General features: G+C 40.5%; 3 protein-coding genes across 9 annotated transcripts; 2 read left to right on the forward strand and 1 right to left on the reverse strand.

Moving 5' to 3' along the window:
* The first annotated feature begins 317 nt into the window (after window positions 1–317).
* Window positions 318–41721, forward strand: SNRK (SNF related kinase). Of its 2 annotated transcripts, none has more exons than XM_030008878.2 (7): window positions 318–570; window positions 11340–11438; window positions 12792–13485; window positions 28945–29086; window positions 31645–31857; window positions 32962–33096; window positions 37836–41721. In XM_030008878.2, the coding sequence occupies exons 3-7, from the start codon at window positions 12897–12899 to the stop codon at window positions 39052–39054; spliced, it is 2298 nt and encodes a 765-aa protein (XP_029864738.1). In that variant the 5' UTR covers window positions 318–570; window positions 11340–11438; window positions 12792–12896; the 3' UTR covers window positions 39055–41721. The 2 variants fall into 2 exon arrangements, with proteins under 2 accessions (XP_029864738.1, XP_029864739.1); XM_030008879.2 differs by lacking the exon at window positions 318–570 and adding an exon at window positions 753–771.
* Window positions 41722–47781: 6060 nt separating this feature from the next.
* On the reverse strand, window positions 47782–177782 carry ANO10 (anoctamin 10). Of its 4 annotated transcripts, none has more exons than XM_041122635.1 (13): window positions 176858–177251; window positions 174502–174654; window positions 173230–173412; window positions 171114–171248; window positions 169602–169721; window positions 166457–167026; window positions 164003–164058; window positions 162358–162432; window positions 161183–161365; window positions 157546–157737; window positions 154184–154312; window positions 93093–93209; window positions 47782–48665 (listed from the first exon to the last, which is right to left on the reverse strand). In XM_041122635.1, the coding sequence occupies exons 2-13, from the start codon at window positions 174638–174640 to the stop codon at window positions 48630–48632; spliced, it is 1935 nt and encodes a 644-aa protein (XP_040978569.1). In that variant the 5' UTR covers window positions 174641–174654; window positions 176858–177251; the 3' UTR covers window positions 47782–48629. The 4 variants fall into 4 exon arrangements, with proteins under 4 accessions (XP_040978569.1, XP_029865868.1, XP_029865867.1 ...); XM_030010008.2 differs by lacking the exons at window positions 47782–48665; window positions 176858–177251 and adding exons at window positions 66957–67222; window positions 177552–177639; XM_030010007.2 differs by lacking the exon at window positions 47782–48665 and adding an exon at window positions 66958–67222 and having other exon boundaries at window positions 176858–177252.
* Window positions 177783–198070: 20288 nt separating this feature from the next.
* On the forward strand, window positions 198071–231875 carry ABHD5 (abhydrolase domain containing 5, lysophosphatidic acid acyltransferase). 3 transcript variants are annotated; one of them, XM_030009029.2, is made up of 8 exons: window positions 198315–198419; window positions 208986–209151; window positions 216751–216836; window positions 217114–217486; window positions 220466–220620; window positions 225526–225637; window positions 226784–226970; window positions 229294–231875. In XM_030009029.2, the coding sequence occupies exons 2-8, from the start codon at window positions 209078–209080 to the stop codon at window positions 229381–229383; spliced, it is 1077 nt and encodes a 358-aa protein (XP_029864889.1). In that variant the 5' UTR covers window positions 198315–198419; window positions 208986–209077; the 3' UTR covers window positions 229384–231875. The 3 variants fall into 3 exon arrangements, with proteins under 3 accessions (XP_029864887.1, XP_029864889.1, XP_029864888.1); XM_030009027.2 differs by lacking the exon at window positions 208986–209151 and having other exon boundaries at window positions 198071–198419; XM_030009028.2 differs by lacking the exons at window positions 198315–198419; window positions 208986–209151 and adding an exon at window positions 198900–199123.
* The last annotated feature ends 56483 nt before the right edge of the window (window positions 231876–288358 follow it).

The following is a 288358-nucleotide window of genomic DNA, read 5'->3' on the forward strand; positions in this document are numbered from 1 at the left end:
GTCCCCTGAACTGCCCCCTCCTGCCCTGCCCTGCCCTGCCCTGCCCTGCCCTCCCCTCAGGCGGCCTCTCCCCCTCCCCTCCCCCCCCCTTCCCCCCCGGCCGCTCGCTGCCCCCCCCCCCCCCCCCCCAACGCGCTTTCCCTTCCCCCATTGGCCCGCCGTGACGGCAATGGCGCGGCCTCCCCGCCGCGCAGGCGCAGCGGCGCCCGGCTCGCGGACTCGCGCGGATGCCCGTTGCCCCGCCCCCCCCCCGCCCTCCTCCTCCTCCTCCCCCCCCGGCCCCCCCCCCCCAACGGCTCTCCGCGAGCCGCCGCGGCCGTTGTTGTCAGTTGCGCCTCGGAGTCGCCGCAGCGGCAGGGCCCGGCGGAGCGCCAGGCGGGCGGGCAGGAGCGGGGAAGGACTCGCCGCAGCTCAGCTGGGGTTCCCCGCTGCTCCCGCTGGGGTCTTCGACCCTTTCCCTCCCTTCCCGCCGCCGCTCCCGAGGGCAGTCGCAGCGGGCGCTGCCCATGCGGGGGGCGGCGCGGGGCGCGGCGGCCCGAGGAGACGCCGCCGCCGCCGCTGCTGCAGGCAGTAAGTTGCCAGCTTGGGCTGGGCCGGTGAGGACGGGGCCGGCCCGGTGGGGTGTGGTGGGTTCCCTTCCTTCCCTCCCTTCGCCTTCCCGTTTCTCCCGGAGCCGGCCTCGCCCGCCGAGCTCCTCCCGGCCGGCCCAATGGCGGCCTCGGCCCAGGAGGAGGCAGGCGGTGGCGGGGGGACGCTTCCCGGCCGCCGAAGGTCGGTGCGTCGGTGCCGCCCGGGGCTGGAGGAGAGGGATTTGGGGGGAGGGGAGGAGCGGGTGTTACGGCGGGCTCCCGGCGGGAGACTCCTGTGCCCCCCCCGCCACCGGCGCGGCGGAGCCCGGCGTGCCCCACGCCAGCCCCTCGCCCCCTCCGAGGCGCGGTCCGTGCGACGCGTCCCCGCGCCAGCAGCGCGTGTGACCGGCTCCCCGCCGCGCGACTGACATCTGACCCCGCGCGTGTTTGTGTCCGCCCGGGTGCGTGCCCTCGCCGGCCGCCCCGGAGCAGCGTCCGCGCACCGCGGGGCGGTGGGGGGGGGGGAAGCGGCGGCGAGTTTGCCCCTCCGCCACCCTGCTGCCCCCGCCGGCTCCTCCGCGTATTCTCCGCCGCTCGGAAAGCAGATAAACAAGGGAGGCGAAAGCCCTGCGGTTAGAGAGTCGGTCCGGTCACGGGTGCGTGTTGGGGGAATGACGGTGCATCTTACCCCTCGGAACCAGGTGCACGGCCAACAGGTTTGCTCAGAATGCAAGCAGGCGTCTTTTCTGCCGGCAGGGCTGGAGCATGCCCCTGGCAGAGGCTGGGAGCTGTCGATACGTGTGTTGCTTCTGTCAGTACACTTACCGCGTTGAATTTACTGCCTTTAGATTACTATAGAAATCGGCCGGATAAGTAGATAAGTCCTGGGTAGAGGTCTTTGTGCTTTTTGCTAGGTGGGTTTTGGCACCCAGATGGTACTCCATTAGTTAAATTTATGGAAGATGACTTTTAAAGATGTTTGTGGTTGACATACCGTCTTGGTAATAGCTGAAGGACAGATATGTATGGTTGTTTTTGGTGGTGCGCTTTTTTTTTTTTTAATAAGTAGACCGAATAAAGTGTCAGAGCACATCCGCTAGGGAAAAAGGCTATATTGGCCTGAGGATGGTTGGCGACAAATGTGACCTATTTTCAAATTGGAGTTTTTTATTGGTAAGTGATGCGGGAACACCTGTGAAGGAGAAAGCTTTACATGGGATATTGAAATATAAAACGCTTTGGGTTTTTGCTTATGCATAGATAGTTCCTTACTGATCATCTTGCTTTCAGGAGCTTGTTAAGAGTAGATATGCAAAGAAGTGTTTTCCTCAACGGTACCATTGCAGTTCCTGGAGCAGCTGAAGTGTATTGTATGATTTACAGCCATCTAGCATGAATGAATTGCATGCAAATCTGCTTACGCCTGCCCTCTGTAGTGCAGTCACTACTTAGTCATATAGGCTGCTTTTTGCAGTTGTTTATTACAGATATATTTAGATCTTTAGGCTCTGGGGAAGGACCAGTTTAATAAAACTCAGCAACATGAAATCTATACAAAAGTGTTTACAAGCACATGCTTATTATGTTAGAACTAAGCAGTTCTTGCAAGGCATGCACCATTAGGAACTGGGTTAATGAATGGTAGGGTTTTTTGATAGCTGTAAGTGTATCACAAAGTCAGAATTCAGCTAGCAGTTATTTTTGTACTATTGCTGACCCTTAGAAAGAAGGAATCTGAAACAAACTTACAAGAACTAACACTCATTGCTACATAAGGCAATAAAATTTTACTTTGTGGAACATGTTGAAATGTTAATTTAAATTAGACTAATAATTGCCCCTTCTAGTGGATGGAAAAAAAAAAATCCAGATTTGAGGTCTTAACAATAAAATCTGAGGAGAAAGTCCAGTCTTGTCTCACATTTTTCCTGAATGTTCTAAATGACCAGAAAAGTGGTAGAATGATGGCATGATTCTTGAAGTGATTGGGAAGAGAAGCTAACCTGAATGCTGGAGTAGTGCCTGGTAGGCAAGGTATCATCCAAGACAGCACATTTATCTGGCTCTTTTAAGGGAATCTTTGTGATCCACACGTGAGGCTTCCAACAAAAACAAGGAAAAGGGAAGATGACATCTTAAGTGGACTTAGTGGTAAACTGGTTTTTTTTTTTTTTCTTTTACACAACTGAGAAGTAAGAAAGTACAGATTGAGTTTTGGTTCCTGAAATTTCTGTACAGGTTACTGATGTTCCTTGAATCATCTTGCTATGAGAACTAATATTCCCATGTGGTGTGGGTGGTTGCACCGTAGATACATAGTCTGATTTCTGATTATTTTAAAAAAATAGCATGTTAAGAGTATACACGTTAAGATGCTACTGCAGATATTCCTGTACTTGTGGTAGTCATCTTCCTTGTGCGCTGTTCTGACCAACTTGGTCTCTTCTAAGGCTCCAACTCCCTGCCTTCAATATCATATTTGAGTAATTCTTTTGCAGCCTACACCTTCAGTGTATCATTGCCCTTTTTATCCCACTAGCAACTGTAATGCCAAAGTAGCGCCTTTGTCTTGCTTTGTTGCCTGCCTTGCTTTCAAGGGCACAGTATCCTGGTGCAGCTAGCTTTTTTTTCCTCAGAATGTGTGTGTGTCATGAAAAAATGCACTTCTTTGGATTTTGTCTGCTTTCAAAGTTCCACTGAAATGCTGTAGCTGTAAAACTTCTCAATGAACTTCTGTCCATTCCTACTTAATAGTGTTTTCTGATTATGTCTTAAAATAAGAAACCAATGAAATATGGTTCACATCAGGGACACTGCCTTATGCATATAGGGCTGAATTGCAGTTTATGACGAATATACCGATATTAAATTGCATAAGCTCTTAACTTTACTAACCTATGAGGTTCTGTGCATCTTCATTGTCACACTACTCTCAAGCACTTAACTGGAATGCTACAGCTTCTGTAATAATGTAAAGTAGCTGTTGTTTTAATACACATAACAGTATTATGTAAGAGCTTAAGAGGATTTGAAAAACTGTGTATTCACTTACAATTCTAGGATAACTTACCCTGGCAGAGTTCTAGTACACGTCAGTTAAGTCACCAATGTTAACTTAATGAACAAAAAGTGCTATGTAGTTTTTACACTTGTGAAATACATAAGAGCGTGTTTGCTTTCTGAAAAGCTGAATCTCCTGGTTGTACGGTGATCTTCTACAGCAGTGTTGAGATGTGAATGTTGCACTGAATTTGACAGACTCGTTTTTACTTCTGTTCTTCACATATCATTCTGTGTGGGTTTTTTCCAGTAGTCTCCTATCTAGTTACTGACTGGACTTAAACCAACTTGGGAGATAAGATGATAATCTAGACTTTTATAATTTTATTTCACATTGAGGCATGGTGAATTTCAGGTGTCTGCCAGTTTCTAACTAATTTAGGATGCTATAAATGAGGATAAAATATTGAAACTGAGTAACTGGAGGTTGTGGTCAATCTATTTCTTAAACCTTAAGTAGTTTGTATCCTAGATGGAAAATGTCAGTATCTCAGAGGCAACTTAAGTCAATTCAGTACTTAAGTTTTATTGCTAAACAAATGAAGCTATCTGACATTTGAGCTCAGAGATTGTTCTTAAGAAATTTAATAGCAATCATTATTGCTTGTCATAGGTACTAACAGTACATACACATATTTGCATCTGAATATTCCCATTTGAGCTAGTGGTTGATGCTTTCACCTCCCTTGATACAGAATAAAAATCATGTTTGTGATTTTGAATTTGTACAACAAAGATGATTTTAGATCTTACAACAGTGGCAACTTATTAAAATGTTAAGCCACACTGAAGTATTCATTGATTAACGGTGGAATGTTTAGAGCTCCTGTTAGTGGTCTTTGCAACACTGTCTGGCGTGAGAAAATTATGTGGTAATGTTAAAAAATAGACATTTGAAAAAGGTGAAACAATTCTGAGAATTCATGAACATGGAGTAGATGAGGCAATTCCTCTAAAAGAGTCCAGATTGGTGGAATAGAAATCAGAGTTGTCTGTTTTCTGCAAAGTTCCTGTAGTAGGTTTTCTGGAAATAAAGATGTAGTGTCTTGTCTAAAAGATAGTGATGCCATCATGAATCACAATAATATGACTTCTGTCTGATATGCAAAGTATTTCTTCATCAGTTTAATGTTCCCAGTTATTCTGGGGGCCTGGGGAAGAATAAAAAAAAGGAAATTGTGGTGAGATTTGGAATATTAAAGCCTTTGAGAAGCTACTAGGATACTGCTTATCAAGCTTGGAAAGCTATAATTTTGGGCTAGGGAGTTCAACTACCATGAGCTGTGTCTGTTGCTTATAAGATGGTCAACTGAAAAGCTTGTTGGTTTCTGTGGTCTTCAGGTTGGTTAGGTTTATGAATGTCTGTAATGAAGATACGCATGTTAATTTCCTGTAGCTGAGGAGAAATTTTTCTTTCAGTGGGAACTGCAAAACACGATCATTTCAGTTGAAACTAATTTTTTTGTATATCATGACATCACAGGGCCTTAAAATTTTAGAACGGATTTACAGACACAAAAAGAAAGTACTAGCAGATATTGCAAAATTTGGAGTAAGTCCTTTTAAAAAGATGTTATCACATACTAGTTTTCAGAAGACAATTTAGGGGACACGGCCATTTGGGAAGATCTGATATTCTCTTTCTCTCCAATAATACTTTAAGAGCAGCTTTACATCTTAAGTGAACGGGGTGGTGGTGTCTGTTTGTATTACTGCTTTTTATTTGTGTAGCTACATACTGGACTTTGAGAGTAGGCACAAGAGGAAAACAGGGACCACATGAAATTAATTGCTTTTGGAGCTATGGTTGGTGTGAGGACTTTAAATGGTGCAAAGCTATTGCTGAGTTCTCAAATCCATAGGGCAGATTGCATTTGTCTTGTGTAATACCTCCTCTTAGAAATGGAAAGTGCCTTGTGAGCTACAGTGATTACCAGTGTGGTTATGAAAGTATCTTGGGCTTTTAACACATTTCACAACTAGAGGCAGTTGGAACCAATGCTAGTGACTACTAATGATGAGTTTGACAATGGATCATAGTTTGATCACTCAGAGCACATCTGTCCTCTTAATAGCTTTGGCGTCTAGTCTGTAATCATAATCTTGCTATTACTACTACTATCTTGCTATTGCTTTGCAATATATACCTACTTAGGTGTTGTCTGTATTTTTTTTCCTCTTTCACCTACTTGTTGTGAAAGAAAAAGGAAATATACATTCTTGACTTTTAAAGGCACCCCCGCCTTGAAGGACCAATTCAGATCCAGTGGCTTTTTTCACTTGTCTGTATTGAAGGTGATTCTTACAAAGATGTCAACTATAGTGGGGTTTCTACAACACGGTTCTCAAATTTTATTTTGCTCTTTACTAGTGTTCTTGCAAGCCACTCACCACAGCTTTACAAACGGATGTGGAAGAGGAAAACTTAAACATTCCATGCTTGATGTGACTGTACCGTGACTTCAAGAAAATAGGATGGCAGACAGAAATCTGTAGGTCTAAAAGTTTGGGAATTTCTTGTCTAAGAAATACTCGTATTCTTTAATTGACGATATCCTGAATCGTACATCATATTTTTTAAGTTTGATTTTTCTCATACATCGGAGCTGCCTCAAAGTCTTGCTCTTAGATCTCAGGTCATGCAGGCTCTTGTAATTTTCTGTTACAAAATAATGTTAGTAACTTTTTTCTTAAATCTATAATGCAACCTCTCCCTCCCCCAACCTTTTGTTATAGGTTCAGGAGCAGTGTTTTATTAAGTTTATTGGCCTGCTAAATATTTCTGCTGCTGGCTGTTCACTGAATAATGGACCTTAGAGTTGAAGCATTCTTGCTGGCATTTTGTTTTTATTTCTGGATTCTAAGAAGAGTTAAGGCTAGGGACCAGTAGGCCTGATGCCTGCAATACATTCTAAAATGATGAAAACACTAGCATTTCACTACAGACTTCCCAAATGTTTAATGGCAAAACTTCATCAGCAATTGGCAGCTCGTATCTTTTCAGAGCAAAATTCAGGGAATAATACTAAATTGTGCAGGTTAATTCTTCTTTTTATGTTTGGAACATAGAACTACTTGATAACTCTTATCTTCATTGTTTTAGGTGTGGCCATGTGGAATGGTAGATTTGCTGATACTTCTTGACATTTTAGCGATGCACTGCGAGGTGGATGCTGACGCTGTGGGAGATGACAATGAGGTCTAATATGAAAATAAAAGCACATGTACACCTTGAAAAATCTACTGTAGTGTTTTACTGTGGAACTTGTCAGGAGCAGGAGAGTTTATGGGATTAGTCATCAGTGAAGGGGAAGATACGCATGTATGCTGTGGTGCAGTCACGCAAAGTGGAAAATAAAGCATTAGATAGCGTTGTGTATATAAGGACTGAGTTGTAACACCGCTGCCCCCACCCTCCACGAATGCCGCATCTGCAAGGTGTTTGACTGTAGGGCAGGTATAGAATGCTGCCCTTTCTGTCCTTTCTTCGAGTACCTTTGGTAGTCGTGAAGGCTTAGGTCACAGGAAGGTGGGGGAGGAAGGGCTTTGCTGGACTCTGACACCTCTGTGTGGAAACAAAAGGAGAATACAGGCGTAACATCATCACATAGAAGTAGTGGCTCGTATAGTAACAAAGATAGACTATATTTAAAGGCTTATGGATTAGGCTGTGAAGCTATTTTACAGTAGGATAGCAGACAAAAAAATGATAGGAAATACTGGGAAAAAATATGAAAAATTATACTTGCACAGTTTTGTAACTGAGTTGATGTTTCCTTCAGTTTGCTCTCAGATTCTAATGATTGGTACAAATCACTTTCACAGTAAAAAATTATGTAGTAAATAAATAATTGGTATAGATGCTGTTATTCATCTGAGACAAAAGAGATCAAAAGGGGAAACAGGGTGAAACTTATTTAATCTATCTTGTGGGTGTGTATAATATGTACATCCACTGAACTAGTGGTCCTAAACTCCTGCTACAGAAAATGAAAATGTGGGCTTTTAAGAGATGATTCATGTGATGTGTTTAGCTATCTGCTTTAGGGTGCAATTTGTTTTATCATAGGCTCTTATCTGTGTTGACTGAACCTCCCATTTATTGTGAAGGGAGACAGGAATGGTTAGCTGTCTGTGGACGAGGGAGTCCCAGTGAAGATTACTTCAACTTTTATGTCTGTTAGCCTGATAATGCAGGGAAGTTTTTGCATTGATAGCATTATAACATTTTGTTGAAATGGGACCTTGACTCTTCATCTTCTAAAGTAAGAAGCTAATAAACACATTAGGGTAAGATGAACTGGGCTGGTCTTGCATGTAATGTATAATATAATGAAACTTTTTGGACAGGATGAATTGCTTAAAGAAAAACTAGTGTCTCTGAAGCATGGTGTTTTTCTAAACACATCTATTAGAGATCTATTAATCCATCTTTTAGAGGTAGTTGAATCACAGTACTGTTGTTAAGCTCCTTAATAGGATGCATGTGATATTACAAAACGGCTTCTGCAGATCTCCATTACAGAGGCTGTTTGCAGTATTTTGTGGGATAGGATACATGAGCTTCTATGGAAGGAAGGATCTGTTCTGAATCTATTTACTGGTAAATGTCTGCATTACATAAAATGAGTATCGGGGGTGTAGCTGAATTCTGGTATAGTTAGGGAAAACTGCATTTTGAAAACCATAATTAGCCACATGGATTAAATGCTGCTAATGGTTAGTAAGCTCGCCAACTAGAAAACCTGAACTCTCTAATGCTGAAAAATGAACTTATAATAAAGGACTTGAGATAATGTGAATTAAAAGAAAGACAGGTAAGTATTTTCTGTGATATAACTGTCTCTTAAATGTTTTTCCTCAGGCTGTAGTTTGGCTTGCTGGCAAAATATGGCTGGCTGAAATTTTGATTGTTGGGTGCTGCAGTTCGCAGCTCCTTCATTTGGTAAAAATGTTCAAGAGGTCCCATTGTAAACTGGGTCACTGAAATGTCTGTCATTAAAACTAACCCTGTTTTGGATCATGATGGTAGTAGATGTGTTAAATCTGGAAGTTTTGGGTGATTCCATTTATAGTTAGCCCCAAAAGTGTTACTGATGTAACTAAGGAGACAACTGCAAAGAAAGGGTCACAAAGAGGCTTCAGCTTGAGAGCTGGTACCTTGTGAAACTGCATTCTTAGTTGATCCCTAAGTGCTTTCAAAATTCTGCTTTCTTACTCTAGAGAAAAACTGAGAAAAAGAAACTATTTCTCTGAAAAGTATTGGTATAGCAACTGTGATCCTTCAGCATATTTAAATTGTAATGAAGGTTTGTATCTATATGCACTATGACAGTTTTGCATCCATTTCCTACTACTAAGCAATTCTTTATTTTGGTATGTTCACTTCAAACTGTGTGTGTGTGTCTAAGATCCTTGTGTTTAGCTGTGGGAGCTTCATCTCTGAAGATTTATTTTAAACCCACAGAATTAAAAGTTAGTTGGTCTGTTATTGTGGAGACTTAATGTTAAACTGTTAATGAATCTGCATTAATTTTATTTCAGCTAATGGGGCTGCAACATTAGTAAGCGTAGTTCATCTTCCATTTCTGTAAGCTTTTATCCTATTGATTACTGTCTGATGTATTTCTCCACGGCTTAGGCATAACTGATTTTTGCTGGAATTTTGTTGACAGGTTGATGTTTATGTGTATTCTGTCATTTAGAGATAAATCACTTGTTGAGTTTGTACGAAGATGGTTGAGAATGTGCCAAGTGAACAAAATAATTAGTATAAATCTTTCCTTACTGCTGAGTATTGTAGTTACTTAAATTCAGACAAGTTACATTCTGTTAAATCTGGCTGGGTTCGCTTTCTCCCTTTTGCCCTGCCAGGGATGGAACCTTCTTGAATTTAAGAAAAGCTAAGTCAAAATGGAGTGAGGCTTTTTTACCTCCATCTTCCTTACCTCTTCCAGTAATGAAACTTTGGTTTTGCCACGCACTAAGAAAGCTCCGTCTTATCTCCAGGTGTTCTTTTTGAATCCAAGACTTAACAGAAAATATCTCTTAAAGCCACGTCTCCCTTTAGAGAGTAAAGGTGTTTCATGATCTGGGCCAGATTTGTAGGATGTGATGAATTCGTGTGAATAGAGATGTAAATCCTGAGTTTTGACTTAACATTCAAGAAAGAAATGGTCTGTAAAAACTTGAGCACTGGAGTTTGTGTTGTTGGTAACTTCAATTGCATAGGGAACGGCTGTCTGGTTTTTGACACAACTTTTATGTTTTTAAAGTTTAAGGGTTCTAAAACTGTGTAGTTTAGCATAAGGTATTGACTATAGGATGCATTATGGGTGAAAAAGATTTGTAAGGAGGGGTGATGTCCTAGTGGCAGTTAAAGTTGTCTTTGTAAGTTCTTGTGCTTTTTTTGCTTATTTTATTTCTTTAATCTAGAAGTGGTGAAGAGTCTGATTAGGGTGCTGTGGAGACAGCAGTTCTATAAAACATGTTTGCGTGGGGTGGGGTTTTTTTTGTTTCAAATGTTTGCAGTCCTTTTAGGATTGAGACTCTGGAGTCGCACAACCATATGGGGCACAGCTGATTAGTATCTTCCTTCTTGCTTCATAGAGGTTAAGGTTAGGTGTTTTATGTGTGTACATTTTCATTAGCCTGCATTTTTGGGGTTAGGTCAGTATGATGGAACATTATACAACTATAATAAAGTGTTACATGAAAACATTATGTCAGTGCTCAGTATTAGTAACCCCCCCTAAATTGGCCTAAGTAAGTAGTATAGAACAAACCAGAAAATGTGTAGACAAAGGTGAGAAGAATGCTAGAGCCTGTTGGAATAACACCTGTAAAAGGAGTGACAGAGTAGGACTTGAACGAGATTGAACTGAAGCTAGGAAGGGAGGAAGCTACAACTGTGAGTTGCTTGAGGCAAGGTAAATAAAGTATGATAGTTCTTGTTTTGGAACAGACGGTGAATGAGAAGATGCACAAATTATCAGGAGATTAAAAACAAACAAGAGGAAGTGGTTCTTCTCACAGCACATAGTTAAGCTATTAAACTCCTTGTTGCAGGATGTTCTTGATACTAAAAATTCACACGCTTTAATAAAGCACCTGCCCAGTTTCACAGGGAGGGGTGGAATCCATCAGGCATTATTAAACACAAAGCCACTGCCCTCTGATGTAAAGAAGTTTTTGAAACTCTTTAAGATAAGGAGAGTTTTGTTATTTATTCTTACATTTCCTGTTGTACTATGTTCTTCCCTATGCATTCTCTAATGGTTACTTATGAGGTAGGAAAGTGTTTGACATGGGCATTTGGTTTAATGTAGCATGCTCTAACCTAGTTTTGTACTTTCTGGAATAAGGATGGGATGGTATTACATGGTTTATTGGGAGTGGTAGGGGAAACTTTGTAAGATGAGCAGTACAGGATGTGTTGGGAAGCAGATATGCCAACCCCAGTTTTGATACTGTGGCATCTTCTAGTGAAGTGGAATGGTTTTTGGAAGAGCATCTGAAGTATAGTGCTTGGTAGCAGAATGAAAGGGTATAGTAACACAAAACCCAATGAAATTTTTTAAAGCTTGATTATTATCTTGAAAGAAAAACAAAAACCCAAACCCCAATGTTTATATGATTGTTACACTTACCCTGTTCCTTGTCTATGTTATGAGATTTCAGAAGCTGATTGATTTCATTCAAATTTTACAGGGGTGGAGGTCTCAAACTGAATTCCCACGGACTTTGTGGAAGTAGACAGCTGGATAGAGAAGAGGTTATACCATGGCTCCAGCTGAGAGAAGCAGTAAGGTGAGCTTGTTAAACATCAGAGAATCCTCACAGGACCCCCAACCTTGTAATTGAATCCATATGAAACCAGGTTCATTAGTTTCACTGTCTGTGAAATAACTTGTTTAGCAGGGAGTGTTTTTAATCTAATGCTTACATGTTGACTTGAGAATAGCTAATGTAAGAAGCTGTTTGTTTGCCAGCTTCCTTTTCAAAGATTTTCTTTTTGAAGTTCAGTTTTGAAACTGTGAAAATATATTCTAAAGAGCTAGGTTTTCTGTTTTGTATTGAGTTGGCAACAAGCCACCTAATTTTCCTATTTCTAGCTACTTTGCACTCAAAGTGGGAGAAATGGTTAGCTTTTTGATAGCTACAGATTTTTATTTAAATATCAGTTGAAGTTAAAGATGCAGGAAAAGTTTTTGGGAGGTTTTGTGTGTGAAAAAAATGGCAATGGGACATAAGACCTTCAAAACCAGGTTTGAATATAAATGTTTTATAAATTGAATCTTGTTTGCTTAAATGTCAAATTAACTGGTAAGCACGAGTTCAGCATAAATAAGCTGAACTCTTGAGTTCTCTCCCCTTCCTTCCTACTCTTCTTCCTCTTCTCCTGACTCATTCCCAGGACTGCTGAACATATGCAGCCTACATGCAAACTTTTTATCACCAGTTTTTATAACTCTAGTCAAAATATTTAACAAGACATTTTTATTTAGCACTAAGAGTACATCCAACCCAAATGTTTCATTTCAGCCTGTAGAGCTGTTCATTTGTTGTAATTACAGTAGTGATTGATAATGCTCAAACTAATTAGTGTTACAAAATTAAGTCTTGTATGTCAGTCTGAGCTTTGCTAAACAGGAAGCTGTTAAAAGGGAGAAGGTAAAAGTCCAAAGTCATGCCATCAGAACTTTGTGTTAGAGCTGTTTCATCCTGCAACATGAAGGAATATGCCAAAAATAAGATAAATCAAGCACGTTCCTCTTGTCAATATTCTGTGCTGCCCAGTGCATTTCTAATATAGCTGGAAAAGTCACAGATTTCAGCTTTGCCAATTTTAACAGTCCTTGTAACACTAACTTCTTCAAGTGTTGCTTGCAAGGTTTCTGACTCAAGAACATGAATGCCACTGATTTTCAGAGAAATTTTCATTATTGCACTGTTGAAATTCACTTTCTTCAAGCATACTGATAATGTGACTTCAGAAATCTGTTGGTTACTAAAGCATGGCTTATCAAACCCTTTGTAAAAACCGCTGAAGAATTTAATAAATAATCTGTAATAATGTGCCAATGTAACTTTGGGAGAATTATAGGATATTAATTTTGCTTATTTTTATACAAATATATAAACTTGTATCTTTATTTTTAGGTATACTTGGCAGTGACAATGGACTATTTATTTGCATCAGATACTCTTATATGAAAAGATCACATTTCCAAAGAGCTTAAATATTATTTCATCTTCTGAAACAGAATGGCAGGCTTCAAGCGAGGATATGATGGAAAAATTGCAGGATTGTATGACTTGGATAAAACTTTGGGCAGAGGCCATTTTGCTGTGGTCAAACTTGCTCGGCATGTCTTCACAGGTGAAAAAGTAGCAGTAAAAGTAATTGACAAGACCAAACTGGACACTCTGGCCACTGGACATCTTTTTCAAGAAGTTAGATGCATGAAACTAGTGCAGCATCCCAATATAGTACGGCTGTATGAAGTGATTGACACCCAGACTAAGCTTTATCTTATCTTGGAGCTAGGTGATGGAGGAGATATGTTTGATTACATCATGAAACATGAAGAAGGTCTGAATGAGGATCTGGCAAAAAAATATTTTGCTCAAATAGTTCATGCTATATCCTACTGCCATAAACTGCACGTAGTTCATAGAGACTTAAAACCAGAGAACGTTGTATTCTTTGAAAAACAAGGACTTGTGAAGTTGACTGATTTTGGCTTCAGCAACAAATTCCAGCCTGGAAAGAAGCTCACCACAAGCTGTGGATCTCTTGCATATTCTGCTCCTGAAATTTTACTTGGGGATGAATATGATGCACCAGCAGTTGGTATGTCCTCTTTGAATTCAACCAGTAATCTAAACTTAAGTACCATGATGTTGTACCACTGTTTTCTGTTTCAAGATAATGCCATATATGGAAGCTAGCTAATTGGCAAGAAATAATATTATAATCTGGATGAGTTATGGATGAGTTAATGCTGGAGCAGCTCTGTTTGGAGGAGATACTCAAACATTCTCAAAAAATGCTTAAAAGATCTTTTTGTATTAAATGATGCAATTGTGTACATTGTAATTAACTTTCCTATTAACAATAATATGAATGCTATGTGTATGTTTGTACTTGCTTTGTTAGCAGACCTATCCCTTTTTCAAAAAAGTGCCTGTTTTCAATTTATTTTTAACATCATCCCCCTGCCCACCCCTGCAAAAAACTCCAACGACCCAGTGATTTTCTTTGCGCCGTTTAGCCATATAAGAATGACATTGTCAGACCAGGCTGCTTACATGTTCTGCTGCAAGGTGGTAGGATTCCATTTTTAATAAGTACTAACTTGGCTATCAAAGAAGGAGACTGGAAATTAAGGAAAGCTTTAACTGTCTCTTCTTCTTCTCTGTCCTTTTCCTGTCTGAGAACTGAAAGTAGGGGTGAGTTCCCAGTTGCTCCTAATTGTTTAAAAGGTTAAGAGAAGTAGTAATGTGTAAATTAGTCTTCATGTTTCTAGCTGGAAAGTGGAGTGTGCTAGACAGACTACTACAGATAATCTTCTTATTCTCTCTGTTAGGTCTACTGCATATGCTTTTAGAAGTAACTTTAGAGGGTTTTTTTAAAATAGCTGTAAATGTCGATAGAGTCACTGAATAATGTCCTGTAGTCACACAGATTGCTCGCATCTGTTAACTGAGGTAGAACTCACTTGTCCAACAAATTTAGGTACGTATAATTCCAAATGATGCTTCAAAACCAGTTTATTGTAGTCAACATGCCTCTTGTTCTTATGTGCCCAGTATCTGATACTTTTACTGTCTTATTAATACCCATTAGAACTCTGTACATGGCTGTGTATGTGTTTTGCTATGGTTATAGTAGTGGCTGTAGTGATGGTTTAAATTAAGACTGACTTGTCCAATTTTTTGCTAATTTATCTGAGGTAAACAATCAGCTAATTTTGTATGCTGACAAGGTATTCCTGCACACTGTTGAACTAAAATTCTTGCATTATTTCTAATATAAATATTTTTAGTTAGCAGACCATATGGTCTTTGTTTAAACATTTGAATGTCACTTCGTGGCTTCTAACTTTGAATAGGTATTTTACTGTGGTATTTCTGGACTTGAAAGTACTTTCTCAAGTGTGCTATAATTGGGAATTTTAGTTGTCTATGCTATTTGTGGTTTTGCAAATCCATGTTGATGCTACAGTGATGCTTGGTAAAATTATTTCTATTTAGAGTAAAATGTTTTAGATGAGTTGGTCCTGGTTTTATTAGTGGCAACCTAGAGATCCTAACTCCTGAGTTCTCCTGGAGTTCTTAGGAGCACTATGACCAGATGGTCAAAATTGAATTGTAGAGTTAACAAAGCGCACTTTGGACATCTTAATGATAAATGTAAGAATGGTGACATCACATAAAATGTTTCTTAGAGGACTTTGTAAGCAATTAGGTAGGTAAACTTCTGAACAGTACTAGAAGAAAATGGTTGTTGAATGGATTCATAGAGGAGGAAGTCTGGCTAATATAGAGTGGATTGCTGTGAACAGTAGAAAAACTAGAAAAAATTAATTTCTTCTAGCTGATGTTTAAGGATGCCAGTTAAGTTTTATTTCTGAGGATATTTAAATACACATCAGTGGTTAGTTTTTGCTTACTTATTCCCCAGTTTGCTGTCTCAATTACTGCATGCTAGAGCTTCTCCTATCCTAGTTGACAGATTGCAGTGCTTGTATTCTCACTTTTTTAGTGGCACGGTTTTCATCACTTTGTAATGGACTACAAAATCTCTAAAGTACTGTCAGTACAATAGTTACAGAATAAAAATACCAAAATTTACTACAAGTTGCCAATAAGATGATGACCTTGAAGAGTCTGCATTTTCCTTTTCTAACTGTGGGTAAAAAGGTAAGATACACTATGTAAGTTTTCTAAATACAACTTATTCGTGTATTTTAAATGCAAAGATTGTGGAAAAAAAAATATTAGGGACTTCTTTAAAGCCCTCCTTCCCCCAAGTGGAGTCTTAAATGTAGAATCTTAAAAGAATATATGTTTAGGAAATTTATCACTAACCACGTAATTATGCAGCTGAGAAACCAGCTTGTGTAAACCTTTCTTAACCTTTAAAGATAAACTTTCACACTAAGATGAGGTCACACTTGTGGACTGGAAGTATGTATAAATTCAGAAGTAGACATTTTCAAAAGAAGATGAATTAAATCAGTTACATTTTGATGCTAGTAATGTGCAAGGTGTATATCTAGCCTGCAGTAGTGGTGAAGTGCTGTGAACTCATTCAGCTGTTGGCTGAATAGGGCTATTATTATTGCAATAATAATGACTGACAATGGCAAAGATTTTTTTGCCAGTTAGGATGAAATTATATTAGAGCTGAACCAATCTAAAAGCTAGTTGTTTGAGAAAGGTGGTCATGTGCAACTACATGGTTCTGCCCCTTTGTGAGCATCTGACCACTTGAAACCCAATTCAATTTACTAAAATGCCAAATTAAAAAGGATTGCCCTGCTTATACTCAGTGCATGTTAAGGTACACTTGCATTCATTATAATATTTTAAAACCCCCACACCTGTTTTCATTTATCCAAAATTGTTGTTACATTTGCAAAAATTATTGCAAGAAAAATTAATCAAGGTGTATTGTGGGTTTGGTTTTTTTTTTTTGCCAAAGACCTTTGCCACAAACATGGCTTTTCTCATGTCTTATGAATAATATTAGAATGAGTATATGAAGGAAAAGACTTTACATTTTTGTGCTACAAAGATCTGAAATACTCAGGGCAAGTCTTTTATTAAGTTATATGCTTAATAAATATCATGGAAAAGCTTGCTTTATGAAAATGTAACTGTTTCAGCTAGTTTGGGGATTAAACTCCCCTTTATGATGCTGCTTAAAAGCTTTCACACTTGAAAAGAGACTAGTTAATTTAGGTGTCTCATTTCCTTTTGTGTTTAAGCCTGTATGTAGTTAAAATGATGCAAGAGGAATATTAGGCAATGATCATATGTTCCCAGGGCTTTTCCAAAAGCTGAGTGAGTTAGATAATGAGAAGTTCTGTTGCTTGTAGTTTCCCATGTTTTTTTGACTGTTAATTAAAACTTGTTTTAGTCAGGGGAAAGTGAGAGGACTGTTGTTGCATATAAAGTTCACTTTGTAAATCAAATGGACATACTATTTTAGATCAGACAGTTATGTCTAGAGCAGTGGTGTAATCCGGTGAACTCCAGTAGTATTGAAAAGTGGATAACTACAGATGAGAGAGAATAAAGTATGCTTCTGATAATGCTTTTCCTTTTGCTCTACCAGCATCAACAGAGATTGGATCATTAAATAAATAGAAATCGCCTCTTTCCTAGGTGATAAAGTTTAATTACAGTTTTTCAGATTAGTTGATTCTTTCGGAGGAGAGCAAATTCTATTTTAACTGCTTGGCATCTCTACAAAGTATTAAGTGTGCTGTAGGGTACAGTAATTCTGGAAGACATTGACACTTCTGATAGGTTTTTATTATTGTAGTTGAGTATTCTGTATGTGATTTCGTAGATGCATGGAAACATTTGCAGAGTAAATTCATCCTTTTGGGATGAGAAATGGGCAAATTCAGATTGTAAGATTGGGATTGTCTATTTAGCACAGTTGAGCACAGGCCTCTAGAATGGTACTGTAATACACAAACAACATTGTAGGTACTGTCACAATTATTTAGCATTGCAGTCTGTCGTCACAGCAACACCAAGAGAATGATGGCAAGATGTTCCTCATAAAAGATGTGACTAACAAGAATATTATGGTTACTGTAGCTCAGTGCACCAAATAGTAGTCAACTGGCAGTTTGTAGTCCAAGTCCAACTTGCTGCTTTCTTGGAAGTTGCAGAGGCTAACCACTTGGATAACATCCATTGCTTTAGTAATTAGATGATGGCTTTCTTGCACAACTCAGACCTGGATATCTTCTGCCAATATGGTAAGATAATAATGAATACATGGCTTCATTATCTAGTCATACATTTTTTTGATTATTAAGGGAAACGGAGGATTTGTCATACATACCTTTGGCTTTCCCGAGATGGATACTGCTTTAGACCCACTTTGTCTCTGTTGGAATGATCCCAAATTCTTTTGTTTTCTTTTTGCATCAAGCATTTGCAAGGGCTTCTTACTTGCATATAGTGTTGCTGGAGTGCGTTTTGTCTTTCAAAGCTTCAGCCATGTTTACCTGGTGCTTGAGCATAGCTAAGTAGCCCCCATGACCCTGTCTGGCCTGTGTGGAGCTAGTTTTGATGTTTCTGTATGTGTATAGCGGTTTATTCACAAACTGAATGACTAACGTAAGCATAATGGCCAATGGGTATGTACAGTAACCTTTTACACTATAAATATGCTGAATATAAGATTTGACAGACTTGAGTTAAAAAAATAAAATGGTAAGATACTTGCAAACCATATATGGTATTGAATCATTTAGCATACCTGACAGCATTTTGGAGATTCACTATGCTCAAAATCAGATTATAGCCAAATTTGACAGAAATGAAAAGCAAGAAGTCCTACAAAAGGACTGATTCACTGATTGTTTTGTTTTGAAAATCTCCCCTTTTAATGTTGTATTGCAGCACTTTAGAAGATTTATAGTGAGACATACTATAGAATGAGCTTGAAGATGTAAGGGTGCAGAAAGCTAGAAGTATAATACTTAGCTGCTTCCAGCATTTCCGTTTTGCTTGCATCAGTGCAGAGCTACCCCTTCTCTTGTGCTGCATTCTATTGCATAGCTGACCATTTGATGAACTGATTTTATCAGCTAACTTGACAGAAAACTGTTAACTTTTCTGCAGGCTTAACTTCTGCCAGGTTAGCAGAGATGTTTGTTCCCTTAGCATTGAGTGGAAGAGCTGGTGCAAAGGAGGTGAAGGGAGCATGCAGTGTGGAGTAGAGCCCTGGGGAAGGGTGATAGGGCTTGCGCCTGTTTTGTGTTAGCAAGTTTAGGTTAGATCAACTCAGCCTAGCTCATTTATCTTCACCTTCTGTGTAAGAGAAACTAATTTGACTGAAATTCATCAAGTATCATTGCCAGTACGTTTCTAGGAGAATTGTGCACTATACTTTTCAGCTTCGAATGCTTTTTGAAGCAAATCAGAAGGAATTGATGGGAGTACCTTGTGTATTTCCATGCTGCGCTCTCCTGTGTACCTGTGTTAGTGGCCACGCTTTTCTGCCTTCTCCCTGCTGTGCTGTGTATCTCACACTGCTGGAAAAACCGAGTCAAATTTGAAAAATTATCAGAAATGAGCTTTTTATACTTTTTAGAAGGGCCAAATGTAAGGAATTGGTTGTAGAATACTTTTAGAAAGTTTCAGTCTTGAGGATGTTCATGTCATGTTAACAAAGAATTTATTTTTATGTTCTGTGGCAGTTTGTATGCAGGTCATAAAATTTATTTTTAATGAAAAGGGAGTCCAATTTTTATGTAGTATGCTATCCTTTGGTTCTGCTTTTTTCCTCTCCAACTAATTACTTATTGACAAGAAAATACTTTTAATGCCTCAAATGGAGGGTGTTGTGTTACAGGTATCAGAGCCTTGTATTCAGAGCCAGAAGTGAAGTTATAATGTGACGGGGCTGTTATGAAGGGTGAGAGTCTGTGATGACTTCTCAGTAAATCTGTGCTGGCTAATATTTATGAGGTATAATTAATGTTCCATTCTGGATTGCTTTATGCACAAGTTTTAATGTGTTCACCAGTAAACTGCTGGGTGAATCAAAGAAGAATTTATCCAAGTGAAACCACAGAGGAGAAGCTGTCAAGATAGTCTTCAGTTACTACCATATCAGCTAAACTGTAACTTAAGTATAGGGATGTTTCTTAGTCATCTTGCTGTGTTCATGGGAGAACTGTTTTCATAATACTTCAGATGGCTGTTGTGGAGCAAGATTTCATTATGATAAATACATCTCCACAGCCAGGATGCTTCATTTCATGTATCTTGCAAACAAATATTCAGATTACTTATGTTCAGCCCATGGCTGACTAATTTGGCAACACAGATCTGGTGGGACCTAAATCAATGGTGTATTACTTATAAACCAGATGCACAAGTTTTGCATTCATGTGTAAAGCTGTACTAAGATGTTAATTTTTATAAATAAAGTACAAATTATACATTGTACAGCTAAAACCTTTAGGAAAAGATAGTCAGTCAGAATATATGAAGGATTTCTTAGATACCAGGAGAAAATTCTTTAGTACTTAGATACAAAATAAGACCAAAACCATTGCAGTGAAACATGTACATAAGCTGTATGTGCTGTATAGACTTTGATATGTCCAATGATTTTGAGAACATGTTTTATAAAGAGGAAAACTGACTTCTACATGTAACTAATTAATACTGGTTTTTATCCTGGCTTATTATTTTCTCAAGTAGTAGTATTGGAATTCATGCAGAAAATGTTGGTTTTGTTTGTGTTTTTAATGTAGATTCAGTAACTTCTGAAATGTGGCTAAGCAACAGAAACCAAAGGAGAAAGAATGCATTTCTAAATGCAGAATTGATGAATCAGAGTAAAACAGGCTATTTTGGAATAAAGGCAGTGGCATGTGTTCAGTAAGACCTTTCAGTGGTGGTGGTTTTTTGTTAAAATATCCTTACTGAAATTTGAGACGCAGTATTTTCTAAAAAATAAAGAACAACTGTTTGTCTGTATTTTAATAGTTTTATGCAACCAGCAAAACCCATGCTATTGTCTTCACGGAAAAATAAGTACTAGTTGCCAGACTGAATGAAAATAAGAATTGCTTCCAAAGATACTACTAGTTACTGATGATCATGTCTTAGTCAAATAAAATAACATATATAGAACAGACTGTTTCATCAGACAGATAAGCTAATTATGAAAATAATTTGCTAAATGCCATTTGCTATTTATGCTCTTTTGTGGAGGGATGGGGGAAGGAAAAGGTTTTTCCTAATTCTCTTGTCTGCTATGTGTTCTAATAGTAATTTTAATTGGATTTGTAGTGCTTTAAACCAAGGAGAAAACCCAGTTCTGCCTGTTAATTTTGAAAGTGTTAGCATTGATTGTGGATGATCTCTTCCTCAGCCTTCTGCAAGGGAAATATAAATCTCATTTGACAAAGACAAAAAAAAAAAAAAACTGAATTAACAGACGATGGCATCTCTGAAAACTAGAGAGGTCAGTACACAAGTTTATTCGAAGCCTTTTTCGTTAAAAGTTAAAGAATGGAAGACTAGTTCAATCAGCTAAAAATTGAGTGTCTATGAAAAAGTAATCTTTGTTCTTTACCCATACTCTTCAAATTTTACAACTGGCCCAGTCTGAGCATCTTCCAGATTTGCCAGCAGTCTGTGCACATGGTAGTGTAAAAATACTTGATGCACAGAAATGGTGAAATCATTAACACAATTATTTTGTACTACTTTGCTACTGACTTTTTATGCAAGGGATGCAACTTTTGTAAGCTTTTTAGCTTATTCAGGGGTGGAAATACTTATTCTTCGTTTGAAGCACAAGTATATCAGCAATATAACAGCCACCATTCAAACAATTCTGTAGTATGATACTAACTTTTATCCTTTTACACCATAGTATGTAATTTTTCATCATTGTTTCTAATAGGAGTCTCATTTTCTGCAGTGTTTGACTTGTCATATGAATTTTTACTCTTGAACTGTGTTTTGGTTCTTCAGACAATTATGTGAAGCTATGCTATAAATTTGAGTGTTCATTCTATTTTCAATAGCCTAAGCTGCAGACAGGATCTTAAATTTCAACTTGTAACAACCACACTTACCACTATTACCCTCATGAGTTATCAGCCTGTACCTACTCCTGAGCCCAGTGAAGGTTCCACCCATAAATTCCAATCCAAATAAAGTGGTTTATGATGGGGTTTCATGTCAGAGTTCAAAAAAAGCAGTCTTCACAAATTTCCCAGTTGCTGCCTAGCCCTGAACATGCCCAGAGTGCAGAGATGCTGATGATCTTTACATTAGGTTTTCCTAATTAGCTCTGCATAGAAGAACTTGATATTGAAGTGCTGATGTGTTGAGACTCTTTCAAGGCTTGTCTTCAACAGGTTTCTATGGATTGTGCTTTCTTCCACAAATCTGCTCTGAAGAGGTTGTAGCAGCAGTGTTGATGACATTAAAGAGAATGTCTTAAGATAGTGGTTAGAGTAATTGCCCATGGTGCTGGAAATTGGGGTCCATTTCCATCCTTCATTTATCCACAGTCCGTTGATACGTCTGCAGTGGCAAAATAAACATGTAAACGTTTGTCATCTCCATAAAAGTTGATTTGTTTTCTTTTTGCTTAAGTGGCTTCCAGTAGAAGATAACTGTAATGTTGAGCTTTTATAGTAAACATTGCAATCAGAAATGTGTAAAACCTGACTAAATTTACTCAGTATTACAAATAACTTCTGAAGAAGCAGACTTTCTGTAGAAAGATCTGTCTTATCAACTGAGTAAACACTGTGTAAACTGAGTTTACACTGTGTAAACTGTTAAGCAGTTCTACATTTAAGTTGGGAGGGAAAAAAAAAGTCTTTTTCTCACCAAGGTCTGAAATAAATGACTTTAATAAGAAGACTCAATTTACATAGTTAAATGCGAATGTGTCTATTCCAAAATGAGTATGGATTTTTAGCTGCTTAAAATCACAAATTCACGTAGCGTATATAAAGCGTAACAAGTGTCTGACTTCTGAGGAATGGTAGAAAATTGAGCAAATCTCAAGCTATAAGGATGCCCTATGTCACATAAATTGTAACTGTCTGAAATCTGTAGTGCTTATTTTAAGAGTAAATCGGGAACTTGAGAAAGCAATGAATGGCTAATGAAATTGTGAAGCCCAGCTCGGTGGTTAAGCAGATGAATATGGATATCCGTTGTGCAGTGTACAAACTTGAACGTAACAGATGTTTGCCCTGTGTTTAATACAGGCGTAGCACAGACAGCTAATGATGTAGTTTGGTTTCTATGGCAGTGACTTCATGTTATGTAAGGAAGTTGCGTATACACAGCCCTGGTTGTCATGGTTCTGGGAATCCTGCTTGAACAGTCCTTTCCTGATCAACATTATTTGATGGCTTTAAAAACAATAAAATATTCTCTACTGCAGCTAGTGCTTTTAAAAGTCCTTATCTCTCTCATTTTAGTCTTGTTATAGCAATGGCAATTTCAAGTTCCTAGTGCCCAATTTAAAGGCTAATGGTATCTCGAGATCTTCACTGTGCTTTTGATAGAGACCTTGATTCTGGCCACTCCAGTATACGAGTGTGCCTTCCTTCACCATAATGATTTGAATTTTACAAGTTATAAGTGTGCTAAATGCAGGCAGCATGTCAGGCCTAAATTCTACTTCTCTACCAATTTTCTGAAGAGGGCAAATTAGATGACCCTTGGCAGGGAGGAGAGGAGAAGTAAGTGTCCATAAAGCCTTCAACTACTAATTACTAAGAGTAGTAAAAAATTGTGAAAAATAAATTCTTGTTTAAATCTGCTCTTCTAAAGGTAGGTTTTTGTAACCCTTCTCTTCCCTGTGTTCCTTCAGTTAAGAGTCTCAAATCTAGAATTGGCACTGGCACCTGAGTTCTGAGCTGTGATAAGGGAATATAGCTGAAAATGTATGCTGAGTTGTTGGCCTAAGCTAAGTAGTTTTGCATACAAAACCTGCTCCTTTATCTGGTTAAACTATCCAGCAGTACATTTATTACAATATCTAAAAGTTTTGTCTAAAACCTGATTATTTTGGGGGTGCATTAACATAGCACCATAGCTAATATATTCTCTTAAAATTGTATGCCAGGGGTGTGAAGGTGGAGGAGAGGTAGATCTCTGCAGAGTTCTTCACTGTGTATATTGTATTTCAAGCCATACTTGAATTGAACTGAAGGTGAGATTTTTTTTTTAAATGGCGCTGCCCATTTAACAGGTCTCAAAAAAGCAGTCTTGCTCTGTATTCAGATCCTACCCATATAGTTCTGCATGAGAATGTTGGGGTTTTGTTTTTGGTTTTTTTTTTTTTTTACTCTGGTGCTTGTGCAACCCTTTAGCGAACCAGTGCCATTTAGTGAATGGGTAAAAAGGTAAATAGATGTCGTCATCGTGGCTTTTAAATGTGTATCTACAGCTTCTAATAATGTGTGAAAGCAGGAAACTGTCTCAGCTAGGATTTTTCACCTGAGTTGACTAAGGTATATCAAACTAAGAACATACTAAAAGGACTGCCTTCACTAAAAAAAAAAGTATGTTTTCCCACATAGAAGAAGTGTGGAGATCTAAAGAAAAACTTATGTTCCTTTAAACTTTGAGTTGTTTTTCTTCCCCCTTTCCCCAGTTATTAGCTGGTCTAATAAGAGATGCTATTCTATCTAGAAGCCTTGCTTTGATGAGATGTCAGGCTCTTACTTCATTGCTGCTCCAACATCTTTCTAATCTGCTCACACAACTGTCTTGTCAAAGTTGATGATGCTTTTGACCAAATCGGGTCACTAGATTTTGACTGAGACTTTCACCCCCTTTTGTAATAGGGTAAGAATGCTCTTTGGGATTTAGAAATGAAAGATCAAGGTGCCATTGTCTGCTCTGCTGGTTGAAGTGATCTCCCCAGCAGAAGCAGTTATTCCCCTTTTGCTACACCTAGTATGTGAGCAGAAATTGGCAACAGCAGTGTACAGCACAAGAAGGAGCAGTGTGTATGGACCAGGTGTTGATCAAAGCACTTGATCAGTTGAGTGCAAACTGTCTCCATCTTCCTTAGGTTCCTTGGGATCCAGAGGACAGATGAGTTTTCTCTTTATTAATAGGAAAGAATAATAGAGCAGCACTGATTCTGGCAGCACAAACCAGTATGGTAAAGAACATTCGTGTGTGTGGCTTTGTGTATTGTTTGGGGAAATAATAAAATCTGGTAAATAAGCACTATAATAAAATAATCTCTGATTGATTCTCCTTTACTAATTTCTCAAAGACAGCCGTGCTTAAAGATCTTGAGTTTTGCCTTTGTTGGCCAGATGGCACTATTCTGGAAACGAAGAATTTTCCAAAATGTACCATGGTTATTACATTAAGTGGGTGAACAAAAATTGTGTCTCTAAAGGGAAGAAAGCATTTTCATTTCTTTCAATGTTTTGCAGTATATTTTCTGAATTTGACTGAAAAATATGCAGCTATGGATCTCCAGTAAGATGGAGAGTGCAGATACAGGATTGATTTTTGCAGGTATAAAATGGCTTAAACCTAATAAATCAGGTACAAATGTTAGCATTTCTTCTATATGTACCCTATAGTCATTTGACTGTTGATCTTTTAAATATTTCAAAATGATACGTGGCTATTAACTCATTATTTTGGAATATCTGCTTTGAAGACTTCAGGTTCTAAACCTTGGATTTTGAGTTATGCTGAAGGCTAGCAAACCAACATGTTTAAACTTACTCGCATGTTGGGAGTGCAGGTCACATATTTAAATTTAGAACAGATGTTTACAAATAAGTAAGACCTTTAACCCTAAGTTTATGTATCCTTTTTACAAAGAGGAGATGATTTCCCCTTTTTGGTACTATTACCTACGTCAAGCTATAAGCGGCTTCAAAACATGCTGTTGTGGTTTAAGCCCAGCTGGCAACCAAGCGCCACGAGGCTGCTCGCTCAATCCTCCCCCCTGGTGGGATGGGGAGGAGAAAATATAAAGAAAAGCTCGTGGGTCGAGACATGGACAGGGAGGGATCACTTGCCACTTATGGTCACGGGCAAAAGACAGACTCAACTTGGGGAAAAAACAAACCAATTTAATTTACTACAAATCAAATCAAAACAAGGATAATGAGAAGTGAAACTCAAACTTCAAACACATTCCCCCTACCCCTCTTTCCTTCCCGGGCACAGCTTCACTTCTGATTTTTCTCTACGTCCTCCCCCCAGCAGTACAGGGGGATGAGGAATGGGGGTTGGGGTCAGTTCATCACATGTTGTCTCTGCTGCTCCTTCCTCCTCAGGGGGAGGACTCCTCACTCGTCCCCTGCTCCAGCGTGGGGTCTCTACCATGGGAGATAGTCCTCCATGAACTTCTCCAGCATGAGTCCTTCCCACAGACTGCAGTCATTGATGAACTGCTCCAGTGTGGGTCCCTTCCATGGTGTGCAGTCTTCAGGAGCACACTGCTCCAGCGTGGGTCCCCGTGGGGTCACAAGTCCTGCCAGAAAACCTGCTCCAGCGTGGGCTCCTCTCTCCACGGGGCTACAGGTCCTGCCAGGAGCCTGCTCCAACATGGGCTTTCCCATGGAGTCACAGCCACCTTTGGGGGCATCCCCCTGCTCCGGCATGGGGTCCTCCCTGGGCTGCAGGTGGGCATCTGCTCCCCCACTGCCCTCCACAGGCTGGGGGGGGACAGCCTGCCGTCTCACCACGGGCTGCAGGGGCATCTCCTCCTCCGGCGCACCTCCTCCCCTCCTTCTTCACTGACCTCGGTGTCTGCACAGGGGTTTCTCTCACATCCCACTCCCCTCTCTGCTGCAGGTTTCCCTTCTTAAATATTTTATCCCAGAGATGCTACCACCATCACTGATGGGCTCAGCCTTGGAGCTGGTGAAGCTTCTAGCAGCTTCTTGAAGGAGCCACACCTGCAGCCCCTCCCCTGCCATCAAACCCCTGCCAATCAAACCCAATACACATGCAAAATAAAAACTTTATAATGCAAAACCCACAGGGATTCATGTTGTCTGTTCTGGAAACTTTTTTTTGCAGAGATCTGCCAGTAAAAATCCTAACTTTTATTTCATACAGTATTGTATGTGTCTTAAAGCGCCAATGTGAAATTTTGTGGTAGTTTGGGCAGGGCAAGATACTGTTGTTACTGGTCTTACTTTGTTTAGGATTGCACACAGCTGTTGGGTGAATAATTTGTAGTTTGAAATACTAGTGAATAATCCAGCTGTTATAAACCAGTTCCCTTTTTCCATTATTCTTTCAGGGTTTGTATCTTTCAAATTAAGTTACTTTGAAAGTTTGTTCAATGTTTCCTGTTTTCTGTCAGCTTTTTTTACCACTTCCTTCACACTTACCATCCTTTATGCTGTGTTTGGTGTGAGGAGTGAAAAATAATTTTGTTTTGTAGCTGAGCTAAGGCAACCCTGTGTTGGTTTAAATGGAGCATTCAAGTTCTGTGTGTTCACACTATCAACATTAGTTTAGTTTTTGCTGTGCTGTGTCATGCTTTCATTTTCTCAAATAAACACCTACAATAAGCTGCTACATGGACTCTTCTAAAATACTTCATGTTGAAAGGATACATGAAGCATTTTATTGCGGGGGGAGTATCAACCAGAATACTAGGATAGATCGTATCACAAAATAGAGTTTAGGCAAAGTTAAAAATCTAGGAAGGATATTGATTTCTAAAAGATGACTGTTAACATAAATGCATGAATTCATGTGTTTTATGTGCTTGCAAAAAATGAGTTCTTATAATCTGTTGCATGCTGAGAGAGAGATAATGCACCAAAACTTTTTGGCCGCTTTCAAACTAAACAGTAGGACAAAGATGTAAGTAGCTTCACAAAATTAAAGGTGTACTTCCTAGGTACCTCTCTGTCTTGTGAGGCTTTTTTAAATCCTATATTCCAGAACATTCAGCTTTCTGGCATCAGTCTATCAAAGTATTAACGCACATACTGAATCTTAAATATGTGAATAGTTGTGCTGAATTTGCAGGTATACATGATATGGTGTAGTGGCCTCAAAATGTTCAATACCTACAGGATTGAAGCCCTAATAAGCATAACAGAAATCAAATAATTGTCTGAGTTAATAGCATACACTTACTACAAATTAGAGCTCTAAAGAAAATTACCATGTAGTGTTTCTGTTCCTCTGTCAGCTAAGCCATATGAAGAATGGGTTGTAACTAGCAAAATGAGTGATTGTTCTAGGGATGAATGTGTGTGATTTACATTATTAAATAAAATTGTAGCCATCCTTCAGCTTTAAATGCACGTCAAGTATTTTGAGTAGGCTACAGAAAGCAAGATGCAGTTGGGTAGGTAACTTACTGTGGTTCCCTCTTGCAAACTCTGCCAGGACAGAGCTGGTTGCTCTGCTGCTTAGGACCACTGCCAGCTGCTCTCCCCTCTTTTCGTCATTTCTCTTAGTTCAGCTGTTTGTTTGCTTTTACTGGGTACAGATCTGTGAAATGATAGGGTGTAAGACCCTAAATTGCCACTGAAATTTCCAGAGCATGCAGTTGTAGCTGAAGATTAAGAGCATGGCCTTTTCTCTAAGCATATATTGGTGTTATTTATTTATTTTTGTGCAATATGAAATATAATATTTCTCAATATTTAAGCTTTCTGTATTGAATGCAGTGAGACTTGTGAAGTATTTTGTTCTAGGCAAACTCTTAATAAAGATTTGAACTAAATATTAGCTTTTACAGTAAGTAGAAACCAACTAAAGGGCTTCATGCCCAGCAGTGCTTCTTTTTCATCTCTTGGTATGTCATTTTATTGGGGAATGAGAAAGTTGTTAAATATTTTTTTTATTTTACACAAGCAGGAATTAGAAGGAAACAAGAAGTCTCCCACGGCATAGTAGAGATCACTGTTAATTGTGATGTTTGGATATTTAAAAAAAAACAAAACACCCCACACTTTGTAGTATGATTGGTGTAAGAAGGTAGTTTTACTTAAATGATGTAATTTATTATTTACCATTAGAGGTAGCAAAGAATTTTTTAAAGCAACACTACTAAAGGAAAAACATAACTAGTTCAGTCTCCTTGAAATAAGTGACTTTCTTTGTAATTTCTCTACTTCATAGAGTAACATGTAAACACTACTGAGAACAGTTTATGGTAGTCCTTCAAAAAGGAACGTGCTTTGAATACAAATCTCTTTAATAATCTGTGCCTACCTATGAAGAAAAGGGTAATGAATTCTTGTCTTCAGAGTGACCAGATTATCTTCAGCTTTATCTAACACTTTGCTGTCAAAGGTGTTATGCATCTCAAACTGTTACGCATCCTTGAAGTCATTAATTCTGATTCTTTTTTCCTCTAAAACTATAAAAGCTGTCAAACAATGAAACGGCTGTATTTTGTACTTCAGTGGAATTGCAAATTCCATAAGTAATGCTCATAATCAAGAGTGCAGTAATAACTCCAGTATGCATCTCAAGAATATTTCTTGGTTTTGATTATAATTATGTCTGTTTCCTCAACAGTTATTTTAAAATTTGTACTATATATTTACAGATATATGGAGTTTAGGGGTCATCCTCTTCATGTTGGTTTGTGGACAACCACCATTTCAAGAAGCAAATGACAGTGAAACACTGACTATGATAATGGACTGCAAATACACAGTGCCACCTCACGTGTCCAAAGAATGTAAAGAGTAAGTAGAGTACTAAAGAACTTGGAAGCATTCATAGAAGTGGATTCTCATTACCTTTAGGAGTTCCCCACACCGTATCAGCATGTGGAATATTCCTTGCCTGTTAATAAGATATTATGCTGACTGCTTTTGCTTAGTTGTTAGTATTTCTTCACATCGACTGAGTAGTTTCAGTATTGCATTTTTTTATTCTTTGTGTCTCTTCTTACTAAAGGTTAATCCTGTGATGGTTTTTTGCTAATAGGTTTTTCCCACACTTGTGTGAAACTTCATTTTGATTTTACACAATGTATCTTTCATGTGTCTCAGTTGTCATGCATTTTATAAATGATTGAAGAAGCTGCTCACCACTGACTGACTTTGGCCACCACTCTTGCTGCACAAATTACAAAGTGTTGCTGAGAGTATTTTGTGGCAGGGGTTAAAAAGGTAATGATACTGATACGTTTCTGTTAAAAACAAAGTTGCTAAAACCCGAGGATATTACAGCAAGTTTTGCTCATCTCCTACTGAAATTGCAACTCCAAATCAACATTCCAGGCAATCAAGGGAGAAAAATATTCTGTCTGCAAATACCATATGCCACTTGGGAATCATGAGTCATTTTGATGTGTTGTTTTTCTGCAGTGTTCACTGCAGCTTTTTTATTTTTTTGATATGTTCCAATATTTTCCATATTTCCCTATCGGTTAATGACCTCTTCATTCCTTTTAATATATACCCCAGTTGTATCACTTAGAGTATTTTACAATGTTTGGGGGGGGTTCTTGAATCTGCAATAGACTATCTTTAAATTTTCAATATGAAAGTCCAGATGCCTTTATAAATGCTTGAAAAATGCATTTGCTCCAGTCAAAAAACGACAGCAGCATCTAGGATTCTGTTATTTGACACAGAATGAAATTTTTACAGCTGTGGTCATAATGACTGCTCCTATCTTCACCTGTTGTCTGTATGGTCTGGGAATCTAATGCATAACATGATGCCATAGCTGGTTTTCATGTCTTGTCATTAGTGTCTAGCATTTCCAGTAACATGGAAAAGCTGCTATCGGTGCTCTCAACAGCTTGAAGAGCTTTACATACAGGAAGAGGTTTAAAATGCAATACAGGAAGAGGTTTAAAAGAGAGCTCTTATCAGTGAATTGTATCGAATAAATCTCTTGAGACGCTGCATGCTGTGCTGAAGCCAGGAAACTTATTTTTTGCAGCCTTTTGCTTAATATATTGGCTAATGCTAATTTGCTTAAAGGCCCAAGTAGATCTACTTTTTCTACATGATGCATCAACAATGTATGTATGATCAGTTACCTAAGTCCTCTATAGGTTAGGTTTTCTTAGGGAAAAGACTCTGGGAATGTTTAAACTTCCTGCCTGGAGTAAAAGCATTCTTGGTGGTTTGCACAAGCAAGCTTAAAGCAGGAGGCACATGTGGTACATTCGTGTGGTTTTACTACAGGTGTAGTTTAAAAAAAGTCAGATGAAGTATATAGTTTGTTCCCTTTCTGTCAATGTTAACAAAAGCAAAGAAAATCAGGGCTCCCATGTCTCACCCCGCTTTTCCTTTTGGTAAAGGCAGAGACCACAGCTACTAAGTATGTATGTGACATTCTTTTTTTACAGTAGAGTTTTAAGAAGTCTGAATTAACCTCCATTTTTAATTCCATACGTCATCTTACACTAAAAAATACAAATAAATTGTGATTACCTTTGTGATTTGTGTGGCCTTGCAGTTTGAAGTTGCATGGTATAGTATAGTAAGTGCAATAAAAAGCATTATGTGAAAACCACAGAACTTTCATTGCACATGTTGGAGCAATAAATTTTCATTGAAACCTTGGCACCAAAACTGTATATACATGTTCTGTTTGTTGTGCAAAGCCAAAAATACCTTCTCCAAGAATTTTTCTTGTCTAGTAAGTGAACAGAGATGTGCTATGCTAATCAAGTTGTCTTTCTCTGTTTATTTGGGGAATTTATGCACTTCCTTTCCAGCACTTGTAAACACTCAGTATCAACCCATTAGTCGGTTTGTCACTTCATCATCCCAGATAGTGTTTTGTTTTGTTTTGTTTTTTCCTCTATGGATAGAACAGATCAGTGTTCTTTCAGGGATACTGAAGAATCAAATTTCTAATAGCTATTTTAGAATAAAGTATTTCTACTTATCTTGCCATTCCGCATTCTTGTTGACAGCAGCAATAATAGAAAGTTATACTTCTATTACTTTATAGACCAGCCTAGGCCATCTGTGACAGTTGCCCTTTAAGACCTATTAAAAACAAACTAACAAAAACAGGTTAGGAATCTAAGCATAGTGAATGAAAACTGCAGTGTTTATGATATTTATAGTTTTTAATAAGTAAATTGTTTGTTTCAGTTCAGCAATATTTGGAATGTATTTGAGAATAAATAATTTCCCATCACATTGTTTACTGTAGAGACTTCTAAAGATCTATGTGGACCAACAGCAGAAAATTTTTTCCTAACTTTGCTCTTACAATGGCTGCTTTTTAAACATGTGAGTGCATTTTGTTTAGATTTATTTTTTATTCACAGTCTAATTACACGGATGTTGCAGAGAGACCCGAAGCGAAGGGCATCTTTGGAAGAGATTGAAAACCATGCGTGGCTCCAAGGAGTTGACCCATCGCCTGCAACAAAGTACAATATTCCTCTTGTGTCATATAAAAATCTGTCTGAGGAGGAACACAACAGTATAATACAACGCATGGTTCTTGGTGATATTGCAGACCGAGATACAATAGTGGAGTAAGTTGTCAATTTTCTATATGCAGTTTGTTTTGTGCATCTGTCATTTTTGATTAAAGAATGTCATGAGAACCTGGGTACTCCAGTGTTTAAATATCAAGCCTTTTGGTTAACAAACAAAGTATTACAGTCTTGCTCTGTGATGGGATATTCTAGGCTGAGAAATACTTAAGTAGACCCAACCTTAGGAAAAACTTCCAAGAAAATGGGTTGGAACAGTGTTTGATTCCTGTGGTAGTTTGCCATCTTAAGTAAATTTAACTACTTTGAAATCTGTGCTTTTATTTGTGTTTCATCTCTCATGCATATTTGGAGGTGATAAATTCTAGCATTTTTCCCTTAGTATGTTTCCAGTATACCTGAATCTTTGTTAATTTAAAATATTATTCCTTTTATCTATAAAATGCAAAATAGTAACTGTCACTGAGTGAGCTTGCTAGAAAGCTACATAGTTTCTTCTAATAGATTAAAACTCCCAAATTTCTAAAATATTTCCAAAATTGAAAGAGGACTTAAAATTATTTTTTTCTACTTGCGCTTAAGCTAGAAAAACTGTTACTAGCTTACCATTGGCGGGGTGGGGGGGAAGCAGCCGTCTCGCTGCTTAAGCTTTTAGCTGTCTAACAATGGCATCCTTTCTGTTAGAATGTCTAAATGATGCTTACTAGCTTATGAATTTAATTTTACTGTAAACTTAATGCGACAGCCCTAAAATAATGAACATTTTTCCTCCAGTTGTTGCATAAACAAATACTAGTGCTTTGTGGTTGTATGTGCCAGTGGGAAAGCACATCATTGGTGCATAATATTAATGAAATACAATTTTATCATTTAAAGAATGTTCAGTAAAGTAAGAATTCTTTAAATTTTTTTTTTATGATATTCTGAGGATGTCCTCATCCAACTATAGTTGAAATTACTAGACTTGTTGGCTCTTTATTTTATATAAAACCAAGACATGCTTGTCCAAACATCAAAAATACATAGTTCTGCTTTCAAGCGCTCTTCCTGCTATGAGAATTACAGCATGTTGTGCAAGATGCAGGTCCAGTTTTTAGAAAACCATTGATGTATGGTTTATTTCATGTTTTGTACTTTTCTTAGGGCATTGGAAACTAACAAATACAATCACATCACTGCTACTTACTTCTTACTAGCTGAAAGGATTCTGCGAGAAAAACAAGAGAAAGAAATTCAGACCAGATCTGCAAGCCCTAGCAACATCAAAGCTCAGTTCAGGTGAGAATTTAGGAATCTAAATTTTTAAGCTGGCTTAATGAGAATATTATTGAATTGCTCAAGTACTACTTTTTAAAAAACAGTAAAATACTTACTCATTGCAAACTTTAAATGTCTTTAAAGTGCTGTGGATGCTTCAGAAGCTGTTCAGAAATCAGTTACCAATAATATTTTCAATTCCTGCCATTTTCAGGAAATGCCTAACCAATTTGAAGGCTGTATCTGAAGTAGTAAGTTTTCACACCTGCTAGGAAAGGGCATGTTCATTGACCTTCAGTTCCTCATACAAATTGTGTATATAAATCCCTGGAAAAAATTAGTTGCATAATGCATAAACATGTTGATTGGGAATTAGTTGTAAATGAGAAATCATTCTGAATTTGATGTTAGGTTTAGTTGTTAGCTTTGATTTTTTTTTTTTTTTTAAATGGGTCGAACATCCCCTAAATCAAGCTTAGAGCAAACATCTGTAGGTTGTGTTCTTTTTAATATCAGTTGATATGCCTGTTGTCTAAGGAAAACTGTTGAATTAATTGCTTTAATCACCCATTTAAAGATACGGCAATAGATTTTTTTTTTGGTTTTTGTTTTTGTTTTTTTTTTTAGTTTGACAAAAGCGTGATTTAAAAAAACGCATAGTAAGGTTCCCTGAGATTTTTCAAAGCTTCAGCTTGTGACACAGTAAAACTAAAGGGGGAAGTGGGGTTCTGGCATCTAGCTGGTATTGCTATGTTCAACCAGTCCATTTGCTCTGCAACCAGTTAGCAAAGCATCCCATATTTTCAGTTACAGTGGCATATGCTTTAACAAAACAAACACAAGGTGAATAGTATAGTTTCTACCCACACATTGATATTGGAGGATACGTGTTTTGAACACTTATTTTTCTTAAACATTTTGTTTTTAATTTCCTGAGTTAAGTGTTAGACTACAACTAGGGATCTGCTGGTACTGAAAAAAAATCTTTATCGGCCCATCTTGACAATCTTTATAGTGAAGACGGAGGTTGTGCTGAGGCATTTCCATTAATTTTTGTTCTCTAACCTCCAGTCTCTTCAAAATTTGCCTTTTAGGTTTTGGCAAAATATTACTGGTAACTATTATTAGCAATAATAACAATTGTTGGTAGCTAATCTCTTAATGAGAGAAGAATATTAAGTGCTTGTGCTGATGTTTAGAGTTGCTGCCTACCTTCAGTGTTGTTAATCTGTCTGTAGGATTTGGAGAAAAAGACAAAATAGCTTTTTCATTCCGAAGGTTTCTTTGTGCAACTTTCATACAAGGTCACATGTGAAATCATTTAATAGGATTGATAATAGGGACATAAATGCTATGGTGTCCTTCTGCTGCATATCTATATTTTCCTTCGCCTGATTGACAAAAGTCAGATACTACTACCTCAATTTCAATCTAGGAAAAAAATGGATAAGATATAAATTAAGGGCATGCACTTTGGAAAATAGGTTAAAGATACATCATCTCCATTGGTTGTTACTTTGGATTTAGGCTGAGATTTTGGAGGCTTTTAAAGGAGTCTGTTCTGAACACCATTCTGTCTACCTGAATAATGAGTTATTTCTCTCTGAACCTTACAGTGGTTCTCAGTATCTTTGTCATCTCCAGATGAGACTGCAGCCTGTGTTGTGTACTAGAGTAGACTGCAACTTTATTGCTGTGCTTAAAAGGTCATTCACTCAATGGTCACTTATGTAGGAAATTTTATGTTGTGTGGTTACAAGTACTTTCAAAGAGTTATTGTTGCAGGCGACTAAGGGTTGCCTAACAGAACCTAAATGGCCTGGAGCTTGGTGTTACGGAGGTTAGGTCTCTTCAAGGGTAATACTGTAACTTTCACTCTGCAGTTCTCTTAATGGACCATCCTCTTTTTTTATGTCAATCTCTTTTAAAAAAGAAATCCAAGCAGAGCATGAAATGAAAACTTCAAATGAAAATTCTAAAACTACAAAGTCTGCTTTTAAATTGTTTTGGTTTTTTCTCTGCATCAGTGTTGCTCTTGCAGTAGAAGAGCTGCTCCAGTTATATGAGGAACTGGAGCAAACAAGTTCATTCCATCTAAATCTTGATATGAATTTGTAAAGTTGAATGGAGTACTTAAAGCCTGCCTTATGAGTATGAATCATGACGAAGGGCATCTGCATAAACTCAGGAACTCTTGCCCTTAATGGTCTCAGGTAGCTATTCCTTGTCTTCATGGTGGTTCTAAATTCAAAGTGTTTATATAGAATGACCTCATGGAAGAGAAAACAAAGTACTGCATTACTTTGATTTTGAGACTTCAAAAGATTTTTTTTTTTTTTTTTAAATTACTTGCAACCTGGAGCTTCCCTTCTGTCTCACTCTCCCCTCAGGCCTACTGGGAATGGAGGGGAGGTGGGGGGGAAGGGATGCAAACATGGGCTGCTATGAGAGATAAACATACTGTAGTGGGGAGGTTTATTGCCTGGAAACTACAGTACTGTTAGATACTATATTTACCCTTTATTGTGACAGCCACAGAACTCTCTTCCTTTTTTTTGCTGACAAACCAGTCTGTCCTTAAAGCATGGTAAATTCTTGAAAGATTTAGATCTTAATTTTCTGTCACTTCTGTAGTTATGTTTCTAATTTATTTAAGTCCTATTTGTTAATCACAGACAGTTGTTTGTGTTTAAAATACCCAGCATAGCACAAGTCATCAGAAAACTAGGTCAGTGGTTGCCAGTGTTTCTGGAGTCAGCTGGGGCCTAAGGGAGGATGCCAGTGTCAAACCAAGGAGGACCACAGCTTGGGCTCCGCTTCTTGTCTGGACAGCTTGGGTCGGAGCTGCTGGTTGTGTGGCCTCCCTCAAGGCAGAGCCCCTCACTGGAGGGAAACTGGTGGGAGGGCACCAGTAGCTCCCAGCGCCCAAGGAGACAGGAAGGAGCCTGTGCAGCTCCTCCTGGGGAACGGACTACACAGGCTTACACGGGTGTGTTGGCAGCCAGGTCCTAAGAGGATCCTGGTGGATTTTTGTATCGCTGGTTTGTTAAGCAAAACTGAAACTAGCACTTCAAAACGAAGTCTGCAGTTAGGCTTGATGAGTTTAATGTTGGCTTTAATAAAGTACTCTTCTTCCAAGTTCATACAATTGGGAAGATAGTTGTCAAGTGTTACCTGTGTAGACAGGCATCTCACACTTCAGGATCCTTTTCTATCCAGCTGTTACAGAGGGAGCCTTGAGCAAATGCAGTCCTAGTGTAGGTGCTTCCATTAACTTTAAACTTTAAAAAGAACACGTTTAGAGTAAGAACAGCAAAGAGGTGTGCGAGCTTTCCTTGTTTCTTCAGCTTGACCTCTTAACACAGCAGAGATCAGGAAGTTGGTATGATCCTTCCGTTTTTGTACGCAGGCTGCCCAAGCAGATATCTGGGGTCACGCTTTGTGCGAAACATTCTCTGCTTCCTTTCCCACTTTCCTCCTACGCGTTGCTTCTAAACTGGGCTACAGCCCTTTCTTTTGGCACACCCAAAATATGGTTGGGAATGTCTTGTAATGCTATCCATATGTGAAGAGAGGTCTCTACTACAGGTTTTCATGCAGTACGTTAAGAGTATTTTAGTTATGTCAAGTTAAATGACTGGCAAACTTTTTTAAATTAAAAATTAACTCTTACTTTGAGAGGTTAGAAAAAATTTCTTGGTCTCCACAAGAAATATGGGGCTTATGCTGAGTGAAGCAATTGAAGAATTATTCAGTGTTAAGGTGTTGGTCTGTAGGTGTTGGTCTTGGATTAGGCTTTCAAAATACAGAGAGGGAAGAAAGACTGACAGTCTTTGTTCTTAGTTTATTTGGTGTGCATTATGGGAAAATTAGAATATATATTAGGATTTAAAGTAAAATACAAATCATTAGGTACTAGCTTAGATCCTGGAGATAAGGGATCAGATGCTAACTGTAAAACTGATTTACACTCAAGTGTTACTTTCATTTTGATTTGAGCCAATGCTAGTACACAGTCATATATTTTGAAGTTGGATTTGCAGTTTAGTCGAGTGTCATATTCTTAAGCAGCTTGAGTCCTGAATTCATGCAGCTGTATTATTCCAGTTGCTCAGCTAAGGACAAATAAATGTATGATCTCAATTCATGTGTGTTTAAAATTAAAGGGGATTTTGTAGAATAGAGCTTAGTCTGAATGAGACTTACTGAAAATGAGAGAATGTTTCTTCTGACTCAACTTTTCAGTCTCGCTCATGTTAATTCTAACCGCATTTTTAGATTAAGAATACTGGGAAAAAATAACAGAAGCTTTAGATTATAAGTAGTTTGCAATACTATCTTATTTAAGGTACGCTTGAGTCAGCTTGTATCTTCTTCTAGGTACTGGTGGTTCTATACCTACTTCAGATTATTTTCTCTGAGACACAATTATTTAAAGTTTTTTATTGCTTAATTCATTTTCTGAGAGCAGTGAAATCTTAAGATTTCATTTGACAGTAACCAACATAATTTCTAAACTATGCTTTTGTATATATGATCTTCCTTTTAAATAACAGCATTTCTAAATGAATGCACATTCTCTGAGAATGCTTCTGTTTCTTCAGTTACTCAGTACTGTTACTTACAAACATGCCACTCAGCAGGCCAATCTGTGTGACAGTACTTGTGCTTCTGTTGTGCAGATCTTATGTTTTCTTACATGTTCGGAAATGCTTGCCATGATTTAATTTTTCTTTTATCCTTTATAATTGTTTATGTAGGCAGTCATGGCCAACAAAAATCGATGTACCCCAAGATCTGGAGGATGACCTTACAGCTTCTCCTCTCTCCCATGCAACTGTTCCTCAGTCACCGGCTCGCACGGCTGAGAATGTTCTCAATGGCCACAGAAGCAAGGCCCTTGGCGATTCAGCAAAGAAAGAAGATATCCCTGAATTAGCTGGACCGGCACTTTCAGCAGTCCCATCCGTGAGTTTAAAACCCACTACAAGTGGCCGCAAGTGCTTGTTCAGAGTAGAGGAAGATGAAGAGGAGGATGAAGAAGATAAGAAACCTATTTCTCTTTCTACTCAAGTTGTTCTGCGCCGTAAGCCTTCAGTTACAAATCGTCTGACTTCGAGAAAGAGTGCACCAGTCCTCAATCAAATCTTTGAGGAGGGCGAGTCAGATGATGAGTTCGACATGGATGAGAACTTACCCCCAAAGCTCAGCAGGTTAAAAATGAATATTGCTTCACCTAGCACAGTGCATAAACGCTATCACAGGAGGAAAAGCCAGGGACGGGGCTCTAGTTGCAGTAGCTCAGAAACAAGCGATGACGACTCGGAAAGTAGGAGACGCCTAGACAAAGATAGTGGGTTTACTTATTCTTGGCATAGACGGGATAGCAGCGAAGGGCCACCTGGCAGCCAAGGAGATGGTGGTGGACAAAGCAAACCAAGTAATGGAAACGGAGGGGTAGACAAAACGAGCCCAAGTGATAACAACAAAGGTGGGGGGAGTCCCTCCGGTAGCTCCAGCGGTAGCACCAACAACACTTCAGGTTCCACTCGGAGATGCGCTGGATCCGGGAACTCAATGCAGCTATCGTCTAGAAGTGCAGGGGAACTGGTTGAAAGCCTGAAGTTAATGAGCCTTTGCCTAGGTTCACAGATTCACAGCAGCACTAAATACATTATTGATCCTCAAAACAATCTGTCCTTTTCCAGTGTAAAAGTACAGGAGAAGTCAACATGGAAAATGTGTATAAGTTCCAGCGGAAGCACAAACCAGGCTTCATCGTTGGGCAACCTAAAGTTTTTTTCTGACCAAATGTCAGACACAGCAAATGAATTGGAACGGATAAAGAACAGGAACTTGAAAAACAATGTGCTACAACTACCTCTCTGTGAAAAGACGATATCTGTGAATATTCAGCGGAACCCAAAGGAGGGCCTGCTGTGTACCTCCAGTCAGACCAGTTGTTGTCATGTCATTTGACAACGACCCGACTTTAATAGCTCGATCTACTTGACAGCATCATTCTTCCTGTTCAGAGCTGTGCACACCTTGTCACAGACCCCCTTTTATTGTCTTAAGATTTTTAAGTGGGCTTTGAGCAGTTATTTATTACACTTTAATTTTGTGTTTGCTTGATGGTATGACAATGCATGGTCTTTGCATGCTGCTAGCCGATATGTTTTTCTTTTTCAACAAAACAATATTTTATTGTGTAATTTTTACATTTATAATTTTACTATGGAAGATCTGGATTAAATTAAAATAAATATCTGGATCCTAATGTAAATGGAGCACTTAGAAGTTTCATGTTCTGCACTTAAAACTAGAGAGAGAAGCTTTTGTTTGCTTGTGAAATGTTAATTCTTGTTCTGACCTTCTGTGATAACTAAAATATGTGATATGTGGCATACTTCTATGTGTCTGAAACAGAACCAAAGCAATAATGTTTTGATGCTGAAAACTCTTCAGGGAGCTTTCAGATGTTCCAAGGCTTGTACAAAGCAAAGATGCACTGAAAATTAGTGATCTTGAAATATGATTTTAAACCCACACCTGTTTGTCTTAAGCTATAATATGGATAAAGTTGTGGCTCAAAAATCAAACCGAAAAGATCTTGTTTTGCTAGAGGCAGTTTTCTTTCTTTTTTTTTTTTTTTTTTTTTTTTTTAAAAAGGCAAGTAGATTTGTAAGGCAGCTTTCTCCCATAGAAATATGTTAATATTACAAGCAGACAATCTTCTTTTTTAATATAACAAAGGTAAATTATTAAGTCTACTTCTGAGTTTTTACATGGTAACTGAAAATAAAGTATTTGTATGAATTACTTTTGTTATTAGTATATCATGACACTTAATATTTTAGGTTTTTACCTTGTAAACCTTCTCCCCTATCCTTTCCTCCCCTCCCTGAGACTTCAAAAGGCAATAAGGGATGGAAAACCTTTGGGTAATTGGATTCAAATGGAAACTGTTATTGTCATTTACATTTTTCTCATTATTACTCTTTTTAAGACTTAAAATACTGCTGTTCCCCACATGTACACCACTTATTTTCCCTCAGTAATAATGCTTTTTCATGAATTCAATTTAAAATAGCATATAGGAAAGTATTTATTTTACAGCTTTTAGCCTTTCTGTCGGGTTTCCCATTGCCGTGGCAAGGTCTTGATTTAGAGTATTTCTGTACGAAAGGATACTTTTGACCAGATGAATTAACTTTGTGGAATTTTATTATCTAGAATAAAATATATTGCAGATTCCTAGTTTTGGGAAGGGCAAGAATGTTTTATTTTTTCATGCTGTGCACTGGGTCTTCTAAGCAATGCTAGTGAAACTGGTGGTATTATGTAGCAGCGCCCTGGGCAGACATTGGCTGTCTGGGAGGAGTTTACACTGTTAGGCATCTTGTAACATGTGCAGAATGGTCAAACACAATGCGTTTCATGTCCACCGCAGAGTGAGCAGAGCACCAAAGAACGGCGTTACGCTTGGTCATAATTTCTACAGCTCATGACAGCTCTTCCTGATGATGAGTGAAGGACTTTACTAAGAGAGTCTAAATTGCATGGGGTATTCTTACTGGCTAGCCTAGTTGGGGATTTTACATTCTGCTTTCTAAACAAGGAGAACGATAAGTGTTTTCCTTCTTTAAGTTTTAAACTCTAGTTGCAGTTTAGTCAGCGTGATATTTATAAATCAAAAGCTACAAGAATAGATGTGTGGGTGAAGCCATAGAACATATTTGATTGAAATTTTTGAGCAGGGATCTTACCAAGGGCCAGAAATGAGATGTGTGGTTCACAGACAGTGAGCGTAACATCCAAGTAGGAGACGAAGTTTATAAAGGGCATTGGCAATAAACTTATTTGTTGCAGCTTTTTTCCAAGTAGTGTAAATACTCTTTCCTGATATTATGTACAGCCTTGGAATGGCACCTTTTAACTAACCCCAGGTGTATTTTGTTTCCAATGTTTTTATATACAACTGTATATATGGTGCTCACTTTAGAACAGCAGTGTTGACCATTTATGCTGCATAGTTGTATCATAGCCTTATAGTTGTGTGTGGTTGGTTGAACCTTTGGGTGTACAAATGTTAGTCTGAGTGGTGTCCTTTCTCCATCTGTTGACAGGTGAATGATTGTGCATGTGGTGTATGTTGTATTATGTTGTCACGTAAAAGGAAGGGCGAGAATAACCACTACATTAAGATAATATTGGACCAAACTATTTAGAGCAAGTAAACAGTTTCTTGTACCCCTTAACGTGTCTTTAAAAGTTGCATATAGTTACAGTAGTGTATAAATTAAATATTGTGGAAAAACAACTAGTCTTGTATTTTTCTGTATGTGTGTATATAAATATATATATAAAAAAATGTACCTCTAGCAACTTAATCTGTATTTAAGATGTGACAATCTTGACACAGAATTTTAAGAGTAGCAGTATAAATAAACAGAATTAATGAACAGAAATATAAAAATTTCTCACCAAGAAAGAATCCATGTGTGTGTGTTAAGAGGGTACAGAAATATCAGCTGATCTTATTGCTTCCAGCAATGTTTGGCTTTTTCATTGTATAAACATTCATGGTGTGCGACAGAAATGGAAAATCCAGTTAATAAAAGTGATATCTTGATTGATGCATAACCTATGATTTGCATGTCAATGCGGCTTGTTACTCCTGGTGTTCACTGTCTAAGGGCGGCACAAGCTCCTGGCCCTGTCCCCACGCTGCAGCGCAGCGGAGGCCAGAGCTTCTGGAGACATGCTTGCTGGGCACGCGTTCTCCGTGCTGCAGCCTGTGCTGAGTAGAGTAATAAATTAAAATAGAAAGCAGTAGAAATGTAAGCTCAGTTGCCTTGAAAAAATACAACTTTGTGTGTGGATGCATGTTGGTTTGCAGACTTCCAGGCATTCTCTCTCATAGATCAAACTTGTTCATTTGGGCTTAAAAGTTGTCATCCACTAGAATAGCTTTTTGTTTAAAGGTTGAGGTTGCTGGTTTTTGGGCAGAACTTAGTGGTTTAGTGAACTTTACAAGCCGCTGTTCAACGAGAGAACACTTGCAATGTTACACTTGTCCGGTTTACCATCTGAGCAAACCCAGTGCTGTTCTGGCAGCTGGTGCCTGGCAGCTCTGGAATACAGAACACGATGAGTCTCAAAAATCTCAGTTAAAATATTTGCTGTGCATGTGCCCAAGTCAGTCAGATGAGTCTTATCTATCTCATCTCGGCCACACCTCTGTCTGTTACAGTCATGGGAGGGACACCTCACCCAGCCCTGCTGTAACTCTTGGGGAAAGTAAGGTGCTTTACTTGTCTCAGGTTTTTCTTGTTAGATGAAATGACTGGTTGTATACCTGTTTGCAAATCTGCACAGGTGGTGTGTAAACTAGTATTTTTTTGTTGTTGTTCTTGTGAAGGTGTATGTATGTGAGTTGGAAGTTTCACCAGTATAGATTGAATGTTTTTCATCCAAACCTAACCCAGTACTATTCTTCTTTGCAATGTAAAATGGGTAATAGTAAAAAAAAAAAAAAAATAAAAAAAAAATGTTAGCATCAGCACTGATACACATCACCAGTGGGGACCGGAGCATGCTGACTCCACCAAAAGATGGGCGCCTTAAGAAAAAGCTATCATCACCCAAACTGCCCAAGATCTAAAACCACAGTGCAAGACACAGCTCTGCATGCTCTGCTCTGGTTGTGCTGTCACAAGTAACAGGATTCTGGGAGTTAATTCCATGTGTTTACTGCAGCTGCTTCACAGAGTACATCTTACAACTCTGTCCCACATTGCAGTGTTTAGACTGCCACGTGCTGGAAAACATCTGCTCCTGAACATTTAGTCTAAAAGTACGTATGTATGTCGGTACAGAAGGAAGAGAACAACTGAAATACCTAAGCTGAAATCCAGGCGCGTGCTCTCACTGCTGTCACTTACTTACAAACTGCTGCACCTTAATGTGTAGTTGGGAGAGTAACGCTTCTTACTGCTACCTTTTTCCCATGGTACTGTGAAAAGCGGCTCAGGCTGAGGAGGGGTAGCACTGCTAGCCAGTGCTTCTGGAACATGTTCTGCCCATTTTGCCCCACCAGCATGCGCACTGGACTGCCTGAGAGCAGGTGGTTTCTGGTACCTTCTCGTGCACATTACCAGTTTACCCTCAGAGATGTCTCTGGTGACCTGTGGTTGGAGCAGGTCACCACAACTTCTGCAGCGATTTAACACAGAGCCTGGGATTTAACTGCTCATGAAACATGAGCTGTAACCAGGCAGAGATGGTATCGACACAGGATGTTTGGTACACTTACAGGGATTAATGGCATTTAACAGATTATGTAATTATATGCAATTAATGTATGATTACTTTATGATTGGCTAGTTGTGCAAAGCTGTACCCACAGGCTTTTGCAGCTGGGACCTTGCCATTGCCGGTAAGCTTCCCGGTGCTGGTTAATGCACAATGGGGTGGAGGCAGTAGCAGGCAAGGAACAGCCAAAGAACTTGGTGGGGCGGGGGGAGCTGTGACCATGCCTGAGTGAGGAACAGTGTTACAAATCTGGTACTACCCTCCTCTTTCTTAAGACATCAAAGCCCAGCAATAACATCTCGGTACTCACAGGTCCGATTTTTTTAATGAATTTTTCATTACCTAATAAAGAAATGGGCTAGCCAGCTATAGAGAAATCCCAACGTGGATGGCTGGCAATAAACAGAGAACAGGGGAAGCCTGGCACGTCCCAAACATTAGAGACAACCAAGCCACCCCAACAGCCTTTCCCATGGTTAAGTTTTTGTGGATGAATCAGAACAGATCCGTCTGTCGCAAATTCCAGATTATGACTTGCTTTCAATAAAAGGTGTTTGAGTAATAACACCTGGACGTGACTGTACTTGGGAAAGCGTAACAGTGACTCACTCATTTAGTTGCCTACTGCCTGAGGCCAGCGAGGCTCCCTCACTGAAGTCACGTCAGTACGGTGTTTCGAGGGACAGCCGGGCAGCCCTTCTCCAGGGCAATGTCTCTGTGGCTGTTGTTTTAGCCTGCTCCCTCCTTGAAGCAGAGGCTCTGGTTACTGGGTTTTTTTGAGCTTACAATTTTAATTACTTGTAACAAGTTGACTCAGTTTGGCCTATCTGTGTGTATTACAAATGACATCAATTTCTAGAAGTCAAGAACCCTGAATTAGTGACGAAGTGAAGTCTGTTATACTAGGGGGAAAAAAAGGATGATATCTGTTCACTTTCTCAGATGGTAGAAGACTTATGTCATATGAAAAATGCAAGTTTAGAGGACTTACTTCCTTACTTACTTAACTTGAAAAGCATGGGGTTTTTGTAAGGACTTCACTAGGCTCTCAGACATGTCATGTCAGATCTCCTTAGCAATTAATTTCAGCAAACGCTTGTGTAACTTCTTCCCCCTCACTACTCTCTCTTGAGAAATACAGGGCTGGGGGAGGCGGGAGGGAAGGATCTGTTTTTCTCTCTGGGCTCTTGTGTGCTGCACACACTCTGCTTCAGTGCCCAAGGCCTGGGAGAGGTTCGGCTCAGTGCTGCAGACCCGGGAGCTAGCAGGAAGGGCTGATGAGCGCTCTTACACCGTACCCAGGATCGCCCTCATCACACCCGTGATGACAGGTGCCGTCACCACTGTGTTTTATATCGAGCAGCGGGGTGCAGAGAGATCCCTCCTCTCTACGGGCATCAGTCTTCAGGGCTGACAGGTGAGTCACCAGGCTCTGCTGTCAGCTCCAGCCTGATGCTGGCACTCACCCCTCCAACTCTTGGATGAGGCATGGATGGGAGAGCTTTCCTGAAGAAAGCGCTTGGCGGTAGTAGGCACGGTTCCCACTGGCTTTGCTTATCTGAATAAGGAAGTAAACTCTCAGTCAGTGCAAGTCCTCCTGAATGAGATTCGAGATCGATTCCCTCTGGTCGAGGTAAGCAAAAATACCCAGAATTGCTTGCCTGCTTACAGAGGAACCTCTATTCATGTAACAATTCCCATGTTTTCCTCTTCCACTGTCCTTAAGTTCATGGGAGCTGCTGCACTCCAGCAAGTACAGTAGAGATCCTGAGTCAGCAGATCCCTCTGGGCCACACAATTAGACCTGTGGCTCACAACACACCTGATGAGAGAACTTTTGTATTACCAGTAAATTATTTATGACTGGCCTTTTCCTTAAAAACAGTCGTCTTGGTTGTTACCACTGCTACTAAGGTGATGTGTAAAATTCAAGCCTTCCAGATAGGTAGGTACAGGCTACTCCCACACAGTTGACTTCCCAAACAGGATGCCTCCAGACTCATCCTAGGTTCCTTCCTAAAGCTTGAGACCAGACATGAACTTATTCCTTAGGCTCGGGCATTGGAAGAACTGCCGCACACCCAAGGCTGTTTGCCTGCACTCCTGAAAGGTCCAGAGCCAAGGCTGTCTCTGAGGTCTAAGGGTCTCTCTAGTTGGGTAATGGACCACGCCATGAACCTCCAGGGACGGACTCGCTGCCCGTAGTGGGGGCACAGGCAGAGCGTAAGCTTTACGCTCATAAACCAGCCCATTCACACTTTCCACAACCCCTGCACGAACCCACCACTATTTGCCTGAAGGGCCCGAGCTGCAGCTTCAGCTATCGCTGTACACAAACGGCTCACTGACCCCAAGCAAGGAGACAGAAGACACTTACTGGCAACCAGACGCCTCTGATCTAGGTGCCTTCGTTTCCTTCCCCTTCAGTGCACTTGCCCCTTTCCCCTGTAGCCCACTGTGCCCTTCTCAACCGCACATTGAGAAAACTGGATCTGGCCTTGTATGTCAGCTCTGTGCTGGGGGGTGGCCTGGGAACAATGGGAAAGTAAAGTCTCCACTCCTGTGTGCCTGGGGGACACAGTTACCCAGACTAGGAACAGACATACAGATTACACAGCTTGTGAATGGCAGTTACTGTTAAGGATCTTATTTATTCTCATATTTTCATCTGACAACAGATTTTTGTCAGTAAGCTTCGTCCCTAGCATCCCACGATTTTTACAGATGCACCTACAGCAGAAAGAAAACAATACATTCAGAAGCATAGACAGAAACATTTTTTCTCTCAAATGAGAAATGAAAATAGATGACATTGTGAATGTAAAAAAACCAAAAAACAAACCAAACCCCAGTATTAAACCCGTATGTTTTAAACACAGCACTCCCCCAGTACAAGGGCAAAGAACAGCATACAGAGGAATAGGAGCTAAATTTCAGGCCGGTGACAAAGTATTACTTGGCAAAGTACAGGTAACATTTCTCAGCAAGCTAAAGTGTATGCTCTTTAGGACAGAAACACTCTCTGTCATGACTGTGTAGCATTTGTGATGCTAAAACGAGTTCTCCCAGTATCTAGAACAAACTCTAATCCCTATAAAACAAAGGATTCTCCTACTTCTTACTCACTCACACTATGGAAGGTCATAATTCCTCCATACCTACTAGCTTTAGGTGGAGAATCCACCTAAAGAACAGTATTACCCCCATTTATAGGTAAGGAAACTAAGCAGAAGTGAAAGATTTGCCCAAGGCAAGGGCAACAGCTAACATTACTTATGTCACCAGGTACTTAAACCTTACTAGAGATTTTCCTGTTAGTCTACAGAAAACAGGAGAATGAAAGGACCACAAGGACAACCACAACATCAGTTCTGCAGAAGTCTACTTATTTTTTTCACATGATCACAGTTGAGACACAACTCGATTCCTTTTCTAACCCATCTTAGAAAATTATTCCGGACACCTGATACAGTTGCCACCAGCAAAACAAACACACCAACTTTAGGCTCACAAACCAGCACAAATTAGCAGACCAGCAGAATCCCTTCAAAATGGCAGTGACAAGCTCACAAGAACATGTTCCACCAGGAACCCCTCCCACAGATTTTTCTTCTGAACTGTTCACTCAAAAACACTGACTAGGCAGCACGAGTAAAACTTAAACAAACAGGAGCTACTTCAGATCAAAGTGGGCAAGAAACTGCAAAGCTGGGGAGCTTTCATGGAGAACGTGGTGGTCCCCTCCTCAAAAAAGCTTCGGTTTTGGGATCTCTACAGGGCCATAGGAAAGGAGACATGCTCCCCTGAGAGATCCCTGCTGGCTGCTCAGGGCAGAGCTTGTGCAGCCACAACCCTGCAACCGCCACCTCAGGAACAGGCTGTGAAACAGCAGCAGCCTGTGAGATAGATACCCCTGAAATAGCAGCAGTGTGGGGGACGCGCAGTGGGAGAAACAAGAACAGAGACAGCAGCTGTAGCACAGTTTTTTGCTCCTCTTCCCAAGGGAACAGAGTCGTTTCTTACTGGGTCACGCTTGCAGAGTTTGAGAAATGTTAATTTTAAATTCCAGGCAGAATACATTATTTTGCCTTAGTTCTATTACTCTGCTGTGGGGGCCCTGTGGCAGAAATCTGAAATGTGCAAAGTAGGCAAATACCTTAATTATTGTAACAACAGATTTTTCCAAACAGAATTCCAGCAAGTATCAGATATAGGTAAGTTACATCTACCAAAGATGAAGGTCACAGCAGGAGAAAATAAACTGTCTCAAGGTCACAGGAACAAACACTGTAGATTTTGGTCCTACTACTGTCAGAAAACAATGAAACGCTCCTGCCTTTTTGTGAAACGCAAGAAAAAAAATCAGATATTCACTACATACACGAGTACTGGTATATCGAGTATCAAGTTTAATTGATCTGTTACTATCAGTTCATTTAACCAGAAGATCCATTCATACAATACTGCAGTTTGAGATCCAAGGAAGTGATACCAAAATCTAATGTAAATTAAAAAATAAATACACTTCATAAATTACTGATCAGCAATCTGCCTCCTACTGAATGCTTTTTACCCAGCTTTTGAACAGATTTTAGCTGGGTCTTATTTAAATAACTAGCACACAGGAGTATATAATGCATACTTTATAATATTTAACTAGTTCTCAGATCATATAGGGAACAACCATGTATTTCATTACGCAATTCATAAAATACTTAAATTTATTTGCTATGTGCAAAGAGTAGCTAATAAGCAAGTCTTTGAAATAATACAGGACTGATTAGCTATTGTAATAAAGGAACAAAATGGGCAATAAGCCCAAAGGGGACCGTACACTGTGAATTAAATACCAGTCTACCTTCTATTTTTTTCTTTAACAAAGTTGCAGCTGAAAACTCTTGTTAGCTTCTGGATGCTTACTCGCAGGATCTGTTTTCAATCACTTGCAGCACAGTGAGTCTGGCAGATTTCAACCAGACCTAGCATAAGCTGGAGTGTTATTTGGTGTTAACTTCATGAACAGTTGCATATAAGAAAGCAAGAGAGCAGGAGAAAATATCTTTTTTTACAGTGTCAGGCAAAGAATATTTACCAAGTATCATATAAGCAGGTGCCACCTACTGAATAGATGGTAGAGTGCACACTCTGAGAGCTACACATCATCATAAACAAACGCTCAAGAAGTGCCCGCATTGCATCCACATGTGACTGCTTTAGTCATCTCCGTTCCTTCATGTTTACTCCTTCAGTGACTCAGCCGCAAGCTTCATTTGCTGTGAGAGAAGGGAAAAAAGAAAAGGTACACTAAGTGCAGTGCTAGCATGACGAATTAACACAAAACAGCAAAATCTGAAAGGAGGACACTTCTGAATCCAACCGAGTAATAAAACGACACAAAAAAAATTAACTCAAGCTTTGGTAGTTAAAAACAAAAACGCAAGTCTGTTATGCCTGACTTTTCCAAATGACACAGTTTTAACAGAGGTATTGCTTTTCCCACCAAAAGACTCAGTAAATGATGATGCAATTTGTATGTTAATTAATTCTTTTTGTGATGAGTAATGCCTTACGCTGAAATTACTGGGCCCAACAGATACAGAAAAAACCCCTTCTCCCTCAGACTCATGACCAGGGGGAACTGCTGTAAGAACGGCAAAATTAAAAGCTGGGGGAAATTACTGTTGTATTGGAACTGTCTTCTGCCACTCCTGGGCAATAACTGTGCTCATGACAGTGCACCGTCTAAGCTGGCGTCGGCATCACTGCTCCTGGAAATCCCCGATCCCTCTATCTCTGGTCATGCCTGTGTGCTCTTAGGCAGCACTGGCTGTTACCTAAAACAATGGCAGTAAGCACAGACAGGCACAGCTGATGGGCTTTGCTGGAAATCCGCTCTTCCATTTAGGAAGGCATCAATACCAGGCTGGAATTAAGAATCCTTATCTCTGAATCACAGATTTATTTATTAAAATACAGGATAGTTCTTTGAGATAACTTCAGATAAGCAAAATGCTCAGCACAGTGAAGGACTGCGATATCAGAATCTCAGCCACAAAGGGAATTTTAAAAAAATTATTAATTATTCCTTGTTATAGCAGATATTCATTCTGAAGACACGAATGCAATTTGCTTAGTCCGTGGGACAATCTACCTACTGGCCAAGTGGTATGCACATCTTTAAGGTACATTCTTTACAGATGTAGTATTTTAGTTCACTGTGAAGTCTTTGATACTGTAGAGGGTTTTTTTATTTTTAGAAAAATCATAAAGTCATTTAGCCTTTTAAGTTTTTAAGGGATCCTAAAAGGTCAATGAACTACTGACACAATGCCGCCCCGATTTCCCACTGCACAAATGTTAAGCTGTAACTGTTATTTGGAACTTCTGTATTGCCCTTTTTTTTTTTTGCTATTGAATTGAACGAAAACATCCTGTGATATAAGAAAGAGGTAGCAGACTGCTATGGTGATACGTGTTATTTCCAATCCTGTTGTTAACCATTTTTGTTTTCATTATCTTAGGATGCCACCAGAGAGATCTCAATGTGAAACCAGAATAACAATTCCAGGCGCTGAAAATATCTACTAAGAGAAACCAGAGCCACTTTTTTGAAGCTTCCTGTTAAAGAGGATGTTTCATAACACAGAATTAACAGTAAGAAGCAGTAAGTGCGGAGTTTAAACTGTGCCAAAGGCGTGTCTCACACATCACCTGGGGTTATCAGCTAAGGGTCTTTCAATGTCTGGAAGGCTGGAAGCCACCCTCATATACTAAGAAATAATCACAGAGACTTAAGTTCCCAAAGAAGATGACCAAGAGACAACAGTCCAAGGAAGGAGAATAGATGGAGACCAGCCCAAAGGACAGGGTGAGGAGCAAAGGCAAGGAGATGCACAGCACTGCTGGAATTCAGGAGGCCATAGGCTGGTGTCCAGCATGACTGCCACCTTCGAGGCAATTTGGCAGACAAGGAAAGAAAAGAGCTGAACATGAAAAACGTGAGTGATCACATGAAGAAATGATTTTATGCAGCTTCCAGCTCCTAAGCAGTTGTGTAGTTTCCATATCATCCATCCAGTGGGTGCTATGGACACATGCTTAAGTTCCTTAAATTTAAAGTTCTTTCTTTTATGCTTATGTTTGATTTTATACAAATGGCGTAGTACATACGGGCTAGTAGAAAGACAAATACCTAATAATGCTATAAAAAAAAAATTGGAAAAGAGGAAACTGCAAATACAATGGACACTTTCATTCAATTTCTACCCCGTAACATAAAGATGTCAGATTGCTTTAATGCAGCACATTCTAGCTTCCCTTTGCTGCTAGTCTGTGCCTGAACCCATTCCAAAACATTACTCCGCATGATAAACCCCACCTACAATAACTCTTCTTTACCATTTTTATCTGTATTGCCATGCCATCTATAAGGGAAGTAAAATTAGTTTGTGATACAAATATTTATATGGTTCTCCATAGCAACAGTGCAGAAAAAAAGCCATAGCTAAATGCTGGAATACAGATTCCTCTTCTGCATCCTGATTCACTTATTTAAATAAATGTCTGTATAAAACTACAGCATCTTAATTAAAGTGACTTCTACCCTTATTGTAAAAACATTAAAAAGATACAGAAGACAGCAACTTAGTTCACTTTAGGATTCATCAAATTCAAACCTTATTCTCTTATTTTAGAATGATTTCTTAAATTCTGAGCGTTGTTGTAATTATATGGGGATTGATGAGGAATGTAGAAAACTGGAAAGGTATTTTTACTCTCTGATTTCTGCAGGGCTTGCCAAAGTCTGGAAGAAAACCAAGCATATGACTACTAATGGTGACTAGATGGTAATCTGTCCAAAAATTCTGTACAAGCGGGACTACTGTCATTTATTTTTGAAGGCCCTCCTAATTTTAACCGAGCTAATCTTAGGCTAGTATTCTCTTATGCTGGCAATCTTATGCTAGTATATTTAAAATATATGACGAACAAACAAATTTCCGAGCTTCTTCAGTGGGCCAGCGAGTAGAAAAAACTCTTAAAATAGCTTCACATGCTGCCATGGCACACACAGTCTGGGCAAAACCAGTCCAAATGCAGTCACTTACGCATTTCGAGAAATGAATCATAAGCAATGTAAGAACCCCAAGAGCTGCATGTTTCATTTCTTCTTTATAATTTCTAATACCAAAACATATTTTGCAGTACCTGGCAGCACCAGGCTCCCCTAAGAGCTATCACTTTGGCAAGCAACATGTGGTGGCATCATTAGACAGTGAAATTCTTTGCCAAGTTCAGGCTGAAGAATTTTTAAATTTTCTTTTCTTTTACTGTGAAAGGAAATGTTCCTTTTTACTGAGAAAATATTTCTCTAGGACAACCTATGGGAAAGGGAGTGTATTTTTTTTCTGATACTGACAAAAGGAACTGACAAGGTACATTTTAAGATCACCTTTCCCCTGATGGCCCCAACAGGCTCATTGGCAAACCTGTGGGACTGAGTTAACTACTCTTCCATCAAAAAGACATTTCTTTGTAAGTTTTAAGTAGTATTTTAAAAATACAGAAAAAGAGGTATTAAAAACTTCTCAATGTACTTTTCAAACCTACTAGATACCTAATGACAAATAAAAGCAATGCTCAGTTGAGGGTAGTAAAAGCCTCTATAAACTAACCAGAGGCATAGTTGAGAAATGAGTTGGCTCAAGAAACAATTCTTCATTTATTATCAGCTGAGAGTTACTAGTGAAAGGTTTATGCCTCTGTTTTGCAAAATAGGTGGCCGGTGCATGACAATTGATCATACAGTCCTGCTCCCTAACAAGCTAGGCCTGGCTCTGCACAGCACTTGGGATCATGTCTCTCTCTGGCTGCGTGGCTGTACCAACTCAATGGTCTGTTTTATACAGCACACTTAGCAACAGTAGCCTATGCATGCGATACATAAGTGAAGCATACGTTTAAACTAATATTAGTTTATAATAGTGGGGCTATAGTGTAGTTTATTCTAAAACTCTACTGTTAGGAAGTGCCCTAAATATTTATCTGCTGTAATTCAATAGATTTGCTATTTCCATTTTATTAAGTTTAAATTTCTTTGTAAAGCACACATAATATAATTAGACAGTACTTTCAGCAGAAATAGCAAAAATTCTTCAATGTGGTTTACAAATAGGCTTTACCAGTTAATTAGATTTCACTACATTTCAACATTAAATTTCCTAAAAGCACTTCAGTAAAACATGACAGATACTTTCACAACACAAATACAGTTGCATAGCAAGCCTGGAAATCAGGCTACTTCCTTTGGTGTTCACAACCAGAACACAAATTTTAGTACACAGGGTATGGACTGTAGTTATCAACAACTGGTAACTCTCCAGTTAGAGGGTCTACAGAAGTCTGATCTCGTGATGTAGTGCTACGAACAATGCTACTTAATATATGCAAGTAAAAGAAATAGCTAAAAACACTAAGTAACAGAAACACACAGTAACACCACAGACCTCGACTAGAGCAAAACCAGTTGAGTTGCCAAGGGATTTATCACTAGCAGCGCTAAGGCTGTGGCTTGAACAAAGCCCCACTGGAAATCCAGGTCCCTTCTGCATGGCAAGAGGAGAACCGTGACCCACCTTCATTTTCAAACCCTCTGCCCAGAGCTCACAGACGACGAGATGCTTTGCACCTTGCTCTGTGCAGTAGGGCTTCTTTGAGCAAGGACACTGTATGCCCCAGCATGGAGTTTCATTCTGCCCCTCCGGCTGAGAAGCACGCACTGCCTTTCACAACCCCTATCTTGCAAATCCATCTGTGACCTTCTTTCTGTATGGGAGGATGACAGAGATAACCCGGCATTTTTGCTGCTACCAGTGCTCATTTCACACACGCTCATAATCTAATCCAACACCCTCAACTTTCCTATATGGTTTCTATGGGACAGCCAACAATTTATCAGGTGGCTAACAGTCTTTGCATTCCTCACTTCTGGCTGTCTGTTTAATGTTGATTTCTTGTACTTGCTGAGCTCTGCATCAAATGCTTAGAACGCGGTTATTTTCCGGTTATGCTTGGTCTTGGTAAGCCAGCATCTAACTACTTTTAATTTTACTACTGTGTGTGTTAACACCGACTGACAATTCAACCACAACCTGAGGAAAACAATTTTAAAAAATAACATTTAAAAGTGAAAATCAATGAAACCAGGAGTTAATGACTCACTGGTTTGGTGCTTTTCCATATGCATACTCAATGAACACATATGTTTGCATATACGAAGAACAGACATGTAAATAGCCATACAGTGAAAGACAAGAAGACATGAAGGCAGATGTTTCTAATCAGCAACTCCATCTTCTGCTTTTCCTGTATTCACCACGCAGAATGGCTCATTAGCAGTTTACTGCTTAAAGAAACCGTAGTGTTACATGGTATCTTTCCACTTTCTCAAATTAATCATAATATGAAAACATGATGGATATATATTAAAATTATTCTTTCCTAATGGTGTATAGTCACAACAAAAGTAGTTTCTTGGGCCTTGAGCTGTTTGCTGACAACTCTGAGAACTGTATCAGCTTACTCTGTAAGTACCAGCCAGTTACAAAAGAGGCAAATTAACATCCACTTCAAAACTCAGTAAGCCTCTTCCACATCCAATATTTTATTCTGTATAAAAGTGTAAAAACTTATTTAATGGCAAACTTTTCTTGCTGATTATAACGGTGCAAAGTTGTGTAACTTTGTATCTAGAACCACAAACCCTCCTTCAAAGTTTTTGCACTATGGTGTTGAACACTCTCTGCAGGGAATGGAACTTAAGGACTTTGGGTCTGGGGTAACTTTTAAGCCTCGTTTCTAATTCTGACCAGTTTTTCAGCAACCTCTTAGTTGCCATAGCTGAAGATAATAACTGATGCTTGTTTACAGTACCAATAAACAGCTTCTATACTAGTATACTCCTGTTTATAAATCCCAGGACTTCTGTGTTATACCACACAGCCACAGTATAACACTGAATGCTTACTTTCAGTAACTCATCCAGTACAACCCCTAAGTCTTCTGGAAGGGTATTGATTTCCAGAATACATTCCCCCCCCCCTACTTAAGTAATATGATAAAAGACTTGTAGGAATAATTTCACAACTTCCTTACTTACCAGAGCCAAGACCAATGGCACTATGATGCTGCAAACCAGTGAAAACAACTCTCTCTAAAGAAAAGCCATATATGAGCATTAAACAGCAAATATACAGGTTTTTTATGAGAAGAATTTTAAACGGAAGATAGATAACAAAGAAACAAATGCTGGATTGTGTAGCTCTTATGAGAAGGACTCTGTAAGCAATTACAATAATTTAACATTTTGAGGACTGAAATGTTACCAAGCACTGCACCTATTATTCTCCTTACCTCTAGGCTGCACCTAGAATGTTGTGTCTAGTTTGGGGCCCTCCAATGTAAGAATACTGATCACCTTCACCAAGTCTAGCCATGGGACACAGGATGGGCAGGGAGTTGATCCACATGCCCTGTGAGAAAAGGCTGAGACACCTGCCAATATCTGCAAGGAGGTTAGCAAGAAGATGGAGCCAGGCTCTTCGCTGAGGTGCACAACAGGAAAACAAGAAACAAAGTGGTTATAAAGAAATAAGAAAAAAAAAAAAAAAAAAAAGAAAAGAAAAGAACATTTCACTGCAAGGATAACTAAGCACTGCAGCAGAGACCCAGGGAGGTTTTGCAGTCTCTGTCCTCAGAGGTTTTCAAGACCCAACTGGAAAAAGCCCCCAGCAACCTGGTCTGAATTTGGTGTTGATGAGCACGGGGTTGGACTAGAGACCTTCTGAGGACCCTTCTAGGCTGAGGGATTTTTATAGTTGTTCCTACAGGAATTGTGACGGAGAAGTTTGCCTGGACTCTACAGATCTAGAGTAGGAATCTGCTAGAACAAATAGCAGGTGACAGCAAACAAGTAATTCTCTTCTTTCCTTTCTTGTATGCCTAATTCATGACAGAATACCAAGTACAAAAGCTAGTGTTAATGAAACAGTAAGTTTGCAAAATTACTAAGTGCAGAGTCAGGAAAACTTGCAGAATCACATAATACGTGCCTTGGAGTATTGGGCCTGATTAATAGCGCTGTGAGCCATAGCAGACAAAGCAACACCATTTGTAGTAGATTTTTTTCCAAGATTTTTTCTGATCTACTTTATATTGTCTCTGATTTAAATTGCAAAGTATTAATTAATACTCATTACAATATTCTTATGGTATTAGTCACCCTTTGCTGAACCTTATTTTAGTTCAGTAGATAGAACAAAAATGTAGAAATAATAGAAGCCACATTAGATACTATCATAGTATTTTCTTCAGAAGTATAGCTTATATATTCTGACCCTCAGAACATTTAAATTATTTTTATCTTGGTTTAGTTCATACTTTTTAAAATTCACTTCTTTCACTGTAACTGACCATGGAGTTGCAAAGTGAAACATACATACATAACGTTAAATAATATGTCTGAATACCTAATGAAGAGCATGCGCTCTAACCACACTCACAGGATGCCAGACCAGCCTAGCAGATGCTCTCCCCTTCAGCTTATGCAATTAGCTCTCATCCAATAAGCAGCCAGTCAATAGATTTTGGAGTCAGAAACTATTGACCAGCTATGAAAGCAATGAAGCAAAAATACCCAAAGTGACATGACCTTGATCACGTCTCGGAGCCGGGGGGCGGACTGCACAGTCCTTCCAGATCTATGCCTGTCAGTCATGTATTTCTTTAATTTTGTGACCTGGGTCAAACAGACTTCACTACAGTTTAAGGGTGCAGTTTGTCCCTAAGTTAACAGCACGTCAACGATGTTTCAATGATTTCAGGGTAAGCTATGATAAAATTCATTTTTTCAGGAGCTTTGGATAATGTTAATTACCCATTTTCAGTTACTAGTTACAATCAAGAGAAAATGGGTAAAACAAACCATTCCTCCTCTCTGAAGTTTAAGAAGCTTATACAGTAAGTAGGATGCTCCTGAGCAGGCACCTACCCTTTGGGAGAGAAATACTCAGCACTTTGAGAGTTTAACTAAGTGTCTGGACACAAAGCCCTAATATATGGATATAGATATGCCTGACTGAAGCGTAACTGCAGACATAGCTGAGTTAGCCTTATACCAACTGTAATAGCAGTAACAGCCTGGCTAAGAACCAGGTTGCTCAGTATATGCTAATTTACTCCTTAAGCTCACATGCTTTGCACTCAACCTGCCTCATGACACAGGAGGCACAGCTGAGAAATAGCAAAACCAGCGAAACAGCGTCTGAAAAAATGCCAGCGCCAGTGGTGAAGGACTCAAAGGCGGTTGGTGGCACTGCAGTGAGATGGCCGACAGTCCTTCCCCCCTCACACTTCTGCTTGAATGATAACGTGCTCAGGTGATGTCAAAATACACAGCTTCTGAGAGAATATATGTTTCAGTCTAACACTTTAAAGACAAGCAAAGCTATGTGAGTTCTGTGCTTCCATTTTTTTCCAATTTAAGACTCAAAGGGACCTGGTGGGTTATAGACACAAGCCTCCCCCGAGTGCATAAACCCACGCAGTAGTAGAGGTTTAGCCCTGAGGACACCACACAACATCTATTCCAGTATTACACATGCCAAAACCCACAGAGTTTTTGCCAACATCCTTTAACAAATTCTATTGTACAAAAGGCAAAAGACTAGTTTAAACTATTTAATGCCACAAAAAGAACAGAAGAAAAATCAAAGAGCACGAACACGTCTCCTTGTAATCCGTGCAACAGCAGGGAATAGACTGTGTGAAAAGCAGAGATGGTGTCTCAAAATGAATGATGCCCAACCCTCAGAAGACAAAAGAAATACTCCGTAATGCCATTACTTTCTGGACACAGATTTGGCCATCACTGGAATCCAGGCACCCAAAGCCCAACACCTAAGCACCCAAAGCGCTAGTGCCCGGTCCATCCCCTGCTCTGCCAGCGGACACAAAGGCATGCCCAGCCCCAGCCCAAGCCCAGCTGGCCCGAGTTACAACCTGGGCTCACATTTCTTTCCAGATTTGTTAATTTGTGGATCTGTACAGAGCCCTGCTTGGTTTCCAAAAAACAAGTAATAACAAAAAAAGGTTGTTGCTCTACGCAGGGAATTATTTAGGTAATCTAGACTGGACTCCAGATATGAAACTAAGAACCCAACTTCAGGCACTATTTTTGGAAATTTCTATCTGTGACATAAATCTGATATAAAAAGCAGATAAACACAGGGAGTGCATAGCTGTGCTCTGTCCTGCTACCACACACCAGCCACAATGCTACAAGTACAAAATTTCCACATTTCTTGCAGCGGGCAAAGAAACTTCAGCCTGACAAATACGTGAGATGACACCAGAGAAATCAAACAACTGAACAGCATAAGTAGAAAATATTAAAAAATACTTGAAGTATAAGCCACGTGTTTAGAAATTAGACTTCCACACTAAGTGCTGGGCAGACACACAGCAAAAGCAACCACTCTTTTGAAGGAGTTTTTCCTAGCAAGGAATTTGCCTCTCCATTTATCTGCCATATCAGCATGGAAAGTGAGTTTAATTCTAAAGTTACTGTTACCACAGTATTCAAAAAATAACACTTCACTGCAGTAAAGTAGGAAAAACTACTCAATGTTTAAATTATTGGTGAAGAAGAGCTAGTCTGAATTCTACTCAAGAGTTTAATAGGCAAGGAATCCAAAACCAGCAACAGAAGGGACCTGCCAGGTCATCTTACTAGGTTTCCTCCCCTGGAGAGGCTCTCCTGCCTCAAGTACTTGTCATTACAACATAATTTCCAGTATTATTTTCACTTTTGTCTTTCTCTTCAAAGACAAGCTTTCTTCTACTTCCTGTGGGGGCTCTGCTATTGCCTATTCACAGCCCAGTGAAAAATAATCAACACAGAGCTGGTAACCAATTGCTAGTTACAGTAATTTTATAAATATTCTGAAGAAATCAGTTCTACCAATTTTAAAGTGTATCAAAGGTTCTTTTGCAAATACTTTCAGAATGGCAACAGCACCACTGACAGAATTCCTTCTTCCACCAAAGACACCTGTGACAAGGCAAATAAATTGCCCTTCTGACAAGTGCCCTGCTCCTTGGGAAGACTATGCACACATGAAAAAGGGGCAACTTGTTTTCCCTTAGTTAAACACTGGGCTAAGCATAAGTATTGATCAGTTACAGGTATTGATTTGCTTTTAAAAATATATTTAAGTTGATACCTATCTGATCAGATAAAGTCATATACCTGTTCAGATAAAGTGAATTACTCAAATCAGTTATGGTAGATTTATGGTTTGATCTGGCTCAGAAAGTTCTTGAACTAAGCACAGGCAGAGGATGGGAAAATATTATGGGGAAATATATGTTAGCTCTGCTCTTCGCTCTATCCTAGGCACCTGTTTATTGCCACTTTGGGACCCGGGCTAGAGAAACCCTTGATTTCACAACCTTTATGCAGATATACACACATACACAAAGGACACGTATAGCTTATTAAACTTGCCATTTTCATTTAAGATGCACAACTGGATACGAAGCATTACTCTTAGAGAACTACAAAGGATTGTCTAATAAGCATGTAGGAGAGTCAGAATAAACTTTGAATTAGCTAATTAGCTTGCACAGGTATTTTGAAAATGAGTAAAAAGTTGGTTTGGTACTTTATAACTCTGCATTTCTTCAAAATGAGTAAAGTTGTAACAGTCGACAGTCCTAAATTATAGGTATAACAATATTTATAAATTACTCTGCTATGCCTGTAGTAATTTTAAACAACCTAGCAAAGGGTAAAGGTCTGGTTTCCTTGAAGGCAATGGCGAAGTTCTGGTTTACTTCAGTGAAGCCAGACTTTCCCTTTATGTGCTTCCTAGGTTACGAGTGAACAAAATGCTTTTCCTTTTTCCCAGCAAATTAGTGGGAAGAAAACCTCTTTGCCACAGGTTGTTTACCGCATTTGTTCAGAAATGAAGACGTAGTGCTCGACCGGTAAAGCTCCTGTCTGCTTTTTTACCAGAACAACAAAGTATTCCTGTGCGTTACATCAATGCGCTGCTGTACTCATCAGTACTGCTGTGCCCTAGGTGCTCTTCCTCCACAGCCCGCTTTTCAGAGCTATCTGTATTGCTGTCAGAGACCCTAACAAATTTTTGTGGTTTTCTGCTTCTAATACTATCAGCAAGTTCTTTGCATAGCTTTATGAAATTATTTTGTAATAAAGAGCAAGCTATGAAAAATTAAAGCTGTATAATACCTACTATTTTCACGCTGAAGAGATATGAATTTTTAAGCAGCTTTGTAACATGAAGACAAACAACAATCTGTAGTTATACTGAATATTAGTGTGTGCTCTCTTTCTGAAATCTGCTTTAGTCTGCCCTACACTATGTAACCGAGCAGTTACAGAAAAAGATTTTAGGATGAGGTTTAGATTGGAAAAAATGTAGAAATTATTTCTGACTACTTGATTTTATTATTTTCAAGCCTTGCCAACCCTGTAATCCCAGTTTTTCTCCGTTAACTTAATTTTTGTGCAAAACAATACATAAAGGCATAAGCAGATTACTTGTATTAAATACATATAAATTTGTAAGAATTTATTTTAATAACATTGTAAATTTTTAGGTTTAGAACTTCATATGAAAACTGTTACCTTCTAAACAAAACTTGAATAATTGCAAAAAAGGGTAAGCACACTGAAATTATTCTTTTACTTTTTCAACACGAGCCTTGTGTCTCTGCGGCCTTTCCATGCACAGAGTAAGTCAATTTTCATACGCCTTGGTAACACTCCTCCTTATTTTTTCCGCTTTTTCATTTCTGTCAAGTACTTTTGCTTTCTTTATTAAAGCATTTTACTCCCTTATTTATTCCTTGCTGATTCCCTGTCCTGTGTTCTACTGTCCTAGTTCAACCCTCTCCCTTAGGCTTTTACTTCCAATTTCTTCAAACCGAGAAATCGCTCCCTTCTGCATCTAAATTCACTGGTCAGTAAGGGTCAAACTTGCTGGCAGAAAAACTGCCAAAAGGACTGGCCCTGGAGGCTGGCAGCTCCCCGGTGGGAAGAGAGCTGCACTCCTCCTCCCACTCCCATCACCCCGCTCCACTTTTCAGGAGCAGTGGGAAAGAAAGGAAGAACAAAGTACCACTAGCACAGTCCCACTTTGCAGCTTTTCTCTGCTCTGAGGGGCTGGATAAAGCCTGGCAACAAACCGAATCCTAGAAATAAATGTGTTGAACAGATGTATACTGCTTCAGTCCAGCCACTGTTCTAGACTGACCTTCTTCTTTTGCTTCAATGGAAATTAGAGCTAATGGTGCCAGCTTCAGCATGCACTGAGGGATTAACTATTGTGATTCATGTTAAATTGCCACACTAATTTAATTCTATCAGACCTCAAGGCTTTGCTTTGAAATGTTTCTTATACATTGCAAAGTGCTTTTACTGGGTACCCTGGGTTACCAGTACCACCACATTCCTATTTCTCAATTTTAATCTATCACAACAATAAATATATTATCTAGCATGCAACCACTAATAGCTAAAATAATTTCTCTTCAACACATTAGCTGTAGCACACTAAAACTGCCCTATAGCTATAGAAACACTGTACAACATTACCATTTGTCAAAAAAATATATGTTGCCTTATAAACTTTATAGTAAGACCTTTATAAAATAGGTTGTTACATTTATCAAACAAACCAGATTTTAAAAAACATGCCAGTAAGTGCTGTCAAAGGACTCCAAATAAATGTTTAAGACATCATATGATTTTGCATCAGTAAAGTGAGTTAATATTACCCAGTGAGTCACCTAGTTAATTCACTGTAAATTTATGTGATGGTATAAGATGGAAGGTGAACACACATTTCCACAGATCCTTCAGGGCAAATCAAATACGCAAGCTGGGACAGGACAAATAATTACAAAATATTAACAAGCTGCAGAAATCCATTTTCTGCACTTTGAGCTTGGTAATATGTCTGTGCTCACAGGCTCATGTTTCCTTTCTGGAACTGGAAACAATCAGAAAGCAAAGAGTGAAAATTCCATATACCACTATAGGACCAACAGAACTGCAAAACCCCTGGCAGTCAGTTACATTCTTTCCTAAAATAATTTACAACTGTAGCAAAAGATTTCTTTGATAATCTAAAGCAAATGCCTCTCACATACAGACTGCACCATTTTCCATATTAATAGGAAATAACGGTAATTATTAATGGTGTAAGGAAATACATCAAAGGAAAAGAATATGCCCAGTAAAAAGAAATGGAATTACAGGCTGTGGTTTACAATAAGCCAGTGTGAGAGTGCATCTACAAAAGGAACTTAACAGCATACACACACACAGATTCTCATTCTCTCTCTCTCTCCCCCCCTGTATACTGCATCTATACATACATAAAAAATATAAAGAAAATGCATACACACACACACACACACACACACACAGAAGAACAAATAAAGAAGATTTTAACAATGCTAGTTTCAAGGAATGAGCAGTGTCAGTGTAATGCTTGTATTTAAAGGGGCATTGTCAACAATGTTAATGGGAGGCTGTTAGGTTTTGGTTTCCATGTGTTGGTTTTTTTGGGTTTTGTTACCTTGAGAATTCTCCTCCTGACACCTTCCTCATTTGTAACCTGTGAAATCTGGAAATTGGCCAATATTGCTACCATAATGTTATGGGGAATTCACACTTCAGATCAGCAAAGGAGTTTTTCAGCAGACAGTATATCCTAATTAGCATTTAACATTAATTTAAAATATATACTATATATGTTACTCTATGTTACTAAGTATTAATCTCATATAAATAACTTTCAAATAATTATATATGAATTTTGCAATCTTATTAACTTTTGATCAAAGAAATATATCCCATTGAAACTGCCATCTGCCGAATTTGCTTCTTGACTTTGATCTCTGTGACATGGGAATAATCACAAATAATATTGTGAAAAATATATAAATAACACCTTAACAAAATTTTCTCTCTTATGAAATCTGCAGGGATTCGACTAAAAAGAAGAAAAGAAGTCTTTGTCCTGTGTTAGTGAATGAGTGGATCTCTTTTCTTGATTTCTGCTGATCAGTGAAAAAATAGAAAAGAAAATACAACTAAGAATTACTAAGATCCACATAAATGCTCTTGTATTAGATGCTTATGCAATAAACTGGAACCTCCACAGTCGCATTAGAAATCTTGTTTTTGAAGCAGATACGAAAATTCTTCCAACTCCTGAGATAAGCTTAATACTATTTGATACAGAAAGTAAGCAAGTGCTGCTATTAATAGTTATTCCAAAGTTTTAACTGTGTTCACTACACTTTGTATACTTCTCATGAAAACAACAGGACTGATCACTCCCAGAGAAGCTGTTAACTGGATGAACTAATTAATGGTTTGGTCTGATAATTTCAACATCAACAAGTGAAAAACAAGTAAGGGAAACTCTGGGTGTGTCCCACCTGCAGAATAAAGGTGTCTTCTTACCACATGTAAGCCTCATTTAGTCACTTAAGAGTTTCTCAACTTGGCAGACGAGCTAAATTCTGGGTTTGCTCAACAGTACTTCCACCAACCCAAACCCATTTGTCTTTCATTTCATTAAGACTTTACCTCAGCACTAGTTACCAAATGTTAGCTACACTGTGGTAAGAACAGACCTTTCCATCTCCCCAAAGATGACCAAGCCTTTTTCAAGAGACAGACTGATTAATTTGATAGCATCTCTCAAATCAGAAACAGGAAGGACCAAGAGTCACAAGAAACTTCTCTATTCAGCAAATTTACTACTTCTTTATATACGTATAGAAGTACTCCTACCTTTTGAAAAAATTCATCAGCTTAAGAAAATGCTGGTAAGAAACCCTATTCCTTCAGGGAAACAGGCTTCCTTATTTTTCAATTTATTTCAAACTATTCAAGCAAAGAGGGCACCAACACAGAGCTTCTCTTCAACAAATATCCAGCAATCCTTGTTTTGTTTCAGGCAGCCCTGCTCTTCCAATAGCAAGTGAAATTATCCTTAAACATCTAGGGCTGTGTTGCTGCCCAAGCTTTTTCAAGTCTTTTTCCTTCCTAGGTAACCAAAAGCAGTTCACAGGCAGACTTGCACCAAGCTTTTGGAACCTGGAAAGCCAAGCAGACGGTGACCTGTATATGTAGCACAGACATCCAAAATACCTCTGGGGCAGGAACTTAACACTTGTGCATTTTTATAGAGCTAAGGCAACAAAAGTCCTAATGTGCGTAAGCCCTCTAAGTGCTACAACTATATAAACACTGCAATATAAATAGTTACCTACCACACACAGTTCTTTTGTCTCGGTATCTGACCTGAATCTTAAAAACGTGTGCTCGGTGAGCCATTCTGGCAGATGTACCATCTCCTACATGAAAATTACCAAAATAGTTATGAAGACGTTTAAAATCCTGCAACTTTTTCCTATTTCTTTCCTATCAAAAGCTATGGAGTCAATATGCACACACACGTCTGCTAAACCTTCAAAATATTTTCTTTGCATTGAATTTTAAACTCCTCCTAACACATCTTTGAAGAAACTATGATTGGTCACATCCCTGAAAGTTTGATCAATCAATCTGGACATCATTAGAGTAATACCACTCAAAATACCACCGCATTTTTTGCCTAGCTTTTTTAGAAATGGTTTTAGTATTATCTCCATTTACCTGGGTATCAAGTGTAATCAGACTCTCTCCTTATGTAAAATAATCTCCAAAGAAAGCACTTGCTCTAGTATCAAAACCTGGTTTTCATCTTTGAAAGGAAAAATCCTTGCTTTTTGATCTTGAATGCCTTTGGTGCTTTTCCCTGGGATTTTGGGGTGGGGTTTTTTCCTCCTTTTTTTCCCTAGATAGAGATAATTACTCTCTGCACCTCTCCATCCTTTCTGTGCAGCTGCCCCGCTGATTCATTCTGGAGTTTTATCTGGGAGAAGTTCCTTTCTAGTTTGTAATCTTCTACCAGAATAAGCCAATACTCTACCAAACTTTCAGTGTCTGACAAGGTAAGAATTTCTGTCCAAACAAGACATGTTTTGAGTGTTTCCTCCTCTGCTCTAAGGGACCAAGGAGAGGACATAGAACTGCAGCAGACTCTTCAATTGAGATGTGCATTACTGCAGTATATATTGCTCTGGACAGCCTTGCTCCGAGATAACAAAGTAGATAGTACAACTATGGCTGGGCCAAAGGCAACCCCCTCTACAGAAATGACCTACCACGTACTGCTTGTTTCTCCACACACATTCCAACTACGTCTTCCACATGGAACAAAAATTGAGGCAGTAGAAAAAAAAAAAAAAGAATATGCTGGAATATGAATGATATTATTATCACCTGAGGAAGCAGATAAAAAGAAAAAAAGATTCTCCTAAGAAAAGAAGGTAATCGGACAAAAAATTCATAGATTGACTATGCAGCCCTAACAAAGACTCAAGAACTAAATCAGTGTCAAAAAAAAGAAAAAGAAGCAGCAGCAAAGCCTGTAAATGAGAAAAAAAACCAAAAGCCAAAGAGGGCAACTAAACTACTGAACTTTAGGTTCTCCAAATGCTTCTTATGAAAGCAAATCTTTCTCTTCAATCCATTTCACAGCATACATAGCCATAAGCAGTGCACATTACACCTATTACTGGGTGAATAACCTAGCAAACTACAGAGAAACATAATGCTCTGAAATGATTTCTGAAGTTTTACTTGCCATCAATAGAAAAGAAAAAAAAAGGAAAAGAGTACTATAGTACCTTAACTTATAAAATATTCTATGTGTTCCTAGTCGTGCTTTTCCATTTAGTTTTCATTCATTTTACTAAAACTTCAAAATACAATAAAGCTTTAAAAAGTATCTGTCTGAATTTAGTTTTTTTGCCAGGTATTTTCCTCCTGGCTTCTCTAATCCATTTTATATGAGCTGGCATCTTAAAAAGCATGCTTTGGTATGCAGAGCCTAACGGTACCATTGAAACCTCCTGACAGCCTGCTTCTCAGAAGCAAAAAGACATTATCTCTCCAAAAGACCTGCTCTAAACAGTGTTCTCTTCTGCATATGAGCTACCTATCACTGCATGCCATGTTACCCGTAATTCATATAACTGCACATCAGAGAGAACCAATGCTGAGAGTACATACAGGAAAACTTATTCTTTTGTTTAAGCATGCAGCTATTTATATAATGGTATGAGGCTTTCCATATACAGAAATGAATCTGGTTTTCATGAAAATTCCCTCTGAATATTGGAGAATTGAGTCTCTTATTAAACACAGAGCAGCAACATACTATTGCTTCTGTAACACAGCAATGCCAAGTCTGATACATATGCAGTGATGTATAGATGCCTGTCTATAGAAAGCTACATCGTATGCCCCATGATTTTAACAACTTCCTAGCAGAATATTATATTGAGTTGACCAAAATATATATGTCAGACACTTCAGTTTAATACTTGTTTCAGGAAGAGAAGGTTAAGGAAACTCCGCTGTTGTCTATTTTCTAAATTACCTCAGAATACATTTCATAATACATTATAATCTGTTAGATGTACACCATCCCGTCCTCTGTATGAATAATAAAAAATGGTTACTTTCAGCTTGACAAATACACATTTCTTGCAGTTTTTACAGCATAGCATGTAATGAATTAACTACACACTAGGCAATAAGAATCTAAAATATTCCTCATGCTAACTGAAAAGGATGCTGCATACTAATTAAAGACTGACATGCTCTTTGACCCTAACCATCTTTCTTTGAACACAAAACCTCTCGCATTTCCCAAATGTCAAGCCTTGCTGCTTTTCCATAGAAGCATATGAGACTTCAAATGCAGCAGAAATACTGTGTTTATGATGCACCACAGAAGAAAGAGAAAGAATAGGCAATGGTCGCATGTTGACTCCAGACAGGTTAAAAAAAAAAAAAAAAATCCTTCATGAACACATCAGACCTCATTTCCTCCACTTAATGTGCTCCCTATATTGCTTACATATTGAAATAAACCCTCATATGAGTGTGACTAACCTTCTTATATTCATTTTTCTTCATTTAATCACTTCACAATTCAATCATTTCATAGTTCAGCTGTTGTTTCAATGAGATAGTCTATAACAGATTTGTTGGCAGTCTGAACTACATGTAGGTTCTGTCCAGAATGGCATTTTCCCCAATCTTGTGCTAGAAACAGATCTGATTTAAAGAGAAAATGCAGTGGAAAACAATGTATTTTATACACTTAATTCAAGTGCTTTATGGTGTATAATCCTTTTCCGAGTTTCTCAGTTCTCTAAATATCTGCCTTCCCCTCAGGTTTGTTCTTAACACTTTCACATTTTGTACACACACCAAACGTCACCTTCCAGGAAGACTAACACATGCTATCCTTACGCAGTTTCACGCCATGGATGCATATACATAACAAAGTAGCACATGAATACTTGTTTGCTTACCCAGAACCTGAAGAGTTTATATATGCCCCATCCCCTCACGCTTAGACTAAAAAGGACTTGGAAGTAGGTAAATGGTAAATTTGCATATCAACAAAACACTTCTGACAACTCCAATTATTAATCGGTAGCTTCCTTTCCTCCCTTCAATGCTTGTCCATACGATCATTCACACTGTCACTGATTCAAAGCAGTTATCCTCCCACATATTCACAGTTGATTAGGAGTTAGATTTGAGAGTCTTTCAGCTGCACAGCTAACACAGGACCGCCAAGAACAGCTTTGCTTCTGGATGTCTCTGAAAGGGAAGAGTTTGGTAATACGGTAGCAAACAAGGGGGTTACTTTTCACGTGCATCGTGGTTTAACCCCAGCCAGCAACTAAGCCCCACACACCCGCTCACTCACTCCCCTCCAGTGGGATGGGAGAGAGAATCAGAAGGGTAAAAGTGAGAAAACTCGTGGGCTGAGATAAAGACAGTTTAATAGGTAAAGCAAAAGCCGCATGCACAAGCAAAGCAGAACAAGGAATCCCTTCACTATTGCCCATCAGCAGGCAGGCGTTCAGCCATCTCCGGGAAAGCAGGGCTCCATCACACCTAACAGTTACTTGGGAAGACAGACACCATCACTCTGAACGTCCCCCCTTCCTTCTTCTTCCCCCCAGCTTTTTATTGCTGAGCACAACGTCATATGGTCTGGCATATCCCTGTGGTCAGTTGGGGTCAGCTGTCCCAGCTGTGTCCCCTCCCAACTCCTTGTGCCCCCCCAGCCTCCTTGCTGGTGGGGTGGGGTGAGGAGCAGAAAAGGCCTTGGCTCCCTGTAAGCACTGCTCAGCAGTAACAAAGACATCCCTGTGTTATCAACACTGTTTTCAGCACAAATCCAAAACATGGTCCCTTACCAGCTACTGTGAAGAAAATTAACTCTATCCCAGCCAAAACCAGCAAAAGATGTCAGAACCACAGAATTTTCTGTGAGGTCAACAATGTAATTGAACACTGATGTGTGTACCTGGTAACTGCTGGCAAGTACCTCATTGCAAACTCTGATAAGCTTGTTACCTAGTTAGTCTCCCTAGTAATAGGCTTATACTGAGTATAATAATCTTGAGTAACCAAAACATCAAAATAAAATAAAAATCCCAAGCTCAAGTGTTCAAAGCACACGTGCATCCACATTGTGATAGGCATCTGGACAAGCAAACAACAAGCATAACCACGCATCTTGAATTGACAGGATGTATAACTACAGAATACCAAGTAGCTTGGTATAAAGGGAAATCCAACCCAACACCCTGTCATTGAAAACACCATTGCAACTCAATTCCTTCTACCGTCCAGCAAGTAGCTGCCAGTTGTTCAATCAGGACGTGCGCACAGCTGTATATAGGTTCAGGAAATGCAGAACATAAATCAAGATGAAATCAGGCTTCATTACTTCTGCTACTCATAAGCAGATTGTGTGTACCATGAGAACATGCAAATGGAAAAGTTTATCGTCTAAGAAATCAGTCCCATCTCCTTCACGGTATCTGCCCCCATACAGACTTGAGAAAAGCATTTTCATTCCCTTCCCTGCTTACAAACTGCATTTATTGGAAAGTTCTGCCATTTTCACTAGTCTCTCAGCATACAGGTACTGTATTTTCTGATTTCTTTCTATTTTTATCTAAAAGACTGTAAGACTGTAAATGCAAAATACTTTTTTGCCCTTTTTTGTCCCTAAATGAAAGTTATTGTTCTATTTGAGAGAGCAAACAGGTAAAGAATTTTTAGAACATTTTTTAAAGAATAAAATTAATGCAAGCATATCACAGAAGGAAACTGTCAACAAAAACAACAATCAGAGTAACTACAGCTTACTGGTCTGATAAACTTGAAAACACTCACAGTTTATAGAAATTTAGCTCTCCAAGGAGCCAGGAGAGTAATATCTGCCATGGCAACCAAACAGAGCAGTCTTCTGGCACTTTCTGAATGAGCATTTAGGAGGAGATTAATTCAATACTCCGAATGATGAAAGGGCTCTTGAGATCCATAACTGTCTCCCACAAATTACCCTTATTGTACAACTGGATGTTTAGAACAGATTGCACATTATCTATATTGAACTAGAGCTTTCACAGCAAATTTATACGAAACAGATTAAGCCCACATGATGTGTCACACTTATTTTCACCCACTCCTTTCAGGGAGTTTACAAAAATGAGTATTTTATTAAATGGATCGTTGCAGTTTTGCAGGATTTATTTTTAAGCTTATTTATATTTAGAAGCTACTGTAAGCCTTTTTACTATACAACTTTGAAATTTCTGAAACATGTAAAATCATAAAAAGCTAAAAAAAAAAAATATTGCCATACCATACATAAACAGACAGCAGAAAGACTGCCACGTAAGTGAGCGTTATAGTCATTTTGACACATTTCATGCTATTTTGAATTTACAGTTGTACTGGTTTTGGCTGGGATAGAGTTAATTTTCTTCACAGTAGCTGGTAAGGGACCATGTTTTGGATTTGTGCTGAAAACAGTGTTGATAACACAGGGATGTCTTTGTTACTGCTGAGCAGTGCTTACAGGGAGCCAAGGCCTTTTCTGCTCCTCACCCCACCCCACCAGCAAGGAGGCTGGGGGGGCACAAGGAGTTGGGAGGGGACACAGCTGGGACAGCTGACCCCAACTGACCACAGGGATATTCCAGACCATATGACGTTGTGCTCAGCAATAAAAAGCTGGGGGGAAGAAAAGGAAGGGGGGGACGTTTGGACTGATGGTGTCTGTCTTCCCAAGTAACCATTAGGCATGATGGAGCCCTGTTTTCCTGAAGATGGCTGAACACCTGCCTGCGGATGGGCAATAGTGAATGATTCCTTGTTTTGCTGGTGCTTGCATGCGTGGCTTTTGCTTTTCCTATTAAACTGTCTTTATCTCAGCCCACGAGTTTTCTCACTTTTACCCTTCTGATTCTCTCTCCCATCCCACTGGAGGGGAGTGAGTGAGCGGGTGTGTGGGGCTTAGTTGCTGGCTGGGGATAAACCACGACAACATTAAATTCAAGTGATGACATACCTCAACAAATAATCATGTGTCTTCCTACTTATAGGTATCAAACCACTTTTTTTCATTAAATGCAGCATCAGGTGAGCACCAGACAGCCCAATGAAGACAACTGTCTTATGGAAAACATTTTAGAAGAGTATATTAAACATCTAGCTGTTTCATCAGAATCTAAATTACTATGGAATGTTGCCTCCCTGGATAAAAGTGATTTGGTACTTTGTTTACTGATTTTCCTTATATTGCAAACAATCATACTGTACAACATACAAAACAGAAGAAACTTGTAATAAAACAAGATTTATAGTGCAAATGCATTTACAAATGATTACAGCATAAAAGAGCTAGTCAGCTAGTCTTAGGAAAGCAGAAACACGTTGTCTCTTCCGAGAGATCTTCTCCGCAGTCTAGCAATGTTCAAGACACAGTACTTCACTTGCTGTATTAAGTGAATAGCTTTCCAGTTGTTTGCGGTTATGAGCAACACCTGGATTGCACAGATTGGTATGAAGGATGTACACTTAAAAATTAGTCTTAGACAGTCTGATAAAAGTTACTTGAGGTTAAAGATTATAAATAGCATCGATTCAGTTTTGTATTTGGCAACTGAAATTAAAGGTGGACTTTTCAAAAATTTCTAAAGGCCACACATAATTTGTAGTGATAGACAGTGGAAATTAGACACTCAATCCACCACCGTTTCTGAAAATCCCACTTAGGCTTTTGATTACATTATCATACATTACTTCTGAAAAATCTCTACCTTCTTCAGAACTCAGAATACATTAAGCAGGCAACAGAGAAACAAAAAGTAGTGATTGCAATTACAATTTTGAAGATCCAAGACTTAGGTAGAACTACTATTTATTTGCAAATGAGACAACTCTGAATTTACACTGCTTAAGTATAGATTGTGTTCTATACTGTGTATGGAGGAACTGTATATCCTGAATAATAAACAGCATGTAAATCAAGGAACAGCAGTTAGGTTCTAAGCGGAGAAGAAAATATTCACCTTGCCACTAAACAGTGAAAATAAAAATAAATTTAGGTAAAGAAACCTCACTCACTGAACATCATCCAACTTACCACAGACTGAGGTAAGAATATTGGGGGGAATAAAAATTGCAGTGCAACCCTGAATAATGATCCAGAGCACAAGGTCCAAAACTGTGGTTTGGCAAGTTCCCTTCAATTTACTATTGCTCACTTTAGTTCCACTTTATAATCATTATGTCACTAACAAATCTTCAGTGCCCATTTTGGTATTGATACTTAGTGCTGTTTTCAGTTTTAGAAGATCTTTCAAAACAATAGGTGTTTTAAGAAAACATCACTAAAAAAACCCTCCGGGCTAGATCTCTTGAGAGTGGGAGGCTCTCAAATCTAATGGAGTTGGGCTGATGATTCCAGCTGAAGACTTTTGTGTTTCTTGACTCTTGTAAAAAGTAATAAAGTGAAACAGATATGTACCTTTCACCATTTAGACTCAACAGGAAAGCTACACAGGTTTTAATACTTATATTTTAGAAAACAATTGAGGCTTTCAAAACCATTATAATGATAGCTCTCAGAGAAGTATATCTGCTGATTAATAAACCTCCAAAACAAACGAATCTTTTCCGTATAAAGAGAATTAAATAGGTTACAATTTCAAGTTAGTATATTTCCATGGAATTAGAAACTGTAATTTGAGAATTCTGTCTCCAAGGATTTGCAGGAAGTAGTTACATTATTCAGTAAATCGCTTCTCCCCAATAGTACTGCCTCAAGATCATTATTTTCCAAATCTACTCTTCACTTCACAAACAAGCTAGACAAATCTCCAAAATGTGTTAAGAATTTTAATCTGCATATTCATGAAACAAATGTGTAACTAGAGAGCAAAGAATCATTTGCAAATGTGAAACCTGTCCCAACACCAAATTCCTCTGTCTCCATGTCAGTTGAATCTCTGAGTTTTTATGCCTGCACTCATCCCTCCCATAAACTGTTAAAATAATCTTTCTAATTTGTCCCTTTGACTTTATTATCATACTCTTCAGCTTACTGTTCCTTTGCATCAAACTAACTTCTTCCAACTTTCAGAAGTTTTATAATCTACTCCTCATCCACTTGCTCCACTTTGACATGGAGAGCTAACTCTTCTCATCGCTTTGCCAAAGAAATGTCATCATTGTTTCTTTGCTAGCAAGCTTCTCCGTCAAAAATCATTGTTTGTTCTTTTATGTTGCCACACAGGTATGGAAAAGCTCTCCATGTGCATCTGTAAAAAGTATCCTGAATAAAATAACTTTTGATATATAAAGAACATTTCATAAAACCATGATCAGGCATTAATGAGTCATCATGATCATGTCTTCCTGGGGGGCTAAGAACCCTTCAATAGATCTAACCGTGATTAGATCTCCAAAATACCTGATTATTTTTTTTACCATGTCATCTCCAGAGCCTAATTTTTGCTATCATTCTAATACTGTAGTTTAATGTAACAGAAAGTATTAGATAATCTTAGCTATAGATATCGCTACTTGTGTCCTATAATAGTCACAGGGAGAAATTGGAAATGGAGCATGAACTGTAACATATTTAGAATATGGTGTTGGGAAGGGAATATATTTTGTAGGAGTGAGTTTACTCATGACTGAGTAAAGATGTATTGAGAGCTGTACTCCACATTATGAAAGTTTCGTAGTTCTGGATATTCTGAATGAATGTAAAATTTATATTTAGTAAGATATTCTCTGAAGCCAACCTTGTCATTGAAACACCTTTCATGTCCTCAGGAACACAGCTGATTGTTGCCTTGGAAACCAATACTGCTCTCCAATGTGTTCATTTCAAGGGATTCAGTCAATTTGAAGTCAAATTTCCAATTGCTATTTTTACACCTGGCACAGATGCAAAAGTTCTTAAGATCAGAACAGAAACTGTTTGCAATGCTATTCTCTGACAACAGGGTAATTTTTTGGTTGGTTTTTTTTTTTTTTCCACTGCCCTTGGTGAACTACGTCATTCTTGTGTAATACTCTGCAGGAAACTCAATTGTATGCTTTCCCTCTGCATAAAAGAGTGATTATGATAATGGCGGAAACAAACCTAAAAGTGAAAATGGAAAGACCTTTATGCATAAACAAACAAGTGGATACAAAAAAATTTTAGTCTTAGTGTTCGTTAAAGTGATCTAAGATATTTATGAAAAATAAACAGGATAACAAGCAAAACCACCCTATGTTCTAGGGTGTTCTAATTTTGTCCCTTAGTTGCCAAAATATAAACACTTTCATTTTCAAGCAGGATTTATATTACGGACCAAGTTCTTAGCTGGTGTCTATCTATGAAGACATTCACACTTTACCCTAAGGGAGACTTGCCCAAGATGCTCCATGTACAGTTAAGAGACAGGGATAGGTTCCTTCATAGATTGCTCATAACTCAAAGTTCGGTTCCTGCTCTGAATTACCTTCCAGAGGAACCTCTTTTTCTGCTTTTCTTCAAGGAACAGGGGAGACCAGCATATCTAAAGCAAATTCTCCCAGTATGTCTATATAATATTAAGTACAGATATTTTACTTTACATTGTATTAGTTATGATCACAAAATGCTAGTACTATACAAATACTTCTAATTAGTTATAGGATTTTTATGCTGTTAAAATATTTTTTCTTCCTCACAGGCACAGGGCTCCTTAACTTCTATACCTATCCACTGACTTCAATGATTTAAAGTGTATGGGAAGTATCTGTACATGTGGATATACCAGGCATTAGGATTGTCCTCAGACAGTACAGAAATGTTGTCCTTTGTCCAATAACCAAAGCAGCTAACACCTTGAGTGTACAAAAGTGCAGAAAGTTTATCCAGCATTGTGCATCTTCTCAAAGCGATATTGTCGTGGTTTAACCCCAGCCAGCAGCTAAGCACCACGCAGCCGCTCACTCACTCCCCCCCCACACCCAGTGGGATGGGGGAGAAAATCGGGAAAAGAAGCAAATCCACGGGTTGAGATAAGAACAGTTTAATAGAACAGAAAAGAAGAAACGAATAATGATAATGATAACACTAATAAAATGACAACAGCAATAATGAAAGGATTGGAATGTATAAATGATGCACAGTGTAATTGCTCACCACCCACCGACCGGCACCCAGCTAATCCCCGAGCGGCGATTCCCCAACCCCACTCCCCAGTTCCTATACTAGAAGTGACATCACATGGTATGGAATACCCCGTTGGCCAGTTTGGGTCAGCTGCCCTGGCTGTGTCCTGTGCCAACTTCTTGTGCCCTCCAGCTTTCTCGCTGGCTGGGCATGAGAAGCTGAAAAATCCTTGACATTAGTCTAAACACTACTAGCAGCAACTGAAAACATCGGTGTTATCAACATTCTTCTCATACTGAACTCAAAACAAAAGTACCAGCTACTAGGAAGACAGTTAACTCTATCCCAGCTGAAACTAGGACAGATATAAATGTCAAGCTCATTGCATCTGTGCAATGATGCTTTTCTTATTTTAATTGAGCCATGTTTAGAAAATAACATTGTATTATCTCACATTGCTTACGGATTCACAATGTTACTGTAATCTTTTCTGGTTTAGTTGAGTAGTTACAAAGCACAACCACAGAGCATTCATTCATCAGTCCAGCCTTCGGAAACTATGGTTTCCACTCAGCTGTAAAAGAATCACTGGCTTGACCTTCTTAAATCTGCATTCTTTATTCCCAGTTGGTGAAATTAAACCAGACTCTACTCCAATATTCCAAGGCTTAATATATCTAAAAATTTCTCGTGACCAGCCCAGCCGTTCTAATCAAACTGCAGAACTTATCTCAAAAAGACACATGAAATTTATTTTACAAGAGGCAGAACAGCTCATACAGATAAAATTATATTTCCACATGAGCATATGCAGTATCAGGGCCATGAGTTGCACATATACCCAGAGGGAAAAAAATTAATACTTAAAAAAAAACCCTGAAATAATAAACAAAACTTAAACAAAGCAGCTACAGAAAGATTCAGTATCACAATTACTATCAAAATTGTCACTGACAAGCTGATTCAGTACTACCAAAAACCAGTCATAAAGCACATATGGTTATGTACAGACCCATATGCATATGCAGGTGTATAAGGATGTCTATACATGCACAGGTGTTAGTGCATTAGGAAAATAAAGATGTACTTCAAATAGAAATGAGAGAATTCACAGTTAACGTACATTTCAACATGCTGATGAAGGTGGGAATCACTCATTTTTTCTACTGTGAATACAATGAAATTGCTTGATTTTGGTATCAATGCAAAATTAAAAAACAAATGAAGGAACATCTTATGAGTGTGCAACTACCTTTCCTGTCACTTCTCCACCTCCCTGAACTTTCAATTTCAGCTTTCAGCATTCAATTTTGTTTGCACCAGGCTTTCTTTCCAAACCAGAACATTCTGTTCTCATTGAAATGAAGGCCTTCGAGAACCAAGTATTTTGAGTGTTATAACCAAAATGTGTGTATAATGAGGGTAAATTAAATGCAATTTAATCTAGTTGAGAGGCTGGGAGATTTTGTTCAAATACTGAATATTGTGATGAGTGAACAGCACAATTCAGAATAGATTCTTTTCTTCCTTAGTTCTTTCTTTGTGTCCTAATAAAATCAATGTAAACAAACGGCCCAGTGGAGCAAGGCTGGCATGGGTACTTAAATGACTTTTTTCAGCTCGTTTCTTTTCCTGGATTAATTCCATTGTCACTGTGTGAAGAGCTGTGGAACACTCATAGTGGCAAATAAAATGGATGTTTTCAAAATACTCACTGCACAGGGACTTTAAAATGCCTAATAACCGATTAGAGGTCAGGGTGAACTGCAACAAGGCAAAGAGTATATTTATTAAATCAGGTTCATGAAACTCACTGCATGACAGCCTAACATCATCTCTCCCGTGGAGATTATAAACATTAAGATAAGTAAAACAAAGAAATGCAAAACTGAAAAGATTACAAGAGTCTACGCACCAAAATGAATAAAGACTTCTGTGCTTTCAGAACAAAGCACAATGGAGAGAATAAGAAGAAAAGCAGGTACAAAATTTGAGAGAATAGGGCAGGAAGAGGAGGAGACCATTTTTACACCAAACAATCCCCACAAACCACATTTATTTCATAGTCAGGGACTGTTTTTATCAGACAAAGGTAACAGCCTGGCTGCAGATTGATGTACTGAACTAGAATCATAGAATGGTTTGGGTTGGAAGGGACCTTGAAGATCATATAGTTCCAGCCCCCTTCCACTAGACCAGGTTGCTCAAAGCCCCATCCAACCTGGCCTTGAACACTTCCAGGGATGGGGTATCCACAGCCTCTCTGGGCAACCTGTTCCAGTGCCTCACCACACTGAGCTAACTCGTCTGCCCCTTGTTTACCTACAAACTAAATGCTAAAGAAACATTATTTTACTTTAACTGGTTCTTTAAGTTATATTGTTGTATGGATTTTGCTGGTGATACACTTGACACCCATGATCGTTGTGGTCTGGCTGTCCTGAAGCCCCAGCTGGAGAAGGAACAACCAGCTCCCCACTTCTTTATCAATAAGGAATCGCTAAGATATAAAACTCTGTTGCGGCAAAGGATTATAGTGCAGCATGATGGACATAGGCTATACATCTTGAAGAACCTATTACTTACTACAACATGTAAACAATTACTCTTCTTTAAAAAACTGTCCACAGAGATCTTACTCCCAGTGACTAGCAATGAGTTACCATGTGGACAGGATGTGTGTGTGAAATGTTCCACTTAAACAGAACAGGGACTGCAAGATGGCTTCATGGGGCAATCTTCCTAGACATGGGAAATCAGAAGATACTTTCCTCAAGGAAAAGACACAAAACTCAGTTTGCACTAACAAAGCACAAAGAAGTTTCTCACAAACTAGACAATGAGATCCCAGCAATTGTAAGGTGACAAAATGTGTTTTATGGCACAGAGTAGGAAAATGGGCTGCAGCAAATTCTGCCAAGTCTTTCTTTGTGGAGTTAACGGAAAGCTGTGATTACTCTAGGACCAGCCAACAGACTAAAATAGCAGAAAGCTTTTCACAGGAGGTTAGTGATTAACATTAGACTGCCAATGGACAGAATTTCCTTCACTTTACTTAGCAAGTCAGTCTACACAAAATTTTGTTCTTTGTTTCATGGAGAAGAAGGTTCTGACCTACAGCTGAACTGCCCCTCACTCTGGCAATGAATAGTATTAACCCTACTGTAACACGCCAGATGCAGCAATGCTGGATATGAATGTAGATCCCAACTGCAGCTCTGTGAAGCAGTATCAGGTAGAAGAGGTAACTGGGCTACAGGCTGGACTTACATATCAGCAGACTACTAGCACAATCTGCATCATGGTAATGGAGCCTTAGGCATATCCTTTTTTCTTAGTATTGTCAAGACCAGTGTGATTACAGCATGCAACATCCAAGAGATGTCTCTAATAAAAAAATGTGTTCAGTTTAGTCAGATGTTTGACAGGTACAGAGGCTTCAGCTTAATGGCAAATTATCCCAAGTCCAAAGCAAAGTGTTTCTGGACAGAGTGGAACTGATACTGCTCCTGGTTTGTTTGGACAGTGACCATCGTAGCACTCTGTCAGCATTTAGCCTCTGAAACCCATGGAGAGGACATGTCATCTGTGTTCCAGAACATCTGGATTAAAACAAGCTCCTTGTAAAGACCCCATGCCATCTGTATGAAGGTATTCTGCCATCTTTCCCACCTCTGAGTGAGTTTTTGAGAGGAGGCTGAGGGATGAAAAAGAAGAGTACTCCTCTGTAAAGCTGAACTCAATCTTTCCAATAACTTAAGGAGAAGAGAACATCTTGTAGAGCTCTCATCTGTTATCTGTTACAGTTACTAAATACAGTGATTTCAACCATTTAACCTTTAATATAAATGAAGTCTGGCACACTGTCAAGAAGGTGCTGCAGCTATGTGACCAAAGCATGAAGAGTCAAGCTCTTACTGTTAAAATGTGCTTCAGAGGGTGGAAAAGGTTCATCATCATCAAACACCTTTTGGTCTTGATCTTAAACTGTGATGGATTAAAGAGTGAGGCCTTCAGAGGGGCAGATTTGCCCCCACCTTTCTTCTCCTCCCCCCCCGCCCCGAGAAATATCCACGCTTCTGTTTGCAGAACTGCAAAGATTTTACTAGCAGTATCAAAAAAGCTTGCAAAAGCTGAGCTGCAATTCTCTTTTCCAAATGCAAAGAAATGCTTATTCAGACTGCATATAAACAGCAGGTCCTTCCTGCTGGGCCTAAAAACTCCCCACCATTTCACAGTATTGAAACATATTCCACTGCAATACAAGTTTTTGTATGTGATCTGCTCTTTTAAACTGATACTCACTTAGTCAAAATAAAATTAAACTCATTTCTTACGGACATTTGATTTTGTTCTTCTTACAAATCATTATATTACTTTTGAATATACTTGTATGTGTATCTCATGCAAACATGTTGCCACTGCTGTAGAAATAACGTGGATGCCCATTTTCCATGTGTGCTGCCTGTGTTTCTGGGCTGGTTTCAGGCAGGCGGTGGTTAGTTTTGGAAGAGCAGCCGGTGACCTGGAGCACCAGGGAGCACTTATGCAACATGCTTATACACCTTACGTAACTTTCATATACTGCAACAGCCAAACCACCTCCCAGATATTTGACTATCTGACAGCTCTTCCTCTCTAACTCTGTCACTATCTGGCTTTTAAGGAAATATTTTTAAAAACTGCTAACAATCCTCCCTCACTCCCCCCCCTCTCCCCCCAAGCTCCCTAGATTATGGACACTAATGACATCACGCTAGCTACCAGCAGAAACAGATGAGGTCTCTGATTTTTGGACATTTTCACATACATCCCCTGCCAATAAACCCAACTTTAGAAAAATCACATTGTGCACACACTACAGCCACTGTTTCACAGCAGGAGAAACCCATGTTTTTACAAACATTTCTTCTCAGTCCTCAATAAGCCAATCTTTAGCTGAGTACATGGCAAATATTAGCCCAGGACGTTCACTGAGGAGGAAAGTAAAGGAAATTTGTTGTGTGGCACTCATCTATTTAACAAAGCTACAACTTTTGAAAATATCTTGTGAAAAAAAATTCTTATCAATTGAGTTCTTTTTCTCGGCTGATATCAATGCAAAAACCAAGGCATAATGCTCTTAAGAAAATGAGTTCTATTTGTCTTTTCTAGGATAGTTGCACAGTACATAATGCTTTCTTTTTTTTTTTTAAATCATGTTTAATTACAATTATTTATAGCTTGCAGAAAACAGTATTTGTAAAACAAAGTCTTTCAAAAAAATAAAAGCGTAAATGACTTGAACTCATATATTCTGGTCAACAAAATTTTAACTCCTAGTACACTGTTGTAAAAGAACATCCTCATTTTGCACCAGTATTATGATATTGACACTGGTAGAATACAAAAAGCATAGGCAATATTGTAAGTATAATACAACTAGCATTCTTCTTAAATGCCAGCTATAAGAAAGTAGAACCACAATCCTGTTCTTGCCATTGACATTGGGACCTTAATTGTGAGATATCTTCTCTTTAAGCTTGTCAACAAAAATACAACAGAAAATTTGAATTTTAAAAGTAGCATTTAGTAGTAGCATGCCTAGAAACACAGAGGATACAAGATAATTTGACCTAAAAAAGCTAAGAGGCTTTGGGCATTAAAGCAGACTCTCAAATGTTTATCTTAGTGCAACAGTTTTGCCCTCAAAGCTACCCAGTATGATTAATGTTGGCTGGAAAACATTATGTATACAATACATGAGTAGAAAGACAGTAACTTTTAAATGCATGTACTCCAGGGAAAGCAGCTGCCTATATTCAGCTGAACTTTTAAAAAACTGCCTATTGTGACTATAAAGATGCCTTTAAAAAAATAAGTGAAGGCATACAGTGGTCACAAAGGAAAGATGTAACTCAACTGTTAGGCAGCAAGCATGGGCTGTAGAAATCTGGCTATGCATTATGGAGGTGCTGGCTAGAACTCCCTAAACAAAGTGCCCCCCTTGAAAGGCAGGAGATCCCAAACAGCAGAAAGATTCAACCTCTTAGTATTTCTGAGCACTCCTGTCATGAAAATGTTTGACCCTTCTACACATAAATGCCTCTTATAAGAAAGCCACCATAGCTAATTACTAATGGAGTATTTACTTTAAATTTATATTTATAATTAAATTAAAATTTTAGATGCACAATACAATTTTATAGGAGTCACACATGAAAATAACTAAATATATTAAGCACTATAAACCTATTCCTCATCAATGTGGTATTTTCTTCTTCTATAAAGTTAACAGAGTTTGGAAGATGGACTTTCAAGTGTCCCAGTCCCAAGTGATAGAAATGACCTTAGCTATTTTAAGAAACTAAACAATGTCATTTGCTATATTGCAGTATAACTGCTCAGCATACTTCAAAGACACAACAGGCCATGAGATCAGCCACCACCAACTCCTGCATATCTCATCTAATGACAACTACCAAACTGACAGTTCTCAGACATGTCAGTTTTTGGCAGATTAAATTTTCCATGAGAAAAGGACAGGAAAGTATACCCAGCACCTAATATCCCCCCTATGGTGGCAAGGAACAGATTAGGTAAGTTGATTCATGTACCATATTATAGTGGAAGACTAGGAACTACAAGAACCTTGCCAACTTGAATTTTCCCAAACTGTCTGGCTTTCATTGTGTTAGCAAAATGGTAACCTGGCATCCAAAAAAGAGGAGACTCTGCACCAATTCACATTATTTGGCCACCTATACACAAACAGAGGAAAAAAGGAGTTACCTAAAGCCCTGAAGCACATGATTTGATTATACTAATTATCTTAAAGCAAATTTGCAAGCATCATTAACAAGCTAAAAGCAAATCAGGCTGTCATGTTTTCCATGAGGCCTGTAATATTAAATGACAAAAACTCAAATTCACAGGTTCCAGAAGCCAAAAGGACCTCCATGATAATTCAGCCAAATACCTGCTCTCATATGTAAAAGCTAAAGAACTTTTCCACCAAACCTGATTAGAATATATTAAGATGTCTGCAAATAATCAACCCACATCCTTAGCACCGAGGATAATGAGTTGTAGCACTTCTTGCCAAAGGACACCGTGGACCCTAAAGCTAAAAATGGTTCAAACGGAGGCAGAACACCACCATGGTATAAAAAAAAAAATCACTGAAGATTACTACATACAGAGAAACTGCATCTGGCTTAGAAAAAATCAGAGCTAAAAATGACTGGAAAGTAGAAGAATTTCGGGAGGAAGCACAACCCTAGTCACCATGCTTTCCTGCTCTTTCCTAGACATCTGTTTGTGGCTGCTGGTAGAGATGGCATACCAGCTTTGATAAAAGTTTGTTTTGTCCCTGATACACTCCATTTCTAATCTGGACCAACATTCACCTATTTTCACAGGTACAAAATTGTGCCTCCTTTATGTAACATCCAATTTCAGCCACTGGGTCACATTACGCTCTTATCAAGAAGGTTAAAAACTCTCCCACTATCCTTCCACGTGCTGGTAAATACAGGCATCTCTCAACCCTTTTCTTGACAAGCTAAATAAATCAAGTCTTACAAGACTAATGTCACTAAATAATCTCCCCTATATATGGCAGCAAAGGTTACAAACTGCTGGTTCAGACTGTCACATAACTCAAAGAGAATCATTTGTACATGTATTAAAAGAACTGCTGATAGTGGGACAAAATGCTTATAAATGTCCCTATGGTAGATACAGACTTCTTCCCACACAAACATCTTAAATGGGCATTAGCCAGAAAAAACTATCAGAGCTTAATCTCTACAGACGGCCACATCTTTATCTCCTGCATTCTTGGTATGGCATCACAGCTCCTTTCTGATTTCCTAATCTTATACACCAGATTAAAAAAGGCCAGAACCAAGTACCTTTGGGAATACAAGTGCTATCAGTCCCCTCCTAAGGAAGCTAGCAGGTTGCTTTGGTGGGGCATACACATGAAATAGACAGAAAAGTGAGTTAAAACTTCTTTCTGACTGATACCCCACGCCTGCTTCTAGCTGAGCAACTCAACACAGGGTCATGGTTCATGTTGCCTGATCAGGCATTGGGACAAAAGGGGACTCAGTCTCCCTTCCCCTTCACACACACGGACCGTCTCTGCTCCTTCCTCAGACACTGGACAACCTGTCATGCTCTCTTAAGGGATCAAAGTTTCTGCAGTCCCTCATCATTTACCAGTTTCATTTCAGTCAAACATCATTGAACAATGTATCTCCACCATGGTTACAAAATAATTAGTGAAAATATTACTTTCCTCACTTATAATATCTATGAAATACATAGACTGAATTTTGCTGGTGCTGTCCTGCCACACATGTATATTCAATTTGGAGTTAGACTGCCTACATCTCTACTAGTGACAGAGGTGGGGCTTTTTGTTTTTACACATGCATGGCATGTTTTCACAAAGAAAAGTCTCACATACAGTTCAATGTGTCCCAGGAAACAAATAATGAATTTCATTTATTTTAATCTTTCAAAGCAAATAGAAGAAAAACCCAAAAACCTCTCTGACAAAAAGCGTCACTCTGGAGGAAGTGTTTATCTTAAAAATATGACCTTTCCTAGTCCACAAGGAGCTTCAGCTATACCAACTAGCTCAACATGGGGATGTTGGGCTGGATGACTTCTAGCTGTCCCTTCCAACCTACGCCAGTCTATGATTCTATGAAATCACAAACTCTTAAAGGTCATGTTTAAACATAGTCTAGATATCAGTCTGGATATTGGTAAAGGGCAAAATTATTTAAGACATCATAGCAAAGTTCCTTGTATTATGGATACAGTAAGTCTTAGAAAATGGGTGTTGACACAGAACACGTATTTGCTAAATATCTATGAATAACTGGGTGGTGTCTATTCTGATACAATAGAGATACCTATGTCAGACATGATTACTTTTCAGCTAACACAGATGAACATATGCAGAGTTTGCAGAAGCCTTCTAATGCACTGGAGTTAAAACAAATAAAACCGCCTTTGTTGGACCAAGCTGCTTCACATCCGTCTGTTCACTTGGAAGGTTTTCCTCAGCATAAATTTTACTACATTCAAATTTGTGAATTATCACAAATTTTGAGAAGCAGCAAAAGAGAGCAAGTGGACACAAGTGAGTTGCCAAATAACCTGCATCAATTACAAGAATGTAAACGAAACATGAATTGATAATTTGTTCTAGAAAATTATGAGTGGCACAAAAACCCCAAGCCAAAACCCAAATGCTGCCATATGTTGTCCGGCTTGTGGGACCTCAGTGGCTCCTAGAGGACAGTAATTTGACTAAGAGTCAATCACTTGCACTGCCTGTCAGGCAGGTGTCCCCAGTAAGACACCTCAAGAGCCAGAGGCACTCAAAGCCTGAAATCTCCTGCAATGCAGTCTTTCTCTGTGTAGCTTTGGAGAAGAAAGAGCGACAATTCCACCCATCCTCAATTACAACTAGATGAGAGGATGAGGGAGAGGACAGTTAATGCTTTAAGGTAATTCATTGCTAACACTGAATGGGTTCACAGAAAAAAAAAAGTCATCTTAATGGACATTACTAGTGTAGAGCAGTAGTTGGAGAGCTAACTGCACAAACTGTCACTGCTTGTGTGACAAGGGTCCAAGCCATGTAGGATAGGGTCCAGTCTGATGGTCAAGGGACTGGTCTCTGCAATATAAGATCCCTTATCAAATTTAATGTCAAGCCATAGTTGCAGCAAGAAATATCGGGAAAGACAATGCTGGCAGTGAATTCAGTAGCAGACACATCAAAATGTCTGTAGAGCACATCTCCTACTCTGCAACACAGTCTTTGACTGTACTGAGGGATTTTGCCGTCTCTTGTGAATTAAGAGAAAATGTCCTGTATCTATGTATACACTGGTAATGCTGTTTATGCCTGGTTTATTTCTACATATATGTGATTATAAAAAAAGCTGTGGCCTACAATTAAAATACTGCACCTCTTTACCTTGTATGTTCAAGTCAACAACACAGACTGGAAAATAGGGAAGACAATACAGAACAAACACAAGTGCTAATTTTTATCTTGTCTTTTGAAAATCACCCCTTTCAATACATTCTTCAACTCTATAAACTCTTTAGATGCTGGGGGAAGGTAAAGAATTAGATACTTGAAAGTGCAAGAAGCAATGGTCCATGAAACCACCTTTACAGAGTACTCCATGATGAAAGTTTGAAAAGTATTTGCGTAAGGACTACTCTAATATACAAAAAGCATGTGCTATTTAAGTTATATAAACAACATATTAAACTATTCATAGACACTGCAATTTAAATAAAATTTACACATCTAAAAATAAGTTTTATGTTATTCAGACAAGCAATTACATCTCATTTCAGAACAAAAATTATCAATCCATATACATAGTAAGGACTTGACTATTTGGCATGTGTCTTACCCACCTCACTAAAATGGCAGATATATCTCAGAGTGCTATTTCTAAAAGTACAAGTATTCAAGGCAGCACCAGCAGGCATAGAGATTTTTTCAAATTCAAAATGAATAAAACCCCAGTGGCTGTGTAGGCATACTTGTTCTTAGAATCACCGGGATCAGGCTGCACAGCATGTGCAAAGACTCAGTCATGGTGCAAGTGTCATCACTAGCAACACACAGACATGAACTCACTTCTAAATTTTTGTCTCTTTTCCAGGAATTCTGTGGGTTCCTGCTTTTTGATCTCCAGTTAGTCTCAGAAAGAGTTCTCCCTGAAGACAAGATGACAAGAGTTTTTCTTTGGGGCAGGGGGGGTAATCAGGTAATATTTAAACATCTAAAATTTGACTGAAATCATCATCTCTGAAAAGTTGAGATATATCCTATTTACTGTCTTCCTGCTCATAAAGAAAGCTTTCCAGAGTCAAGTTTAATTATTTCAATTAAACTAGCCTTTCCTTTAAAGGCTTATTGTTCTTACTGGGATCTTTTGAGGTGGCATAGAGAAAAGGATATTTAAAATGTGACAGGCATGTAGGAGTCCGCAGCTGCTTGCAACAAGTACTACTTCTTTTTATCACCAAATTCTATTCAGTTCTATAAAGAAAACTTCATTATCAAATCATGGTAAGTGTAATCTTTTGGGATTCTTTTCTTTTGAAGAAATTTTAACAAGACAAGAGACTTCATTTTTTCTCTCACTCTAGTCCTCCACCTTCTCAGTAACAGGTGCAACAATTATTTAGAAGTCTGCACAGACATATGAATGTCCTGGTGAAAGCCTGGTTACCAGAGCTCTTGAAATCAAATGCACCATGCACTTTACTCTCATTTGTATGGGAAGTGGAATAGCCTCTTCCCTTGTATTCAAACCAGTTCACATATAATTGGGATCCCCTCTGGGTTCTGAAACTATGAAAGCCTGACGTAGTTGCACAGTAGGAACAATTTTAACCTAGTTTTCATCCTATCCCCTTACTCCAGGTTTCCTTGTTGAGATTGTATCTTGTCAATGATCTGGGATGTCAGGCAAAAAGAGAGGACTGAACTGATTGATGTTCATTCCACCACCAGGCTCTAGGTCAGGATTTGAGAAAGGTAAAACAGGCTACCTTTCCAGACAGACTCAGCTGTTACGGAAACATAACTTGATGGACAATTTTACCCCTGGCAATAGTCACAGAGAATGAATGGATTGTTGGAAAAGAAAATTACACCTGCTGGGAAGTTGATGCACTGTTTGTTTCTGTTCCCGTTAAGAGCATGCAAAAGTATCAGCTACCATCACATTATACTCATATCTATTTAAAAGTTTATATTTATACTGTTAGCTCTCAAGGGTCCCATATTTAAAAGTTTAACTTATCTGCAAACCAGGCAGACATGGTGTCATCTCACCTTCAGTTGAAAAGTCAGAAATGGGGACACAACAACCTTCTTCCCAAATTAATGTGTTTTCGCCTTTATTTTTTTTTCTTAAAGGATCATCACTTATTTTGGTTTTGCTAACACTTTTATATTGAAAGTAATTTTCAGAAACGTACTCTCAAGAAAGGTCCAGCATTAAAAGAATTCACATTTAAAATACACTGGCAAAAGTATGTTTGACAGAATCTGTTCTTCTATGACCGGGTGCAAGTTTTTCTATGCTTAAAAAACTGTATTATGAAAATATAATGAACCTTACTTGCACTATATCCCTGCTGCTACCAAACACATGCAAATGTTATATTGACATGCCTGAAAGCATTCTGACTATTCACTAGGGAAAAACTGCATTTGCAAAGTTGAATTAACAGGTTTGGACTCTTAAAAAGCCTACAGTAAACAACAACGATTAGTAATGGCTCTATTTTAACATCACCTGTGAGTTATGTCTGATTACACAAACCAGTGGAGCCTATCAAAAAAAAGTGCAGCCACACACTTTTGCTGTAAAAAATGAGGTTTTGTTAAAAATACATTTTTCTTTAGAAACAATACTATTTTTAAGGATTTTTTTTTTGTCAAAACATAAAGCAAGTGTTTTATTTCATCTCATTCTGTTTTAAATTAAATTCAGTGTGTGAGCTCAAGTATCACCAGTCTTTCCTACAGGTTGTTTTGCAACTCTTTGATTATTTGAATTAAATGTTTTCATTTCAGCTACTTGCCCTTCCTCCTGTCTGCAGCCTTGTGTTTGCTCAGCATTGCCAGCAAGCACAGCACAAGCTTCTGCCTTTATTATCAGTGGTGTTTTGAGGGTAGTCCTGAAGCTACAGGTAGTCCTTTTCTGAGCCCTCTAATTCGGGTAATTATAGCACTGAATGAGGCAGAAATCCACTGAATCTGAAACAGACTCACAAAAACTGTCTTCAGTACCCATTTCACAAGATAAATAAGTAGGATGTTAAGAACTAACGACTCATGCTCTCCCAAATGTTAAATGGTTAAAAACAGAACAACCTGTTCTCTTCCTTCCCCTGCCAAAAAAGAAGGGTCATTTCTGAGGCTCGCTGACAGTTCAGGCAGCTATGTTGGTCCATCATACCCACAGTCACATTGAGACACCTGACATGTTAGTAAATAGAAAATCTCTGCAAGAACAGCAGCTTGAAGAGGTGCAAGGAGCAAGGATAAATGTTGCCCAGTGCAGAAGACCTTTAAGTTAGCAGTATCTCCTTGTTTTGCTCTGAGCTACAGAAAGCTGTTCTCAGAGAGACTAAGCACTCTAACAGGACAGGGACCAGATGGGCCAGCACACTCAAACTTAGTGTATTCCTTCTGGAAAGGACATGATTAGTGCTAGTGGGTACTATTCCTAGGGGAAATGGCAAGATCCAGCCATTGCAGTCAGAAAACAAAGCTTTGCAATTATTAGAGCTGCTGCAGTGAATTACAATGTTAAAGCACTGACATTATTTGAAGCAGAAGGTTTTTACTACAGAGAACAGCAACTTTTACATGCCAGAATACCTGCAGAAGGAGGAATAAAGAGTTTAAACTTTCCATATGACTCACACCTAGGCAAAAAGACACCTGCCTCTTTCTGTTATTGTCTTACCATCCCTTTCAAAAAGAAGCTAATTAACGCACTAGCATGTTTTGAAGCTTTTGGTCAATGAAGATGATGCAGAGATCAGTCACAGCATTCTTCTTTTCTTGCATTTCCTGGAGAGGGAACTGAGACACGAGACCTGTTTTCAGTAAATGGATGACATTGCTGGAGAAATCCTAGTGAATGTGGCACCTACTGTTGCTTTGGAAAACTTGTTATTCTGCTGGAATTCATTAAGAAGGACCACTACTGACTTACAAACACCTAGATCTCACTCTAAAGCAACTGAAGCAATTGTTTATGGATATACAGACTGTACCACTGCCACTAAGCAATTGTATGTAGATGGTACAACCACCATAGCAGATACTGTATGAAAGAGCAAAAGGTCTTTCTCCACTTGGCCCAGGCTGAATGATGGTTTTAAACCATCTGCCGAAATAGGGTAGATTTAGATTAGGTATTAGGAAGAAATTCTTTACTGTGAGGGTAGTGGGACACTGGAACAGGTTGCCCAGAGAAGTTATGGATGCCCCATCCCTGGAAGTGTTCAAGGCCAGGTTGGATGGGGCTTTGAGCAACCTGGTCTAGTGGAAGGTGTCCCTGCCCATGGCAGCAGGGTTGGAACTAGATGATCTTCAAGGTCCCTTCCAAACCAAACCATTCTATGATTCTGTGACTACACTGCTTTATCTCACTCTGAAAATAAATACACCAGGGAGGATAAAGGAGGCGTATTTTCATGGCTGGTATTCAATAAGCTTGACCCTTTTCATTACTGGCAGTTGAAGAAGGTTGACAACTGTCAATCAGTTGACTGGGCCCTTTGTTCACAAGCATGTTATCTATCTGGAGTCTCCTTCTGGTGGAATATTTACAGATGGACACCAGACATCCAAGAGATGGACACGCTTCTCCACAGGAAGCACTGAAAGGCTTCACTTATCAGAAGGAAAAGGCATTCCTGTTAAAAGATACTGGCCACTGATGGCTAGAACACTAAGAAAGGAAGCTAGAGCACAGGGATGACAGGATGTTTATAGATTAGGTCCCCTTGGAGGTAAGGGCTGGGAGAAGGGAAGGATCTGGGAAGGGATGCACAGACCAAAAAATCTTCCACATCTGCATTTCTGCTCCAGCTTAAGGACAGGTTTTTTCCCCCCTGTAGTTCCTCTGAAAAAGCAAACTCTTACAGTGAAATTTATTTCTCTATTGCTGCTATCAGGGCTATGTTTATTCTGCTGAGATAGTGAAGGAGAAGCTATAAGGAAAAACATCTTTATCCAATTTATATAATTCAGATTTTTTAAAGCAAAAGTACCTCAAAAAACACAAGCATTTTTACATCAATAAGCGCTTTTTTTCAGAGCTAATACTGATGCTGTCTAGGTATTTGCACTTTGTGAAAAGATACACCATTCCCCACCATTTAAAACTTTATTTTTCCTTGAAAAATGGCTACTAGTTACACATCATGTTGGAGTTGCTAGTCGCTGTATTTCATGCTCAGAAAAGAACTGCATGAATAATTATTTTCCCCCAATTTGTCTCTCGCTTGCTTTGCCCGGGTCTAGTTTCGGTGCAGAAAGAAGGTATTAATTTGATGTTTGCCTCAATTGGAAGAAGGTAATACTGGGAAGATCTCACAATACCTGAAAACATGACTGTAAGCTAGTCCACAAAATGCAAGTTATGCTGTTTAATCTGTGGTTGTCTTGTGTTTCTGGAACTTCAACCTTTTATAAGGATAGACTGCTGACCCATCTCCAGCCATGAGGGCCTTTTGTCTACTCATTAAGCTTTGATCTGTCCAGAAGCTAAAATGCTTACCAGTGTAGCTTTCACTGTCACTGCCCCGAAAAATGCTAGATAGTGTCCTCACATTGGTTTTACAGCATTGGTCCCTCACCTACGCCTATGGTAATTTCTGAACCACTGAAGAATTAACTGACTGTTCCCTTGCTGCTCGCAGGCACACCTATACTTGGTCTCTCTTCCTTAAAATAGGAACTAGACCAAAGAGCATGGCATGCTTCTGCACTTGCAAGAAATAGATGCAACAGAGCAGAGTACTGCAAAGAAGCAAGGGGAGTCTTGGGCACCTTACCCCACTTCTCCAGCTAGCTACTTCCCTAAGAAGGATCACGATGTTCACCAGAAAAGGGTCCATAACCCTAGTAGCAGACAGTACCCATTTCTAGTTGCCCAGCATCCAGGCTTCCTTCCTGGTGACGAAGAAACTGACAACACTTTAGGGAGGGTGAATGGAATCACTCCTGCTGTTCTTCCAAAAACCTTCATCTATATTCTCTTCAGTCCTCTATTAAAGAGTTCACATTAATTTATTCTCTGTCCCAACCCCCCCAAAAATAGCGTCTAACCAGCAGCCTCTCCCATTCTTTACACCGAAGGACCTCATGGAAATTTGAAGCAAAGTCTACAGATGTAGCACATTCCCCAGTTTGGATTCAGAAAGGTTAAAGTAGTTTGTCCTGAGTTACGTCAGCAAACTTTGTTAAGATACTTAGAGTGTATCATAACAAAGTATTTTCTAAATAGATCAAATTATTACAACCCATTCAACAGTCCACTCCCTTTCAACAGTCTTAACCAAAGCTATGTAAAGAAATGATTCAAAGAAGCATTTCAGAACTTCCTAAAAACCTTTCTTCAAGTTTGAGAACTTCAAAACAAGACTGTCATTCCAATATAAAATGATTTTTTAATTACACCACTTTTCACTGTATAGGAGGTTTTAACAAGTTCTAATGATGATCGTTCATCTCTGTTAGGGAGTTGAGACACTGTATTCTTTAAAACCCGTTTCAAATAGACACTAACTCAGTCTTCAAATGGATTTGAACACAGAATACAGTCCCACTGCACCAGGTTAAAAAGCAATTAGCTTAGCATTAATGAAAATGTAAAGGTGCTCACACTGTCTAAATTTAAGGGTCTCAAGCACAATCAATACAACTGTTCAAAGCCACTGTATTAGGAGATTTTCTCTCCATGCACTATATATGGAGCCTGATAATCTATTTTGGCACCTTGGAGTTTACAGTCTGGCAAGTGTTAATACCCTTCTAGTAGCTACATCCCAAGACAGCAGTACTCTAAAAGCTCATATGGTAAAACACAACGGCATGCGTGTCTGGATAGCATCAACAGAGGAATGTGATGCATACTTGCACAGAAGTATATAAACCAGTTTCTCCGTAACACATGATCCCACAACGCATTTGCCCCAGACTTTTATGTTTGTTTTTTTTAAACAGTTGTTTTGGGGGATTTTGTTGCTGATTTTTGCTTGAGAGTAAGACATACAGCACAAATTACCATGATGACTCTCAGTAACAAGAGGAAGAACTAGAAAATGTGCTTCTAAAATAAATGCTTCAGTATCTTTTTCCACTGCCAATGTATTACTTTTAAATGCAGATATTTTTCGCTCAAAAAACTTAAGGCAGCAGAAAAAAAAGCCCAAATCTCTACATGTCTATGGGATATGTAGCATAGTATCAATCAGAGGAAATCTAAAAAGGTGATGGTAGACACTTGTGTTTAAAGTACCTACCAAGGCACCTGAAAAGCAGCCAATATTCTTCCTGGATCCTGTAGGAAGCCTGAAAGTATTAGGTGAGAACTGACAGGGTTCTGATTCTTAACGAAATTCCAACTAACTTTTCACCACTGAATTACTGACACAACCCTGAAGAACTGGGAATCAGGAATATATTATTGTAGGCAATGTGCAGATGCAAGGATAGCAGATGAAGTTCTAACTGCTGACACGCATACTCATGTTGAAAGAGACTCCGAATGTATTCCAGTTGGCACATTATAACCAAAGGTGACCATATTCACTTGAGCTTAAGGTTCCAGTGGATGACCTAGTTTTGCCTGTCTACAAAATGAAAATAGAGAATGAACAACTAAAATAGAAATGTAGTCCTGTTCCTTTTAATATTATCTAAAAAGTACATGAGATCCATGACCAGCTCCTGGTAACTTCACGTCCATGTACTAGAGAAAGGCAAAACAGAACGATCAGACATTAGATGCAACTGTAATTTGGATTTTGTTTGTTATGGCTGATTACAGAAGACAGTGCTGACCTCAATAGCAATGTTCTAGTATCACACAAAACTGTGGGTTTTTAACTAGAAAAGGCAGTGTATTGTTTACAGGCTCAGTTTGCCCAGAATTAAGAGATCATTTTGTCACATGCAGCTATGGTAGATGTTTTAAAAAGTACCCTCCCATTCTACACAAAAAACACAGTATAGAGGAGGTTACACATCTGCATGTGGAGCACACAAAGAATATATTCATGTAAAACCATGCATTGCAGTGTAAAAATATCTGAGCTAACAATAAATAGGTGAACCAGTCTCTGCAGCTCCATGCTGGTTTGTTTTGTTGGGTTTTGGGTTTTTTTATATGTAAGCTAGCTTAGAAATCCTATCTACTGTGGTACAGTCAGAAACTCCTAAAGAATGCTGCCATTTCAAAACCAGCTCTGTAGAATCTCTGTATCCTACTGAAGCTAATCCCATATGATTCTTCATCTCTTGTGATCTCCACCACTCTCTCTATGGAAACATTTGTTAAAACAGAAATTTTCATTAGAAAAATCTAGTTCCTTATTTTCCTAAATTGCTTTGGAATGCTTGTTAAATATGTTGTAAAATACACCGTATTTATGCAATAAAATGAGAATATTGTATGGACAGTAAAATAAGGCAACATTACTGTTCCCTCATACATACTTAGTTCTCAGCACAATTATTTCAAACATGTTCAGCCTGTTTACAATTTCTGCTTATATTAGAGCCAAGTTAACTGTTTATCTGTGATGGTATTTCAGCAATGAAAGAAATCTTAGTGTTGCAACAACAAACACCTCCAGGGGATGAAATGAGGTTTCATAGAGCCCAATGTCCTTTAGAAGTGACAATATAAACAAAGTATTTTGCACACACAAGGACAACAGACATTCCAAGTTCCTACATTACTAGCCACACCAGGAATTTCAAGCTATCTGAAAAAGAAGACCATTTTCCTAATGTTGACTCACATACATTGGTGGGTTAAAAGGACAGATGAATCTGCTAAAACTTCCAGCTCTCTGCTCCACTTCTTAAGCAGTGATGGATTAACAGAAAATGAAGCAGTATCTGAAATACTACAGTTTACAACCCAACATGTAGAAGTAAGCCAGCACTGTTTTCTACTTATTTAATACTCTGTTCTGTACACTATAGTACCAGTGACTGTTCCACACCCCACCCAGCCACCCCAGCTCTGCCACCACAACCTGTGGGGTAGAGGTGGAACAGCTTTAGCTAGCTAATCTTAATATAATGTAAACAGGAATTTCAAAACTCCGGAATTTATGTATTTATCCACCTAAAACAAAAGCAGAATCTCCCTGGTTTATCTTTCCTTCAGACCACCAACGCTTTTCACTATTCTACATGTCAGTTTCTCATACCTGTTGTTTGAGAGCCTCCAGAGATTCAAATTCCAATCTGGCGAGTTTTATCTGGATATCTCTTGGTTTATCCGGAATTACAAACGCCATGATAAACTTTATTGCTAGTAATAAGTGCTGGAAAAAAAGTAAGAAGAAAAATGTTGTTCTATAGAGTTCGAAGCATAGAGAGAACAGTGTAATACTGTTTCCAAATTTTAGTAATCAAGGTACAAACAATTTCTTGTGACATGTACAACACAGCATACTATAACCCCATTAAACCTCAGCTACTCCATACTTTTTCTATTTACAGGAATTCATAATTTGAATATAAACACAAATAGTTTGGCTTATTTTCATAATAATCCTATTTCTACTAGGTACTATAAATTTCTAATTCAATTTTGTATTTGTGATTCCAGATAAAATAATAGCTTTTAAAACATATTATTGGTGCATAGAAATTGAATTATGGCACCCAGCACATATAGTTTCATAGGGAACTTTTACATATGTATACACACTCATATAAATATATTTACATATAAATATATTTACATATAACTAGATGCAATTATAACAACATACATACGTGCATGCACACATACACGTATGTCATGATACAAATGAAACAAGCACATTGCAAAAAATACAAACACACACAGAATTTGTGCATTAAAGAAGTTATTGAAACCTAAAAGGACTCCTGAGAAAGCATCAGAAGAGAACAAAAACTAAAATATGATCTTTAAAGAAGTGGCACACTTATGAAAAGAAACTTTCCAGGAAATGGAGAAACATTCCACATACAAGATGCCCAATTAGTCATAATTTATCACAAAAGATTATAACCTTATTTAAGAGAAAACAAGCATGAAGTTCTGTTGAACCTAGTCACTGACCAGTCCTTAAATTTCACTTAAACATGCACAATTCCCCTCTTCTCACCAAAAACAAGTGCCAAACTGCCAAGTCAGTGGTTTTGTTTCTTCATTTATGTCAACTATAAATATCATCTAAACAAGAATCATTAAATCTTATTTTATCAAGCGCTAAGCTAACAGTATGCTGCATGTTTGCAAGCAGGAACTTGTTCTTAGCTGAGAGAACCGTGACCAATATAAAGCAACACATAATATATGTGCTTAACTTTAAGCACATGCTTAACTTCCACTGACATAATGATACTCATAGACATGCTTAAATTCAGATTGCATGTCCAACCTACTTACCAAATTTCCCTGATTTTTTTATAAAATGGAACACATCAGTGCTCCTTTCTGAAATACATTTTGCTGAACTATATGATCCTGATGCACTTGGGCACATGAATAACAATGTAACAGAACAAAAATCCCTGAGATACTGGAATTAGGTGAGCAAGAAGCTAGCAAAAACACTACAGACTTCGCAGGAGTGGTAGTGAAACTCTAAATAAGCCAATTCCAACAAATAAGAGTTAAAGTAAGAAATCAGATAATAGTAACAAGTAAGAGAACAACAACAAAGAGCCAGACATGAAATTATTTTTTAAAATGTTATTACACAAAAATCGTTAGTAGGTCTAGGAAACAAACTGTTAGTGCAAGAATAATACTTTATTTAAAGAGGTGAAAGGAGGCTGAAAATTAATGCAATGCTAATACATCAATGAAAACCCGAACACAGATTAAGAGGTTAATGAAGCAATTAGCATGTCTGCTGTGTAATGCAATGGGTAATACTACATTATTAAAAAAAAGAAATATATGTCAACAGTAAAGCATTCTCCCACTCATACAAATTTTCTTTTCCCACTCAACTTAATAGTGTCTGCTACTAAGGAACTTTTCTTGCAAACAAAATGATAGCAAACAATGTTGGTTTATGCTAGAAATATGTAACAATAAAACATGGCTCAGAACTAGCACTGGAGATCTCTCTTAAATGGAAAAAGGTAAAATGCTGAAGACAATAACAAAAAAATAAGACAAACAATACTTCTATGCAGAATAGAGTCATAAGGAATCACAGGTTGAAGGGGAATAACTAATCTACAGATAAAATTTTGGTTTGCAAAGAGGAAAATAAGGAGATCAAATTTGGAGTTAACTCAAAAGTAGGTAACAGGAGTAGAGTAAAATCTTACACTTAAGGCAAATGACTGACAGAACCAGAGGAAACTGAGGGATTTGAACAGGGATATTTATTTGAAAAGTTACAATGGACATCTCAGTTAAAAAAAGACTCAGCATCACACAATGTAGCTTCTAGCTGCTCAAAATTCTTTGGACTGGGGTTCGTCTCACTTTGCTAAATGAAAGAAAAAAAACGTATTATTTTATCATATTAAAAAGCAAGAATCAAATTTTGGAACTGTAGCTGTTCAGCCATTGCTTCTTGAAGAGCCTTGAAAACATAACCCAAGCTAGTAACTTTACATGGAGACTTCAAAGTAGCTCCAAATCCAAACAATTTTTAAGAAAATAAAACAGAATCATTTCAGGGAACCGTAAATAATATTATGGAGGACAGAGTTTTTCCCATTTTTAATAGGGGTGAGGAAGGAATAGAAGAGACATCTAGAGAAAACAGATATAAAACCAATAAAAATGCTGCAGTTAATCCTGGAAAACACTGTATTTTTTAAAATAGATTTAGAAGGGCAATGTGTTTCAACTACTTCACCACGTGAAGAGTTTTGTAGTTGCATCAACTAAGCAGAGCCCAGCAGTTCAGCAGTATTCCAGAGATGGGTTTTTTGGCAATAGGCTGTTACCCACATATATTGAAAAATACCTTTGACACAAACTAGCTGCTTATCAGAAAAGAAGCCAGTTTTCATGCTAGCACAACTCATAGCCTGCAAAGACAAGGATACAGCCTTAAGCACGAAGGCAGAAGCTCTGACTGAGAAAGCCTTCAAGTCAGAGAGGGCTCAAAAGTTGGAGTACAGATGGGGAAAGTCACTACTTCTGCTTGCCCTACTGTCATCCTCTTTCCTAGACATCCACTATGGGCCACTGTAAAAAAAAAGATAACTGGGTTAAGTAGACCTTTGGTTTACCCCTCAGAATGGCTTTTTTTATGTTCTTTTCCCTCCCATCAAAACAAAGCTTTATCAGTCATAAAGTGCTCAGAACTGCACGGGATGTCCCTGTGTGCAAGCCTGTGATCTCAGAAACCACATTGGACTTAACAGACTGCAAATTCAGTTCAATTCCACCTCATAACTCCCAGTGAACCTGAAAAAAGACATAAGAGCAACAGCCTCCCTTGGATAACTTCTCCAGCTGTTCCTAGTTGCAAATTAGGAGTAATATTAAACAAAATTGGGAAGGCAACTGGCAGAAATTATGAATGTGGGTCATATGATTGATGAAACCTCTTTAAAAGAAAATGTATCTAAATTTATTAACAGTTTATATCACATTCTAGAATTGCCATTTGACTAAGGAAATGTAAGTAGTTATTCAAGAGAAATTGAAGGAAAAAGTAGGGCGATGAGTAGTTGTGTTCATTATATTATTCATATTCCATACTGATTTCTTAATCTTGTTTTAGTATAATTCCTGCAAGTCAGATCCACAAAAAGGAGACATCTGCTTTCAAAAAAGAAATGTCTTAAGAGGACAGTATAAATCACCAGAACAGACAGCAAAATTCTCTTTCATAGTATAAAGTTACATTAACACTAGTATGAACATATTCTAAAAAGAAAATATGAAAGGTTATCCAAATTTGCTGCACAACTAGTGCAAATGTATTTGTAAAATACTAAAATTTCTCCATAGAGTTGGTTTCATGGTTGTTTTTTTTTTTTTTTTATTTTGGGGATTTTTTTATTCAATCGAGTTACAAACCCAACCATTATTTCTAACGGCAACCATTAAAAAGCGGTGCTGTTTCCAAGAACATGCCCTTCATGATTACAAGAGGACTATTTCACTGCGAGCAAAACCCAGGGTAACATTCACACAAGCTGTAAGCTCTCCAATGCCAACAGCAAAGTCCCCTCCTATTTTGCAATCTGCCAGCGGGCAAGGAGAGAAACAGCAATGAGTCTCTCCCCCTTGATAAATGCAGTGCCATCAAACTCTTTGTGGTCTTGTGCCAGGTGCTTAGAGAGCCAGAAGAACTATTCTGTTCTGCAAAGCCACTGAGAAGAGTAGAAGCAGCAGCTGTGTTTTGCAGCAGTGGGTCCCCAACCTCATCTCTTCTAAACCAGAAAATGCAAATTAGGGTTAAATTCTTGGAATTTTGAACAGCTAATTTGATTTCTATAGTGGTCTTACTGCAGCAATTCCTGTCAAAATCTACTCAACTGGAAAAAAAAAAAAAGGAAAAAAAAAAGAACACAAGCAGTAGCTGTGTTGCTGGTTAGCTGATAAAGTGCATGCCAAACGTCAGCTTGGAGAGGCTTTAATAAAATTTTGTATCAAAAGCCTATTTTAGAATCTATTATTTATAAAAACTTTCAATTAAAATCAGAAGTCTGGACCTAGTCCAGCCTACAACCAGTACATACTATGAAACAAGATGGTTACTGATTACTAACTCTGCATAGATAAGGAACCCTACACAAAAGCCGACACCTGAGAATGGCACATTGCTTTGAACCTCTATTCCCTACTGGTATACGCAAAATATCTTTGCAAATGTAAAGCAAAGTATCACTGCAAGGTGACGTTGCTGTCAGAGCAGAAGGCAGGGAGATCATTAGATTCTTTGCTAGGACTCTGGATCACAGTATTCTGACATTAAACTAAGCTAAGATCGAACACTAAGAACAGACCAAAAAAAAAAAAAATTTCTCTTTCTGTGGCAACAGTTTTTAGCTTTGAGGGTCTTGCGTCTTTCTGAGAGTATAAAAAAGGCAGGAGGAAAGTGAAAAATAATTCTGTCAAGGGAACAATACAGGCAAAGAAAAATTTCCATAAAGCTCAGGAAGTTCAATTAAATTAAATTGTCTTTAATAGACAGCAATAAAATAAATTTATGAGTAAATATTTCTGCAATATACATAAAAAGAAAGCACGACCAAACTTTCCTTCCTACTTTTGGACTGAACTGGCTTCACTACAGAGTCTTGCTAATGGAGCAAAATCATCACAGCTGAGGGACTTTAAAAAGGGCCTTTCTTCCGATACACTGATAAATGCTGATTTTAAAACCTCATATCCCACATATTATTATGGAATTTTTGTAAAATAGGAATGGAATCTGCCTTTATAAAAACCTCTGATATTCCCTTCAAATTTCATTTTATCCATAGACATGTCCAAAGTCCAGGGGGGGATGATAAAAAAGTTATTTCACATTGGTCCTATTTCAAGGCTTCTTCACATCTCCCATTCAGCTTGAGACTTTGTCTTCTCTTCCCACAGACATACCCATGCACACACTTACAGTCCAGATGCCTGCCACAATCTGCATGCTCCATCTACCCCATTTATCCCCAAACCAGCATAACCCATCTCTCCCTCCTTTCAGCCAGAATAAGCTTTCTCCTCCCTGCCAAAACTCCAGGGAAACACTAGGACCGAAGTGCAGCCTTCCTGCCTCAGATTCAATGCCTCTCGCCACTCCAGCACAGTGAAGTCTGTCTCAGCTCTCAGCTGCAATATGCTCCGTACAGGTGAAATGTTCACGCACTTAACACCTGCTGCACTCCTTTAAGTCTCTACAAAGCACATAAAACAAAGATGTTTCAGAAACTTGTATCTTTGCCAAGTTTGGGCAGTTTTCTCATAGGAGCATCATAAAGCACATTCTTTAGATCAGAGTAAGCCTTCTGTCAACCTTCGCATTGCTACTTCAGAGCACAGATACAATGCGTCTTCACAACACAATAATAATCTTATTTTTATATACCTATAAATATTCTATATTTAAATATTTTAATATTTATATATTTTCTCCTTTCTTAAAAGGAGGAAGGCATTTATGTAAAAATGCAAAAACTCGAAACTCCAAACTGAAAAAAACCCAACCAGCAGGGAGAGTTTCAGCCTGACCTATTAAAATGTGGCAGAGGTAGATGCAACTAAACAGAAGCTTATTACAAAACATGTCAGAAAGCGTATGCAGAAACAGCATTATCCGGTCCATTTATAATTTGTAACAGAACGTCCGTTTCTTCCTCTTGGATGATGAACACACGCGTACACACACACAAAAACCTGCAAATGCTGCCCAAGGAAAACCAGCAGCTACATTTCTGACAGAACATCTCGCAGACCATCAGAAGAGTAAGAGCAGATCATCCATCCCCTATGGACCACACCAGCACATTTGTGAAATCTAGCCCCACTCAACAGAGTATTTAAGCTTATTTTTAGTTTTAAGCATACCTATAAATATATTTATGTTCAGAAAAACATTTAAGTCCAGGCTTAAAAGTAGATTAAAAAATAACGCCCAGGTCATTTGCTGAATCTGGGTCTTAAAATTCAACGGCTGAATCACAATATGTATTTTCTTTTCCTGGGGGTGGTAGGACGTGACATATACTAAATTCACCTGTCTGAAGAGATGAATGCCAGCTTGCACAGAGTCTCCTTACATTTACACTTCTGAAATGGTTTTAATTAGTGCAGAAATCCTGGTATTTTTATTACCAAGCCACTACAAAACCTCACAAGTAGATATCTATGCTGAAAAAGATACCAGGCTTTAATATGCAGTTTTGAGGTATATTTCAATCATGAAAACAACTATTGAGCTACAGCATGAGAATAAGGGTTTGTTTTATTACTGTTCCACATACATTAGCAGCGCTGGCCTCTAGTAGCACTGATACACCCCTCTTTCCAGTTACGTCTTGGCCTTATACCTCAAGACTATTGAGCTGGTTTCTTTCAGAAGTAAATTTATTCTAAATACTACAATTGCTTCATATACTATCATTATTGAAAAAAAGACAATTCCAGACCAGCACCCCTGAGCAAGTGACTAATGTATAAGACAACATGAAAGTTTAAAAAAAAAAAAAAAAAAAAAAAGTAAAGATAATCTCTAAGGAAGCAGATTCTCTGCTCTTCTTTCCAGGAAGTTACTGCAAAAGCAATGGGTTAGGCAAAGCAAAAAATAAAATAAAATATTGCAAACATCATCTTCTAGAGAGGAAGCTGGTCTCTTCTGCCTTTACATATTTTTGTACTCTCCTGTTTCCAAAAAAGCTCTACAAGACCGGTTGGAAAGCAAGCAGAGTAACCGAGTCCTACTTCTGAAACTTAGCCCTCCTCTTGGAAAGCCTTAGGAAGTATTTAAACCACATAAAATTTTAAACATAAGTCATCAGGGGCAATCTGTTAAATAAATAAATATTCTACCAATGCACATGTTAATAAACTTGAAAGTGCAAGTAATCTGATCAGTTGCATAGTCATGACAATTTTTCCATCTTACAGCACCATTATACTTTCTAGTATATAATGTTTAAAAACAAATTTTCTAATTATTTATAGATTATTTCTTACTAACATTTAAACCACAGCTGTTATACATCATATTCAGTCACTAATGAACTAAAGCATTATCTGGTTTTATTAGTCTTTTTGAAAAGATTTAGATGCCCAACTGTTCTCCATAATTTTCTACAACAATAACAATTAAGATGTAAGGCAGAGTGGAAATCTATAGAAATTTTGTCACCAACTTATTCAATGCTGCACAAAAGCCACTAGATCTTTATTTCTCATCATTTACATATTTGTTGAAGCCTTTCTATAGATCTTTTACACTGGAATTTTTAAGCTTACTTTCAGATTACTTTTTCAAGACTGAAGTATGAAAAAAGAGGGACAAGGGCTGGTAAGGTAGGGTGTTTTATTTACATGCACAAGCAACACTTTCCCCTCTCTCCAGGCAAGTTGCCATTTTTGTGTCTATCACTAGAAATTATACATTCAGCAGGTTCTAGAAACACCCGCTGAAAGAAAAACTTCTAAATAAAAGAACTTCTGATATCAATCTTGTACACAGACTTCTAACTGACTGCAGCTTGGGAAAAAACAGTTACCCTAATAATCTTGTTTTATAAAGACAGCATATTCTGTGACCCAAAATATTTTATGACACAGCACACTTGCAAAACTGTCTCTATAAAAGTCACTATAAAACTACAACATACACAAATGAGCATTACAGAAATATTACAAGACATGATTTTTCTCACATTTGTTTCATCCTGTAGTCAATTCAAAAGACATGAAAAAAAGCACTGTAGGTATAAATTTGTCTTGGAGCTTGTTGCTAATGGTTAATTTTGCAGTAACCCAACAGTCTTGAAAGCAGCGTGATAATGCATCCATCTCTATGTTACCATTTGATAATCCTGAAATGTTTTGGCACAACCCTTATCTCAATTTATGGCTAGCATTTAATAGGAACTGGGATAAGAGTTGCCAAAAGCCAAATTAGCTAATGCTGAATGTAATGAACAGCAGAGCTCTGATCACGCTCTGAAATAAATTCTAAGTGAAAAGGGGAAAGAAGGATGCCCATGGAATTAAAATTGACAGTATGATTAATACCAAGCCATATGAAGTGCCTCTTAGCTGATTGCTAACATTACATATTGGTTCCCATTCTGACAGGTATAGTTTATTGTCAAAACGCCCTAATGTCCCGCATCAAGGAAGGAAAAAGAAGTTCGCTATTTTCTATTTATCTACAAAACTTATACTTCTTTCCACCTTTAAGCCATACATTTTTCTCTATGAAAAAAGATGCAAGTAAATTACAGCACATGTCATTGTAATTATGTGTTGTAAGGAGTTCTGTTTGTCAGGACTCAGAAATTTTTCCTTGGTTACATGACTGGATGACATGGGATTAGTAAGGAGATACGAAGCATTGTTTCTGCTAGGGGTTTGAAACTACTGTAGTCACTTCAGTGATAAACACAAATTGTCACCTACAATCATCGCAGGCATGCATACAGGCATCACAGATTTTGAGAACTCTTTGCTCCTGTCTCAACCAAACCTCATTTGTCCTAGTCCACACCAAAGTAGACAGGTATAAAACTCCCAATTGAGTTTTGGACAGACTCAGCAAAGATATCAGAATGTACGCATAGGAAAGTAAAACCACTATACTTTAATAAGCTTTACAGATGGCTTTCCCAAAACTGTATGTTGGTTCTGGAGATTGTGACACAATTAGACTTGCCAATCTGATGTTTTTCTTCAGTTTATGCTAGGAAAAGGTGACATTGCATCTATATTGGAATGTAAACTATTTTAAACATTGAAATTGATGGTTTTATCTGTCACCTTGATAGCAAATAACACAAAATGTAACTGAGGTTTAGTTTTAAGAGTGAAGTCTCAGTCAGTTATTCTTCAGAAAAGATATAGACCTAAGTTTTTACCTTTAACTGTGAATAACAAGTTCTCCAACTAGATGCATCACATTGTATTTACAGATATTTGCTTACTTCTCTTGCAACTACCTGGCTTTACATACAACTGTCTTATGATGGTTTCAAAGCTGATTGACAAGAACATTATTCCTACTGAAAAAATCTGTTCACCTCACAACATTAAGATAAGTAAAGAACTGTATCTGAATAAACACGTTTAAAACAAAACATATTTCACCACACTGCAAATGCATCTTCATTGAATGATTCAAAATTTTAGTGTAATGCACAGCTTTCTTCTCTGTATTCATCCTATTTTAAGTGGCATGCTTTACTTCTGTTTGAAGCTGTAAGTAAATTCTGTACGACACGGCACATTTTTTAATCTGGACCAAAAGGTGAATCATGCAACGTTAAATAAAGAACAAAATGTCACGGCCATGACTCATCAGAGAAAAATAATGGTATTGCGATATATCACACAGTAAACTGCAGATTAATTGTTGTCTCTATTCCTGTGCAACTTTAATCAAAACAAATTAATTGAAATGAGAACAATAAAAGTAGCTAATCTGAAACAATTCTGTAGGAAAAAATTAAATTAACAATTTTCATACTGGAAACTCATCACCTGCATTTTTCTTGTAAAGACCTAGAGGGTTTTTTTCATCAGAACTATGCAAAGTCAAATAATCCTTTGCTTTTCAATAAAGGTCAGAAGAAAAGCTTTCCATTCAGGCTGGAGTATTTTAATTAAACATTGCAGCAGGTGTTTGGATGTGCTGCCAACTCCTGAAAAGCTTGCATAAAAACTGTATCTTTAAAAAAATAAAGACCTGTACATCCTCAAGCCCTCTTTATCTGTCTTTTCTGTGAATGGGTATTCACAAAATCACATACAATTTTCTCTGTTTTGGAACACCAGTACCTGCCCTTGCTGTAAAAGAGTTCTTCATCAAAGCTGTTGGAAGCTAGCCATGAAATTCTCATGTCAACTTTTATGGCCGTGGCAGTTCTCTGCAACAGAGCACAGCCCAGAGTTTAGCCTTAGCTGACGACCTGCTTCAACTTGTTGGGAACATAACTGGTCTGTTCAAGCTGACAAAAAGGGAATCTTTAACTGTGAGCCAAATTCACTTTTGACACAAAATACTGGAGTTAATGCAGATCCCTTTGTAGGTCATATGCATGCAAAATGAGTTTTTCAGCAATAATACACCTCCCAGCTTTAGCTCTCCATGCGCTCACATAAAAGCAGCCTATGAAATGCTTCCAGAACTGCTTACATTCTTAAGGAATGCAAAGCCCATCGAAAGGTGCAGGCTCCAGAAGAGAGGTGGGAGGAAACAGAGCAGAAAAGAAGAACAAGCTGTGTTCTCCACAGTGGCAGTAAGTGATTCTATCACGTCATTCTATCAGCTGAGAATGCGGAGTCAGAATGTGAATCCCAACATAGAGACTAGAAAGCAGTAACTCTCCTATACACTGAGATACACAGAGCTGCATCACTGCAGTACAGTTCTTCAAAACTAGACTTCTGTCAGCATAATCCAATGCTTACTGCTTGACAAATTCAGTGGGCATCCAGGACATCTCAAACCCCATCACATTTGAATAAGGAAGATTCTCAATTGAATTCTGATGTATGAGGAGAAAGGAATACCAGCAAAAATGGTAATATAGCAACAAAGACTGTTATTCACTTAAGTCACTTCAGGTTTTTTTTTCTAAGGCTTGGTAGTTTGGCCTTTGGAAATACAGGCAGAACAGAAAACCAACAGTTGAATCTCAGTGGTGTAACAGCTTTCACAACATGCAGTGAGCACAACTTCTCATCTCCCTACAAATAGCAAGGCTGAAAAAAAAAAAAAAAAACAAAACCAAAACCCACTACTTACAGATTCAATTAGAATTTTAAGACCATTTGGGAGTCAACTTGCAGCAAGGGCTCAGCATCACTTTGTTGCTATGGAACATTATCACATAGGAATAATCAGCCATAAAAACCTGCAGCTGACTCATTCTCTGGCTGAAATGATCTCAGCTGAAAAGGCCACTTTCAACTGGAAATGAATTAAGTAGCAATTCTGAGCATGGCTCTGAAAGATGCCTCAAGCATCTCAAATGGGCAATGCTGAGATGTCAGACAAGATCTTGGGTCAGTGACTAAATCTGAACAGGTCCTTGAGTAACTATAACATGCAAGCAGAGACAGGTGAGAAGCTGAGACTTTTCACACATGAATCTCAACAGAGCTGACCCGTGCTATCACAGGAATCTGAGAAGTCCAGGGACTGAAGGAAGAAATCATCTGTACCTGTGACTGGTCTGCTACTCATAATTAAAAGGGGTAACATGGAACCAAAAATGACTGTGTCTCAGCTTCAAAACTCATTCTGGGAATGAGAGAAACCTGTGAAGAGGCATTACCTCACTACAGGAATAACTTCTAGCAGTAGTGATCTGGCCCTGCTGTGAACCAGGAGGATGGCATTACAGAAATATGTATCCTGCAGACCTTGAGTCTTGACCAGTCCTGGGTCTGCACAGATAGACTGATGCAAAGCAGATATTTATTTCCTGAATCTGGGGACCATTTGTATTTATTAATTTTCCTTACGACCAGACTGAAAAGTGATTCTCTTTCTTCTCTGAGCTAAGGAAATACCGGAAATGGAAGTATTCTACAGTGCCTTTCCTTTAGCTTCTAGATGAAGCAAACTGCTGCTCCTTTTTGTGCTAAACTTGGGTAAGGAGTGTTCTTCAGGAAAAATGAGAAGCATACAGAGAAAAACGAAAGGATGCAAATGTACAGGACTGCGCAAGCCTGGCGCACAAGGGCAAGACTGTTGCTGCAAATGGAGCGTGCCTTGGAATCGGCTGCAATACACCACCACTCTGTCAGCTTCACTGCCCCTGAACAGCAACGTGAGCCAGCTTACCATCTCTAAGACCTGCTGTCTCCAAAAGCAACAAGATGAATCCTGGGGTGCAGAGGCAGGTGATCACCTCTAAAAATAGGCAGTCCTGATAAATTAATGCAATTTCTGTCTTAAGATACACGTTTATAAAAGTGAGATCATTGACAATCATAGCACTTCAAATCTTTTATCCAAACACAGACTCCCTCAGTCACATGAATCTTAACCAGAAACAAACTAATAGCACAGTGAACAGGCAAAACGTGAACAAAATTTTCAGGGTTCAAAATGTTACTTTGCTGTGACCCTGCCTTTTCCCCTTAGAAGTACTTTAAGAGCTGTTACTTGAGAGAATAAATCCCTAAAACCTCTTGGCCTTCATTTTATCTTTTTTTTCTTTTTTATATCCTTGACCAAGTGTTCTTTGATAATCCAAACACACACATCCTTATATATATAAAAGAAATATTCCCCATATACTCAAAAAGGTTAAAAAAAAAAATACAATGGGAGAACTTGTCCTGGAATGTTTGAGAGATCTGGCAGTACTTGAAGTTGTGTGGGGTTTTGTGACATAACAATTAAAGAATTATCTTCTAACATAATAAATTATCACACAAAAATCCTAAAAGCTGAAAGTCATGTCAGATAACAGGCTCATAAATCCATTTTGCTACTTCACACTCTTTTCCTAAAATCTCAGCTAGCATTTTTACTGGGAGAAGAAATATCAGTATGTCTCAAACATAGGAAAAAAATTTCTCAGTCAAACAGTATTCAAAAGTAAGACCTTCCAGCATGACATAAAAGTATTATGAGAAAAAAATTGAGTATATTTTTCTTTCAACCCAGAAGAACATTACCTTTCTTTGATAGTACTGAAGGGTTCTGGGTTAGACAAGATAACTTTGCTGTATATAGCAATTTAAAATCCATTTCTACGATGAATCATTTTAGCATCACAGATACCTAGCTCTCCCAAGCCAGAAACAACGTCTTTACTAGTCAGCAAACATACACGATGAAATTATATTTTGCTCGCTTCCAATGGGAACAAGCATATTACCCTGTCAACCTCAAACCTGAAAAGCATCTGGATCCTTTTCAGAATTTGCAGGGATGCCAAATGTAAACTAGAGAAGTACCAAACACTGTACTGCTTCTGGTTTTGTTTTACATGTTCATGCAGGCAATGATTTTTTTTTTTTTTACTGCCTACCTCATCTTTTAAAAACAGTTACTGTGTTTCAAACACTGTATCATTAAACACATTACACATGTATATCACTGTAGTTTATCCTGGCTCAGATTAATTAGGATGTATTCCATTGTTGTTTTGCAGGGAAAGGACTTTAAGTAACTTTGCACCTTTCCACGTTACATTTACTTATTTTTACCTAACTTCTCTCACACAGACAAAAAACATTCAGTAATGTGGTTCAAAACAAAAACACTTGGGGACCACTAACACTCAAAATTCTTCTAAAGATGTAAGTCAGTCTTTAGCATCATTAGTCTTCCAAGACAAACACTTAGACTTTGAAACCAGGTAAACTGTAAGAGTTTCTTTGTCAACTTGGGTTGCCTGAAGTGAATACAAAACATGCTTTAGAATTATAAAATATGATTTCTATAGGAAAGAATGTCATTATGGAAAGGTTTACTTAATTTTATTGCTATAACACCAGGAGATACAACAGAGGTTAGTTTTACAAAACAATCAAGATACAGTTGCATTGATCAGAGAGGTGCTTTGTTACCCTGTTCTGTCAGAGGTTTGATTCCTTGATCTCATTAAGCACATGCCTGGTTGTTAGTAGGGGTAATCTTTCTGACAGTGCTTTGCTTTTGAGGGACACAAATTTCATTTATTATGGTTGGGTTAAAAGTTCACCTCTTTCTTTCTTTCCCTGCTCTTTATTCCCCACCATGCCAGCAACCTTATCTTCACATGGCCTATTCTAATTTTTTTGTCCTTTGATTATTTTTTTTAAAGCTTAAAAATATACAGCTGACCTTTATTTTAATTTAAATTCTCCTTCATACTTTTAGAATATTGTCAAACTTGTTATCTCCAAGCAAACTTGCTGCTGCACAGTAAAACTAGTCTTCTGTGCACTGTCAGCAACAGAATATGTTTAATAGGATGAATTACTGGGCTTCTCTGATAAATCTGTAACTTGCACAGCCAGTTCTCAACACATTGCCTTTAAAAATGCACTCTAATTAAATTTCCTTGTGGACCAAAGCTGCTAAGGTGCTAAGCCTCTGCAGCCATCAACTCTATTCTCTATACATTATGTTACAGTGAGAACATAGCCATTCACATAATTAACGTGCTGCCCCTGTGTAAATCCAAAATACTGATGCACAAGACCACTCATTTGCATCCAACACAGCAACCCTGGCCCATTCCAAACAGAAGATGGTAACAGTTTAGCATCTAGGATTATCACAAGAATTTTAGAGATTTAACCATTAAGGAGTTTCTATAAATAGGAAACCTAGGGTGATGGCTCACATTTTGTTTTCAAGTGTTGTGTCTTCTCTTTCGAGATATTTGCACAGCAACAGCATTTTTTTAAAAAGTTCATTTAAAACCATACAATTTTCTGAACATATAACGCTGCTTGTAACATTACACATGGATCTGGTTTTCAGAACACATACTTGTCTCTTTTAAATGAACAGAAGGAATAAAGGAAAGACAACCATTATTTGCTTCAGATCTAATACATATTTTCTTTACATACAACATTTATATACACTTTCTGAAAGTAAGTCTGGTTAGACTATGTCACTAGGAGGAAATTGGTATTAAGATCAGGGATCACTTGCTTTTTTTCATAAGGCAATAAGGAGTTGCAAAATCTGATTTTGCCAATAAAAACTTTCAACTAAATATGAATGATTAAAAATCACGATGCTGATCAAAGCTTTGGGCTTGTTTTAATCTTTTCTTTTCCCATGCTACAAGACTATGTTCAATAGGCTCACAACTAACAGGTTAGAAATGCCAACAAGGTCTGCTATCTGAAATGCACGTGTTACCCTCAGTCAACAGGTCTAGGACAGATGACTGCACAAACTGCATTACCTCTGTACTGCACCATATTTCTTCCTTATATGCAATCAGATGCTTCCGAGTGGACAATCTGTTCTTCAATGACATGTATTAACTTTTGCTACAATTTCCTAAATAAAATATCGTCTTTACACAAAGTAACTTAATGAATTCTGCTTTTAAATATTCACCTGCAAAGAAAAGTAACCCCTTCTATCTGAAAGTGCTTACAACTGAGCAATACTCCATTATAAAAACAAGGTTTTTAAATAGACTAAAAGCATTTTCAGGAATACTAGCTTTGTTTTTACCTTGAATGATTACCAACAGTTTCCAATCATGAGAGGGTAGATTTGTGTTCCCTTGCTCACTAACTCTACTTAAGCTTAAAGGGTGCAAATAGCCTTTGCTGCTTATAGTCCATCAGCAGAGCATTCACTCCATGCAGAAGAAAGCCAGCTGAGAGCAGCAGCCTTCCCGCTGAGCATACAAAAGCGTGCAGGGGTGGGTCATGTGCTGCATGAAGATGGGTAGGAGCATAAGGCAGCATGACTGACAGAATTCCCAATCTGGTTCTGGGCAAGGCCATTTTAAATCAGTCCAGCTAGATACCTCAGTCCCACACACTCCATGTACAGTGATGACTCAGACCAAGAACTTCTGCTCCAAACACCACAGTTTTGATCAATCACAAAGCCATTAACTGTCAACTCCAAACAAGCAAGAAGGCATAGATTTACAACGAGAAAGGAAGGATTAGTGCTGAACAGAACACAAGCTCATCTTGATGGCTCCATTTTAAAACTTTAACACTAATAGCAACCTTTCTTTTTTCCTGCAAAACTCATTTCACTATGAAGTTCACAAGACAAAAAAAACCCTGTACGGCACACAGCATAGAGGCATAGAGCATAGAAGCAGAACAAGACTAAAAGTAGAACGTGTCTTCCTCCATATAATAGAACACCAAGTATTATCAAGTTGGGACACTAACTTCGGAAATTAAAAATGAAAAGCAATCCCCTATCACCATATACCTCAGAGCATGAGTTTGGAGATCATATGCTGAAAACCAGTTTCTGAGAAAGTGTCAGCATACTCTTTTTGTTGGCATAACCAGCAGTGCTCTAGTTCTGAAAATCAGATCAATGCTACTTCGTACCTACATGCAGATGCTTGAAATCAGACACCCATATTTTAAAAGTTCTGTCTTACTATACAATATTTACAGTTTGTCCAAGTGTTTGGGTCACTGAAACAGACAAACACTATTAACAATTACCCTGAAATTAAAGGCTAGACATGGAAAATTGGATCAAGACTTTTATTTGTTGAGCAAAAGTAAATAAAAATAATGTATGTGATTTTCTTTCATGTAAGTTTAATTATCTAATAAATAGAGTGTAGCCAAAGCTAGCAGACTACACATCCCCAGATGGCAAATCGTTCCGTTCCAAACGAAGGCAGGAATGACTCTCTGCAGGTGCCTATACATCCCCCTTGCCCATACAGTAGGCTAGGCAACTGGCTTCATACAGATACTAGCTTTCACATAGTTAAAGGTTAGGGGAGACATATGTTTTCCAATTTATATAAATTTAAGAGTAAATGCCATAAAAATCTCACCAGTTGAACTCAGTGGGAAACAAGCGCAACAGTGCTTGAGTAGAAGAAATATTCCAAAACCTTTTTATGATACTATGTTTTTGCAGAAAAGCCACTTTAAAACATTAAAAATATATAAGTGTAACTTATGAAATATGAGGTACAGTTTCTAGTTTGTTGTGATTACTGAAGCTAACTACTAAACTAGTTAGATTGTTTGGGCTGCAAAGTGTTGTACTTAATAGGTTTACTCATGTGAATGGGTGCAGAGGTCTCATTTTACAACACCAATTTCTTTGTCATTATATAGCCATATATAGTGTTAATAATAATGTGTTCCATATTCTAATACGAATAAGTAAGACTTCAGAAAACCTTTAACCTGTATATGAAATAGAGAATATGAAAGAAAATTTTGTGAACTATTTTTGTGTAAATAATGTTGAGACTACAATACTGGAGAATATTTTAGGAAAGGTCCTCATACATGTTTTGATGTGTTCAGTCTCAAGCATTTTAAAATTACTATATTCTGACTAAAAATCAATGGATTATCAGGAGAAAAACCTTTTTCTTAATTTCTGACTTCTGCAAGGGAAAAAAATAAAAATCACACAAAGCTGTATCTTCACTAACTCAGACACCGTTCTCAATAATACTAAATGTGCAAAGAAGAAAAATTAACTTTAAATTTAAAGATACAAACAGATTTTCTTTCTTGTTTTTGCAGAAAATGCTAATTCCAGCCTTACAGCTGATGAAGTCTCCAGATAAGAGAGAAAAAAAGGTGTCGTGTATCAGTCACTGAATGGAGGCATTCCAACAGAACATATTAGAAATCCCAGTGAAGAGTTACTTAAATCTGAATAAAGCACTAGGTCATAGGATATAGGATGCTATTCCACGGCAGGTGGATGGTGAAGTCTAGTAAACCACTTCAGGTTTGAATGAAAGGACAGTTAACAGCAACAGAAAGCCATATAGATTAAAGAGAAGTGAACCTCAGTAACCTCACAGCTCCATTTGGCTAAATGCAGTAAAATTCAGTCTTTCTGCTCCTGACGCTATCATAGTAATGTTAACTGGACACCAGTGGTTAAGGGTGAAGTCTTTATATGAATTCGTATGTTATTTTGACAATTTCAGTCATGGCTTTGTATGCCAAGATTGTAGCTCACCATCTGGTACATCCCAAACATTTGCACATGCACCTCAAAAGAAAATCAGGAAGGATGCATCATTTTCAAGCTTCTGGGATGAAATTATGAAACACTTCTTCATGTACAATAAAACTACTGACTTGATTCACTTTCCTAAAATATAAAGATCACTTGGCTTGCTGGATCTCCCATGTCATTGCCCAGCTATGCTATTCTATATCATAGAATCATTTAGGTTGGAAAAGACCTTTAAGACCATCGAGACTAACCATTAACCCAACACTGCCAAGTCCCACTAAAACCTGTCCCTAAGTGCCACCTCTACACGTCTTTTAAATACCTCCAGGGATGGTGACTCAACCACTTCCCTGGGCAGCCTGTTCCAACGCTTGACAACCCTTTCGGTGAAGAAATTTTTCCCAATATCGAATCTAAACCTACCCTGGTGCAACTTGAGGCCATTTCCTCTTGTCCTATCACTTGTTACTTGGGAGAAGAGACTGACACCCACCTCGCTACAACCTCCTTTCAGGTGGCTGTAGAGAGCGATAAGGTCTCCCCTCAGCCTCCTTTTCTCCAGGCTAAACAACCCGAGTTCCCTCAGCCGCTCCTCATAAGACTTGTTCTCTAGACACTTCACCAGCTTCGTTGCCCTCCTCTGAACACGCTCCAGCAACTCAATGTCTTTCCTGTAGTGAGGGGCCCAAAACTGAACACAGTACTCGAGGTGCGGCCTCACCAGTGCCGAATACAGGGGAACAACCACCTCCCTGCTCCTGCTGGCCACACTGCTTCTGATACAGGCCAGGATGACGTTGGCCTTCTTGGCCACCTGGGCACACTGCTGGCTCATGTTCAGCCGGCTGTTGACCAACACCCCCAACACTGTCTTTTCTTGCTGAAAAGTGAACTTTCATCACACTAGTGTGAGTCTCCCATTAGCAAACATTTAATCTTGGTTTTACTGGTTCAGCAGCTCCTCAATTACATGGCTAAAGAAAACTCACCCAAATTACAGAAAAGCACACACACAAACAAAAGTCCACCTTTGCAGGAACAAGGCCCAGATAACAAGAAATTCATTCTAATTAAAAACAATGAAGAGACAAAGGAATTGGGGTAAAAGCAGTATTCTGAAATTGCTGAGTAGGTGTTCAGAAATAATTTTCTTGTCAGATGTGGTCCAGGAATTCCAGATCAAAATAGGTAACTTGCAGTATCCCCACACACTTCCACCTATCCTCTCTTCAGTCCACCTACTCTGTGAACTCCCAGTGCAGACTAGTGCAGTCAAATGTGCTTTTAAGTGACACATTAAATTAGGAGTCTCATACCTTTTCAGAAAATTTAGGTCAATTTACTGGTAAAGCCCCCTGGCCAGTAGCATTTCTATTTTAGTATTTCCCACCAATAAGTCAAATAAGAACATTTTAAGCTTCATTAGCCTTCAGCAATCCCAAATGCCAGTTTCTTGATTACCTACTAGGTTGTTGTATACTACTCCATCTCTTAAGCTGGAAGAGGGATTACAGTATTATAAGATCACTTAGAACTTGCATCATAAAATAAACTATTCATACCATCTGTTATAAAAGAGCGAAATTGTTCTCCCTGCTCTATTGCTGAAAAAAAGATTGAGGTTAATCCACTTCCCTAGTGCTGTACAGCATATCGGAAGAGCAGGCTACATTAAAATGCTGAAATCTAAAGCTCCCCATTTCATGACAACTCTGTGTTATCTTTTCAAGAACCCAGATGCACAACTACCCCAGCACATCAGTCTCATGTCCTAAGAATCCTAGGACTATTCTACTTCTTGAGACTGCAAATCACTTTTTTTTTTTTTTTTTTTTTTTTTTTTTTTTAAACATTTGTATATTATTAGCTGGAACATTTTTACTTCAGCTGGAGTATCCAGCCTCTGCGTGAGATGTTTAAGATGGTTATTTCAAGTGCTTCAGGTCAACAAGCCAATACTACTGTACTCTTGTAAATGAGGCCAGGATTTCTCATGAGGTTTTACCAATAACTTCAGAAATATTAAATTATTCCTTTCATGCTCTTTTGTCTTGCCTAATACTGCAGATCCCACTAAAAATTTTTTTTTCATTGTGTCTAAGAGACTATGCAAACAACAATTAACACACATCCAGCTGGAAGATGAAATTCCTTCTACATTGCCATCTTATTTATTGTTTGCAGAATGCAACAATTAGAATTAATTTAGAAATAAATTAATTTTCGTATCAAAATTAAAACCAGCAAGCTCATTACACAAATAGTAAAATAGTTTTAAATGGGTGTATTTCATTTTCTTATTTCATTATTTTGTCATGCAAATATTCTGACAGTGTATTTAGGCCAAACTCCCTCCCTCTCCCCTCACAGTTCAATTTCTGGTAATGAGCACCGAGGTCATGAACACTGGATTGGAAAGCAACAGTAGGACCTTTCTTACAAGAATGTGTTGTATTTGAGCTCAAACAAAAATATCTAAAAATTTGAAAAGAAATATAGAAGAACAAAATTACGATATAACAGGTAAAAATGTTGCCTACATTCAATTTCAATACAGAGTGGAAATTTGTTTTTGAGTAATTCCAGTCATGTGCTCTTCTGGACAGATACCATGATGAAGGAGGAAAAGAAGGATCTCACAGTCAAAGAGAAGACTTATTCTGGGCTCACGCCCACTCATTCATTTCCACAAAATTTGGAAATACTACAAATACTTTGCTTCTGTAAATGGACATCTTGGCTAGTTTATACAATATTGCAAAGTTATTTCTTTTACAGTGTAAGATTCAAGGATGAAAAAAATTTGTAAATAAGAGGAGAAAACTGAAAAATTTCATGGGCCAGAAAAGTTCAAAGGAACAAAAAATCTACAATTCTGCATGAAATTATCAGATAAAAAAAAGCATCACAGCTTTTCTTTTAACAAATGATGGAAGAATTAAATTCTAATTAAGTTACTTTAAGAGTTCAGTATGATGAAAAATAATAAGAGCTAATAAAAATATTTAAGTTTTCAATTACAAGCACAGAAAAAAAAGCTTAGAGAACTATACATCTCATTTTCTCACCGATGCACTGTCCCCAACAGATACATTTTTTTTAAGATCTGCCCACCCTACCATAAGAAAACCAAATGTAACCACAGCCTTACCCATGTCACAGATGTATACAAGTGTCACAGATACATACAAGCAACTCTACATTACTTCAGTGCAAGCTTCAAGGATATAATATCCAGAAGGCATCTACCCTTAAAAAGTACAAAGCCACTTTAAAATCTTGCTCTTTACTATGGCTGCATATTTAGTTTGTCTACACACAGGTAGCTCTCAGAGGAATATGAGCATACCATCAGGTGATGATAAAATCCAGAGCTGTAAATGCTTTTTACATTGACTATACATGAATCAAACCATGGCTTTATCCAAGTGTGACAGAATTCCTCTGACATAGAAGTAACCAGTGAACCATGACACTCTTCTAATGAGTAAACACCTTTCTGCTGTCCTAATCTCTACAATAAACACCAATCAATAATTCTAGGCTCTCATCTTCACGCAGTATGACACGTAATTCCAAAAAGATAACTGTGATTCTTTTGACAGAAAAAAGATGATGCAGAACAAATGGCTAATATCAGCCTTCCTGTAGGATCAAGCCAGAATGCTCCCATATTGTAAATGAAAGCTTTTTTCCAGTCTAAACTCACAACGGGCTACATTCCAAGCCTCTAATATATAAACTCTATCTTGAAAAATATTTGGTTTTATCCACCACACTTACCTAGTGTTGAACAAACACCACTCAAGGCTAAACAAGTAAATTAATTATCCAGGAATATATAAATACAAATTGAAACTATGCAGATTTAACACATATGGACCTTCTGGTTTACCAGAACTATAGCAATGAGCTGCTTATGAAGTGTTTTAATAAGGGGGTTTTGTGAAGTAAAAAAAAAAAAAAAAAAAGGCACCAAAACAAAAAAGCCACCAACCAGAATATTTTTACTTTAAAATTTAATGATGCTCCCAAGATTTCAGTACTGTACTGCTTGCTTTAACATCTTCAAAAGGTCCCTTATTTGTTAAACTTCTAAGACAATGTTGATAAGTGTATAAAGTACGTGTCTGTAATGAAATTTATCAGATATCAATAATAATGCACCAATCACATTATCAACGTTAACAAGAAACAACTCATGACAGTCAGTTTTTCCAGATAAAGTTACTGTAAAAATTGGTAGAAATCAACTCTATCCTATGGCAGCAGTCTAGTAAGACTTTAAAAAAAAAAATAAATAAATCATACAGTAAGACTTTTCAAAAAAAATTTGATATAATTTAAGCTCTCACAAAATTTTTGAAGCATTAACTTGTCACTTGAATACAGCTATAAGACTTAATTATTTCCAAGTTGTTCAGACTTAGTGTTTAATGGTAAACAAGCAACTAAGATTTTGTTATGTGGTACATCCCCTTCAACGATAAAGCTTAACGTGTTCCCTCAGTATTGACAAATCTTAACTAAAGAAACTATCTTAGGACAGTGAAGCAACTTCTGAACCCAGCTATAAATAAGTTACTGTAACCTGGATACCACAGCACTAATACATGTACAGTCTAAACCTTTTTTCCTTCCTTAAAAAAAAGGCAGGGGGGGGAGGAAGTGGAGGAAGAGTGTATGTTGCTCAAGTTATTCAACTGTGCATTACAGAATGTTGAGTTATTCCTCCAGTTTGAGACACTAAAATGAATGCTTTTTGGTTAAAGGACTTTTCCTTTCTATTTAAATTCTGCCAATCTGTGGGGAATTCAGCAAAATTTTTTCATCCTCTTCCACAGGACCTCAGAATAGAGGCATTTTTTTCCTACTATATTTAAACAATTGCAGATATTTATGATCTGATTTATCACCAAAAAAAAAAAAAAAACAACAAACCAAACCCAAAAGCAAACACCTAAAAGAGTATCACATACCATAGCTAGAAGCTACTTCAGTCCCTTTGACCTTGTCTTCACTGGAGGGAAAAAAAAAAAAAAACAAAAAAAAACCCCAAAACCAAACAAAACCCAAAACAAACCCCCCAAAACCCCTCTGTGCTCAAGCAAATCAATCTAAGGTGACATCCTACTGAAAACAAAGTAGCTTTTGGTCATTTAAGATAAAATGAATTAGCTCATTTGAATTAAGCAAAGACCAGACCTTCATCTTAAAACCTTCTCAAGAGACAGTGAAAAATCATTATGGCATGAGGTCACAACATACCGACATAGTACATCCCATCCACACACACACACGCTATTGATTCAGGTGTTTTGCAACCATTATCTGCACCTTTCAGTTCAAGAAACTGAGGCAGTGAGCTAGTTCATGTGACTGACACTTTCTAAGAAGAGGATAACCAACAAAAACGATGGCAGTCCTGGACTCCTAAGATTGCCTAGTATAGCAAATCAACATTGATAGGTGTGAAGACCAAGAACCTAATTATTTTGTGCGCTATTTTTTGTAATTCACTTTCTGCCTCATTGCATATGCTTCTGTAACAGGATTAATTAAGGCTAGGTGCCAGCACCTAGGACACTGCCTCTCCTGAAGCAATGGTATCACTTTTTCCTTGTGTTAGATAATATGCCTTACCAACTCTGCCTTCTGTTCCTGTCATGAAGTCGCCATCTTCCTCTCTCTGGAAGCACAGAAATAAATCACTGCTCCTCTCAGGCTAGTTAAACTGTCAATATTCCACTTCAGCAGAAACTGAAAGACTGATCTCTACTAAACATGATATATATTATCACCATTTATTAGGCCTATTTTACAAAATTAGAGGTTAGCAAAGCCAAACAAAAATTAATACCCCACCAATGGGGGTAATGAGGATTTTTTATTTATTTTCTTAACAGCACTTCCATTTTATGTTTTGGTTTTTTAAATCTTTATTTTAAAGAAGAAAAGCACTGACCAATTTGAATACAAGTCAGCTGGCCAGCCACTCATGGCCAGCACTCAGGAGATCAGGTTTTTTGGTTAAGCACTCACTAGATGGAAAATGCTTAATTCATAGTCCAAATAACACCTACTGCTCCTCAGCTCTCTCAGGTAAACTGCCCTGCAGGACACACCCACTTTACAGTCCATTCAGTAAGAAGTTCTGTATTTCAAGAATAGGAAAGGAAATTTAAAAAAAAAAAAAAAAAAGAAAAAAAAAAAAAGAGAGAGAGTCCTTCCAGGACATATTCCCTAACTATAAAAATACCCTATGTTAATGTACACATATTCATCCTTCCATCGTATTGTGTTTGATATTCTATTACAATCCCAAACTACATCTGAAGGTTTCATGTTACACCTGATCCTTGAAATTAGTAACATCTGTATGGTATGCAGCAGCCCACTGGTATTTTTTGGTAGCAGAATCAAACCCTTCACCTTTGATGAAATCAAGCTAGAATTCATACATCTTCATGAAAGTGAAAGCATACAAAAGAATTATAGGAGCCACAGAAGTATGACCCTCTCTTCATAAAAGAGATTTTTTTTTTTTTTTAAACCAGTTCAAAAGCTAATGGCACAATCTCCTGGAATAGTCTTGGTTGAAAAGAGGAGCTGGGCTTTGTTCAAGGAAGATGCAGGGACAGGAGCTTTTATTTCAGTGGAGAATTGTATTACAATCATTACCATGTGTTTACCAGCAAACCAAAATACTCCTCGTAAGAATTAGCATCTAGCATCTCCTTTTACTTTTTTCTTTTGTAATGGAGAGGTAAATATACATACTATGGCTTTCTGAAAATAAATCCTTAACATGCTATTAACAGAAAATAGTCTTTATGAATTTTTACATAAAGTGTTACGTATTATTAAGTGCTCCAGATGCTTCATGACACAAGTCTTATAACATTAAAGAGGGGGGAACAAACAACTACAGAAATGCCTGTATGGGATATAATCTACTGGGTTCTTTCGGAATTTATTTATGTATACAGATGTCAGCCACCTGAAACTATTTTAAAAGTTCACACTTCAAAACAGTTTCAGTTTTACTTCCCCTCACCATGAATGGTATTAATGCTGCTATTGGGACTTTTTTTTTTTTTTTTTTTTTAAAAAAAAAAAGCACTTCAGGCTGGCATCAGAAAGTACTTTAAATTTATGAGTGCCTCCTGTGCATCCACATCTAGCATGTCTAAGAGGAAATATTGTCAATCAAGTCTGACTAGCAGCCACACAGGTCATGAAGAGTTGCATAACCAAACAGTGTGAACAGAGTTATTGTGTTTAGAAAATAATACAGTGCAGCAGGTTTTAAAACAACAAAGCAAGTGAGGTGTGTGTAAAATCATACGTGAAAACATACCAGACTGAAGGAGAACAGAAACATCTACATACTTTAATCTTGGAAAAATATTTAAGAAGCTGAAGATCCCTTTCTTCCTTCATAAAGACAAAAGAAACCCAGTACAATAGAGAATGACTGCTTGTTTTGTTTTGCTGCTCTGGTGGTTATAAATGCTATGTCTAAGGCATTACTGCTGCCGCTTTGTTGCTGTGAAGTGACAGCTGAGAAAAATGATGATGCTAGAGATATGTGTTATGAATATACAAATAGGTGAGAGCCAATTGATTCCCGCAGACAAGAGTCTAGACATTTCATTTAACAAGTGCTTCCCCCCTCCCCCTTCCTTAAATTCAGCAACCCACCAAACATATAGTCTTACCAAATAATACCTCATACAATATGCTTCTGGAATTCTTCTGGTAAATAATGGTACAGACATTATTATAGCCTAAACACACTTGGCAGCTTTAACAGTAGCATTGATCTCACTGTCATAAAAGAGACTAGTCCAAGGTTTCTAAGCCTACTGGGATACTGGATAGTCACCTAGAGACAGTCCTGCTTTGTGTGCACAGAATAAATTGTACTATTGACAATGTCATATTTGTTATCTTTTTAACAAGAAATTGTAGTAAAGAAACTTAGTGAAAGAAAGTGATAGCAAACATAGCTACCATACAATATATAAAGAGTAACTTTCTTGAGAAATTGCCCATTAAAGTAGTTCTAAAATTTTTAGTAGTTTTAAAATACTATATAAGAGCATCTGAACAATGCTGAAATGCCTGTTGCATTTCTAGGAATTTGGTTATGCTGGCACATATACCTGCTATGCAAAAACCCCAACATGCAACAAAGGAAAAGGACTTAAGCTATTTCTTTTGAGACAGAAAAAAATAAATCCTTTTTTTCCTTCTTCTAAACATGAGTCAAAAGACCAATCCACAATTTACCTGTGTATTACAAAGTCACTTATTTAATTCATACCCAAAGGACATGGTTTCACAACCATAAACAACATGTTATTGTAGTGTACTGACATTAAACTAAAATGAAAAAATTTAGCATGCAACAGAAATAGAGTATCAAAATTATGGTGCATTGATGCTGTGAGCATTCTGGTAGTTGGACAGTGATAAAACTGCAGTGGGTTTTTTTGCTTGCTTCCTGGGGCTTCGGGGTAAGCTCTCCCTGCCCCACACCCCAGTATACTTTGTTTCAATTGCTCCTGAGAAAATAAAAGGATGTCATTGATGGATAAATTTATGCTGACAATTTCCAGCCATTTCAGTTTTTGTTGTTTCTATTGACTTTCTAATAATCCACTTCAATACAAATGTAGTCTTTTTTTTAGCATCTTTCTATAAAGGACAAAATTACAAAACCAAAAATGCCATAGATTATACAATGGCATATTAAAAGAGACTGAACTATTTGAACTGAAATCAAGGACTACTTGTCAATAGTACTCTGCATTCAATAACTACATCAGTAATTTTTAATAGAGTCCTACAGTCACTGGAGAGCACAGTTATATTATACTTACAACGGTAAACTTGGTGTGGTCATCACAATACCTACAGAAAATAAAGAATCCCACTCTATGTGCCACACCCAATCTCAGAGCCCCCTTGTATGCAAACTCCTGAATCCCAAAAGGAACAATGAGAAGACTGTCTCTATTATGGCAGTCTCTATTATTAGGCCAGGTCTTGTTTCTGGAACAGAGCCGTTTTGTTTTTCATGTATTTACAATCACAACTAAGCTTCCTGAATCTCTTTGTTCCTGAGTAATGCATTTTGGTTTTATGACACATCATGCTAACTACAAAAGATCAGAAAGAACGAGCATACAAGTAAAACTACCCCAAGAAGGGTTTGATATATGAGCACAGAGCACGACACAAAAGGTTTACACCATCACCGCCTGTTTTATGCCCAAGTCAAAAGTTCTTGTCACCACTAATAATCAACAATTAGTGCCAATCAACTTGCATTAGCATAAAATGCAACTCATTAAATGGATATTGGTTCTTGAGGACATTATAAAACTTGGTTGATAAAAAGCAACAATTTTGATGTAGTATACTTACAGCTCCTGAAAACATGTGACTTGATTTTACACATTTTCATTAAATAAATACACTAGCATGCTATAAATTAAACAGGCTTAAAAATGAGGCACATGATAGAGCTCAAGGATACCATCCTAGTATGGTTGTACCTTTTCTGCAGCAGCACATGAACCATCTCATAATGACACAGTACTGATCAGGATATTCAGCTGCTGATGATTTGGAAGAAAAGTGAAATCATTTCTGGAAAAATCCTGTGGTGCCTAAACAGTAATAAATTCTGAAGAAACCAAGGTGCTGATGCAGAGGTACTACATCTCTTTATTGACTGCATACAACCAAGAAATAAACTTTACAGAGCAACCAAGTGAAACGCTGTATCTACAAATGGTCACAAAGATCAAGTACAGAATGGGGGATCACTGTCCTCAGAAGCAGTAGCTCAAAAAAAGAGATCTAGGTACTGATTAATAATCATTTGAATATTATTCCTTGGACAGCATGGCAATATTGTACTTGACCTGGTAAACAAAGGAATGCGGAGAAGATAGGAAGTGAAATTACTTTGCCTCTGGAACTGATGAGACTAGTACTGGAAAAGCATAGGAAATCTAGCGTTCCCCACTTCAAGAACAATGCTGAAAAATGGGAAAAGCTCACAAAAAAACCCATATGAATGATTAAAGAATCACAGTGACAGGGTAAAGAAGCCTTTATTTACCAAGAAGAAAATTAATGGGTAATTTGATTAAAGTATGCAAATGACACATCAAAGGGAACAGAAGGGTCCTAAACTTAAGAAGGCAATAAAGAATGAATGACAAGAAATTGAAGGTAGTCAAATGCAAAATAGCTGATTTTTCTTTTCTTAAATGGCAAGGATGATTTATGCTTGAAACAAAGTACCAAGGGTCACAATTTTTGCAACTTGTATACAAGAATGCACAATTTTCAGCAATTTTTTTTTTAAAAGAAAATATACTACAAGCTCAAATTCTTAAAAAGCAAGAACTGAAAACATATCATAGAAGTCATGCCAGCAATAAGACAACTTGAGTGGTTTTCTAGCTTTAAAACCTGGCATCTTTAGAAATATTCAATACAAATAAACTACAGCTACCTGAACAATAATTTCTTATGTGCATAAAGTGTTCTATACAAAACACCCATTTTCAAAGTACACCTATACCCTCATGCATAGTACTTTCACAAGTGCAAATGTCATTTGGCAATCTTGTAGCTTATAAAGGAAACCTGATATCATGTAAAATGTTCTTATTATCACTAGTCTTATAGTCTACCCTGCTTATAATGTGGTAACTCAAACCATTAAGTTTTAGACTACTTTATAAACAGTACTTGTAAAAAAACGTTCTACAGAAGCTGGCCAACATAAGGCAAAGAACTAATTTTAAACCAACAAGAATAACTTGCAAAGTAACATCTTCTATAGCAGGACTTGAACTGACATTTTGAAAAACATCCAGTAAAGTGTTCATCTATGTATCACAAACTCACTGAATTTCTGTTTAGCTGAAAGTCAGATTTAAATCATGTTGCACACAAAATTGAGTCCCAAAGGGCTAAACCAAGAAAAACACTGATTATTCAATTGCCTTTCCAGTAATCTTGTTTTACTTCTAACTTACTTGAAATCTACTGTAACTCCATTATGTTAACATACCAAATACTGAATACTCGTTCACTACACACACTCTATGAACAGCAGCAACAGAAAATTAAAACTGCAAAGCTCCGTAATTCCTTTTTTCAGGCAAGTTTTTTCCATAATAGTGAAAAAATCTTTGTAATTTTACTATAGTAGCAAAGAAACTTTCCTTCACATTATGAGCTGAAAGTGTCTCAACAGATGAGCATGCTGGTACTAACCAAAGAATTACCAAACGTACAAAGCCTATGTTTTCTTTACTTCAAAGTGAAAAATAAAAAAAAAAGGCAACATACAAGAATCATAAAAATAATAATAAATAATAATAATAAAACCCCCTTACAAACCACACTGCTCATGTTTCAAAAGACACATAAACCATCTAATTAACACTGAAATAGTCTTTTCTCTGACATGGGAAGCAGTGAGAACAGACTGAAAAAGATGGCAGTAGAAAGGAACCACTGGGACAGTAGCAGAACAAACAGGGCAAGAATTCAGAGGCTCTCCTAGTAAATGACTCCAAAACCAGTTTAGTATTTCACTTATGCTTTATAATCAAATTTTGAATAGAATACAGGACCTAGCAATCCTGTTATCACAAATGAAGTCTGATAATGCAGAATTTTGTTTGCTGTTTAGAGAAGAAAAACAGCTGACCCTGTGCTGCACCAGTTTAGGTCAAGTCAGTTCTTCAGATGAAGTGTATTTTCAGTCTATCCTCAAGAAAGCTGTAGCACCCAAGAGCAACATTTCAGAGAATTATTTTGAAATAGGCAGCTGTTGAGTAATGGAAGTGGTGGGATTTTTTTATTGTCCAGTTTTGTTTTTGCTTATCACCCCCTAAAAGGAACCCAGCTTCTCAATGCATTTGGAAAGAACTTCAAAGAAAGGACATCAAATCTGCAGAGAGCACTCATACGGAAGATAAAACACTTCATATGATGAACTGTGAACTTGAGCATAGGTAGCCACTTTTTACTGAGGGCCTGAATACCAAGCAAAAGTAACAAAGACAAATTTATCAAACCATTCTAGATGATGTCAATCTCCAGCAGATACCATATAGCCCTTGTAAAATGAAATTACCTTGGACAAGCTTAGAAGATGGCCTAAACTTAAAATTCTAACTGTTCATATAACATTAACATACATTAAAAAAAAAAAAATCAAGGATTGCTTATGTGGGGTTTAAGGGAGCTAACGTAAGAAAACAATTAATTTATCATATAGCTTAATGCAGTTAATATGCTGCTGTATAATAAATATTTAGGTGTACCCTAAAGTCATTTTAAAGAGAAAAGGGATCTGACATTTCCCAATATTCTTCTGAACTTCTGTTAGTAAAATATGCAATAAAGGATGTTTTCAAGGAGGAGGAAAATGTGAGTGGATAAGCACCTAGGATGCTTTAAAAGACATGAGATTAACAAGACAGCCTTTCTTTTGTCAGTTCTCTAAGGGAAGTGATACGCTCCCACTCTAGGATTAACTGGCAAGCAGGTCAAGCTAGCTGCTTAAGAGACCTGAAAACTGAAATAATGGAAGTGTAACCAGTTAGAAGAAAAAGATACTAACATCTCCCTACTTTGGAATGAGAGCAACTTGTGAGACATACAGAAGTGTGTCTCAATATGCAATCAGAGACGAAAAAAGAAAAGTGAAAAGACTGGAACTCCTTACCAGAATTCAGGTGGTATTGCATGCAGCTATAATTGGTGAAGGTATTTTATTTTTAACTTGAGAAATGTGACTCTGTTGTCATAGATGAATTGAAGAGCCTGACAGCAATCAAGAGTAGGATATAAAGCATCTGTGAATGAAAATGATAATTCGCAAATGCTGCTTCCATGAACAGCTTATTCTGTAGATAGAAACATTTTGTGAAAGACTTGGAATTTGCATAAAGCCATCAAGGACCCTCCTTAAAATGTCTATGGGAAATCTATCTTCTCCTTTCAAAAGTGGGTGATAAGTTTGAGTCATCCATTCTGTTCTATATCAAACGTGGCATTACACAACCGTAAAAGGCTTGCCATGTTTACTTTGAGAACAGGAAAGTAACTAGCAACAACCTTCATGGGAGTAAATAATTAACAGAAGAATAGCTTTAACCTTTTTCTTCCATTCTTCTTGGTTTAGTGGAAGGAGTATCATTCAAACATCTTAAAAGTATTTAGTATATGAAGTGTCACAGTAACCCTATGAAGTAAGTAAAGATAATTGCCCAGCAAGAAAATTAAGCCATATGGGTAATTCACCCTGGGCACTCTGGAGTGCTCCACTTTCAGGTTCATGCCATTCTGTGCTATTCTTCATCTACACTTCTCTCAGAACTCAAGAACGGGTTTATGGAATAAATCAGTCATAGAAATGACAGTGTAAAAGGAGACATGCACAAAATGATTTAACATCTGGAACTGTTCAATCCTTTGGAGATACTTTTATTGCAAATTTCCAGAGGTTAGCCCATGTAATCATTATGCACTATTTAAATAGACTAGTATTACTACTTTTCCATCTGGATTAGAACTAAGTCTCATTTTCTTATACAGCTATAAAAAGTTGTAAAATATCTGTTCAGTTTTTTCCTGCAAGTATTTTTCGTACATTGATTAATTCTATCCTTGAACAATTTTATGTTGTTTTATTACCATTTCATAAAATGTAACTACTAGCAATGCAGACAAATCACACACATGCATAAATTACTTGTTACATAGCCCCAACATTTTACACTGGACTATCTGGATTAGCAGTGCATTGTAAAGATGCACTGAAGTCACAGAACGTAGTAAGACTCTCTGGTATTTTCTGTACCCTTTCATTCCAAGAAATCAACACCCTGCACATCCAGATATGGAATTGCACTCATTTTGATAAACAAGATCTTTTTAGTAATTGCTTTCTCTTGACCAATTTAACTACTGTCTACACTCCAGTGCATCTTTAGTTTCTGTATGCAATTTAAAGGTTTTGGTCTGGATCTAGATTTTCTAGATTTTTCTATTTATCCTCTCTTCTAAGCCATGAATTTGTTTATGAGGTTCTTGGTTCTTAAGATCTGGCTTAAGCATTACCAGTGTTACCAAAAAAAAAAAAAAAAAAAAAAAAAGCAGCAGTTTAAGTCAGACACAAAACAGAGTTGTTGCTTCTACCAACATTAATTTCAAATACAGTTTGAGACCTCCTGCAGCAGCACTTTTTTTTCAGCATCCCCTACAACCAACATCCTCTATTATATTTTATTAGCTACCAAAGCCTAGGAAAATAAAAGCAAGGTCATATAATTTAGCTGCTCAAGTATATTTTAAATGTCACATAGCACTGAAGAGTTGTACAGAAATAAAAATGCATGTCTCGGAAGTCTCAACTCTATATACTGATTCAAACTAGGGCTTTTTTCTGTTGAAGGACCCCATTTTCATATAGAACAATCCATACATTTGTCCACACTCCCCATTCCTTCTTTAAAACTTACCACGAAACCTTAGCTGAAATTTCCTATGGATAACTTCCTTAAATTCACAGGTAATAATAAATAAATAGTAACAAAAAGGGACACATGACACAGTTCCAGTAAACATGTAACCTTGATTTACATATTTTCCTTTTCCAAACTTCTTACCTATTATCTATCTTTAAACCTGCAAACTTTTTTGAGATAGAAATATCTTTTTTGAAGTAGAACTCACTAAAAGCAGCACCATGGAGAAATGCTGAATATCTGCAATTCTTACCGCATTGTTGGGTGATATGCCACCTCTCGGGCATGAGCCTTAGGCAAAGCCTTCCAACACCACACATGAATGAGACTATCCAAGCACGTTCATTCAGTGCACTCATTTTAACCCCCAGCATTTGATAAATTTAGAATGGGAAAAACTATTGAATAGTTCCTTTATCAACTGCTAACAGTAAACATTCAGATTTTAACTGCAGTAACTGTATTTGTGTGTGCGTGTGACAGATGCCTGGATCTTTACAAAGATTGACAGGTTCAATGCTCATCTGCTTTTGAAAGCAGAGCACAATCATTAATAAAATCCATGAAGTTCTTGTCACCTCCATTAGTCACTTTTTCCTATTGAAATAAGATCCACATATAAATTATCAGTATGGTAAAGGAGTAACATTAAAGTGGGTAAATGCACTTGATTTTATTGACTTTTAATTAAAATCAACTCAATTTCTATTAAGCTCCAAACAGCCCTTATACTATCTCATCAGAAATTTAAATTGTCCTCCTTCTATCTTTAGCCAGGAAAGATGATACAGTTTTAAAAACAGAAAGAAGATAATCTTCTTAAACACGACGAAGCAATCATACTTAGCTGTAAAATAACCATGCAGTTCTTAATAAGGCATAAGTTAGCTCTTATGCCAAACTGCTTTATATTTTAATAAGCACTGTAGCATATTTAGATAAGAATGTTAAATCAATTGACCTCATGCTAAAGATACACATCTTGCAATAAATTGTTTTCTTAATTTTTCTTGAATTAATGCGTAGACAGTTAAAGCAAAAAATAATCATCTGCAAAGACAAAACTCATGTGAAGCCCAACAAAGCATCATTCCAACACAAAGAATGAAGTTTAAATTGCATTTGTAATTACTGAAACTCAAGTCTTATTGCTGTTTTGGCAAAATAAGTTAAACTAAAAAAACCGCACCTGTCAATTCAGCTGTTTCATAGTAGTTGTAATGGTCCAAATACATCTTAAAGGTAGAAAAGTTCCAGGCTGACAGTGCAGGTTGTGTTATGTAACAGCATATAAACACTTCCACAAATTAAAATAATCAAATGTCTTTAATTTCATTCAACTTTCTGCCTGGCTAGTCCCTTTTTCAAAACAAAACCCCAAATACTGTGCGTCAGAACAAAGAATACCAAGTAGACGAGGAAATTAAAATGTTATTTTTCTGTTTAAAAAAGAAAGAAACAATGAAATAACAAATTCATAGTTTCTCATTTCTGAAAACCACGAAACTATTATTTCACTAGTAGTTTGGAGAGTGAGCAATTTTTAGAGACTGGCCCCTGCACTGTTCACAAAACACACACCAAACAATTCATTTTGTTGTCTGTTCCTCCAAATATCACACAAGAGTCTCCACCTGATACCCTGTGCCTGTTTACTTGAGCAACAGATGCCATAAACATATCATTCGGATCTTAATTTTTAGCTTCCAAAGAAAATAGGCAATACAGTTCTGAAGCAAAAATGATCCACTGAAAAGTCACACAAACAAAAAAGAGCTTTTAAGAAGTTCATATAAGTACTCTGAATTATGTCACACTTGTAAATATATAATGTGGAAAGTCTGCACAATACTAATATATTTGCCCCAAAAAGTAATTAATGCACTGTAAAGCACTAAGTTATGCCACTGTACAAGGCCTTGTTCCTTTTTGCTGTTCACCATGGACAGCATAAGCTACCACTCCAAAAGCTCATTCTCCATCATTTTTCACTAGACACTCAGCCACTTTTGTAGCAATATTACAGGAATTTTAGGCAAGATACGGCAATAGCCAGCACCGCTGCTGCAGAGCCCTAAAAACTACCAGATCCCTTGTTGTAACACTCCTATGTAGAGCAAGTGTTAACCAGAATAATCTAATACTAAGAAAAAAGTATATAAAATTGCCCCCTATTGATTTAAGGAAAGCAAGCTTGTGCGTCAAGATAAGGTATGAAGGCTAAGATTTACAAGCACTGTATACAGAAATAGCCACAAAAACAAAGGCAGCTGTCACTTGGGGAACAGAGGGAGGAAGGAAAGTAGAGAAGGGTTTGAAGTCCAACTCCATCATGAAGGAAGAAGGGAACACAGAAGTTCAACAAAAATCATGAAGCAAAATTAGAGGGAATTATTATTATAAACAGAGTTTTGATAATAATAGACAAGCATGAAATTAATTTTAGGGCTGTCCACAAGGAAGGCAGCAACTCTAAAGCAGGAAATTTTCAGTTTATATATGAAAGCACCATAAATTTCTATTTAAAATTTGTACCTATCCTAAGAGAAAATGTATTTTAGGTAGCTGAATAAGAGGTTAAAGATTTCTTTTGGGAATTCATTTCAGTGTATTTACCTGAGTATAAGTTTTAGTAGTATCAGTCTCACTTTCCAGACCTTGCAGAAGGTCACCATGTTTCCAGCTAAAGAATATTCTACAGCACTCTCTTCAAAGCTCCAGCAATACCACTTGATACAGATCCAGTCCTCTTTCTTCACTGCGTGCCCAAGAAAGTCGCATGTGTTTTCTTGCCTTACATTTCACTACATGCTACACAGACTACAGGAGCAGGTGGAGGAGAAATGATCAAGCATTCGAAAAGGCAATTTATTGTTTCTAACACTATTACACATGGATTTTTCCTTTCAAAGCCAAACCAAGATTGCCAATATACATAAAGAGACCTCATTAACTGATATGTTTACGTTGTTCTTAGCAACAAGAGAAAAACACAGGAACATAATTTATTAGAGTAATAGCTGAAGAAGAATAACTTCACTGTAATTATTTACCATCTCCTTTCACATCCTTTCACACATAAGCTACCAGTGTCACAGTAAGCATTTGCCCACTCTGTTTAAGATAGGTTTTCTTAATAACTATGTAGTATTTTTGAAAGTTTCCCCTTCTCTAAGATCATCCTCAAACTACAGGAAAAAAACCATACTGTAAGGTAGACATCTGACAGTATCTAGCAATTTAATGCTTCAAAATATTTACACCAAGCAGCTCTTTTTTTTTTTTTTTTTTTTTAAACTTCGAGCTGTGGGAGAGAGTTATGTTATCACACTTAACCATGAATTGATTTTTCTATTACTGAATATTCCTGCAGACAGACACATGGGAGAGACCACCAGAGGTCTTCCAAACAGTAATTTGTAACTGTTCAAATCACTATTTGCACGTCCTTTTTATTTTTTCTAGCATCCGTTCCCTTATGTACATAAATATATCCAAAAAAGCAGCCAATGCATATTCCTGATCACATACTGATACAAAAAAGAATACTCTTCTTGAGCAATTCCTCTAAGCACTTTGTGTAGTTTTTATTACAAGCTATTCTTGAATTATTCCCTTTGACTGCATGGGCAGGGTGGATAACCACCAACAGTTTGTCACTATCTGACAAGAAACAGCAGCAGAGGCATTCCAACAAAGTTCAAAAATTAAGAAGATATCGGAGACCAATAAAATGGCTTGAAAGCCTGCTTTCTGAGATCTCAGGAGGAACCTCATGCGTTTTGAGGAGTTCAGCGTCAAATGTACAAAAATGCAAACAAACTCCATACCGTTTCAGAAAGGACTCCTACCAAATATTTCTGTATGCCATCCTACCCGGATACTATAATCTGCAAGCACTCCCAGCCCTTCCCCAGAGGGCCTAAATTCTCTTTTGCCCTCAGATGCATCTCACTGTGTACGCTACCCTTCTCCCCTTGCCATCATGCACTTCACACCAGTCCTCTGGCTTTCTCAAACCTGTAGTGCTCAGTCTCTGCTCAATGGCACTGCTTGGGAAAAGGCAGTCACTCCTGCAGAAGCATGGCAGCCACTCCCCTGGTTTCTTGTCCTTCGCTCTAAGTTCCTTCTTCTTTTGACTCTGCTTCTGCTCACTGGAACAGGTGTAACTTTTCAGTTCTGCCTGCACAGCTCTCCATAAAAAAACCACCTGCCCTGCCTAAAACAATACACTCTGAAGAAGTTAAGTGTTGACAGCAGCGTCAGCCTGCAGATCACCCAGAGAACATGTGGTGGATAAACTGTAACTTTGTCCTCACCTTTGAGTCTCCTCAGACTAGTCCTTCTTCCTTTGCCCTACCCATTTGACAGTGGTTTTAAAATTGAAGAACATGAAAGCTGCTTTTAGAAGGTCATGAAAATAAATGCTATTGTGTTACTTGAGAACAGAACATACAAACATCCAACATCCTGTCCCTGGAAGAAAGAGCAGAAGACAAGTGGATAATGATAGCTTCCTTCAGCGTACCTCTAAGCAAACCGCTGCTTCAGGACTCCTCATGCCAGAGGTTGTATCTCTATCTTTGGGTTAGTCATTTCATTCATAAAACATTTTGAAAAATGTAATTGAAAACACATCAATTATTCCTCGCAGCCTGATCACTATACAGTACTGCTAGAGGGAAACAGACCAAATAAGCTGTTTTCATCAAAAGGCTTTTTTTAACCCTAAAATTTACTCCATACATGGATGAAGCACATCCCTGGCCGTGGGATCCAACCTAACAGCATCTTAAAAAAATATATTACCTTTAAGCAACTATTGCAAAACAACTTTGACAGTACTGATCAAAGCTAGCATCTCTGTTTCATCCTGAGCTTCCTTTAAAAAGAGATGGACTTGCACAACGATTTTGTTCTCAAAGTATCTTCTAGATGTTAAGATAAGATCAATCTGTGCTTTAATAAATAAATACATTCAATCTGAACTGCAGAGGAAGACAGCAGCTAAATTAACCCCATTGGGGTTCCCAACTCTGTTGTTTTGCCTGTTTTGTTTGTTTTTGTTTGCTTGTGTGTGATATAAATATCGAAACATTTGGCTCAAAATACTCCTGAGTATACACAGGAGACTTGCAGAGCCAGTTCAGTGTCAAGCAGAGGAAAAGGAACACAAATGACATCCCGTCTGTTTATGTAATATTTTTTCCAAAGTTTGCTTCCCACAGTTTGGATTTAAAATAGCATCTTAGCTGCATTATAAAAGCAGAGTTATAAGTTCACAAGAACCTTACCATTTACCACAAAATGAGTACGTATCAGATAATTAGAAGGAATAAATTAATTGCCCTGTACCAAATTCTAAACCCATCATTACACATTTTTCCACATACTTTAAATCAACAGGAGAAAACATACTTGCAAATGGAAAATGAAACAGAACACTGGTCTTTGTCAGCCCATTTATTTGTGCTTAGGCAATTTTCTCAACTGCTGAGATAATACAGCAATGTACACAGGATCACTAGCTACTTTGACCCAGGATTAAAACATTTTTCTTCACTTAAAATGCGTTATTGGTTCAAAGCATCAGCAGCCTAGTTTTACTATATAGCAAAACAGTGTGCCTATGTAACAATGAAACAGGTCTTTTTTTGAATAGTATACACAGAACAAGTTTTCAATATTGAGTGCAAAACTGTTTAAGTGCTCAGATGACTCTCATTTCAAGTCATTACAGACTCATTCTTCTCCATCAAGCAAAATCATTATTTTGCTTATTCTGGCATCACACCTGTGTTATCACTGATCATAAACAGATACCTGTTAAAGCTATTTTAAGTCAATTTTCATTGAGTTTATCTTCCACAGCCCAAACATCCTGTCACCAGGGAAACATCTGTAGGCAGGAATGCAAATTATCAATTTTGTCTGGGGAGGCATAAAAGTAAAACCATGAGAATTTGCCTTTGTTTTTCAAAAACTCTACAATTAAAATATTTCTGAAAAAAACTTGTTCCACAGTTCTGCTAGACTGAAACAGTTTGGGGTTGTTATTTTGTGGTGGGGGGCGTTTTTTTCCCTATTTAGTGTGTTCTATAAAACCCTTCAAAATTTATCCTTTATCAGAATTCAAATACATTTTCCAATTTAGTGCTGATACAGACTAAAATCCCTACCTCCCAAACAATACTAAGGAACTTCCAAAACCCATCTAGTTCCTAAATACGGTTAAAATGCTAACGCAGACAGAATTTAAAGCTCTAAGACTAAACAAGCAGAAACTGTTTTGAGTTCTGAGTACCTTGGTAAATCAGCAGGGAGAAAGGGCAACTTCCAAAACAATGGAATGCATATTATAAATACTTAGAGCTTGCCTAATCAAGAAGTGACACCAATATGGGGTAACGCATATATTCATACTACTAGGGTTATTTCAGTATAATTCCTTGCAGATATTTTTCTTCTAGTGCAAGAGCAGATTATGTCACTTTAGAGACCTGTTAGAGTTTTAGTTCATGCAGTACACTGGTATAATTAATGCACCAAGTAATTATACTGATATCATTTTAACTTCCTCAGGCTAAAACTCAGGAAAAAAAAAAAACAGATCATCAAAAAGAAAAATGAAACAGCTGTTTAAATTTTGAGGCAACAATATTTGTCCAGTCAAACTTTATCTCTCTCTCTCATGTCAAGATTCTTTTTGGAGCTACAGATATACGTAACATTTGGATTTATTCAGTATTAGAAGCTATTTAAAAAGAAGCATTGTAACAAACTTAATCCTACAAGCTCCTTTCACTTAACTGTATATTTTTACATATCCTGCATTTCAAAGGTACTTTGGAGAAAGAGCTACAAGGTAACTAGCTGAAAGAAAAAATAACCCTCTACTGAGCAAAGATGATGAACAATCCTGTTCAGTGTAAAATGGCAAGTGAAGATAATATTGTATTCCTGGATGTACCCTAACAAACTGTATAACTTAAACCCAAGTCACTAACTTCTTGATACATATGCTAGCTATCTAATGGGGATCACAGTTGTAAGCATATATGGTTATTCAGAAAGAACCAAAATTATCCCAGGCAGAAGTCAGAGTTCCTCATACAAGAGAAACAGTTAAACAACAATTGCTACAACAAAATAACATACATGAAAATACATTTAATAAAGTATGTGAAGAGCCCCATTCAAACAAAATCTGGCTTATTTTTTCATGTGGTAACACACATTATAAGTTATCAATGTGAAATGACACACTAGAACTCAAAAACTTGTTAAAAAACTTCTTTTGAATTATTCCTGTTTAGAATCCCCAAAAAGGACACGCTGCTATTGAGAACGTATTAACTTTTTTTCTTTTAATCCTATTGAAAATAATGTCCCATGTTTGGCAGGCAATCACCACTCAGCACAACAGTGTTAAAAGCAGTAATGGATGTGCATTATTCACTCAGAAAATTTTAAGTAAAAAAAAAAAAAAAAAAAATCTACTGTGTCAACACATTCAGAAAATAAAAGATGAAAGATACAGTTAAAAAAATACTGCCAATTTGTATTTTAGGGAAGTAACTCACATAGGGACTATAAAATTATCTTTCCCATTATAAACTCCATTTTCATAATTAGCTCTGTCCCATAAAGTGGCTCTTCAATCCCACTTGCTATATTTTCACTTTGCTAACAGGCTGTAAACATACTACCTCTCCTTTTTATTAACCTTGGCTAATTAACCATCAGCTTGAAAATATATACATGTCTTACAGATGTTTTTTTGCTGTTTAAACAAACCAACATTAATATGCTACTTTGGAATAATATTGTTATGCAACTGAGTTAGCCAGAGTCTTAGTATAATGCTCACAATTTTAATGGGAAATGAAAGCTTATCAGTTAGGGAAAAAATATTTTGAAAAACCACTAATATACGAAACTGTATGAACTTTTTTTTTCTACTTTGTTCACCACGAACACAATCCTGTTCTGTCTGCATAGAACTTTTCACAAACAGATTTTTATCAATGTTGATATCATCACGATACTGAAAGTGGAACTACAGAATGCTTTAGTGATTGAGTATTAATTTGAACCAATATTTGAAATATTTTGCAGTGACTGCATGAAGGTTTCAATTCAACATACATGATCAAACTGCATCTCTAATAAATACATTGTCAAAGTACTGCATGTGAAGATCTGATGCAGTTACAAAATAGTGTTATATATGAAAGTGTATTTTAATAAATTATTTCCATACAACAACAAACTCTCAGGATTAATTTAAAAGATACATCAGCTAGCTAAATTCACTATACTGCTTCTGTTCAGCAACCCCTACAGTCATTAACATCACGCAAATTACCTGGATCATGCACTGCATAGTGCCTCATTTGATGATAACTATACATTTTCCACGTATTTCAGCATTGTAGCCTTCGCCAACTTTTTTCTTATAGTAATTTCCTAAGAGTACTGGGATATTTGTAAGCTAGTGATTCCAAGATGACCTTTACAGAATCTGAAGGTCATGGGCCCCTGATCCATTTCAAGTTAGATAAGCAAGTATGTATGATTTACTCTTTTTGACTGTTACGGATATAGGAGTACTCTCACAACAGATTAGCAGGGATGTTGCCTGTGACAAAGGAGTGGAAAACATGAGTGGAAACATGAAGCTAGATCCAGAAAAAGAAATCTGCCTATAGACTTATTCCTAGGGGAAGTGAGCGTGAACTACGAGTCAATAACGTTGATCACCTTGGGCAGATGTTCCGTTCTATGGGAAGAAGATAGCATTAGCTGCAGTAAACTGACCAAATCCCAGATAAGATATTTATACTTATTCCATTATGTAACTTAGATAAATGAGGAATTTCAATTCCTCATTTTCCTCCTACCAATGCAAAGACTAATGCTTAGCTCTGGTAAAAATAACCCCATCCCTCAACTCCAGTTTCCTAACTCACAAATACGAAATTTAATCTTGGTTTAAACCAATTTTAAGAATATATATCATATATCAATTGATTATTTTTGTATAAAAAGAGACATCCTTATAGTGAACATTCTCCTCTGTATGCACACAAGAAAGCATACTGTAATTAATTATCAAACTTTGTGATTATCAAATTCACAAAGTGTTTGCATTAATTTTTTTTCCTTCAGTTATACTTTAGTTGATTCAAGGTATCTGCAGCTAATATTCTAAAATAAACCAGTTTTACCAAGCAACATGGCAATTCACCAGGAAACAAGAATATCACGCAGGGACAAGGCAAATCTGTACCTTCATTTACAATGTGTGAATCCCTCAAGCAAGAAAACCAATTATCAGATAAAAATAGACCAGCACACAGCCAGGATGGCTTCAAGCTCACTGAGGGCTTGAATGAGCACTGACCAAAAAAACCTCCAAAAAACACACACACAGTGGCAGAAGAGGTTATATAAAGTTAGGAAAGCGTACATTTGGAAGTGGTTGCCAATGCTCTCTGGTAGGCAGCAGGAGGCAATAACACTGGGATGAAAAAGCACAAATAGAAGAAAATCCTTTAAGCAAAGTAACATTCCCCTCATATCTCAGATACGAGAGAAGTCTTCAAAGTATGCCCAGCATTCATAGCATCCAACATTAAAAAGGCCTCTCCTGTGCAAAACAAAGGCAGTGTTCTGCTACGTGTCTTCATAGACAGAGCTGAAACCTAGATTCAAATATGCACCAACACAAATATTTAAAACCTGAAACCACATTAAAAGATTTCCAAAAGTCAGAGGACGAAGCCTTAGGCTATTGAGGGAACATCTTGGATCTTGAGGTGGGTCTGGACAGAATTTTAATTTGGGAACATATATTTATAACTGGCTAATGAAAACTATCAATGTGTTAAAAATTAACACTCAAGGTCTCACAAAACTATTTATCCATTAAGAGACACAAATCAGTAACACTAAATCGGTTGCGGATTTACTTTGCACTTACAAGTAAAATCTTGGCATTCGCATTTACAATATTGAAATTACTCTTATTTTTGTTACTAATGTTTAAACTATAAATGGTAAAAATTAAAAAGTGGCTACAGTATGGAATTAATTTACTTGTGTAAATTACAGTGTACATTTCTGGAAAGATTTAGAAAGTTAATATATACCTTAAAAAGTATGGCAAATTATTAACTGATATGCAAATATATTTTAATATTTCCAACCAGAAGAGCTTTGATCTAGTCCTTTCTTTCTCCTACCCTTTGTACAGTTACGTACTTGATGTTCCCTATCTACAAAAAACTCCCAAGTATTTGAAATGACTCATACACACATTTCATCTTGAACTTCTCTTTTTTAAATTCTCTCTCTCTCCCCCCCTCCCCCCCTCTCTCCAAACAGCTGAGGCTGAGAGCATGACAACGTCTGTTTCTCTGCAGTTCATGGAAGCAAGCAATATTAACTAAGTATACAGTAGTGTCAGGAACTATTGTGAGAATGAAAACCCCAGCTAAGCAGATTCTGCTTCTTCCTCGGCTAGTATTTCTGCAGACTGGAGCTGGTTTGGATTCTTACCCATTCCTACAGTTCTACATTTTCTCCTGCAAGCCACTATGGCACTGTTCTACTACTTTTCTTCTCTCAGACAAATAGATAAGCTTCCAGATGGGGCAACTCTCCTCAGGAATCAAATCAGGTTCATAAACAACAGTGGCCAAACCTGTGGGATGCAAGGTGGCAGCAAGACAGAAGGATGTGGCATTTTACATCTTTTGGTGGATACAATCAATCCCTGACTACCTCAAAACACTGTGAGCCACTAAAATACACGACCATATGGAATTTCCCAAATCCAGCTTGTAATCTGTAGCCAAACTGTCATTTATGTGGATGATCCTTGATATAAGGAATATCTGTTCTTTCCATTTCCTCCAGCAGGATGGGATATTGGCTCTTCTGAATCTCTCTGTTTATTTCACAGCTATTTTGGAGTGGTTTGAGGAGGAATGTTTATGTTCTAATATACTGTGAGTAGTTAGGATAAAACCTGGTTTTTTTCCCCCATCATCTTTTTTATTGAAATGCTCAGAAACAGTTTACATTCCTCTACTCAGTATTTTTAACTGTCTCTTCTGCTCTGAAATACAACCACAGGCATTGTGATAAACATACCAAGAGGTTATCTAGTTACAGCAGCTTTTCTTAAAACCCTGCACATCCTCTGCCACTGTGCAACCATGTAATCCTCACTGAAGGGCTGATTTTGGTCCTGCTCTATCGTTTTGCTGTAGACATGGATAATGCTTCACCTCTAACATCATTAGTCATTTATTTGTGTTTTCTCACTATAAGTTGGACTTTAATGATACTACATTTTAATAGACAGGTTTTTAGGGCATCAAAGCCTTACTTTTTGCTGAGATAAAAGAGGATATTGTAATTGTTTCCTTTTCATAAATTCCAGTTGTCTAAAACAAGGTTTAGACACACCACCCATCCCTGTACCCTGTATTCACACATTTGCTTCTCCCCTTCCCTCTAACAAATCTACGGAACCTCTTTCAAGCCAGATTAGACTCTCTTCATACCTAGCTACTGATATTAAATGTGCGAATAGGTAACAAACATTCAATACATGCTGGTCTTCAAATTATAAGCACATCCCTTTTAAGCCATTTTAACCATGTCTCAGACATACTTGCTCTTTACAAAGTTGCTGAAATATTTCATACAATGAAAGCGCTGTTATTCTTTTTATCTAGAAAGTTAGTGCCAAACAAATATGTCAGAGATGGAGGATCACTGTTCTTTGTCCCATGTATCTATATTCACACTGTTTTTACTTCCAAGTAAAATAGAACCACTTTCTATTTACAGTAAGAAAATTTAAAAAAAAAAAAAAAAAATCAATATTTGTAATCATAGCAATTTGAGTATTTTAAGAATTCTCACTCTTAGAATATATTAAAAACATACGGATAATCTAACTGAGCTAAGTCTAAGAGAAGTGGCATCACCAAGAATAAAGCAGAATCTGAACAAGCTAGGTTTGCATCAATCAGCTCCAGAGATGATTCCACAGCTGCCACAGCAACAAGCAGAGGAGCCAGCCAAGAGACCAGAAAAGAAGCCAAAGAAGAGGTCAAGGCTTGGGAGCCAGAACTTGGCATCCGGGTCTTACAGCTGTCAGGGACACTCATGAGAGAAGTCACTGTTGTCTACAGTTTTTGGTAACAGTTGGGAAACAGGAAGAGGAAAAAAAACCCAAATCTTTGTCTACAACTATTAAGAGCCAAGTTAGTGCGGACAGGCAATACATGCCACCATTTGTTTCGTCACAGCATTCTGACACCAAGCCACTACACCAAATGAGAAAAGTATTATCTGCACAGAAATACAGTTTTGTAGTGGTGTGGAACATGAGACTTCCAAAGGGATGGTTTCTCCTGGAAAAGAAATATCAGTGAACAAGATGGAAATAAAAACTAGACAACTACTTTTTTTGTGTGTTTCAAAATACAAAATTTTGCCTTAATTTTTTTTTTTTTTTTAAAGGGAGATATTCTGTCAAACTTTCCTTTAAATGTCCCATTGTGTAATTACTACCAGCAAGAACTCTGGTATATAATCAACAGTTTTGTTGCCAAGTTGTATGTACTTTTTATAAAGAAAAAAAAAACACCCAAAAAACCCAAATGCAAACCAAAGCAACATATCTAGACATTACTGAGAAAAGATGAAGCTGCACTGTCTACATTAGGGATTTCATATTTGCTAATGACAGACACAAAACCCAGAATGACAACTGCGCATTTTAAGACTCATTAAATAGAATTTGCAGGATCTCTAAACAAAAGAACAGAATCAGACCAACAACTACAGTTTTGCAAAAATTAATTTTAAGTGCATATGCATGCAAAAACCCAAAGCTAGTAGCAGTTTTCGGGAAAGCTGTCTCCACAGATTCTGTGCTGACAAGCCAAGCAACTGCCAAACAATGTTTCAAAACAAGAGAGGCTCTTGGAAAGTGCCAAAAGAGATGTTACATTCTGCCATTACAACTCAGGCTTTATGAACAGGAAAGAGAGGACACTTGCACCAGGATTCTCATTGGTGCTGTGAATAAGGCATATTCCATACTAAGCAGATTCCCAAGGAAATATCTTGCAAGCTAGTATGGACCATAAAAATGAAGAAATGTTCACCTGTGATGAAAAGCAAAACAAAAGTAGAAACAAAATAATGCAACTGATGTCAAAAAAGGTATGGCCCTGTCAAAGAGGTGCTTTAAGCACAGGTCAAATAAACAGCGAAACTCTTAAAAACAGAATTGGATAGGATATTCTAATTTCTCTTTTCCAATCTTTTCTTACTCCTAATCAGACTCTATGTCTAGTTGTACACTGAGACACAAACTCTTATTTCATTTTCTGAGTTCAGAAGAAATAACTAGTTCATAATATTCTTAACTTTGTAGTCTGATATCGACCTCCTCAATGTCACACTTCCATATGTGGTGCTTTTTCTTGGACCGTATGAAGCATCAGAAAGCCGTCTCAAGGCAACCTTCTCAAGCACACTTTTCACTGTTATACAAATCAGCCCTCTAGTGGTAAAATAATCGTGAGATTCTATGAGAATTCACAGAGATTCTATGCACCTCCTCTCCAGCATAAAAATCTTACTCTCGTATCTCCTAACCAAGGTTGAGCCACTAATGGCCTATCTACAACCTCTTTTGGAAGCTATTCATTGAAGATGACAAGCTTACCTTATCTCAAGCGTGAGTGCATGGCTTGGTTATTAAATCCAGGGATAAAAACATAATAATCAACAAAGAATAGAACTGTCAACAAAGGTAGAAAACTAATTTAGCATAATGTCACAGAATTCTCCAGATTTTATGATTTTTTAAGTATACTAATACGTAGATAATAAACTCCACCATGCACTAGCACTTAAACTCCTTGATTACCAGAATCATAAATGAATGCTTGTGTTCTTTCCATTCTAAGCTACTGCATTTCCCTTCCCTAAGTATATTTATTCTCTACTTTTAAATACTAGGCAGTGAACTGAAAACAGAAACGCCACCAACTCTGACCTATGTTTGTGGCAGTGATTTGCATTATGATTGGCAAAATGTTGCCAATGCATCAGATATTTCATCTGTAGCAACTCAGCTTCAAACACTGCCAGACTTAACACTGTCAAATTTTCCTAAATATTATGTTACCATTTCTTAACAGAAGACTAGCACACTAGCTAGTTTTAAAATAAAATAGCCTAGATTTTAGATTAGCAAGTATGGGTAAAAACCTCCCATCCACATACTTGTCCTCTTCCTTTAATGCAGCAATCCAGCAAATTGTTATTACATGAACAACAGTCCAAAGGGACAGTCATTCTGAACTGGTACATATTTGCACATATTCAGCAGTTTAATAAAACAGAATTACCTGGTGTTTGGCAAGATCACAGCTTTCACTATATTTTTAACGACTCAAGAGCTCACTGACAGCACCTTGGTGTATTTGCAATCTCACATGCTGTTACAACGGAGACTACGCTGGGAGAGGTCACTAATCACCCTCCACAAAACACTGCTTACCTAAGAACACCAGACCTTCTTTCTGTTCTGAGTAGAGGTGAGCATAGGAAACCGCAGCACACCATCAGCTCACAGAAGAGACCCCTGTCTTTTCTAACCGGGACAAACCTGCAGCCTATCAGGTAGATTCTAAAACAAAGACTTCTTTGGAAACACAAGCGCCAACAAAATTCTATCAACACAAAGAACAATTAACTTTTTGGCCTACGTAAACCTTTTTTGTGTGATTTTTGCCTATCACGCACATGTTTTAATACAGACATGTCCGTGCCTTGATATAACACTAATTGGTTACAATTCAGAGAACAGTGGCAGACGATAAGACATTTTGTTATAATTTGTTTGATAGCTAGAAACCAATTTCTAAAAATCAAGGTATATTTCTGAATTTCCTTGCAAAACCATTCACCAATGAAACCATAGTGCAGAAATGCATATAACCTCAAATGCGGGTTCAGAAGCAACAATAAAAGTAAATGTATCTATTCTGACAAGATTTATAGTAGTTGTGTCACTCTCAAAACACTCTAAATCAAGTAACGGGAATAGGGAAGCACACAACTGACCGGAAAAGAAAAGCCCTCCAAAAGTAATCATTGGCAACTGTCAAGCTGGAAGGACTATCCCATGGGGGCCTACAAAGACTTGTGGTGGATCAGACCCTAGTTCAGTAGTTTCATTAACAATTTTGGTGATTGAACAGGAAAATCAGCTTAAGAACTGCACATATGATACCAAGCAAGGAGAAATCCAAGTGCTCTGAAGAGCTGGATTAGAACTCAGTGATCCTGAAAAACTGAAGAAATAGTCCTAATGAACAAGATGAGATTCAGTGAAAACAAACACCTACACACTGAAAGATGTATAGCACCAATTCAGAAAAAAAGAAATATTCAGTACAAGGTCATTGCAGAAAAGACAGAAAAACCTTCTGACATGCTAAGAGCATCACATACAACATAGGATGTACCTGAACTTTTTTTATACTCAGAAGTATAGTAAAACTTATGCACTTGTATCTGGTTTCAGGTATCATCATTTAAAAAATAGAGACAATCCTGGTAAGAACAAAACCAAGTATTTTGAAATAATTGACCTGTGAGGAAGAGCTGAAAGATGTGAGTTCATGCAGTTTAGGAAACAGAAGACAGAACACCACAGCAGTTAAAAACTCATCATGAAGGGAACAGTGACCAATTACTTTTCTGTACTACAAGTAGTAAATCAGTTTAACCTGCACTTGGGAGATTTTTGTTAAAAGCTTTCTAACTACAAGAATAGAAAGTTCATGAATAGGTTACTTGAGAACAATGAAAATCCTCATGCTAGGAACTTCCCATCTTAGTTAAGGTTACATGATCCTCGTTCAGAGCAGAGAGAGGAAAGTTATATAAGCTAAACTTAAGGGCAGCGTCCACAAAACATTTTGAATCTTCACTCCCCAATCAGCCAGACTGGGGGAGCTGTTACCAGTGTAACAGTGCAGCTCCTCCACTTTCAAACAGCCACCCATGTTTTCTCCTGATGAAAAATAGGATAGACGGGAGCAGAGGAAGAACAACACACACTTGAGTCCCATTCTGATGAAGTCAAGCTTTGCCTGAGGTAGACACCACAACACTAGGTAGCCCTCTCAGGCTCTCCACAGTTTTGACACTGATTTTCCAAATGTAGTTATAATTCTGTAATATAAAGCACATTAGAAAGGTACATATGACAAACGGACAGTTTTTAGCTATAGATGGTAGTATGCACAAAGAATCTAACAGAAATTTATCTTTAAGTCTTGACTTTTTGCCAAAAAAATCTAAACTATCATTGTATGTTATAAAATGTATACACATGCATAAGAACACATTTGCACCAGCAGAAATGCATCAGTATTATTGTACCAAGGCGGTATCTCTAGACAAAGCACCAACAGAAGATGACAAGACAGAAGGCTTCTTTTGTTTGAAAGAGTCAGCGAAGTTCTAAGTCTTCTCCCAAACTTTAAAAAGAAGCCACAATACAGCTTTTTACGTATTAGCCACAATTACTTTGTAGGATCCAAAGAAGCATCTGCCTCTTTTTATGGCTTCCAAGATTATGCTCTTATCACTCACAGTATCTCTGCAGTTCAGATGTCTTCAGAGGGAAGCTGAGCAAAGCAAGATGCAGCTGCAATTATTAATATAATGTGACATTGCAAAGGAAGCTGAATTCCCTCCCCCTTTTTGTTCAGTTTTTCTATTAGAAAGGCAACTCTTGCGTGTAGCTTCCCTAGCTAAAATTTGAAAAATGTGTCATACAGCTGTATGTACTCTTACACTTCAGCTTCAGAAGACATTTTACAACGTACAGCTTTTGATCCATTGCTGTACCAATTACTTCGTAATTAAACTGTGTAACTATAGATCTCAAAGTTTAATCTACATTGAGGGGGTGGGATGGAGGAGCAAGCTGCCACTACTGTTATTCACTCCACCTTCAGAAACAGGGAGGGAGGGGAAGAGACATGGAGAACAGACTAAAAACTCAGTGGATTCGGAACCTCTTATTTTGAAGATTTATACCAGAATAAAATTATTATAATACTATAACAGAGCATCCACACGAGGAGGTGCACCCCTAACATGTCTTTTTCAGTAACTGTCATTGTTAACATCTCTGGGTAGTTAAGGTCTTAGTGTAACCACCACAGCACCTGAGGTTGCTTGGAAAACCTGAGCAACTTGAAAGATTCATAAAAACAGAAAAACAAAATGGTAGAAGGCTCTACCTATACTCAGCAAGTTCAGAACTTGCAATTCCAATCGCACTGATACAAAGACCATGCAGTTGTGAAAGAACTGCAGTCTCCACACTACCTAGGAAATCAGCAGTTATGTTTTGGGTTACATGTGGCTTTCAAGATACGCACCAAAATAATCCAAGCTGGAAGTCCTGAAGAGGCAGATCGACTCATTCCTTCTGACATATCCAAAGTCAGTTTTATTTGGCCATGAAAGGACCATCCAAGTTTAGGGAAGACCAATTCATGAACCTATTAACATAATGGTACCAGTGTCACTTTTCAACCTGCTGTCTCCACAGGAAGGAATATGGCCACATCCCATTCTCACTATAAGCTGTGCTTTTGACTCTTAAAGGACAGTTTGCAGTAAGAATTTAAAAGTCATTTTAGTCTCCTGTAACTACAGGGAGTGGAACAGAAACAGGAACACTTGCAGGAACGCTCTACAGTCTGGGTTGTGGACTCCTTATTCACATGTAAGGAGTTATCCCTCAAATCCTTCCTATATACACATATTATACTTTTTAAAAAGTGTAATACACTTTCCCCAGTATTATTTTGTTAAACTGGCATGAAAGCCACTGGAAAGATGTCACACTAATACTCATCCTATTTCTCCTGCTTGCTCCCGCACTTCCTCTAATTACACAGGAAATAAAGCAAAACTACCAAATGCAACCAGTGTTAGAATAAACTAATACTTCAATTTTCTCCAACATGCTATTCTTCAAGATGCATTAATAATTTATCTGTTACAAGCTATTCCTAGTATAGACATCTTTTTTTAAAGTGAAGCCTTTCAGAAGCTAGAAGAACAAGAAAATACTTGAATTCAAGAACTTTATTTGCTAAGCTCTAACAGTAAAAATTTAAACATTTCCTTTAATAAACTGTTTATTCCCATGTCACTGGATTTCAAACCAAGTTTCACTCAGAATTGCAAGTTATGAACTTCTGAAAAAAACACACAGAGATGCAGATAAACTCAAGTATTGCAAATTCTATATTTCAAGTTTAATAAAAGACACCCTTATATTTGATATTGGTTTATCTGTAATCCCTATACCACGCATACACACACTTTTTATCTTACGACAAATCCTCTGACTAAAACTAACCTTGATCAAACATATTATGGTTTATGAATTCCCAGCAGCTTCTAACTGTATCTCCTTTGTATTATTCATTGTAGAGATTTAGCCGATTATAGGCATGCATTAGAATCTCCCATGACTTCAAAAGGACTGTTCAAGGTATTAGAATAGAAAGCAGCAGCATACCAGGCAGCTTGCATACTGCCACAGTTAATGAAAAATCCCTTTGAAAATTACACATCATTCCACTAATTTCTTCTGATCAGAAGAGTGAAATTCTGGATTGACACTTCCTTCCAGTATAAGATAAAAATTCAGTGCAAAAATGAAGTAATTAATCCCACTTCTTCTGACATTTACTTTACAGCATGACTCATGACCATCTTCAGCCGGTGTTTAATAAAAAGTTTTCACAGAGACTATTAAAAAAAAAATTAACTCTATACTACAGCCTTTCAATCCAATACTGCATTTTCTTGTACAATTTGAGTTCCAAAATCAGTTTTCAGTTAAGTGTTCCAGGTGGCTCTCAGCACTTAAAAAATAAAATAAAGCAAGCAAACAAAAAACAAAGGGAATATTTTTTTATAAACCCAGATTTTAAAAAGCAAATGATGCTTTGGAACTTTTTCTAAAGAGGGTCAGGAGGGGAGAAACTATAGCAACAAATTTAGCTAATTTTTAAAGAAGAGAAGTTTCCAATAAATGACTACTAATTACAATACTAAGCAGGTGTGTAACAAAGTCAACAACAAATACAGAAGTCGATCCAGAAGGCTTAACGCTCCAAACCAGAGTGTTAGAAGTTATTGCAAAGAAAATTGAATAAAAGAAAAGCAAATTCTTCTGCAATTTTATAACTGGAAAACACACAAGCAACAACATTACATCACTAAGACTCTCTGAAAAGAGGTGTTTTTATCTAATCGACAATACAGAGGCTCCAATACATGTATGACTGGCTTTCTCCTGCTATTTGGAGACAGTTTTACTGACCTCCTGATCTCCACATCTTTTCCAACTGCAGCTGCAAACCCCACATTTTCTACCTTTGGGTTCCCTTACCTGCTCAGAGCCACTGATTTTCACTCTCAATCATCTGAGGATACAAATGGCAAATCGGATTTATCCTCCAATGCTACACACAGTTTTAAAACCAACCAACCCAACCAACCAAAACATACCACCTTAGACAAAGAAGTTTTATATAACTTCGGAGACAGGAAGAACATCACAGTCCCTGAAAACGAAGGCTTCTAGTAAGAACGCTGCTGCAAACTGCATCACAGATGTATGGAAATATGGTATCTGAATCCTATAGCCCTACATTCTCTAGGAAATGCCATTATTCAGGCTTGTGCTGGCAGCTATGGATATCACATTTGCAGAAAATTATTTAAATAATTTAACTTAATAAACTAATATGCTATCTACAGAACAAAACAATTCAGTTCCATGAAATGCTAAGCCAACCTTGGAATGGTTGTGAAGCCAGGAGGCTTTGAATGTTCATACTCTACCTTGTCATTAAACAATTACTAATCTTAATCAAGTGGAAGGTAAACAATGAATATTAATAGGTATTAACTTGGCTCTTGTCTGGCCATTCAACTTCCAACTGCCAGCAAGGAAGCTGTACATCCTGATCAGGCTTGAGTTGAAAATACCATAATTTATACATTAAAGGAAACTTCTTTGTGGGAAATATTAAGCTAAGTGGGTTTTAAAGAGATCTGAAAGTCTGATTCTTATAAAGTTCTTTAAAATGTCTTGTAATTTTCCCCAAAGATCCATTCTCTATTCATCTTCGCTTTTGAAGTTCTGTCATTTTGGCAGTCTTACACAATCCCAGAAGGAACAGAAAAAAATATTCTTACTCAGTCTTCTGCTGTTCTTCCAGGTTGACACTTCTGAAGAACTTACTAGCATAGTTAAGGAATATGCTCTCTTCCAGGAAGAACTCCTAAGGTATCTCCCCCATCCAGCCTTCCTAGTATACTCATGGTTTAAAAATACAGTAGTATCTACCAGATAATGTTAATTTCATGAGGAATGGCACAATCCCAGAAGACACACCTATTTCTGCTTCTCACTGAAGGGACCCCAACATAAGCTAAAGCATTGCTGTGATCTTTCTTGAAAGTTCAGGTCTTCCACCTAACTAGCACCTGATACCTTTGTAGCTCCCTGTTCCTACCACCACCTGGCTGATGGCAGGAAGAGAGTATTCCCTTTTTGCTATCATTGTTTCTACTGAGATACTTCCCAGCTTTTCTTTCCCAGTGAGAGGGCTTCCTGTGCCACCAACTTCTTAACCTCCACTATAATGTCACACCCACACTGGCAGTATCCAATTTAGAAATAAAAGTCCTTACACAGAAAAGACAACTGAAAAAACAGCAGAGAAAAGCTAGAAAAATCCAGGGTAGAACCAATACACATGATGAAGCTAACAGTATATTAATGTTAGTTGCTTAACTAGCTTTTTACTATAAAATAATTCAGGTTCTTTTGAAAAAGTGGATATGCCATTGTATGAAAGCATTGCACACTTTCATATGAAGCTCTGGCCAGCTCATTTTCAGTAACGAGACAGGTCCTTAAAAAGGTTTACACTGCAAATTACCAGATCCTGGGAATTCATTCTGAGGAAGCATGACTACATAGTTGGCTATACTGATATACTCTTCCCTTGGTCTCTGCTGCAGAAAGAATTGTGGCCTAGATAGACCCATGATCTGACCCAGCTCAGCCACTCCTTTGTACATACTCCTAGTTCAACTGCATCAAAATAATCTGTTTTAAAAAAAAAAAGTAAAGCTGTATTTCATACACCAAGTCTGACCTTTACAACCAAGACATGTATTTATTTAAAGATAAAAATCACATTCTGAATTGTGTCACCCTAAAGCAAGAAAAGAAAATTACTGTCAAAATACAATGCTTCAGTTGGGGTAGACACAGTAGTAAAATGCATCAACACATTTCAGTTATCAGGGTTGAAAAACCTGATGCAATACAGTGGTTTCTTGCTGTCCTACACATTACTACACATACCCACATATTTAACACATTTCAGTGGTTTTATGTGATTTGGGCAGGACAATTCATTCATCTGTGTGATTATTTTTGAACTTCCAACACAGCAAATTGAGAATCTGAAAAAGGAAGTGTTTAAGAACAGAAAATAAGGACGAACAAATTAAAATGACTCACAAATAGGAAAATCCGCAAATACTGTTTTAAATTCTGACTTTCAAAAAGCCATTGGACTATTTAAGAATAGATAGATGTTAATATTCATTTTCATTTCTATACTAGCAAAAAGCCTCAGAATACAACCAGCAACTACAAACTTACTTAGCTCTGAATATTTTAATGTTTGTTTTCATTCTGACAAGCTTTTGCCATTAATCTTTAAGATTCAAAGTGACCAAAAATCTACACTAGATCAGAATGAATATCTCAAAAGAACCAGTAGATGGCAATAAAAAGATCTGTGATAAATTTTGATTTTAGAAATAAGCATAATCCATATTAATGTACAACCAGCAAAACTGTTGTATTTTTTAACCTCGTTGATATGGTCCCAGGAGTCTGGTTCAGCAGCAATCATTTATAAAATTTTATACAGACAAATCCATAAATCCTTCTCCCATCTGAAAGGTTAAAATTCTCACTCAGGTGAGAAAAAAAATCCCTGAGAGCAATCTGTTCCCCTGTTACTCAGAAGAATAACTGATCTAAAATATTTCATAACTTCGTATTCAAACTAAACCTACAATCTCAAGAACCTTTTGCAAAGTACAATCTGTATAAAATGCACAGAAATTTGAGTTCATTTTTATTCTTAAAATGTTGTCAAACAGTAAACTAAAGAATCAGTAAACTTTGTTAAGTCTTTATACTCCAGTAACCTTTAGAAACTTCCACTAGGTGTTATACCAACACTATTCAGCATCTTCTGGTAATTTTTGCCAGGGTTTCAGCTTTAAATTAAAATATCAAACTATTTTTATGGCTCACAATTGCAAATCTAGACATAAACCAAACTGCAGTGGCTTACCTGTCCAGGATAGAATATAAAAATCAAATTACTATTTTGTATATCAAAAATGAAAATATACACATCAGATTTTTAAAAGAGGACTTTTATATATGATTGCGTATACGTTTGCAGCTGAGGTAGAGGTATTCTGGAACAAAAACAGTACATTAATTGAAATCACCAGTGGCTTGGATTAATCTTTTTTAACATTCAGAATTAGTAATGCTGCAGAACTATTTTATGTGTGTATATATATATATATCAGTGAACCAAATAATTACACAATTTACATGAAGCACATTTTTCCATTTATCTTTCTGTATTTTTCTATTTTTGGCACAAGTGCAAGCATAGATAGGTCTTGGCTAAGGTATCTGTTTCACTAAAATATAATACCTGATGAATAAGCTTGCTAAATATTTTCTCAAAAAGGAACTGTCAGTAAGGCTTGTACCTTACCATGAAACATTACAGAAAAAGCCTTATGTATAACTTCCTCATTAATATTTATTCATTATACCTAAATAATCAATTTTTTTTTCCTATACATTTAACTATTAGACAGAAAATTAAACAAAAAATCAAATATTTACCAGTAATTACTCCTCGTTACGTTTATACCTGAAAACTGACAAACTACTTGGGTTATAAATGAAACACCCTCATGTGGTATATATGCATGCATGTAAGTATGCATCTTAGTATGGAAGAAACACACTGCCACAGAAAAGAATTAGCGCATGGGAAGACAGATACCTGGAGACTGTTGCCAAAAAAATTTCAGGAGTAAGAGAGTTAAGAGTTGTACAACTGCTTCCAGAAATTATCTTCTCTGATTAAAGAGCAAATAGATTGAGGACAAAGAAAGAATACACACTGCAACTAGCAGAAAGATACAAGGGGATAAGCCCACAAGGAAAGCACTCCTTATTTCTTTAAAAGTGGCACTGGCAACTTGGAGAACATACACTGAAAACCTGGAGGGGGCCTGTTGGAGGGCTGCCAAGACTACAGGGTTGAAGAACCTGACATATGAAGAAAGGCTGAAGGAATTCAGTTTGCTCCACTTAGAAAAGAAAAGGCTCGGGAGGGTGGGGAGGATCTAACCATGGTCTTCCAATGCCTAACGGGTAATTTTAGAGAAGACAGAGGTGCCCTCTTCACAAGCATGCACAGTGAAAGGACAAGATGCCATGAGCCGCAAGTTGCTTCAGGGAAATTTCTTCTTGCCGTAAGAAAAAAAACCCGACAAACCCACAATTCTTTGCCATGAGAACAATTAAACAATGCAATAGTTTGCCCAGAGAAGTGGTGGACTTTCTCTCACTGGAAGTATTCGAGCCTTAGCTTAGCTTGACAAGGACATGGACAACCTAATCTAGGGTTCTGCTTTCAGCAGAAGGCTGGACCAAGTAATCTCCAGAGGTCCCTTCCAACCTAGACTACTCTCCAATTCTGTATATGAAACTCTGCGGCTACCATATTTTAAATTAGTACCTGCCACAAACACAGAAATAATTTAGAAAAAAATTACTTTATGCACAGCTGTTTTGCTTCAACTTTGCACTGTTACAACTCCATTAGTGTCAATGGATTTATATATGCATGTATGCTGATGCAGCCTCTTTTTCTGCATTTTTTTTCCAGTTTCTCTACTATGTAAAGATGGCCAATATGTAAGTGTACTTTGCGTATCTGCTAAATCCCAAATTCCTCAATTCTACACGAATAAAGCTGTTTGCTCCACACATACAGAACACTATACCATACAGAAGCACGCCTCACTTCCACCCTGCCAGAATGGAGTCATGTATGTTATTGCTAAGAAAAGAGGCAACTAGAGCTGTTTCTTAAAAAATAAAAATACAAAATCCCAGCTTTATCAGGAAAAAACAGATAACACTGAAATCTCTTGCAAAGCATTTAAGGATTTTTTTTAAAAGGAAATAAAGGGAAGAGACATTCATTTTGACATAACAAGCCACCTAAAATTGCTTTTGCTCAGGAAGTGGATTCAAAAGACCTTCAGCTGCACTCAGGATGCAATGCTTACTAATTTTGAAGTTTATCTGGAAAGCAAAGTATGATGATGCCTAGAACCAGATGATAAGTATACCTTCTCATCTACTAGAATCCAAACTGCTCGACTCTGGTAGTGTTTCCCAGTTTCTTTGGCACATCATTTCAGAAACAACTGTCAAGTTTACTGCTGAGCTGACTGAATGTTGGGACCATTACATTAAGAGTGCTCAGCAGAAGCTCAAAGAGCTTCAACTGTACACCAGGAGACATTTGATGAAGAAATACACTTAATAAAATGGAACTCTAGAGAAAAGCAGATGTACCAGGCAACTCTCAACCACTTTAATTTTGGATCAGCTAACACTTCTAAACATAACACCACTAACTTTTCAGCTTCATTAACAAGCTATGATTCCTATTTTCCAGCCTTTGATAAATGGACTGTCAGCTCCTCCTCACCCAGAAAAAACAAAGCTTAAGAAAGGGTTACTTCCCTTATTGCACTCCATACCTCTTAAAGAACTGACTTTTAAACATATATATATATTTTATGAAGCTCATGAAGATCTATTTTAAATCCTTGAGGACTCCATGAAATCAAATCCACATGGCCCAACTGTTTTTTAAGCCATGTTTACTACAAATATGCTAGTGTTGTCCTTACACTAAGGTCCTCATATTCATCTATACCAGAGCTTATGACTATATTCTTCCCAAAATCATATTTGTAGACTGTAAGGTCAGATTTTATATTACAGCTGTCAAGTGGGCCCTCCATTATTAATTTAGTATTACCAAGCTAATCCCCAAATGCCCCAATGTGACATAAAACATCCAGGCTACGTGCACCTCTGCATAAAAGCTTTCCATTAGTTTACTCATTTGAGTGCTGGATACACAATGAGTTACTTTTGGAGATTAGGATACATTCATGTTAAGCTGTATTTTACAGCTATTGCTTCATAACACCCCTACTGATGTACTGTTAAAAAAAAAAATACTCATCACTACTAAGAGTTGTACATGCAACTGATTTCTTGGACTCAACTTTCAGAGTAGTCCTGACACTGATTTAATTAGCATTCTTTGAATTTATGAGAGTCCACATGAACAAAACTCTTTTTCAACAATTTTCAAAGAAAAGTAAGAAAGCACTGCAGAATTAAGGTTACACCTTGTTTTAACCCACTCCCACAACTATTCACCAAACTCCTCCAGAGTAATATCCTTTCTTTTTCAAATCAGTGTAAGAAGTCAGAGGTGATTGTGAACACTTTCACACAAGCACAGATGCTTGTTTGGAATGTCCTACTTTGCAGCTGTAGTTCATACCAAAAGTATGTGTCTATGGTAAAGCCTGAATAACTAAACACACTATGGGATATAACTATTTTTAAATTATGTTAATAAGGGCTTATTGTTTCCTGCTTTAAGGACATCCACCTACTTCTTTCTGTTTGAAAACTGCACTTGCTGCACTCGGTTAGCATCCATCCATAAGTAAAGGAGGGGAGTTTCATGATTCTGCTCCTGGTTCAAAGCGTGTTGCTATGGAAGCAGATGTTGGATTGATGAAAATAGGTCAACTGTTCAAAAAAAAAATTTGCTGTTTTAATACTTCAAAATTATTATTAAATGTTATTATTTTAATGTTTACTGTTATTTATTATGAAATGCTTAATATTTTATTCTATTTAATTACCATTTACTTTGCTGATACAATATGTATTTCCACCAAAAGTGTAGACAGCAGTAGAATTAGTGTTGTTAATGAAAAACAAATTATTTTGCATAAATCTGTAGGGGCTGGGTACAGAACGCTTATAAGAATATCACACACAGTGCTTCATTACTTCTGTACTGAGTGATGTCAACTGTTGCCATATAAACATGTTTCCATTTGAAGAGTGTTAGTATTGTTGTTATTAAAAAGCACTTTTTTTTTTAAATAAAAGAAAAAAAAAAAAGGACATTGCCAACCTATGCTTTGATAAGAACAGTGCTTCTTCTATTTAGCTTTGCATCAAACAGATATTTAAATATTCAACTGGAGTCTCAATTACTTAAACCTGATAAAAATATTTAATGACAGCTAAGATTTAAGTAGGTTACTGCATCGATTGAACACGTGAAAGCATACATAGCCTACTAAAAAGAAATTTCTTACGTTCCTTAACATTTTCACACTGCCTGCCAAGCTGCTCAAAATAGCATAAACACACCATAAAATTCTCATCTTCATCTGCACCAAACACCAGAAAGTAAAATAACTTACCTGTATCATGTGTTTCTGAATCTCTACTAGGTGATCTAAAATGCTTTTCTATCAACACCCTGACACATCCAACAGAATTTTTTCCTACCTTGACACTGATGTATTTTAGATGCACCGGGTTTGTCCTAGAGGTTTAATGTGATATGTTCTGATCCTGAATTTTTCCTTACAACTGAAATGCACAGTTTAATCATTAATAAATATAGTAAAGGTGCATGGCAATATTGCCAATACAGGAGATTTGTGCTCCTCTCATAGTTTAGGGACCTTCCTGTTAGATGAAGTAATACTTACAGGAGAAAGACAGTGGTGCAGAAGTCCCACAAATTTAATCCAGCACAAACCTACAGCATTACTGTGTGTCTTCCACATACAGTTACTTCCATCCTGCTCCCTTTCACCAGTGAACTGGGTCAGACAGCTTCCCCCAAATCAATTCCCTCATCTGATTCATCATGCACCAGAATAAAGAAAGTGCCAGCGTAACAAGTAAGATGGGAATAAATACCCAGGAAGCAAAGGCAAAAATAGCCCCATCTCTTTAAGCTGCCATAAATCAATACTGCTTACATTTAGTCATACAGTTTTCATAATATGATCTCTCTGGATATGTTGTCCAGTAATGAACTACAGCATTACATTTAAATTGCCAAATTAGTTTCATATTAAAATACCTCACTGAGATTAATACAAATGTTCACACACACATAATAGAATACATCAGGCTGTCTGCAGATGTGAACTTCAGTAAACCAGTTGACACAATTCATGATTAGAGTTAACTTTGCAAACCTTGAGGCTTGGAAAATAAAACTCAAAGCAAGCTTGTAATTCATTGCATAATGCTTAACACCTGTAAAAACAACAACAAAGAAGTATGTGCTCCTGCTGTACCTCTGTAAGGCAATGCAGTTTAACAACTACACATAGACAACCCAGACTTTTTGCCACAAGAAAAGGAATCCAGTTCCTAAAAGCTAAAATAGCATAATGATGGAAGTCAAGGCAATGCAATAGAAGAAAGCTCCAAAAGAAAGATACATAAGGACAAATTCCTACAATCTCAATTACATACAATGCCCATCAACATCCCTCCTTGTATGAAAAGGAATGACACTCAAAGTGTTTACTACACAGAATAAGGAAAAGATGAACCCAAATGCTGTTACAATCACTAGTATTTACAGTCATCATACATAATTGTTTCAGATAAGCCTTACAGGAAACATTCATAAAGATTATGTAGGAGGTCTTCATAAGATATGCTGGAGTCACAAACCAAGTAGAGAAATAACCAGTTCACAAAAGTGTGGTTATTTTGCTTCTTTAAATAGCACTATTAAATTTTTGAAATACATGAAGCAACAAATACATGGTATCTTGGGAATGTATGTAAAAGTATGGCAACAACATTCACAGTACCTGAAAAAACAGAAAAGAAAGAAATCAAAAAGCAAGACTTTGAAACACTTCTTTGATTGAGAAATTGACATTTCCTTTTAATATTGGCAGGTGGAGGGGGGAGTCTACTTCCTGGTATAACTTCCACTGTTGTTCATGTTATTTGCTACTAAAACACACACATTGTTTTGAAGGCAGACTTACCTCTACCAATGCCACAGTCAGAATAAGGTCCATTTTTGCATCTGGGAAAAGGGCATTCACTTGTGGAGACATTCCAATCAGTATGCAATTAGTAACAACTGATATTACACTCATAGTTTCAAAAGCCAACTGAAATAAAACACAAATATATAGTTACAACCATTATCTCTAATTTACCAGTCCCTGAATTGCTCTGGACAATACCTCTCTCTTCGTTAAATCCTAAGACGACCCATTATTTTAACTTTTTATTTTCCTTTGTCTTTTGAATTCTGTGGCGTAAGACTTGTTTGGCAAGCAGTCCAGACTTCATCAACTTTAAGAACAGGCAAGGACAAGACCACAACAAGGTTTGCAATACCACAAAGACCACCTGGCAACCCTGAATTTTTCTCAAATTTGATTTCTCTATGTGCCTGTATGTGTGTTTGCTGTGAAGTTAAAGAGTATTCTTCCACAATTCCATAGTACTGTAAAGACCTTGAGAAGTTATTTAGAGATCACTTACATTCTAGATGTAGGTAATGTCAGATCACCTCCTGAAAAACTCTGAATAATCCTAAAGGAAAAAAGTGGACAGGAAAGCAGCCTTATCCCTGCTATCTTCAAGACTCATAACCTCAACACATAAGAGAGTATGCGCTCATCTACAGTCATACTCCTGAACATAAATCTCTTTCAGGATAAAGGAAAAAATGCAAAATTCCTAGAGGAACTAATAGTCTGAACACTCTGGGTTTGGAGGGTTTTGTCTGAATGTTAAGTAACAGGAAAATGTAAGGATGGTTCAGAATGCCTTTTTTAAATCACTACCAGTTATACAAGCTGAAATTTGTTGAAAGAAAGATTTACATTTAAACGCATGCAATTGTACAAGTCTAAGAAGCTTTTGCCTACAGAGCTCCCACAAAATGTCTGAAAATATTACTACAGTGTGACAATTACTTTTGCAATATAATGTCTACTTATCCCGAAGTCCTCTCTGGAATGAGAAAGACTGATGTTGAATTGTAGCAACTGTCACAATGAATTAGCAGAAGTAACCTTCTCCTTGACAACAAGCTGGTGACTCAGCTCACCTAATAAAGTAACTCCAGTATTCCTTTAACAGACATCTTTCAGCCAATATTCTAACTTCCCACATGAAACAGATAACTACATTTTTGAGTCACTATTTTTAATTCACAAAGCAAACGCATTTCTACTATTAGTTAAAAACGTACACTATAAAAACAAACATGACTGTACCATCAGTGTTATAGTTTTCCAACCTACTCCCTAGATTGAAACAAACTATTCTAGCAAAAGCAAATGCTATTAATATACCTGCAGTTATGCTTGGGACTCATGACCACAGCTTCATTTACCCGGTGGTCACACCACTGGTCAATGCAGCTGTGCCATCAAGATGTTGGCAGCATAGATTTAGATCGAGAAAATGAATTAAATGTTAAAACACAATCAGATTATAATTTACACATTTTTAATGATCTAATATTAAAAGACTTCTATAAGTTCATTTCATTAATACCTATGTACATGTCTAATGAACATTGCTCAGAATACTTGGTTTGCATGTTTTTACAGGATGTTTCATTTGAGGTTTCCTGATTTCATTTCTCATCTCCCATTTGTTTCATTTGGTACCAACATTTACAATCCCTCCAAATTAAACAATCCACTAGCTTACTGTGCCCTTTGCCTCCATTACATATCATTGGAAATGTTGTTAAATAAAACTAGAATATGGGTCATCCCAAAGAAATTTTCTCTAATCTACCTCACATTCCTTATCAGGCTACTGCTGTTACAGAATGCTAAAGTCTCTAGATGCGACTTAATACCCTTCCTTCTTTTCAGAAAACACTCTAGTTTTGGAAGGGTTTTACAGGACTTATTTTTGGTCAGAATCGGTTCACTGATGCAGGATAGTCAGCACACTCCGAACTAGCTGATGCTAGCATGATTGCATTGGCAAACAACTGAGGACAGAAAATCTTTAACCCAGTACAACTAGCATGAAATTGTTTAGATAGACTGCAGTGTTCAGGCTGTGCAGAAAGGTCCAGCTCCTGCTCACAGATCCAGGTTATTTTAAAATTAGTCAGCTTGAGTGCCAGTAATCTGTTGTGGAAGGTGGCAAAGATGAGCTACAGGAACACGTGGACCACACCTGAATGAGACTCAAACAGCACGTCGCAATAATGGGATAAGATTGTGAGGCTATAATAGCACAGAAATGTATATAAATTATAGAGGCTGTTAATATGTTTTGGAGGGCTTTAAGGACTTTGTTTAGCTGCTTAAATGTAGTCCTTCATGATAAAGCAGAACTCACAGCTTGCTTAAGGTTTTTGCTTAACGTTGACCTATTCTCTGATTGGAGGAATAAGAAGATTCGGAAAGCCTCAGAGCCAGTTTGAGCAGGGAAAAGGAGACATAGTAACTACTAGCCTAAGAAACAGGAAAGAGAAAGAACCTGCCTAGAGGAGCGAAAAAGGACCCAATGAGAGAAGATGACCCCAGACCCGAATACTCCTACTGGATCAGACTATGGTGTGAGGGGCAGCAACTTAGATTGTAAGGGCATAATTGCCCAGGAATTTTAGTGTTTGGGGCCTCTCTGCAGAGGCACCCAGCTTGAGCTATCTAAATCTGTGCACCATAGAATAAATTACGCTTTTTATTTTGAGGTCTTGATTAGATTCTGCTTTGGGGAACCTAGGGTTGAGCCTGAGGGAAGAAGCAGCACCCAAGGGTGAACGTGTGCATGTGAGGAGTCAAAAGGGGCACCCGTCGGCTCACTGGAGTTGCCCACTGCAAAGGGACTCCGGTCCTAGCAGGTAAAGTCTCATTTAGTGTGTGTGCAACTCCTTGAGTGGTGTGTGAATGCTCGGGCAGCAGCTTCTCCCTTAACAAATCACAAGGGCACGCAGCCAAGCATGTCCTGGGAACCCAAGTACTTACCTATCACTCTTCAATTTTTTTTAAACCCTTGCTGAGCTCCACGCTTCTGAGATTGCATCAGATACTACCATTTCTAAAACACTCTGGCTCTAAAGAGTACCAGGCAGTATCCGGCAGCTTTCCTTTGTTGCAGTTGCAAAAGGAGTACAATACATACATATAAAAGAACTATAGGAAGGATTTGTTTTCCTTATAAAAGGCAACTGAAAGACGCAGTCAAAAACTCCACAAAAAAATCACTTGGATATACAGTTGGATAGACACTATCCTAAGACATTGAAGAGAACAAAGTACCTACTGAACTTCAAAGTGCCCAGTGGGTCAAACACACAGCTTAAATAAATTTGTTGAAAGCTCTTTTAAAACAAATGAATAGAAAGAGACACAAAAATTACCTGCCAAACACCAATATTTGCTGTGGGTTCTGCAAATGGACGCTTGTAAACTCTACACATCTTTAAGGCATCAGAATATATCTCTGTGATGTTGTTCAACACTGCAAAGACAGCTGCCAATGGATAAACACATGAGAAAAGACTCACATAGCCAAACTGTAAGAACAACTCCAGGTAATCATCAAAAGTACCCTGAAAGAGCAAAAATAAGAACAACTTCAACCCACAAAAAAAAAAAATATATGAAGAAACACAGAATTAACAATACAGTTGTAACCAAGCTTCCTCATCCCATATCAGTTGTTTGGGAATGACTGGTGATAGAAAACAACAACAACAAAACCGCAGCGAGTTAATTTGGAATTATTCAATTACTCAAAACTTCTTAATAAGGGGAGGCCAAGGTTTTTCCTTTTGCCTAATGCATTTTCTGCAAGTCACACTTCTTATCCTTATTACATGAAGTAATTGTATAAACACATTCATCCCATTTAAGTTCCTGACTATCTCAGTGAAACAATTGTAGAAGGAACAGTGGGGGACAAGAAAACAGCACCATGCATTTTAACTGGCAGAACATTCTCCTAAGAGCATTGTGACAAGAAAAGTCCTCATATTTCAGACCGTCCATGAAAGACCTAACCAGAAAGGTAGGTTGGTAAATAGGCAACTCTTTTCTGGTATTTCTGCTTGTTTATTTCATAACAGGTAAGGCAGAATTAGTGGCCCACTTGAAAGCTGAAATCACAAAATGCAGCACTGACATTTGAAAGGAACAATTAATGCAAACAAAAAGCCCTATTTTGGCAAATCCACAACGAATCTATCACCTGATCTTTAAACCAAGAACATGGGTACTTAAATGCTGATTAAGTATTCACATGTAGGTTATCATATATATTTGCATATTAGTTTTGTAGTATTAATAAGTCTTCTATGATTGCAGCAATTATTTATGAAAGTGAAGAACAAAACCAACCATTTTTAAAGAAAAACTGTTCACTAAACAAAGCACAGTGAAATACCACCACCAAGTTAAACTCGGATCTAGCTATCTTGTATTCGCCCAGACCCACATATTGCCTCTCTCTCAAAAATGAAATAATAAAGACTTGACAGTAACTGAGATTGTTACAGGAACCACATAAAATTGGTTTTGGCTCCATGCATCAGACACGTGGTTCTCTAATCTTTTTTGCTGATTATAACTGTTAAACTGACTGCCCTCTCCAGCACCTAGTGCTTTTCTTTCTAGCCAACAGAGAGAGACAGTGGAAGTCTGCAAGCTCAGAAATCAACCTGGGGCGGTCATTAGCTGCATTTTTCACTTGAGCTCATTATAAAGTTGCGCAGTATAGCTGGGTGTGACAAACGGATCTCCAGGCCAGACCATGAGGAGCTACCCAACTTCTAAAACCACTGAGATTTTTCCATAGAAACTTTTTGTATGAACTCTGAATTTTAGTAAGGTCTTTGTTAGGGACGTTTGTGCAGGATCACTCACTGGACTGGCAGTCACATATTTGTCCCTGCTATCACTTTCTCAGACAACTGTTGCAGGCAGGGAGCAATGCTTCCCTTTATGCTCTTGCTTCTGGTAACTGCATAGTATTCCCACTGCTTCCTCACACCTTTCTTCTCATTTCCTTGCCCAGTACCTATTGACTTTTAGAATAGCAGAGTCTGGAAAGAAAAGGAGTATTTATTTTTCTCCTACTCAATTTGTGACACTTTGTACAGGAAAACAGGAGTCTGATACAATGTTAAAGAAATTTCAAAGTGTGCCACTGTCAGCCACAAGAGCAGCACATGAACTATGGCATCAAGGAAACAGAATCAACAAAGAAATTCAGGGAGAAAATGAACTAAAGGAGACAAGCAGAAATTTAAAAAAAAAAAAAACCAAAACAATTATTGCAGGATGTTTTTACATCTTAAACCAGTTTAAGGGCTGGAGATTTGAAAAGTGAGAAAGAAAGACGACAAACAAAAAAGAGAATTAAATGTTAAAGAGTAAGTGAAGGAAGGAAGACAAAAGAGTCTCAAATGCAGAATTCTGTCAAGACTCCTGCTAAACTCCTCAGTTACTAAACATAGTCAAATGCTTCCCCCTTGTGACAGATTTAATTTTAGAAATACTCTTCCCTGCTGACAGCTCACTGCTTGCAAACAAATCAGTGGTCTAATATCGTGTATTCACCAACACAGTACAATTAAAATCTTCAGAGTGAAAATAAAATTAAGGCCTTGAGTAGACAGTACCTTGAACTGAAACTGAGGCTAGCAGTGGACACCTCCCAAGGCAAAGTCTTAACTTTGTAATTAACCTGTTGGGTCCCCACAGAAAATTATTCAGGGCAGAACAGTAGAACAAGTGCAGATACATTTGATCCAGCTCTGCACAAGAAGCACTGGGCAATGTGACTCAAAGATACCACAATGGCTTTGTATGTGCCAGCTGAGAATCGGAAGTCAGCTCAGGTCTAAAAGGTAGAGCTTATTTGGTCAGGTATATCAATGCCTGATGACGATATACAGCTTTTGGAGCTGTGCTGGCCTATTTGCAGGCACAGTGCTGGACTGTGCTGATTTACCAGTTCAGACACTAACTTGGGGATTTCTGCTGTGTTCTCCATTGTACGATAGACATGCTCGCTAAATCTATCTCCCTCCATATAAAATGTAAGAAATACCAACCTTCCCAGAGGAAAGCAAGTATTAACATTTGTACAGTTTCTCAACTGCAAAGGTAGTATTTCTTTTTCCTCTTCCCATTTCATGGCACTTTATGCAGGAAGAGAGGAATCTGATACAGTATTAATATCAAATCTCAAACTGCTATCCTCTACCTTTTACAAAAAAGGTACACTGTCTACATATAATTCTTATTCTATAAAAGTATAAATCATACACTATTAAAACTCTTGTGACTATGCTTGCAGCATCTGATCAAGTTGTCAGCCAGTCTGTAAGGCCTTAACATACACACTGATGTCTGCTTTGTCAATTCCTTTAGAGTTGCAAGTAACAAATTGCATGAAGTCTGTTAAATACAATTAGAAATTGTACTGGGTAGGAGGTGGTCAGGAACGGAACTAGGAAGACAGCAAATGCCAAAGCTGTAGTTTCAAGAAGCAAGAGCTTCCACCAGTAGTATTGGTTTGAAGAGTTGGTCTCTTCTGCCCTCTCGATTTCTGGTCCCACCCAGACACGAGCACACTCTCTCAGGCTATAGTTTAATTGACAGTTTAAACTAGCATCACTACAAAAACAAACTAAAAACAGAAACAGCCTCCACCTTCCCTATGCGAGGCTCCTCATCCTGACAGCCTTCAGACTACCCTTGGAGATTAAGGGCATATTACACAAATACTTCTTCCAGTGATACAGGGTTAGGTAGCTCCAGATTCCGCTGTTCATTCCTACCCCGTTGTTCTGGTGTAACTGGGATCCTGCACTGTATCAGTTTCTTGATCCAGTGCACCATATAGCTGTATAAACACTACCAACAAAACTGACGAAGCTGGAAATAAACTGCCAGGCCAGACAGCCAGAAATATTTTAGGTTGCACTGGCTCATATCTCTGTCAACTGCAGCCCAAAAAACTTTTAACTCTTTTACAGTAGTAAAACGTACAAAATAGGTGCCCATTTCTTTCTCCAAGTTGACTTGTTCGACTAACGACAGGTCCGTATCTGTTTTCAGAGAACATATGCGTTTCTTCATCCTCTTCTTATGTCTTTTTTGGAGCCAGTAAGGAAGCAAGGATTCTGCAAACTGATTAAGGATCTGCGAAGTTATCAGCAAAGTGGCCAAGCTCTTAAGTTTAAAAAAAAAAAAAAAAAAAAGAAAAAATATTAATAGAACTGTGGTAAACCTATGATCATTTCCAATTTTGTGCGTTCTAGTAACACTGTAAGTTGTTATACTATGACAAAAGAAGGCCAGCCTAACAAAACTAGCAATAGCATATGAAAAGTATAAGTGCTCTAGTTCCCATTCTTTGCTATGTGCTGAAAAGGACAAAAGAGGAGTTAGATGTCTAAATATGTTGTGAATCTGGATGTATCTTGGAGACAGTACGCAAAGTCCAGTGAAGGGTAAAGATACAAACTTAACATATGCCAACACCAACCACAGAGCTAAACAATGAACTTCTTCCTATTTTTTTTTCTTCTTACTTTTACCTTAAAGTATACGAAATGTCACAAATGTCCTATCTGGTATAGGTATGTCAAGTGTTTCGCTAGACATCTCTTTAGAAGCACAGAGACCTTGAGTTGAAGTTCTTGATATTTTGTTCATTATATTTAAAGCAAAAATATTTTCCTTATACCCAATTTTCATGCATTTGAGTGCAAAAGTTGTTAACAGCAGAAAGCTGATTTAAAATACCAATTACAAATTATTTTTGCTTTCATTTATTCTCAGCTCCTCATTGTCATAAACTTAATCATGCTCCTATCCTCAAGAGCCTCTCATTACGAACACTACAGAGAAAACCATTTTCTAACATAAAGGGAAAGGAGGAAAAGAAAATTTTCCAGTCTCATCTCTGGGAGGGAATAATCAATTTACTTGAAAACAGTTCCTCATTTATACGGAGGGAAAGAATTGCTCCACTCTTGTCATGATTCTGCAGCTGTGCTATAGGAACTAAAATACGGAAGCTGGATTTCCAAGAAAATGTATGAAATATATTCATTGTCATTTAATATTTCAGAAGAATTATTAAAAACTAAAGTCCTGTTTCAATCAATCCTTTATTTTCCTAGATTCATCAACATTCTTAAGATGTCCTTGCAACTCACCTGTCTCAAAAGCTTCATATCAAACAGCACAAAGGCAATGTAGAAGAGAGATGCAAAACAATTTAAGAAGTTGAACTGCAAATAAAAATATTTGTTATTAGTACTCAAGCAAGTGTTCAAATGCAGAATACCATCTAACTTAACAGTTACACTGACCCACGCAGATGTAAACTGTTCATTAAAATTTTCTTTACCATTTTTAAAACTTAGGTCAGAAAAACCTCATTTTCAATATTGGTCTGATTCAGATTTTCATTTGACAAGCTTAATACTTTCCTAAAGCATGTTATACAAAGCGAACTACAATTCAGTTATGAAATGTGGACATGAAAAACACATCGCCTTCTACTTAACTTTCATCTTTTGGCAGTTTCCCCATAGGTAATGCAATAAAAGGGACGTATTAATCTTAATTTAGGGTAATGATTTTTTTTTCAAAGAAATACTTTATCAAAATATATGTGTTGGATGACATCTCTCTCAATATGTACCACTGTTCCTCAATATTAGTTGAGCTTTAGGTTTAATCAATTCAAGAGGTTTTATGACCAAGAGAAATACTCCCTACTTCTAAAATGAGACATAATCACAGTATTCTACCTGAAAAAACATAATCAAGCTCTGAAGCTTCCTACTTGCTGTCAGTGCTGAGGCTCCATTTTTGGAGCTCATGGACAACATAAATAATACTGGGACTGCAGAGAGCCACTCATAGGGTGAAAGTGAAAATTAGAGGCGGGGGGAAGACACTTACATTTGACATTTTTTAATTTTTTTAAATTATTTTATATAAATTTCCTATGGAGAAAAAGAGATGGTGGTATTTTTTGAGAAAGGCAGAGACAAAGCTATAAATGATACGTACAAGAGTTTCAGCTGTAGAGGTTACCAGTAACAGAAGAATAACAAGCAGATTAAAAAAAAAAGCATGCTGAGAAAAAAAACAAAACAAAACAAAAAAAAACCCAAACAACTCTGGAAGAGACTTAAACAATCTGTTCAAAAAGGAAACAAGATTAAGTCTCAAAATCAGCCAATCATTAAAACTGCTTTTACTGAAGATCTTATATGGGAACTCAGGATTTACAGTACAGTTCCTTAGAATCAGTGTTGCATCTGGATATACACCTGAAAGAGCAACCAAACATACATACACACACAAAAGCTACTTGTTCAGAGCCACAAAGTAAATAGATCAGTATATACTAGAAACAGCATAGGAGCATATTGATGGACATATATCTCCAGCCTCCTGACTGGTTTTCTGAATATTAGTACAGGTGGAAGTTAATACAAGAACTTTTTAAAATACAGTTTACCATAAAGTCTTGCAAAAAGTGAAAGCAATAGTTCCCAGCTAAAGACAGGACATCAATTAACAGAAAAACTTACATATACAGAATCCTAATGAAAGAACAAATCAATACAAATAAAACCCAACTCTCCACTATAAAAAAAGGCATCTGAAACAGTCTAGCAGTTACTGGAACCACAACAGAAATCCTGTTTACTCTGATATTTGTGCAAGTATTTGGCCTTGAACAAAACTGTAGGTCAGCAAGGTAATGCTAGGAAAGCAGCAATAAAACACATGACAAGTTCTCTTTTTAAATAATCTTAAAAGCTGCTTATAGTACATACTTACCACTAAAACCTTCAGAATTAAATGATTCTGATAAGAAGATTCCAGCCTGTGGTTTTCTAAAATACCAACAGAATTATTGATTAGTAAACAGCAGAAGCACTTACCATATAATAGACATTGTTATACAAAGAGTAAACAGACATTTGTCTTCCACCTAAAAATTATTTAACTAATAGTTTATGGGGAATAGTTCCTCCAAGGCTTTATGGCAAAAAGAATTTATACTGTGCCAGTACCTCACTTAACCTCTGAGGCTAATCTGATGCACAATATTGACATACATATTTTTGGCTACAACTCCAGTATTTTTTCTACTGCAAAGGTTTTTCCTTTCACATCATTCTTTCTCAGAAGAGCTGCTTTATAACAGAAAAACCATCCACCATTCTTAACACTTAATAAAACGTGCTTAGTTATTGATTTGTCTTTGGCTGAAAACAAATGCAAAACTAATTGGAATACATTATGAAAAATAACAATACCAGATTTGATTCAAAACCAGTAAATGCTCACAGAAATATTCCCATTCATCTCCAAGAAATTTAGATCAGACCCTAAGCTCTAAAGCAAGACTAGAGTACATAAAGTTCAACAGATGCATTACTCATTCTATAATTAAGATTTTTCAGTTCATTCAAGATAAACTGTCAGAAGCTGATGTGTGAGGAATGTTGGTTACTAGGGAGGAGGAAAGTGAAGTGAATGGGTGATTTCCCACTTTTTTGCTATTTTGTCAGATTGTACCTTTAAAGCCCTGGCTAAGCAGTAACTGAGAAGGCAGCACACTAGCATGAGCTGTGTCAACAAGGCTGAAAGGAGACACCATCACCTATGGACATTGCTCAGGACAAAACAGCAGAGTTCTACTCTGACAGGGACATGAAGTTGGGCCTGACACATGGAAGGTGCACTCAAGTGACTGAATGCAATTTTTACTTTCAGCTTTCACTAAATGATCAGTTCTCATCATAAATGGGTGCAAGAGCTGTGCTTAAAAATGCCCCAGATTGTTTCCTATGTTTTGTCAGTTTAGCTGTTTAAGTCAGATATTAGCTGAAAATATGCCAGGTGGGAGGTGACATAGGACAGCCAGCTGAGCTCTTCATCCTGTTCACAGCATGGCAGCATAGTCACATTGGATAGCACAGAAAAGGCACAAGCTATCAGTGTAGTGAATTACATAAATGCCTTTGCTGCTGAATATGAAACACCAGCTTAAAACAAACAAACAAAAAAACTGGATTAAAAAAAAACTTGGGTTACCTGTTAAAGACATTTTAGTCTACCTGATCAATACAACTGGGCATTTTGCATAAAGGCTTTTTCTTGCAGTACAGTGAAAAAAATGAAACAAAACAGTCAATTGAAACCTAGATGTGAATTTAAAAGTCATTAATTAATTAAAATCCTTGAACAGTCATAAACAAATCAAGAAATTGCTTGCTTTTACTATTGCTGCTGTCAAGTTGAATTTGCTGAGCAAATCATTTTGGCATGCATAACCAATCCCCACTTCAACATCTTTTTATTCTGTCTTCTGCATCAATCTCCCTTTTGCTTAATCTTTCTTAGGTTAATTTTCTGGGTCTCCAGCTTTAGTAACCTGGATTCTGTCCTGTAAATGTATGCCATACTGAGCTACACAAACGAGTTAACTCCCCATTAGCTTCATCTATTAACTTTGTCTGAAAGCAACTGCACATGTCTGTAGAAATGCTAAAATTCAAAATAAACACTGACATTTCAATATCCTTATGTTAGGTTACAAAACATAAGGCCCAATCTGTTAAATAAGTCACACACACAAGGGGAAAAAAGGCAATCTATTGTAACATTCTTCCTCTTCTGTGAGTGCCCACAGGAAAATATTTTGATAGGTATGTGAAATCTCAGTTTTTCTTACATATATAGCATACACAAACACTCTCATATGACATTTAGTTGGTGTTTTTCAATTTTGTTCCTTATCTCAGTGCCTCCGTCCTCTGCATAGATATATCAGTAAACTAAGATGTACCCAGCAAACCCAGGTTGTGGGTGCAACCTGCCAGGACAGTCCCTCCTGCCATCCACCTCTGAGGTCCCATCCTGATAATCTCACCTCATCCCTTTTGCCAGCACTACAGCTGATATAGCCAAACAAAGAGCTAAATCAGCGAAGGGGGACTCTGCACCAAAGGCATAGAGAGGCTGAGGAGGAAGGCAGGATCACCCCTTCTGATGGCATGCTAGACCAAATTAAACCAAATGTGAAATTGCAGTCTGAGAACACTCAAAATAAATGTAAGAAGTTAAAATGGCCATCTCTTTTACCCCACAGTAAAGATCTACTTCAGGAAATTTCTTTAGCATTCCATTCCATTGAACAAGAACTCACAGTAACATACTGTACAAAGAAACTAATTCTAAACTTCTGCAATTCTAACTTTAAGGAAGAATAAACAACTTTCTTACCCCATGATGTTAAGAATTCAGCAGCATACCGATAGATACGGTTCATAATTTCAATCACAACAGCATATATGATACTAGGCACAAACAGCATCAAGTTGCTGAAGTTAGACTCATTCTCTTCATGATAATCCAGAGCCCACTGTTCCAAGTCAAAGTAAATCATCATCACATACAGTGAGAAGTAGAGGCAAAGGCACACAAATGGCAAGGACACCAGATAAATCCGTATCTGCCTCTTAATACTTGAGTACACTGGTTCCTCCCTCCCAGTGACAGGATTGATACCCAGGACACCATGGAAGCCTGATCTTGGTTCTTCAAACTGTCGTTTCATCAACAGCGTCCCCCAACGGAATGTCATGATGGCACAAATCCGCTTCCAAACTTCCAGTATCACAGTGGACCAGAGCAGGTTGAATGTGGCAAACATCACATATTTGTCATAGTCTTCCCATGCAAACACATAATAAGGAATCCCAATGACAGCCATTGGAATCAAAGCAAACGTGAAGTACTCTAAGAAGCCAAAGTAGAGAGCAATGGTTTCACCGAAGTAGCAGCGTATCTCATCTGCAGAGAAAAAAGAATCAATTAAGACTACACTTAACATAGATGTCAGTATAATATCAAACTTGACTTTACATGAATCCCTTGGCCCCGATTTTTTTTCTAAATAACACAATGAACATTATTGCTTTTTTGTTCTTCCTTCTCCAATGTTCCAAAAACTCAGAAGGTTATTTGAATTTTTTTTGTTGTTATGTATATATATATACACACAAACATATATACATATATTCAGATGGTAGGGAAGTCAAATATCTCAATACTTACCATATCAACATCAGACATCTGAGGGGGGCAGGGGAGAAACACGAACACACTAGCATTCTTGAAAACAGAACCTATTATATCAATGAATGGCTAGGATGGCACGGAAAACATTTGGTATAATAAAAACCAAACTTTAACAGCAAGTGACACCTAACTTCTGAAGCTTCTCACCAGCACACGTACACCTGGGAAACAAATTTGTTTCAGCCTGCTCAGGGCCAAAAAGGACTAGCTGTGCTTTGCCAGCCCTCAACGAACTAAAGGAATAGATGGAAAGGTATATTGAAATCTTAAATCTTAAACACGTCAGGTAGCACACCCAGACTGAGACACTCCCTTCAGTAGACAACTGATACATGAAATACACACCTGCTGTACTCACCAAGGTTGCCTGCTCAGGCGTTATGAAGACTTGAAAAATGCACTACTAAAGGATATATTTCATGACAGATGTATTACCTCCAAGGAATACAAGATCTCACTTATCTTACTACTAACAAAAAAATGTAGGACTATTATTCAACACAATCTAGAAATGGCACCACATAATAAGGTATAGAAATGCCTAGCAAACCTGAGTTTAGAATGCTGAAATCTGTTTTATCTTTGCCTGCTTGGAAGACCAGATTGCTTGTATGCCACTGTTATGTATTCACCAGCTTAACGAAACAGCCGTGACATCATGACCTCTGAACTGACACTGTAAATGTACTGTCCATAATAGACTAGCACATCAAAACCTCATGTGCAATACCATAATATTCTTACAGCTTATGGTTTACAAAACACTACAGCAGAAGATCACAATTGCCAATCAGATAAGTTTCTGAAAGCAAGAAGAAAAGGCAAACAGAAGAATTGGCACTCCAACATACCTCTCAATCAAAAATTTATTAACAAGTAAGTTCAAGTGTAGGTCATTAGCATCATTTCACACTCCAAACACACAATGTGAAAGACAACCCTAAATTAATACATACATAACAGGGCTCCTGGGATTTACTTTGAAATTTTATGTGCATTCAATCTCAGCCAAAAAAAAACCCTCTCCTGCATAAACAAAAGACAAGCACACAGGAAGACCCCTAATACAATACTCTGGAGGCAGGCATTACTGAGCCAGATCTTTAACTTCCTGTAGCTCAGGAAAGAATCTCAAGACCCAGAGATTAATAATCAGGCAAACTCCCAAATGTTTCTTATTTTTAAGTAAAGTTTACCAGTTTAGAATCCAGAAATTAACTTTCTACATTGCCAGACTAAAAACTATTTTCATTTTAAGCTTATTCAGTGTGTAAAATATACTCAAGTGACCCTGGCATGCAACAACATACAGTCTTCATACAGACAATGAATTTAAAACAAACAGTTGTAAACACACTTTTGACATGCCTACAACTCAAAACAGCTTTGGGAATTCCAGACATTGAGGAACTTCCCTGTCAAGAGTCAGTTTGAGAAAACAGTCTTGGCTTGGTCCATTACTGCTTCACTGATGGGTAGGGAGAATTTGTGATGTGCAGACTGTTGTTACGAGGAAGTTTGCAGACACTGAATCTGCAGACTCTAAGCCACCAATTTCTCAAGCCTTGAACCATTTCAGGAGGTTACACAGGAAATGCTGGAAGAGGTAAAACTTGCCCAGCTGGTAAAACAGCAACGGTCTAATTTCAAGACTCCATGCTAGATGATCACAGTGCAAACGCTGAGCCTTTGAACTGCCCCCCAGCTCCAACTTGGAAACTATGACCAAAGGCCTATATACAGAACTCCTGCAGCCACAAGAAAGAAAATCAAGAAACAGCAGCCTGCACATCCAACACTTCACTTCAGAACAGTTGTATTGCTAGTCATTATAGCAAAAGATTACCCTACAGCCATCTTAGAACCAAAGAGAATTCAATGAAGAGTGAATTCAGCTCAGCTGTGCCTATTAAGAAGTCTAGAAATGTGGATGCTTCCTTAACCAGAGCCTAAGCCACTCTGTTGATTCCAAGACCAGTAAAAGCAAGGCTGGGTAAAACAAGGACTTTGGTTCACAGTGGCCAACAAAGCAACTTGGGCAGAAAGGTGATGTTAGAGGACATCAACTGCAATGGATAATTGGGGATGTGAAAAGGTAAACTCTTAGTGAAACCACAGATTTCTTGGTACAATACTTACCTTCCACACAGGAGTTTCACTTCTACAGAGGCTAAATGCTGGAGTAGAAGTTCGGAAGCACCCTTGGTCTTCTCACACAAACCAAAGAGAAAACTTCTCCAGAAGAAACCCTGCACTTTATTTGTAGTGGAGTTAAGTGTTCACATACCTAAAGGTTGATAGCCAACTTTCACTCGGCCATACCAGCTCTGACGGAGCTTTTTCAACTCTTCTCTATCATGCAGTGGGAAAATCTGAACTAGAATACCACTGGTCAATAATCTTCTCACTAGAAGAAAAAAGGAGAAAAAAAAAGTACCCAGTACTCCTTCAAAGGACAGTGAAGTTGATATAAACAAATAGGTTACATTATGTACTTAGCAAGCCTACAGTTCCCTTCAAATAAATCTAGCATTTAAAACCTAAAAATAAATAAATTGTCTGCATGTTAAAAATTACTCATTATAGAGAGCAGTTCTACCTATTCCTGCAAAGACTATGCTGTCCAGTGGAAAAGAAAGGAGTAACCTTTTCACATCTATTAACTATTCCATAAGTTTGCAATATAATCATTTGCAGCTTCAGTAACAAAAAGTGCTACAGGTCAGAAACTGAAATGTCATGTGTAGCTTTGTGGGAAAAGTTACAACCATGGAAATATTAAAAAAGAAAATAAATTCAAAAACAGGAGAGGGGAGGCACTGGAATTTTGTGTCATAGTTTTTTACCATTTCCCACCAGCATCAACTTGACATAACTAGAAAATATCTTAGCTATATAAAAAATTACTGGTGTAAACTCATCTGACATCTACATTTATTTACATTTCTTGAACCACTGATATGCACAGATCTCTTTCTTTGATGACCAACACTAATGAATAAAGACACTGCTATTAAAAGGACATACAAATATTAAGATAAATTCTCCTAAGAAACTGTAGCATCTCTGCCAATGAACTAGTTCCAGCTACCACAAAAATAGCACTAACTCTCATTGCTTCTTTCTCCCATGAAAAGGAAGAGCTCTTGAAGCAGAGGAGGAAAAATGAAATCAAATGAATGAAATAAAACTTCCTTCCTTCATATTGTGAAATTTATAGCTCTGCAACACTGTTACTCATTCCAGTATTTTTATACAGAGACAATCCAAGTATATAATTATGTAATTTTTTAAAACCAAATATTTTTGGTACTAATTATAAAAATAATGGATTACATCAATATACATGAAAATTATCCAACTGAAAACATAAGGCCACAGTCTCAGCATCACAGAAAGACTCAGGATGGAAGGCCCTCTGGAAGTCATCTGGTCCAACTTCCCCCTCAAAGTAGGTCCAGCTTAAATTGGGCTGCTCAGGGCTTTGTCTAGTGACGATCTCAAAGTCTCCCAGGACAGAGTTACCACAATCTCTGTAAAACCCTGTTCCAATGTTTGATTACCCTCATTGTGAAAAACATTTTCTCGATATCTATTCAGAATTTCTCTTGTTGCACTGTGCATCCATTGCCTCTTGTCCTATCACTATGCAGCAAAGAGAAAACAAAGTTAATTAAAAATAGTGGGACTTTAATGCCTGAAGGATTCCTCTTCATTGCAGGAATATTAAGTTTTTTTCACCATGAACACCATCCTATATCAATGCAGTGAGTGACAGGCAACAAGCTACATTGCTTACCAATTGATTTTCCTGGATACAGCTTTGCCTGAGGATATCCAGGGATCATTTTCTCATCTTTAGCTCTCAAATTTTCAAGTTCATGTTTGATGATATACTGACATTCTGCCATTGTAAGGAAATTGTGATTGTCATCTAAATCAAAAAGAAGGTAGTATGAAATTGTGCAGCATAGGAAGACAACCCTGGCAGCAAACAACTATCAAAGATGACCAGAATCGGGTGGAAGTGACAATTACTGCCAACAAACATCCATTAGCAAAACCACCACTTTTTAAAGTAAACATCTTGGGAAGAAGTTTTCTCTAACTGGCTAACTGGCACATGTTGGCCACTGTATTTTTGACTACCCAGGTGAACTAAGAGAATAAATCACTAGAGACAAAGACACCCTGAAGTACTAATTCCTGGAGGCTGGGATAGTATACCAGCAAGTACTACATACTCTTGCCCTGTTGAAACTCTTACTTAGGCATCCACTATTTGCCAATCTCAGAATCTCCATACCCTTTCTGCCATACAGTTCCTGAAGTATTTTCATAACGAAGAACAGTAAGATGTCAGCACAGAACTCCTTTTCAACAAGCATTTCACACCAAATATCACAGTATCTTGCTCTTTATTGCTCATACATCATAATGATAAGCCATTGGAGACAAGTAGTTCTGATAAAAATACAGAAACAAGGTAAAACAATAAAAAACCTTTCCAAAAATCCCAAATTTTTAAGAGCTACAGCAACAAACCTATTGTCAATCCCATCAATTTATCATCAAGGAAATAGAGTCTGATTCCTTGACATAACCCAATTGATTATTTTCTTCCCCCTAGGAATAAGAAACTATAGGGATGGCCCTAAATACACTAAGAAAGAAGCTAAAACAGCAACAGGTCTCTAATACAAAGAATGAGAATATAATACCAGTTAAATTGGGGAACTAGAAATATTAGTAAGACAACATAGGCTGCAGGGTTTCTTTTGTAAATGACACATTTTTCACCTCATCTAAGCATGGTCAACTATTTTATCCTCTGATCAGATCTGGACAAAATTAAAGTTATATTAATGTTTTTAAAAAGAAAAAAGACCAGGAGATACAGCAGAAATTATCTTTTACATTTACAGTAGTTGGACTTCCAGCTGCTACTACAGAATCTGTTAGCAATGACAGTCAGATTAGCATTAAGAATGTAAACACATGAAAGAAACAGAAATGGCACCTTTGCAGCTGACAATTCTTCTCAAGGCTTCCTAATTTCCGGAAAGCAAGGTCACAAAAGAAAAGACACTGCAGCAGCTATTGCACACAGCATCTATTGCACACAGCAGCAGTGTTGAATAAACTAGCATCAAACAAACAACAAAACTCAACTTTATTATTGTTTCAGGCAGACCCAAAAACCCTTATATTGAAAATGTGGTGAAAGGTATGACCAAAACAGGCACATGAAAAGTATTAGCAAGACTAAGCAGAAACTCCAATATTTAACCTGGAGAGCAAAATGAGTTCTGCCACTGTAGAGGGGTTAAATACCTTACAGGTAGTACATTTAAAAGAAAATGTTAATGTGTTGGCACTTCCTCAAAATAGAAGAGGAAAAGGAATGATTTCGCTAATCATGCCCAAATTTCATTGAATGCTCTGTAGTGTTATTTAATTATTTAATTCTGTTTGATGTATAAATATAATAGAGAAAAATGTTTCTATTTTCTCCAGCTAATTATGAGATAATAAGCCTCAAAACTGGCTCACAGAAATTATGTTAATTCATAATATTGATTTTTAATCCTGCACTCATGTTTTTAAACTATTTTTTCTTGTCTTAATTTAACAAAAATCTTTCATAAAAATAAGAGACTATTTGGAGCACACAAAAGAATAAAATAAAACACAAGCAAAAACTGAAAGCCATGTGCAAGAAAAAAAAATTAATTTAATTATATGATCTGAATTTCCATAGGTAAAAATGAGAATTTTTTTCGTGGCTTGTTCTTCCTATTTCTGTTCACTGTTACCATTCCAAGGAATAGAAAGACCATGAAAGATTTAGCAGTGTAATTACTTCTATCTTTAGCCACTACTTTGCAATGACAAAGACCCCTAAAATTGCTTACCTGCAAAATCTTTGAAAGTTTTTCTACTGCTGTATGTAAAAGTTCTCATTGAGTTATCATTACATTCCTTCACCAAACCCACAGTTTCAGCTCCCAGCAACAGCCTTAAGTGGGAAGCTCCAATTAGATAAATATTTTCATCTCCACTTTCTGTGACCAATGGTTTAACCAGCAGCTGTGCACCTTCAAAGTAAAGAAAGGCAAAATAAGGAAGAAAATACATAAAAATTACATCTCAAACCCCTAGTATTTTAGCATCCATCATACTGGACCTAGTTACCAGGAGCACTGAAGCTGCATCTTTTTAAGGGCACAAAGAATTAAGGCTTCAACAGCATCTGATGCGTGGTGTTTAGAATCTTGCAGGGTCAACCCCTGATTCAGACCTGTTTCTGTGGAAGCACTCACAGACAATGAACTGGAACAACGGGGACAGTTTGGATCTACTCCCCTAATGCTCACATCACGCAAGCAACCAGTGCTTCTGCAAACAGTCCCACTCACTTTAAGGAGACTAGACTTTAGAAACAGAAACATCTGATTTATCTAACAGAGGCCTGAAAGCAAGTTTGTAGTCACAAACCCAATAGCCACGGAAATACTACTGACCATAAAATATAAGCTAAAACAGCCATAAATAATGGCTTTCTAAAAAAAAAAAAAAAGTAAAAAAAAAATCTAAGGAATTACAAATTAATTTGCCTAACTTCAACTCCTGGAAGTATACTAAAACAAGTAATGAAATACTGTCTTTGTAAGAGCCTACAAGCTAGCAAAAAGATAACTGAAATCCAACATTAATTTATCAAGTTAAATCGCTTCCTGCTAACTTAACTTCGTTCTACAACGTGGTACCAAGTCTTGTGGACAGGATAGTAGATGCCATGCATCTTCATTTTGGCAAGGCTTACAACATTCCATAAGCAACAAGAGAAACATGATCTAGACAATTAATATAAAAACTGATATCAAATCTATGTTGAAAGACAAATTATCAGGGTTTCAAAAGAATGGAAGGATTCTAGAGTTCAACAGGCATGTGACCTTAAGCCAATAAGGTTAAAAGGGTTCAGTTGTTATATTTTCATGACACCAGCACGAAGCTCTACTCTTACAAAAATTTAAGCTACTTCAAAAATGCAAAATGGAGCGGGATTGGCTAAACAATAGTTAAACCACAAACTACCTGAAAACTAATTTTCTCTATGCCTTCGTATTACGATGACAGCCAATTTGATTTAAAAGTGTTACAGAAGGTCATACTGTACTCACCTCCATTTGCTTTCTTGTCCACAATTCGTTTAGTGAACCATTTTATGGTTTCTTCTTTGGTGCCTTTTGCAAGCTCAATTACTACCAGAGGTCTGAAGTTAGGCTCAAAAGCATCCAAGAAAGACCAGCTTTCTGCCATCTTTTGAGAGCTTTCTAAGTACAAAAGCAAAACAAAAATGCCAGTGTTAAAAAAATATTTGGTATCAATCTAAAAAACACAAAACCTTACTATAGCGAGTTACACACGTCTGTCCTTAGCAAAGTGGCAGGTGCCCATTTCTGTGGACCTACTGAAAACAGCAGTACAAGTAACCTCTCCAATTGTCACTTGGCAAGATGCCACCAGTCTTTGGTAGCATTTATGTCCTACTGTCTAAGTAGGAAAATTGTTGTTGCTATGTAGAGCAAAGTAGTAGTGAAGAAAAAGAAAAATAAATAAAAACAAGTAATAAGGAGAAACTATCAACAAAAACAACAGCTTGCAATTTCCTACTGTGTTATTTGTCAGCAAATGAAAACATTAACAGAAGAGAATATTAGTCAAACACATATCTAAAACCTATAAACTTCTCCTGTGTGCAAACACATTATACATTTAAGGAGGAACCTTCACAGTTAATCTTGTGAAGCTTCAACCATACCAAGGAAACTTACACCACCTTGGGTAGGTGAGTAGGACATCTATCATAAAGATAGGCAAATTATGCACAAAGCACTTAAGTGACTTGTTGATATAAACCAAGCGTTCTGTGACAAAGTCCAGCTGCAAAGTGTTGAGCATCAGGGTAACTTTATATTTAAATAATCCAAATTATCTAAGTGAACCTTTATAGAATTGTGGAATCATTTAGGTTGGAAAAAACCTTTAAGATCATTCAGTCCAACCATTAACCCAACACTGCCAAGTCCACCACTAAACCATGTCCCTAAGTGCCACATCTACACGTCTTTTAAATACCTCCAGGGATGGTGACTCAACCACTTCCCTGGGCATCTAAACCTACCCTGGTGCAACTTGAGGCTGTTTCCTCTCATCCTATTGCTTGTTACTTGGGAAAAGAGACTGACACCCACCTCACTACAACCTCCTTTCAGGTAGCTGTAGAGAACAATAAGGTCTCCCCTCAGCCTCCTTTTCTCCAGGCTAAACAACCTCAGTTTCCTCAGCTGCTCCCCTTAAGTCTTGTTGACATTGTGCTTTCAACTTTTATATAAATGATTCTACAGAGATCATTATATCATGCCTCATAAAGCAGCTTAGAGGTGTTGATATAAAAAGATAAATCTGATAACTAACCTACGCAGTTTAAAAAAAAAAAAAAAAACAAAACAAAAAAACCCACAAAACCTATCACAGGCTGAATTTACAACTGAGGGGACAGTTTGGGGGTTTGTTGGGTTTTTTTCTATTAACTTCACTGAAGAAAGGATTTTACCCACTGTCTTTAAGCAGTTTTCCCCCACCTGTTCAAAGACTGAAACTACTTAATTTCTAAGTAAGTTGCTCTAAGGATGCAGTTCAGCTTTTATGACAGTTACATTTCTGTGATTCAGAGAAATCACAATCTCCAGTATTTCCTATAAATTATCCTACAAAATACAGTGATACTGTAAACATATGCATATCATAATAAACACGCCTATTTGCTTTTTATTTTGATTTTGGCAAAAAAAAGCTTTCAAGCCAAATTTCAATTTCAGTTAGTTTCACTTGCCCCTTCACATGCACACAATTCTGCAGCATTTGGATTTACAGCTCTGAACCCAAGTATGTATGTCTTTAAAAGAAATACACTAGATTAATAAAGTATTTAAAAACATTTTAGATGCAAATAGGTACAAGCAGAACGAATCAAAGGAAAATGTGATCAGGGATAAGGCACGGTGTCAGTGACTGACTACACTGTCTTGACGAGTCACTCCACCTAATTGCATCACATACCATAATCAGTTTTATCTTTTTAAAGAAGATAATGCCTGCCACATTGTGCATACTGCAATTCCTAAAGAATTTAAAAAACGAAAAGCACTAGATAATTATTAAATATTACTAGTTAACAGTATCGCCTCACAGAACAGTTATCTTCCCAAAACGGCCTTTGTATAAACAGCATGCTACTCCTCAGGAAACTTGGCTCCTACCATTTATTCAGAATTATCGTGCTTGTTGTGGTGACTAAGTAAGATTTGTTACTTTTAGGCATATTACTATGGAAAACTAGAACAGGGCTGAAGCACTCTTCCAACCAGCGTTTGTGATTTCCTGTACGACGGAGTAGCTAGTTCGGTGCCTAGCACAGACCCTGTGGGGTGTAACTTGGTCTCTACTTGCACACCTACGGACACGGTAGCTTACGACAGACCCAGAAGCGTGGGGAGGAGAGACAAAAGGACTTCCAGGCCCCGCAGCCACCTCCCAGTCACGAAGCCGCTGGGTGGCCGCCCAGGGCGGTCTCCAAGCCAGCGCACCCCTCAGGGCAGAGGGAGCCGCAGCCCCCTTCCATGGGGCGGCCCACACGACGGTGGCCGTGCGGAGCAGCGCCAGGCTCGCTGCCCCGCTGCCCTGCCCCGGGCCCGGCCTCCCCGGGCAGCCAGAAGCGGCAGGGCCCCTCGCCGCGTCCGCTCTGAGGCGCCCACGACGGCGCCCTCCCGCTGCCCGGCCGCGCCCCTCGCTCTCCTTTCCGACGAACCGGAGGACCGGGGAGGAGAGAGAGAGGCCCGGCCCGGCCACCCCCCCCCCCGCGCCGGCACGGCCGGTGACTCGCTCCCTCACGCCAGGCCGCGCTCCGCCAGCGGGCACCGCCCGCCCAGCTCCCTACACCGCCCCCCCCGCCGCCCGGAGCCCACCGCGGCAGCACGGGGCGGGCACGAGCCCGAGCGCTGCCCGCGTCGGCGGGGGGGGGGGGAGGGGGGAGAGGTGCCCGTAGCTGCGGCGGGCACCGCGCGGGGAACGGACCGGCTCCAGGCCCGGCAGCCTCCCCGTCCTCGGGAACGCCGCCGGGCGAACGTGCCTGGGCGATGGGGGTGGGAGGGGAGCGACTCGGCGCCACAGCGGGGAAGGCCGGGGTGGGCGGGAAGGGGGAAAGCTCCTCCCCTCACGGCGGCGGCGGCGCAGGCAGCGAGAGCCCCTTCCCGCTGGGTGACGGCCGCCCACTCCCCACTCACCGCCGGCTGCCGGCTCCACATCCGCAGGGCAGGGCGGGAGGCGGGCGGGAGAGGCGCCGGGGCGGCCCAACGTGCCACGGGCTGCCGCTGGCCACGCCTCTCCGCCCCGTGGCCCCGCCCGCCGCGGCTGGCTCTCCTCCTCCCATTGGCCGGGGGCGGTGCTGCCCCGCCTCGCCCCGCTCGCGCGCTCCTGGGGCACGGGCGTGACGGCTGAGGCGAGGCCGCGACCTTTGGTGGGGGCTGGGGGCCCGGCCCGGCGGCCTCTGTCTGTCTGTCCGTCCGTCCGTCCCTTGTGCCATAATGCTTTCAAAATACTTTTGTTACGGTGTTTTATCGGCACTCGTATGGACCCTGAGCTCTCGCTTCATCCTTTTATTTTTTTTTGCACCTTTCCCTTCCTGTGCTGTCTCCTGTGAGGCCAAATCTCCTTCCGGAGCTTGAGCTAAAAACCCTGCGCTTCAGTGGGGTTAGTTTTATTTCCAGACATCGTTTTCTACAGGCAAAAAAGGACTTTTTCGCATTTTGATAGCCAAGGTTTTTGTAGAGAATATAATTCCACACATCCATTTGTAGCTGAGAAGAGCGAAGCATGACTGCAGAGCAGGGGTGGCAGACGAAGAAGCTGGCTAGCAAAGCACGCTCCCCTGCTGGGCTTGTGGAAGTTCTTTTAAACCATGTTCTCCGAATGTTTTTTGTTTCAGACAATATTGGGGCCTTGAGCGTTTCTTGCAAATTAGGTCAACCTACACATGTGAACAGTGCATACAGATGTAGAATGACTACAGAAACTGTCCCTCACAGCTTGAAAGGCACCGGCTGGGAGTTGCACAGTGTTTGCCTCTGCGGTTTGTGCCAAGTAGGTGCACACCACATTGCTTAACAGCAAATGGCTCTGAGCTACTGAGTGGATTCATAACAGCTTACCAGGTAAGATGAGACTGGTGTAAACCAGTTGGCCTCAAGGCAACTTCATTTTGGCTTATCCACTGGAACTGGGGACTGACGACAGGAAAAAGCCCCCATTGGTAGAGGTTTTTTACAGCCAATGTGTAGACCCCATACAGAACACAACTGCCAGAGGATAAGCTTTATCCTTTTTCTAGCATCTGGCTATTATTCAACATGCACTTTTCAGCATATTTGGAAATACATACAGATTTAAAATTTGTAAATTTTACAGTGAAAAGTTTGGTTTGTATTCTGTAGCCAGTGTAAAGTACCAGTTTCTGGTAATAAGTTTTTCTATTATTTATAGCTAATGAAGCGGTGAGGGACTAGGGCACCCCAGAAATGGAGATGTGTGAATACTTGAAATTCAGGTACTACAGACTGCAGGGGGAGTAGCAGACAGACTACAGTCTGTATCAACTAGTTTGGGCAGAATGTGTTAGACTTCTCAAACTGTGTCTCAGTCTTGTCCAGCTCCCGCTGGCCTAACCGTATAGTTATTCACCACTGAGTGTCTCAGACTGTGAAAACTCTCACTTCCTGAAGAGATAACATGGCAATAACAAAGACATAGGTTTAACAAAAGGGGTTTTTTTAGACACACTTTATTCCTGTCTTTTGCATGTTGGAAGTCTCCAGTTATGATGCATCTCATGAGTATCCACAATATCTTCATGGGCTTTAGTCTCTGTCTTTTAGAAGCCCTCTGGCCTTCTTGGCCTGACATCTTCATTCTGCTAGTGGTTTACAAAAAATCCTTTTAAAACAATCTCTGACACCTTCTTCACTTCTGAGCTTTCAGTGGGGACTTGCTATTATCCAATTACTTTGGCCCAGTGCAAAGAGTCATTCAATATCAATGACTTTTCTGGTATCAAATTCATTGTTCTACTGGAGAGGGTCATTTAATGTCAATATTCCTTGATGGGACCGTCACATTTACTCAATGTCGTCTATCCACTAGGTGTCACATTCTTGCTATGCAATGAGTTCTTAACTGTTACACTCTCCGTTTTCTTCTAAAAGGTTTGCATTTTGCTAGCCATGCATAAAGGTTAGCACATAATCCCATGTTCACAAAAGAAAAATAGGATTCATAAGTAGATGGTGGATGTGTCTAGAAAGTAATCTGCATACACATACACTGCTGGCACAGTGGAAACAGTCTCACCATGATGGCAAAAAGTAAATTACCTTGTGCCAAGCACAGTGTTGTAGTGACTAGAAATTTTCCAGTAGGATGATTAGCTAATTTAAAGATGGATCAGGTATGCTCACCCTCAACTGCAAACTGCACTATCACTATAGCTAAATATAAAGCCCAAGCTTGTATCCATTTGTGACTGTAGTCCAGTCTTGTGATTCTATTAGCTCATTATAGCATTTTCATGGTCTGTCTCTGTCAGTCACAATGCAGACTGTAGCCAGAGTATAATGGATAAGCTGTAGTAAGGCAGAAAAAAAGAGAGACAAAAAAGAATCCATCAAAATTTCAAGAGCAGAGGACTTTTTTATTCTGTGGTTAACCCTCTTCTCCCTGGACTAGTAACTACCACAGTACTTAACTAAATTAAGAAGCCAGTAACCTACTGCGAAGTGAAATTCTCTTTTACACCTTGTTGAAACTCTGCTCACATTTTGGGTATAGTTCAATGGCTAGCTGAGCCCATCCAGCATCTCACTGCTACTAAAAAGGTGAGATCTCACTCCCAGTCCACCATTACCGTTTCCTTCTCCTTGTGCCCTCATTGCCAGCTCTAAGGCTCTGCTCCATACTTGCACCAACTCTGGCACTTGTCAGATCCTTCTCTGAGCCCATTGAATTTACCAGCTCCACAGAAAACTACGCCCTTTTGGCTGGTTTTGCTTTGTTCTATTTTAGTGATTTAAATAAACTCAGAGAAAGGCTAGATAAGATCAAGAGTTGGCACAAGGTAAGTACCTTTCCATACAACAAACCTTATTGATTCAAATGCACATAGACATATGTATGGTATGACAACCATATTTTATATAGTCACATAAATGAGATTAATATTGACTCTTATCTGAAGTCACACATAATAGCAATCATTTTCTTAAGATTTACCTTTACCTAGGTTTTGAGGTATACTGGAACATTGTGTTATTGTAAAAGTAAGGAGCAATTAACAGTAAAATATGCTTTTCACTCACAAGCTAATGACATATTGGTTTGAGTGTAAAATGTATGATGGAACACCTAAAGTTTAAGGCTAACATGGTAATTACATTAAAATTTTAGTAATTAAATTTAAATTGATGTATTTGTCAGAGTAAGATATACTGACATATTACCAATCTATCTTCAGCAGTGGTTTTGGTCAGATTATACAGGATCTTTCCAATAGTATAATAAACATTACTAAAATGCTTTTACCTTCCTGCAAATGGAGGGGAAATTATTTTTTGAGTCACGCCTGGTGCAGTTTTTACATCCTGCCAGGAATTTTCACATAAGTTGTGTTCAGGCAGTCCAAGCATCCTTGGGGTCAAAGTGCGGAAGCTTAAATTCATAAACACTGAGCAACAAATCTGATCAATTTTAATCTGTAAAGCACAAGGAAGATGCATCTCTTCCATTTCACACTGTGTCTAGCTGATTAGAAACATCTGGTTTTATCTGAGGTATCTATTTCCAAATTAGGTCATCAAAAAGCAAAAAACCCTGTCCTGTCAAATAAAATGGAAAGAGCATAAAAAGAGGAGGATCAGCCTGCCTAAGCCTGGAAGAGGTGAGAGAAACCACTCTCAAACTCCCAGAAGGAGCAGGTAAAAGGTAAAACATCTGCATAAGATGTTAATCATCGTTTATATGTGAATTGAGGGAAAGTGAATTAAAAGTTCTCAAGGCCAATAGTATCCTGGCTTGTATCAGAAATAGTGTGGCCAGCAGGACCAGGAAAGTGATCATTCCCCTGTGCTCGGCACTGGTGAGGCTGCATCTTGAATACTGTGTTCAGTTTTGGGCCCCTCACTACAAGGAAGACATTGAGGTGCTGGAGCATGTCCAAAGAAGGGCAACGAAGCTGGTGAAGTGTCTAGAGAACAAGTGTTACGAGGAGCGGCTGAGGGAACTCGGGTTGTTTAGCCTGGAGAAAAGGAGGCTGAGGGGAGACCTTATCGTTCTCTACAGCCACCTGAAAGGAGGTTGTAGCGAGGTGGGTGTCAGTCTCTTTTCCCAAGTAACAAGCAGTAGGATGAGAGGAAACAGCCTCAAGTTGCACCAGGGTAGGTTTAGATGCCCAGGGAAGTGGTTGAGTCACCATCCCTGGAGGTATTTAAAAGACGTGTAGATGTGGCACTTAGGGACATGGTTTAGTGGTGGACTTGGCAGTGTTGGGTTAATGGTTGGACTGAATGATCTTAAAGGTCTTTTCCAACCTAAATGATTCTATGATTCAAAGTTCATTCCACCTGGGCAGAAGATACTTGGTTTATTTGTTAGTCCATGGCTAAAAACAGTAGTCAATTGGTTAATTACTATGAGTTATTAGATAGCAGAATTTAACATGTTCTAACAAAACACGCAGAGACTGGATTCATCAGTAGCCATGATGCTATGACTGGGGCTGTGCCTCACAGAGGTCCCTGACTGCACCATCTGGTGCAGCCTTTCAGTACACTGTTTTTCAAATAGCTGTTTTAATAGTATCTCTGCCTGAATTTAGGAACTGAAGGAAGACTATGCTAACTCTTAACTAGCCTGCTAAATTATGATCATAGCAGAAAGAGCTTAACCAAGGTTTGGGAGAGGCAAGTTCAGGAATTTAGTATTCAGTAAAAGTCCTTCCAGCCACTACCTTCAAAGTAAGACTCACTGCAGATAACGACGTGATAAATCCCCTTACAGTCCTACTCTGAGGGCTTTGAGTCATGAATGGGAATGGCCATAGGAGGGCTGAAGAAGTTAATGATTCCAGCTGTCTTTCACCCCTTGTGCCTGAATGCAGCTGCTCTTCAGCTGCTGGACAACCACAACATGAGGCTTTAAGACAAACCAAAATCAGAGAGCAGGAATACCATCAGCCATCCCAAACTACATCAGATGTGCACATGATGGTTTTTATTGTGCTTCATGAAATATTTCATGTGTTCTTACAGACAACTTCATGAAAGCACCTATATAAAAGGCAGATACCACATCTTTACTTTATATGGTCCATTTTACTCTAACTTTTAAGTAACTGGAAGCATAACTTGGGAACTGGTCTTTTATGGAGCTCTTGATTATGAAAAGATGAGTTGGTAAGTTTTTCTAGCTGATTCTTCAAACTGTCATAAATTGATTTCTCTAGGGCTTATACAGTTAGGCAAGGGCTGTAGCACTGGCATACTGCTGGCAAAACAATCATAGATTTGACAGCTGTCCAACAGTTTTAAATCTAAAGACTCTGAGATCTGTTTTCCTTTCATACAGTATACACTGCTGTGTTGTATGATACATTTGCAAGACTGCATAGAATTTCTTTGTTTACTTACTGTCCTCTGGTATGAACTGTACATCTGTTCGTTTGACTGTTCTCACCATTGCTTGGAAAAATGACAAAACTAGTTAAATCTGTTAAACTAGATATCCTATTTCTATTAATTGCTATTTCTAAGGGCCCAAGCTTGTCATTATTACTGTTGGCGGACTAGTTTACATACTACATCTACATACTCAGAAACATAGCTTCCTCTTCATTTTCAGATGACCCCCAACTGGATGAGATGACTCATCCAAGACTCCAAAACAGAAATAAAAATCACAAGCCTTGAATAAATCAGTCTTAATTTTTTGACCAAAATATAAATGTGATCACTGGACCTTGCAAAATTATGGCGCTTGTCCCCTTAGAAACCAACAACACCAAGAACAAAATATTGAACTAATGAAAATAGTACCATTTGAAATAATCAATGAAACACTGCAAAGCCATCACTAAAGTAATACTAGCTATTAAAGAAAAAATTGGATGAGTCAAAAGAGAAAGTCTTTTGCTGTATCTCCTCTACAGGGCCAGCAAGCAAAGCACTGACAGAACAAGGAGGTGTGCATATGCTATTGCTAAAAGACTGCATGTGTTGATCTAGTTCAACATGTATTTTTGATATCTAGTTAGTTCCTTGAATGCAAAGTCTGGTACAGTTTTTCACCATCTGAGTCCGCGTGGGTCCCAGTGCCGTCATCAAATGTTCAGGGCATGGGGTAATAAAGATATATGGTATACTCTGTCAGTTCAGGGGAACACAAGGCGCTCTGAGTGAAACTGAAAAAAATGTTTAAACTGACCTGCCTGCTATAGTCATACATTCAGAAATATCAGAGACATAATGTTTGTAAATGTAAAGAAATTTTCTATAAATTCTAACTAATTAGAGACTAGTATATTATCTTTATTAGTATCAAGTGGCCCACTTAAAATTTAGTACTATAAGTCTGTACAGAAAAACCTTGATTTTATCAAGGTCATTAAATTTGTCTTTTATTTCTGTAGTGTATAATTCTATAATCTGATTTGAAGCACACTCAGATGTATCAAACCTAATTTTAAAAAGTCTTTATTTTAGTGAAAATCATCTCCAATCAGCAATTAGAAATGCGATGTGGTAGAAAACAGGAATCCTATTTCTGTTCTCCTCATTTAGTTCCTTCTGAAGCAGATGTCTAGTGTTTGTCAAGATGGAACAGCAGAAGAGTGTAGTATTTGCTCCATTTTAAGCCTCAGAAGGGACTGCTCCTTCATGCTAGTACTACAGTGAAATAAGCTAAGCAAAACATTACATTAAAAAAGGATTCTCCATTCTTAATATCAAATGTCAAGTCAAGTGAAAGTCAAGAAAAGATTAACAATTAATATTGCCCTTAAAAATCTTTTTCCTGAGGGATCTGAAGTCATGTACTGAAAACAGTATGGAATGCAAGTTCTGTTTGGGGTTTCTTTCTTTTTCAGGAAAAATAAAATAGTATTTTGGGTTTGTGTTATATAACCAAGAGTCTGTGTTCACTTCAGATTTAATGAGAGTGACAGGTGTCTGGGTACAGACAATCTCAGTTAGTCCAGGCTGGGTGCGAGTGGGTGTATTTAAAGCTCTGTGTGAGTCACAGTGAGTCCCACTAGTATTGCATGTAAGGCCCTAGAACTCATGGGAACATAATGCTCTATGTGTTACTGCAGTATTGGAGTGGATGGAGGCTCTACATGAAGATGACAGATGAAGGCTTCTCTCTTCTGTGTAGGGCCATGCGTTGGAGGTGCGCACTATGGCCATATCAGGCTACGTGGCAAGAACACACTCCCTCAGAGGTCACATAATGTAGGCAGGTGCCCTGGGCTTGGACACACAAAGGTGTGGACCAGCAGTGCAGGCAGAGAGACATACCTTTCTTGGCTGTTAGAGGCAGCCACAGCTTCTTCCCAGGCACATGGGACTGAAGACTGAGAGAAGCTGCAGTGCTATACTAATAGCACCAGTTTCCTGTACACTAGGCGGTGTGGGCTAACGTTGAGGTGTGGGAGGATTAAATCCTCTATTGCTTTTTTAAATCCACACCTGCAACAGTATCTATGATTCTTTCTCACTTAACTGTGAGACAACTTTTCTGCTCTTCTGGACACTGGAAATGCTGGGAAATACTGGGTGACTGTCGGCACTCATTCATGTTGTTACTCTGAAGCTGGCTGCTTACTAACAAAAGTGAGAGTAAGAAGCAGGGCTGGTCCTATGTCCCAGCTGAGCCAGCTTGTCTGAATTGAAATCCCACCTCCAGACTAAGTGAGATGGTTTCAGGTGTCCACAAGTAGTCACCACACCTGTACAAGTAGTCACCACGCCTATGTAAGCACACAAGTAACACACACAGTCAAGACACTCCCTCAGGCACTTACAAATAGCTGGTGGTAAGGGAATGAAAGGCTGCCCTTAGTGGTATATGACAACTGTGTTTAGAGAGATGGTTCTCCACGTGCCAGATAGGTAGGACCTGCTGGACATGAGGATCTTTGTGTGTCTGGAGATATGGATCTGTGCAACTGGCAGCACAGGCTATTTTGGGCCTGTTCCTGCTTAACATGGTTGTGTACTCTGAAACCACTGAGAATGTATGCAGCTGCAGAGCTTTATCAATTCAGAGAAGTTTGAAACTCATGCTAACCTAGGTTTGAAACACTCAAATCTAAAACATTCTGGGCATTTAACATTCTTAAAAGCAGGGAGATTGGTAAATGGCAGAATTAGGATAAGCACTGGCAATGTTAGATGGTGTAATTACAGTACCTCACGCTGAAGGTAATGATCCACTTGGCAACACTGACATAGCATGCTGTAAGACTATAGATACCAGCATCATCTAGCCAGAAGAAAGATGTGTTGTCCATATACTTAGGTTTTCTATATCCCTTCCTTAGGCAACTGTTAATAAGAAGCAATATTGAGTTATCGGATACTTTGGATTTTTCCTTAATCATTAGCAAAGTAATCAAACACACATCCCTTTCTGACATTTTTAAAGAGGACTTTAAGATTCAAAGGTGAAAGACATTTTGCCTTCAACGGACAACATTTGTGCCTCGTTTAGTTAAGTGGCCTTTCAGGAGCTCTCAATATACTCCTGGGATTTCGTTGTATGACAAAAGTAATGTTGTGTGATAAATACTAAGAAAAACAACATGATAAGTTTGCCAAAAATTTTAACATTGATTTAAAAAATGCAGAGCTATTACGGTAAGATGTAGTATTATTTGTATAATATTATTTTAATGATTTTTTGATTGATGGACATTTTGCAGATTACTCTAGATATTAATATCTTCCTGGATTTTGTTATCTAGATCCGTAATGGTTGTTTTGTTAATTTCTTTTTTTATTTGTTTGTCATGGGGTAGTTACATTTAATTGTTGATTTATTCACTATGTGTCATTATTCAACTCTCTGAGGGATGCAGTGGATATTAAAGCTAGTTCACCAATTTGTTTTTTTAATTTCAAAAGCCATATACATTTATTTGCTATTTTAAATGTACGTGCTTGGTACAGGACAATTTCAACAGCATCTGAACATATTTGAATAAGGAGGAAAATGGTAAAGAAATTACAGTTCCTTAAAAGACCAGAAGAAACAATACCTTAGCATTTAACTGACCTTTATTAAAGTTTCTTCCACACTAGATACCAAAATCAAGCAAAAATTTAATCAAAGTAATGTAACCAGTACTGGACCATATACAGTGTGGAATCTGCTCTTGCATAACTCACACATACATGATTTTTTAATGTGATTTATTTGTATTGACTCCACTAAGTTCAGCCCATGTAACTGAAGTATAAACTTTTATATTTTGGGGGCTGTACATCAATGCTCTGACACATCAAGGTTAGGAATTGGTTCCCCAGATAGGTCCCTCCACACTTCTGTTACCTGAAGGAGTGTCAGCAAGAGCCCCCCAGGTGACTTTTCATCTGCCACTCACAGAGATCATCTGCATCATCTAGTGCCACCTGACACACCCTTGGGTATCAAAGATATCTGCAGAGGGCTGGCAGATACACCACAAGACTGATGATAGATCTGCAGCTTTCTGAAGCAACAGCTGGAGGACAGGAGAGATATACCACATAGCAACTAAAATGGTACTAGACAGCTATGTTTAAGCAGCTTATTTAGCTTTTTGCTTCTCTAGTTAGGTGGGCACTTTATTCTTTTTCTTGAGAGAGCAGTGTTCTGCATCAGCCTCAAAAGCCAACAGTTCTTTACACAAGAAGTTACCCATCAAGAACATGATTATATATGCTGTTCTCATTTTGATTGTTAAAAAGCGTATGATTAATTTTCTTTCACACAGCCTACAGTAACATCTTCATACAAATAACGTTTGGTAATACTGTTAATAAATGGAAAGTCTAAGTACTTAACTCGTTTCAGGCATGTGCTTCCACAACACATCACCATCAATTACTGCTCTCTTCACAGAATTCTAACTCCTTGATTTCTATTATTTCTCCAGCAGTACAAACCATAATGAAACTTTGGGTGTGCCTACAAAGAAAATACACAGTATTAAACACTCACGGCAGTGTGATTGCTTAGCCGCATACCAGTAAGCATATGGAACGTTTTGATAAGGTAAACTTTAAAAGTTTTCCTGTTCTTCTCAGAATTGCTCTACATGTCCAAAACACCCTACACAGCAAAATCAAGAGGTACCTGTAGCACGGGGAGGTATATGTATGCTATCTTTAATCCAGTTAGCACAGGTACAAGTAGCAGTGAAGATGCAGCAGCATAGGCCAGACAGCACATTACATAAATCAGAATGCAACCCATACAAAAATCTAGCAACATGCTCTGGACCTTCCTGTTGCATGTTTTTTCAGATTCCAGCAATCAGTGACCAAAGGATTAAGATGGGGTTTGTATCTGGCCACTATCTTCAATGGCAACCAACAGACATCTTCCATTTCCCTACCTACTCACTTTTTTATAGTACTGGCTCCTCAGTCTCCAACAGCTTCACATTCCACTATTTCTGTCACATAAAAAAGTACTTCCTTCTGATTTTTTTTTCATCTGTTATATGATTCACAGGATGGTCCTAATTCTTGTATTGTGAGATTATGTGAATGCTTGCTTCTTGTTTACCTTTCCACACCATCCATTGCTTTAAAGATTTTTCTTGTGCTGCTTTCCATCATCACTCTTCTAGGCCAAGAATTCTAACCTATTTACCATCTCCACCCATGGTAGCTATTCTCTACCTCTGAAACTCTCTGCCAGCCTTCCTTCAACTTTTTCTTGTGTTAGTCTACTATACCTTTTTCAAAATGGTATAAGCAAAACTCTGTACAGGAGTAAGAATACTTCAGCCCAAATTAAAGTGCTTTAGTTTATTCCTGTTGTATACTTTAATAGCCCAGGACTAAAACAAAAAGATGAATTCATGTAAGGTGCTTCAGAAATTAACTTGCAGCTACAGTACACATACAAAAAGGAAATTGAATATATCTCCCTGTTTATCTATAAATATTCGTATTCCCATAAGTTATGTAGTGATTGGCCTTTACTCAACATAATGGTAACTGATTGTGTTACATTTTTGTAACTGATTGTGAAGAAAAGCAATACCAAGCTATTCAACGTTACACAGGATATACTATACATAAAAAGACAATTCTGCAAAGACAAAAGTTCTGAAACCAAGGTGCCAAACAAACCAAATACATTTTAAAACCTGAAAAAATATTCAATAACAATCCATTTGTATTGCCCAAAGCACAGAAAAAAGCAAGATGAAACCAAGTGCCTCACTTAGAAGAGAAGCGTATCCAAGCAACAGCATTAAGACTCAAAAGAAATAGGTCATGTGAAGAGAAGCACTAAATTTAGTAATCAAATGTATATTCAGCAACGAAGATAAAGAAGGGTTAGTGAAATAACTTCAACATCAAGAAGAATGAAATACATTAAAAGATTCCTGTTCAGAACATTTTCTGAAGCTGGGAGACATTTGAGGCAAAAGCTCTGCACTTTGTTGCAACAGTGGAACTGAAGAGAAATTCCATGACAATTAATGGAGTTAAATTTGTGTGAAACATAAAATAACTCAAAGCAGATTTTGTTCCAGGATTTTATTTTTGATCAGCTTTATCCCAGAAGCTTGATAAGAGCTCTAGTTGATTGGGTCTCTGTCCACATGCAGATGGAAGTCATGATGTGTTAAGAAGTTGGTACAAAAGTACAATGGCAAAACTTCTACTGACATCACAGGGTCTTGCAGGCAGCCATTAGGATTTGCTTTTGATCCTAATTAGGTCAATGACAAAACCCTACATCACACAGAATCATATGCTTGATTTCATGAAAAGGTGTGACCACAGCTGCCGTTGGCATCCCATCTGGATCTAGTCAGTTCAGCTGAAGAACTTGTTCACCAAGGAGCTTATTGGGAGGTGTGAGTGACAGCAAGCTGTCTTGAGGCACAGATGTGGTAACATTGAAAGAATAACTCTGTTCCTCAACCAGTTAGGAAAAAAATTATACTCTCTTCCTCCCCAAAAGATTTTTACTCCATTTCAGAGACTGTCTTGTTAAATCCTTGAATGCTCATGGATGGCATTTGTCGCAATAGTGGAGTTTCTCCCACTTCAGATGCCGTTCACAAGAACCTTTTCTTCCACTGCTGAACTGCAGGATTTCCTACCTTTGGACAAGTTCTGAATTCCGTTAGCACTCCCTGCCTGACATGGAGGCAGATCATGCAGCTGTGATAGACTGTAGCTGTGGGACAGCTGAATTAGGACCTCAGGTGGAACTAAGAGACTCACAACATCCAGGAGAGGAAGGGGCTGCCTCCGTGAGCAGCAGGGTCACTTGTCCTTTCCTCCTACTTAGCTCAAGACTCAGCAGGAGCTGTGCTTTGGGGGTCCCTGCCTCTCACAGCAACAGTTCAGCACCATTCTGTTGCTATGAGAAGCAGCAGTTCCAAAGCCAGCCCTCTCCTGAAGTCCTGTGGGAAACACCAGTGGGAGAAAGAGCCTTTTTCCCTCAGAAGTGATAGCATATTTTCATCTGGAAGGAAAAAAGACACAAATGCAGCATACATGTTGTCATTTACTGCAGCACTTTGAACATTGAGATTACATAAATACATATTTAATTTTTAATATAAATTCATCCTGTAGATTTGCCGTCTCTGGGAGTAGCCATTGACTTTGCTCTGTGGGCACTGCTGAAAATAGTGGGCAGAACAGAATTGAGAAATCATGCTAAATTTGCCTTTAGTTATCAATAACTGACACAGTAAAAAATGCTGGCTGAAATCTGGACAAGTGTGACAAGGCTGGGGTAGGAACTAAGATATGTGGTATAAAGGGTAGCACTGTGGTTTCAATGCAAATGCAAAGGTTGAGTGTGGTTTGGAAGGACAGTGTGTATCTGTGTATCATCAGCACCCAGCAAGCAAACAGGAAAAAAGCCACAGAGAGCAAGAAAAGCAACAGTTGTGTTTCACCAAGAGAAAGTCAAAAGAACTAACTGTAAGCAAAGTGCCTCATGTTCTTTGCTTCCCCCTCTTTTCAGGGAAATAGCACTTTGTGTACATTTCTTGCAAATAAAAACAGTGCACCATAGACATAACTGGGTTCTCTGTCACTGCATTCCCTAATTTAAAAAAAAAAGCTCGCAAGGCTGAATCTGGCCAGTGACAGAGGCTACAAAGTGGGGAAAAAAAAGAAGTACTTTTAAACTGAGTTCAAGCAGTTACTCATCTTGACATTGGCTTACAAAAGTGATCTTTATCTTAAAAAGGCCAAACTCCAGACAGAAGTATTTTCCACTCTACTACTACTTACTACTACTATTTTCTACCAGCTAAGATCAGTACAAATAAGAAATATTTCTTTTTGCTCTATTGAACCCTAAAGATTATTGAAAGAGAACAAAAGAAGAACAATTTCTCTCAAAAGAATAAACAACAATTAAAAAATTGTAACCAAACATGTTTACTGACTTTAAATAATACTTTCAATATTGTCTTCACAGACACAAAGCAAAAGATTTTACTAGTAAAGGTAATAATTTTTTACTCATGTTGTATACATAAATAACTGGGACTTAACATGGCTGGAAAAATATCAGTTATTTTTATGAATCTGGTTCAAAACATTAAGAATTTATTATTTTATTTCAAGTATAGAGAAGTATTAAAAATAATATTTTTAACAAAAAAAGCCTGCAGTAGGAAATTATTTCTCAAGAGTAATGACTGGAAATTCTCAGGTTCGGCGCTTACCAGACATCAAGTACAACAGCCACAAGACATTTCCTGTATTTACCCATGGCAGATGTTTGGAGACTGTTGACCAGCTGTGTGTTACAACATAAGTTTTAAGGTTAAAAAGAGAGATGTAGTTTTATGTAAAAAGAAAACTCCAAAACATTGCACAAGTTTTTATTTACAACCAACAGGGTTAGGATGAGGTCAGGATTACACCAGAGAAGTTGCACTGTGTTTCATAGGTAAATTAACTTAACTAGGAGCAGGATTATGAGGGGGATTTGGGGGTTGAAACCTTCAACTAGTATCAAGTGGAATGGCGTAGACTCCAGGACATGGGAGGGGACAATGTGTGTACTGGTGGACAGGATCCACTTTTTACCAAGGCCTGTAGTGATAGGAGAAAGGGCAATGGTTTCAAACTGAAAAAGGGTAGATTTAGATTTGATATAAGGAAGAATGTTTTTATGATGAGGGTGGTGAGACACTGGAACAGGTTGCCCAGAGAAGCAATGCCCCATTGTTGGAAGTGTTCAAGGTCAGGTTGGATGAGGCTTTGAGCTGATCTAGTGAAAGATGTCCCTGCTCCTTGCAGGGGGGTTGGACTAGATAACCTTTAAAGGTGCCTTCCAACCCAAATCATTCTATGATTCTGTGATTCTATGACATCAGCAACAATAGAAACATAGGGCTGAAGAGTCCTCAGAAAGTCCTACTGACTGCCTCCCTGCCTCCAGGCTGCTCCACTACACCTACCAAATTTCTGTTTATGGAGGATAGGTATGTAGCCTGTTCTTAAAGACCCCAATGAAAGACCCTGACCATACCACTGGCAATCTTTTTTCCAGTACCTCTACCCTTGAAAAATGTTTGTCCTAATGTTTAACGTAAAATATCCTGGTTGCAATTTCTGCCCCTGGTGGACATAGAAAGCATTCCCATCTCATCAGTAACTTCTTACATATTTGTGGACTGTTGTCATTCTTCTACTCATCTTATTCCTCCCTAATAATTCACTATTTCCTCTAGGCCCCGTGACATTCTGGTTGCTCTCCAGGTGGTCCACATCCTTCTTCACGTGCAACATCCAGAACTAGCTTTACAACTGCTAAGCAAAGCAGAATTCCTTGCCAAGTCTTGCAAACTCTAATCCTCATAATACACCCCAGCAGGACACTTACCTTTTTTTGCAATAACAAGCCATGGTTGACTCACAGCCAGTCTGTGACCACTCAAAGCCTGAGTTACTATTGTACAGAACTGCTACCTAACCAGTTTTCCCTACCAGTTGATTATTCCTGCCTAGGTCTGCAGCTGTTTTGGTTGACTAGCTTCCATTTTTTTCATATTTCTAATTGAAGATCATTTTTTATTCCGTCCCTGTCCTCCAGCATACTTACTCCTTCCCAGCCTGACATATACGTGAATTCAATAAGCATTTTCCCTTTTATAAGCATTCGCCCAGGTCACCAGATTCTGGATCTGTGCAATCCAACTTGATACACATTTCCGTTTTTATAGAGAACCACCCTGTTACTCTGGTTTTCCCACAAGCTTTGCACACACCTAGCTGCAGATTAATGTAGAACACACTTTATTAATTTGCTTATGCGAATCACATAAAAAGTTACCTGAAAATCAAGACATATTGTATCTATAGCTCTTCTCCATAAGGTATGTCATGCTGTCGTAAAGGCAACCAAATTTTTGAGATGTGGTTTCTTGTTGGTGGTTACTCATCCCTATGTTATTTTTCAGGAATGTACAAATATATTTTTCACTATTTTTCTAGGAATTGAAATTAATTTGCTTAATCAATAATTCCATACCTTCTCCTTTTTCTCCTCCCTCCCCTCCACCATGCTTGTCACTTTACAGCCTCCCTCTATCCTTCCTAACATCCATAACTTGTCAAAGACATTGATTATTGACACTCAGATTCTGTTAGCAAGATCTTTAAATACACTAGGATGAAGTTAGAGAGGGACTTGAGGTCAGTTTGAAAATACCTGCCTTAAATATTCTACCCTTTTCTTAACTGAGGCTAATGCATTAGTTTCCTTATTTTACTGATCTTTTGTAGTAAAGTCTAGAAGGTACTGCCTTCCTGACACCTTTTAGTTTTCTCACTTTACAGTTAAGAGAACCCTTTCCACCTCATACAATTAGTGGGCTTCTAGAGTGATGTGGGGTTTTGATTTTGCTTGCTAGTTGCATTTCATTTCATGCTTGTGTCATTCTGATTTTGTTCCTACATGCTTCTGTTACACTTTTACTCTCAGCCCTAACAGCTTAGCCTGCTTTCTCCTTCCCTATAGGTTTGTTTCTTCAGTTTGACTGATTTAGCCAAGCTGGTTTCCTAACTACAGTTGCTGAATTTACTTCACAATTAGAACCTGTATTTGTGCTCTTAATATTAGCAACTCTTGTGAATTCCCTCTTTCTTTTCCATTTACCTGTTATACAAGCTTCCCAGGGACCCCTGCCTTCCTCTTCTCCAAGTTCATTGAAGGCTGCCCTCCTGACTTTCATGGGGTTCATGTTGATCCTACTCCTCGTTCTGGTCCTGCAGATCACTAACTCTGCTATTTCATGGACAGTCTCATCTAATGTTTACCCTGACCTTTTCAGCTAGTTGCTTCTTATTGTTTGTAATCAAAACGAGAATAGCCTCATTGCTCTGTGGACTTCTCCAGAAAGCCTGGAAGGCTCACCTGTCTCCAACTTGTGTGTTCATGTAGGTATTCACATTCACAGCTAAGGAAAACAGAAGGTTGTGGCACAGGGACACATCTTAGATTACACGCCCTGTCTCATGCGGCTGAATGTCTAATCGGCGTGGGTTCTCACAGCTAGCACACATGACCCGGGAAGACACAGTCACAGTACCCTTGATGGGAGCACCCTTCCACCCACCTGAAAATATGAGACCTTGTCTCTCCCTAGCCACTCCTGTATCCAGGAGGGAATTTCAGGTTAATCACATGTGAATCATATACTCTGGAATAGCCGAGTATGACAAGATGGAAGTTCTGGCTAGCAACACACCCTGTCATGACCTCAGCTGTTGCTGATACGGATATATTAATAAAGATGTATCTAGGCACCCCTCTGCAGTTCACTTGCTTCTCGGAGCCCTTAAACTTCTCCTGGCCTCCCCATAGCTGACCCTTGCACACAGTTACTCAACTTCCTACCGCAGCTGGGCATGGTTTCAAAATGGTGCTATAGGGGCTCTGAATGCAAACCCCGCTCTGAGATGTTGTAAACAGCAACTCAGTCAGGACTGCAATTTACTGTGCTTACATGACATGACCCTGGTGAAGTAACCAGCAAAACTTTTCTCACAACTCTTCTCAACTGCACCTCATGTGTTCAAGTGCCAGGCTCACAGAGACTCTGGTTTGCCCCAGCCGTTCTCACCAGGACTGTCCCCTCACAGTCACGGCCACAATGTCATAGGTTTCCCAGTCCACAGACAGCCTGCTCCGAGAGCAGGATCAGACGTGACTCTTGTAAGGGGCACAAGAAAGCTTGCCCTCCTGCACAGCAGGAACGTGAAAGGAGAAGAGGCTGAGACAGATTGTTTCCCTATGCAGGGCAGGCCTCAGGCACAAGGACCACAGCAAAACACTAGCCTTGCTTCAAGGAGGGTCTCCCATGTCACCAACATCCCTTGCAGCTTCCAGGACTTTGGGTATCTGTAAAAATAGCCTCCTTATGCTCACCAGAGGCAGAGACATGTTGATTGGAAGATGTTGGCAAAATTAAAGCAAAAGAGGACCTCCAAGTAGTTGAATGCTTCCTGGTCAACCTACACTGACTTTAAACTCTTTTCCCACACCCACATATGCCTAGGAAACAGGATAACATGGAGCAGTCACACTAGGAGCATAACAAGCATGCTGCCATTGGTCTAAAACCGCCACTCCAGTTTGCAGGGGGGCACTGTGACAGAGTCTACAAAGCAGTAAGACAGATAAAAAGTTGAACAAGCTGCCTGTGGAGCTGCAGTGCCCCTGTAGACCACTGGGGTCTAAGAGTGCCCGGTAATATGAATGCCCAGATTCTACCAAAGACTGACATAGTTATGAATTTTCTTCACCGACTGATCCAAGGCTGAAATATGCAGCTGCCAGACTGCCATAGTACTGAGGTCCAGAACCAGGCAGCAGAGGCTCAGTTGATGTCAGGATTCCTCCCCCACCTCAGCAACACTAAGAGTTCTTCCCAGAGAAACACAGACAACAGGACTGTGGGCAGACTTCCTCATTTACACATCCCGAGAGCAGTCAGTCCTCCAGCCCCATTTGGAGCTAGCTCCAACACCTGCAGCTCCAGTCTCTGAGGCAGGTGACAAATATTAGGCTTCTCCCCTGAAGCGGCATGGCAGATAAGCTAAGTCCTAAGTGACAGCAAGGCATGGATAGGAGCTCCCAGGGACATCCTACGATGGCTTCAAGGTCCTCTTGCCATCATGAACAGGTTCATTTGCAGAAACCAATCAGTTTTATTCTGCTTTTTCCTGGTTATCCTGAGTCCCCACAAAATGCCAAAATAAGGTGGCTCTCCTTTTCAACCTGGGCTACCTGGGAAGCAAGGCTCAAATTTTCAGCTGGAACTTATGCCTGAACTAAAAGATGGAGAACATGTAGAGTAGACACTTAGAGGAGGAGACTCTGTGGGAGCAAGAAGCAAAAGGCCTGCAGAGGCTGTATGGTAGTCAACTACATGCTTGCTGAAATACCACAAGGATGCAACTGGTGGGAGCCCCTTTGCTCGTGAGCTGGGGTGCCATCTTAGTTGTTGCCAGCAAATCAGAATAGGCATAGTATATGATGTTACTTTCATCAAGCTGCCATTTTTATCACTTTCTTATAAATAACAAGCATAAACAACCTTTTCCCCCCTCAGTCTGTACATACTTGGCCAGTTCAACCTTCTCTACAGTTTTTCTCAGACTGATTTTAGCAAGCTATTTGTGATGCAGTTTGGAGAAGTAGCTTACTAAGTGGGTCGTTATAAAAAATGTGGGTGATAAACACTATTGCTCTCTTTTCGTGCTTTATTAAGTCACAAGCTCTGGCTGACATGTAGCTACTTCTGTTGGATCGAAAGTAGGATCACAAGCATAGTACACATAATATAGAAATTCTGTGTATTTGAAGAACATTGACATAGACAATAGTACAATACCAAATGTTAAACAGCTAAGAACAATGAGAGTTACTGTGAACTGGCCTCTAACATAGATAGTCTGAAAGCCATTATGTGAAATCCAGAGTAAGCAAGATGGCTCTGACACTCAAACTTTTGTAGTGTCATCTGGAGTCTTTCTCTAGCATGGATTTTTTTTTTTTTTTTTTTTTTTAATCTCAGTCCAGGACAAGGGGGATCTGTGAGGTCAGCTGGATTGCTTTTCTTCTCCCAGCAAAGGGAACTTGCTTTTTCTTCTGATGCTAGCAGGAAAAGATGTTTGCCCTGGAAAAAAGTATAACAAAGGAAGCTGTAACGATAACAACAAAGTGAACAGACATCTGTTGGGTTTTTTTTAAATTTTATCACTGTGAGAGAGGAAAGTCTTTCTATTTTAAGCTTATCTATGTTAGATGATGGGATCTGAAAATAAAATTCTGGCTTATAATAGCAGCACTGGGTAACATATCTCTTATTAAAGAGAATGACATTAAACTAATTCAATAAAGAGAGCCAGCTATTACCAAATTAACCTTATGCCTTTTATCAAAGGATTTCAGAAACAAAAAGAAATGGTAATCAATCTTCTGTTCTGTTTTTCTGAAGTGCTCCAGCTCAGTGGCAAAATTCAGAAGAAATGCAAGACTTAAAAACTTCTCACCACTCCTTCCACTCACTGCACCTTGCTGCTTTATTTCAGTTAAGGTTTGTTCAATACGAATGCAGTTCTTACGCAGCTGAATAATAACACTACCTATATGGTGAGGCTAAATGCTGCCTAAAACAAGCACAGCCCTTTCCCCAAGCGTCCTCCTCCCCATAGGCATGGCTGCGCTTAAGACTTTCAAAACACTTGAAAACGAAAATCACAACGGGCGTTCTACTCGTCATCGTCTTAGGGACAGGTAATACTTAAGTTACATCCAGAGCTCCTAAATTGCTTCTTGTGCGTTAAAAACAAACACAGACGACCAACCTGAAAACCTAGTGCTGACTACCATTGCTGCCGTCCCTGCGGGCGCTGCTGAGCAAGGTGGCGAAGGATCTTCGGTTGTGGAGGGGCCGAGACTTTCGCTTGGGTTCTGCTCCCTCTCCTGCTTTACCTGTCAGCCGTGTGCTGGCACGGAGGCTGTGCCCCCTCCCCGAGGTAGCTGCCGGCCGTTCGGGCCCCCGGCCGGCCGTTACCCTGTACGCGAGTTACACAGCGGTGAAGGCAAGTGCAGTGGGAAAGACGCTCGCTCGGCAGAGGCGGACTCGCACCGGGCCCCAGGCGCAGGGCTGGCAGGGCAGAGCCGAGCCGGCCGCCGCAGAGCGCTAGCCCCGGCCGGACCTCACCCTCTGCCCGGCCGGGGAGCCGCGGCCCCGCTTCACGGGCCGGCGCCCCCGGCCTGTGCGGCTATCTCGGGACCAGGCGGGGGGACACGGGGCCTACGAGCAGGATCCCGGCAGCCTTGCTCCAGCGAGGCCGCCGCCGAGCGCCCGGGGCCCCCTCCCCTCCCCTCTCAGGGGGACCCTGACCCGCGCCCACACGACGCCGCCGGCGGGCGGGCGGCCACCGCCACCGCCCCCTGGCAGCGGGGCCCTCCCCGGCCGCGCGCGGCGGCGCTCTGGCCGCCGGCGGCCGCCCGCTCGGTGGTGTGGGTGGCCGCCGCGGGGGATGACGCAGGCGCCGAGCGGGCGGGCGGGCGGGAAGGAGGAGCCCGTGATGGCCGGTGCCGCCGCCGTCGCGCTGTCCCTCGCTGCGCTGCCAGCCGCCGCCGCTGCCCCCCCGCCTCCGCTGCCGGCTCCCGGCCGCCGCGTCGCCGCCATGGCCGAGGAGGAGACCTCCAGCGAAGGGTGAGTGGAGCGGGCCCGGGGTGACCCTCGTCCTCCCCGTAGGTGCCCGCGGCGGGGGGGGGGAGGAGGACTGTAAAGGGGACCCCGGCCGTACCCTGCCGCTCCAGGCCCTGCTTGCCCGCCTCCCCCGGCCGCTGGCCTGTCTCGCCGCAGCCCGAGCAAGCAGGTACGCTGCTGGGAGGCCGGCGGCGGCCGGTCCGGCGCGGCGGGGCTGGAGGCCGGCGTGGGCTCCCGCCTCCCCGAGCCGCCCGCCGGCTCCCCGCCGCGCAGCGGCCTCCGGTGCGGCCGCCCCGCCTGCCCCCGTGCGCTCCTGCATCGCTTCTGGTGTGCTCCCTCGGCCTACGGGCACGCTGTCTGCCATTTTCCCTGCCGCACCGACCGCCCTCCTGCCGTGGCTTCCTCCCTCCCGTGGGTATAGATGGGTCCTCGCACGGGCAGGCTCCCTCCCGGGAGATTTTGCCACCAGCCCCGTGCCCGTGCCCTGCCGCTTCACCTTCTGCAGACGAGCTCGGCGGTGCCTGGCCCAGCGGTTGTAACCGCACACCTGCTTACATGTATACGTACACATGTCACCGTCGCGTTTGCTTCGGCGCATGTACGCACTCGTACTGTCATCCACCCTTCCTTTGCGCCCCGGAGTCCGGCATGCACGCGTCTGTACGTGCTGCTGCCCCATGCTTTTGTGTGCCTTTGCAACTTTACCGGTACGCACAGATATCCCATCTTCTCATTCCGCCCGTTCTATACCTTTGTTTAGGTGTCGAGCAGACAGTAAGGCTTGTCGGCCTCTCTGCCATTGTATTGCCGTTCTTCTGTGTAATGCTTGATGCAAGTAGGAGATGAGAGCACATCTTTTAATTACAAACATATATGCTGTTGCTCTAACTTTTCCCTTTTCTAGTACTGTATGCCTACCTCATCTCCAGCTAGCTCTGGTAACCTTTTCTTTCCTTTCACTATCCCAAGGCATTCACATCTACCAAAATAACTCTTCTGGCATAAATTATCCTGCCCCTGTTCTTAACATGTATGCCTAATACTTGTTGGTAACTACTTACTCACACCCTCGATATATGACTTCATTATAGCTATTAATAACTCTTCTGCCTTAAATTACGTAGTTCCGCACTGTATCTTTTGTCTGTATATATTCAAATGATTCCGTAATAATAAAGTAATTAATCGGTGGTCTGTACTTCTTCCATTGACATATTCTTTACTCGTGTACGCCTTCTCATGCCTTGTCTTTCAGTGTATGTTTTATTTCTTGTTGTACACTTCAGCTTCCAGTACAGACTTGTTTTTATACCCTTCCATTGCCCCCAAATACATTGTCTGCCCTCCTTTATCCCACGATAGAATAATACAGTCATCCTGTCTCTGAGTCTGTTCAACAAACATACTTAATACATCTGCTGGTCACTTATCTCCCAGTTTGTTCCATCATATTTTATGGTCCTAGTCCAAAAAATGCTCTATCAGGAGATATCTGGCTGTGCTCTAGTTACACATGTGCTTTATACCCTCTGTCAGGTGTGTAAATGTGCTTTGTATGCACTGTTTACATGAATTTTTCCTATTTCTCCATCCTATAAATATCAGGTGGTATATCTCATTGTTGATTGCCTGGCCCTCAAAAACTCATTTATTGCCTGTTCTTCTCCCATCTCCCTTCTCTCATAATTAAGTCTTGTGTTATTTTGAGAAATTCCACTTAAAATTCTTCAGCTACTTGCATGAAAATCATGCTGTGCATTCATGATTTCATATCAAGGATGTTACTATTTGCATGTTGACATGTTATGTGTCTGTTCTGTTACCTTTCAAAACCACCTCCATTCTCAGTCTTGTTCTCTTTTTAGTCCTTTTTCCAGCTTCTGGCTTTGGTATTTCATCTTACGTACTTTGCTGCTCTGCCAGCTCAATCTGACCAGAACTGGACTACCCATCTTTTCCAAACTCCCTGTTACGCCTTTATGTCCTGGTTTCAGCTGGGATAGAGTTAATTGTCTTCCTAGTAGCTGGTACGGTGCTATGTTTTGAGTTCAGTATGCAAAGAATGTTGGTAACACTGATGTTTTCAGTTGTTGCTAAGTAGTATTTAGACTAAAGTCAAGGATTTTTCAGCTTCTCAAGCCCAGCCAGCGAGAAAGCTGGAGGCGCACAAGAAGTTGGCACAGGACACAGCCAGGGCAGCTGACCCAAGCTGGCCAACGGGGTATTCCATACCATGTGGTGTCCCATCTAGTTTAGGAACTGGGGAGTGGGGGCGGGGGTAATCGCCACTCAGGGACTAGCTGGGTGTCGGTCGGCGGGTGGTGAGCAATTGCGCTGCGCATCATTTGTACATTCCAATCCTTTTATTATTGCTGTTGTCATTTTATTAGTGTTATCATTATCATTATTAGTTTCTTCTTTTCTGTTCTATTAAACTGTTCTTATCTCAACCCACCGGTTTTGCTTCTTTTCCCAATTTTCTCCCCCATCCCACTGGGTTTGGGGGGGGGGGGGGTGAGCGAGCAGCTGCGTGGTGCTTAGTTGCTGGCTGGGGTTAAACCACAACACTTTATCACCATGTACAGGCAGCATTCTCTTTTCAAGTATAAACTTCAAAGGCTTCCCATTCAAAGCACTATGCAGTTTTGTCTGCTCTGTAACTCCGTGCTCTCCTCCTTTCCTCAAGCTTAAAATAGTTTTTCAAAATAATCTCCCCACCACCCCCTCTGCATTCTGCAACATTACCCATTTGAAACTACAGTCGCCTTCTTGGTTCTGTGTTCTTTCTGACCCATTCACATTCATAAAATACACATCATTTGTAAAGCCTCTTGTTGATGGTTTACGGGTTTTTTAAGTAAGAGACTTAAAATAGCTCTGCCTCAACCTGTTTTGTTTGTATGTTCATTCAGCATGTTAGCCTGAACTGTATTAGCTGTCTGGTTTGATCACGTGGAGCGCTGAGTGCTGCTGAGACAGTGCCAAGTACCCTCAGCTTCAGTAGCCTGCCAGGATTGCAGGATAGTAACACTAGATGATCTGGACATAGGGTTAGGAATCATAGGCTAAATTTTCAAAAGGATTATGACAAGTTCCTCATCATGGTTTACTCAACTGGATAGCTTTTTAAAGCAGGTTGATTTTCAGGATGTTGTCAGTGTCTGCCCTCTGAACAATCAGGCCATTTCATCTGAAATCTTTCAGAGTAAGCCCCCCCAATTCATTAAAGACTTCTAAGAACAAAATCTCATCCTTCTTTTCCATGAATTCAGAAAGTGCATTAGCTTTGATGAAATGCTAGTGCTCCAAGTTGTTAGTGTTTTTATTGGTCTGTTTCTAACAATAGTCAAAATTAGCATTTCTTCGTCTTTTGAAGTTGAGCAAAGCTCTGTACCCAGAGGAAATTTATAAACAAGTGAAATATGTTAAATATTTTTTGATTTAAAACTCCTTGGCAGTGAGAGGAAGAGTACAATATACCATCAAAAACCTAGATTAAATTGTTAGTGACAGGTGTATACAAAGAATAAATACAAAGTTTACTTTATCTGCTTTGAAAAAAATAGTGTGGCTCAACTTGTTACGCAACACACTCAGTTTGTTGCAATCTGGTAACTGTGTAAAGCCTGGTGAAAACAGAATAGTGGCTCAGTTACTTTCTAGAAGATCTCAGCTGAAAGATACTCACTATATTGTCCTAACTTTGAATGAGAAGATAAACAAACAAATGTTTTAGTATTCATCATGGAAGTGATTGCATGGTTAACATGTCACCTGCTAACAATTTCCAAACCTCTTCACAGCCTTGGACCTTCTCTGCCTAAGTTTTAGATGTAGACTTCTGCCTGTGAGGCGAACAGCCTAGCATAAGCCTTTTGCCAGTATTGAATTCACTTATACTCACTCTGGATTCAGCAGGACTACTTATGGCTTGTAATATAACTAGGAATAGCAGCTACTAAATGTATGTATATATGCAGAAAAAATCCCCAAAACAGAATGCTGGGTTTTTCCCCGCTCTGAGATAAGTGGAATAGCTTTCTTTAAAACAAAATTTTTAAGGGATCTGCACTTACAAGCCTACACCAGATTGATTGTAAGTGGCCTGTAATCCCACAAAATAATGGCTTGGTGTAATAGGTGAAAAGGTACACTGCGACACCAGTAATCACAATTATTTTTGCATTATCCTTCAAGCTTGCTTGTATGACAGAATTCTTTATACAGTTTTGAAGTGAGCTGTTTGATTAATAAAAGAGGAATAGTTTATTAGGCTTAGTAGAGCCTGCATCTGCCTCTTAGTAGGACAGTTCATGGGGATATCATAGTGATATGTTAAAGCATGATATTACAGCATGAAGGGACACTCTCAACTCAAAATATTCGCTTGATTTTTTGCTCATTACAGCATCTAGGTTTTAAAGCAAACTGAGTGGGTAGACTGCTGAAAGCAGGGTCCTGCTTACTTTTCTTTGTGAAAGGAGACTATTTCTAAGGGCCTTTCATATAGCGCAGGTGACTGACAGCAGGTCTGGTACCTACAGCCTGCATTTTTAAAGAGCGAGTGAGACCTAAGTGCAGTGGGGTAAGCACATGTGGGAAATGGCTAAAGGACGTTTCCTTCCTCTTTTCTGATTTTGTCTTTTTCCCTGGCAGAGTTGTGTCGGTCATAGCTTCAGTGCTTAATGTCTTCTGTGTTACATACGTGTGCTCATCTGAAAGTATATGTATGAGCATGCTTTCAGGCATTTATAGGATTGTTTCTAATAGTTTTCCTGTCCTTGTATGAATTTGGGAAGGGAAGGTCTGTGTTCATTAGGGAAGATCTCTTTTCTCCCCCAACACAGACTCAAGGGAGAGAGGGAAAAGATGGCAAAATAAAATAGGGGCTATCTTCTCGTTCCAGTGGCAGAAAAAAGATGGTCATGTCCCTGTCCCTGGACAAGGAAGAATCTCATCCAAATGCCCCTGTGAGAGGCTTGATTAAACACTACAGGGGATAGAAAGTAATGTTCAGCTTTTCCCAGCTGGCAACCGTAGGCAAACATTATGGAAAAAAGTTTTAAAAAAATAAAGTGCGATGAGTATATCAAAGTAGATGATCTGTTTAGCTCTTTTTACTCCATTTTGGCTCCTCTTAGAATTCCCTTGTTTATTAAATATTCCTTGACTCATGTTTAGGGGAGAGATCGAGAGAAGAGTTTTCTATTTGTTATTTTTTTTAGATTTGCTTCACCCATTTCACACTAGTCCTCCATGGTTATACCTGATTTACTTAACGTTTGTGAAGGGGATTTTTAGATTTCAGTTAGACCCATTTATATGTTTACTTACCACCTTACAAGTTCCCTCAGCTTAGCAGGAAATTAGATGACAGGGCTGATGGCAAGGAGCTTCTGAAGGACCACAATCTTGGTCAAGGTCTATTCATGAGGCAACAGTGAGGCCCCTGGACTTTGTTTCACAGTTTAAAAATGAGTAAAAGTGGGGCACCCCATACATTTAATTTATAATTCAGCAAATATGTTTGTGATTTTTTCAGAGAATTCTTCGGTTCTTCATACTTCTTCATGGTTCCTAAGGGAGACTGCCTTAGGAAACATCATCTAGAGGTTTGAATGCCACAGGCTAGACGTGTCTAGGCTGAAAGGTTTTTTCCTCTGCTCTTTCTGAAACTTGTTCTTCTGTTAGACAATAGGAGGAGAGGCCACACTAATGTGCTGCAGCGAACTGCGGAAGGTCCCCCCTCTTTCCGAGCAGCAGTCCATACTCTCAGTTGCCCCTTTCCAGTGGCCTGTGGCAGCAATGCTGGTTGCTGCCTTCAGTGAAGCAGCATTCAAGTGCGTGGTTTCCACTGCCACCTGTGGGCATGCAGGTGATCCCAGAGGTCGGGTGTGCTTCGTGTGCTTCACGCTTTGTGTATGTAGTAAATGGACGTGAATTTTTACGGAAACTGTCACGAGAAGAGACACTTTCAGCATCTGGCCTGAAGGTTTCCTCTGCCTCCTGTAGAAGATGCCTCTCTCCGTCAGTGATGACCTGGCCAAGTCATATGCTATGACAGAAATCCCCCACAAAAAATATCTGACTAGATTTATCAGCCATCCGGCTCAAGTCATTAAAGAAAAATATGAGAAGCAGAGGGAGGAAGATAGTAATTATGTAGTAGCTTTTAATTTACATTTACTGATGGGGGGTAAGGCAGGTGGAAGAGGCAGCATTAAAAAGTCTGCTACTAATTGTGTGGGTCAAGTGGAAACTTTCCAAGTATCAAGGAAAGACTACTACAAAAATTGCCAAGGTAGGATTAGGGTACCTGGGGGGGGTTGTAGCACCAGTGGGAATTAAAGCAGAGTCACAGATCCAGAGAGGCAGCTAGCTGTGGGGTTACTACTGGGGTTGCCAAAGTGTTGGTGACTATAGGTCATTGGAGAATGCAAACTTCAGCCACTGTTGCATGTCTTTGGGTATATTCTAGGTTTTTTAGAGCCTGCTAGGGGGCTGGTAGGCCCAGTTAGACGCTTACCCCTCCACAAAGGACAATGTCTGTGCCAGGAAGAACTCCCTGGTCTCTAACTTTCCTGAACATCAATGGGAGAATCTGAACAACTTTCCCAACTGATAAATTATAAAAGCAGCTTTTCTTTTCTCTCTCTTATATAGTGGTTTATTAAGATTGCTTGTTGAGGAAATTCTGATTCTTTCATAACTTTTGAGTATTTACTTGCAACTCTGACATTCTTTCATGGTAGGTTTTTGTACATGATTTGTACTGACAGCGAGAGAGAACAGGGCATGGGAGGAAAGGCGAGTGTCTGCATTTGCATTGGCTCTGAAAGATGCAGATGAGAAGCTGAACAGCAGGAGAGAGGTCAGTGGAGAAGAGAGATTTGTGAGTCAGTGAAGCTGTGTAAGGGAATGAGGTCAGCCTGGAATAAGGTTAAGAGGGTAAAAGAGGAGGATTTTAAGGGTAAGCCTTGAGTGACATGAAGAAAACGTGGTGAGGAATGGCAAAGGAGGAAGGTGCTCTGAATGGGTTGTCATAGAAAACTCAGGATCATGCGAGACTGCAGAAAGGAGGGGAAGATACAGCTGTAAAAATGCGTTTTGTAACAAAAGATGCAAGAGCACCTGTTGCCATTGAGGAAGTCCAATCAGATATTGAAGTGGGGAGAGAAATGTATTGCAATGAGGAAAAAAAAGAAATGAGGTGGGTTAGTGCTAGCAAACTATTGTAGATTTTTTTTTTCTTGATTACATTTAGTAACTGTTATACTGACCCTAAAGGCTTAGTAATTATATCGTACCTTTCCATGAGGGGACATTCAATGCAATGGCTTTTTAGACCCACTTATCTTCTTGCCTATTTCTAAGGCTACTTACATTTTCTTGACATCTAAAGCATTTGTAGTGCAGGCATGTACACAAAACAGTTTGTTAGGAAAAGGGTTGTACACTTCTTAGGTTTTCCAGAAGTGGAAATGAGGCTAGGTAGCCCAAAACATTGAATTCCAGTTCTTGAAATTTGACATAGGTAACTTAGTCACCATAGGTGACTATGATAAAGGAACATAATGTAGAAGCTGTTCTAATGGTCTGCAGTGAAACAAGCCATCTTCACTATGTATTCACACTAGAGACAGGTATGATACGAGTGGGGTTTGTGTATAGCACGTTTGGAGCCAAGGGAAACAATCATATGCTTTAGATAGTGTTTTATCTATGTTCATATATGTCTCTCTATGGAAAAATAAAAATAACCATCTATTTAAGGTTTGATCTGAATTGTGCATAATACACTATGGCATATAAACAAAAGATAAGTGGGGTAGAGTGTGGGTGGGCAATGGTGCAGATTTGAGAGGTGTCTGTTACATGTGTGGTTTTTTCTTGTCCTGTTTGATGGAACTTGGGGACAGTCTGAAGTGCAGGCCTCTGGCATGGTAGATATGAGGAGGCTGACAAATAAAGTTTAATCTAGGTTGAGGTTATGCAGTATCCGAAGGGCGGCAGGAGTACATCAGTAGGTGGATGAATAAAATGGAAGTAGTAGAAAGTTCTGTAACATCTGAAGGGCACCAAGAGGAAATTTTAATTTTCTTTAATTACGCTTTTCTTCACAAATTCTTAATGCAGTGTGCAGTGTGTTGTTTTTACAAACACTTAACAGCTGTAGCAGTGCCAAGTTCTATCAGATGTGAGTTTACTGTGGAGGAGACAGAGTGATGTAGGTTCTCAGTGGTACCTAACTTGTGTGTTACACCCATGATCTCTGTCACAAGGTTGAGTAGTTTTAGTGGGACTGTGCAGCTCCCCCCATTCCTTTCCTCTGCATCTTTATCTTTGTATTCTTCCATTCCTGGTCTGTAGTTGCTAATAGGATTTTTCTGTAGATTATGTTTGATTTTAGCTTTTAAATCAAACTATAAAATAATGGGTCCTTACAAGAGATGGAAGGAATTAACCAAGGGCTTGCTTGGCTGGTTAGTATTAGCGGTTAGTGGACCATAAAGTTTTTAAGCGGACATGCCTGTATGTTAGAGGGTGTGTTGTAAGTTAGGGAGGAACAGTGTTTCTCAAAGCTGGTGTTTTTTGGATTTAGTGTGAGAATAATGTTGGTTACACACTGATGTTTTAGTTGTTGCTAAGTAGTGCTTACCCTAAGTCAAGGATTTTTCAGTTTCCCATGCTCTGCCAGCGAGCAGGTGTACAAGAAGCTGGAAGGGAGCATAGCCAGGACAGCTGACCTGAACTAGCCAGAGGGATATTCCATATCATAGAACATCATGCTCAGTATATAAACTGGGGGAGTTGGCCAGGAGGGGTGGATCACTGCATGGGCATTGGTCAGCGGGTGGTGAGCAATTGTACTGTGCGTCACTTGTCTTTCCTTGGGTTTTATTTCTCTCTCTTTTTTTTTTTTTTACATTTTTTTGAATTTTTATTGTTATTATTATTGTATTTTATTTTACTTTAGTTAGTAAACCATTCTTATCTCAACCCATGAGTTTTACTACTTTTTTTTGTATTCTCTTCCCCATCCCACTGGGAGCAGAAAGGAGTGAGTGAGCGGCTGCATGGTGCTTAGTTGCTGGCTGGGGTTAAACCACATCAGCTGGTTAGAATTGATTAGTTCTCTGCTCTGTAGTATATTTGTGGCCTGACTTCAACCTGACTGTGGAGGAGACTTTGTGATGTTTTGAAGGATGGTAGGGCAGTGCCCTTGTTTGTAGATTTGGAACCTATATAGCAGTGAACAGTAATAGGAATTAGTAATAGCTGTATGACCACACGCATAGTTTCTTCATTATTGCATACATGCTTAATGGTTTCTTGCACTGGCTGTTAACACAGCTACTTTGTAAGCAGTATGAGCATTACAGGCTGCAGGCTTGGGTGGCAGTCCACAGATAAACTTCATTCTTGTACGTACTGACAAAGCACATGCCCTGAAATGGCCACCTTTAGGTGTAGCTAGAATGGGGATGGAAGAAATGACAAAAACATATAAAAAGGATACATATGCATAAAAAAAATGAAAGGCAGTATTGGGAGACAGAGAAGAAAATGGGGAGGGGGCTGCAGTGATGCAAGGTGTACAGCAAAGCATACCTATGGCTGAGGTTCAGCATGGGAGGGAGCAAAATTCCTCTCCACTGCCTGAATGCTCAGGTTGCTCAAATGAATTTAAATAACATGGTAATCTTCAATATTACTAAAACAGCCAGAAAATGATCCTTCGTTATGGCTTCACATTCATTATTTACATTCTCAGGTTAATTTTGATAAATGATAGTCCTGAGTAGCACTGTTAATATAGAGACAGTAATAAAATTTGCTTCTGAATTTTTACATTCATTCTGATGTTGAATGTTCTAATACAGAGTTCAAGATGCAGTAAGTACGTGAGGAATGCATTGTTTCTACCTCTGACCTAGTGTAGCAATATCCTGCAATAACCTATCATGGGCTTTTTGTTGGAATGGGGCTGATGTAGATTACACTCCCTAGAAATACTATGCAGAGGTTTTCAAAACATTCTATTTTAATGTTACTGAAGTATCCAAGAGTTTCACAACATCTAATTGCATGGAACATCTTGGCTCAAAACTCATCTAAACAGAACTTTATAGGCAGGGTTATAATGTCATCTGGGAAAAAAAATTGGGTTCCTTTTTAACCCATTCACAGCAATTTCATGGTTTTTTTTGTCACCTCATGAAAATGGTAAGCAGACATTTGTTAAAGGATTGAGGTTTTTTGTTCCCATACCATATTTCTAATTCTTGTTTCTGAGTCTTGCCTCTTTACTATGCTCCTCAAGGTTTTTTCATGCAGTGATTATGAACTGGAACATGGAATGTTTTTCTTCTCCTGATGTTTTTCTGCAACTGCCAGAGCCTATTTTTTGTCCTAGGAACATCTCATTCAAACTGTTGTGGTTACTCCATCTGACTTCTACTGTACATGCAGAAGCTCCTCCCCTGGATATAGAGCCTTTGCAATAACACTTAACTATACATAGATTGTGTATGCTTGAATTATTCTGACTGTATTAATTATTCTCAGAAAACTGAAGCACTAAAGAACATGCTGCACTTTGGGGACAGGAATGAAGGACTACAAGGACTCCTAAAATTGGTTATGCTCTTAAAGTTCTCATGAAACCATATCCTGAGTGTTGTTCCCAAGACATCCCTGCCCTGACTGAGGTCATGATTATACGTTACTGTCTGTAAGTGGCAGCTCTGACTTAAAAGCTCTCCGTCCTCCACCTTGCCTTGCTGGTCTTTTTTCCATCTTGTTAGTCCATAGGTCTGCTGGTTAACTGTTTGGCTTCACTGTAGCTGGATCTCCATAATTAATCTGGTTTAAAACATAATTTCTTTTAAAGCTGAATCATTTCACAAATCTGATAGAGAGAGCATCCACAAAATAGTTGAGTTGGGAAAATGGAGGGAATAGTAAGCTTTTAGGTCTGATCTGATCTGCTGGTAGTGAGGATGGCCTGAGATTCAGGCGTTACATCACCCAGTTTACTGCATACTGACACCAGCAGGAATAAAAATGCTTAAGTAGGGTGCTTCTCCAAGTTGGACTAACACATGGACTTCTCTGTGTGTTTTATCTTTCTCATTTTAAAAATTGGCTTTCCTTGACTTAACAAGCTAACACTGAATATTAACTGCAGTCAACTACTTTTGTCAAAAGTTTAATACATATCTGTTTGCTGCATTTTGTTCTCAGTTTCATGCAGAGCATGTTGCTTTCATGTGATAAACACATTTTCTTAATTTCCTAAATTTTCCAAATTTAATTAGGAAATTTGAGTCCTCTTTTGTGCTAATCAGTAATGCATTCTGTCATTTTCAATTAAATGTGCTTTGCCTTACAGTTTTTACTTTATTTTATAATTAAGAAAATCTCACCATTATATGTTTATATATTCTTTGAACAGAAGGAGCATTTATCTTGGTCTTTAAGAATGTATTTTATTTACTTCTTTACATTAAAACTTTCTCCACCCTAACTTTCCCTCTCATAGCAAGATTTCTGCTTTAAACTAGTACTAAGCTTGGATGTGTAATTTTCTTGGATTTTAAATGATTACAGTTGTTGAAATGCTAGAGAGACTTCTTGCTTGTCTGAAACCGTATAGGAGGACTTGAAAATGTTCATAAAATTAAATCCACAATGATTGACATCCTAATTTTAGTGGTACTACCTTATGCGTTTTAAATTTCTTATCACTATTAGTCATTTAATATTGTGTTATCAAACAGAAAAATGTTATCAAATTTGATTCAGAGATATGCAGTTCCAATATATAATAATTTTAAAACTTTCTTGAGTTGAAAATAGTTGCCACCTCTGTATCTCCTCAAGTTTACTTTTCAATTTACTGGAGTTTTAGAAACATGTTTTATTGTTCTTTCACACACTAGGTGAAATAAGTTTATTACATTTTTCTCCAAAGTACTTTTTTTCCCCCAGTGATTTGTTAAACAACCTACATGCAAGAGAAATTCTCCTGGGAGTAAACAGAGAACAAGATGGAACTTGGGTATAGTGAATGCTGGAAAAAAAAAAATTTTTCTTTACTTAAATAGTAGGGGGTTTTGTAATGGTAGTGTTGCTGGTAAATGTTAATTAAAAAGCATTAATTCTTGCCATAATCAGTCATGTAAACAGCACTCAGTATGCTGGTGTTGCAGGCCTTTAAATTAATGAAATGGGAAAGGAAAAGTTTATTATAACTTAACTCTATCTTGGATATAAATTAGCCAGATGTAAACCTGCTACTTTTCTCTGACATTTCGACACACAAAGTACTATTTGATTCTGTCATCCCTGACTGTTTCTTTTGCTTTGTATTGTTTCAGGTCATTACCTGTAAACTTGAAATTTAGTAACCAAAAGTAGAATTTGCTCTGAAAACTTGATGCTGTTAAGGATGGAAGAAACCACATCCTACTTACCTCTTAGGCTTTGTGTAGCCTACTGCTGATACTGAGGAAAATGCAGAAAACATTCAGTAGACAGACTTATTCCTGCTGTTCCTTTAAAAAAAAAAAAAAAACAGAGAGAGAAAAGAAAAAAAGATGATACTGAAAAAGGTAGAAGTGTATCTCTAGTTATTTCACTTAAGCATCCATCCATACAAAATCCTATGTTAACTAGAGAGTGTCCTTAGATCATTATAGTAAAACAGTTTTTCTTTTAAAATTGGCAGTTTGCCCTAAATTTGATGTGTTGACTTCATGTGTTATGAATACCTGATGCTCCTTTTCACTCCTTCTGGTTTGCCTATTCTTAGTATTTCTGTAACAATTGAAAGGGCTGAGTGAGTTGCTTTTCCCTGCAGGTGGTTGCTCCATTCTTTAAATTATTGATCTCTTTTGAGTGTTACTTATGGATTAATGATAATATTTAAGTATTTAGGGTTTGTTTTGATAAAACACTGAGCACTCTAAACTCAGTTCAGCAGAACACTTAAATATATGACTAGTTCCATTGAAGTACAAAGCTTAAGTGTTTTTATGTGATGGGGTTACGTGAGACCTTAGAATAGTAAGCCTTACAATGCTTATCATATTTAGATTTCAACACATTGGCAGTTCTGAATTCCTTTGCTTGCACAGTACTTCAAAAATACTTTATGGAGAAGCAAGATGGGAGAGCCTGAGCTGTCTTTCTATTAGCTTACCCTTGTTTTTCTGTTACAGTGCAAGATTCTCTTAATTTGAGGCTAGCTCAAATTGATGGATGTTCATAACTGCCATGCCAGGTGGATGGCCCTGAAAATCACAATGCCATTCCTCTTGGTGCTGGGCAGAAACAGTACAACAAATTCTCTGCATTAATTTGGTTTTGTTTTCTTCCTTATAAATACCTGGAATTAATTCTGAGAGTCAGGAGAGGAGAGGGTTAGGGTTTTTGAAAGATCAGCTTGATTCTAATAAGTTTTAAGGGTAAAGGGTAAAGCTTGAAATGGTTCACCAGTGAGTTCACTCAGTGTTTCAGCATTTTAAGTTTTTGAACTTGTTCCCTAGCTAAAAAGTTGGTAGTTTGCCACATTGTCTTCACAAATTCAATTAAAAATCTTAAATATGTTCATTTGCGGAGAGCAAGACAGAAACAGACACGCAGCTCTGTTGCTCGTGCAGAGCAACAGTTACATTCCCATAATCAGCAATTCAGTTACATTCCAGTAATCCTTTGCTTGTGAATTGTTGTGTAATTGTTGTATACCCTGAGCTCTGGCTCCCCTACTGATGTCATTTTTAAGGCCAAATAATCTTCATGACAAGGAACATGCATCTTTCAGCACCTGTTTCTTGGTCTGTATTGGGAGTTTTGGTTACCTTACTAACTTCAAAATTCTTAGTGAAAAGCCAATTTTTATATTCACTATTGTAGAAAGATCTCTGCATGTCCTGTCTCGGTGGGTCAGCAATTTTTGACAAATCATCATGTAGCAAATGGTGTTGCTTTCATTTACTCTGATTTAGTGGAGTTCTGTTGCTTACAGGTTTTTTGTTTTGCTTTTTGGCCACATAGGCTTTGCATAGATTATTACAGTTAGATCTACAATGGTGGTGCACATGGGAAAATAACCTCTGTTGAATGATTTTAAGCTTAATACCTCTTGTAAGCCATGCATTCATATAACTGTTATGTAAGTAAATTGTCAGCTTGAAAAGTGAGAGAGTGAGCTCCATGTGCATTTATATCTCCTAGATAGAGTTATAAGCAACTTCTGCTGAACATTTGTTGAACATCTTTATATGGTAGAGCTTCATTTTTTAAACCCACATTACAAGCCAGAAATTAGATAGATTATTCAGCTGTTTGAGTGCATACCTCAGTGCTACAATAGATGTTTTCAATTCTTCAGTATTATCTAAGCTTTCATGAGCTTTTTGTGGAGTATGTCAAATTTGTAGCTGACTACAGATCCATCATTTGTCTTGCATGTAATCAATTCTCACCAAGCTAAACAGGATTAATTTAGCTGACAGAATGGTAGTATCCAAGTTACCTATTTGCCATCTTCTTCATCCAATTTGACGTAATTAGTGGAGGTGGATGGGTGGGTCAGGTTCACTATACCTCTGCCTCTACTTGATTCCCAGTTCTTTTGAAAGTTACCCTTGGGCAATTTAAGCTGTGCTGTGACAGCAAGTTCTTGATTCAAATTAACATTCAGGCAGCTAAGGAAAAGCGGTGTTATCCTTAGTTACATTTTACATGATATTCAATTATTCTTTACTCCTTAGATGTCTAAACATAGTAATTATTATTTATTTTTAAATAATTATTTTATTTATTTATTTTTATCCTTTCTTATGCTGGGACCCAGGGAAACAGGACATGTGCTCCAACCAGCCAACGTGTTAGGTCCTGGCTGGCGGCTTGGCCCCTGCGCATAGCAGTTGCAGCTCCATGTTGTCAGATGTCTGTGCCTGTGTCCCTTTTTTTTTTTTTCATTATTTATTACTGTATTTGGTTATCAGCATAGGCTGCTGATGGTCTTACTAATCTTCTAGCTGCACACTAATCACCTCGACTTTCTCCATATCTAAGGCCGTTCAGTGCATGTCTCTGGGGCTTTCCCTTACCTTCTGGTCTCCTGCCCCAGACATGTTACTAGAAGTGTGGAGGTCTGTTGGCAGAGAGAGTGACTTCTTTGAACACCCAGCAGGTCAGCTGGCCTCTGATTTTTCCAGCCTCCAGTACTCCAGACTTTTTCAGGTGGCTGTGAAAAGTGTAACTGACCCAAAATAGCAGTTGCAAGGAAGCATGCTATGGCACGCTCTGCCCTACTGACTATTGCTTATTTTAGCATGGATGTGCACACTGGTTTATGTTACTGCATGGCCACAAATGAATATACAGGTTAAATTCCACTAGTTACGTGCCTTGGTAATTTGGCACATAATGCCCATGGGTACAATCAGTATAAAAATGATAGAAATTTGGGCTGTCAGTTGCCAGATTTATTCCACACTTTTTGATTCAGCAAGCAGCTAAGCCCAATGGATTTCTTAATGCCTCAAAATACAATTCCACTGTTGAGTTTTCTTTTTGTAAAAAGAAAGATGGAAACAGTGTTTGGGAAGCGGTGGGTGATGAAAGCAGAATGGGGGTCTGCCTCTTCTGACAGTGGGTAGCTCACTTACAAAGTGAAACTACTGGAAATCTTTAGTTTTCTTTCATATCTTCTCTCCATTGCTGGTGAGCACAGTGTCTTGAAAGGTCCATTGCTTCTTTTTTGATGTTACATAGCTCTTTTAACTTTATATCACAGAAATAAAAATGATAGGCCATGTAAGCAATTGACATTCTTGTGTGCATTTAGAAGACACGTTTAGGACAGATGTACAAAAGAAATGATACAGTCACACTCTAGTCTTCCAAAACTATCAGAGAAATTATTCAAATAGATTAAATAGTTGATTGTTCTCCACATGTGGAAAACATCTAGCAATGTGGTAAATAATTTTTGGAAGGAGGGGGTGAAAACCAAAGGATTAAGTCTTGAATATAAGTAACTAAATATTTTCTTTCTAAAATAACTTTTCTGGAAAGTGATCACTTTTTTGACAGAAAGCCTTCTTCACTTTCTCTTTTAGTTCAGCAAGGACAGAATGACTGAATTGCAAACATAATTTTTATTTTAAGTGTTTCAGCTTGCTGACTTCGTCAAGCTATGTGTATGTGATGTCTCTTCTGAATGAAAATCTCAGTATTTATAAACTGTACTGATAACTAACAAAAGAAAGAATGGGCATCTATGTTATAACTTTCTTATTCCGATACAATTTTCTAAATATTTTTAATGAGTATCCAGGTGTCTGCCTAAGACTGGGAAATAAAATTCTGGGACTGTGAACTGTAGATTTCATTTTTATTTCATTGTGGTCATATTTCTGCACTGTCTTCATATTGACATGTTGCAGCTATACATTTCTGTAAAAATACCCAAACACTTTAAAGAAGATCCTTTGCTGAATCGGTGGTTTTGCCAAGAAGAAACATTTCCTATAGTTTTGGTTTGAGGGAAATAGTGATTGGGTTTTGTGCTTCTGACCTAGGAGTTATGAATGAAAATGCCTAGTTAAGCATGTAACTAGCAGAAAGTTTGGCTCAGGAGGGTGGTGACATAGCTATTGTTTAATAATTTACCAGAGTAATTCATAACATGGGACACAATTAGTGATTTAAACTCAGATTTCACAGTTATTTGCTGGTGAAACTGCTTTTGGCTGGTGCCAGCTTTAACCTCCTAAAAATCTTACTTTTAAATAAAAGCATAGATTAATGTGGAAGCAAAATACTTGGATGGCCATTCCTGTAAGATGCTGAGCTCCTTCATTTCTTAGGTTGCATGAGGACATGGCATGGAATGACATGCAACCATCCTTTCCCAGTCCCTCAATACACCATTATAATGATTCCCATGGTCTGGTGGTTTAGGAAGCTTATTTACAGAACAGCCAGACATCAATGTGTTTCTCAGAGGAGTAAATAATACTGAATAGCAGTGGGCATGGGTGATTGGATGATTAATCCTTTTTGATCAAGTATGGTTTGGGGTTTTTTTTCTTTATATCCCCTAACATGTTTCTATGAATCTGAACAGTGCTGCTGGCAATTGCGTTGTGCATCCCCAGAAAACCTTCTATGTTGTATCATAAACTTAAGTAGTTATGCAGCTAAAGTAGCTCAATCTCTTAAAAAGGGGGGAGAGAAGGTCCTTTGGGTAAAGAACTTGGGGGGGCTAGATCTGTAATTTGTTATCGATGTGTTGTGTACACCCTGAAAAATTGGACATTAGTATACTTATAGTCTTTTAACATTAATTGTTGTACAATTAATATTTGCAGTGTTCAGTCTTGAAAATACTATAACTAACTGGAAAGCAGTTCAGTGTAGGAAAAAAGTGCTAAAGAAAGTTGATTGTGAATTTGGTGACCTTATCCTCTTCCCTGTGAGGAATGGTCTGGGGTCCTACAGTAGCACTGATAGTCTGAGCCACTTCAAAAACAGGTGAGAGAGGGAAAAATAGGATTCCATCTTAAAAACAAAGGATAAATTAGCACCCAGGAAGAGCTGTACCCAATTGCTGTGTCTTTTGAAGCAGTGTCAGTGAGGCAATGCTGCTAGCTGAGTCATTCCCCCTGCTCCCATGGTCAAGCTAGTTCTACCAAGATAGTAACTGACAGCTGGAAAAGCAGCTTCTGTTGGGCGAATTGAAATTCTGTTTTGTTTTCCTCTGGGACTTTGCTTCTAAGTTGGTAATGAAGGCCCTGGTTTTTTGCTTTGCTACAATAAGCCTTCTTATTTTTCACTTTTTAAATTTATCTAGTATATGAATCAGTTCAAGTTAGGCTGGCAAGTGCATGGTTTATTGCTTTTTTTGGAAATAGTAGGTTCATGCAGGGTAATGTGCGTGCAGGCAGACTTCCAAGGGAACTTGAGAGGAGTCTAGAAACCCCAATGATTGTGCCAGGCTTGTCGGATCGGCGTGAGGGCTGATGTCGCCAGGTTCTTAGAAGAAGCCTGCTCTGACGGAGATAGAACAGTACACTCTGATAAGGAACACACAGTGGAGAAACAGTGTGCTGTTTGAAGAACACCCCTGATTATGACACCACTTTATAAAAGTCAGGAGAAAGTGAATTCCCTCCCACTGCGCACTCCTGTCCTGCATGGCGTGTAATTGGGGTTCTTTTATGAAAAGCAGCAAAAGAAATGTCTTCAGAGCATCAAATGGTGCAAAAAATTACCGTCTTGCTCAAGAAATTTTTATTCTGTATTGCTGTTGTAGGTTAGGATGGTTATTCAGCTGGCTTCCTGCTTGGTGTCCCACATCACTGCTACACCTTAAAGAGGCTGAGGACAAAATGCTAAAATGTAAGTCTTTGGTTTTTAATAAGATTCATAGATACCACTAGATTTTCTATAAATTTACATTAAATATAATCAGAGAAGTTTTTAAATATGGCTTTTACACTGTAATGAAATAAACAGGTTTATATTTAGATTTTCATTGTTCCCTTATTTAGATATTTGATTGTAGGCTCTCCCCTTTGAAAGGGAGCTCCAATTTAAAACAGTGGGTTTTGTAGAATGTACTTCATATTTTATCAGGCACGTCTAGCAACATAATTTTTTCCCACTCTTTCTTCAGGTATTGCAAGTACATACAATAAACGATATGTGTATATATCTAATGGAAATAAAATATGGACACTGACATTCTCTCCGGACCTTTCACATAAAACTCCGCTTGTTCTCCTGCATGGGTTTGGAGGAGGTGTTGGACTGTGGGCTCTCAATTTTGAAGATCTCTGTGAGAACAGGCCTGTTCATGCTGTGGACCTCTTGGGATTTGGACGTAGCAGTAGACCACACTTTGACACTGATGCTCAGGAAGCAGAAAACCAGTTTGTGGAATCCATAGAAGAATGGAGAAAGGAGGTGGGGTTAGAAAAAATGATTTTACTTGGACACAACCTAGGTGGATTCCTGGCTGCTGCTTACTCATTAAAATACCCATCAAGGTATGTGAAAATAAAGGAATGAAGGAATTCCTTTTCTGTATTTGACTAGCGATTTTAACACAGATTTTATTTCATCAGTCTCTTTACAGATTATCTTTAAGTAAATGACTGTGCTGATTTAAAGAAACTTGATACTGAATTTTAAGCCCAAAGTATTAATTGTATGGTTTGTTTCCAGATGAATAGAAATAAGTAGATATGGTAAACATGTTTTTCTATGTACTTTTCTATACCTCTTTTTTTGTTCAGTACCCCCTTGCCATGTTATAAGGCAAAACAGCAAAGATCGTATTTATGGATGGATGATTTGTGACATCTCTGATCAAACACAGGTTTGTGAAGGGAAAATAAGCCTGTTTCTGCCAAACTTCCCATTATTATGGATAACATTGAAACTTCTGAACATAATTCCCCTAAGTTATTTATGGCTATATACTAGAAGTCGGCCTGGTGCCAGCATGATGATGTAAAAATGATTTTAGTGACTGATTTAAATTGTCTGTATGCCACTTCATACTACTTCTTTGAAAAACAAGCCAGCTGCAGCAGTCCTGTAATTGTATTTCATCAGCATTTTCTGCACTGCATTGTGCCAACAGCTAATCTTTTTTTTTCACTAAAACTAATAATTTGTCTCTTTTTTTAATATAGTCTGGTTATATAGCCCCTAGTGAGCTAGGATCCCACCAGCTGAAGTCATTCTGTATCAAAAAAGGACATGCTTTTGTTTAGATACACATAGTGGACTCCTGTGAAAAACTGTGGATAAAAGTTTAGCTTTCCACATAGTATGGCAGATTCTGTATTATACAAAACGTATCTTATTCTTTTATATTCACATCAGTTTATACCATATACATTCCTTTGTCTCTCATTTGGAGATTTTGAAATAAATTCATACATCATTTTTTGCTAAAATGCTTTGCGTCTTTCTTTCCAAGTGGACCACAGCTGGCACATGCAGCTGGAAATGATGTGTGAAAGTAGGTGGGTGTCTAAATCCAGAGTTGCAGTGAAGAAATGCAGTCCTCTGCTCTAGGGCTGTAAACCTGTTATCCTTTTGGGCATAAAACAACTTCTAGCTAACTGTAGTTAGATCACTTACAAGTTCCTTACTCCTTTTTCTGGAGTATCTATAAATGGGGCTATCCCATCCCTGTGGGATGGGGTATTGTTTCCGCCCCCTGCTGCCTTACATTGAGAATGACACTTTGTTGTCATGCCTCTCTTTGCTTAGGTTGGGGTTAATTAATTTGGGGGTGTTTCAGTTTGTGCTCTCACATTACTAATGTTTCTCTGAAGTTAAACTAACACCATCAAATTAGCAAATTGACTGGTGGGATTTTAAGACAGCATTGAATCAAGTGATAAATATAGCACAGCTTTCAGCCAGATTATCTAACAATGCATTAGAGGCTTAAGGGATTCTGGATACATATTGTTAGGAAAGTAGAGCTGTTTCTCCAAGCTTAGATGATCTGTTAACTTACTACATTGTACCAAAGTTGTTCATGGGACATCTGAGGTTACTAATCCAAAAAGATTCCTATTTAGAATATTCCCGGGTGGTGGTGGGTCATGATTTTCAAATACTACAACTTCTGGACTATTGCTTTTGGAATGATTCTCATGGTCAACTTCCCATTATCCTGGGTTATGTTTTAGGCTTGATTACCAAAAGGAGAAAGGCCGAATAGGAAGGAAGGTATTAAGAAAGGAAACACGAAAGAAAGCTTATTCTATTTTTATTCATGTGTTTGCTGTTTTATGTTTAGTGCCATAGTTTCTGCACAGAATGTGTGGCTGTCCTGAGTGGCTCTTCATTGTTTGTGCTCCTTAGCCTCTAATCTCTCCTCCTTGGTTTGTATAGTTAAATTCTACCCTGTCCTCTCTTACCATTGGTGTTTGCTGCTGTGTGCAAACACGCTCGTGACTGAGCTGACAGCCAAGAAACATCTTTGTGAGGTTAATCCTTTTCAACCCCTCATTTCAAGCACAGATTTTTGGTTTCCCAACTGATCATAGTCCAGAAATAGCCTTTGGAATCACTTCTGACGTTGTTTTAGGCACCAAGAACTCTGCTGTATTAAGTATCTAATCTTGTGGCTTTGAAAGAGAAGGAAGTTATGAAGAATGAAGTAAAGATGATGAAGCTTGCATGGAAAATTGCCTTAAATATGCAAAACTATAGTTAAGAGTCACTTTTTCAGAAATCAGCAGTATCTAGGACAGTTAGAGTAGGTATTATTATGGGATTAAACAGAAATGGACAATTCCAATCTACCAAGATGAAATAGATTTTTTGCTTGGGGGGGACTCACAGCCTGAAGTGATTCATAGTCGGAGACTCCTACTATGCTCTCTGTACTGAGATTCCTTTGAGTAATAATGTTATAAATTGTCTCTCTGATGTTTCTTTCATGATCTAAAATCAATAAATTTAGAAAACATCTGCTAATTTTGCTCTGCCTCTCTCAGTTCAAATTTTACTTTGATAAGATGATTTTTCAGATAAATTGCATCTCTTCTTTGAACAGAGGTCTTAGATGGCTTGGAAAAGAAAGATTTTTAGGAAGTTTACTTAAATAAACCAGATGCAATTATCTTCTTTTCTCGCAGTTAAACTGCTCCTGCAAATAATATTGACTGACCATATAGCTTAGGCTATTTTTAAAGATAGAAACAAGACTGGTCTGTTTCTCAAATGTGTATGACAGTGGGTATCTATTGAATACTGAGTTTCTCTTTAGGACATGAGCTTCCAAGTTTCTGGTGTTCATACATGTGATGAGTTACAATTCAATCTCTCTCCAATAGCTATCGAAAGCAAAACCATTGATGAATCAGAAACTAGGTAATAAGCCACTATGATAGAAGTGACTAAAACAGGTTGCATAGTCCACAGATAGCACATTTCCGTCATACTCAGCTGAAGAAAAATTAATGTACTCTAAACCTCTGAACCTTTTTTGCCAACAGGGTCAAACATCTTATCTTAGTGGAGCCATGGGGTTTTCCAGAGAGGCCTGACAATGCTGAACACGAGAGACCAATTCCGATCTGGATCAAAGCACTAGGAGCTATATTGAGTCCATTTAATCCATTAGCTGGGCTGAGGATAGCAGGACCCTTTGGTGAGTTTTAGCTACTCTTAAATACCGTTTCTGTTTTTGTTAAACATAAACATGGGGCAGATATCACATTAAGATAAGCTTTGTTGCAAGCCCATATCACCCACAGAGAAAAGAGTTGGAGGAAAAAGTGGAAGGGGGTTGAAGAAAGATGAACTCTTTAGGACAAGAGGGCAAGCTCTTTCTATAAGAAATACTAGTAGGATAGTTTATAGTCAGCTACGTTACATTATTGTAGGCTACAGTTACAGTGAGTCAGATTACGTGGACATCTGTTGGGGAAGCCTGACAAAGAGGCATGAATGTGAAGAGGTTTTTTTTCTGGTTGCCTCTGGTCACAGTCCATTTAGTTTCCCTTCCATCTGCAGTTTGATGGACAAACAGGATTTCCAAATTTGGTTAACATTAGAAGGCAGTCTCTCATAAACTCACTGGGCTTTGGCCTAAGTTTAGAAAAGTTAAATTGAAACTGGGTTCTTTCCATTAGCCATTTTCTTATTACTCTAGCAAATTTTGTGGGTCTCATTGGTGTCCTGCGATACAGTGGCAGTCTGTCCTTCCTATTTCTACATTTCTTCAACAGCACTGATGAGATGTTAGATAAACTCTATATATCCTAATTCTAGGACTCGGTAGGGATAACTATTTTGGATGACCAAAAATATTACAGTTCTAGTTTCTGTGGGGAGAAGGGTGTGATCAAATTTTAAAGTCATTATTTGTATTCCTTCCATAGGGGAAGGAGGTTATCTGTCTATTACTCTCCGTACTACAGGAGTATCTGCTGGAGAGGCTTGGAAAAATATATCCTTCAGGCCCCTCACAAGTTACAAAGTTACAATTAACTTACCTCCTCATTATTTCTAGTATTCAGTCTGAAGATAAACTAGTGACATTTCTAGGCTTTGTTTACATTTAAACCACATCTGTTTCCTAAATCTCATTCTAGAATATTTATTTTAATATGCTGATCTATTTGATTGTTTTCAGGAGTGTGACAAAATTAGCTTTTCAGACAAACAACATGTTTAGTACAGTTTTTGGTTTTTGTTTTTGTTTTTTAAAGTAAAATGCTAATTCGGTTAACAAAACAACCTGAAGCATATTGAGCGATAAGCACTGATTTAATGCCTTTTATCCAATAACAAATGCATGCATAAATCAATCCGTGTTCAAAGCTGAAGTTGTCTCCCTTAGCAAGTAAGTGCAATCAAAACCATGCTGCAGAAACAGACCCTGTCTTGGTAAGGTACCCCCAACCTAACCTCGCTTATAGGTTGCTGTGGAGGGCAGTGCTTTTAAAATTTTTTCATCCATTTCTCACTCCACGTGTTAGAAAAGTTTTCCGTCATCAACTTCATGTGCAGTTCTTGACAGATGAAGTTCTAGAGAAGAGTAAGTTTAAACACTGTGCTGCGAGGTAGGCATCCAACCCAACCTGATGAAGGCACTGAACCAAACCCAGGTTTTCTTCTACATGCACATATGCTTAAGCTGCTGGGCAGGCATAGCTGTCTATACTATAAAGCCAATTGCTCCTGTTCAAAGGTATGAGTTAGGCACTTAAATGTGAGCCAGGTTCTTTGGGATATCATGGTGGTATCACAGGGATATTTAATCAGACCTTCAGGCAGATACTTAAACTTGGGAGAGAGACAGAATCCAGAGAGATCTTTTTCTTTGAGTGGTTTCCAGTTCGTTGATTTGCATGTTTTCCTTCACTTAACTGCAACAGTCACCCAGGGGGCTCACAGTATAGAGGTTTTGGTGCTTAGATTGGATTTGTGAATTCCATTCCTAGAGCTGGACACCTAAAAATTCCTCAGGACAACAGTAATTTAGTCACTGTGACCACACCCTTTTTGTGAAACTCAGAGTCTTCAATGTTAGTATTTCTTTTAGCATTTCCATAGACACTATGGAAAACATCAGCCAGACAACTGAGAGTGTCTTCAATAAACATTACGAGAATGAAGCAGTGTGATTTCATTCCTAAATTTGTTCCAAGGTGCCTTGACCCCTTGTTTCATTCTCCCCTGTAAACTCCCAGGGAAGGAGAATGGGTTTGCGATTGGACCTGCAGACAAAACACATTTTATCAAAATGGAAAGTGAATTCTAAAATTCAGTAACTTTCGGTCCCCTAGTTATTGGAAATGGGGATGCTGTGGCCTCTATGCTGATGGCATTGGAACACACAGAATTAGTCTCTTTCTTCCAGGTACTCATTCCAAGCCAGCTGTATTGTTTCTGTTCAAAAAAAACCCCAAACAGACAGACAGAAGAAGACATAAGTCAGCAATTGAACTCTCTGTAGAGAAAATACAAGCAGCAGAGCAAACTGCAGAATGTTTGCAAAATCTTCATCGCTTCAGGACTTAAATCACTGTTTCATAAGGGAATTATTTTCTCTTGCACTGTATTAGTTTTATAAATTGATTTAAAGCATACATAAGGGCGTGTTGCAATAGTCTAATCTCAAGGTTACAAAGCATAGATCACTGTGACAAAGTCTGCATAAATAGTACCAGGCCTTTGGCCAGGGGTAGGTGGGAAGAAGTGACATCATCATAATTGCACAGATCAACAACAGTATCAAGTTCCCACTGACTGGAAAAGGGGAAACAACCCCAATTTTTAAAAAGGGAAAAAAGGAAGACCGCGGGAGCTGCAGGCCAGTCAGTCTCACCTCTGTGCCTGGCAAGAGCATGGAGCAGATCCTCCTGGAAACTATGCTAGGGCACGTGGAAAATAAGAACGTGACTGGTGACAGCCAGCATGGCTTCACTAAGGGCAAATTGTGCCTGACAAATTTGGTGGCCTTCTACAACAGGGTTACGGCATTGGTGGATAAGGGAGAGCAGTGGATGTCATCTACCTGGAGTTGTGTAAAGCATTTGACACTGTCCTGCATGACATCCCTGTCTCTAAATTGGAGAGACGTGGAGTTGACAGATGGACAACTTGGTGGATAAGGAATTGGCTGGATGGTCGCACTCAAAGAGTTGCGGTCAATGTCTCAATATCCAAGTGGAGACCAGTGACAAGTAGCATTCCTCAGAGGTCGGTATTGGGACTGGTGCTGTTTAATATCTTCGGCGACATGGACAGTGGGATTGAGTGCACCCTCAGCCAGTTTGCCAACAACACCAAGCTGCGTGGTGCGGTTGACATGCTGGAGGGAAGGGATGCCATTCAGGGGGACCTTGAAAGGCTTGATAGGTGGGCCTGTGCAAACCTCATGGAGTTGAACAAGGCCAAGTGCAAGGTCCTGCACAAGGGTTGGGGCAATCCCAAACACAGATACAGGCTGGGCGGAGAATGGATTGAGAGCAGCACTGAGAAGGACTTGGGGGAGTTGGTTGATGAGAAGCTCAACATGACACAGCAATGTGCATTTGCAGCCCAGAAAGCTAACCATATCCTGGGCTGCATTAAAAGAAGCATGGCTAGCAGGTCAAGGGAGGTGATTCTCCCCCTCTACTCTGCTCTCATGAGACCCCACCTGGAGTACTGCAGTCAGCTCTGGGGCCCCCAGCATAACAAGGACATGGACCTGTTGGAGCGAGTCCAGAGAAGGGCCACAAAGCTGATCAGAGGGCTGGAGTACTTCTCCTATGAAGAGAGTCTGAAAGAGTTCGTGGTGTTCAGCCTGGAGAAGAGAAGGCTCCGGGGACACCTTATAGCAGCCTTCCAGTACCTAAAGGGGGCCTCCAGGGGAAGCTGGAGAGAGAATTTTTACAAGGGCATGTAGTGATCGGACAAGGGGTAATGACTTTAAACTGGAAGAGGGTAGATTTAGATTAGATGTAAGGAAGAAGTTCTTTGAGGGTAGTGAGACACTGGAACAGGTTGCCCAGAGAAGTTGTGGATGCCCCATCCCTGGAAGTGTTCAAGGCCGGGTTGGATGGGGCTTTGAGCAACCTGGTCTAGTGGAAGGTGTCCCTGCCCATGGCAGGGGGGTTGGAACTAGATGATCTTCAAGGTCTCTTCCAACCCAAATCATTCTATGATATGATTCTATTTTCAGTTGGTAAACTGCGAGCCTATCTCTTCAGGCATGAATAATATTCTTAGACTAAGATTAGCTTTTGGTGAGGCTCTTATGCCAAAGATCCATCTGGTCAACTAGAAGAGGCTTCTTCCTTAAAGAAGTGATTCAGAATAGGAGCTTAACTTTAGAAAGCCTGAACTGGCCCCTGAAGGGACCAGCTTCTCTACTTTGGCTGTTAAGAGAGCATGGGGATTACAGCTTTCCTAGGTTAAATCTCTTAATTTATAGCAGTTCTTGGGTCTTATACTCATGTCAAGATTTCTACACCTGTTTTTCAGCATAGACTTCTGTTCTTTCAACTAAGCACTAGTTAGATGAACTGGCTTGAAAAGAAGACTGTTCTGTAAAAGGAGAGCACAGGCTTACATCTGAGGAAATAAAACAGCCCAGCTTTTTCAACAGTGTCTTCTGGTTCTGAAAGGTGGGATGCTTTTGGCCCACCCAGTGCTGCCACAGCGAGGAGAAAGACAGTGTTGGTATAATGTGAGACTAAACCGGTAGCAAAAAGGTACTCTGCTTAGCCCTTTTGCTCGTCCCCTTTGCATGTTTCTTCTGTTGCTGCAGTGGCCCTTCTCAAACATTCCCCATATGTATTCAGCAGGGATTAAACTGCCCCTCTTCTGGTGCAGCATAAAATCCTTTAGGATATTTATATTTCATTCCTGTTTGGTGTAATGCCATCATGTTTTCCTAAGACATGCAAGTGGTGAAACAAGACATGGGGTTTAGAATTCATCAAGCTTAGCCATGAGTTTCAAGGGAACGTGTTTGAAGGCTTGTAAAGAAAAGTGTTGGACAATCTGATGAAGTTGTCCATATTAATTCCTCCTGTAATAGCATTTTCTGTGTGAACAGGATTAAGCCTTGTTCAACGTTTAAGACCAGATTTCAAGCGAAAATATTCATCGATGTTTGATGATAACACTGTGGCTGAATATATCTACCACTGCAATGTACAGTCCCCCAGGTGAGTATGGGTTTCCCAGTGTATGTTTTGAATTCTGTCTTTCATTTACTGAGTGCCTGCTACTCCCTCCAATGCCCATGGCAACAGTATGTGTGCTTTTTTTAAAAAATTGTAACATTTATTGTATTAATTGAATTTAAAAATAGCATTGCACTTTTTCTGAATTCCAGAAACTGAAAAATGTAAAAGCTATTCTAATTCAATATTTCTTCTAACCTACCTGTGTGTTGATTCTGAGAGTTTGGGCACTAATTTTTAATTAAAAAATTGTTACAGTGGTTTAATTTGGAACAAATTTCTTAGAATGATATGTTTTACTTTTAAAGTTTTTTAAGTGCGTCATGGTTTAACCCCAGCCAGCAACTAAACACCACGCAGCTGCTCGCTCACTTCGCCCCCACCCAGTGGAATGGGGGAGAGAATTGGGGGGAAAAAAAAAGTAAAGCTCATGGTCTGAGGTAAAGACAGTTTAATAGGACAGAAAGGAAGAAAATGATAATAATGATGATAATGATAATAATACGACAATAATAAAAATAAAAGAATTGGAATATACAAAACAAGTGATGCACAATGCAATTGCTCACCACATGCCAACCGATGCCCAGTTAGTTCCTGAGCAGCGATCTGCCCCCACCTCCACAGGCCAACTCCCCCCAGTTTAGATACTGGGCATGATGTCACATGATATGGAATATCCCTTTGGCCAGTTTGGGTCAGCTGTCCTGGCTGTGTCCCCTCCCAACTTCTTGTGCCCCTCCAGCCTTCTCACTGGCTGGGCATGAGAAGCTGAAAAATCCTTGACTTAGTATAAACACTACTTAGCAACAACTGAAAACATCAGTGTGTTATCAACATTGTTGTCATACTAAATCCAAAACATAACACTATGCTAGCTACTAAAAAGAAAACTAACTCTATCCCAGCCAAAACCAGGACAAAGTGTTATCACTCAGTACTGTAAAAACATAGGTTCTGTTGAAAATTACATGCAAACCTTGAAAACTTAGGTTTCTTAATAATAAAAAATCCCAGCCTTATGTACTATTGCACGCTGTGTTACCAAAAGGCACAGATACTCCAATTTAGAGAAAAGGCAGGTCCAATGGAAATTTAATTGTTTTTACCCTTTTGAATGACTTGAAGTGGTGAAACAGCTTTCAAGAACATGACTATTCCTTACGGATGGGCAAAAAGGCCGATGCTGCAGCGGATTCCTCAAATGGATCGAGACATTCCTATCACTGTGGTCTATGGAGCACGTTCATGTATAGATGGCAATTCTGGCAGCACTATCCAGTCTCTGAGACCAAACTCATATGTGAAGACAATAGTAAGTTAACTTTTAAAGCAGTTGTTTGTTTATTGTGTGGATTTGTTTAAACCATATCTATGTTTTTTATACCAACTGTGGAATGCTGGCCCTTTGATTTAAAGCCTGGGGTAATAACTTCTGATTTCTGTAACAGAGAGAGAGAAAACAAGTGTTAGATCAGAGAAAATGTAGACAAAAGAGTATTGAGTTCCCAGACTAAGAAGGAAACTTACTGTAGCACTAGAAACTCAATTAGATCTTTGGCCAAGGTCGTTCTTCTGCTCTACAAAATACTTTGCTCTACAGTGTGCTAGTACAAGTGGTTTTTGTGGTCACTGGTAAGTATCTGTGGTATTGTCTGTGTTTTAAACCTCAGCAGTCCTAATATCTGCATATATGTATGACATAGTGAGGAGGGTCTCATAAGCTGTCCTAATCTGTCTGTATAATGCTTTTGTTTCTTTGATAAGAGAGTAGTTTGTTCCTGGTGCTTAGGTTCTTGTAAGCGTCTTTAAGTCATTAAAAAAATACTTAGTGTTGTCTTCCTAGTCAATACATTCTTGTTTAGAGGTATGGCATTATCATTTAAAATGTGTGTACTTGCAACTCGATGTGAATGTGCACACTGCATTTTTTGTTGATTTCTATAAAAACAAATTAATTTAAAAGTATTCTTCACGCATTGTCACATCAGCCAGCCGTGATAATTGAATATGCATATATGTTTCAATGCTATGAGGTGGTAAAATGTTTGAATACACCAGCTGTCATCTTACTGATGTCTAGATCTATCTGGACAGAAGTGTACAGTATGTGATGTTGATAGCATACTACAAGTCATTCAAATAAAATTTTATAATCTTGATGTAGCTGACATCAGAGCTAGAACTCAGAGAAAAAACATTGTTATTGAACTGTTCACATGTGTTAAAGAGCAAAAATACACTTCATAAATGTTGACATCCAGACTGAAAGTGTCAATTCACTGCTTAACCAGAGAGAAAGTTGTAACAAAAAGTCACTGTTAAGAAGTGTACAATATATTGGTAGGATAAGCATATACCATTCAGGCAGATTTTTCCAGTCTGGTCAGTGGCTTTTAGAAGAGACTGTGGAGAACTCTATTGTATTCCAGGTTAAAATTTTGTCAAGCCAAGTACAGATTCTAAAAGGTAAATTGGAGTGGTAGAAATTATAGGGACTTTCAAAAAACCGTAGGAGGGAGAGGGTTCTCATAAGGCTGAGGCTGAGACATGGACTGGCAGTGCCATCCTTGGTAAAATGCGCAGAGGTTCTGGGGTTTTATTACATGTGTTTATTTCTAATTAATTTTTACTTTGTGGGGGATTTTAACACAATAACATAGCTATAAGTTTTAGGGGCTTCATTTAGAGACTTAAGAGGCAGTGTTTTAATGGGGGGGGGGGGAAATAGATTTAAATACAAATTAATCTCAGACTGATTATAAAATGGAAAGAAAATAGGTCAAGTACCTTTGCTGTACACTATGCTGATGGCTTGCTTCCTACCAGTTTTGGCAGAGAATGATAAATTATAGAAATAGGGTAACCACCCTGTGTGTGGTTACTTAAGCCCTTAATTTTGTTACATAGTTGCTGTGAAATAATTTAGGTCACAGACTGGGGTTTTCCTCCCCATATTGCATCATTTGGATTTTACTTGTCCCTGCTTAACATAGTAGTCGTTAATTTGGACGGTTGAAATCTGCTTCCACAAGTCTAGAAAATCCCCAGCAATTTAAGCTTCTGAGTTCTTAATCATTTATCCTAGTACCTTCTTTAGTCTCTTCCATATCATTTTAATAATAAGAGAATACAAATGATTTGATGCTGTCTCTAATGCAAACACTTATGGAACTAAAGAGCAACCTGGCAGAACTATTTGAGTGGAGAATGAAGGGGGTGAAGATGAATCAGAAGTTTGCTATGTAAAGCATGTTCTCCTAAGTTTGTTTTGCAGTGACTTGTGTCTGCTTGAATGGTGTTTTTTTTCAACAAGGTGTGCAGTTGAATAAGCAGTAGTTGTACCCTCTTTTCCTGTGTAGCAAGGTTCCTTCAACAGCTGAAACAGCTTTCGTTTTTCCTTATGTTTACAGTCCTTTTTAGGCTGTATGATACCACCTCCTGGCAGCAGTTGTGCTAACTGCATTAACACAGGCTGGGTGCAAGACATCAGTTCAGTTTTGACATTTGTCTTTTCAAGTAATAGCATATCAAGTAGGTAATGTGTAAAAGTCAGGTTCTTGACATATCCCAGTATTTATTTATTTGCTTACTACATTCTTGTGATTTTGACCTCTTTCTTCACCTTTATCCTCTAGGCTATCCTTGGTGCAGGTCATTATGTGTATGCTGATCAACCTGAAGACTTCAATCAGAAAGTGAAAGATATCTGTGATTCTGTGGACTGACTGTCTTCCGTTCTTTAGAAAGTCATACTGTAGATAGCATTAATAGCAATACTCTCTAGGAAATCACTAAAGAATGCAGAGCTGATGAAACAGGCTCTGTTTGTACACTGTTTCTTCTAAGAAGCCATTTGCACACTTAAACCACTTAGTGCCTTTTTGGGGGGGTATAGGGAGATTTGAAGCAAACTTTGTACACCTTTGTTTTAGATTGGCCTTTAGATTATTGGCCTGTCATATATGAAATTATATATAACTTTTTAAACTGGAATTTTCTTCAAAATGTAATTGAATTTTGCACATGTTGAACTTATAAGGTTGCTGAATTCTCCACTAACAGAACTATATTGATATAGATACAATGCAATTTGGTTTCTTTATAAACATTCGTGTTTTTCAGTTGAAGTTTCATAGCAAGAATATGAAATTGCTTTTACATTTTATTTTTGGAATCCAGAACTCCATATACAATATTTTAACAGGGTGTATTTTATTTTTTTTTTAATTGGAGTGATAACAGCTTATGAAGCTGATTCTGGGAGAGAGACAGGGCCAAATAATGAGCATTGTCTGTCACTGAAATACGTGTGTTAGTTTGTAAGGAATTGGGGCTCAATATTAGGAAATCTTTCTTCAGCTGGATTTTATTTCCATTTATCTCAAGGCATCTTTCTCCATCTGTGCAACTGTTACGGAAGGCTCAGTTTGTAAGAGTCAATGATGTCACCAGCACTCATGCTTCTGTAAGTATTTTGATATGTAGATTTCAGTGATTTAAAATGCAGAAGATGGCTTGTTAGTTACTCCATCTATTTTTAACACTTTACTGCAAGATTTGTTACTAGCCTAAAACTAACAATTGTAGATAAGTTGACAAGATTTTGATGAGGGCTAAGGAATGACCATCTGGATAGTGAGCATAATTCCCTTTTTCTTTAGTTAGAAAATCTAGTCTGCTTTTTAGTAAGTTCAGGACGGAAGAGAGGCAGAGGGAGAATATTGATGTTCTCTAATTGGGAACTACAACAGGTTAGTGTATTTTAGTTAACATTGCAGCCTCCTTATAGGATGGATTATTACTGGAATGAACAATACCACTGTAACAAATTGTAATTACATGTTTTGGAGATTCTTTATGTAATTATGTATTTTAATCAAGTATTTCAATATCAGAGATAATCCAGTCTCTGCATCTTTTTGAAATCGTAGTTTGACGTTAGTTCTTCACATGTCTAGTAAATTATATTAAGCAAAATACTTTGTCACTTTAAAGCCAAATTATGTGGTGGTTTGTTTTTTAACAAGTTTACATAAAACTATTGATCTGCTTTTGAATTTTAAATTGACTACTGAAGAGTTCTTGATACGTTTATACATAGAGAATTTGAATTAATGATAGCACCATCTTAAATCTTGAGTGGAATTCTGTGCATTTTTTTCTCAAATTAAGGAATTGTTGCACATATTTATGATGTGGAAGGCAAAGATACCTAAAATATTCAGGAAATGCTCTGATTGTGTTCCTAGCCGAACATAATCTCTCTGTTTCTGAAGGAGATATTTGTCTGTATCATGCTATGTAAACATCAGTCTTTTGTGACTGCCTTGACTGGTAGCACTTAATACTAGTAAGCTAAAGATTTTAATTAAAATTAAGTATTGTATTAAATTACTTTTTCAATTAGCAGGTGCCAGAATTTTTAAACAAAATTTTGGGTTATTTGCTAAAATCTTGAGTTCAAAATGGAAAATCAGAATATCAATTATATTTTTGAATATAAGCTATAAATTATTGTCATACCACCATTTGGGTGGATGCCTTCAGTATGTATTTTTTCACCCTTTTCAGTGTCTTAATTTGTATTTATCAACTTAAACAGCTGTCTTAATTGTGCATAAAAATCTAATGCAAAAATATATTCTGAGTCTCCTCCAAATTACAAAAGGTGAAACAAACTATTGGTATTTTCAGACTGCACTTACTGATGGGAATTCTAGATTCCACATCAAAAGATGGAAGTAGGGATAAAAACTGCACACTGAATATGAATATTGTTTTAAATATCCCTTGCTTTTTCGGCTTATTGTACTAATAAGACTTATTGCTTAAGTTTTGCACAATAAAAAAAAAAATCTTAAATGTTATCTTTGATTAATGTTAAGACATGATGTTGCTTTTGTAAAAATTGTAATTAAGCGCTGGAAATCAAGAGTAATTAATAAGTTGAGCTAAACCATCCAAAGTACATTAAAAATATGGTAATGCTTATTTTAAAATTTCTCAGTGTTCTTAGGTTTTCTTGTATTTAACTGAAACTGGTAAGGATTTGTCAACAGGTAGCTGCAAGCTCAGAATCCTGATTGTATATACAAAGAAAAAATGTTTGTTGGTTATATTCTAGGCAGTATTAGATACTGCTGTGAAGGTCAAGATGGAATTCTGAATATCCTATTGTGTGCAACATAACCCAATAAAGTTACTTTAATAAACTTCATAAGTGGTGCTGAACAGAAAATGAATGGCACATACTGAAAGACTTGGGAGCTAGACCTTTTGTGAGTAGTTGCTGTCTAGGAATAAACTCGGTTTCTCCAGAAGTTCTGTTTCAGTGTGATGACCAGTTGCTTAAATGTACTGTGGCGAGCACTGAACACTGATGGTGCTATTTTTATTACAGCACTGTAAAATAAGACAAGAATCACAGGCATAAAGGCACCCAAAGATCTATCCCATTCTAGCATCAAAATGAAGACAGCTGTGTACCAGAGGCTAGGGCATAACAAAAAGAATCCAAAATATTAATAAAAATCCAAGATTAACTGTCTAAGTCTCCAGGACACGCTCTTCTTCCTGAGGTTGTTGAGATAAAATTTTATTAAAGTAACTTAGTAATATTTTGTTTGCATGGCTGACTTCATCTTGTTACTTATTGAACCCTGCCAGATTAGATTTTAGTTCTGAAAAACTGATTTTCAGAGAAGTAATTTATTGATAAGACTCTATAATAAAACTTTCACAACCATCACAAGAAAGTCCCCGTTTGTATCTGATTGTGAAATGGAAATGGAGAATGTGAATTCATAGGCATTGAGCTTGGAAAAATGGGTCCAAACAGGAGAAGTGCTGTCATCTGGTTTCACTCAAATTAAACCAATGCTGGAATTTCTTTTTAAACCTTATCTTTTTAAGGTTGCTACAACTATTCGTGCTGAACTGATGTGACAGTTTCTGTCTGAAACACTCTCTGTGGTCCGTTGTGGTTCCTCAAATTCCCAGCTCTTCCAGATCACAGTTATTCAGCTTTTTGACTGCGAGTAAGACAAGGTTAAATACAGTAAAACCATCTAGAATCAATGTATGGGCAGACATGTTCAGGATTGCCTATTTTGCTAGCATTCATTAAAATGTGAGCCTCCAGAAGCCTAAGGCTAATAGTCAACTGCTGTTTAAATGGGTGATTTCTTGGGGCTCCTCCACGTATCTCATTTCGTTGGGTTCTTTTACATTGGCCAGTTCACTATCAGCCCATGCTGCGATGTTTAAGCATGGCAGTGCACCCACATTGCCAGAAGCCTTCACCTGGGGAGTTATGTTATAGGAGGTGAAACTTGTCAAAGGGTGAGTCACTAAAGGTAACTGCAGAGAGGCACGTTTTAGTGGGACTAGTAAGATCAGAACAGGACACAGGTGTGCGCAGCAACTGCTTTCTGGTATTAGTGGCAGTAGATGAAAATGGATGGAGGCTTCAGGTTTTCAGGCAGGTGGTGGATGGACCAGTGTGTAGAGCAGAGGCATATAACTGGAATGACAGCATACACTACACGGAACAGTAAGAGCTAGAAAGGAATGAGGCAGCTGAAAACAGCAAAATTCAGCAGAAGAGCAGACGGGTGTGAACATTTGCTTCAAGAGCCGGTTCAGCTCTGGGTGAGGATAAGGGAAATCGTGAGGGAAAGGTTTGGGGTGCCTAGGGCATAGAGTGAGCGAGGACTGGCAAATAAGGAGAGAGAAGAACTTGGCTGACATGCCTGGGGTAGGTGTGAACTTCTGGGCTAGAGCAGAAGGTAGCCTGCTGCCAAAGGAGCACCTGCAAGGAGACAACAAAGCCCCAGGCGGCCAGCATCTGTAATCCAGTTAAGTGCTAAACTGAAGTATCTTCTTGTATAATTAATTCCTCATTGCCTCCCTAAAACACTGAATATTTGTCTTAACAGCAGCTTTCCTTCTGGGTGCTGTAACTAGACAGCAAGCTAACATTTCCATCTTCGAGCTCCCTTCTTTTCAGTTCTTATTTGGGCTAGCTAAGGCTGCCGCGCAATAACATGGCTTACCGAGGTAAGGAGGATGCCTGCAGCACCAGCTAGAGGGAAGTCTGGCTGGAGAGCTTGAATCTACACTACATGGGGCACTGTAAAGTTTTTGTATCCCTACTTTGACTAAAGCTTGTCCTCTGAATGCAAGTGCTATTTCACAAGCTGGACACCGTTGCCTCAGACTGGTACTCGTATGGGAAACATTTAAAGAACAGCTGTCTCCTGCAGTGCTCAAGAAATCGTGAGAAACAGTATTCTCACAGGTCAAAAATGAGCTGATGACGAAGCATGAGGTAGGGGGGATGCTGGAAGTGTCCTAAAGGTGTGCCTCAGGTAAGATGAAAAATCAAGACGTACAACAAGACTTGTCACTAAAGATCATAAATCTGTCTTTTACAAGAGGAGTAGAGGGCCTTCGCTCTATTCCAGTTTGCCTTGTTGCATTTTGATCACAGGAATATCCTACCTTAAGATTTGGACGTGGTCAGTAGAATGTAGAAATACAAAATATGGAAATATTTGTCACATATATTTTAAAAATAAGAAACACAAGTAGCAATGAACGTACTGCACCAAAATTCAGGCATTTTAGGATATGTATGTAATTTGCAATAGTAATTAGCAGCAAGATGAAAGTGGTGACAACACTAAAAGTTAGGTGTTTACTTGTATTTCATGCTTCACTTCTAGAGGAACACTAGCAAGCTGAAACAGCTTGTTTTAGAAAGCTGTGCGAGAGCTGTGAGGTGGAGTGTGACCCCAGATGTACACTAAGAAGTAGATGTGCTTTGAACTACTGCAAAAGCAGAATCTCCATATATTTACAGGTCTATTTCTGCACTCTTGAATTCACCTACTTGATGTGTAAATGACTGGAGCTGTATGTGGAGCAAGGTGAGGCTATCGCTTCCTTTGTAGCTTCGTGATATTTAAATACTTGTCTGATATCCAGCAGCCTTTCTGCTTTGACTTTATTTAAAGACATTTGCATTCACTCGGAGCTCAAACCTAAAATGGAGGCTAAACAGCTCAGTGGATGCAAATCCCCCAGCTAGAGCACCCCTCTGAAAGGAGGATTATTGCTCACGTTTACCCAAGGTTCATGTTCTCCTCTGCGCCTGCCAGGAGCGAGACTGATCTCCCTCAGCTCCTCCTGCTGGACGCCGAGCCCCTGTGTTTGACCATATGCCGGTGGCCTGTTCTGCCTCGTGAGTGCCCCCGGTAGATGCTTTGATAAATGCAGGGTTAAGGAAAATAACCATTCTGCAAGCACTCTGCTTAGCGGGGGGGTGTGGGTGGAAGGAAGGCTCTAGTAGTGGGGTCATGCGTGGGGGAGAAGGACCAGCACATGATGATTCCTGAGGGCGGTGGGATGGTGACCCCCATCCAGCCCTTGGCTCTGGCTTGTTTCCAAGTTTGCAGGGACTGAGCACTGTGCCGCTGTCACCTTTGCTTGCTGCATGCCCCCTACTTGCAATTTAATTCCCTGCCTCCAGCTCCCTTAGCAGCAGAATGAAACCTTTGAGCCTCCTGGGCATCTTAAACCTCCGTCCAAGCAATCCAGTGGCAGCTAGCCTGCTCGCAGCTGAAGCCTTCAGGAATATGCAGCTGTTTCCACAAATAAACTTTGCAGGGTGGTAGTGGGCGCAGGTAAGTTGCAGCGAAAGCTGAGGAGAGAACCTGCTGGCAGCTCATCCCCCCGCACTGGCTCCTGCCCAGCTTTCAGCCTCTCTCCGTGCCCTGCGAGAGGGCCGGCATGCGGCAAGTCCCCCGGTCAGGAACACCTCTCCCTGGCCGCAAATCCTCACGCTTTCCTTCATGGAGATCTCCCGTGCATCAGCCCCCGTGCCAGTGGGTAACTGTGTTCTGCACAGGCAGGATCAGGCCGTGCTGGGACTTTGTGCATGACCCTGAAGCAGCTTCCAGGCTGTGTGGCTCTTGCCGTGGTTCCTGCCACCAAATGCCCGAGTCAGTGCCTACTGTGAGTTAGGCTTATGCCTTGTTCATAGAAAACAAGAATTCAGGTGTGCTACAGAGGCGGTTGTCACCAAAATGTTGCATAAACTTTTATTTTTTTTAAATACTGGCAGATTTCAGCAGTAGTTTGGGTTCATCAACTACTAACCACACAGCAGTGCTTGCCTATTGTAGAATGGCTATAGATTTGTTTTTAAAGGGGATCTAAAAATAGTTTTTACTGAAACGCTGAAGGGTTAGTGAGAAGCTGCATTTATTGTTTTCCCGGAGATAATCCGGAAACAGATGAAAATCCAGCCAGGGGAATGAATCCGATCTCTCATCAAGTCACATATTTAATTAATAGGCAGATGATTCCCCTGGCTCCCTCAGTGCAAGCCAGCTCCCAGCTGGGGCTGTGCATCCCTGCTACCCCGGTATCTCCACACCTGCACTGTTGGCCGCACAGGGGGACGGCAGGAGCAGGGAGGGATGGGGAGGCTCTTGCCTCCTTTCCTCCGTCGGTTCTGTGCAGATCCCGCCAGAGCAGAGACGGCACTCCCAAACCGCCCCAGCACCTCCTCCGGGCTCCTGCTTCTGCGCGGTGCTGCCTTGAAGGAAAGAGCTGCACTGCAATTTCTTCTTCCCATGCACAATAGATTGATTCCTATAGGTATGGGCAGGGGTGAAACAGGAATTTCATCTATTTGATTCACCCCTTTCGTACGGGAGAGGGAGGGTCGTGGAAGGGGTGAGTGCAGCGTGGTCCCATTAACGATTAACGTAGACCTCTGTAGTACTACATCATTGGTTTATTTATCCTAATGTCTTTTCACAAAGCAGAAATGAATCCCACGCAGAAAGACTAGACATTGGAAAAAGGAGGGGGAGCACAAATGAACCTCCTCTGTTATTACAGACCGGCCCCAGAATGAGAATAAATGGTGATAAGAGGAAAAATAACTGCGACAGAATTATTAAATAAGGGGCAACTTTTAAAGTGGCTCCAGTCTGGCTTCTAATTTTGTTCCTGTAATTTGATTGTGGGTTTAAATGGGACTGCTTAGACATTAGCTACTTGATCTGCAAGCAGCAGCAGGTAAGCAGTGCAGAAGTATGCGCTGGGGCACGGCCACGGGCCCGCGCTGCCAGGGCTGCGTGGGCGCTGGGGGGGGGGCTGCTGCCCCCTCCTCTCCTCGGGGAGAAGCTCCCTTTGGTTCAGCGAGTCTGTCACGGGCAGGTGTCGAGACCCCCAGAGATGGGGAGACGGTGGGGGCTGCGTGGGGCGCAGGGTATGGGTGAGGCGGCCGGGACCCCCGAGCCTGTGCCAGCCTCCCCTCTCGATACACCCTGCTCTCTCCGGGAGATGCAGGAGCCCGTCGCTGGCCGTGCCCTAGGAAAAGCGGTTCCAGCTTTACTGCTGCTTAGCTGGATCTCTGCAGAAAATTTTGCAGTAGGCCTGCATGTGTGCATGCATGGGTGTGACAAAAAGGGAGCTCGAAGAAAACGGTGCTGTACGAAACAAGAGCAAAATTCATTATCGAGAGAATATTGACCCATTAGTAAAAAAAAAAAAAAAAAAAGAGAGATGGCTACAGAAACCTGTTTGGTGCTGTAACTGGTACCGGCACCTCGGTCCGAGAGCAAGGGCATCTCCAGCCTCGGTTGCAGCGTGCTGCCACTGCATGTCACTGTTAGGACAGAGCCACTCGGGAAGGGCTGCCCGGGGCCGTGTGGCTCTGGTGGGGACAGACAGACCCCGCTGTCCCCGAGGGACGGTGGAGATGGGCTCTGGGACCCCAGCACCCGAGGCCCCTTGCCCCGGGGGGTTGGGCAAAGCAGCCGAAAGGCTTGGCGGTCTCTGCAAAAATAGGTTGTCCCCAAAGTGACAGAAACAAGTAGTCTGAGCTGCATGTTTAATTAAAAGCGTGGGGTTTTTCTGAGAGAGGCACCGAAGTAGCACCTGGTGTTGATAACTGGGGATAGGGGCCTAGGAAGTGTCCCCCTGGTCATTCCCAGTCAGCCCGGTCCCTCGCTGGGGCAACTGGGGCTGCACCAGCTGCTGCCGAGGGGAAGGGACAGTTCACCAGACCTTATGGTGGGGCTGGTGACCGTGGGAGCTGGGGCAAGGCAGGACTGCTTCCCTCACCTCGGCTGCCCCACCCAGGACAGCGACCAGCCCGTGGCAAGGAGCAGGATTTGGCCCTACGACAACCGGAGCGTGGGGCTGGCCGGGATGCCGAAGGGTGCTGGGGCAAACCTGTGGGGCTGAAAGCCCACCCCACAGTTTAAGGGATCGTTGCCACGGCCAAGCCCACGTGGGCGTTGTGCTGCTGGACGTGGCCGCTGGGCACCCGCCTTCCAGGTCTGGGTGCTGATGGTGTGAGAAGAGGTGACACCCCGGCCCACGCCTGCACCCTCCCCTGTGCCCCTCCTTCCCGTGAGAGGTGGGAGCGTGGTGACAGACTGCACGAGGGATGATGTGTCCACCCCAAAAGCGCCTGTTACAGAAACAGGGCGTGATTCGTGGTTCAAGGGGGAAAATGGGAATGCCGCTGTGTGCTGAGCATCAGTCATCAGGGGACATGGGTATAACTAAGGGAGAGGCTCTTGCTCTCTGCCTCCTCACTCCCATGTGCTGCTGGACATCTAATGACTCCCTCTGGAAGCAGGGATTTGTGCCAAGTGGGGAAGGATAAATAGCTCGGGCTGCGGCAACATCTCCTCTTCTTTCGATGGGAGATACAGAAGGAGAGGTGACGTTGCTGCAGCCAGGAGCATTTTTAGGACACAGACTCATGGTGGCCAGCAGCGTCATCACGTGTGAAGCCACGTTTCACCTACCCAATGCCTGTATTTGTGCAAAAGCATTATAGTGCCCGTGTGGCATTCAAAAGGATCGCGTGGGAGATGTCTGTGGCATCCTGTCAGTCCTTGGACTGACCATTTCGGCAACCTGTGTCATCGTCTCCCTGTCCCGCTGCAATCCCTGCCCTCCATGGTGTCACCACCAAACCAAGGTGCCCCACCCAGACCCTGTGGCCATGTCACAAATCTCTGTTGCCCCTGAGGGAGCCAAGGTTGGGACAGGAGCGATTTGGCAGCCCAGCACTTGCTGCAATACTGAATTTCTTAGAGCGTCTAATGTCCCCCCGCAAAGGGGACATTTGAGCATCTTTCAGGCTGAGATGCTCTAAAGACACTCAGCTGCTCAGCAGGTCCCCCCAGCACACATGCACAGGCTGTTTGTCTCAACAGGATATTAAAAAGAAGAGGTTATAAAAGCAAGGCGCGATATGAGGCGAGGCTTAGCTCGCAGCGCCGACATTTATCTCCTCTCCGCAGCTCGTGTTCAGCAGGCAGGAAACATCTGCAGCCCCCGCCGCCCCCTCCTCATGCCCTCCCGGGGCTGCCGCGCTCCCCCCGGGGGCTCTGGTGCTGTGATGGGGGTCGAGTACCCTGGTCCCACCGGGTGGTTTTCTCATGGGGGACCAGGAGACCTGTTTGAGCTCTGGCTGGGGCACCCGGTCCTGCCTGCACTATGCTGCCTGCATCTGGTCCTGCCTCCGGTCCTGCCTCCAACACGGACTGTGGCCCTGGGCTGCAGGTGGCTTCTCCCCAGCAGGGACACATTGTGTATACCTTGTCGCTTGTCTCCATCCCTTGGATGGCATCCTGGACCTGGCTCACCATGCCAGGGGCTGTCAGTGGTCCCCAGGTCCAGCCCTGCTATGCCAAATCCACATCACTGGCCAAGTTGTGTTTACTCAGTTTACCAAAACTCTCAAAAAAAATTCCCCTTTGCTATTTGATTCCCGCCAGCGCCTCGTCTGGTTCAGCACTCAGGGCAAATGGTGTTTCCCATGACTTTATCAGTGAAAGAAAGAAAGATGATTGGGGGTCGTGTCCTGCTGGGCTACGGGCACTGGTGATGCCCCTGGCCGGGGCAGAGTACGGAGAGCAAAGCAGCGGGCGGTCGCGTGGGGCTACCCACTGCAACATGAGATAGCATCTCTCAACTTTAATATCAAAATAGCTGGCTGTATTTTCTCAATGCATACAGGGACAAGTTAAGATAGCTTGCTGTCCAGCTCCTGATCCCAGGGATCAGGCACACATGTGCTCAAGATTTCTCTCTGTCATGGCTGCCCCCTCTAATAATTGTTTATTCCTATTTCCCTTCACCCCCCAGTCATTCTTTCTCCTTTCTCCTCCCTTCTGGTTTTACAGTTGTTGGATAGACAGGCTCACAGGCTATTTTTAGGTCTCTAAATTACTTTTCAGATCTATTCTAAATTTATCTCCCAATAATCTGAAGTCTTGACATCGCAGGAGTGGGAATCATATCTGCAAAAGAAAAAGGAAAAACCTTAAAGCCCGGCTTACTGGGCTGGACCTCTTCGCTGTGGCAGCCTCTTAGTCTTCCTCCTCCTCAGCCCACACCTCTCCCACTACACGTCCCCTGGCCGTCCCGGCCAGCCTCTGCCAGGGGCAGAGGGTGGTTATTCCCACCCAAGCAGTGGCAGGGGGCCAGGGGCGTCCTGGGGAGGTGAGGGGTGTAGAGGAGCCCAGGGGCAGAGGGGGATGTAGGCAGCACCCCTGGGTCCCACATTAACTGGGTGCAAACCAGGGAGCCAGGTGGACAGCTGGGTTTGCAGCTGCACTGCATTGAACCCCGATGGTTTTTGTACCTGCAAAGCTTGCTGTGAGAAAAAAAAAAAAAGCAGTGTTTTCGAAAATTAACCAAGAAATCGGGTGTTCTTGAAGCAGATCACACCGCAAGCCCAAGGCAAAGCTAGGAAGAGGAGGCGGGAGTCCCGGGTCCCTGCTGCGCGATTGCTGCAGGTTGCTCTTACGCAGAGCTAGGAAATAGGAAAACTTTCAAATATTCCTTCGGGGCTTGGAGCCCTTTGAGTCGCTGCCAGCTCCTCCCTGCAGCGCCTGAAGGATAAATCTTTTCTCCCTACTTCTAAATGTTTCACACCCCCCAACCAACCGTCCCCCAAATCCTCAATTGCCCCTTTAAAAAAATCGAGATTTTATCTCATGGCCTCAGACGGCTGAAACCTCAGGCTGTCGGTGCAAGGCTGCGTTCCTGTCACCCTGAGCCAGGGAGCTGTGAGGGCTAAATGCTCTTAAAAATAGATTATTTCCTCCTCTGTCGTTCCTCCCAGCCAGTTCCCAGACAAACCAGCAGGAGTGTGTGCTGGGCCGGGAGAAGGGGAAAGAAGGAGAAAAGGAGGGAAGGGGTTAATCCTCTTCCCACGGTAAAGCACTGAGGCGGCCTGCCAGTTTTCGGAAAAGCTGCAAGTCATTCTGCCAGGACGAGGAGGAGGTTTTGAAGTCTCTGGGATGCTCTCATGAAAGTGCCGCAGTACGAGCCCAGCCGAGCTGGCATGGCAGGCGGGGGAGGCGGCGGGGAGGGGACCTGCCCAAGCTGGGGAGGGGGCAAAGAAACCCCAAGCAGGAGCATCCTGGCAGGACTGCAAAAACGCTGTTGTCTTCAGGTTTCCTTCTTCACCTTCCCCTCTCCTTTGGCCCTCCTCCTTCACGCGTCCCAGCCCCAGCCTCCTAGGCACTGCCCACTCAGCCAAGAAATTTGGGGAGCGGGATGGTGCTGCAAGCCCAAGGTGGGAGCGGGAGCAGCCACCACAGCCCCAGCTCCCTGGTGCACGGCTCCCGCGGGGAGCACTGGAAAATATTGCAGCTTTTGGATACCCTCTGATGGGAGGAGAGGTCTGCCAGGGGTGCACCGAGCACTGCCTGCCTGTCCAGAAGGGAATAGCTGGGGCTGTGCCTGGCCTCCTCCTCTTTTCCCCCTGGCTCCAAAGAGCCCCCAGGCATCCCGCTCCGGTTTCCAAAGAGAAATGTGCTAGAGCTGATGGGACATAAGGGGACAGACACCTTACTACCGACACCGGTTTCCTGGGAGGAAAAATGATTTCTTGGAAAAATAAGTGTCTGTGGTGCATTATAAGTGGAGAGAAAATAAGTAACCCACCAAGGTAAAATATCATTGGCAAAATCCAGGGCTCTCCCCGGGCATGTCTCGGCTGCTTCTCACCATGGTGGCTGCACCGAGCAGGTGGCGGATGCCCAGAAAGATGAGGTTAGATTAGGCAGAAAATAAACCCCTACCACGTGTTGCCACTCCAGAGCCCAAATTTGCAGGTTTGGGAAGCAGAGGCAGTGGGACAGAGGAGCAACATGAGGCCACTGAACTGCAGAGTTCCCATTTGGGGGAAAAAAAATCCCACTCACAGCCGGATCCCACCTTGATTTTGTTGCTTGGCAGCATAAAACCCACCCGATTAAAGGCACGTAAAACCACCAGTGTAATTTCCTGGCTTATATTTTTACGTTTAGAGCATATTACATCCAGCACAACGCAGGCTTTTGAGGGAAGCTTTGGTCAATTAAGATTAGCTGTCATTTCACATTTATTACCGTCATTTATGAATTCTCCTCGTTGCCAACAGGCAGAAGGAGAAGATGGTGCACGAAATAAATAGATAATTGATGGAGAAGCTCGTCAGGGCCCTGATTTCTATACCCCTGTCATCTCTGGCTCAGCTCTGTCCTATGAGTCAGCTCTGGAGGGCTCTGGAAAACCATCGCCGTTTCGGCACCGCTATTAACCCGCACATATATTCTCCTGCCAGCACTTGGGTTGAGTCAGGAGGGCATGAGCAAGGGCTGCCCGCCAGCCAGGTGCCCCTAACTTACACTGGTCCCAAAGGCACCGAGCCTCTGCTGTACTGGGCATTGCTACAGAAAGCGACTGGGCTGGAGGGACCACCAGGCTGACATGGCACAGGGTTTTCTGGCTATGACTGCTCAGGGTGGGACCGAAGAAGGTGCCCCGTGCTACGGATGGGTGGGAAGGAGGCTCGGGTATTTGCACAGCACCTGCCTTGCACAGCTCCAGCCTGGCACAGGGAGAGCGGGACCCCGAGGCACCCAGTGTGCAGGGCCGGGTGGCACTTCTGTGCCCCCAGACTGCGTGGGGGCTGCACAAAAAATGGCCAAATTGAGAGAAAGCATGGGGAATATTTCAAACATATATACTTAAATGGATACAGTCCTAAAGGCCCTGTGCTCCTGGGAGAGCGTCAAAACCTCCTTTGTCTTTTTAGCCCTTTAGTCCCTGCCTTGCTTGTGCAGTTGCATAATAACAAAATGACCTTGAGAGAGAAAAATGAGCTACTCCGGGATGCTGGTTCAGATGATGAGAGCTTGTGTAACACTGTATTTCTGGCAGGCCGTCACTCCAAAAATGTATGTCCCTAATCAAAGGTAGATTTCAAAAAAATACTTCTCCCCTCTACTATCACAGCACTATCTCTAAGGCACGTGTTATTAGCAGCGCATTGTTGGGCAAAGCGGTTAAATCTATATGTCTTTTACATTGCATGATATGTACCTATCATTTCTGCATAGATCTGGAGTGACGATGAAATAGCTCATTACTCATCAGTGGCAAACAAAAAGTACCATGAATCAAATTAATGGTCAAGGGGAAAAAGGAAGATTATTGGGTTTCCATTGTTCAATGTCTGTCTTATCTCGCAGGAGCGCCAAGGAGCAAACAAGCCCCCCAGCTTGTGCAGAGCACCTTCCCCAAGCGAGGTGCTCTGCAGTAACCTGTGCGGTAAACCCTAAGCTCTTCTGCATGGTTAATAATTAGAGAACCTGCTGAAAGCAAAAGAAAAAAAACACTGTTTGATTTGGTACCTACAGGGAAGGTTAGGACCGCTCTTTCTGTTCCCGGACAATGGGTCTTGCAAAGCTCACAGAGGCAGTGCCGGTCAGGGTGAAGACGCAAAGAGCCACTATCAGCCGACCTTATCTGGTGACCCACCTCGCGACCTGGGCAAGGCTCCTCGCCGGCTCTTTGCAAAAGGCTTCCACAGCTCACCCGAGCACAGCCTCATCAATGAACAACTAATGAAGGGGCAAGAGGCAAACGGGGCCCAGCCTGGAGGCCACAAGCCAAAGCTTACTTGGTACTGGCCCTGCACATCCTTTTTCCTTGGGAGGGAGGACACCACGGATCTCTTCCAAAGGGGTCTGAAGGCAGTGGGACAACTCCCCTGAGGTCCCATCCTTCCCCTGGGTCTGCCCCACACCTCTACCTTTTTCTGAACACGGATCGGAGTTTGATCAGGCCATCTTCAAATGTACATGCGGTCACCACGTTGTTCCTCATTTCTCTTAATTGTGAGGCATGTTCCTCACAAGGGTAAGCACAACCTCCCTCACCCCACAGCAACAAACATTCATGCCAAAGGACTTCATTTCTCCTTGTATAATTATCTTTTCATGTCCTTCACTTCAAACATTGGTCCAGCACTGAAGTCTTTCAAGCAGCTGGCGACAGGACAAACTCAACTTGGAATTACACTGATTCTTCTCTGAATCCTTTTTTGCAGTATCACCTCTTTGGGACCATGAGAGACCTTCAGTTGTGTGGGGGAAGGACTGCCGCCCTTGCTTTGAGGTGCTGTCATTGCTGATAAGCTCCCACACCCTTTCCTTGGAAAAAGAGTTCCCACAAAGTATGGGTCAAGAAAGAAAAACTTTCTCTTGTTATAGCTGATGATTACATACATATTGTGTATGATGATTGCTTTTGACAGCATAGGCTACGATGACTCCTAATAGCAATGTCTTCTGTGGGAATTTGTGGAAATTTGGTCAGTTCAAACCCCACGTGCTTGCTGGGACCCCATCCCGCTCTGTGACCCACAAAGCACAGGCCCCTGCTCTGCTGAGCCACCGAGGGGTCCACGGGGCAGCCGACACTCAGGGGATGTCTGCTGCAAGACCTCAGCTGCCTCCGGTATTCCCCCCGTCACGGTATGTGGCCTATGGGTAGAGGTACACATTATTTTCAAAGCAAACTCCCTTCAACCATTTTTTACTCTCAGAAACATCTCCCGCTTATTCTTCCCACCCTCCCAGGGGGCCCTCGACCGGACTGGGAATCTCCATTGGCAGCAGTTTCCCTGTGCTCGCAGCCAAGCTATCCCTTGGTTTCTTCCTGAAGCCCCTCAGCTCTGGATGACTCAAGGAAACTTTTTGCTTGCGATGCTGGGAAAATTCAAATCAAATCGGTGTGCTTTGCATGATGGGGATGCTGCTGAGAATTATGACGTTTCTTTGCGCTTGGAGAAGGTGGTGAGTGACTGGTGAGGATGCAGCGGATCTCTGGCACAATTACAGCACTTACTCTTTTGAGTAGAGGATGGATTTTCAAATAATTTGCAAATAAATTGGATAATTTGCCTGAGTTAGAAGTACTTTGGAAGATACGTCCTTTGACAAATTTAGCAGCAGTCTTCAGACTTTTGCCTTCTCGTGAATGTGCCAGAGGAAATGTGTAGATGTTTCTCCAGCCTTCACTTAGGGACAAAGTATTTTGCACGGGCTGCATTCGTGGCCTCTCAAAAGATGGTAGGTGAGTCCCTCTCCTGCCATTGAGCACTGAAGCTTTGTCAGCCTTTGGGAAAGGAAAAGGCAATAATGGCTGTCCCAGAGATTGCCCCATTTCATAACGGATGGAGCTCCCTCCTGGGAGAACGGGGGTCATGAGTTGGCACAATTCATCCATCCCTTTAGAGAAGTGGAAGGTGGAAGTACGTGTCTGCACAGAAATGGGGATATTTGCTGGGGCAGGAGCAGTCTTAGCGCAACTGAACACATTGGGAGCTGACACGTGTTTTGGAAAAGCCGACGGCTGTGAAAGGAGAAGGATGGTGGGCTGTGGGGCGGCACCCACATGCCTGCATGGGGCTTGTGTGCACAAGAGGTACGGGGAGAGGCTGTGGGCAGGAGGACTATGTAGGGCATGTGAGGGGCATAAGCTACAGAGGCAGCGGGGAGGTCTGCAGGGCATGCTGAGTTACCTGCCTCAGCAGCTCTACTTTACAAAACCAGCTTAGCTTCTCTGTGTCCCTGCAAGAAAGGCAGAGCTTACAAATGAGCACGCTCATGAAAGACCAGAAATGTAAATAAAACTGGTATTCTCCAGGTTTAAGTCATTACATTTCCTGCATGTAATAGTGTTCTCTTTGCATTTCACAGTCACTGTACCAGACTGACATTTTCAACCTGGGCAAAAGAGGAAACTCCTCAAACTGACACATACACACTAATACTAAATGCATCCATGGAAGCATGGTTAAAAAAAGAATACCCAAACTGCACATGCTGCCATCCTCCTCTCCCTAACCCCTGCCATTATAATCTGAAGAAGTGCAAAGATGGAACAAAACATTTTAAAATTTGCAAAGTCAGTTAAGGCATCCCCAAATCCCTGACTCTGCCCAGTGTTGATAGCATCAGAAAAAATAAAAAAGGACTAACTAGATTATATTTTGGAAATCAGGCTCATCTAGTGCTGGACTGAAAAGTTAGCTGAAATGTCATAGTTATACGATTACTTCACAGTGTCACTAAGGGGCAGAGTTAAGGTTTGTCTCAGCCTACCTAATATACAACTCCTAACTCTGAATTAGTTTGGGTTTTTTCTTCAACTCAACAACTATTTGTGTTTTCAGGATTCGCAACTTTTTGTTTTGGAGGAATCAAAACATGCCAATGATGTACTTTTCCTTAAATATGGATGCTCTACCTCATCCCCCCTAAATGTCATAGGCCTTTTAGTTTTCCCCTGTAGGGAATAGAAACAAGGAAGCCTAAAACTGTGGTTGGGGAGTTAATTATGATTATGTACAGTATTTTCACACCTTTTAAGGTTTCTCTAGTGCAAATTCCTTACCGCATAGGGGCAGTGGCCAGCTGCAAAGCAGCCCCAAAGCTCTTGCTTTTCTTGCTCTCGGTCATGGTTCTCCATTTCCCAGGGAACTGGGGTATGGGTGGATGGACTACAGAGGTGCTGGCAGGCGGACTTATGTCCTTGTGCCTCTCATTTATGGATGCACATGCAAATGCCCACATATTTGTCTGCATAACAGCGTAAATGAAAAAGCCTTGTTACCCCTTCCATCTCCCACCTCCTCCTTGGGACTGCTGCTGTTACATGAGCTCATATCGAGACACCACATGGGAGGTAACTGGGATGAACTGCCCAGAGTTTCTCTAGATTTAAAAGGGAACATATACGGGGAACCAGCCCACCTCTGGCTTTCGTAGCCCTTGGTGTGAAACGGTGGTTTCAGTCCGGTAACACCCTGCTTCCTTGCGCGCATGGTCCTTGCCCCCGCCTGTAAGCAGTGAGTGCAATCCCTGTGCTGTGCTGGCGGCGGTATGTCAGCCCCACGGGGATGTGGTGTTGTGGGGCCCCACGGCCGGCCCCACCGCTCGGCGTTGCTCCCCCATCGCTGCCCCTGGGGACTGCAACACATCCCACTGCACCGTCCCACCTCATCTCCTTTAAGGTGAGAAGCCACCCAGCTTCTTTTTGGTGGATTTTCTCCTCTGGGCTTGGGGCAGCAGGTCTTGAGGCTGCAGCCGGGCAGGGAGGTGGGCGGCACGGGGCTGGGGCCGGGAGACAGGACCCCACGTTCCTGTTCTTTGCGAGTTGGAGCTGACCTCCCGAGAAGGCAAAGTGCTGACCACAGATCTTCTCTTCCTCCTCCTCCTCCTCCGCTCGCTCTCCAGCAGTAATGCACATGTGCTTTGTCCATAAATATATTATTTTGTGTTCCTGCCAGCCCAGACTAATAGGGCTAATGTTTCCTGAGGAGCAGCCCAAAGCTACATTAGCCGCAGATGTTTGATTGATTTAAAACAAAGAGCCCGACCGCCAAACTGCTCCATATGGTTTCTCTTCCTGTCACTTTGCCTGCAGGGTTATCTCTGAAATGCAATTAAGGTGCTTAAAAGTACATTTTCAGGAAGATGCAGAATTGATGAGGGTGGGTTTGCCGATGGGTGCCTCCAAATTGTTCGAGCAAGAGCGAGGAAAGTCATGCCCTACCCTTAGCAGCTGCACACATGGTTTTTCCACTTACGTGAGGACCTTAAATAGGAGGGCAGGCCAAAAAATGCCCCCATTGTAAAGACTTTGCCGTAGATGTACTTTGCCAGTACTCATGTCTCCTGATATTCTGCTCATTTATTATTGAAGTCAAACATTTCTCTAATTAGATATTTACTTGGGAACCTAAGTGCTGCAGAGATTTCATTCAGCCCCACCTCTCCCTGCTCCCACTGCCTGCGCACCAGAGGCGAAACGCCTCTCTTGTGCAATCCCATTGAAGACCAGGCAATGTTGCCAAGGATGAGCCAGGCTCTGCCTGTTGTTTGCTGTAAGGAGGGTCCCGGTCCTGCCTGAGCACCGGGGGACCGACGGCATGCCCGGGGACACCCGCACGGCCGCTGCAGACCCAGCGCGCCAAGCCTGGCTGCTGAAACCATCCCCTGTGGTCCCCCGCAGGGCTGAGACCTCTGCTCCATCCAACTCCCACCAGCACCACAGTCTCATACACCTGGGGGGGGCTGAGGCCAGCAAAGGGAAGTTATGGCCCCTTTGGTTTTAATGCACAGAGTATATGTTTGCAGATGAAGAAAGTGTGCTTCTGTATGCCAACCCTCCATCTTCTCCTTAGTTCAGCTGACACAGGCAAGCAGCGGCCCCTTACACCGTGTTTTTTAGGAACTTAAATGCTTCGGTTCTGAAAACAGAATTTTAAAAATCCTTTTCCATGAAAATTCCAAAAATAGGTACCCAGCATCTGGCATCTTAATCCACATCTTGGTGCATGAGGAAAGGAGAGTGGGATGAGCCACCTGCAGTGTCCTGAGAGACTGTCAGGTCCCCTCTCTGGACCACCGACAAAAAAATATCCACAGATTTAAGCAGGGAATCCCAAGCCATGGTGCAGAATTAATTTCGTATTAAGGAAAACAGGAATAATTACATTGCAACACGTCTGAAGATTCATGGCAGCAGTACATGCTGTAAATATACAGCAGCACGGGATAATTATCTGGTGCTCAACTGTCTTCAAACTAGACCTCTGTTAACCTTGTCCTTACCTCTTTCAGAATTAAAATCCTAAGGTAATTCATCACAGAAATTCTTGGTAACTTCAAGCATAATTGCTAAGTAATTTTCAAGCACATGTAATTACCATGCCCAATTAATCTCATCATAAGTCTTAAAGCCAGGTTGTTTAATGGGCCTTAGATCTAAATAAACTCTAGTATATATATGTATATATATGCATGTGTGTGAGCCTGTTTGTATCGGAGAGGAGAGCGGCCCTCAGAAATGCTTCTTTCTCTGTAGCCCAATTTGTAGAAATATTACCCTGGCTACTACATAGTCCTTAAATTCACATGCGTGATCAACACCATCCAGATCTCCATTACCATTTAAAGTAAAGTTTTTCACAAAAAAATGATTGTACAAACAACACCATATTGCACCATGTTTATTTTCTTTCAAGGGCTTGCAGAGCAAATGTTCTTCAGCACCAAACAAGAGGAGAAGCTTGCTTTCTTTTTTTGCCCATGCTGCAAAATCGACCTGAGTTCTGAAACCTCAGCTATTTTCTTCTCTTGGCTTTCATACCCCCTCAGGGAAGGGAAACACAGATTAGAAGAACCTACCCAGTCTTTGCTACCCTGGAAGATCAAGCAAATGAACTTAGCCGCTTTCTGATTCATCCCTACACCACCGATCACCAGTAATAAAACAGCAGAAAGGCTCATCCCTTACAATGTTAATAGGTTAAACGAGGTGTGCTGGCTCCCAGTACGTGCGGAAGCGCTGGTTCCCGCACACCTTCACCAGCTGATGTGAAACCCCCTGCTGTGCCCACGGATTCTTGCTCCAGCAGCGAGAGCGGAGACCGGTTTCAGCTCATGACCGCAGGGTCCGGGCTGGCAGGTGGGAGAGGGGACCTGGCCTCCGGGTGTGCGGGAAACGGGGAAGGCACCACGGAGGTTTTTGTCCCTTCAAGGGTGGGTGCAAAGCATATCGCTGGGATGAAGGACCTTCCCGGTGGCCTCAGCCAGGCTGGCCGCAGTGGCAAACAGGACGCGTGGGCAGGCTCCCAGGTGGCAGCGTCCACCTGCATCCGCTGTTCCCATGGGGCAAGGTCATTGCCAGGGCCGCTGCAGGACTAGCCTCTTAGGGCTAATAATGACGTGGCCATTATAAACTGCTCGAGGATAACATTCAACATGCAGTTTGTAAACTAAGAGAAGTTTTTGCCTGAAAAGGTCTTTATTTGGTCACTGTTACATTATAGCACAGAGATTAAGCACCTAAGGCCTGTGGTGCTTGGGGAAGGTGTTAGAGTAACAGGATGGGTAACTGGAGTCATCCAGTGTGACACAAATTCCCCCACAACAATTTGCCACAGCTATAATCTGAAGATATTTCCTTTGAACTGATGACCTCCACAAGGACCCAAACACACAACTCGGAAGCCTCAGAACAAGAGAAGTGCTACTGGCCTGTGGTCCTCAGAACCGAGCAAGTCGTTCAGGCTTTGAATGCATTTTATAGAAATCATTCTAAAACAACTTGCCAAAATGGACGGCGAACAAGATTCACTGTATGAAATCTGAGAAAATGTCTAAAGGCTTCTAGAAGAGACAGATGATATTTTTTTCTCCTGCATTCTGCAGCTTCACATTTCCATACAAGGTTGATTCTGCAATTTCCTGCTGTTTCTCCTTTCTTCTGAAAAATATTCTTTAAAGAGAAGTGCCAGGAACATTGCCAGCCAGGGAAACGTAGTACAAGGCATTATTTGCAGCGTGCCTCCCCAACCCCTGCAGACAGCTTTGTCCCCTGCCTTCTTGCCCTTGCGGGAGTTGAGCTTGAGTAATACCTGTCCTTGAATTTTGCTGCCCTCAGAGCCTGCTGTGCTTCACGCCAGGATCCCCGGTCTCTGGGACAGCCCTGTTGCCTGCTCTGCACAGGGATAAAGCCTGATCCTCCCTTGCACCTGTATCTCTGGGAAAGCGTTGCAGAAAACTCCGTGCGAGCATCCCCTTCCCACCCAGAGGAGCGGACGCGGCCCTGGGACCAGCCTGCTGCGAGCAGCAGGAACCGGGGACGTGGCGGGAGGCTTGTTAATAGGAAATAGCCGTGGCACTGAGCCATTGCCCACTTTGGACCCTTCTCTGATTCCTCTCTAAGCTACAGCAAATTCAGCTGGTTCTCGGAGCTACGCTTTATCTCCCCTCTGGGAGGTTTCTGGGTCAGCTGTATTAAAATGCATTTATTCTTAAGGGGGTCAGTAATCTGACACAACAGTGATGTACAAGTGAATGGGGAGAATACATAAATTTCTAACAATGCAGAAAGAAGAATCCCAGAGTTTTGCTATCTGTAAAAACGGAGCATGGGATCTGTCACTTTGTGTCACGACAGCCAAATTAAACAAATGCAAGCTGACAGGAAGAAAAGAAACAAAGGACTTCTATCCAATTACTTCCAGAAGAATATTAAATTATGGGGTCACTTGCTTTTGTGTTAGCAAATAAGTATTTAAATGGACCTAAAGTCCTTCATATTCTGAAAGTTGGGTTTATCTGCACAGGAGAAATGGATGCTGTGGACACTCGCTCCTGAAAGGGAAACAGAGGACAGGCGGTACATTTGCCAGAGGCTGTAGGCTGATCCACGTGTGGATCGCGTGGCTGGGGACGGTGTTTCTACAGCTGCCGAGATGAGGGAGGGGGCAGCGAGAACACCTGGGCATCCCGTTTTGGAGGCCTCCATCACCACTGCTGAAGCAACGACTTGAGGGTATCACAAGAGCCCTTGAAATGGAGGTACCTTTGCAAGCAATAGCTCAACCTCTTTTCGTAGCAGGCAGCCAGTTGACTTTGGTGACCAGTAGCACAAAGAAAAGAAGTCCGCTTTCTGCACTTGGAAGTGCCAAGAAGACGATACGTATGGCTAAGCCCTGACATGCTGGGGGCAGGTGGAGCTGCTCGCGCTGACGCATGCCACGGTGGAGGAGGAATTCTGATCATCGCCGGCACAGAGACAACAGCATGGGGCTTTCTGCAGCAGGGCCCGGAGAGGCGCAGGGAGGAGATGGGTGGTTACCAGGGGGCATTGCTGGGTCCCAGCGGGATGCACGGCCTGACCACCAGCCAGGAGGAAGCACCAGGAAGGAGCCATGGCTGACTGCACCGCCTGTCTGCAAAACACAGTAACGGGGTACAACACAGGCAGTTCAATGGAAGAAAAGATTGACCCTATCACCCTTGCTGTGTGCCTTGGCCTCTCTGGCGGGAGGCTCCAGGCACTCCTGCCAAGCGCTGGGTAGGGTTGGGTGCAGGGTGGCTGGAAGGTGGCAAATTGTTGATGGCCAGACTGCAACGACCAATTGTCCTGTGCTACCTCCATCATCAGAAAACGAGGAGCAGTGTACACACATGGGGAATTTGTGTAAATCAGGCTGCTAAGGGATGCGAGCAAGCGTAGAGCTGGCAGCATGAAACAGATAAAACTTGCACTCCTGGAGACAGATCAGCCGGAGAGAATATTTCCTGCTGGAACAAATAGGTGTGTGAGATGTTTGCAAAGTGTACAGCAAGGGACAGAAGGAAGCCAAATTTAAGCCATTTGAAAGTCCAACCCGACCTCAGGAAAAGGTGAGCATGGACCTGCAACTTCTTGATGATCACAAGATCAAAGTGATCTGTTTGACAAAGCCTGTGAGAGGCAGACTATGCAAAGGCTCCTTTCATAAGAAATATGGTTAGGAAAGACAAATCCTGGCAATCTCTGGTGTATCTGACGCGCTGCGGTCAGGCGAGTGGTCAGAGCAGGCTGCAGCAGGACTGAAATGCGTCACGGTGAAGCGGGAATGTGAGTCAAAGACACTTTCCCCTGGGTGCCCACAAAGAAGAGGAAGGTGAAAGTGTCAGGAAACATCAAGAGGCTCACGAGAGAGAGAAAACAGATACTGAAAGACAGCCGTGAGCAGTGATGGACGATGACCACGCGCTTTCCCAGGGTGCGCGTAGCCGCCCACTGCCACGGCCCAGGGACCTGCCTGCGTAACCCATGAAGGTGTCTGGCAGGAGGTGGCCCCAGCCTGGCTTGCATGGACAAGCCTTGGGAGCCCCAGGGTGAAGGTCAGTACCCAGCACCCAGGACGTTGGTGCCAGGACAGAGGCGCAACCCCAGTGCACAGGGTGCTGAGGAGAGCTGCGTGCCCAGGCGAGCAGGACAGTGCTGCCACCGCTTTTTAGCCACCTCCACCTCCCCCAGCAGTAAGCAAGGGAGACAAAACCAAGAGCTGGGGGAGGAGAAGTGGGTGGATCAAAGCTCCCATATCCCACCCTCCTCTGGGACATCCTGGCCAACGCTCCTCCAGCTATCTGGTTTGCAGGTGGTGAAGGTGCAGTGGTGGGTCTCGGGCAAAGGGAACCCTTTGCTGGCCTCCGCGGCCGTGCCTCCTGTGCAGGCGGTGGGCAGATGGCCAAGGAGCAGCTCCGACTCCTCCTTGGCAGAGCTGCGAGGGCAGCAGCTCCGCCAGCATGGGGACTTGCCTGGCGGGGGAAGCCAGGGCAGGAGTTGCCTGCGTCAGACCTCTGCACGGCAGCAGCCTTGGCCAAATTTTAGGCTTATTTATAAATTTTTCTGCCATGTTACCTCTGCCTGTGCAAGGCCAGGAGTGTCTCTGTTTAAGGAGAAACTGCAGAGAGCCTCTTTGGATCACGGGTTGGTATGACCAGGCCCTTATGTCATTGAAGATTAAGGCAGGGAAGGGGGGAAAAGGGAGAAGGCCAAATTCCTTCGTCGCATACCCTGCTGTAAGTCCAGAGTAATTACATTAAATGTAATGAGCCTCCACACTTCCCTCCCCACTCCCACTTGGGAGCAGTCATTTGCTGCTGGCCAATTCCTGCAGCAGATGATGCCCTTACCTACTGAGTTGGCAAAAGTCTCCTATCCAGGGGACTGCAGACAGGAGAAAAAGCTGCTCCCCTGCCCTGCCCTCTCCTCCTCTTCCTCCTCGCCCAGGGAGAGAAGAAACTGCCCCTCTACTAAGGCGTTTAGAAAGCAAACCTCAATTTTAACTACACCCAGGCTTTATATGCCTCTCACTGGTGCTGCCAGTCCCAGTTCTCACGTTGATACACCACTCTGTACCGTTTTCCTCTCCACCTATCTGAGGGAGGTTCTTACCCGAAACACAGCTCAGTAGGTGCTTCAGCATGGTGCCAGCGGGTCTCCTGCAGGCTGGTGGTGGCCAGCAGTACTCAGCTCTCCTGTGCAATGAGCCAGGGAAATGGGAAAACCAGGGAAAGAGAGGCTCTAGTTTGGCTGAGAGGAGGTGGTGAAATAAAGAGGTGCAAGAGCAGGGAGCAGAGCAGCCTGACCTCCCTGAAGCCAGGAGTTAAATGGGCAGTGCTTCAGGTAGCCCTCAGTTTTATAGACCCCAGGCAAAGGCTCTCCTGCCCGTCCAGGCATAGCCCGCTGCAGCCCACATGGTGAGACGCTGGGCACCACGAAAGCGTCCTGCCAGCCCAGCAGGTCTGCTCCAGGAGTGGGCAGAGAAGACCACGAGCAGCAGATAGAGGCTTTTAACCCTCCCGCTTTGTGCCCTGTAGGTCTGATCCCTGCGGGGTTGGCCCTCTGCAACTCCTCATCGCCCAGGGGATTCTTGGAGCTGGAAAGCCTGTTCCAGGGAGCTGTGGAACTATATATAATAACTGCACATTCCCATATATTAGTTTGAGGACCTGGAGGAGGTGACAGAAAAGACCCTATGGGGGTGATGAGTAGCTGTATTTAAGCCTATCGGTTTCACCAGAGGAAGTTTTGGGACCTTGGCGTAAGAGCAAAGCTGCCTTCGGCACTTGGGCCTCCTCTCTGCTTTCCTTCCCCACGCAGGGCAATATTTTCAGGCATGTAAATCAATTCTTCTGTGCTTGATCCCACTGTGCATTTAAAGGGTCAGGGATGCATCCAGGCTCGGCACAAAGCAAAGCGGGGAGATGCGATTCCCCCTGAGAGTGGTGCTTTGGGAAGAAAATCCTCCAGAAAAAAACAGCCCGCGCTCTGCTTTCTTCTGATGGTGCGGGCTGATTCGTGCTGTCTGTAATTGTAATCAAAGTTAATTTAATCCTGGTGTGGAGGTTGCTGAGCAACTGAAGACATTTATCCAGAGGAGACAGGGACTGTAATCACGTCACCTCGAGTAAAGTTGGGAGGGCAGCATGTAACCCTGGTAATGCCCACGGCAGAGAGCTGTGGGTCATGGGAAAGCACCAGTATTCGTGCTACAGAAGCCAAGGAGAACGCGCCAGCGTTGTGCCAAAATTGTGCTTTCTACTGTTATTCATAAAGATTGGCTCAGATTGGGAATGGGGCCCTGTATGGGCACCATACGTGAAAGCACAACGTCCCAGAGGACAAGCAGTGGGTGCCTGCCCAGCCACGTGGCTGTAAGTAAAAAGGCCAGGAAAATGGTCAGGCAGGTCAGTTTGTGTCACAAGCAGCCCCTTGATGCCTCCTTCCCTCTGAAATCCCGGTGTTCCCTCACCGTCCGAGGAGCTACGAGCTCTCCTGCTCAAAACCAGGGAGTGCCGGGCTGTGCCCTCACCACCAGTGTCCAGGCTCGGGACATGAGCATCCTCATGAGCATCCTCAGCATCAGCAGCTGGTGGCCAGAGGCCGAGGGAGCTGCCTGGGGATGGTGGAGCAACCTCCCCCTGCCAGCATCGGTGGTGAGAGATGGGAAGCTCCAGCACTGCCGGCGAAGCTCCTCTACGCTCGCTGAGAGCCAGCCTCGCTCGGCTCCTGCTGTGCCATCATCAGGCCCATTTGCTGGTGATGAGGAGATTTCGTGAGGCCGCCTCGGTGGGCAACCGCTGCTGCGGGGGGGGGCGGCTGCCGGAGGCGGCAGGGCCGGCCTGATTAAGTGCTTCAGCAGGGAAAGAAACCTGCCGGGGAGGAGGGGTCCTGCCATCAGTGCCTCAGCAATCAAGGAGGAATTTTCCTCCGCTTTTTCTTTTTTTCTTTCTAATTATTATTTTCTCCGAAAACGAAGAGCTTTCACGGAATTTAAAGGCCCGTGGGTGCACCAAGGACGGGAGGGGGGTGGCAGACTGCCAGGGAAAGGGACCCAAGCGTGGTGGCATCCCAAGCACACCAAGGGGCTCCTCACCCCAGCTGCTTCTTCTTCTTGTCAGACTCTTTCCAGCATGGCATTTTTGGGGAAAAGTAGATACTGCAGAGCGGCCAGAGTCTAGCTCCTGCTGCACTGGCCAGGCTGTCTCTGAAATAGAAGTTGTAAGGAAAAAAAGGGAATTATTTTGCCTTTTTAAACAGGCACATCAGGTTCCTAGCTGAAAGGAGGAGCTGCCTGATGACTTAGGAGGAGATGGTGGCTTTTCAAAGCAGAACTGTGCTTTGGTATGTCCAGGTGACCAAAAAGTTGAACGTATGGCAGGAAAAATCAAAAAGGTAATGCACCGAGCAGTAGCATTGCTGCACATCAGACCTCATGAACCAGTGATGGCTCAGCCCAGCAGAGGCAGGAGAACAGAGGCAGGTGAAGCCCAGTTTCAAGCCGATTTCCCAAACACAAGCTTTTCAAAACCAAAAAAACCGTAGGAATTTATTTAGCTTTTTTCCTTGTGCTGAAAATTGTGCCACGTTTTCCATAATTTTGCTCTTCTTCCCTTGTGTATTGTGCCCAAAATGGCCAAAGCTGGGTCATTCGTTTCCATCGCAGAATGGCCATGTGTCCCTCCTTCATCCCACACTTTTCAGGGGGGGGTAAGGGCAATAAGTGCATGACACACTGGGTATTTACCTGCCTGCCGCCTGCACCACCACCCTCCAAAACATGCCTGTCCTGGGTGGACATGGCTCTTCCCCACTGGGAGAGGCTGCGCTTCTGCTTGCCACCCAGGGTTTTTGCCCGTCCCCACTGCTCACTTGCTTTGCTTCAGCTACTCGGTGGTGACAGCAAGAGTTTGCCTCTCCTGGGGACCGTCAGTGATGCTGTGGGGATCTCTGTTCCTCCGCTAAGCCAGCCAGGAGAAATGCACTGGCCATACTGTGCTGGGCTCAGGGGATGCAGAGCTCCTCCCCAGAAAACCACAGATGGGAGGGAAAGGTAGGGCAGTGCTGAGATGCGGCTGTCAAAAACAGAAGAAAGAATTAAAAAAAAAAGAAAAAATAAAATAAAATTTCCAGAGAAATTCTCATTTGGCAAAAAGGGAGGGTGCCGTTTTTATTAAATTCCATACCTCTCAGGTTGCCCGGACTTTAGTTTCACACCCTGGTTTTGGTCAGTCCCAGCGCTGATGGTTCCAAACACGAGACGTTTTGGAGCGGTTCCTTAAAGGAAACAGAGGGATGAAGAAATACAAATTACTTCATGAAACCCAACCGTGGAAGTAAAAATGCCCATTGATGCACAACCCTGCACAGCACTGCTGCCCTTTTGTCCGCAGGAAAGCCCTTCTGAAGCCTCACCAGTTTTTGCAGTGTTTTTTGGCAGCTGGTAGCCCAGCAAGTGGTGCTGAGAGCTGGGGGGGGAAGGACCAAATCCATTCCTGGGGGTTTGAAGACTTGCACGGGCCCTGCCTATACCTCGTGGGTGAGATTTTCCCAAGCGGGCTAAGAATACAAGACCTACAGGAGCTTCACCTGGGCAGCAGGCTGGGTATCAGGATCTAACCATGCGGCTCATCCTAGACCTCTTTGGTGCTGTGCTGCTTAACAGGGAGAGATGTGAACCAGCCAAAGCCTTCCCCTTCTCGCATGGAGTTCAAAGCCTGTTCCCACCCCAAGCTTACATTTATTGCCATGTTACAGGCTTTCTTTTTTCTTTTTTTTTTTTTTTTACTGTAAGGAAATATTAATTTCATGCTTGGCTTGGCTCTCAAGCAGGAGCCTTCTCCCTCCTGCATCACGATGTGTTTTTTTTTCTCTATGCCAGGAGCTGCTGAGCGATTACCTTCCTTTCCCTCTCCCTGGGGCCAAGGGGACGGGCTGCAAGCAGTGGGGATTCATGGCCTCCATGGAGCTGTTTAGCATCAGCACAGAGGCAGCAACCCACCTCCACCTTCAAACCTGACCCTGTGTACTGACTGGTGATGTCCCTGTGCTGGAGCCCCACAGCTATGTGCAGTGTTTTGGAGAAATGCAGCGTGTCTCAGCTTTACCTTAAACCGTGTTTCCTGTGGTAGAATCCAAATTATTATTTGATCGTGCTAAGATCTGCCATTTTTTCCCCTGAACACTTGCCTCAAAATCTTCAAACATCTAATGTGCTTACAGAGCCTCAGATGGTCCATTTGCAAAAATAAATCTATGTTGTAAGTATGCCCAGAAAAATGTCATATTTAGCTTTTTCTTAATTTTTCTGAGTGGCATTTGTTCCTAACACCTTTATAGCCCTCCAGTTTTCTGAAATTTCTTTCTTTTAGTAAGTAAATACAGAGAAAGCAAATGCAGAAGCAGCAGTTTCAGTAGCTGGCTAGGCTACTGAAGATTTATGCTGACATACATGCTGTGCCTATGGCTGAATTAATAGTGCCGCTGAAGCATTTGTATTTTCTGCTTTTTTTCCTGCACACAGTGTGTATGGATGGAATGTGTATGGAATTCATCTGCAATTTTTACTTATTCTCTAAAATAAGACATTGTTGAGGTTACCGGTCCAGAAATGTCATCCAACTCCCCTGTGTTTCTCTCCTACATAAGTGAGGATTTGTCTGTTTGTGGAACTGGTCTTTAGACCAGTTTTATGCCAAGGTATTTTCATTGTCTTCAGTAAAGTTCATCTTCATTCATAGCAACATAACTGAGAGCAGAATCTAGCCGAGATTAAGGAACTTCCTAGTTCTTCTAAGCAAATATTTTTGCTCACTTGTTATTTTAAGAAAAACTAAACTAGAAATATTTTCTTCCATGAAAAAAAAAAACCATCTTTCACCTCCATAATTCAGTATCTTTCAGAGCCAGAATTCAGCTTCCCACACAGCAACACGAACCACTCGGAGATGTTGAGCAGTCTATTCATTGCTCAGATTGTATTTTGATGCTGCTCAGGGTTTCCAGTTAAGAAAATACACTCCATCATTTATAGCTGTGAAGCACAGCAAAAGCCCAGTGCCTTAAAGGGAAAAGAAGGAAGGAAAGAAGAGATGTAGGTTGTTAAGTGAAGGTGGGGAGCAAAACAGATGAAATTGATAAAGTGGAAAGCTATATTATTCACTCCAAGGCTCCATTTAGTCCCTCTGCCCTGGTAGTTTCAGCAAAGTGAAACTCTTGCTAGAATCAATACTGCTATCATTTCACAAAATTACAGTGGTTTGAACAGAAAACTAGTCATAAATCAACTTCATGCATGGACAGCTGGAGGAAATATTTCTTGCTTCGAATATTTGGGTGCTTCAGAACTAGTAAAGAGGAATTTGGCTCCCCAAAAAGCCACATTTACTGCATTTCTTGGAAATAGAGGGTGGTGTGGCATATTCAAACAAGGCATGAGTCAAAATAGCAATGTAGAAAAAGGCAGTACCTCCATTTTAATCAGATAAGGGAAGAGTGTGTCTGATTTCAGTGACACTTGGGTGTTTTGGAGATAGTCCCATTCTCTGATGCTCACTAGGCATCCCTTCAGACTAGGCTAAGAATGTGTCCTCGTCACTTCTTTTTCATAGACATACCTTAGATCCCATTGATTTTGAGGGACTTTTGCAGCCTACCACTTTCAGCTTAGTGACTTAATAGACGTATGGATAGAGCCTTTCAAGTCATTGCCACTGGAAGATGTCCAGCCCTCAGCTCCCAGGGAAAGGGACTGGGCTTGGAGACTGACCTCGTCTTCAGTATTTCAGGAACACATCCTTGAAGATCCTTCAGAGAAAAGCATGAAAAGCACAGCTGCTGCCCATCTCAGGAAGGCCTCACCATGCTCATCCATGTTTTCTTGAATACCTCTGAAATTCGACATTTTCTTGTAGTTCTTGTTTTCCAACAAAGATATATCAGGTAGCAAAAAATTACCTCTGTGGATGCTGGAAGCTTCACAGGTATAGTGTATAGCAGAAAAAAGATAGGGAAGGATAGTGTCTCCACATCCGCTTCCTTGGTCTGGACAGAACATCAGCCACAGCTCTGTGACCAGAGTTGGTCAGCCGATGCATTAAGCCTGAGGGACTCTTAGATGTCCCTGTTGCTACCGAGTCCCCTTTCCTCTTTCCCCAAGAGGCAGAGAGGGGTGGCTTTGGGGCCAGGGCCACAGGGCAGGGCTGGAAGGCTGCAGGGATGAGGCAGCCCTGCTTGTGAAACCATCCCCAAACCCTGAAACCTTCTCAGGTTTCTAAAATCAGCTTCTATCACAGCTCTGTCTTGAAGCATCAGATCTTTGGATGTGGTCATCTTTGCTCAGCTCTGCTTGCGGTGAAAAGGCCGGTTCACTGCATCCTAGCTCGGTGCTGCCAAATTCAGAAAGCGGAGGTTTAGTATTTGCTAATTTGTTATTATCCGAGGTATCCGAGGTAACTCTGTGCTTGTTTTTCCCCTAAGGTGCCTGTAAAACACACATTTGTGCAGTATCTAAGCACCACCATATAGCTATAATTATTTATAATGGTGTCCCCTATCTTGTGCATTTAGTGCACTGGAATTTTCTTTTAACTTTGACAATATTTCTGGAAATTACTTAGTTAAATTTGAATTTGTTAAAGAGAGCAATCATAATTATTTGATAAATAGCATCATTAAATCCATTACACAATAAAATATTGCAAATACAAGCACAAGTAAATATTTGCAAGAGTATTCACACTGTCTTTCCTCTCCTGGCATTTTGAAAAGCTCTTTTATTGTCTCACAACAGAATTGCCAAGTAGCTACAAATGTTCATGCATCATCTGCAAACAAGAGAGAAAGAAGGCTGCTGTTTAATAAAATTTAATTCATCCAATCAGGGAAGGGAGGGAATAACATATGCTGTAAATGGCCAATTAGATGGCATGTGCTCTGACGACTAACACCAGCCAATTTGCTAACAAGACACAAATTATAATCCGTAATCAAAAATAATTCAAGTGACTGAGGCTAATAGACACATTCACTCAAACTGTGACCTGTTCCTTATTTTGCTGACATGAAAAAATGGGCTGAGGGTGTCGGGTGAGTTACCCGTAGTGAATGACTTGGTCGGGTCTGTTTCCAGATGTTTAGAAATTTGGAGAGCAGCAAGGCAGGCTGGGAAGTGCCCCAGGAGAGGCAGGGTGGCTCCGGGCAAAGAGGGGAAGGACGCCTGCCCGAGACGCATGGGGTCATATGGAGAGGACCTCATGGGACCACTGCTGGGGTTGGTTCTCACCTCCAGAGTGCTCTTCTCCAGCCAGCTCCCCATTGCCCCCTCCAAAAAGGAGGCAGAGAAGAGGAGAAGTGCCTACCCCTCCAAAGAGGGTCCAAGGGCAATGGTGGCCCCAGGGCAGCAGCATCCAGCCCCATGTCCAGCTGCCTGCGCGTGGTTGCCCCTTGCCCCATGGGGTCTGTTGCTGCTGTCGCAGGTGCGGGCACCCACCAGGAGAGACGTCCGACTGCCTGCAAAGGCGGGGTGGGAAGGCAGTGACAGGTTTTTACAGCTTATTTCAGCCAAACAGTCACACTTTGGGGCTGAGGCATAAGTAACAGTGAGTGGCCAGGATGCTTCCCTAATGCTTAACACGTCAAGCTCCACTGCACTGGAACCGAGTCAGGGAGGCAGGAGCCATTTAATTAGACCAAAGCAACTGACAGCCACTCTGCCGTAAATCTTCCCTTGTTGCCTTTGAGGTCTCTGGTCCTCTGTGTCTTAATATTAAATGATACCTCAACAATGGGAGAGCAGGAAACAAACATGCTTCTGCATGTTGCTCTGATGGAGCAGGACAGCAGGGCTTGTAAGGGGTCAACTCACAGGCCAGGGTAATGATGGGGGGCTCCTTTCCTCCCGATACACAAGTTTCCTGGGGAGCTACAAGCCAATGCTTTAACTAAAAAGAGTCAATTCCAGACTCAGCCATCATTTTGTGCCTGAGGAGGAAGGAAAATACCTTTGCCAGCATGTTTGCAAAACCTTTCTGCTGACCTAAACCAGTCCTTTCCATAGGCTGCTCCATCAACACCACTGCTGGCACAAGTGCTGAAGGAGAAAACTTAGATTTGGATAATAATGTGCGGCAGCCTGGAGCAGCATTAGTATCCGGCCTTATAGTAATATGGGATTTCTTTTCCCAGTCTAGGCAAATCCTGTGTTTCCTCTGTGCCTGCCAAAGAAATTAGGATAGGAGTACAAGTACTCTGATGAAATTTGCTGAATACTGCTGTAAGGACTATTCTCCTGTACTGTACTTCATCTGAGGTATATTAAAACAAACGTGTGCACCTAGTTGCATAAAACAGTGAGCAATGGGCATTAATTACTCGCAAACTGCAATAAAATTTCATCTACTGTACGTCAGGAGTGGATCACAGCTAATAACCTCCCAGGAGACAGAAAGGACTGACTCCTTCAAGTAAACAGATCTCTGACGCGTCTTCTCTTCGGCAGCTAGCGGGCGCTCATTCCTTCAGATCCCATAACCTGTCTTCTTGCCAGGAGGCAGGCTGATTGTTAAATATTCACCAATTTACATTGCACACTGAAGCACTGTCCACAAAAAGTGACCTCATGGCTCACTCCTGGCGGCTGCTGAGCAGTCCAGGTCCTCCCAGCTCTTGGACCAGCTGTGTTTCCCAGGCCGCTGGGAGAAGCAGACCCCACCTCAGCATCATTTCCACCCACACGCTCCTTTCCGTGCCGTGGAAGGACCAAGCCATGTGAGCGTTAGAGGGATGCGTGCCCAGTTTCCTTCCAGATCCCTTCTCTTCCATAAGGGCATTTTCCTTCCTTGGTCCACCTGGGTCCATCTCTCCCCGTGGCTGACACCAGTGTAGCTATCCCCAGGGGCCGGCTGCTGTGTGGGTCACCTCCCAGCTGTCTCCCACCTGCCTCCTGGGGAAGCTTCAAGCGGATGAGCTGGGTAAGGCATCATCTTTAGCAGTATTTGGGACCACAAGCTTTGTGTTGCCTTTTTTTATAAATCAACTTCTTGCCTCTGGCCTGCTGACAGAGGTTGGCTTTACTAAAATTCTTATTTCTAGCTCAGGCTCTGACCCCACAGGATATGTAAGTGCATTTCAAGGTCTGGGCTCTCTACTGACTTCCTTTTTATTCCTGTCTTACCACAACAGCACCCAGACCGTGCCTGGGACACTACGGTTCGCAGCTGTCCACCCTTGGAAGAGGACCACCTTCCCCTCCCTGACTCACAGATGGTGCAAACTGCCTGTGACGCAGCGAGCGGCAGCAATGCCATCCCACTGATTGAGGGATGGCACACCGTGAGGCTGCAGGCTTGGCATGGCTCTGGTGCCCTTGTCCCTGTCCCGCTCCTCCCACCATGTGGCACCTCCACTGATACCTTATTTTGATGCAATCAACCTACAACACCCTTTGTTTGGGGCATTTTTTTCCCAAGGCTCCTTCCCTGGGACGAGCATACCTCCCACACACACTTTGTTTTTGCTTTGCTCCCAAAGTCATTTCCCTGAATTTTAGGAGCTCGTGAGAGCTTCCATCAACTGAGGACAAGAGGTAACTTCTCATCATCCACTGCCGTGGCTGCTGGCAATCACCTACCCCTCAGCTTCTTCCCACAGAATCCTTCCAGCCCACAGAGCTTTCCAAGGGCTTGCTCCACTTGCCCTCTGGCCCTCAAAGCCCCCCTCTCCCAATCTTGGCCCCTTCCCCATCTATCACCTCCCTTCCTCACACGCCTGAGTCACACTCACTCCCGCTCTGGTGCTGACCCATCCAGCATATCAGGAATTATCTCTGTTTAAACGTGATATTAAATTTTCCTTTAAACCTTTAGCCTGTGCATTCCTCACCCCATAAAGCATTCAGTAGATACAACGCATTCAGGCTGATATATATGTATATGAAGGAGGTGTAGGATGTTGCAATGCATAAACCATCACCTCTTGCCATCTCTCACAGCATTTTTCCCTGCTTGTTCACCATTGGTCTTATATAAAATGATTTGCAATCAGCATGTGGGTTAAATGATAACCTTTCGAGGCAACCTTGCTTAGGAGGACGCAGAAAGATCAAGCCCTCTGCCTTGGCATGGTGCCTTTTTGAATTCCTGAGGTAATATGTGCCTAATGTCACTATACCCAGCCGTGCAGGGGACATCACCCTAGTACTTGCTGGAGGCACATGGGGAATTAGGAAAACTGGCCTTGGCCACTGCTGGAAAAACATAGCCTATCTGCCCTGCCTGAGATTTTGGCCTGTCCTGGCTGGTGTAGGTTAGCATAGTCCCCAAGCTGCAGTATCATGAAAAAAAAAATATTGCATGAAGGCAAGGTGGAGGCAGCCAGGGGAAGGGCTGCCAAGATCTGGCTCAACATGCAGGACCACTCCAACCCTATTGCAAAAGGCAGTAGGGGAGCAGCAATGGAGGCTGTAGGAGGTTGCAAAGGGTAAGGCACAGGAACTTAGAGACTCCTTACACTGTGATGCCTGCTGCTCCCCAACGATTTTATAGCATTTCCCTGCCATAAGACATGGTAAAGTCCTTGAGGCACCTGAACAGCCCAGGACTGAGACCAACTGCATGGTGCAAACAGACTTTCTGGAGTGACAACCATTCAGTCCAGCCCTGCATTAAAATATAGAATCACAGAATCATAGAGGTATTGGGCCTAAATCATAGAATCATAGAAATGTTTAGGTTGGAAAACACCTTTAAGATCATCAAGTCCAACTGTAAACCTAACACTGCCAAGTCCACCACTAAACCATGTCCCTAAGTGCCACATCTACACGTCTTTTAAATACCTCCAGGGATGGTGACTCAACCACTTCCCCGGGCAGTCCGTTCCAATGCTTGACAACCCTTTTGGTGAAGAAATTTTTCCTGATATCCAATCTAAACCTACCCTGGTGCAACTTGAGGCTGTTTCCTCTCATCCTATTGCTTGTTACTTGGGAAAAGAGACTGACACCCACCTCGCTACAACCTCCTTTCAGGTGGCTGTAGAGAACGACAAGGTCTCCCCTCAGCCTCCTTTTCTCCAGCCTAAACAACCCCAGTTCCCTCAGCCGCTCCTCATAAGACTTGTTCTCTAGACACTTCACCAGCTTCACTGCTCTTCTTTGGACATGCTCTCGCACCTCAATATCTTTCTTGTAGTGAGGGGCCCAAAACTGAACACAGTATTTGAGCTGCGGCCTCACCAGTGCCGAGTACAGGAGGATGATCACTTCCCTGGTCCTGCTGGCCACACTATTTCTGATACAAGCCAGGATGCTATTGGCCTTCTTGGCCACCTGGGCACACTGCCGGCTCATAATCAGAAGGCTGCCAAACAACACCCCCACGTCCTTTTCCGCCAGACAGCTTTCTGGCCACTCTTCCTTCCCCAAGCCTGTAGCATTGCATGTGGTTGTTGCAACCCAAGTGCAAGATCCGGCACTTGGCCTTGTTGAACCTCACTGGCCTTGGCCCATTGATCCAGCCTGTCTAGATCCCTCTGTAGAGCCTTTCCACCCTCAAGAAGGTCAACGCTCCTGCCCAACTTGGTGTCATCTGGAAACTTACTGAGGATGCACCCAATCCCCTTGTCCAGATCATTGAGAAAGATATTAAACAGAACTGGCCCAAATACTGAGCCCTGTGGAACACCACCTGTGACTGGCCACCAACTGGATTTAACTTCATTCACCACAACTCTTTGGGCCTGGCCATCCAGCCTGTTTTTTACCCAGCGAAGAGTATGCCCGTCCAACCCATGAGCAGCCAGTTTCTCCAGGAGAATGCTGTGAGAAACAGCATCAAAGGCTTTAGTAAAGTCCAGGTAGACAACATCCACAGCCTTTCCCTCATCCACTAAGCAGGTCACCTTGTCATAGAAGGAGATCAGGTTAGTCAAGCAGGACCTGCCTTTCATAAACCCGTGCTGACTGGGCCTGATAGCCTGGTTGTCCTGTACGTGCTGTGTGATGGCACTCAAGATGATCTGCTCCATAACCTTCCCTGGCACCGAGATCAGACTGACAGGCCTGTAGTTCCCTGGATATCATATGTAAAGCAGTGGTGAAGGTCGCCTGCTGGCAAAATCACCACCAAAGACACTGCATCAAAATCTTCAGGGAGAAAGTTGTTTTTCAACTGTTTTCTGTGGCTCACCCTGTACAGACAGCTTTACAGTGACAAATTGTTTTCCCTGCAAATGTCAATACATAGCCAGGCTTTCAAGTGCAGACAGACATCTTGCCAGTTTGTTTATCCAGAGACAGAGAGAGGCAGGGCTCTGCTAGCTCCAACCCAGCAAGGCACTGTCAGGAGACCACACCACAGCATTTCAGATAGCTTCAACCTTCTCACAATATCAAAATTTAACAGGGCAATAATCGCAGGGGTGCTAGCCAAACCACAGCTCTTGTGAATGGTGTCAGCATTTCCCAGAGGTACAGCAGGAGATGGCCCAAGGAATTTCCCAACAGACAAGCCATTTTGAGATGAATTTGGGATGCAACAGCCATCATTTCCAGACCTATATTCCTTCAGGGAGGAAGAAAGCATTCTCCAGATTTTCTCCTGTCTGTCCCCTCCCTGGTTAGCCCTCCGAAGGAATGGCCCAAGCAGCTGTAGTTACTAATTTTGCCCTGTGTTAGGGCGCAAGGCATCCATCCTTTGCCACAAAGTACTACGCAGTCAAAGCATGGCTCCAGCAAGCATAGATCTTTATTTTTGGTCCTTACTCTCCCTGGGGGACCTGCAAGCCTCCCTCGCTGTGGTGCAGAAGATGGTAAACAAGCAGGGAAAGCCTAGGCAAGCAGGTGTTCTTCTCTTGTCTGATGATTTGAAATAGTATAGGCAGCACTGGCATGTATCTGAAGCGCAATCATTATATTTTCATAACTTATCTGCAGAGGACATAGGAGTTACAATGCAATCAGCGCTATACAGTTTAAAGTGTAGCTGAGATGTATTATAAAGTCAGCTGCAGCAAAGAACATATGGTACAGCTTGCCACCCCACTATAGTATTTCTTCAAAAGACATTTTCTTACAAAAACTAAGACATTATCAGTCAAATTGTATGTAACCCATTTCCATTTATAGCGTACAGTCTACCCTCTGAGTCACACACACGATTGGCAATAGCAGCTGTGAGACTTCTAAAAGTTTGGGGTTTTTTTTCTTTTCTTTTTATATTACTGATTCTGAAAATGTTTCTGCTTGAGTGGTGAGTGTTCCCTCCTCTCCATTGTGAACGCTAAGCATCGCCCCGGCTGTGCCTTGCCTTGCCCAGCCGGGCACTCATGGTCCAGCTGCTTGCGATGCTCGGTGCTGCCAGCCATGGTCGTGCCTAGAAGAACACATGGGATGTGCCTAAATTGGGGCACATAACAGATACCTCACTACCTAGTGCAACTTCGGAAGTGTTTCTGCTGTGGCTGGGTTGCTTTAGCACATAAAGCCCCTCAGAGATTTGGGGGAAATCACCTGAAACCAACAATTATTTACTGCTGCTACTGAATCCTTCCTCCCACCATCTGCATCACCTGGAAGAACGACGTCTCCCTTTCCTCTCAGGAGCAGAAGTGCTCTTTGTGATGCTTAGCAAGACTTTGGTGCCTCTTGACATGGAATTGCTTTTTATTTATAGCATGTTTGGTGTTTGCTCTTATCCCAATGTGTTTTCGTTCAGAAGCCACTCTTAAGGATTTCTCTGTAAAGAAAAAAGGTCAAGGTTATTTCCTTGGGGAAGGAGGGCAAGAGGAAGGTCAGAAAATGATTTAACCAAATAAATAATGCGCTGAATTGTCAGAAAAGTATTGAAGCAGAGCAGATGGGCTGTGTTTGCAAGCTTATTTGCATCACGAACACTTTGGCATCACCCAGACTTTACATAAGCCTTCTCCTTAATATTTTGTTACTTTATAATTGTCTTTGTGCTCCCTTACACACACACACTTTTCAAACAGATAAAATTCAGAACTGGTGAAAGATGATGAAACTACAGTAAAGAAGGATTGTATGTTTAAGAGGCCTGAAACAGTACCTTTAACTGTCACCTCTAGCCCTAGAGCCATATCCCACAGGGTGTATTTAATAAGAGAATTTTTATCCGAAGCTTGTTTATATCTTAAGCAAAACTAGGGTCTGAAGCTTCAGGCCGACCTCATTTGAAGGGGGGTGTCTATTGTTTCCACTGGAAAAAAAAGCATTATTTCCTGTTCAAGATACTGAAATAAGATTTGGCATAAGGAAAAGTGTTACGGAGCCTATGATATATTTCATTGTGGAGATTAAAACCGTGAAGAAGCATCTGAAAGAAGATTTCAAATCTACACTGCAACATTTTGCTGACTCCATCCTTGTCCTCTTCTCAGGTTGAATGATCAGAATGAGGTTGCTGAATAATACTGGAGTGGCCAAGGGGGATGTCCAACACTCAAAAGTGAGAGGCACACTCCAACCTCACCGAAGACCTCCATGCTGCAAACACTGCCCTTATTAGTGTTATATTCTTCCACGATGGATAAACTGGTAAGTACACAGGGGTCAAGCTGTGGGGGCTGGGTTGCAGGAGAGCCTTTGAGTAGAGCACAACAGCTCAATTACAGATATGCGGGGATAGAAGTATGCAACAAGGAGCACGAGTGATCGTGAAAGCACTCAGTGTGGTACCAAGGATGAATGCTCTTCCAGTGTTTGAAATCGAAGCAGATGTGAGAATCCTACATCATCTGAAAACTGTGGGTTTACAGCAGGTGGACACCAAAACTTTGGACTTCAATCCTCTCCTTCTTCTTATTGCTTCTTAGATCCCACTAGACATCATCAGAGAGATGTGCTCTACCAACAGCTGCACATATTTACCAGCTTACCTACCACCCTCTTAAAAAAGCCTGCTTAAAACTATCTGGTAAGAGACAGTAAATTGAGTGACAGCCTTTCAGAGTGTTTGTGATGCCTATTGGCCTCTGGATAAGGAGAGCAGAGAAAGAAAATCCCACAACTGCATGTTGCATGCTATGCTTGTGTCCATGCCTTACACTGCTGCAAGACGTCTGGGTAGGGATCTGCGCCGCCCTCTCTGCTCAAGAATAATGATTGCAACACACCTTGCTGCAGCCATTCATTTATTTTTTGTTGAGAAAGTACTCAATGGTAAACTTGGCTGCTTTTCAGTACAAAAGATTTCAGTGTGTAATTCACTGACTCAGTAGGCTCCCAAATAAAACGAATCTTTCTTTCCTGGGGAGAGGGGTGTCCAGTCTTTGTCTTAGCAGGCCCTTAACTTCCCTAGAGGTAGCTGTAAATGAAGCTGGGAAATTATTTTTGCACTTGCTTGTGAGAAGAACTGCGTGGAGTTTAGGATAATCTCTTCACATGAGCTACTGTTCCCAAGAAAAAAATAACAGTTGAATGCAAAGCCCCATGTCCTGGGTTTAAGACCTCAGGTCTCAAATGAGATCCTATCGGTTTTGTACAAATGAACCAGCACCCAAATTTGACTCCAAGGGTGGAAGCAAACTGCAGAAGGTACCGTAACCTGAGTTATGCACATGAACTGGTAGAGCAAATGGAGCCTAAAACAAAAGTTTCCCCCTTACCCCCCCGCTTTGTGGGAGCCTCTAGCAGCAGCTGATGAGCAGCACCCTGAGGCCTCGGTGCCAAAGCGAGGGCCAAAGGTCCTCTGTGCAGACCCACCTACCCATGACAGCTTTGTAGCAACCGAGTGAATCGGCTCCTCCGCAGCCTGCAGCACTGAAACCCCTCAAGAGAGTGCGGAATAGATCCAGGGATGGTCCAGGACACTGGGCCTTTCGCTCCTGGCACACTTTTTCCCGTTCACTGCTTACTACCCTGGCTGTTTGCTCTAATAGCTCGGGCAGTTGCCTCTCTCCCCACTGGAAGAGTAATCGGCGTATTTCTGTTTGCAGACTTCTGGACGCAAGTCCTTCACATGGCTGTTCTCAATTACTTCTTCTCTTGCAAAGGAAGGGAGACAATATAATGAATAAAGCTATTTTGTGGAACACAGTTTTAACTGAAATACTTGCTGCTGTTGTCACCATTGGATTAAGACAGAAGACATTTGTTAGAGAAGAGATTAGGTTAGTTTGTATCTGCAGAATGGGGGTGGGAGGAGTAATTGGAAACTACAAAGACAGAAAAAAAGATATTGCCGCTCCAGCATCATGAACGGGGAGAAGGTTTTGCGCTGCTATTGGCACATTTAAGTAGGTGCATTAAATAAAAGCAGCCCTCACTGCACATGCTCCTGTCTTGCACTAAGACTTGTACGTGCACATCCTCCTCTGGTCTGGAAGCAAAAAAAGCCACACTTGCAAAAAGTTCCTCTTCATATTAGAGAAGCAGATTTGTGCTAAGACATTCCAACTCTACTGACACAAAACTAAAAACACATGCAAAAAACCTTTTAATGCCTTCCCCCAAAGTGAAATCTCTATCCTAGCTTTTGTGGCCTACTAGCTTGTGGCTAGTGTATGTTCTTCCAGCTGAATAGACTTTGAGGGATTTACACCACACAAGAACCTGAGTCTGTGAGCTCTCACTTGGTTGCAGCGATCACTGCAGAGACACATGTTTTATTCCACTTTGCAAAGTGTTTTGTAACTAGGTACCGTGCAATCATGCAAAGGCTCCACACGGTGCTCGGCTGCCATCATACAAAGCCAGGCTGTGCTGCCATTCGCGAGCGGAAGCCCAAGCTCAGAGGGGTCTGCCTTGCTCATGCAGGAGATGTCTTTCCTTCTCTTTTTCTTTGGTCTTTTTTTTCTTCCCTTTAGCAGACAGAAGACTTGTTCATTTCCCATTCCTGCCTACTGAATTATTCATCCAAAATGTTCCACCGGTATCTTCTTGTCTGCCAGGGAGCTCATCATCCAACAAATCCTCTTCAGTCTTGACTTGTAATCAGAGCAATTAGCAACCCATTAAAGGTCTCAGCATGCCCATGGCTGCAGGGGTATGGAGTGCAACTCAGGAGTGGGCCCACTCTGACTCCAAAACTCAGGCAGAAGACCCACTGGCTAGAATCTGTTGTGAAGGACAACAAATCTACAGTGAAAGTAGAAGTCGGGTGCTCAGAATAGGAGTTTTCAGTCGATACAGCGAAATCATGGAAATCAGCGCATCAGTTTGGACTGATCTCAGTGGTGAGAGGATGAGGTCCCAGGTGCTGCCATGGTCTGGCTGGAAGGCATGATAAACTTCTCCTGTGGGCACTCAGCCTGCTCCAAACAAGGTTGTTCACCTCTCATATGTATGGGGCTTCCTCCCCACATGTAACAAACCCTTTTTTTGCTGGAAGGACCTGAAAGGGAACATGAAGGGCTGTCATTGATTCCCTCTGATGCTCTGAAAATGATAAAAAATGGTAATCAGCCCACAGTGCGTTTGCAGGCATCTGATAGTTGCTGCCACTCAGGACCAACGTACTCTGGGGCTGCAATCCCACTCTTCTGCCTCTAGAAAAGCACTTTACCCTGATTCAGAAAAGGGCGCACGATTCCTCCCTGTCCATGAGCTCACCAGCTCCCGTGGGAAGAAGGTGCTGAGCTGTGATCTCTCCCTACCTGCTGTCTGCCCCTGTGATTGACTAACCAATATGTAATACGAAGTGGTGCACGACCTCGGTGTGAAAGGTCAACATAAACAGCATCCTTAGAAACATTCCCTATAGAAAATAGGTACATGGATTTCCTATTCTGTCTTCCAATCTGCGCCGGGGGCTTAATAGGTCAGGACCAGAGCAATTCATCACCTTTCCCCCCTGTCCTTTGCCTTCCTAACGTATCGGAGATGTTCTCCTGCACTTCTGGGCTCTGCCTCTGCTAATGTCTCTGGAAGGAAAATCTGTCGAGAAAGAATGTGAGAATTATTAAATCAATAAACACTGCTAACCTTTCAACTGTGTCCGTCCAAGGAGATCTTCTCACCACTGCAGCAATCATTTGATTTAACATATTGAAAGCAAAATGTTCTTATTGCATATGTCAAACAAGACAGGAAAAACCATGATCTTTCTCTGTCAGGAGAGTGGAGGTGTCCACAGGGGCTCACAACATGTTCCTCCTACACCTCAAGTCTGAAAGGCTTTGCAGAGTTACAGGGAAACGCAAGCCCTAAACCCTGTGTGAAATCCTCACGTCTATACCCAGATGTTGTTATTGGGGGAAAAGCAAACACATTTACTTATAGCCAGATCAAAATACATGAATAACACCTAAAATTATTTTAATGACTTTTGGTAGATTTGGTGGGGGGTTCTTGAGCAAGAAACTTCTGCATTTTTTTTCCAAATCATCTTCTGGAAGTCAAAATGCAGAACTGCAGCATGTGCTTGAGCCTAAGCCTGCTGGGAGGAGCAGTCAGCTGCTGGGGCATTTTTCAGATGCTTAATAGTGAGGGGGATGACTAAACATTTTGCTGTTCTCATGAAGGCCAAGGTCTCTGATAAGCACAGGGCGCCTTAGCTTGTTGTGAATATCAGCAGGAATTGCACGTGCTTATCTCATTATACTGTTTTAGCGAGTTTGTTACTTTGGTCTGCACAAGAGGTATCTGTTCTCAAAGCCAAATCCGCAACGTGGCTCTGCAATAATAACTAGAGAGAAGGATTTTGCTCATTCAGGAAATTTCTCCCTCCTCCAAATATACACAGGATTCCTCAGCTTCCTGGAAAACACATCAATGAACTGTTAATAGTTCTTGTCTCTTGTGTTAGAAAAACATGATACAAATTGTGTTTGAGGATCATCCCTGTTTACATGCCTGCAGGAACTGAAACGGCTTTCCAGAAGCTATTTCCAGATAATACCAGTATACATTCTCCTGACTTAAAAACAGTCAACTCAGTGTTTAAAGCAGAGAGTGAAAATCTTTCTATCAGTAAAAGAGATCCCCCAAACATTTCTTCTAAGCTGTTGTGAGATCCTCCTAAAGCCTGTCATATTTATGGTTTTTTATAGGAGAAGTGTGACTCTGAACCACCTTTATCTTGTAGCGTGAATGGGCCAGTCTCCCATGTTTTGTGTATGCGCTCATGCTATGCCAGTGAGCTTCTCAGAGACTGCAGGAGAGGGATTTTCAGGAACAGTATTATCAAAGCTAATCCTTTTGGAGGGAAAAATACACTGAAATCCACTGCAGCTCTAAATGATGTAAGTTGTAGCAAGCAGTGTTTGGGGTTGGGTTTTTTCCCTTCACATGTTCTGTGGAGCAAACAAGAAAAAAACCTCCTCCATGTGTTTTTTTTTGGTAAGAGCTGGTACCGCGAGAGTAACGTGCACGGTGAACAACAGGGCGACACACAGCATCATTTCCACGGCCCAGAGTCCTTTCCCAGCATCTGTGGCTACCAGCTGCAATGTACTACACTGACTCACTTTCCCTGGCTCGGCCCGGCTGCGGAATCGCGTTGATACGACCTAGCATCGTAACTCCTCAAGACATCTTAATGCTGAAAAGATGTACCAAGCCCTTAGTCATATCCTGAGCACAACACAGCATTTGAGTTCCACAGGCCAGGCCAAAGCAGCAGTAATTTGTTAAATCGGTGAAACATCCAACAAAACAGATTAGCGGTCCAGCAGTAATGTGAGCATGCCAGATGTCTTTCAGGCTCAGTGGGGAAAAGTTGATGGAGAAAGCTGCATCGAGCCTGCACTCAGCCTTGGTGGGACTTGCCCGAGTCCCCAGGACAGCCGCACAAAGTGCCTTCCCCTTCATTAAATGCAAGCACATTTAACGATTGCACGATCCCGTCGCCGCCATGCGCTTGAGCCTCTTCCAAGCAAGCAGCAGTGCCGGTACACTCCCTCCTTCCTCCCCGCATCACCCGCAGGAGACACCACCGGGTGCTGGTGCCCACCTCGCCAGGACGGAGCCAGCCGGCTCAGCCCCTGGGGCTGGAGGCAGCAGTGGTGGGACCCAGGAACGCATCCTCTGCCGCCCGCTCCTCTCCCTGCCGGGGTGCTGCCCCAGGACACAGCCGGTTTGGCAGCGACGGATGTCGCTGTCGCAGCAGTGTCTGTCGCAGACGTATCGGGGTGGGCTTCCCTGATGAACCGGGCACCCTTGCCGCCGTAAGAGTCGTCAGTTGGTCGGTCCGGCAGGGTGGAATGGGGGCAGGGGGGAGGCACGGGCTGGCGCAGCTCGTGCTGAAACCTTTCCAAACCCGCCACCGAGCAGCAGCACCTCCAGAGACTCCCCTTCAAACAGGAGATCCACGAGAGCTACATGCCAAGCTGCAATAAGAAACGGAGGCTGCGAGTTGTATAATATTTACATTTAATACAATCCACTGACATCTGACATTTTTCTGGTAAATTTTACGTGGGCCATAAACACTTCTGGAGCACTGAGTAAATTTTAACTCCTCTGAAGGTCTTTTGCGCCGGTGGTATCTGCAATGAAATATTTCGCTTCCTTGCCCCCCAAAACCTCAGCGATCCACATCTGTCCCAGCACCGGCATCTGTCATTCAACTCCTCACGCATCCCCAGTGCACCGATGCCGCAGAAGTATCCCCCCTTTTTGTGTTTTTGGTGTGATATTCCCCACTATCAGTTCCCCTCCCCGGGTGTGAACAGCATGCACATGGCAAACCCAGCTTTCCCGTGCCCCGGCTCTCAGAGCCAGCGGCACCCTCCCTCGGAGGGCTTTGCGCAAGCTGCCCCCTCGGCTCCAGCAGCGCTACGCTTTCTCTTGGTCATTTGTACACAGCTGGCCTGCCAGTGTAATGGTGTCACAAAGAGACACCTTTTAAGAAGCAATAAAATTTCAAAACCAGGGAAAGAAAATTAATAGCTGAGTAACCAGCCCACCTCTGGTACTGAAACAGAAAGTGGATAGACAAGGAGAACCTGAGTCAAATGCAATAGCTCCAGGCTCCGTCTCCAGTCCCTTCCGCTCAGACCTTGGAAGGAGGCCAGCAGAGCATCCCAGTATCTGAAACCGTATCCGACCCTGAAGTTCGGATCAATTTGCACTCTGCAGCCTATTAACTTTTTGTTAATCCACCCCACATTGTTTTACATCGTGCCTTCCATCACAGAGAAGGAGGGTTTGTGGCAGTGCCGGGGTGACTAATGGCAAGTCCCCCTCAAAACCGGGGGTTGTTCAAGTTATAGCCAGGTGCAGGGCTTAATGGGCTTTAGCGATGCTGCCAAGACGTAATTGCCGTAAATCAGTCTGAGCCCTATGGAGACAGTTCCCTGTGTTTTGAAGTCCATTTGCCCTTATTGCTTGTTCAGCTCCTTAATGCATTAATGATAAGATAGCACGGGGAATATGCACTACAGCCCCCCCCCCCCCCCCCCCGCCAAATCCTGAAGTAATGAATTAATACTGCACCTATCTGGTCTGACCGTGGAGGAGAGGAATGTAAACGAGGCTGCATGCAGGGAAGATCTCTTTTTCCAAAGGTTTCTTTGCCAGTCCCAGGGAGGGCTGAGCATCTCTAAGGACTGTGGGGGCTGGTTTGCAGAAGTATCCCCCAACTTTGCACATGACTGCAGTACTCCTTCCCTTGCTGCCTGCCCCCATGGGTATATTTTTATTTGTGCCTACCAATGCTTTTCAAGTGCCTTTCTTGACTGAAATGTGCTACATTAACAAAAAAACAGGGAGAGTACCACCGAAGGACTGGAACGCTTTTTCTTACGTCAGGCAAGCTCCTGAAATCAGGTGCTGAGTGGTACTTCGTGGCAAATAACCTGGCTTTAAACGGGCCCGACGCTTTTGCCCTTCTAGCAGGCGAGGTTATTGGGTCTCTGAGGTGAGCCCAGACAGGTGGAGGTCAACCGCAGGCATTGTCCCTGCGTGCGGCTCAGGGGCTGTCCTGATGCTCCCCGTCCCCGTCCCCTGCTGCTGGGGCACCCAGGGGCCGTGGCATCCCTCGACAGCACGGGGTGGCTGTGTGGAGGCCAAGGGGGCTGAGCAGCTGTGAGCCAGCCAGCGAAGCCAGGGGAGCCGGCGCTGCCTTGATACTGAGCGACTCCGGGGAGGTCATTGGGCTTGCCCGCAGAGGAAAGAGCCCCGGCATTATGCACTGGCAGCAGCTCCCTTCGAGCTGGCTGAGTCTTGGCAGGGTTTTCTCCCCTCCACCCCCCTGATTAGTGCATTATAACCGCTTGACAAATTGCTGGTGCTCTATTGACACGTTTATTCTGCTGCTTTCTTCTCAGCCAGTCAAGAGGATCCTGGCTGCTGGTAGCGGGAGCTCTTGGGCATTGCAAACTTCGACTGATGCAAGTGTCACCCTGTAAGAGTGAAAAAAGTAGACATCCACGCAGAGACTATCATCCTTTTGATGGTGACATTGTTTTCATTCTGCCCCTTCTCCTCTTTTTTCATGTAAAAAATTTAGAAGCAGGAAAACCCAGACAGAAAGGGCAAAGAGGTAAAAATCACTGCCTGTCTGTTCCTCGTCACCTAGCGCAGGTTAAGGTAACGAACAATTTCTACCCACCTAACGTTTAAAGCAGTGAACGGACTCTGCCTGCCTCGGTCTGATGGCACGTCTCGTTCCTGTCCTTGTCACCAGCACAAGGCAGGGGCTGGCCTGACCTGCACCAGCCGGGACAGCCCTAGCAGGAGAGCTGGGACGGATCTCAGCATGGGCACAGTCTAGCTCGCCCCCCTAACCCCTTCCCCAGCACCTACCCCCAGCTGCTGGGACGTGTGGTGGGCTTGGGAACCAGCTGTCCTCAGATAACAGTCGTGAAGCTGTCTCTGTGGAGTTTCTTAGCTTGCCGGGGAGAAGGACGACCAGTCCAGCTCTGCTTAGTTGCCATCAAAAAATCAGATGAATAATGGGACGAAGTCTGGACCCCTGTACTTTTTCTCTAGTGCAAAAGGCAGTCCCAATACCCTCGTTCTGTTTTGATTTTGAAAGATTTTTTAACCATCGCCTCTTGAGAAACTTTATGCCCCAGATCAATTTGTGTTCTCAGTATTACAATGTACCTGAAATGACTCTGCAATCTGGTGTCACTGGTAATAAAACTTAATTATTCACTCTGCTACCCTTTACTAAATTGCATGCATTAACTCCTCAAAGTACTGTGGACTAGCTAACCAGGTGGGTCCTTCAGCAGAGGTCCATGTCTTTGGAAGTGAAGGTCAAGAGTTTTGTTCCTGTTGCTGCATGTGTGCAACTGGCTGTCACCCAGGGCTGGCTCTGCCGGCCTGTGCCAACAGACCGCTACATCTTCTGCTGCTGCCAGCAGAACTACGTGAAAGACAAGAGGTGCTATACAATTAGCAAGTGACACTTCTTCTTGCAGGGTACAAAGCAGAGAAGTCGTCTCGTCACGGTGTGGCATCGGCTCCCTTTGAGGTGTGACTCAGCTCAGAGAAACTGCTGTATCAAAGCAACGGGGCTTGACAGGGCTGGGGCTGTGAATGATGATGAATGCAGAGGACCAAAGGGTCACAGGCAGACACTATAGAAGAGGGAAAAATAGCCCAGCTTAGTTAAAAAAAAACCAGCCATAGTATTTAAACATAGAAAAGAGTTATAACTTACCCAGTGCACCCATTGCAGATGTAGATTTGTTCCTTTTAGTATATTTTCAAGTGTTTTTCTAGTCTAGTGCTAAATAACCCAAGATTTCACTGGTCCCCTTAGGAGAGGATTTCACAGCTCAAGAAATCTCTCTGTAAGGAACCATTTCTCGTGCCTCCACCTGAATTTTCATTTGTCCAGTTTCACCCATTTCTCCCCATTATATAGCTCCCAGCCTTGCATGTCCCTGGGGATTCTTCTTATACCTTGGTGCCCAATCCTTCAAGTCCTTAGAGTCAACATTTGCATTCCCTCAAGATGTCATTTAGCTGAGTGATGTGTGTTTAGTTACTCTAATCTTTCCCCATAAATCACCTTGTTCAACCTTCTCTCTGTTTCTCATTTATGAGTTTTTCCTTCTCTGCTATCTTTCCAGTATTACTGAGGCATCTGTAAGTGAATTTAGCATCATATTTTCAGCCTTGTGGAGGAAGACCATCATTTTCTTGAACAATGAGATGACATTTACTATATGATAGGTATTTTCTGAGCTATACGACTCTCCACTACCATACTTCTTTTTATATCCATTATCACAGCTGGGTTTCTCTCTGCAGTACAGATTTCCTATTAATTACCACCCACCGTTGACTTTGCTCCTTAAATTAGACAACAGGTTCTGGGATAGGTACTAAACTGGTTTTTTGTGCCCTACACCAGTCTAAGTATTGGAGAATTACATGAGCAGCAGCAGGAGATTATTCGACATCTGACTGTCTTGGTTTCCTTGTGCCTCTCTTTGAGGCATCTAACACCGGGCTTACCCAGTATCCCATCTCCAATGAGGCTGAAAAATTTGGCAGTTCCTGTGATCTTAACTGAGGCGATTCTTTTCACAGCTAAATCCACACTTGTGTTATTTTTTTTTCCCAAGTGCAGAACTGAGACTGCAAAAAGGTCCACAGGTCACCATTCCTCTCAGTTACAGGCAGCTGCTTGAAATAGATGCTTCGTCTGGAAGAAGTCCACCAAACTTCTAACATATATTCACGCAGGACAAGGCTCACTCCATCACTGTTGCAAGCACAAGACTTGTGGTACAGAAGACCAAAAGCTACACAAATAGCAATATGCTTCAAGTAAAGAGCAATGAAGGACACTACTCATGTCCTAAATCCCCACACCAGCAAGAAATTTGTTAGCTGAAAATGTCCAAATGAAAGATGGATCTCAATCCTTACAGTATTTCTAACTGTTCTTTGTTGTGTTTTGCCCAGATGAATTCAGTTATTTAATAAATCACCACAGCTCCACTGAAGACAAGCAAGGCACCAAGACATGGCCTCGTTCTCAGATAAGTGATACTGAGTTGTCACTGTTGGCACGGAGAAAGAGGAAAGACTTTTTTGATCCCCTGTTCAAGGTGGGAAGTCTAAACCCATATACTCAAACCTCTGCAAAGGCATCAGAATAAGTGACCTACTCTTAACCTGGGCAATTGTAACCTCACTTTTTAATGCCCTCATCTAGCAAAGCACATAAACAGCTTATACGTAAGCACAGTGAAACAGGTTCATAAACGTCGATAGATCAGGGTCTACCTGTCAAAATGTGGTTGTAAATTTGTTCCTTCACTTGCTACACTGTAATGGACTTTGCGTCCATGTACTTATTTCTTCTGGTCTGAAATTCTGTACAGAGCATCATCATTTATGCAGCAACAAAACCAGTGTTTAAGCGAAGTGCTTTACATTTTACGTGGACCAAGTAGTGGCAAACAAGTATGATGGAAAACGTAGCTTATAACATGAAATCCTTGGTGCACTGGCAAAAATGCAGCCCTTTCTGCAGAAATGTGGAATCATGGTCCATATACATGTTGTATCATAGTTCGTGTTTTGGTAAGCCCAAAGGACATGGAATAACAGCCTGTGTCCCCTGTTGCAGAAGGACAGATTTCTTTCCGCAGGAATGCAATCAGTAGAACAATGAAAATAATTCATCAGATTAAAGTACAGATAAATCCTGTCCTGACAATTGGATGTTATCATGTTCAAGTTCAACTTAATTATTTTTGTATTTAATTACAAAACGGTTAATTGCTTCATTTTAATTATGTATCTCTTTTAATTAGATTGAGGCTTAAAAAAAACCTGATAAGGCTGCTGCTACCCCACAGCCCTTCCACTCTTCATTTCATCTCACACCGTATCAGTTCCTTTCCCCTGCTTTGCTGTTAGTTTCCTGCGCCAGGTCTCTCCCAAATCCCCTGCTTCCTATTTACCTCCACTTTGGCAAAGCCCTGGCGTACAAGCCACGTGGCAAGCCCAGGAAACCCGCCCGCTAGCCGCAGCGAGGCGGCGCGTGTGCCCGTGCTTGCGCCGAAGCACGTGCTGGGCCTGGGGGCTTTGCCTCCTCTTTCCTCCCACACCACGGGGCCAGACCCCTTTTCCAGCCACAGAGGTTTGCCCAGCTGTGGGGCTGGCTGTCGGTGAAGCAGCCCAATTTATTCAGCCTTCTCCCAGAAGGGAGGAGCACATCAGAAATTCCCTGGGGCGTGTAGGGGAGCCGCAGTTTTGCCTTTGCTCGGGCTAATTTCAAAACCTAAGCGTGTCCCTTGCCGTCTGCCTCCCCCTGCACACTCCTCGCTAATATCTCAGAGTTGGAGGAGTGCATGTGTGCGCGCACGTGCATCTCGCTCTCACGCGCACACTCTGCCAAGCGCTTCCCCAGCATCAGCGGGAGGATGTCGCTGCCCGCACCCCCATGGAAGCGCAGGGGAGCCCCTCTGCAGCGGAGGGCACGCTGACGGGCTTATCGAAACCCCGGCTCTCTGCGAGGCATCGGGCCGTGAAGGGGAGGCAGGAGGGAAGTTGCCTGCGCAGTATATAACAGGCCGGCATTCGCAATAGCGACCAGCCCTTCTCTGAGCAGTAAATGCAGCAGCTCAGGACACTTTGCTCCCGGAGCGGACGAGGAGGAGCCGAGCTGAGAAGCTGCCTCCAGCTGCACTGCAGGACACGGGTAAGCGGTGCCCACGGGGGACAGGCAGTGGCTCCTCACACCCCCAGAGCGGCGATAACTGGTGCGTTGCAATCCAGCCAGCTTGTCCTGGCTTTTATAGCAACTTCTACATCAGCATTGATTTTAAATTTTGCGCTAGCATCTCTTTATAAATGTTGACTTTTCGGTGTAGTCAGTGAACACCAAACCTCAGCATGAATGCCAAAGGGGAGAAATGTGGAGAGTAGAATGGAAAGTCCCTTTTTAGCATGCGTTCTGGCAGTGCTTCTTTTCTGCTTGTCAGCTTAAAAAGGCATTCCTGAACTTCTCACACAACAGAAGAAAATCATAAAAGCTTATGAAGACACCCTCAGACTGAAACACAGCAGGAGGATGCTCAGCTGTCTCCTTAAAATTTTCTGTACGAACTTTAGCAATTCATGTTGCCTCTACAAATTTAACACAAAAAATAAAACAAAAATAAACACAAAAACATTGGACAAGGTTATTAAGACTCCAGTTTGCTAGGATGTCTTAGGTACGGTCTCAGGTCATCACCACTTTTCCAAGATTAGTGTCTAGGCTCCCAGAACCAGGCAAAAACCTGCCAAACTGCAAACACTTTGGCCTGTTTAGTTCTATTAAAACTAAATACTAACGAAAAAAATACAGGAAATGTACAGGAAAACAATATCAACCAAACTAAATTATTAAAACCAGTGAAGTATTCGTAAAGCTTTTGCTTTAGGACTAATCCCATTCCCTTGCACTATAAAGGCCTTTATAAGACCATGCACTGTTTTTTCTGGCCTTTAACTACAGTATGAATGGCTCTTCTGGGAGACCAAAACGTGCCTGACTTGGGAAGGAGTAGCCAGGACAGCAGGTGTAGCCTCCCACCATGTGCCTCCAAGGGGCTACTCATCCTACCAGGAGCTCTGAGACCCAGCAAAGTCATGTCAGCCTGGGATTTTAGAAAACATGGCTTTTAGGTGCTTGTTTTGGTGGCAGGCTCAGAGAAGCTTTGTCCCCCTTTCCTTGATACCTCTATCACATACGTCCCAGCCTGCCCATCCCATGAGGCTGAAGATCCTGAAGGGAAGCATTGGTCTGACCCTGGTTCCCACCCCGACCAGTGCCACCTCCACCTGCCCTACTCCCAGCCTTTGCATTCCCCGCACTGGGCAAAATTAAGTCAACAGGTCTCTTCACATCACTAAAAAAAATAAAAGACCCTTAAAATCAATGGAAATGTTTAGTATAACAGAAGAACTTAAAGTTCACGCTGCTGAGGGATCCCCCAGCCCAGCATCCTGCTTCCAATGGCAAGCAAGAGGCATGGAGAAAGGACAGACAGAAACGAACCTGTCCAGCGTGATCTCCTTCTAGCACTTTTTTCCACCTCCAGCACTAAGTAAGTGAAGGATTTCCTGAGTCAAAGGTTGCATTCAGCCATAGCATTCCTGGGTCTATTTGCTGTATATTTGTTTAAACATGTTTTTTATTTCACTTGTGGTGTTGGGGTCCACACCACCTTGTGCAAACAAATTCTTTAAATTCATAGAGCACTTGGCTAAAAGAAGTGTGGGTGGGTTTTGGGGGGGTATACATTTAATTTTCATTAATCTGATCTCTAAATATTTAATTTTCTTTTAAGACTGGTAATTTTCAGTCTAATGATTCCATAGATTTCTTTCACAAGTCCTGGAAGGGTGAGTAATGGCCCCCCGTGCACCCTTTTCCTCACTGCTCCTGTATCTCCTCCCTTCCCCATGGTCCTTTTGTGTCCCTTACTGGTGTCAGAGTCCTGCTCCGCTGTATCTCTGCCTTGCAGGGAAGCTGTTTCCTGCTTTAGCTTTTCTTGCTTGCCTTCCCCTGAGCCTTTTTGAGCGCTGCTCTGCTCTAGTTGGGCTCAGGTGACCTGCCCGTGCAGTCTGACCTGCTGTCCACGCAGTTCTGGTGGGTACATGGCAAGTGGGGGGAATTTGATGCAATGTAATTTGATGCATTGTATTTGTTTGAGGTTTTTTTTATCTCAGCCCACCTGGGTAATTCTAATATCTGAAGAATTATTGAAATATTTATGCTATGCTTTTGAAGAAATGCACTTTACATTTAAGAAGTGGTCCAGCTGATGTTTATGCTGACTGTTTAAAGTCCTGGCTCTTCCTTGGCTTCCTGCTGCAAGAAGGGACGAGTTTCAGGGAGTTTGCAATCTCCCTGGAAAGTCTCTGATGGGGAAGTGCCAGAGGTGGGTTTGTGGCCATAGGAGAGCACCAGCGGCATGCACCCCGCTCCCACCTCTTCCCCACGGCCTCTCCTATTCTCTGCTCCGAGACGAAGCTAAACAGAGCGTGGCCTAGCCTGGCACCCCTGCCCTCACAGCTTTCAGGCTCAGCAACTAAAACACAGGTAGGGCCAGAGTATTACTTGAGTAAAACTGTACCGCTTCTCAGAGGTACACTTCTGCCTCATCTTGGTACTTCCACGCCAGCTGTACACAGCAGTGGCACCCAAGCAGCAGCCTGATGGATTGGATGTAAATATATATATGTGTAGATACAGTATCACTGTGTGGTGGGTTGACCCTGGCTGGGTGCCAGGTGCCCACCAAAGCCGCTCTATCACTCCCCCTTCTTAGCTGGACAGGGGGGAGAAAATATAACAAAAGGCTCGTGGGTCAAGATAAGGACAGTTTAATAAAATGAAAGCAAAGGTCGCGCGCGAAAGCAAAGAAAAACAAATGATATTATTCTCTACTTCCCATCAGCAGGCGATGTCTGGCCACTTCCTGGGAAGCAGGGCTTCAGTACGCGTGGTGGTTGCTCGGGAAGACAAAAAATGCCTTCCCTTCCGCCTCCCTTTACTTAGCTTTTATATCTGGGCTGACGTCATATGGTATGGAATATCTGTTTGGTTAGTTTAGGTCAGCTGTCCTGGTTATGTCCCCTCCCAAGATCTTGCCCTGCCCCAGCCTGCCATTGAGGGAGGGGGCAAAAATGTTGGGGAGACAGCCTTGATGCTGTGCCAGTGCTGCTCAGCAGTAGCCAAAACACTGGTGTGTTATCAACACCTCTCTAGCTACTAATGCAGAGCACAGTTCTATGAGGGCTGCTATGGGGACTATTAACTCCATCTCAGCCAGACCCAATACACACTGTCTTCATCAAAGGGTAGTGAATGATTATAAAAGCACTCATGGTGGAGAGAACCCACCCTTCTCACAGGACATTCCCCCTTTCCTCTGAAGCTGAGTAATAACATAGTTTTTAGGTTTTAAATAGAAACCCCAAAGTACCTGAAATGTCACCAGTTAAAGCTTTCAGAGAGAACCCTGGACTGGGAAGGAGGAAAAGGCTTCTGGTGTTGCGCCAAGAGATGGACATTTTTGTACAAACACCCGCAGATTTGCAAGGTGTTGCATTTTCTCTCCTCCTCCCAGAGGTGTCTACTCCTGACCTGGGGGCACTTTCCAGCTAAGTCCTGCTGGAATTTCTCATCTGCAGAGATAAGGTTACATCTTTTTTAAATAAACCTGGCCTTTAATAACATGCCTGCCTTTGTCCTGCTAGCTAAGCCTGCCCATAGGAGCGCGAAACAGCCAGCTGTGCTGCTGGTTCCCCTGAGGTGCAGTGAGAAGGGGAACTGGGGCAGTGGTGGTGGCAGTGGTGACAGCGGCTCTGCTCCTGGGTTCTGGCAGAGGGTCCCTGAGCTCCCTACATGCACAAGTGAACAATGATGGGCACAAAAGCCAGGCTTGACCTAAAGTTGTGGTTTTCCTCTGCCAGCTCCCCATCTACACGCTGGACTAAGCATAGGGTCCAACTGCCCCCAGCCCATCACCGCTGTTTTGGACCAGCCCATCCTGGAAGGAAGGAGAAAAAGCTCTAAACTCTTGACAGATCAGTGCCATAAAATTCAATATTCAAGGGGCCTTCCCTGGTGGCTTAACCTTCCTCACTTGTGACATAAACCTTATTGCGACACACAGCTCAGCACAGGATCAGGGACCAGCAAACCGGTTTCAGGGATCAAGAGGTCAGAATAACCCGGCACGACTCCTTCCCACACAGCCTGAAACCTCCTGCGCTCAGCAGCACCGCAACTGCAGCTGGGCTGCCATCACAAACAGCTGTAATCCAATTAATTGATGTGACATGGGGGGGAAATGGAGAGGAGGGGAGAATATGGTGGTGTCATGAGAGAGTTTGAGTGAAACACTTTTTAGCCACCCTTTCAAAGAGCTCCTATCAAGTGCTTCATTTTTAATGCTTCAATTTGCTTTCCTCTTCTTGATTGTAATACCCTTCTTGAACTTTGCAAATAAAATGTGCTTTCCCTTTTGATTTTTGTCATCATCTCCCTGGCAAGTTATCAGACTTTTAATTCCAAGCCTCCATTTCTCACACACACACCTAGAATACTAGCAGGGTGAGAAGTTAATAAAGTATTTCTCCCGGATTCCCTGCTCTCCAGTGAATCAGCACTATGTCCACAGCCCTGGGCAAGGTATACTAGATCAGTTCTACTGCCTCTTCTCTTCAGGAGGAGTAAGATGTTAACCAAGGTCCACGACTGGATAAGTCAATTACAACCTGGATTATACTAACCTCTCCTCTGTCAAAAGTCTTCTTCAGTTGAAGCAAGGTCATAACACAGTGCCTGTGAATGCAAAATGTTCCTTTTCCCCAGGTGTCTCAAATGACTGGAAGGAGAAGAGGTGCCTTTGGGAGAAAATAGGCAGGGCTGGAAACTAGTACACAGCCCTTAATGACAACCTACAAGGAAGTCCTAAGTGCCTAGATGCTATCTATATAGAAACCACAATCTAAATCAAAACTAAGGATGCTGAATTCTGATCACGAGAGAGAATTGCAATTAACAAGATGCTCCGGAATGAGACTGGCCGGCAGAGAAACAGAGGCAAACTGGGCAGCTCTTCTCCAGGTCATGGTACCAAAAGGAAGATGGCTCTTTCTCAGGTCTTAGCCGCCGTGCCTGCCCTGCCTCCCTGCTGGCAGCTCTGGGCAGACGCAGCCTTCGGCGAGGATCCCTGCCCAGGCAGCCCCAACAGTGACACTTCTGAGCAAGGCTATCCACAACTGCTTAACAGGAGGAATACAGTCACAGGGTATCGGCCGCTGGGAAGACCAGACCAGAGGTTTAATTTACTCGGTGGTGGTGAAACTCAGATGTGACACTGGGGATGGTGCAGGTGCCTGGTACCCACATATTTTGGGGTGAGCAAGAAATAGGAAATGATGGAGCCACCACACAACACATCAGGCAGACAACTCCACGGGATGTCAGAGGCAGCGAAGCTGACCCCTTCCCCACAGATAGCTTCACTGGGGCTGGGGAAATGAAACTTTGTTCTTGGGAGCATGAAGACATCTGTGAGGGCAGTTAATTGAGCCAGTGTCACTGAAAATGATATGGGTAATGACAGATAGTGTCAGCTCGTGCTGCTGTTTCAGTTACTGGAACAAATGAGAAGAGGGCAGAAATAGAAACAAATGGAAGAGAAATTTCTACCAAATGTCAGGGAGAGGGTTTTATTTTTATCTCTCCACCTTCCTTCATTCAGAGAATAAGCAGCCTGTGCCACCAGGACCCTGACCAGACACACGGCAATAGCTATGCTGAGGTCCTGGAGGTCCTGGCATGGTGTGTTAAACACTTGCCATTACTTCCCCAGAGCCTTCCTCTTCATCCCGTACCTAACTGGGGAGCAAGCAGACACTGTGCACGGGCTGCCTCGGCAGTGGGGCAGCACCAAGGGATCCCTCAGAGAAGCAGCACCGAGTCTTGGTATGCCTGCACAACACTGACATCTGGGAAATGAGGGGAAATTTGATCTCTGCTGCAACCACTGGCTAAACTTCCCCTGATTTCTGAAGGACGGGTTTCACTCTGGGGATGTTGCATTTCCTTGCCTGATGCTCTTTCCAGAGGGGATATGCTTTCATTTGCCACAGCCATCTCCACTCCTTGGGAAGGGATCTGACTGCTGCAGCCCGGGTGTTATCTTATTGTACCTCCACCTGAAATATTAAAATCTGACCTGGTGAAAGATAGCACAGAAGTACAAACCACCGAGGTCTCTGACTGTCGTGCTCTCACTCGCTGGCTGTGCTTTTCCTGGCAGCCAACTCAAAGGAGACGCAGCCTTGGTAGGAGCAGGACACTCACAGCGTGCTCCTGAGCTGCCTGAGACCAGAAACAGGAGCAGGTACGGGAACAAGGCAAAAGCCAGCTCTGCCCTGGGGTGGCTTTGATGTGCACGGCAGAGGACAAGCCAGCCGTCCACAACGGAGACTGGGCCACAGCACGGCTTGCCCGTGAGACCCTGCCCGTCAGCTACCACTGAGACAAAACAAGAGAGTGTCGAGAGCATCTGAGTGAAGGACCTCTGTGCTCTCGGTGGTGCTGAGGGTTAGCCTATTTCTGGCTCGTTCTGTGATAATGCAGCTTGTGTTTTGGATGCTTGCTTGCACTTAAGCCTTTTAATCACTTGTTCATTAAGAAAAGGTTTTCAGGACACCTTGCTGAGAGGCAGCATCTCATATACCTCTGAGGAGAAAAAACAGCCACTTAGTCAAACACTCAAACCACTCAGATCCTAATGATAGAATAGTAATGAGGGTGAAGTGTATTACCAACTTAATGATAAACTAAGAGATTTGGCACCCGTAACATTGGTTCACTCTTTAAGCCCCATAGCTGGTGTCTGAAGGATAAGTGAGATAAGTAGGGGCCAGAAATTGTTTTTTCTGTTGGGAACTGGACCACCTAAATTGCATTTTTAAAATGGTTTGGTGACACAGTGGAAGAGTGGTGTGAGGCGGTGAAAAAACCCCTAACCTTCCTTGTGGTGACTCATGACATAACAGAATCAGAAAGCAAATTTACAGAGGCAAAAATCCTTATGAGGTGCATATTATTTCCTGTTTACCTCTGTGCACATCCATCTTGAGGTGTTAATCAATATTTCCTAACTCATGTGCTGGAAGAACCTATAGCTTCAGATGGACATGGAAGTAAAGGCAATGACTAACCCCACCTTGTCCCCAGTTATCCAGGACTCGTACTTAGGGCTGAACCCTTCCCTGAGAAGCCTCCTCTTGTCATTGCTAAGTGCTACCACTGGCAAAGCTGGTAAAAAGCTCTTATACAAGAGTCAGACCACTGCTTTAATTGGAATAGATACCAATTTATTTTTTTTCTGCCAAACCATCAGAAATTGAATTTATCAGTCTTTTCCTGTTCTGTTCCTGGATCCTCACCACGGGGCGGCCAAGATGCAAGGTGTGAGATTCCCTGTTCTGCATTTACCGCAGACTTTGCTCTGGCCATGGGGAGATGGGGTGAGATGCCCATGACACCACACCTCCATGAATATTGCATTTGCTAAGAACTGATGCAGCTTTACATACTTATATACACAAACATATTAATCAGTCACACGTAAAGTGCAATCTAATGCAATGCCATGACAGGCATTGCCCACTGAAGCAATTTGCAATTGCTTTAAAGGATTCCTTTCCTGACAGAGTGAATAATTTCTAATCTACGTAGACACAGGCCATTTAGCATGGTTTACCTTAAAGAGTGCTCCTCAGCTTGGCCAAAAGGCGAACCAGCTCTGCTGGAGGCCCAGGGAGCCTGGAGACAGCTAGCAGCAAATGTGGGGTTTAAAATCTCCATCTCCTCAAATATAGTGATATTTTTGAGGTGAGTTCATCTCGGGTACTTGGAAGACTGGCCCAACCATTTCTGGGCCATCCAGGCAGATAGCATGCTGTGAAAACAAACCAAGGCGTGTACTGCACCTTCTTGGATGCAGTTGCACGACTGCATATGTGGCTGTTGAGGACCGAGGGGGATAGTCAGGAGGAGGTAGGCTCAACCGAAACGCTTCGTAATTACAGACAAAATTGAAAGGGAGTCCCAGCACAAGTCTAAAATTCTTATCATAACTCCAAAATGCTCAGATAACTGCATTTTTTCCAGAAAGAGTGTTCCAGTTTTGCTTGGACTGTGTGGTTTCAGAGCCAAAACAGGGGTGCACACACTATTAGGTATCACAGGGCACTTTTCTCCAGGCGGCGGGCTTCCTTCCTGGGGGTGT

The sequence above is a fragment of the Aquila chrysaetos genome, chromosome 3 (assembly GCF_900496995.4).
Source record: "Aquila chrysaetos chrysaetos chromosome 3, bAquChr1.4, whole genome shotgun sequence".
Classification (NCBI taxonomy): Eukaryota; Metazoa; Chordata; class Aves; order Accipitriformes; family Accipitridae; genus Aquila; species Aquila chrysaetos.

Bases quoted from the DNA above. Each gene is read 5' to 3' on its own strand.
- SNRK (XM_030008878.2), top strand. From the start codon at position 12,897: ATGGCAGGCTTCAAGCGAGGATATGATGGAAAAATTGCAGGATTGTAT. The intron at 13,486-28,944 runs GTATGTCCTCTT...ATATATTTACAG, and splicing joins ATATGATGCACCAGCAGTTG to ATATATGGAGTTTAGGGGTC. The intron at 31,858-32,961 runs GTAAGTTGTCAA...TACTTTTCTTAG, and splicing joins GACCGAGATACAATAGTGGA to GGCATTGGAAACTAACAAAT.
- ANO10 (XM_030010008.2), bottom strand. From the start codon at position 174,640: ATGGCAGAAAGCTGGTCTTTCTTGGATGCTTTTGAGCCTAACTTCAGA. The intron at 169,722-171,113 runs GTAAGCAATGTA...TTTTTCTTCTAG, and splicing joins GTATCCAGGAAAATCAATTG to TGAGAAGATTATTGACCAGT. The intron at 67,223-93,092 runs GTATGAGAAACT...CTTCCCTTTCAG, and splicing joins TGGAGGCTCTCAAACAACAG to AGACATCCAGAAGCAAAGCT.
- ABHD5 (XM_030009027.2), top strand. From the start codon at position 198,241: ATGACGCAGGCGCCGAGCGGGCGGGCGGGCGGGAAGGAGGAGCCCGTG. The intron at 217,487-220,465 runs GTATGTGAAAAT...TTTTGCCAACAG, and splicing joins TCATTAAAATACCCATCAAG to GGTCAAACATCTTATCTTAG. The intron at 226,971-229,293 runs GTAAGTTAACTT...TTTATCCTCTAG, and splicing joins ACTCATATGTGAAGACAATA to GCTATCCTTGGTGCAGGTCA.